This window comes from Miniopterus schreibersii, assembly GCF_964146895.1.
Source record: "Miniopterus schreibersii genome assembly, chromosome: 1".
NCBI lineage: Eukaryota > Metazoa > Chordata > Mammalia > Chiroptera > Miniopteridae > Miniopterus > Miniopterus schreibersii.
In genome coordinates this window covers 138,628,183-138,916,540 of record NC_138101.1, presented here as the reverse complement: position 1 = coordinate 138,916,540, position 288,358 = coordinate 138,628,183, and the positions used below count along the sequence as shown (strand labels likewise).

The 288,358-nt window shown below is 37.0% G+C and overlaps 1 protein-coding gene across 1 annotated transcript; it reads left to right on the top strand.

Annotated features, from left to right (window-relative positions):
- Positions 1–62,389: 62,389 nt before the first annotated feature.
- Positions 62,390–207,551, top strand: DPH6 (diphthamine biosynthesis 6). Its single transcript, XM_081152436.1, has 9 exons — positions 62,390–62,463; positions 66,304–66,398; positions 71,328–71,521; positions 147,458–147,531; positions 151,074–151,192; positions 180,332–180,393; positions 198,338–198,432; positions 204,681–204,768; positions 206,289–207,551. Exons 1-9 carry the CDS (start codon positions 62,393–62,395, stop codon positions 206,340–206,342), a joined length of 852 nt encoding a protein of 283 aa, XP_081008562.1. The 5' UTR covers positions 62,390–62,392; the 3' UTR covers positions 206,343–207,551.
- The last annotated feature ends 80,807 nt before the right edge of the window (positions 207,552–288,358 follow it).

The following is a 288,358-nucleotide window of genomic DNA, read 5'->3' as shown; positions in this document are numbered from 1 at the left end:
CCAAACAAACTCCCAGAATCTTCTCAATGTTCATTAAGATAAGTTATCACTCAGTAGGTAAAATGATCCTAACCACAGGAAGAAAATCTAGGGAACATAAATTTCTCTCCTAGGGGGATTAGACTCAACGGGACCACTCTGTGAAGGTGACTGTAGTGACACTAAAATCCATTTTCCAAATCTGTAATCTATTTACAAATTGTGTGTCAAGAAAATCCCTACGCGAACCCAATTTATATACTTTTGTCCCCTTGCTAAGGTGTACTATGTTAATGTAATATTGAAAAACCTCAGTACTATAGTTTCCTCTTTGTCCACTTATAAGCAGAGTAGTTAGTAAGAAGGGAAATGAGGCAATGAAAAGTAAAACCACAAAAATAAACCATTTCATACCCACTGAATTGGCAAAAATTTTAAAGTATAGCAACACTGAAAGTTCAACATTGAGTGGATCAACATGAACACTCATCCAAGCTGGTGGTGGTATAATTTGGTATAAACATTTTGGAAAATAGTTTGGTATTATTTGGTAATGTTGAATATGTGAATATCCTATGATTCAGCAACCCTACTTCTGGACACATGCCCCAAAGAAACAGGCAGTAAGTTTATTATCTTACTGCCTGCAACAGCAAAAACTGGAAACAACCCAAATGTCCATCAACGGTAGAATGATAAATTGTGGTATATTCATATGATGGAATGTCACAGAACAGTGGGAATGAATGAGCCACAGGTACACGCTTCCACATGGATGAACTTCAGAAACAATGTAAAAGAAAAAACAGAAGAAAGCACACAGTGCAATATATTTAAAATATTTAATGGTAGGAAAAACTATATTGTATGTAGATAAATACATATGCATTAAAACTAAAAAAAAATCATAATTGCCCTGGCTTGTGTGGCTCAGTTGGTTGGTGTGAAGAACTTTTCTTATGTTTATGAGCCATTTCTGCTTCTTTTATGAAATTCCTGCTCATTTACTCTGCCCATGTTTCTATTTGCTTATTTATTTTTTTATTTGTAGGAAGTCTTTATAAATTCCAGATAATAATCTTTGATCAGTTATATGTCTTGAAAATATCTCCTCCCAATTTGTAGCTTGATTTTTGTATCCTTTTTATAGTGGTTTTAAAAATACACTTAAGTTTTATATTGCTGTATCTAAATTTATCAATATTTTCCTTTATGGTTTGCATTCTTGTGTTTAAGAAATTCAGTCCCAATATTAACAGGCAATGAACAGTGTGGGGCAAAGGTAGATTTATAGTTGTTCATATGGAAAATAATACAATAATAAATAATAATAAAAAGAAGGGAGATAAGGAAACATGTATAAACTGTTTGAATTTATGTGCATCAGAAACAAGATCCCTCCAAGTCCCAAGAGTAGCTAGTGTTCCATGTGTGTCTATGTCTGAATAATGGGTTTTCAGACATAGGATAAAATTTAGATAATAATCAGCCTTAGACATAAGTATAATAGCAAGAGTGGAGTGGCTGAGGCTTTGTTTATATTGTATATTCTGATTTCCCCCAGCTGAATGTTGGAAATCAGGATGGATGTACCCAAAGAAATGTCACATCAGACATTTAAAAACAACTATTTTATTTTTCAAAAGTAATGCATGCTCATTTCAGAAAATAGAGTTAAACACTCACAAAAAAAAGAAAAGAAAAATGATCCATAGTTTCAACACCCAGGGGTAATTACAATTAATACTTGGGTCTCAACCATCTATTCACTGACACATCCATAACACCAAAATGCAAGCAAGCAGTACATGCTGCTGGGCATCTTGAGAAGTACATTCCCCTGCTGAAGATGAATGCTTCTGCTATTCCAGCTATTACGTAGGATGAGATTCAGCAAGCATTAAAGAAGCATGTGGTCCCAAAAAATATCCCCAGCCAAAAAGAGTTCACTTCCACCAAATCTTTATGTTGAGCCCTTGGTAATCTGATTTACCTAATTGCAACAACCCCAATTTAATTGTGCCTCCTCGATTGTCACTCTGTATTCATGGGGACACCACTTTTAATGGAAATGTATTACTTTTGCTTTATCCCTAATTCTATTCTTTGGAAACCACAATTTTCCACTTCGTTGCAAAATGGATATTAATTATTAGCAGAGATCAAAGAATCAAAATTAACAGGTTTTATAAAAATTATTCAGATTCTATTACTACTTTTTCATAAGTCTTTGTCCCTAAACTGTAGCAATAATAACATTATTGTATTAAAAAAAAAAATTATACCACCAGGAGCTATTATTGTTGCTCATTCTTGCTGTCCTTTTTCCATGACCACAGGGAGCCAAATTGCTAATTATTGGATTTGTCATTGGAAATGTTGCCAGAGTGGAATTGGAAGGAGAAAACAATTGAGCTTCCTAAGTAGAAGACCAGGCACAAATCCTCAAATTAGCTCTAATAATTAAGGCATCTTGTGAAGGGCTCAATGACAGGATAAACTCATCTGTCCCTAGCACAGGACCCATATCAATTACCGTGGGCATGTGGAGGCTGGTGCACAACAAAGGGAATCAAAATACAGAGGCTGACAGTCCACACAAAGCCTCACTCTGGTCAAAGGCAGCGTCTCCAAGTTTTATATGTAAGCCATTGGTTCTGAATAAGTTTAAATACCCATAGGGGGTTAATTTAAGACTGATTTAATTTTATTTCTGAATTAATGCTTTTAAAATCTGTTTTTATAATTTCTGCTTATCAAGGATTGCCCTTCTGGTATAAAAACTGAGCCAAGACTCAGTTATCAAATACTATGAAGGGTTCTGTTAATTAGATAGTTTATCTGTGATGAGTTGTTGACATTGAGTTGATGTGTGTTAAATAATTTTAAAATATTCTGTGGGGTACTAACTTGGTGGCTCAAAGCATTGTTCTTCCATTTTTCAGACCCTGTTTTGAGTCCAACTGGAAGCTCTTAGTGAAAATTAATCTGATGGGTATAACACATTTTTTAAATATAGAATTATTCATATCTCAACATTATACATATAAGAGGATAAATCTTCTGGCATTCTTTATTAGACTGCTCTAGACCCTTCTAACTAATTCAGCCTCCTTCACATGCTGGTTGGTCTTTAGCTGCTCAGTACAGACTGCCAGGAAATTCATCATCGCTGTTATTAAACACAATTCTCAGGATTTGCTCTTTTCAAAGTATTTCTTTTAAAAGGTTTTTTTTGGGGTTTTTTTGGTAATTTTTCCTCTGGCTTCTCTTTTACCTCCAAATCAGGCAACCTAGAAGAAATCTCAGAAATGGAAATATTTTTTTCCTATGTAGGTAAATTAAAGCTCCAGCTGCTAAGGGTTTTTCTTTCTGTCTGTCAATTTTTTTTTCTAGTTATAGTCTATGACAGCAGAGGCCAAAAACAGTCCACAGGGAATGACTTGGAGCCTTAGAACAAGCTGCTATCTTTGTATTTTCTAGACAAAAAAATATTGGACACCAATCTTTAACATCAGGAAAGCTGCTAATTAATTAACCCATAATTGTTAAAAGCACAGATCATTCTTAATTATCACTGGAATTTTCTTTTAAGCTCTCTTTTAAATATTGATTTTATTTACAATTTGTTTCTTTAAATTTTTGCTATTTTCTTTCCTCACCAATTCTCTAAGAACCATGGTATACTAGAGCAACTGCATCTCATGGGATCCAAAGTCCTAAGTCTTCCTATTTTTTTAATTAATAGCCATAATGTGTTCAATGAGTATGTACATGACTTAGAAAAAGAAATGGCTCTTCTAAGGCATTGAATGAGATTGCTACAAGTCACTAACTCACAGAACCCGGAGTTCATAACCCAGTGTGGTCTCAGACAAGTTGACTCCAGGCCTTGGGTTTTATATTTGTAAAGTAAGATTAGAATCCACCAGTACCCTTTCTAGTTCTAATAGCCTATTATTATTTTTAAATCAGGGAAACTCACTGTTGTGAAAGAATAAAAATGGATTTCAAGTAAGGAAATACTCAACAGTCATCAAAACTGGTTTTGTTCAGTTTCTTCGAAGGAGGTTTCAAAGAAAATTATCAGCAAAGAAAGGATAGCACTGGTATCAGGTAAAGGAAAGGACCCTGGATAGGAAAAAGTGGGGACCTGGTTCTAAGGACAGTTGTGCTACAAACGACTTAGTTACCTTTAATAAGTTATGGAATTGAAACTTCTGAGGCTAAAGCTTGGATGCAAAATTGAAAAGTTTGATTTTATAATCTCTCAGTTCTTTTCAGTACAAAAATTCTATGTCTACAAAATGGCCTAAAAGCCATGGAGGACGATACCTGGAAATGTTCTAACAATTATTGACAATGAACCCTGCTCTTCCTTCTGGTTGGAGAACGTTATTCAAAAGCATGCTGTCCCAGATCATCAACTCAAAAGTAAAACTTTCCCTTCAGGCCCTTAACCAAATGCTGCAAATAAGGGCCACTGTCTGAAACTGCAGCTTCTTAGCTAACATGATGGTGATCTCCCTGTGCCCACCCCTAGGGTTAAGGATTATAAAGGAAGCAGTTCCATGGTTTTCTTTTCTAAATCTTAGTGACACATCTCAGGACCATTAGGGTATGTGAAGTGTTAGCTCTCTTTCTACAAACTTTCTAGACATTCGAGGCACTGAGTGTGGCAAAGCAGCTCTATTACCTGCAAGTCTGAAAGACTCGCGCAGCCCAGCCTTTTAGAAGAACACAGTATCATTAATAGGTTTCAAGCTCTATTTCAGTTAAGAAATCTGAAAGAATGAAGTTCTCAAAGCAGAGAAAAAACAAAATAAAAGTAGTAGGAAGAATATTTTTCAGAATTTCATGATTTACAGTGAAAAGTATGAGGTGCTAGGATGTTTTTCCCCTGAAACATCAAATACAGGACATTGCTCAAGGTTAAGACTGCAAAGGAAGATGGTATAATCATCCATTTTAGACAGTGAGTTCTGCTTTCTTTCTGCTTGCTTCCTTCGAACACAGCCAGAATTTTTTCCTTCCTCTTTAGGTCAGTGCTTCCCCTAACCTGGGACCCCAATATTTTCGCAAACCCTGCTTCATATAAGCAGCATATTGCACAGCCCCTGCTTTGAGATAGAGATCCTGTTCCCCATGCTCCTGAGGATGCTACCTGGGTCAAATCCCTTTAACCAATCCCTCCTAATCTTATGCTTCCATTTTCCTTTGATTGTTAAGAGAATAATTAGCAACCTTTGAATGCACTTAAATATGCATTAATGATTATAATCCATTATACTCAGACTCGGAACTCATAGCTAAAGCTTTCTCTAATGAATAAATTTAAAAACCTGTACTTTAAATTTTTATCCATAGAGCTCTTGGATTATTGCAAACAACTAACTTACCTTAGTCTCCTACACAACCATTCCATTTTCCAAATGGGAAACTAAGTAGGAATTATGGATATTTTCTTAGGCGACAGTCCAGGTTGGGGGAATAATTTCTTTGCTCAACTAATTCACTTTAAATTTCCTCAAACAAAAAAATTTCAAATATGAATCTATAAAATACACATAGCACCCACCAAGTATGGGAAAAATCTCAAAATATTCATGACTTGAAAATCAACCATAACCTAGACTAGACTATAATACCTAAAACACCACCCTCTCAACATAGGCTTTCATTTTCTTTCCATGTTGCACTGCTAGCACTTGGTATAAACTCAGATCTATTTTCAACAGATGATGGATGGATGGCGGTAGTCTTAAATAAGGTAGCAGCAAAAAGATGAAAAATTGAGTAAGAGGATGGTCTGTAGAAATATTATAAATGTAAACATGAAAGCAGTTGGTAATTGGTTGTGGAAAATGTGTTGAAAATGGGGAGACTTAGAGGGAATTTCTGATTGCTGACTTGGGTGACTAGATGTCATTCAAAGAGCTAGGAGACACGGAGAAGGAGGAAGTAGGTGAGTGGGTGGCAATGAGGGCTAGATTACATGTGCATAATCAGAGGATCCTGTGAACATCAAGGAGAACTTATTCAGTAAGAGGTTTGAAATACAGATTTGAGCTAAATAGAGACATTTTTTACTTGGAGGCCATCATTATGTAAGTGATAACTAAAGTTATATCCATAAATGAAATTACCCTGGTAATAAATATAGAACAGTATATCAATGTCCAGTATATTTTTAAATGGTTGGGAAGAAGGAGAGCCAATACAAAGTTGCTAAATTTTACATTTTTAAGGATATTAAAAGTAATATAACTAGCCATGTATATCACTATTATTTCATAGAAGTAGAAGACATTTTAACTTTAAAGAGTGTGAATGACATAATCTTAAAATGAAGGACAATACTTCCAATTAGCCAATTAAAATGTAATAAAAACTCACTACAATGTCCATTATCACAAAATGACTTTATCATTAAATGATACCATTTGTGATACCAGTATTTGGGAAACATTGGTACAAGAAAAAGAGAAGAGCAACAACAGACATCCAGATAATGTTCATTTCTAAGTGTTCATCAGAGAATAGAAGCCCACTCAGGAGACTGATTCTAATGGAGAAGCAGGAAATAAAGCTAAAGAAGTGTGGTGTCCCAGAAGCCAAAGAAATAAAATATTTAAGGAAGAAGTATATGATCAACAGTTCAGGTACCACTAAAAGGACCAAAAGATTTATTAACAAAGAGTTTACTGATGCCTTGAGTAAGAACAGTTTCATACTAAAAATACATGATATGAAGACTTCACCTCAGGGCTGACTCAAGCAATACAATGTTTTGTTGTGGCTCAGGACATCAGGTCACTAAGTATTTGTTGAGCCCAAATCAATATAATAGATTCCCTGAGAGATTAAAAGATTAATAATATAGTCCCTGTCCTCAAAAACCTTGTACTTTGCCCTGGCCAGGGGGCTCAGTTGATTGAAATGCTGTCCTATACGCCAAAAAGTTGAGGGTCCTATCCCCGGTTTGGAGTGCATACAGAAGGCAACCAATCCATGTTTCTCTCTCACATCAATGTTTCTCTCTCTCTCTTTCTCTCCCCCTTCCTCACTCTAAAAACATACCTATTCTCAGGTGAGGATTTTAAAAAGTAAATTACTTAAAAACAATTTTTAAATAAAAATAAAATGGTACAGCAGCTGTGGAAAACAGTTTGATAGTTTCTGAAAATGTTAAACACAGAGTTACCATATGACCTAGCAAGTACACATCTAAGTAGATACCCAAAAGAACTGAAAACAGATATTCAAACAAAAACTTGTAGATTAATGTTCATAGCAGTATTACTCATAACAGCCAAAAAGTAGAAACAACCCAAATGACTGTCAACAGTAAAATGGGTAAACAAAAGGCATATCCATAAAATGGAATATTATTCATCCAGCCATAAAAAGTACTGATACATGTTACAACATCAATGTACCTTAAAAATACTATGCTGAGTGAAAGAATCCAAACAAAAGGCCACATATTGTATGATGATACTTTTTATAGGAAATACCAGACTAGGCAAATCCATAGTGACAGAAAGCATATTAGTGATTGCCAGAAGCTAAGGGTATGGGGGAATGGGGAGTGAGAGCTTAACAGGTACAGGGGTTTATCTGTAGGGGGAATTGATAAAAATGTTGTGGAATTTGACAGTGGTGGTGGTTGGACAACACTGTCAAAAAAAGCCACTAAATCACTTAAAGCCACTAAATCACTCACTTTAAAATGGTTTAAATGGTCAATTTTACATTATATGAATTTTAACTTTAAAAAAGCCTGTGGAATACAATGTGATAAGCCACTTGAGCCAAAAGACAGTGGCCAAGCACTGTGAGAACATGAAGGAAGGCAAAGTGACCAGAACACTAACAAAAGTGATGGTATTTGAGCTGAACCTTAAGGACTGGCTAAAATTTAAAATGCAAAGACAGATTCACGAGGAAGACCAGCAGTGGAAGCAGAGGGAACATCTTCTGTAGGGCAAGAAAGGGCAGGAAAGTATAGGTCACGTTCAGAGAGCAGTTGACAACCCTGTTTGCAGTCATAGGACAAGTGAAAGTAATGGGGGGAAAATTGGGTCCCATGCAGTTTGGAAAGACAGGCACTGCTCTCTTCCTACAGGGCACATTTTCTCTTGGCAGTAAACAGTAAGGAGCACATTCTTTGCAGCAGGTCTGAAACGCAAATCTTTGAAATGATTCCCACAGTCAATGTCTAAATTTAAAGTTCTTTCTATCCCCTTCCTCCCCATAGTCCTGTTTTTATCTTGAGTAGATTTAGGAGAGAGAAAAAACAGTAAATTATAAAAGGTTTTTGATGCAGTGAAGAAACAAGAGTTTGTCTGCCCCACAGGTCCTTTGCTGGGTATAAAATTCTAAAACATTGGCAAGCAGCATGAGCCTCCCTATTGTAGCTTTCTTAGTTACAAAATCCAAAACAGCCACAGTTGTGAGAGTGATTACTCTCCTTTTTATTATTTCAGAATATAAATAGGCCATGATAATTTTTTAAATATATTTTTATTGATTTCAGAGAGAGGAAGGGAGAGAGATAAAAACATCAATGATGAGAGAGGGTCATTGAGGGGCTGCCTCTTGCACGTCCCCTACTTGGGATCCAGCCCACAACCTGGGCATGTGCCCTGACCAGAATCAAACTGCAATCTCCTGGGTCATAGGTCAATGCTCAACCACTGAGCCATGCCTGCCAGCCAAGACCATGATAATTTAACCATCCACTTCATATATCTAAGTCACAGTGGAAGAGGTAGACACCTTAGGTGTCCCAAACATTGTGAAGGGAATATAAAATTTAAGAATTGCAAGTTTATGAGATGCATGGGATGAAAATTTAGCTCCTGGTTAGAACATATTTCATCACCACACATGGCACACATCAAGTTGAATGTTGCTGGAGAAGGTCTTTAACCTTAAGCTGCTCTTTCTCCCTTGCAGCCCTTTCACAAATCTTTGACACTTGACCCTGCATCTCATAATCTTCCTCATCATTAGAGTCATTGTCACTACATAGCTATGAAAAATCTACCTTAGACTGATTTGCACTTTGAATTTCTATAAACAGCATTACAACCTCTATGACACACAGACCCTATAGGTGGCCCTCAATGACCATTGCTTTCTAGTTTTCACATCTTTGTGTAATCTTCTCCTCTGGAGTGTGGACAGGCCCTGTGACTTTCTTCTAACCAATGGGATATGGCAGAGGTGATGAGATATACATGGTTAAATTATGTGATTGCATACTAGTATAAGCACCCAACTTGCTGGCATCTCTATTGCTGGCTTTAAAGAAATAAGTGCCATGAATCCTCTAGCTGATAGGAAATTAATCCACCAACCACCAAGGGAGCATAGAAATAGATCCTTCCCCATGTGATCCTCCGATGAGAAGCCAGCCCTATACAACACCTTGATTATAGTCTTGTGAGAAACTAAAAAAAGGACCCAGCTAAATCATGTTCAAACTCTCATCCTACAGAAACTGAGGGAGATGATCAATATGTGTTACCTTAAACTATTAAGTTTGTGGTAATTTGTTATATAGTAATAGAAAAATAATACAACCTCCAAGAAGTACACTGTTTAAAACAGGTAAGGAAAAACATAGTTATATAAACAACAAAAACATGAATTAAGTAAGTATAGCAGTGGGCTTTTTTATTCTCCCTGCAGGGAAAAGGAAATAGTGTGAAACTTGTTATTTTATTACCAATTAGAAAAGCTAGGCTTGGAAATGTCTATAAATTCTCAATGTTATGGAGCCAAATTAGAGGACTGTCACATCATCACATCCAACCAGGTAATTTAAGTAGTATTAGGGCAGAGAAACAAGATGGCGGCGCAGGTAACAGCGGCACCCGCCGCCTCCCGCAACCACATCAAAATTACAACTAAAATACAGAACCGCCATCACTCAGAGCCTCCTGAGACCTGGCTGAACAGACGCCCCACAACCAGGGAACTGAAGCAGCACCGAGACCCGAAGGAGGGGGGAGACGCGGGAGGATCAGAGCTGAATCTCGGAGACATAGCAACAGGCCCACACCCGGTGCAGTGGTTAAACCCAGGAAGGAATCTCGGCGGTGGAGGTTTCCTGGAGGAGGGAGGGGTCCCAGCCCCACAGCAGGCCCCCAGCCCAGGGCTCCAGAACCAGGAAGAGACGTCCCCACAACTCCAGGCTGTGAAACCAGCGGGGACTGTGACTGAGGGTCGCAGAGGCTGCGGGAGCCCCAGCAGCTCCTCTAAAGGGCCCGGCACGGACTCACTCGGACGCTCCCTCTGAGCCCAGCGCCGGGCAGCAGCTGGAAGGGACCCGGGACACTCGGGGAGGAACTAACCTGCCTGGAATCCGGGAGAGGTGGAGGGGCGGCTTCCTCCCTGGCGGAAGAGCTGGCAGAGGCCATGGCTCCTTTGGGGAGTCCTCCCGGCACACAGCCGGCAGGCAGGTGCCATGTTTGAATCGCCAGCACCTGACTCACACCTTTGGCCCCGCCCCGTGATTCCCGGAGGCCCCGCCCCTCCCCACCTGCAGCTCATCCAGGCCATTTCCAGGGGCTTTTCTGTGCAAGTGGCCTCTCAAGCCTCATGCTTAGGACTTTCCTAATATCTCTCAAAGAAGAAGCAGCGGGCCCGATACAGCTTTATAAGTGGCCCCAGGCCTGGCACTAGCGGCAACCTGCATTGCTTCACAGCTTGGCCTCTCCTGGACAATGCCGAGCCCAGCACAAGTAGCAGCCAACTACGGTTTGCTGAGTAGCTCATGCTGGGTGGCTCTGGGCAAGGCACTGGCAGAGGCTGACTTTGCACCTCCCCAGGTGCCCCAGAGACAGTGCACCTGGTGGTCAGACTCAGCCACGCTGGATTACAACCCTACCACATCCACGAGTGACACTCAAGGGGTGCACTTGGTGAACACCAAAGCCCCACTGAAGTAAATCCTGATCCATAGGGGTGTCTCCAGCACAGTAGCTCTTTGGCTGTAGTTGCAGCTGGTCCTCACAGCTGATTGGCTGGGGGGGTCAATTCCTCCCAGTGACGCCAACAGCAACCAAGGCTCAACTACAACAGGACAGTGCACACAGCCCACACAGGGGAGCACTGAGAAGGCCCAGCTCAGGTGACTGGGGAGGCTGAGCCACTGGACCCTACAGGACACCTACTACACAAAGACACTCTACAAATTCCAGGAGACATAGCAGCTCTACCTAATACATAGAAACAAACACCAGGAAGCAGCCAAAATGTGGAGGCAAAGAAACATGTCACAAAGGAAAGAACAGAAGAAATCTCTAGAAGAGGAACTAAATGAAATAGATCCAATCAAGCTAACAGATGCAGAGTTCAGAATTTTGTTTATAAGGATGTTTAAGCAGACTATTATGGAAATAACTGAGAAAATCGATAACATAATAAAGTACCAACTTGAAATGAAGGCTACACAAACTGAAATGAAGAATAATTTACAGGGAATCAACAGTAGAGTGGAGGACGCTGAGAATCAAATCAGCTATTTGGAACATGAGGAAACAAAAAACATCCAACCAGAAAAGCAAAAAGAAAAAAGAATCCAGAAATATGAAAATAGTATAAGGAGCCTCTGGAACAACTTCAAGAGGCCCCACATTCGTATTATTGGGGTGCCAGAAGGGGAAGAAAGAGATTAAGAAATTGAAAACCTATTTGAAAAAATAATTACAGAAAACTTCCCCTACCTGGGGAAAGAAATACACTTACAAGTCCAGGAAGCACAGAGGGTCCCAAACAAGAGGAACCCAAAGAGGCCCACAGCAAGACACATCATAATTAAAATGCCAAAGATTAAAGACAAAGAGAGAATCTTAAAAGCAGCAAGAGAAAAGCACTTAGTTACCTACAAGGGAGCACTCATACGACTCTCAGCTGATTTCTCAACAAACCTTGCAGGCCAGAAGGGAGTGGCAAGGAATATTCAAAGTGATGAAAAACATGGAGCTACAACCAAGATTGCTTTACCCAGCAAAGCTATCATTTAGAATTGAAGGTCAAATAAAGAGCTTCACAGATAAGAAAAAGCTAAAGGACTTCATGACCACCAGACCAGCACTCCAAGAAAGGTTGAAGGGTCTGCTTTAAAAAGACACTAATGAACAAAAGAATCTGATGAACTAAATAGATCCAGAGACATTGATGCATGCAACAGGCGATCATATTTCAGAGGAAAGAGGGATGGGGGGTGGAGGGTGGGAAGAGATTAACCAAAGAAGTTATATGCATATATGCATAACCCATGGACACAGTTAATAATGGGGTGAAGGCCTAGGGAGGAGGTGGGAGTGAAGTGGAGGGGGTCAATTTTGGGGGAAAAATGGGACACCTGTAATACTCTCAACAATAAAGATAAATTAAAAAAAAAAAAAGTAGTATTAGGAAAGTTCCTATGTCCCCAATTCTCCTCAACCCAATAACAGAAATATGCCCTTCATCATGTTAGCCTAAGACTTTGGATTCTAGGCATATGTATATATTCCTTGGAAGGAAGACATTTAAATTATAATCAATCATTTTCATATATTGAGAATAAAATTATACATGAGTGGTGAAGAGCATGAGAACCCTGTCGATCAGGCCCACTCTATCCTCATAAGTTTCTGCCCTTAACCCAGCAAAGCCTTCTAAGAACCACAGAAAGCAACACCCCCAAGAATGATCCAGGTTTTCAGACCTGGATATTGAACCATTCACTTCAATAGCCAGCGCATTTCCTGTCCTCTCTCTTCCTCATTGTGTTTCACTGGTTAATGTTTCTGCCTTATTCTTCTAGTTGACACATTGATTAACTACTTTCCAAGTTCCCCACTTCTAAGCGTGGCTCCATTGTCACTCTTATCTTTCCTACCGTTAATTCTGATACTCCACAGATAAATTTCTAAATAACATCCCACAGGACAGGTCCTGACAACAGTGAAGTGCTCTTTTAGCCAGCATCTCATCTGGGCAAAGTCCCTACGAACAAGATCCAGATATAGAGGCCTAAGGAGAGAGGAAAATGGCATTCAGGAATGAGAAGGAAAAACCATGAAAACTACCTTAAGGCAGAATTTTACATAATTCTCTGGGGTTGTCATTAAGTTATCTACACAGAAGATATTTAGACTCATTCGAACTTGGTCTGATTCCTCTCCACTGCTCAGTACTCAACAGTGATATCTGGGAGAAATAACAAGGATAGAAAATTTTCTCTTTCTCCTAATTTCTTTCAATATATATTAAATAATTGTTATATGGAAGGCACTTAGCAAAGTTCTTTTAGTGATCCCAAAATGAATCAATCATGTCTCTTCTGCAGGGTTGCAGAAAAACAGTGATATTGAAACAGGACAACAATGGGTCTGGGCTGCCTGTCACCACTTGAGCCAATTGAGCAAAGACAGGGTTGAATCGTATATGAGCATTTATTCCAATATTGCCGGCAATATGGGAGAGCAGCAAGAATCATCCACGAAAATCTGCTCTCCTGACCTCCCATAAGCCAGTTGCTCATAAAGGGTAGAAGGACAAAAATTAAATGGGGAAGTAGGCATTATAGGCAGGGGGAAGTAGGCAAGTGGGCTGGTGGTCGCAAAGGGCGGGTGCTTCCGGGATTCCATGGTTTCAGGAACAAGGCTTTTAATCTTTCTATGATACTAGACAGTTCTCAGAAACAATAAATAGACTGCATTCCAAGGGTAATTCCATGTCTGGGGTCATACAACTTCCAGCCAGGTTAGGATGTGCTTTTTCTAATTAGACCAGAACAATCACAGTGAACAGAACATGACTAATATTTCTTATAACTATAGCTAACAACCACAGTCAACAAAGCAGGATCAACATCTTTGCCCCTAACAATATGATAGAGGCACAAAGTGATAGAAAAGATTCTATAAGATTAATCAGGAAAGTGTTCAGAGAGGAAGGAGTTAAAGCAATTGGCCTGTGATCCATTTAATTGGCTTTCTCAGTTATCATGGGGATGCTTCTAGAAAAAGAAAGAATGCATTGACTCAGTGTAATATTCTTACAAAAAAGATAACTGGAATTCTGGACAAATAGACTGATTATACAGGATCTCTGGTTTAGTTTATATTTGCTTAGGGTAAACAAGCCTACAACCTATGGATTTGTGATGCATAGTTCTGTGGATATAATGTGGTATAAGCTATACAACTTTCTGGAGCACGCAATGGAGATTTTTCCTAACTTAAATGAGCCCCACTAAGTGAGGTAATCCTCTTTAGAGACCTCATCCATAATTCTGGTCTGGAGGGCATGTCTACAAAAATGAGAATGAGGAGTTTTGTGGGATGTTCTAGCCTACTCTCTGCCCTGCTTGCGTCTTCTGAGTGTTTGTATTCTTAGAAGAAGTTGGAAAGCTTGATACTGGCTAAGATCTCTTATCCCTGAAGTTAGTTCAGTCTTCATGGTGGAGATGGAATTTTAAATGAGCTTTGAGAGGTGTTTAGGATGTTAAAAGGCAGAAATGAGGCAGCTGACATTCCAAGCAAAGAAAAAACATATACAGAGATAAGAGAGTAGAAAAGAAAAACTAGAAAGTAAAAAAGTAAAAAAAAAAAAAAAAAAAAGTAGACAGTTTAGGCCATAATAGACATTCTAGTTTGGCTAGAGTATATGATATACCAAAGGGAAAAGTCATAGAAAATAAAGCTTAAAGGGTAAGTTGAGGGCTTTGAATTCCAGCATGAGTACTTTATACTTAATTCTGTAGGACATAAGGAGCAATGAAAGGATCTTTATGAAGAGAATTATAAAATCACAGCAGAGCTTCAAGTAGATTGTTCCAGCAGCTCTGTGCAGGTTGTTTTGAAGCTGAAAGAAATTATCCAGATTAAAGCATGAAATGGCTTAGCTCAATGATTTTCAAATGAGGTGCATGAACTCAGGTGGACTTACTGGCACAATCTGAAGTTCTCTTTGATGATTTTGTTGTTATTTGCCTGTTTTCTTTTTTTATTTAAAAAGAGTGTATATTAATTTTGATGATATTTTTAAATGCAATTCAGGATAGGCTACATGACCACATTTTAACTAAATATTGCCACAAAGTTCAGTGCTTATGTTTCCCTTCTGTGTATCATTGTGTTGGCACTAATTACAATTTAAATTGTCATGGACTAATAAGGAAAATGAAAGAGGACTTCAAACGTAAATTTATATTCACTCCAAGAGAAAGGCAATAGGTTTTTACTCATTTGAATTTTTTAAAAAAGTTATGGTGGAACTATGCTATCACAAAGTACCTGATAGTACACGTTGAACTCCAAAAATTTAAGTGGATATTTTCCTTTGCCTCTCCAGACTACTCTCTCTACCCTTCTGCACTCTATTCTATGCCCATAACCTTCAGCAAGGAGCTTCCTTGCCCTCTGGCTTTTCTGATTGGGTTCAGCACATGAGAGTTGATAGCAGGATGTTGAAGAGTGAGAAGAGTAAGGTCAGGGTATTTATTGTGATGGCTTCATCTCTGCTGGGTCCTACAAGTTGATTGTATCCTTCTAACAAAGAGCACAGCTTCTCTAAGTGATTCTTTGTTCTTCAGTAATGGCAGCCACACTCTCAAGGTTCTATTACTCCTTCATTTGCCTCTACAGTCTCATGGAAGATAATGCTATACCCAAACCTCTTCACTATTGCTATACCCAAACCTCTTTAGTTTTTACTAAGCCTGCCTACACCTTTGTGTAAATGGGGTGGGCAAAAGTAGGTTTACAGTTGTACAAATAAACACAATAATTAATAAATAATAATACAAGAATAAATTGTTTTTCACGAACTCACAACTCTAAACCTACTTTGCCCACCCCTGTATTTCCTGTATTTAACCCTCTTCAAATACTTCTGACATAAATGCCTTTCATTTTCTGCCAGAACCCATCTGCTACAATGAATTTCAATGGCCATCACTCTGTTCCTATTACATGCATCAACTTGGTTTCAGCAAAGCAACATTATCTGTCACATTAAAATAAATGTGCTACTCTGAATCTTATTGGTTTTATAGTTTTATTTGTATTTAATGTATTAATTTGTTTTTTTATAGTTGTATCTGAGTGCTAATCATAAGAAATATATATATATACCTTGTTTTATGTTTGCATATATTTAAGTAAAATTAACAAATAATAATCATGTCAATCAACATTAAGGGGGGTCTTGAATTCTTTTCTCCTTCAAAAGGCCATGTATCATTCAAATTTCAGAATCACTAACCTAGCTTATTGCTTCCAACACAGTTTCCAAAACATCCCTGAAAAGCATCATAAAAGTTGTCAGAGTGTGAAATGGACAATCGACAGTGAATGCATACTGAAAGTAAGAACTTCATAAAGTCCATTATGACTCCAGAAACCATGGCTGAAAACAATCGCACATTCTCCCACCTCCACAGGGCCTGAGAAGGCTACATGAACCTCTATGGCTTTTCATGAAAGCCAATCTTTAAACTCTAGATTGGAGAATTATGCTCCAAAAGCCTTCTTGGTTAAGCTAGTGAAGTAAGTTCATCACTTGACTTACCTCTCTACTCCAAACGTATAGCAAGTATGAAAGAGAAAAAATATACAAAGCCATACCTAATACACATACATATATATATATATATATATATATATATATATATATGTATATGTATATCTGTGGGCCAAAATTCATAGTCATAATTGGGGCAGAAGCTCTCACCTCTTGGGCATCAGGCCCAGAAGCAGACTGGCCGCAGGTCTCAACCTATAGCCACAGGTCAGGGAAACTTCTGCTGATTGCTGCCTAGGACTAAAGAAGGCCTCAGGCCTGGGGAGTCAGGAATAGAGAGACCAGCTTTATCATAAGAACTGAAGCCTGCCTGCTGGTTTGGTGAATCAACCCTCAATCTCTCAAATACCATAGTAGGGTAGGAACTTGGAGCCATCATTTTATAACCTGGTTCTGGATTAGAGGCTGGGTGGGAGGTAGGGTGGCATGTGGTGCATCAGTCAAGGCTAAGTTATGTTGCAGAAACAAGTGAACCCAACATATCAACAGATTTAGACAACAATGTTTTAGTCTATGTTCACATCACAGTCTGACATGGGTCAGGTTATTCTCCTTGGCAGCCGTCCTCCAACAGCAACTTGGGAATCTGAGATGATTCCATCTAACATCTCTGCCAATTCAGAGTTCTTTACACCCATGATAAGATAGAAAATGTGGTATCCCATATATGCCCTTAACTATGTTTTGATTAAGTTTGATACATGTTACTTGTACTCACAGCCCATTGGCCAGAACTAGGCATGTAACTGCAAAGTAAATATAAGGAAGGCTGGGAAATATAGGCAAGTACATGAATAGGACCCAGGTGGATGGGCCCTCAGATTTTCTAGAGAAGAAGGGAGTAAACCGAGTGTGAGAAAGGACAAACAACTTTTCATTAAAAATAAACTGCACATCAGTGTTTCCAAACATATGAAAAAATCTACCGATAAGAAAGAAACCATAAAACAACAATCAGAACATGAATTTGCTTCATAGGAAATTAATTTCATAGAAAAGATTGACAAACTTCAGAATAAGTATATTTTGTATGCTCATAGAGATAAGTGAGTTAATAATTTCCATTTAGAAAGTAATTATAAAAAAGTAAAAATAATTTATATCAAAAATCACCAATTAGTAATATTAGAAATATAGTCACTAAAATAAAAATGCAATGACTAGATTAAACCTTGTGTAATGTACTCAGATACAATGACTATTTTTACTCTTTTTTCTATAGCTTAAACCCAAATCATATGAAATGGTCAGTTTCTTATAGCTCTCATCTGTGTCACAAGAAAAATGCAAGAAGTAATAAATTATTGAGAACATCAAAGGAAAAGAGCATTCATGCAGTGACAATATAAAACATATGGGAAATGTGGTTTCAAAGACCATGACCTACAAAAGTTTGAAATTTCTAGACTGATTTCTTGAAGTAGAAAAAAAATTAATTTCAGCAAATTTCTATAGTAACATAGATTGGAAATGGGTTTTTTAGAACCTATATGATTAATTGTTTTTCTCAGAGACATAGACGCAGCTTCCATTAGTTCTTACTATTTAAATTCAATACCTTCTGAAATCCAAAATTCCTAATCAAGAAGGAAGTGGGGAAAAACAGATTTCCTAGACCATGAACCAACTCTAATCATTTTGACAAAGTCAAGCAACTTGTAGCCTTCGGCCACCTGACTCCCAGTAAAAGAAGCATGAGGGAGACTATCAGTGTTTATCCCTAATCAATAAGCTACTAATCTGCTACTTGTTGCCCCAAGGTATGGGGTGAGCAAAAGAGCGCAAGTGAGACTGAAGCTAAGAGAGAAGCCATGTCTGAGTTCCAGAAGTTCACCAAAGTTGTAACAAGATAGCACAAGTTTGCAGGAAGTTGAAAAGTCAGGCATTCAAGTGTTGTGCCAAGTGCAAGGTAAAACACAAGGAGAGACTGATCCTGCACTTTAGGGTGTTGTCTTCCATATTCTTTATCTTCCAGATATACAAATTGATCACAGGGTAGAAATAGAAAAGAAATATAAAATTTTACATACATATAGTTAAATAGAAAGCAAGACTGTAGCTAAATGATTGGTGATAACATATATAACCTGAGTCTGTATAATTTTCAAGAAAAGTCAAATGTTTGTACACTTGCCCCATTTGAAGCTTTAATTAAGTCGTTTGGCTATTGTTTCTGGGGAGGTAGGCGTCGTGTAGGATAGGCCAAAATTACAGTCAACAGACCATTTAGCTCTTATACTTCCAGTCAGTTTACCATAGCAGCTACTATAGATTTGTCTAGCAGGTAATTTTTTATATTTTACTGAGTCTATTATATCCAATTATATGTTATTTTAAAGTTAGCCTAGTAAAACTGAGCAAATAGTTCTAAATAAAAAAATCATCATTAGCAGCTTTCACTGCAGAATGTGAGACTAATGGAGAGGCATGGTTATAATACACAGCTTCACCTCTGATACATGATTTTCTGTCTGTGTGTGATCAAAAGCAAAACAAGCTTACTGATATTAACATAGGCCATTTTTTTAAACTCTGCCTTAAGCTATTTCAACCTCAAGCTTCCCATTTTCAAAGTCATTGGGGTCTTAAGGGACATGCATTTTCGACTACTATGCCAAATTGATCAATTAAAAAATATATCCATGATACTTATCTCAAGCAAAATCCGTAAAAAAAAAAAAAAGGATAGTGTTTGTTGGAATCTAGATAAATAACCCCACTAAAATAACATTTTAGGTTAAATTCAAAAGCATTCCAAAGATTGAGGTTTAGATGAAAATTTTTTAACTTTTTAAAGTTCATTAACAAATAATAAAAGAAAATCTCTCTCTTTCTCTCTGTCTCTCTCTCTCCCTCTCTCTCTCCCATGTCACCTCTAACTGGTATTCCCATTTTAAGCATGAAAAACTGATTGCTCTGAGGCTGTACTGTTATCTTCTAATTCAAAGAATGATATGAAACAGTAGCATCCACGTTATTTAGAGTTAGGCCATACTTGGGCATTTTACTGATGAGACAGAAGTCTTGTGACCTCAGGTCCTTTAACTACCTATGAGTTCATAAGTACTCATAAAATATATATGAAAAGGAAACACAAAATTCCTGCTGATTATGACCTGAGTGATGGTGCTAACCCTAGTCAAAGGTAAAGTGAGCCAATTGTCCTTTGGAACTCCCATCTCCCCATTGGCTCTATCACTTCAGTTCTCTTCACCTCAACCTCCTTTCCCCCATAACAGTGACAATTTTAATCCAAATGATGTGTACAACTCAAGTATTTTGGAAAAAGAAAGGATTTCCATCACAGAGGACTTCATAGTAGTAGCTCTGAAAGTAAAACATTTGTGTAACTTTGGGGATACATTCTAAAGTATTTTGAATTATTGCCCTAACTTTTTTTCAAAAAGCATTTAATCATTCAGACAACCAATATCGATGGCAGCAACTATATTTTCTATTAAGAGGGCATCTTATTTATTTCTCTGTTTCTATAAATTAATTATGCTCAAAAAAACAGTTAGTGATAATTCTCTGTTTTTAAAAGGTTCTAGCTGCTGAGTTCCAGAACTGGCATCTAAATAGTCCACATTCTACATTCAAAGAAATGCCAGTACAGTCATGCTTCTGCTTAACAAAGTTTCAGTCAATGGCTGACTACATACATGATGGTGGGCCAGTAAGATTATAATGGAGTTGAATTTCCTGTAAGAAATGGAGGGATATGTGGTTCAGAAGAAAAGTTGTTTTTCTCTGATGAGAACAATATCTGTGGGGTGTAGCGATAGATTCCCTCTCACTCGTAACGTCTCAGTTGTGAGTGCACAGATGAAATCCCAATCAGCCAGCCACAGGCCTGTTTCGCACAGAGGAGACTGTCCCTCCAGTATGACATTTTCAGAAGTCAGTACAGCCTCCCAGACCTAGCATGATGTTCTTCAGGGGACACTGCTGCAAATTCTTTGTTGAGGATCTGAGGTCCTGTATAAGACACAGGTCCACCGGAGCTTCCTGAACAAGTATGAAGTGCCACTGCCACTTTAGCAAAAGCTTTCTGTGGAAATGTGGAGCCAGCCTGTGCCTGTACTTTAGAAATACTTCGAGGCTGTAATGATGTAAAGCATAGATTAGTTTCATTTCTTCCATCAGTCCAATGCCAGAAAGAGCCCTTTCTGCCAGATAGGGTCAATGGAAACAAAAACAAATTTCTAAAGTCAAAATATTGGGTCCTCAGCTCTACAGCCTCTCCATGTTAAACACCCTCTTTTTTAATGGATGCCACAAAGTTCCTTAACCTGACCACTGCTCCAAGAGGCAACAGCCAAAACCACGTCACCATGACAATCCCTGTGTTCCTCATATCCCCATCTTGATTTCTTTTTCCTACTGATCCTCAGGCCACCTTTCACTCCCTCCTGGCAGTCACTATTATTATGGTGATCTAGGCTTTATCCAGACAGTTTCCTCAGTATTTCCAAACAATCTAGCCTACATCCCAGGTCATGGGGCAGCATGAGCATTGTGGACAGCTCTGATGTTCTATTTCAGACCCTGTCAGACGGAAGCAGGGTTGTGGGGCAGTGTTAATAAAGTCTACAGTGAACCGTAAGGCTCTAAGCCTTCACATCCACCCACCACTCACCCAGAGCAACTTCCAACCCTGCAGCTCCCTTCATGGTAAGTGCTCTATACACATGTACCAATCTTCATCTTTTATATTGTATTCTTACTGTACCTTTTCTATGTTTAGATAGAAACATACACAAATACTTAAAACTGTGTTACAGTTGCCTACAGTATTCAGTACAGTAACATGCTACACAAGTCTGTAGCCCAGGAGCAATAGGCTAGACCATCTAGGTTTGTGCAAGGGCACTCTGTGATGTGACACAATGACAAAATTGCCTGGAGACGCATTTCTCAAAACATCCCTGTTGTTAAGCGATGCATGACTATAACTGGAGCCAGCATCTTTCCTCTAAGGCTTATGAGAGACATAACCATGAAGACCACCGCCACCCTGATCAATACAGGAGAAAGACTGGGCATGGCAAATGGGACATGCCTTTTTTTTTCTTTTTTTTTTCTTCTTTTTTTGACAGTGCAAATTTTATAAAGCTGAAAATTAAGGTTATTGCTTTACAAAACGGATAAAAAGAACAACACAGATGGCACACTTCTGGCCAAAAGAGAGGAAAGCTCCAGAATGACTAACAATGGCTATCTGGACAGTCCTGTCCCCCACCAAGTTGGCAATTGTTGATAATTTATTCATAAGTTTCCAGGCCAGTAGGCCGGCAGAATGTCTGGGGCTGAGTATGGACAAAGAGCAAGCGGAAGGTGGTATGAGAGAGGCCGGTGAACCAGCCCGCATTCCACCGCTGACCATGACCCACAGTTTTCTGGGTGGACCCTCAGTACGATGGCTGGGCTTGAGCTGTCCTGCTGGGTCCATCCCTCCCCAAGAAGGCTGCCTGCTAAGAGCAGCCCAGTGGCAAGAAGCTGTAGGGCGAATGACTCGTAGAAGGCCGAAGGTAGAAGAAACAGATTAAAGCCAACCCGGATCTCCCATTCCAGGAGGTTATGGGGGCGCATTCCCTGGCCAGTCAGCATTAGAAGGAGTAGAGCCATGTTGGAGGGAAACACATAAGAAAAGAAGCCACGTCCGTCAGAGTATACATTGTTGTTTTAATCTGCATGTCTTGGGTTGCTCCTGAAGGTGAACTTTTTCCTTGTTTACTGGTTGTATTTTCTCCCAGATTAAGTTGCCTCTTCATACCCTTTGTCCATTATTCTATCTGGGATCTACATATCACTCTATGTTTTTAAATGAGCTTTCTACAGGTTGCAAATATCAACTCTGCTGCACTTTAAAGCTAGCTAAAGCTCTGTAGTTCTACTGCTCCCTTACAGCACAGACGCAAACACCCCCAACTCTAAGCAGGGTCCTCTTATATTTAATTGCCTTTCCCTTCTAAATTATTCAAGAGCTCGTGCTATTTGGGAGGAGAGGTTCATCATTAAGTATGTGATTTCCACTCAAGTAATTACATTCTGCTAATTGGGGCTCTTCTTACTGCATTCCTGAGGGACGGGATTCTCTGAGACAGAGAGGCTTGCTGTGGATGGTCAGGGACAATGAGCTCCGTGTGTGGGCAGAGGCATCTTTGTCCCTTTACAGTTATTTAAAAATATTCATATACGTTTATTCTATGCGTTCGCATCCCCACCACTACCCAAGGGCAGAAAGTTCGGGGATGCCATATAATCCAGAAGAACCCTACACAGCCTTTCAAGGAGGCCTGAATGGGAGACAGTAGGGTGGGGGTGAGCGGGTGTTCTAGAGCAAATAACAGGAGAGACAGTGCCCCCCAGATGTCTCTTGTCCAGATATGTTTAGAGCCCAGGTTCTGATCCTCTAAAGGCAAGGTCTTCCAGCATTATGAGTAAGGGGGGGTGTATTTCTGTGTAACCTTAGAATGCGAGTTTCTGCTCATATTATTGAGGTGTAAGGGTCCCTCAGAGCCCTTCTTGTAAAATCAAGGAAGTTGTTTGGGATCTGCAGCTACACTCCTTGAGCCTGGCTCCCATGCAGAAACAAAATTGCTTCAGTGAGAAGGCACTGAATATGCCCCATAAGCCTTCTTCTTTGCCAAGAATGTTAAGCCTGCAGGCAGAGAAGGAAAATTATAGGAGCAAGTGAGGTGGTAGGCAGTAAATACACGATAAAGCTGTGTAGTTTGTAGGTGAAGACAAATTGTTTGAAGACTATAAAAACTTTCTGGGTGCACATACACTTCATGAACACCTGCAACAACAGTCTCCATTGTTTTATTCATGAACAATTTATTCCATCCTCTGCTTTTGGTTTTCCTAAATTTACAAAGGACCAATTTACATTATATCTTTCTGCCAAACATCTCTCTACATTATGTTAGTAAAAGGCTTGTCCTAATGAAAAAATACTGAACACAAGGAAAGGGCCAGAACCTTATGAAAGATTTGGGCACCTCCAATTCTGAACTATTATTAAATTGTTTATATTTCTATGAACAAAGAACCATGGAATTACATGATTCACACAAGTCAGCTGCTAAAGGAATCATTGTTTCATTGGCACATTGTCAAGTATTAAAGAGAAGATTATTATTACTTTTATACAGTCCTTGGTAAATAAAAAACAAGGTCCTACACCTAGGTAAGAAAGACAACTGCCCACTTGGGTGGTTGCATAACTAAGGTTAAGATTCCCTTATTCAAAAATCTCTCTCTTGGGCACTCTTTCAATTAGAGATTGATTTTCGGCAATTATCCCATTAAACTTCAAATAGCCTTCAAGTGGAACTACACAAAAGACACCATCAACCATTCACATTTTGGTACAAACTTCTTCATGATACTCCTCAGAGAGCTATTTAGAGAAGGGAGTTTTGGGAGGAGAAATAAGGAAGCTGATCCAGCAAAAAGAAGACCCTGTCTGGCCGGGCGTGGCTCAGCGGTTGAGGGTCGACCCATGATCCAGGAGATCGGGGTTCGATTCCCGGTCAGGGCACATGCCTGGGTTGTGGGCTCGATCCCCAGTTGGGGGTGTGCAGTAAGCAGCCGATCAATGACTCTCATCATTGATGTTTCTCTCTCCCTCCCTCTCTCTTCCTCTCTCTGAAATCAATGAAGACACATTTAAGAAAAAAAAAAAGAAAAAAGAAAAAAGAAGACCTTAAGTCCAGGGCAGTACATAGGCAATAACTTTTTTCTGTGTGTGCGGTTTTTGTTCCCTAAACCACAAATGCAAGAGGAAAATACAAGAGGAAAATCCTGCATTTGTGGCTTAGGAAAAAGAAAAATCCATCAGTGGGTGAAATAAAATTTTATATTCTGAAAATTAAACTAATTTTATTGGCCAGTTGACTACCGAATATCTTCCCTTACTCCTCCCTTGTCAATAGGACCCTGACTTTTTGGAGATGCAGCAAACTGTCCAGCTGAAAACACTTGTCTTCCCAGACCCCATGACACCTTAATCGTGTGACACAGTCCTGCTCTGTGAAATGTACACAGAACTCTGATGAGACTGATGGAAAAGGTGTGACTTTCCTGATGCAGTCACCACCCATTCCGACTGCCTCCTCACTCCTTTACCTTTCTTTTGCCTAATGAAATATTAGTGTACGAGGTGACAGCAAGCATCTTTCTTGCAATCATAAGATGCCAGGCTTGAGGCCAAAAGCCTGCAAACTATGGCTGGCAGGAAGAAAGGCAGAAAAAACTTCGGTTCCTAGTGGCATTTCTGAACTGCCACACCTCCCCTATACTACCTATTCCCAAACTTCTTGTTGCAGGAGAAGAAACACTGCCAGTTAGGGCCACTGTCAGCTTTCTGTTATGTACAGCCAAAAACATCCCCAAAGGGCCCCCTTTGACCTCTTCTAACCATACACAAATATCAGGCTAGAACAGATATCAGTATGTCCTTTATTAAAACTTGCTTCAAGTTTTCTCCTCTGGATTTCTGAGCATGCACATAGAGAAATAAAGTCCACTGTGACAAACAGATCTCCTGTTCAGAGCCGTGTTCCCTCTCTGACGTGCCACAGAGCATTCATTTCTTTCTCCCATTCAACAAATATGTATTGAATGCCTATTACAGTCTAGTCACTAGTGATACAATGTTGAACAAAATATATAAAATCTGCCTGTTATTAGAGCTTATGTCTAGTTTTCATTTAAAAATACCCTGTTCTCTCAGAAACATATTCATTGATGAAAGTGGCACTGACTGAATATTTGAATTTTCAACTGATTAACCTGATGTGATACAGAACTGAAAACATCCATTCTACGTAAGTTCGAGAATACAGTTTCTAGACCTGACCGGTGTTGCTCAGTGGTTAGATCATCAGTCTGAACACCAAAGGGGCGCAGGTTCGATTCCCAGTCAAGGGTATGTACCTGGCTTGCAGGTTCAATCCCTGGCCCCATGCAGGAGGCAACCAATCGATGTGTCCCTCTCACATCAGTGTTTCTCTCTCTCTCCCTCCCCCTCTGTCCCACTCGCTCTAAAACTCAATGGAAAAAATATCCTTGGGTGAGGATTGACAAAAACAAACAAACAAAAAAAGAACATAGTTTCTAAAGTGGAAAATACCCCTAAATTCATACTGAAACTTAAAAGCAGGGAATCCATGAAGGTCTGCAATATTCAAATTTTTTTTAGTCTTGTCTCAGCAAAGAACTTTTAGGCACCTAGGGTTTTACTTTTTTTCCCTTTGGTTGGCCTTAATTCTTATATTTGCCTAAATAATGTAGTGGGGGTGGGTGGAAGACTGCCCTTTTTGACGATCAATAAAGTGTGTTTGTGCGTTAGACGGTGTAGGGAGAAGTCGGAGAAGCAGCAAGCTGGCAAAAGATTTAACCAGCCAGGCTGCCCAGCTTCATGAGCGCTTACGTCTGTCCCAAACTTCCAGTCACACGGTCTCTAAGAGCAGTCATTAGGCCTTTCATAGGTGGGATTTGAGGAGCCTCTGATGTTTAGGGACCAGCATTTTTTGTGCATTTAGGTAAGCACTGATTTATACTTTGTCTTTTCCCCCATGGACACAGAATTCTTGCACTGGTCCCGAGTGCTCCCCTGGCTCCATGATGCATGAGCCTCTTATGGAGATAGCTGATTTGGGAAGAGGTACAGTGTATGGCAACCCTGCATAAATTATAAGGAACTAGAGTGGAATCCAGACATATAGTAAGTCATTCATGAGTACAATTGACAATGCGCAAAGCTGGATGCATTGTATTTTCCACTCGCTTGGCTCCCTGTTATGATTCAGATCTAATAGGATACACATGCTGTTTGTTTGTCTTTGTATTGGCAATATGCTTATAATGAATTGTATGGCTTCCATCAGCATGCTAAGGATTGAGTGAATTAATTTTCCTGTTTGGTGACACCAGTTTGTCTTATTCCAATGCAAAGTGTCAATGATGTCAGAATAGTGCTTTAGCAGAAAATAAGAATATATGCACCTATATTTGAATACAGCCCTATGGGTTCTTTTATATTACACTATTAAACATGTGTGTGTACACACACACCCCTACACATAAATATGTAGCTTGTTCTTAGAGTGATCCATTCAAATCCTGCACATTAATGTAGTCTGTATATGTCTCTACTTTTCCAGAACACATATTCATTCCAAGGAAAATCAATGAACTTCTCTGAAGTCTAGAGATAAAAACCCTACCCTGCATGACTTGATCAGGGAGCCACACCTGAATAGCCATCCTTGTCCTGTGTCCTTGAGGTATGGCATGAGACAATCAGTATTCTTTAGAACATAATGTTCTAGTTTTGAACCAATTCTTAAAAATATTTGTTTTTGAATTTTGTTGATGATGTGAGTAAAATATAATATTACGTCCTTTAAAGGATGTTGCATGAAGTTTAAAAGCAGGAGAGATGCTAAGGTTATGTGTGCCATCTCTCCCCATCCTTTATACAACACATACCTGGAGACCCACTGTTACTGGCTAGAGTATCTTTAAAAATTACAGGCATATGAGGATGGGGGAAGAATTTAGAAATAATTTTCAAAGTCAGAATACAAAATAAAACAGGTAAAGAAAATATATTTCTCAAGTCAATTCAGCTGGTAATAGATTAAATATATGGTCTGATTGTTTTAAAAGACAAAAATACTAAGTTTTGCTTTATGACATGGAAGTGTTTTGTCAAAATAGACCTGGCTGTACTTATGACCTTTTCTTCCAATACTATGAAACACACATACCCTATCAAAATAAATCTGAAGAAGACAGGTGCATGCATTCATAGTGTTCACACGCAATTAATCACTTTAATATATGTTATCCAGTCACAAATGATGCATAAAAATGGGAAAGGGGTGAAGCTCCTTCCTGTCTTCTCTAACAGATAAAGAGAAATCAACTCAGAAGAGGTCAAAGGATGGGATGCTCTCCTGAGCCGTAAAATATCAAACCCTAACTGAAGAACAGTTAACACCACCGTGTTGGACTTCTATGATATGATCATTGTGTTGTGAGTCTGTCCATACTATTGCAACCATCTCTGTTATTGATTGAAATGAAGTTGTTTGGCAAGTTCCCTCATATGAATCTATGTTCAAACTAAGTAAATATCTAGGATTATCAATGGGGCCTGATATAGTTTGAACAAACCAAATTTCTAAATATATGTTCTTGGTTCTGATAACAGATTAATATGATTAGCTCTCAGAGTTAGCGCTTAGGTTCGCTTTGTTTCTCTTTACTTAATGTCAACATGTCTGAACAGCGGGCCTGATATAACTCACCGTAACACTCAAGGTTGGCATATACAAGTAAACAATATTTTTCAAGTCAAATTCCATAAAGAGAATGATAATAAAAAAAACCTGCAGTTTTAAAATAGCAACAATAGCCATTTTTTACACTTAACAAATGATTTATAGTTTAACAATCAGAAAATATCTCCATTTATTATAAAATATTGTTTATTAACTTACAGTAGAACTGTTGCCAAAAGCTAGTCAAAAGATCGTCAAAATCAAGCCTTTCCGAAGGGTTTTAAACCTACCACTATACATGGACTTTAAACTTTTATAGAGTTACTTCCCTCTATTTTTTAAATATTCCCATTAAAATTTCATCTTATGAAAATCCTCCAAAATGTGACAGTATTATTCTAGTGGGAGTGTAGCAAGTCAAACAGCAGCTCTGACATTAAACCTGCTGTTGGCGATTTATCTTCTTTATATCAGTTACCCCAAGCAGGCCTGATAGCTACTTGCCTGGAGCCAGGCCTGGGCCCCAAAGCCTCCGAGTCAGCTCACTGAGGATGCTGCGAGCCAGATTCCGACCTTCCTTCTCCAGCAATGAGCGCTGCCCCTGTGCCATTTCCACACTTGTAAATATTTCAGGCAGTAGGATCCCACAGGGCCAGACAAAAATCTGACTCTTGCCCCTTCCTTCTTCTCACATCTTTTCTTCCTCAAAGAGTGGGTAGGAGGGAAGGGTTTTTTTTTTTTTTTTAGGCTTTGATGCTGAGAAAGGCAAGTGAGGCTTTAAAAACTTGGTGCTTTTAAACAAAGAGATATTCCTTTCAGAAAGTTCAGTCTCAGCATTATTAGTGATAATGGCGATGCTAATGATAAAAATAAAAACTATTTATTGGTTGGTGCTATAGGTCAGTGATTTATAGCCTTTCAAATTTTATGAACCTGAAAATTAACCTTAAGAAAAAATTAACAAATTGATACAGAGTTGCTAACTTTTCATTTTCCCACTTTGCATTTTCTCACCAAAGATAATTTGAATAAACAATTACTATTTTTTAACAGTGTCATATCAATTTGATACTTTAGTAGTAGGAGCATCCCTGAATAAGAGGTAATATCTCACCCTGGCCAGCTTGGCTCAGTGGTTAGAGCATCGACCCGAGGACCGGAGGGTCTCAGGTTCAATTATGGTCAAGGGCACATACCTCAGGGGCAGCTCAATCCCAGCCCTGGGTTGGGGCGTGTGTGGGAGGCAACCAATCAATGTTTCTCTCTCTCTCCCTTTCTCCCTCTCTCCCTCCCTCCCTCTCCCTCCCCCTCCCCCTCCCCCTCTCCCTCTCCCTTTCTCTCCCCCCCTTCCACTCACTCTGAAAAGCAATGGAAAAAATATCCTTGGGTAAGGATTAAAATTTAAAGAAAGATGTAATTTCTCATTGAATTGGATAAATTTGGCTTAATAAAATGCTCGCTACTTTGTGGTTTTGCCAGCTCAATAATATCATCAATTAGCACCAATTGATATATATCCAAGATACATGAATATGCCCAAAGAGTGGAGAGGTGCTGCCTTTTCAGTTAGTGGTGAGTTTTTCATTATTCTTTTTGTATCCAGTGTTGTATCAGTGTCTTGGGGCCCAGAGAGAATTTGATTAGAATCATTCATCAACATCTTGCTTCTCAGAAACAGAAACCATTAGCATTTCAGTGACCTTCTATATCTACTTGTTCAAGGCCTTCATTTTCTAGATAAGAAAATCAAGGCCCAGTGGGGCCCAGTTTCTAAGTACACATACATAAATTCCCTCAACTATGGGAGTCAGTTTCCTCCTGTCTATAGCCATGTGGTCACCTTTCAAAGTTATGGTCAACATTGGAATGTCTAGTAGGGATCAGATATATTGACATATTATTTTAGTTATGCTTGTAGTTCAGTTAACATTTTGTTAACAAGCTCGCCGTCCCATTATACAGATAAGGAAAGTAAAATTAATATGTAACTAACCCATGATCACATTGCTAAGAAGTTGTGGAATAGCCATTTAGAGAGATCTTCTGTAAGTTAAGTGATTTTTATGCTTTCCAATAAAATTAGTAGGTATTTAGTTTGTAGATCCATGGGCCCAGTGCTCTGATTAATAATACAGCATCTGCTAGCTAGGTTGAGGACCTTAGGAATGTCATGGAAAGGAAAGGGGTCCCTTGAGCTCCAACTGCTCTTTTCTATTTATTAAAACAAAGTAAAAAAATTTATTTATTTCAGTAAGAGAAAGCCAGTAGGGTACATGTGAGGAATACAGACAGAAGGCAGATGGGCATATCCTCCATACCCCAGAGCCCTGGCTCAGAACGTCTTGATTCCAGGCCATAACGATGGCTCCCTCCTCCCAATTTTGCATCATTTCCTATCCCTGTTCATTCTTTTGGTACTACTTCATGATATCTACTGTACTGTTGAAGAAAAATATGATTTATTTTGTCATTCCTTATGCTTTCATAGGCTTAGATGAAGCGCATCATCCTCCCTACCCTAGTGCCAGCTTGTGGTTAAGTCTCATTTCCTCTGAGGGCAAAGATCAAGAACCATATTTTATACAGCACATTCCTTTAAAGCAGAGGCTCAGGAATTATGAATTAATTGCTCTTCTTTTGATTGAAAGGGCCAGGAGTAGGCAAATTGTGCAACAGACAATGTTTGTCTCTATTTTCTTCTTTCTTCTCTCAATTTTTTCTCTTTATGTCGCCCTCTTCTACGGCTACACCAACAGCCTGAAAGGAACCAGCCCCGACCTACCAGATACATTTTTATAGCCCTTTCTGGAAAATGAGACTTCCCTCAGATTAAAACTCACGTTTCTTCTTTGACCTGATCTCAGCTATAAGTCACCTGTCACAGGAGTTGAGCTGATGAGTTAATTAGTGCAAGAGCCTGATGACTAAAAGCTGTAATTCATTAGTCTGTTAAAAGAAGCATTAAGTTATAACCGGGTATATTTGGAGAAACAAGACTTGAATATATTCATTCAACTTTTAATAAACTCTTGAGCACACATTGCAGTTCTCAACTTTTTCACCAATAAGCAAAGCTTTTATGATTCATGCTACTCTGTGGCCACCATGCTTGAAATACTTTATCAAACAAAATTCATTTTAAGCAGTATTTGGTCTCCCATTTTATCACACATACACATCTGTTAATCAAAACTTCCAGTTATCATGAAGTGACCGGTATGTCATCATACTGAACTGGTAAAATTTCAACCAAAATTTTTATCTTTTTAAATAGTTGGTGCAGCCTTATCATTGCAGATGAAAGAAATTTTTTTTTTTTTGACATTTTGGAATATTGACTCTAAAACATATGGAGTCCTCAATATCAACACAGCACATCCCTAGAGCCAGCCCAGTTTAGAAGCACTGGCCGAACACTCACTATACACTGAGCATGGTGCTTAGTGCTCCGTGCTCAAAACAGGAAACTAAACAAACCAGGGGCTCTTCCCAGATATGTTCAGGGTCATCTTCTTTCTGATATGGATAACCTTGGCTTCTGAGTACACAACACCTGCCTGGATTTCAAACCTCCCCAGTGTTTATTTGTCTTTCTACTGCCCTTTCTACTGCTCTTCCACTCTTCCTTTGCTGGCAGTCACATGCCCCTGTTCCCCCACCCTTAGGAAGGGAGAGATTGGAGCAGTTTTCCTCTTGTTGATTAGCAGACTCAGCAAAAGCCTGCATATCCTGACCCTGTTTGGAGTGGGCTTGGGTATGGGAGCAAGGGAATCCCCTAGGGGCTCACAGCCATGAGAGAAGCCACAGCACAACAGATTCTTGTGACAGCCAGGAGCCCATTTACAAACCCCCCCCCACACACACACACGCACACATACATCCTCCTTAGTCAGCTGGACAACTGGCTCAGACCTCTGTTCTGAACCAATCACAATGATGAGTATTGGGGGGGGGGGGAGTGGGAGGGGATGGAACCAACTCTTCTGTATTTCATATTGTGTGTTTTCTTCCACATGTAACCAATCCATATCTTGTCAATATAGTCAGATCAATTAACCTCAAAAAACAAACAAAAAAAACACCTAGGGCTCTTCTCAAGACAGAGCCTTAAGTGCTGTTATCTTTTCCTATCCTAAGAACTGCGCATAATTCAGGTACTTTCTGCCTAGAAGGGAGTCTAGCAGCTGCTCTCAGGAGAAGCAAACAAGAAGGCAGCAGAGTGTGGGTTTAAGATCACTCACCGGAAGGTGGACTGTTCTCTGGACTTGAGCCCCAGCTCTTCCACTTTTGAGCTTAGGGACTTGAGGAAAGTTTTTAACTTTCTCTATGCCTCTTTTCTAAAAAATAGCAATAATAATAGTACTTACATCTCAGAGTTTTATGAGGATCGAATGATAAAATGTGTGGAAAGTATTTATCATAACACTGGCACATAGTAAGTGCTTAGTGAATTTCATCTATTATTGTTAAAGGGAAAAAGAAGAAAAAGAGAAATATTAGGATATTGAAACTTTTTTTAAAAAATGCATTTGTTCTGGATCTTTAATCAGAGAAGTATCAGGTCTGAGGTTATTGTTTTGAGAGGTAAGCAAAGAACAGGTGGAGGTAAATGGGAAGGAGAAGCAATGACAAAGTAAGGCAGCAGGGCAGAAAAATTTAAATTATCGACCATAGGACATGGTGACTCTCTTTTTAGGGTAATCCTTGGTGATGTGTTTATGATTTTAAATTTCTTAATTTGCTTAAAATGGAATAAAAGTAAACATTACTTGTGTCCAGGAATTATCAAATGATATGTAGAGATTTCCTTGTCCATAGTTTAAATGAAGATGAAAATAATAATGAAGCAAAGTCAGGCCAAGACTTCCAACTTTCAACTCTTGGAAGTTATGTCACTAAACAGTATTGGATTAGCAGGAAACTGAAGTTTATTCTATAATCTTAGAATGAAAGTTCATTTTTTTCTGATTTCTACTATGACAAGTTATGTAAACTTAATGACTTCAACAACAAGAATTTATCATCCTATGGTTTTGGAGGTCAAAAGTCCAACATGAACCCGGCCGGGCGTGGCTCAGCAGTTGTGCGTCAGCCTAGGATCCAGGGGATCGTGGTTCGATTCCTGGTCAGGGCACATGCCCAGGTTTTGGGCTCGATCCCCATTTGGGGTTCTGCAGGAGGCAGCCAATCAGTGACTCTGTCATCATGGATGTTTTTATCTCTCTCCCTCTCCCTTCCTCTCTCTGAAATCAATAAAGATTTAAAAAAACACACACAGTTTTTCCTTTCCATGTCCTTCTTACACCTGGGCATCTCCTTCACTATTTACACAGAACACTTCACTTCTGACACTTTTGGTCAACAAATGTGTGGAAGTTTTTCCCCACACCAAGCAATTCTCATCAATATCAACTAGGTGTCATACAAGTCAACTCGGTTCTAACACTATCTACCTGGAGATAAGGTCAGATCCCACAGGTCAAGGGCTCAGACTCACAAGGCTGCCTACCCTTTTAACCCCGTACACATATTTCAAAAGCCAGTCACAAGCCCAGGTATCACCTGCGCTTCTGACCAACCAGCTATAGGCCGGAGATTCCAAGGACCCCCTCCTTGGATTTGATTCATTTGCTAGAGCAGATTACAGAACTCAGGAAAACACTTACTTAAACTTGCCAGCTTATTAAAAGATATGATAAAGTACACAGATGAACACAAAGAGATACATAGGATGAAGTCTGGGAGGGCCCTGAGCGCAGGAGCTTCTGTCCCCATGGAGTCGGGGTCTGTCACCCTCCTGGTGTGAATGTGTTTATCAAACTAGGTCTCCAAATCCCATACTATTGGGATTTTATGCAGGCTTCATCAAGAAGGCGTGATTAATTATTAACTCCATTGCGGGCTCCTCTCTGCTCTCTGGAGGATGAGGGGTAAAGCTGAAAATTCCAAGCTTCTCATCATGGCTTGATTTTTCTGGTGACCAGCCCTCAACAGGAGCCATCCAGGAGCCCCCCCAGGGACACCTCATTAGAACTAAAGATGCTTTTAGTGCTCCTATTATTTAGGAAATTACAAGGGTTTTAAGAGCTTTGTGCCAGGGACCAGGGCAGAGACATTGTGTGTGTGTGTGTGTGTGTGTGTGTGTGTGTGTGTGTAGTACCTCACACTGTGTTAAAACCCAGGTATCAGCAGGAACTAGGGGAAAATCCATTCACTTACCTTTTTCAGCTTCTAGATACTTTATGCATTTCTTGGCTCACAGTCATCTTCCATCATCTTCAAAGCCAGTAACAGACAGTTAAGTCTTTCTCACATTGCATCTAACACTGACTCTCCTGCCTTCTTCCATATTTAAGGATCCCTGTGTCACCTGGATAACCCACGATAATCTCAACCCAAATCAAGGTCAACTGATTAGCAAACATAATTCCACTTGCAACCTTAATTCCCCTTTGCCATGGAACCTAACATATTCAGGGGTTTCAGGGACTAGGATATGATCATTTCTGGAAGGCCATGATTCTGCCTACCACAAGAGTGTACTGCTGATTCTGCTTTAATTCTTCATCTTACAGAACTCAAATAGAAGAAATCCAACTTTTACATCTTCATATATATGGTAATTAATTAGTACCTTTTAGGGATTACTTCTGAAGTCCAGTTAGAAAGCAATTCTCACTTTTCAACAATTGCTAACTAATTGGAAAATTGGTTAACCTTTCTGTGTAACAATCCACTCACTTTAATGAGAATCATAATATAGGCCTCATATTGTTGTTGTAAGAATTAAATGAGTTAATATATGTAAAAAAAATTAGGATGACACAAATGAACTGTCCATAAATTTAGTTATTATTATAAGCCAGCTTTATGATCTATATAATCTGTTAAATTATATATATGTGGTTTTATATAGTCATCAGTCATTATCAATTCATCCACTTATTCTGTCCATCTATTGATACACCAACATTCGTTGAACATGTATTTGAAAATGAGCAGCATATTACATATAATCGGAATAACTAAAATACCTTACAATTGTACACTTCATTTTCACATGTTTATCTTATCTGACCCTATTTATAAGAAATGGTTCCTGTCCCTTAAAATTTAGAGTCTCCTTAAGAAAACAACAGTTTACATCCAAATCCAGCCCAACACCGTAGACACGGTATTGAAGTTTTGCAACATTAAGAACGGACACTCACTCAGGCCTGAGACTCATTAAGAGTGGGTCTGTGGAGAGGGGAGCAACACACCAGGGAACGACCCACCTCTCAGCCTGGATGGAGTTCTTCCCTCATTCAGGGCTGTGAAGACTGGACTCGGCAAGTTAACAAGGTCCCAGCAGTTTAAGAGAAAAAGTAGCCAAAGGGGAAAACAATCTACAGGGTAGCTGTGATGCCTCCATGAGTTCCTCTATCAAACAGTTAAATGCACTATGCAATTTCCAGGGTTTATGCTCTTCCAAATAAGGAGCGTTGGAAAACACAAAACAAAATTATTTGCGCAGAATTTCTCAGGTTGTAAATGAGAAAGTTTTATAGGCCAAGCGCCGGGTCTCTTTCCCCAGAGTCAGGATTTTAATATACCCACTTGCTGCTTCAGATGTTAATCATTAATTTTATAGTCACATCCCATCTTAGAGGATATGGTAAAGGGAGTTTAGGTAGTATTCTCCAAGATAAAGAAAAAACAAAAATGAACTAGGTGGAATGGGGAACTCCCAAAACAAACAATAAATGACAGCACAAGACAAGAATTTCAGCCTGAGTGTCCCATTCCTTCCCCTAATCTCTTGAGCGTGGTTGCCCATTGGGAGCTTTGCACCCAAGTGGATTTCTGGGAAGAGAAAGCCACCATTTGCTCACTTTACCCTGGGGCCACCCAGCTGCCACGTGTCAGCTGAACAGAGGTGCATCAGAGGCCTGCAGTCAAAAGGCAGCAGGATGGCCAATTGCCACGAATTTCTGCAGCAAATCTGGCATCTTGGCATCTTGCTGCTCGCCCCTCCCCCAGGTTAATTGCTTGGGAACCTGCGCCTTGAAAGCTGCTTATTCTACCAACTTTAGCCGCTGCCCTCCTTTCCCCGTACCCTCTAATCCCTTACCTCCTTACACCTGGAAGGGAAATGAAGTTTCTCTTGTACCTGGCTCTACTTGTGAGACCACCCAGCCTCTAATGTAAATGTTTCTCTCCCTCTTTACACAGCCCCACGGGTAAAGGCAGAATTGCCACGTCCCCCTTGGACCTGATTGCTAGGCAACACTCAGCCATGTGAATTTGTCACTTCTGTTTGGCGCAAATTTCAATTTCACCTCCAACTGTAACAACACTGCTTGATATATTTTAGATGCCACTGTGGTTGGATGGCATCCCAGGAAAGATGTGAAGTGCTACTGCCAGGAATGAATGATTGGCACTGGGTAAAGCAATTCTCTGAACTCAGCCTTGGCATACCATTAATTGTTAAGTCTGTTCTGCTACCACCAACCTCTTGTCAGAATCGTGTCTATTGTAAGCCTCTGCGACAAGAGTCCAAATGGTAGAGCTCTCTCCCTCTGTGAGATAGGAATCATGTCGATAATGAAGTAGTGGATTTTTCAGCTCCCAACATTTCACTTCTTCCTACTTTCATTTGTTGGCTGCACTTTCATGTGCAAAGAAAAATAGTTTCTCATTTGAATATTACTGAGCTAAGTGCTACTGTGTGCCAATTCGGGTTCTGGCTTTAAATAAGAGATTTACCTTCCCTTTGGTTTCCTCATCACAATTTACTTTCATTAGCAGTAACAATCAAATGCTGCTATAAGGAAACAAGTTATTAATAAAACAAAATTAATGCTAAACACACTCTACTGACAATAAATACATAATCTTCAACATGCAAAATTTATATACTGACGATGTTAGAAAACACACAAACAATTATAATTTTTTAATAAACCCATGCCATCACTGGCAGAATATAATGCTATAAGCCCCAAAGCCTCCATCTAATGTAGTCTGTTCAATGTTTCTATATACATATTGAATATTATTTGTCCTTAAAGACACATTCAATTGTCTAGCCACCTACATCGAATGTCCTCAAATACCACACAATTGCTCAATCGACTGTAAAGATGCTACAGTGTGGGATACTCTCATGTCTCTGCTCTGGGCTAAATAATGGTGAAAATAGTAAATCTGTTTTGATTCCTCTTCAGCCCCTCCACCCAGCAACTTTTCAGCCAATTGATTATATTTTTTCTCAAATCCAAACATCTTCAGAAAACTTGGAAAGATTTTCCTGGAATGAGTCTGATTAAATAGTCAGCTATGAGGAAGAAGAGTGCTTCAGACCCTGCCTGCACGCCCTGGCTCACTGGGAACAAAAGGAGTTGCCGTAACAGTGCGAACGAACCATGAAGCGCGCGTGTTCTTTTAAGAAAGGCCAAGGGTGCAGTTCCATTTTCTTAGCTCTGCTTTCATATTTATGCGTCTCATTTCCAGCTCATTGCTGATGCCTCAGTTGCGCTATCCATCACCACTTTTATCATCCTTGTTCCTCAAAAAGAGCATAAAATCCTTTTTTATGTGGTGGTAATATTATTGCAAATAAAAGCAAATACCAAAATCTTTATTAGTCTGCCAAAATAATAAACTATTTAATAAAAGCGTGCTGTAAAAATAAGGTCATTTGCATCACTCAAGTTACTTGCAGGAAATATAGAGAATTATTGGTCAAAAAAGTACAAACTGACAGCAATTATTTCTGTTGTTCGTCTGACGCACTGTGCAATAGGGTTGGAATTTTTTTTGATATTTTGCATATTTTCTGGCTTTAAATGCCTTTAATATTGTTCAAAACTGGTTGCACGTTGAAAAATGAAACAAAGATCTAATTCTCACAAGATACTGATTTCCTCTTTGTACAAAAGATTTTTTGGTGAGGGAAAGGGTCTAACTACACTGGTCTCTGTTTGATACCTGTTTCAAAAATGTGGAAGTTGACCTACTGATAACCTTGATATTCTAAGATTTATTGCCTAAATGTTTACCATTTTAATATCCAATATTAATTTTATTTGCTTTGGATTTGTGTCCACGCTTCAGTTGTATAATGTTTCCCCTCTTTGTATTCACCTTTTGTCATTCCTGCATGCACACCAATATAAAATGTTTTATTTGAGGTTAGCTTAACAGTGGAAGATAACAATAAATGTATTATTTCTAAATAAATGTCTAATGTCTGATCTTTTAGCCTACTGTAACATAAACCCACCACATCTTTTTCCCTTGCAATTTCCATTCTCAGATGGAAGATTTGCAAATATATTATTGATATGTTTGTGACATAGCAAAATCAGTAGCATGGTGAGCATTAAAATATCATTTGTACAGTCTTTACATTGCCAAGAACAACCTGCACACCGGTTCTTCTACATAAAAAGCAAACGTGACAATTAAGCAAGTATCAGAGGTCTTTTGAAAACTGCATATTAAATATTTACATTGCTTCTTCCACAATGACATTTAAAATGGAGAAAAGCTCTTTAAACTCCAGTTATTACTATTTTTACTTTACAAAGCCTTTTGTCTATGGTTGTTTGCTTTGAGCCACAAATTAACCATTGCCAGTGTTATTGACATCAAGTTAGCCTGAGAAAATGAGTTGCAATTTCTATACCATGTAATTAACCTGAGGGATAATTCAACTATGAAAATTTGAACATATGAAATAATACCTTTAGAGGCAAATAAAGGCAACTAAATTCAGACACTGTGTGTTATTGGCTGAATTGTGTCCCTCCAAAATTCATATGTTGAATTAGCTTCCTAGTATTTCAGAATGTAATTGTATTTGGAAATAAGGCCTTTAAAGAAGTCATTGAGGTTAAATGAGGTCATATGGGTGGGTCTTAATCCACTCTAACTGGTGTCCTTCTATGAAGAGAAAATTTGGACACATAAGGAGAACCCAGAGGTACACACCAACAGAGGGATTGCCATATGAAGAAGCAACAAGAGGGTAACCAGCTGCAAACCAGACAAAGAGACCCCGAGGGAACTAACTGTACCAGCACCCTGATCTTGGACTTCTAGCCACCAGAACTGCAAGAAAATAAATGTCTGTTTCTTAAGTCATCCAGTCTGTAGTATTTTCTTATGGCAGCCCTAGCAAACTAATACACTATGCATTATAAATAGGAATTTAAAAAAAATCTTCTTGTGACACCAAATCAAAAACAATATTGATTTTGGACAACTCTTCTAACCAATGCATCAAAAACACACAATCCAACTGACTGTTAGCAATTCTGTCTCATGGTAGGACAAAAATCCAACCTGACCCCTAAATTTCATGTTATTACACAGATGCAGTCTGAAAGCTTCGTCTCATATTTGAAATTCTTCGTGTCTCATTAGCTCTTCACTTAGACCACAAAAGCCTCTTGATGTTTATTATATACCACATTTTGTGAGCTTTGCATATATTCATTATAATGCAGAGATGTGTGTCATACACAGAAGTTATGAACCACTTAAATCTTGGGATACTGTTTCTATTTGAACAATCACTAGACAGTTGAGATTGCTCCCTGATAGAAATAAAATTTAACGCTAGGTATTTTATTATTTATATTTATTTATTTTCTAAAATATGTTTTTACTGATATTAGAGATAGAGGAAGGGAGAGGGGGAGAGGGAGAGAAACATCGATCAGCTGCCTCCTACACACCCCCCACTGAGGATCAGTCCTGAAACCCAGGCATGTGCCTTGACCAGGAATCGAACTGGCAAGCTCTTGGTGCATGGGACGACACTCAGACAACTGAGCCACACCAGCCAGCGTGACTGCTATGTATTTTAATTAACAGGTTTAGGTAGACAATGAGATATTAGTAAATGAATGATCTGGCTAGCCCACAGTGAGATGTTTGACTCAGTGAAGAAAGTCATAAGACTTAAACATTTTGTCAGAGGACCAGATAAACTGTTTTTTTCTGGTAACCAAATGTTTTCTGAGAGTTTATTGACTTGTAGCTTCCAAGCTCATAAGGATCACATAAATCCTAAAGAATTTGCAATATAATAGGTTCTCAGGAAAACATCTACAAATTTAGTGAATTCTGTTCTTTGCAGAGAAGAGCCTGAGATTTAAGTTTCTAACCTGGGCCAAGTGCTGTGCCTGAGTCAGCGACACTGTGGGATTATTCCTAGAAGGTCACAGTTCTTTCTTGACATCATCTACAACAGGTTAAAAAGCTCTCCTAAACAAAGCTGGCATCTCCCAACTAACAGTTGTTGAATTTGTTGACTGTGGGTTTATTTAAATTCTTCATCAAATTCCGCACTGGGCATTGACCCTGGAGAAAACCATGTGTGAGGCAATCCAAAAAGCTGAAATATAAAATCTCCATGCTGCTGCTCTGTGACCTATCTGTGTGCTATGGAACATAACCTAAGTATAACATAAAAGAAAGGACAACTTTCATTTTCTGCCTAGCCTTTCACTTCAGGAATCCATTCTTGCTCTTTTTTTGGTATGGAGACTCAGTGTAGATCAGCTCAGAGGGCACCAAAGCAGGTTGCAGCCTCTCTCAGAGGTGGAGCAAGCAACAAAGTTAGCACCAAGGCCTCTGGGACCGGTAGATGGCAAGGTCTTTATAGGGGCCAGCAGTTTTGAACTCCAGCTAGAGGCATCATCTGATCTGCGGCTCCATTCTCAGAGAGAGAGTGGAGACATGTTCTCAGAGACATTTGATAAGAGGAGCTTCTGCAAAAAGGATTAGAATCCCTGCTACTAAAGGCAATATGAACTTGGAGCATTGTACTTTGGTTATAAATATGAATGAGACAATTTTTACCACATATGGCACTTGTTATAAATTCCTATTCTACACAGGAAGAAACTACAGCCCAAAGATGATAACAGTCACAAAACTCATAACAGAACAGGGTTCAAACCTGGGCTTACCTGGCACTGAAGCCAGTACTTTTCCACAACACCAAGTGTTCCCTTGCCTGACTCATCTACTTCTTGTTTTGTAAAATTTGGCAGGTCTCTATGCCTATATTTAAGACAACTACCTAATAAGTAATAGCATTCCTCAGGTAAGTAAATTTAAGAGTGCATGCTTGAGGTGATAACTTAAGCATAGAAAGATAGCTAAATGGCTTCCCACTAAATGTGCTTACCTCTATTTAAACAGTTGAAATAAATAGTTGTGGAGACAGGTAGGGTTGTGGGGGTGGAGAAAATCTATCAGTTTATAAAATTCAAGCAAATAGTTCCATATCTCGACTGTGTAAACAAGAGAATCATACTTTCCCATACCCATTTCACTTCATAGTACATGATGAATAACTACAATTAATTAATTGGAGAAAAGATGGTACAACTTTGTATTAGTTTCCTATTGCTGCTGTAAAAATTACCCCAAACTTAGCAGCTTAAAACAACATAAATGTATTCTTTTATCATTTTAGAGGGCAGATGCCCCAAATCAGTCTCACTTGGCCAAATTCAAGGTGTCAGCAGGGCCACAGTCCCTTCCAGAGGCTCTAGGGAGGGTCAGTTTCCTTGCCCCTTCCAGCTGCACTCCTTGCTTTCCTTGGCTCACGGCTCCTTCCTCTGTCTTCAGTGTCAGCAAAGTATTATCTTGCTTTAGTCATCACATGGTCTCCTTCTGCACCAAATCTCTCTCTGCCTCTCTCTTATAAGGACACTTGTGATTACAGGTAAAGCTCACCAAGATAATTCAGGAAAATCTCATCTCAAGGTCCTTAACTTAATCACATCTGCAGAGGTCCTTTTGGCATTTAAAGTAACATTCTCAGGTTTCAGAGATGAGGACCTACTCAGATATCTTTGGGGGATATTATTCAGCCAATTACAGGCATTCATATAAAACTTTTGTTTATTGAGGTATACTAGACAATTGAAGCACTTATTCAGATATTTTAAGCTAAAGTCTGTATGTCATTAAGGGAGTGATAATAATATTTATTGAGTGCTTCTTTTGTGCCAGGCACAGCTCTAAATATTGTGCAGGCTAATACCAGCAAAACAAATTATAAAGATAGGGGTTTTTTTATTCCTATTTTAAGGATGAAGAAGCTGAGGCACATAAAGTGAGATTACCAAACATGCCCAAGATCACAACTGTGTCTTTAAATTTTCCAGATTATTTGCATTGATAAACAGACTCCTTAAAATGTCATTTCCTATTGCCCATGTAGTTACTCCAGTACATTACCTAGCATTTTATAGACTTACAGTCACGATGCGTTCTTTGTATTGAGGTTATTTTCAGACAATCTTTAATTTCCTTCCTTTGATATTCTAACTTGGAATCATTTCTAAACAATAAACCACTAATCTCTTATTCTGCTCCTAGTAATCATAATCCTAATTTTCTTTCCTGAGTACCTTTCTTTCCTCCAAAGGTTCACAGAGTTTTGGATAGGGTTACATAGTAAAAGAAAGCAATTTCTCTCACCAAAGAGTCATAAGATAGATAGCAGGCCTTGGCATATGCTCAAATTCTGTTGTTACCCAACTCATTCATTGCTTTCTTCTTATGAAAGTCTTCTCTGAATGTGTTCCTCATAATTTTGAAACTTCTTTTCATACCCTTGTTTTCAATGGCCCCTCATAGGTTTACAGATGGAAATCTGTTTCCCTTATCCTTATAGGTCACCCATGTTCCTGTTTTTCTTTGTAGCAGGGGAGGGGAGAGCAAACAAAAAACAGCTCTGTCATTTAAGATCTCTCATGCCCTTCCTTAATCTTTGGAGCTTTCTCTAAACCTCAGCTGTATGATTGTATGTGAGACAAAGAAGATTATTTTTCTTTAACTTCTTTCTGGATTTTTGAAGAATGCACATTAAATCATAGAAAGTTATAGACTTTGAAGACTTAATGAAAAGTTGTTTGGTCCTAAACTCATTGAAAACAATTATGGGCTATTTTGTTTAGATAAGTTTGAGTTACCCCAAGCATGCAAGATTTGCTATGTTATTGGATTATTTCCCTTGTAACAGTTTCAGATTATATAACTGTCCTGGTCCCTTCAACTTAGCTAAGTGGAGTGACCCTGATGGTGAAAGTTTCATACACTACACTGTGTAGGAGGAAGAATAGTTTCCAGCAGACTCCGGCCTCTTAACACCTCTTAACCCATGACACTATTAGTGATTTATTACATTTCTCTCTATCCTGAACAAAGACATAAATACACCATGGTAATATTATACATAAAGAAGTGATATCTTAAGGAAATGGTGACTAATTGGCTGCAGTGATTGGTCAAGTTGTGTTCAAATGAAACATAGGAAAAGATTGATTTAATTTTTTTAACCATGAACAACACTGAGAGCAGATGATACTGAGAGAAGACACTGCACAGTCAACAGCGTCATGAAGTTGAGAAGTTAATTAATACAATATTAGAAACTCATGAGCTAATTAAAGAACCGAGACAGACACTGTACTCGTAGCTTTACATCAGTCTGAGGAACAACACTAATTGGAATAGATCTGGAGCATTACAGATATATATCCACACAAAAGAGAGAAAAGTCTGAAAGCATTGTCCTTATGACTCTAAGTTTAAGGAGATGTGTTAAAGCTTTTTAATTAAAAAGTTATTGAAGAAACATCTGAAATAGACTAGGGAGCAGGTTCCTCACGTGACTTCGCAGTTTTCAGTAGCATCAACTGTTGCAGTGAAAACAAAGATTTCTAATCTTAGAACTTGGCAGGTGAGTGAGTAACAGATTTCTCCATATAATGTTTTGATTTTTGAGAAATACATGATTTGTGACTTTTTTCTTTTGCCTGCTCCACAGTCAGTCACATATTTTATTACCCACTTGGGAAGTTGACTACAAATATTTTTAATTAAAAGAGTTCTTGGTTCTCTATTAACTGAACAGTGTCCTACACCTTTGCCTCTTTAGGGGATCTGTAAGGCAGTTCAAATCTGCAAAAGTGAGAATATCCTTGAGTGTGCTGATATTAAGATGTATGTAGGCCTGTGCATGTGTGAGTTTGAAATGGAAGAGAGGACCTAATTAAAAACTTGAGGATTTTAGTGTTAGAATTTCTTTTTGAACATCACTGGTTTCTGTCACTTTATTAATTTCTTTCTCAAGTTTTTACTTTACTGATTGCAAATGTTGGCAAGAAGGTGCAGAGTTGTTTGAGATATTTTTATACCCTGCAGCACACCATCTTAGGTTTCTTTAAGTGCAATGAATGTTGTATTAATGAGGGTTGTTGTCAACACTATGCCAATAAAACTGCCAATTAAGACAAGAAAAGGTACTCCTAGAGAATTTTTAAACATAAATTTGCTAGGTAATTGGACTATATAAAATACGTTTTAAAAAATGAATTCCCTGTTAATAAAACACTTTTGAGTCAACTGGATTCTACCTATAAACTTTGCTCTTCCTCACAGTCTCTACACCAGCCTTGCTAATATTCCTTTATTCACTTGCCCACTGCAAGTAGCCATGTGGGCCTCAGGAGCAATAAAGACTATGAGTTCACTGTTCATGTGTATATCTCCTGAAATGAGGGCAGGTAGGGAAAACATAGAGGAAATCGATTTTTGAAAATTATTTGCAAGGCTGATCTAACACACTTTACAGAATAAAAACAGAAGGTCTTTAGGATTTACATTATATGATAGGGAACACTAAGGGTATTTTTTGCTATGGTGACAAAAAGATAGAAGCCGGCACCTCAGAGAATATGGTACTTTGCCCTGACAAAGTAAATTGTGAAAATGCCAGATTTCCACACCATTACATCTTGCAGAATGAAGTCATCTAGCACCGTAAATCCTTTTAGTTGTCTTTCTTCAATAGGTCAAAGGTCCTCACTTAATGTACGTTAATGTTTAGAACACAGTATGGTTTGCTGTGAAGTATTTTATGTCTAAAACTCTTAAATACTTTCAAACAGCCTAATTGCTTTTGATTATTAACATAAATTTAAAAATCATTTCATGACCCAAATGGTTGGAATCATCTTACTTGTTTAGGAATGGTATAAAAATATCACACCCTTTGGTTAGATTATTTAACATTAAGCCAATTCAGTATGCATTTTGCCTCCATAAACTTGGTAATATCTGAAAAACTCCCTTTACACTACTGTAGACTTGGTGGCTTGATATAAGTTTCTTGTTTTCCTTCTCTATCAGAAGAAAAAAAATACTTTTTTTAAATTGCCATTTTTATTTAGGGGTCATTTAATTCTTTTCTTCCTTACAGTCTCACATAAAACATAAGAGGACTAATGTCTCTGTGTTAGTGAAGAATTTTTATATTTTAAAATCTTTTCCTTTCACATTACTCAAACTAGGTTTACCCATTCCCCCATCTACGTAATTGTCCAATACCGATTAAGTGCCTACTATGTTAGGCACTAGGACAAAAAAATAATATGTAATCTCTTCTCTTAAGCGTATCATTCAAAGTGCTAGCAGGAAACAAAATAATTTAATAAAAGGACAGTCTATAAAGGTGTGTGCAGAATTGAAGAATCAGAAAGGGATGTTGAGGTGTCCAGAGACCAGCAGCTGTGGGAAGACTAAACCATTCCTAGTCCTGAAGGGGGAAGGAGAGGAAATGGTGTTACTAGTACTTGTCAAGAGCTAGAGCTAGGGAAGCAGGGCCATGAGGCAGAAGAGTTCAGCCACTGCCAAAAACAGCACTAAGGCAGAAACTGTGAGATAATAAAGGATTGTTGTTTCAATTGCTAGATTTGGCCCTGGCCTATGTGGTTCAGTTGGTTGGGTGTTGTCTCATGCAACAAAGTGTTCTTGGTTCAATTCCCAGTTCGGGCACATGCCCAGGTTGTGGGCTCGATCTCCGGTTGGGGGTGTGCAAAAGGCAGTCAATCAATGTTTTGCTCTCACATCAATGTTTCTCTCTCTCTCCCTTTCCCTTCCTCTCTCTCTCTGAAAAATCAGTACAAAAATATTTTTTAAAAATGTGCTAGATTTGTGGAGCAATTTGTTATACAGCAATAAATAAATAATACATGGGAAGAGAGGAAACAGGGAATAAAGAGTCCAGTTCACCATTTTTACCTCCCACCATTCATTTTTGCCTTTCTGTCACATGAAGAAATGCTTGCCCAACACACAAAAGTGACACTAAGTTCCACCAGCTATCCTATAATCATGACTGATTTCAGTTCAATAATGCTCTTTCTTGAAACTTAAATGGTAATTAACCTACCATCAGAATTTTTCATATTCAGTAGCAGAGAAAGGGGGAAAGGATAACTAAGTTAACATAAGATATAGTCACTATAATATCTGCTTTTATAACTGATTATTAGACCTAAAATTATATTGGTTACTTTTTTTTCCTGTATTTTTGCTGATTGAGGTAATTTATCTGGTAGAGTGACCCAAAACTTTATTTCCACAATTTAAAATTCTTAGAGGTACTGTATTTATTGAGGTCCTACAGTTTCCCATTGACCGTTCCTATGGAAGAGTAAGAGGCTCCTTGGGGAAACCGCTGAGTTCCACACATGTTCGCCTTGCCCCTCTTGTGCCATAGTGACCCAATTTCCCCATGAAATTGGATCCAATTACCTTAGCCTACAGAGTAACCCCTTATCTTACTGTTGGAAGGAACAGGAGGAAAATGAGGGGCCCCAAATAGCCAAAGGGCTGTCTCAGCTTCTAATTTAATAGAACAATGACTTTGTTTCCTGACAAAAATTGTCCTACCTTGAGAATTAGAACTCAAAGACTTCTAAACCCTTAACTGAAATATGAGATATAACAGTGAGAGAGGTAACTCCCAACTCCACTCCTGAACCTCTATATTCTGGCTATGGGGAAAATGGCCTATGTATCTACTGTTAGTTTAAGGCATAGTACTTTCTATAGCAAAGCAACATGAATTCACCAGCTGTTGTATCAGCCTCAATGACAAAAAAGTGCCTGTTTTTTAAATATATTCAGAAGCTGTGGAATAGCCACAGGATGTGTCTATTGACTTAGTGGAGCTGATGTCAGAATGGAGTCAAGACTTCACTCATCACCTGAACTCCATAAGTCCGTACTCTGACCACTGGAACATGATAGTGCTTTGTATCCTAAGGACTAGCATTATCTCAGAGTAGCTATCTAAAAACTTCCAAAAGAACTAGGGATTTCTCTTCCCCAGTAAAAATCATCCCGATAAGTGGCCATAGGTTCTAGAAAAGCCATGAGGCCTTTTGTGGCCATATTGCAGGGCACACTCTTCCTCAAAGGGACCTGCCTGCTCCTTAATTAAAGGGCTTCAGATCTGTGAATTGGCTTAAGTCTGGGAACTGGATATGAAGCTAAGAATTCTCACTGACAACTTGTTAGTTTTTTATTTTATGAGAGTCAAGAAACACCCATCTATTTAATTCCCAGTGAAGTTATGATCAATTAGTCATTGGCACATATTCTTGCTGGTCAAAATACTTTACCACTCTGTACATTGTGTCATATTAAAATAATTGTGCCCATCTTTTCCTTAATACTCTCAAATCTCTATAAATATCAGGGAGCTCATTTTCATGGCAACATGCCCCACACACTCTGTGTGTGTGTGCGTGTGTGTATGTGTCATATACCAGTGGTTCTCAAATATGCACCAGAATCACCTGGAGGATTTGTTAAAACAAATTTCCAGGCCCCATGTCCTAGAATTTCTGATTCATTAGGTTAGGATGGGTCTTGGGAATTTGCATTTCTAAAAAGTTTTCAGGTGATGCTGATGCTGGCTGGTCCAATGCCCACACTTTGAAAACCACTGGCTTAATTCAATCTTACAGTTCATTTGCCCTGACCCAGTCTCTTTAGAATTCAGTCTAATTCATGCATGCCAGATTTTCACTTATGTAAATTGGCAAGATGATCTCCTCCCAGAGCAGATCTTCCGGTTTTCTCTCAGGTTATGCTGAGATTCAATTCTCATTATGGTCCTGGAGGCAATAAGAGGTGGTGATGAATGGGGTAGGCCTATCTTGAGGAGAACAGATACCACCTTGAGAGGCAACTGTCCCAAGTGAAGTTATTGAAAAGTTTCTCTGCAAGAAAAGACTGGTCCTCAGACAGTGGGAGAGAGCTGCTTCCTCTCAAGGCAGATTCAAGAGGATTTAGAGGTTCTACATGCTCAGTTTCACTTATGCTTTTCCAATGTTCCCCATCCCAAACCTTAGTGTTCACTTGTTCAAAGTTTAGGAAATCTTGCCTAAAACTTCCACAGAAACTTCCCTGATATTCCCTTCCATGCTTTGGTGTAAGAGTTCAAGCACTAAGCTTGTTATTTTCTTTGTATAAGCTTTACAATGTAGAGATACTCAACCCATCCCACACTTTTTTCATCATCACTGTCGCCATAGTGATCAAAAGCCACAGCCACGTGTGATCTAATGCCTTGCCCCAGCTGACACTCCAGCCAATATCAATACCAGTGATAATCTGAGTACTAGTGTTGTGCTACATGCCATGAATTACAATTTATTACTCACTTTCCTCACTTAATTACCTTCTTAGTAATCTTGTTCAAATCAAGTCACCTTATTTTTGCAAACCAATATGACCTCTCCCACAATTGCTTCCCCAATTACTTTACTTGGTGTTCACAGGAGTTCAAATGTGGTCCAGAGGTGTCTAATATAAATAGCTAAAAGGATTTTATTATAATACTCAATGAAAAATAACATTTTGAAATAAAATAATTTTCTAAGAGAATAAATGCAGCTGTAATTTAGCATCCAAATTAATTACTTTGCTTTTAATGTCTGTTATTTGTTCTTTCACCCATCAAATGCCTTTAAACACTTCTTATGCACCAGGCAAACAAACACACTGGGACTAGAAATACAGCAATAAGGAGGTGGGTAGGTTTTTCTGTTTGCCTTCCCCAAACCCACCCTTCATCTTTTTCTGTCTTTCTCTGTGCCCCAAGGGGCTAATCCTTGTGAACTATAGACAGGTTTACCTACTCTCTGACTTTCTGTGAGACTCAGCCGGTAGGAGGCACAGGTCGGGGATGGCAGGGCAGATGGAGAAGATCAGGGTATTTCTTCCTATGTGATTTCCCTTTCTTGGCGCACTATTGTGATAGTGGCTGTAACCCCCTAGTACTACAGCTCCTATTGAGTGACTTCTCTTCCATTGCTCCAGCCTCTAAAAAGGTCGAATGATGCCATTTTCTTCCCTCGGCTATTCAGGCTTACAGCTACTATTATCTTCCTAATGTTGCTAGTTTTTAGGTGTTTTTGGGTGATTGCTTAATCTTGCCCACAACTCATTTCATTCAATTCCTTTCAAATCCCAGCTTCCTGCCATTAGCTTGACTGGTACAATAGAATAGGACATTCTTTGCATTCATGAAACTGACAATATAGACATTTAATATATTATGATCGGAAAGCATGAAGTGCTATGGGACCATTTAGAGGAGTATCTTGCCTAGCCTGAGCTATCCAGGAAGGTTTGTCTTAAAAAAATCATTTAACCGCGAGTAGAGGGGCAAGTACATGCATATTTACTCTTTGGCAAATAGAGTAATCTTTTTGTATCAGAGGTCTGTGAACTAAAGCTGTTTCAGAATCTTAAAAGTGACTTTAAAGCAAACATTTGCAATATTTGTATCTGTTAGAATAAGGTAAATTTTGCCCAATTCAATTTCACAGTTAGTTTTCTTTGACCTAAAATCCTTAGAAGCCATTCCTACACATGCTTACCTGGCCACTGTCCATGCCAACTGGGAGGATTATCTCCTCCTTGAGATAGCTCAGAGGCCTCCAAATTTCAGTGACCTCTAAAGTCTCAGTGGTTTGCAACAACACAGGTTTATTTCTCAGCTGGAGGCTGTGTTTCAGGCTAGGAGAGCAATGGTTGAATAATTGCCAGTCTCTTGACAGAGGGAAAAGAGAACCAGCGAACCATGTGCTGGTTCTTAAAGGTTCTTCTTGAAAGTGACTTCTGTCACCTCTGCTCATTTCATTGGCCAAAACAAATAACATGATCACCAGGAAGAGATGGGTGGTCTCTCAGCATCCTTCCATAGGGAAGGAAAATAGAATATCTGGTGAATAGCAATAAAAGCTACTACATCTACCAGACAGGATCTTGCCAATAGGACAAAATCATTTAGTCTTGAAAAGTCTTAGGAAACAAAAGTATTTTCCATGAGATACAAAATTAATGTTGAGTTTTTAATTAGGTCTAACTGATAAGGGCAAATGTTCCTATCCATCCACACATTAGTATTCTGCACTAATAATATTAGAATATTTCAACTGATTGACAATAACTATTCTGCATTTCAAAAGAGAGCAGAATTAGGAAATACAAATTTCCTTTTGCCTGAAAGAGAAAAGGAGTCAATGATGAAGAAAAAGAAAGAAAATTCTATAAACAAATCTGGTAGGTTAATTAATTTGCTATTTATTAATTTATATCTCCACCTTTTAGTTTTTAAAATATTTGAGGGGATTTTAGAGAACAATTCTAATTATTTTCATTATCAGTATTTTGAAATATCAAATCAAATTAATATCCACTACAATTTTATAAAGAATTACTTACCTGTAAAAAGTGTTCATTTTTCCAAGTCAGAATATAGAGTTACATGCACTAAAAATAAAAATAATATTAAAATTATGTGTGTATAGAACTACTAACAAAAATTAAATGTGGAACAATTAAAATCAATATTTTTAAGGAGATACAGAAGAATATTCTTTTGTTTAACTTCTAAAACTATAATAACAGTTATGTAATGAATAATTTCAAGCATTTATTGTCTATTATTTATCAAACATTGTGATTATTTTGATTTCATGGATGCTTATATAGTATATTTTGCTTGCTTAAAAATCTTGCCTGTTTCGCCCTGGCTGGTTTTGCTCAGTGTTGTGTGCTGGTTTGAAAGGTCGAGGGTTTGATCCCCGGTCAAGGGCACATACCTGGGTTGCAGGTTTGATCCCCAGCACTGGCCCCATAGAGGGCTCATGCTGGAGGCAACCAATCAGTGTGTCTCTCCCCCCCTCCTTCTCTCCCTTACCCCCTCCCACTCTCTCTAAAAACCAATTGAAAAATATCCTCAGGCGAGAATTAAGAAAACAAAATAAAAAAAATCTTGCCTGTTTCATTTGTTATGTTTTTTATTGTGGATAAATTAAATCATACAAAATATATGTTCTCCTTCCTCATACCTTAACAGTTCTCAAATGTCACTAATTCTCTGTGTATTTGCACATGCTCAGATGCATAGATGAGAAATGAAAAGCAATATTAGAATTATGTATGTACATAATCCAAAATACACAATTGCGAAACACAATTAAATTTTAGTCTGTTGGGTTCTACAAATGGAGCAAATCCAATGTATAGGAATCTTATTGACAAAATGAAAGCTCACATTGAAAATGACCATAATTAAAATGTTATTAAATCAAATTCTAATGTATTGTTATAACTGCAATGAGAACATTTTCCAGATTTAAATTCTCTTTTCATAGACTAGTTTTTTTAGTTCATCTAGTAAATTTCTCTACTTCAGAAAAATAGAAGTTTTCCATTTAAATAAACTATTTTACTCAAATATTCCTGTTGCTGTTGAGTCACTGTTTAGAATTTAGTTTGTTGGAATTCTGAATTCATGTAATTACTCAGAAATACACAGCTGGACAGAAAGCGTTATTCATACTCTTTTGCCAGAGCCGTGGGATGCTGCTGTGAATGACTGCAGGCTGCGTGCTCCACCATGAAATAGAAATGCCAGGTGGACATGATGTTTATGATATACCCAATATTTTCAAAGCTGTAGCTGACCACTTTCAAATGACTGATTTAGAATCTAGGGTATTTATATATTTTAGAGGGGAAAAAATAGATGTATCATTGAGCCTGATTTCAGATTTTAAGCTCCTTTTACAGAGAAGTTCTCGATGAAGAGAATCAGTGGTTAAACATGTATTCTCTACATTTCTTGAGAAATATTCTTTTTCAATGAGATTCTTGAAGACTCTTTTCTTCTTTAGTGGGTTATTATTACAGCACCAGAAATTCAGAGTAATCAGTTGTCTGATTCTTAAACATATAATCTGGCTTGAAACTCAGAAAACCTGGATTCTCGTCCTAGTTCTGTCACTAACACACTGTGTAGCCAAGCACTAATCACCTGATATATCTGTGTTTCCGTTCTTTTATTTGTAAGTTAAAAAGAAAATATTTTCTTCAACCTACTTCACAGGGATCTTATTAGAATTTATGAAACAGAACTTGGAGTTTGTCAAAAGAAAGATGATCCATAAATCCACTTAATAATTACACAACACTACACATCCCACCAGACCAGAAATATCTCCTTAAATAAGGACAATGAATAAAATTATTAAGAAAAAATCTGGAAATAAACCTTTTGTAGAAAAATATTAAATATATCAATTTATCACCTTAAAAAAATCCCTAAAGTTCTTCAATAGTACATTTTGATTAAAAAAACATCTGGCAATGGAGATTAGAATTGGGTACAGATATTAGTCTTACTTCCAGTACATTAAATAAGTAACAATAAAACTCAAACAGAATTTCACCATCCATCTCCATCTTACTGAGACAGCTTGAAAGCAGAAACAAAAAGACTTGGTTACCGATTGGGGAAAGATAAGCGAGAGGGGGAAGTTAAAAATTACTTAGGAGACTAAACAGGGGACAGTATACTCAACAAACAATAAACAGGTACAGTGTGAGTTGGGGTAATGAGAATAGGAGGGCGGAATATCAAGATGATAACCTTAGTTTTTAATGTGCTGGAGATGCAGGTGCCCAGCGTTCTTGAAATTAATTACATTCCAATTCTATTTTGCAGAGGCTTCCCCTGGCCCCGTTTACCAGAATTCAGAGACCCTGATGTTCTTCATGGAAGCCTTAAAAAAATCTTTATTCTCTACTATACAGTAGTTAAAAGAATAAGTAAGATAAATCTATATGTGCTGATATAGAATGATGTCATAGATGGACTTGAAAAAACAACAGTGAATATACTCTGCTCCCCTTGGTGAAAAGTAAAAGTGATATATGCTCATGTCGTCATCAGCTCCTTCTGGAAGGACACAGAAAAGCTGGCAATGCGTCCTTGCCCCACGGGAAGCCATCCGGGGACTGGGAAGCCGAGGAGGGAGAGGGAATAATTGTATCTCTTGCTCTGAAATGTACCTTGTGTGACATGTAAATAGTCCTTTGGAATGGTGTCCGCATAGCATATTTTGTACCCATCCTTTCACTTCCAAGCCGTCTGGGTCTTCATATTTAAAGTGAGTTTCTTGTAGATAGGGTACAGTTGAATGTTTCTTTCTTCACCAGTCTTTCAACATGCATCTTAGGTGTTTAGACATTGACATTTAATATGTTATTGATATTTTTGGATTTAAATCTACCATCTTGATACTCGTATTGTCTCATCTTTTCTTCTCTCTCTCTCTTTTTTCCCCTGCCTTCTTTTGTACTAATTGAACATTTGTATATTATTCCATCTAAACTCCTTTTTGGCTTACTAGCTATGAGTGTTTGTTCATAATTTTCAGTGTTTGCTTCAGGGTTTACATGTGACAACTACTGTGACCAGTGCATGCATATATATAAATACATACATATTTAAACCCCCCTCATAATGTAAGTATAAATAGTCCTGTTTTGCAGATGAAGGAGAAACATTTTGCTGAAATTACAAATTAATGTCTCAGAGCCAGAATTCAAACCCAGGTTTGCCTCGCTCCAAAACATAATTTGTAATATTAGAAAAATATTGGAATAACTTTTCAACCTTTAAATATAATCAGAAGACTATAAGAAGGATACTTACACTAAAAATGGAATTATTATTACATTTAAAATTATTGAATATATATGTGGATATTGTAAAGGGATAAAGGGTCTAAACATAATAAATTGCCAGATTTGGAAATAAATTCAAGAATATGCTACTGTTCTCTCTCTGTCTGGAGTGGAATACAAGAAATACAGAATAACGAAGGAACTGGCCGTCTGCAGAAGTTAAACCTTACCCTTAAGGCAAAGTCTTAAAAAATGTTGCTGACAATATTGGTGTGTAATGCAAATTTCCTTTCAGATATTTATAACTCACTAGTGCCTGATTGAAATCAATACGGTATTTGAAAATGTAAGCGCCACAGAAGATGGTTTTGGAAGCTTTAGCCCCCTATAATCTCGAATACTCTCCTCAAATAAACTCACAACTTAAGTAAGAGTGTGCTTAATATACAAATGCAGTTTTAACACAAATTCCCTTGCCTCCACTTTTAACTGTATAGCCACTCCTAAAATACCCTTGAGAGGGAAATTCAAAGGTATTGTTTGGGGGGAGGTGGATGAAAAGAAGATTATACCCCAACAACAGGTGAGTATTCTAGCTTGTTTCAATTGTAAATATATATATATATATATATATATATATATATATATATATATACATTTGAGTATCTATATATACTCTATATAGATACTCATTGTGAGAAAGGAATTAATAGAATGATACCATTTATCAGGTAAAATCTATTCTATCCTTACCAATAACTTTTATTAATTAAGATATTAATTGCATATAATAAATTTAACCAATTTTAAATATACAGTTTGATGAATTTTGGTAATTGCATACAATTATGTAACCACTGCTATGATCAAGATGTAGAACAGTCCTTCACACTAAAACATCTCCTCAAGGACTTCTGTCTTTGATGACCACACCTCATCTCTGGCCCCAGGCAATATGATCCCCTTTTCATTCCTGGTAGCTTTGTGTTTTCTAGAATTTCATATAAATGGAATCCCACAAAAAGTCATATTTTGTGTTTGACTTCTTTCACTTAGCATGCTTTTGAAATTCACCCATGTTGCCAGGCAGTATCCCATGGTATGAATATACCATGATTTGTTTATCGGTTCACCAGTTAATGGAGATTTGTGTTGCTTTATATTTTTAGCTATTATAAATAATGCTGCTATGAACATATTTTTGTGTGGAGATATATATTTATTTATCTGGGGTAAATGCCTAGGAGTTAAATTGTTGGGTCATAAGGTAAAGTGAGTTTAACCTTATAAAGTACTATCAAACTGTGTTACAAAGAAGCTGTATCATTTTTGCATTCCTACTAAGAATATATGAGGGTTTTAGCTGCTCTGTATCCTTGTCAATACTTAGTATTGTTAGTATTTATAACATTAGGTATTCTAGTGGGTGTGTATTGGTATCTCATTGTGGTTTTATCAAGCAGTGTTTCAATTAAAGAGTTGTATTTCCAGGTTGTGCTTCCCTATTGGCAAAATAATTATTTGACCATGCTGGCATTGTGATCTTGGACCTCCCAGCCTCCAGAACTGTGAAAAATCAATGTCTGTTGCTTAAGCCACCCAGACTATTACATTTTATTAAAGCAGCTCAAACCAAGACAGTAAGGTTATCAACTTCCTTGTGCTCAGTGTCATCTACAAATGGGAATCACAGTGTATCCTATTTCACAGGTTTGCTGCAGTGTTTAAATGAGCCACTGCACAGAAAACACTTCAAAAAGTGTCTGGCCCATATAAGTGCCATTACTGTTAATACAGATGCATCAGACACCCATATCATGATGCCCTTATATTTATGCTCCAAATAATTACTTAATTCCTTTTTTCCTAAATCCTCACGAGGCGACCTTCTAAAGGCTTCATGTCTGCCATGCCTTCAGGGACATGTACTGACTTGAGATGTAAATCCTTTCAGTGTCTTTGAGGAGTAACTACCTGTGGTGGTTTTTCTTTGATTATCTGAGTCTTCAACAATTGGTACATCATTGAAATGTGCTGCCAAGGGAGCAGAATTCATGACAGCTTGCAACTTTTTTATTACCAGCAACAGCGTTCGGCTATGGACAGTTTCCACTAAGTAAACTGGCAAGGCATTGAGATTTTTTTGAGGCTGATTTTCTATTCACCTATTTTGTTGGCTCTACAAACTAATTCACAGAGTCATTCATATGTAACAGTTTGAGACTTCAGGAAGTGAGCTCACAAAGGCCTCTGAAAGGTGAATCTTGGGCAGTCATTTCAATGTTGTATAAAATGAATTACTTTAAACTCTACTTGTTGACATTGACCGGGCTGTAGTGACCTTTACACTATCTATGCAGAACACTATGCATGCAGGGGTCTTACTAAGCCAAGTTCTTTTGAAATTTAGGTAAATTACTCATAGGCAAATGGACATTACTAGTTAAAAATAAGTTTTCCCTATTAACTTATGAGTCTTCTTAAAAACAGTTTACCAGGATTCAATATTAGTATATTACTATGTTCAGGATTAGTATATTTGGAAGTAAATTAAACCATTTCCTTAAAAATACTATGTTTATAACTTACTTTCATGAATACAGATGGACTTTCCTTGAAATACTACTAGTTTGAATGAACTCTTCACTCGACATTTCTTACTCCAACAGTGCATAATGTCAAACAAACAATGTAACCATTTCTTCTCCTTATTATGTTATTTTGTGAGTCATTCTGTCTTGGTGGGGCAGCCATGGAGGTAACCCATTCAGATCTCTTTTCAAACATACCTGCAGTAGTGAGCACAGATGCCTGGCAGCTTTCAACTGTCACACTTTTGGACCCACTGTGGAGTTCATGGCAGGCCATGCCTCCCCTGGGCTGCTCCTAGTCTTTGAGCACAGTAGGGGCATTAACCTGGCCTTTCCTACAAGCACAGCTTCAGCTGGCACCAGTAACTCTACAGGCACAGAGTCCCATGCAGCAGAGAACTGAATAAGAAAATCCACTTTACAGAGAAGGAAGTGTGGGAGTGGGCCCATAACCATGGGATCTGTCTTATCATATACTCTACTACATGAAGCTGGCCTCATAGAGTGCTTGAAAGGCTGACTGAAGTAAGAGCTAACTCAGCAGCTCAGAGACAAAAATTTGCAAAGATGTTACACCATTTCTCAGGACATAGTACAGTCACTAAATCAGAGATCTCTATATGGCACTGTATCTCCAATACAAAGGATATCTGGATCTGAGAGCCAACAGGTGAGAGCAAGAATGGCCTCATTTTATAGTCCTTCCCAATGACCCACTGGGGAACTCTGGACTTCTCCTCCTAACTCTGGGCTGGGCAGAGTCAGAGATCCTAGTCTTCAAAGACTTTCTCTTTTGCCAGGGGTCACAGCAGTGATCCATTAAACTACAAGCTATCTAGTAGTAGGACACTTTTAACTCTTTGCATCCAGGGACCAGCAAGCAGAGAGAATTGACTCTGATTAGCAGGAAGAGATCGGGCTGCTTTTGCACAGTGGAGTCAAGGAGAAATACATGTAGAAGTGGAACCCAGGTGATCTACTTGGGTGCCTGCTGGTATTTCCTTGCCCACTGGTAACTGTGAATGAACACATGCAGAAACCCCAGAGTAAGGTGAGTATGATGACCACAGCCTAAGACCCCTTAGGAATGAATGTTTAGGTGGTACGACCAGGTAAGTCAGCAAGATCTGCGGAGGCCATAGCTGAGAGAGGGGGGATACGAGTGCATAGTGGAGAACAGAAGAATAGCCCCAAACGAACTGCGATGCCAGGGACTATAGTTTGTCCCGTTAATCTCCCCTTTCTAAGTTTACCCTTAGCAACAGGAAGGGGCTCATAGGAATCAGCCAGGGGCATTTTTATGAACTGATTGATCGTTTCCAGCTGAAGCACTTTCGGACCCAACCCGAGTTTGCACTAGACCCAACTTTACCTGCACTGCTCTCGGTCAGTGAGTGAGCACAGTGACTGAGGACAGTAGAAACACTACAACGGTGCTGTTCCTCACCAACTTTGGGTTCTCCATCTCTTCCTGCTAATCAGAGTCAATTCTCCCTGCTGGCTGGCTCCTGGATGCAAAGAATTAAAAGTGTCCTACTACTAGATAGCTTGCAGTGGACAACTCTAGCTCAGGACTCCCCGTTGGTGTGGATGAGACTTTCAGGATTATGCTGCAACCTGGGGTTCTCTGCACTCGCTCTTCCTTCCTGTCTGCTTTCCCGGATTCCAACGTGCATTCTGATCTCAGGTGCCCTGCCTCTCCTCCTTTCTCTCCTTTTTTTTAATGTTAATCTTAGAGAGAGGAAGGGAGGGGGAGAGAGAGAGAAACATTGATCGGCTGCCTCCTGCATGGGCCTGGACCCAGGATCAAAGCCGCCACAGTTTGGTGTGCTGAACAATGCTCCAACCAACCGAGCCACGCGGGCCGGGGCTCCTTTTATCCTTTGGTCATTTCCTCTAACCAATCTCTTGCACATCTAATCCTTTCTTGGTGTTTGCTTCTCAGAGGACTGAAACTGACACAGTGTTGTTTTCGAATTTCAGCAAAAGAAAATGACACCCGCATAAGGTGATTAGAATGACTCCAGGAAGGTCTTCAGTGGGAAGAGTTAGAATATAACCTAACCTTTAGTTTCTAATAGAACTCTTTTTGGGGTCAAGAATTGCTCTGATTTGTTCCATCAGCTATTTTTAAAACGCCTCTACAAATATGTATGGTTCTAAGAATACAGCTGGTGGCTGGGTTAAGGCCATTCTGATATATGTTGATTTCAGAACTGCAGATACGTCTACTAAGCTGGAACAGATTGAACCCACTACTTGTACATTGGCCCTGATGGTCCATTCAAGCGCAGAGCCTTTGGGTGGTAACTCTGAGAGGGAGGTGCTAATGTGAGGAAATATAAAAATTTTTAAGTAGACACAACATATGTAGTAGTGTTACAATAGGGCAACCAGATCATTTTATTAAGTGACAAAATTCAGATTGAAAGCTTCAAAAAGGAGAGGAGAGATGATTAGGAAAACAGTCCTTTAAGAGGGTGAGGGGGACCGGAGAAGTGATACTTAATAAAAAGACATTACTTAAGCCCGGCCAGCGTTGCTCAGTGGTTGAGCATCAACCTATGATCCAGGAAATCGCAGTTTGATTCCCAGTCAGGGCACATGCTCGGGTTTTGGGCTCAATCCCCAGTGGGGGGCGTGCAGGAGCCAGCAGATCAATAACTCTCTCATCATTGATGTTTCTCTCTCTCTCCCTCTCCCTTCCTCTCTGAAATCAATAAAGATATATATTTAAAAAAAAAAAAAAAAAAGGAATTACTTAATACCAAGGCACTAGGATGAGTCAAGAGAGCAACACCATCAAGCCAAAGACTGGGTGCCCTTGGAGAATAGTCTCAATACGTTTGCTAACATATAGTTTAATTCCAGGATATAAGAACTGTAATATATTTGTTGAGAATGTCTTAAAATAAAGCTTATAAAGCTTAGTTGCCAGAGAGAAACAAAAATCATCATAATCTTAAGGATGAAGTTTTAGGAAGAGAATCTTAGTATTTCTTCTCTCCATCTTCTCTTGGCAAGTGGCAAGAAAAAGATATTCCTTGGTGGAAAATGTAGAGGAGACATTGGGGTTGTTCTAAATCTGTTTCATCAAAATCACTCACCATGTTAATTATTTCTAATTCACACGATCTCCTTAGAAACGATGGCAAACATACCAGAGTAACCTTCCTGGTGTTGAAATACCTCATTTTGATTTTCTATAACCCTGAATAATCTGGCATCATCCTGCCCATCCAATCTATCTTCCCCTCTCTTCAATATGCCCTCACCACTCATGGGACTGGTCTCTCCACTGGGGCTCAGCACACCACACTCATTTCTGTGTAGGGGAAGAAAAATTCTCGTCTACCCTCTTTTGGTATATAGCTGGGTATAAGAATTAAACTGACGTAAAACAGATGAACAGGCAAAAGCATACAAGTTTTATTAAAATTTCTTACATATATACAGGAGGCTTCACAACAGAATTAAGGCCCTCCCCCCTCCAAAAAAAAAATGGCGAAACACAAATGCTTTTATAGTAGGCTGAACAAAAAGAAGCAATTGTGGAAATGTAACTAAACTATGTGGAGGGGCTAAAAGAGTTATTTGAACAAGTTTTATTTGTACAGATTTCTTTCCTTTCCGCCTCAGTTCCCTGATTCTGTCTCTGGTGATAAGAATGTCTTCTTTCCTCCAGGGACAGGGAGGGCACCTTTTACATGGGAATTTTATCTCCTGCTTTCAGAAATAAAAAGGAGGGTCACAGTTTTTTCTTGCATCTGCTGTTTCTCAATCAACTGTAAGTTAAAATAATCAATATGCCAAAGCTGCAGATTTTGAGGGGACATACTGTGGACTCCTTCACATGTCTGTTACCTTTATTTGTAAGGTCCACTCGCCTCATATTCATTTCTGCCAGCCTCTCAAGTTCTGTCCTTATTCTAGCATTTTTCCTGTGGAGTCACCTCTTGGGGCTCTTTCTATATACATTACATACTTGTCACTTTCAAAATAAGCCCTCATGTATTGTAAATTTTTATTAAATGCATTTGTCTTATCTCCCCAAGTAGACTGCACACTCCTTAAATACTTGACTCATTTGGTAAATATCCACAATTGCAGAATTTTAAAACTGCATCATTTTAGATGCTGAAACTGGTATGCAGACTGTCAGTCTCCACTCTAGTAACCCCATACCAAGAGTATTGGAGTTAATGAGACTATTACAGTATAATAAAATTGAATGTTTCCTATACACTAGGTTCAATTCCACATTCCTTACATATATTAATTTTTTTAATTCACGACATTGGCAGCATCCTTCATGGCTTTCTTTTTCTCAAGTCTCCTAACTCATCCAGTTTCATTGGCTCTACATTCAACATAGCGCTGGAATCCTCCCACTTCTCACCAAATTCACTAGCACATTCTGGTTCCAGGCCCCGTCATTTCTTTCCTGGATAGTTGTATTCTCTGAATAGTTGTATTCGCAAGACAGCACTCTATAAACCTCTTTTCAAAACCCTGCAATGGCCGCCCACTTCACTCAAAGTAAAAGATAAAGTCCTTATGGACGCTAAGACCCAATATAATCTTCTCCCTCCCTCCCTCCATCACTGGACCCTCACCTCCCACTACCCTTGGCCTTGCTCACTCTGTGCTCCAGCCACGCCGGCTGACCTTGTTCTTGCCGGCTGACCTTGTTCTTCCACCAAAACACAATGCACTGTAGAAGTTCAGGATATGCTTTGTGTATGCAGATTATTTTGAGCTAAAGGCAACCCAGATCCTGTGGGCTGGATACAAACTTCTGCTCAGCCTCCTTTAATTACCAGAAAGAATTTGAATTAGGGACCTTGCCCCATAAGATTATCAGAGGTAACCTTTTCTGACCTATCTATAGGTCAAGGTAAACTCCTAATCACTGAACATCTTCTCTTCTTAATGTCCTGCAATGACCCTCTGAAGAGCAAGGTGCCTCGCTTCATCCTTAGCTCAGAATGCCATATATACTTCGTTTTCTTTCTGTCTCTGAACCTCTCATGTATGTGGGGTCCCCATATGTAGGTAGGTAGTTAAATTTAGTTTCTCTTGTTAATGTTCTCACATAGATTTAATTATTAAACCCTGAAAAAAACAAAGGAGGGTAAAGTTTCTTCCTCCCCTGCTGCACCTAGGGTCTTGGCTCTAGCTTTTTTCTTCTGTGCAGAGCAGTCCCCGGTTTTACACAGCTAACTCCCCCCAAGTTGGTTCAACTTTCCCCTTATTAATAAGTCCCACCTTGATGCTCTATTTAATTCCGCAACTTGCCCTTCTACCTCGTCCCTGATACCTCTCAACCTCTACTTGTACAGCTCTCACCACTTTTTAGCATGCCGTAGAATTTTTTAGCTGTATCTTGTCTGCTCTCACGCCTCCATATAAACTCCACGAGGGGCGTGATCCTTGTTTTTTATTCGTGCATGTATCCCAAGGGCCTACAACGGTGGATGGCACGTGAAAGGCAATAAATACTTGGTGAGCGAACCTAGAGGCCAGATTTTCTCTCTGCAAGGCCGCTGCGCTTCGGCGACGGGCCCTACGCGGCTCCTCAGCTCCCCGTTACCCAGGGGCCCGAACCCCCTTGAGCCCAGGGGTCCCGGCCTAGCTCCAGACTGAGGTCTGGAGGGCAGAGGAGACATAAGCTAAAACAGTAAAGGGCGCAGTTCGTTTCTTGGGGGTGCTGCGGCAGTAAGGGCAAACTTCCTCTCCCTTTGCACAGCCACAGGCGCCTCACCCGCAGCGTAAGGGATTCTGAACTTTCTCGCATCCAAACCAACCCGTCTCGGCGGCGGTCGGGCTCGGCGACGCGGCTTTGCCCTTCTCTCGGCAGCCTCAGTGCCCTCACTTAGGTGGTTACGCACTGCCTAAACGCCATGTTTTCTGGGCCGGGAGGTCCCCGCCCCAGGGACAAGGCGCCAACGTCGCCCATCCTCTCCGGCCAGGTGTCCCGCAGCAGCCGCAGGGACCGCACGGCCGGTCCGCCGACAGGCAGCGGAGCGAACACCTGGGGCTGAGGCCCCGCCGTGCGTCAGCCTGGGCGCGGCTGCGATGACGTCAAAGCTCGCGCCCGCCGCACGCACGCGCACTGCGCCCAGCATGAGGGTCGCGGCTCTGATCAGGTAACGTGGCGCTGGTGCCACCTTCTTCTTCCCCTGCCAGCCTGAAGTTCCTTTCTCTTGATGGGCGTGAAGTGCCGCCGCAGCCGCCCTCGGTGACGAAAAGAGTCTGTCTGTGCAGGAGCCGCGTGTCGGGGTTCAGGCCGCAGGAAGAGGCGGAGCCTTTGGGCTACCCGGCCCGGCCGTCTGGGGCTCGCGCCCCTCCTCTCAGCCAGTCGCCGCCCCTTTGTTGTTCTGTCCCTCAAACTTGGATTTACATTGGATTCACGTGGGGAACTTTAAAATCTACTGATGCTTGGGTCTCATGGCCGGAGTTCTGGTTTAATTAGCCGGCCGCGGCCTGGGGTCGGCTTCCTAAAAGCCGTAATTGATGGGAAATCTGCGAGCCGCTGCTTGACTACTCGGCTACCTCAGCCCTTCTGCTTTCTCCGTTCTCTTCTGTAGTAATCTTCAGCCTTCCATTCCGTCCGGTCCCCGGGTCCTGCCTTCCACCTTAGGCTGTTTATGTCCCCGCCCCTTCTACGGAAGTCCAGCTCTCCCCCACCTGCCCCGAGGTGTGTTGCTTATGACAGGGATGTATTTTACCTTGGCGCTCAAGGACAGAGATGGAATTGTACCAGTGTTGTTTTTTAATTTATTTTTTTGTTGACAGTATTACAGATGTCCCCCATTTTCATCCCCTCTGTCCCCCTTCATCCAGCCCTTCCCCCACCCCCAGGCCTTCACCACACGATTGTCTGTGTCCCTGGGCTATGCATATATGCATATGAAGAAGTTCTTAAGTTAATGTTTTCCCGCCCCCCACCCACACACACCCCCACGTCCCTAAATCTTGTTGCTGTTGCTTCAGACACACATTGTTTGCTTTTAGGATGACCTTATGGTAACATTTCATGTTCCAAAAGGAGTTTTATTTATAGTAACCCGTCATATTTAGATATCTAAAGTAAGTCCTATGACAGAGGCAGGCCAGTTAAAAGAATCTGTAATTGAAGCAAAAGCGAACACAATAACAACATTAAAAAGAGGACTTCAGGCCCAGTAGCTTAGCAGTTGAGCATCAACCTATGATCCCCGAGATCACAGGTTCAGTTCAGGTCAGGGAACATCCAACAGGGCACATGCCAGGGTTGAGGGCTTGATCCCCAGTACGGGGTTGCAGGATGCAGCCAATCAATGACTCTCTCATCATTGATGTTTCTATCTTTCCCTCCCTCTCTCTGAAATCAATAAAGACATTTTTTTAAAAGGGGGCGGGGGGAACTTAGGCTACTTGTATTTTGTTTGATGAGATTTGGATCACTGTAGAGTGCCTGAGCTACATTGCAGCCATGCAGTTTCTTTGTAAACCCATTGAAGATTTCATGTTGTTCAATACCCTAGGTAGTTGCTACTGACCTGTTAAGGCCTTGACATAACACTAGACCCTTCTGGAGTGACTGGAATATTCCAGTTTCTTTTATTTCAATGCCATTTTTAGGAGACTATAATGTCAAAAAATATTGTCATTCAGTGAATTTCTTCTGTAAAATGAATGATTAAGTTTTGACCATTGTGGTCTTCATTTGATCTACATAGAGTAAAAAGTAGTCCAGGAAACGAGTAATTCACATTCATAAGCAGTTTGCTAAAAGTTTAACTATTAAGGAAACACCAACTGAAGACTCAGAAATCTGGGAGGGAAGGAGAGAAGATTGGTATAATCCATTACACTAAATATTCTGTAACGTGTATATATTACTTTTATAATAAAAAAGCAGATTACAAAAGACATTGTTGGAAAATACTTGCTAAACTGTAAGATCTGTATAAATGTTAGGAGATATATTGTAGGTATGTATATATAACTACATACATATGAATATGAAGACATACATAGTACCTATATGTGCATTTATGTGCATATATTCTTGAATATGTATGGAGTTAAATACAGTGAATCTGCTGTATTTGCAATAAATGTGTGTGTGTGTGTACTAAAGTGAGAGATATGTGTGTTTTAGGGAATAAGTGAAACCAAGATCCTTACATATCTTTAGACCATAAAGAACGTTATTTTCTTAATACACAAAAGATAGTCATTGAATTTTACAGTTGAATGACACCTTGAGGATTAGCTAGACCATTCTTTAATTTTATAATGAAGTATGTAAACACAAACACATTGAGTAATTTAGCTTAGTATTCCACTGATCTGTTGGACTTTTAACATAACATATCCTAATATACTTTGTGACTTTTCAGGGGGTAAGATACTCTGTATTTCCCAAACTTATTTGACCTTGAAAACCATTGGACAGTAGTGTTCCACAGAACACAATTTGGGAAATACTATTTTAAAACCATATTTGAAAGCTTAGCATTTTAAAATATAAATTCTGATTGTGGATGTATATTGTTTAATCTTTAATATTGTAAGGAATTAGAATTGTGGAGATATACCCTTTAATCTTAACTATTCTATATATTTTAAAGAATTAGATATTTTTGTGCTACAGAAATGAAACTGTGAAGTTCAGTAGGGAGGTTGTGCAACACAGATTTATGGTAATGTCAGAATCTGAGAAAAGGGAGAGTGATGTGTAATTTCACTTTGATTCTTACAGTCTCTCCCCTTGAGAAGTTCTGGAATGACAGTTGATACTGATCAGAATGTAGTAGAGGCAGACGAATGTTGGGAACTAAAAAGGCAAAAAGGCCACCTTCTAGAATAAAGTCTCTTTTAGTTCCTTGGGCTCTGAAAAGGTCTAATCATTGCCTGAGGTACATTTGCAGATCTTAAGCAAAAATTGGAAAGCAGGGAAGAGAGGCAATAATAAAGGAAGAAACATGCATAGTGAGAAACAGAGTATAAAACCCAATAGCACAGAGTTTGCCATTCAACCTTGTTACAGATGAAGTACCACTTGTTTTGACTAAGTGATTTGCCTACACCTTAGGTAAATTTGGTGGCAGAATTTAGAAGTTTTTTGTGTTTTTTTGTCCTTAGAATATTTTTTTCCATTGCTTTTCAGGGAGACTGGAAGGGAGAGAGAGAGAGAAAAAAACCATAAATGTGAGACACATTGATTGGTTGCCTCCAACACGTGCCCCAACCAGGGCCGAGATCAAGCCTGCAACTGAGGCACATGCCCTTGTCCGAAATCAAACCTGGGACCCTTCAGGGCTGACTCTCTAACCACTGACCAAAACCGGCTAGGGCTGGAACTTCTTTTTAATTTGTTAATTAGATTTGTGCTCAAGCCTTATTCTGCCATCATATAATGATAGCTGAAAGCTGAAGTATTGATGTTTAACTTTATTGGTATAATTCAGCATTTCTATCTCTACAGAATTTGAACCCACCAACTGTGTCATACTCTGTCATTAGAGTGGGTCTCAGATTTTTAATTGTATCCTTTAATTGGTGATGGAGGCCAGTTAGATTTCTTACAGTGGAACAGATGTTTTTCTACCTTTTTATAGAGAATTTCACCTAAAGAATATTATAATAAGTATTTACCTGGAATATAAGCTTAAATAATTTTATTTGCAAAGCAATTTGTATATTAAGTAAAGCTACTACGATCACAAACCAAAGAGTTATATTTTGTTTAGAATGGTCTTTGTGATAATGGCATATAATTTCATAAGCTCTTGTGAGTATATTCCTTAGACATTCAGATTTGTTTGCTCAGTTTGCTTATGCCATCAAAACTGCATGTGTTTTTTTTGCATTCTAAATGTAAGGTAGTCCCTCAGATTCTGAAGAGCAGAATAAATAATGTGTTCTATTTTGATATCTAATGATTCTATGTTGAATAATGGTCATTAATCTGATACTTATCTCTATTTATTTTTCAGTGGTGGGAAGGACAGCTGTTACAATATGATGCAGTGCATTGCTGCTGGACATCAGATCGTTGCTTTAGCAAATCTAAGACCAGCTGAAAACCAAGGTAAGTGTATACCTGTATTGGAAATTGTCTAAGTAACTGAATCTCCAACTTCATTATTACATTCTGTTGTATACAGTATGCAAAAACATAAAAGGAACTAATATATCTTTAGTACCTATTAGGTGCTAAGTTCAATGCTAAGTGTTTTCAATTACATGTTCTTTAATTCTCACAAGAACTCCTAGAGAGTTTTATTCGACGTAAATGTGAGAGAGACACATTGATTGGTTGCCTCCAGCACGTGCCCTGACCAGGGCGGGGGATCAAGCCTGCAGCTGAGTCACATGCCCTTGTCCTTGGTAAAATAGCTGGAACAAACTTGCAGAGCTGAGACTTGAACCCGCTTACTTCACACTGCCCCTCCATGACAACACATTTCCAAGTGTTGCAGGGAATACACAGGTAAATAAGATAGAGCTTCTAGGAGCTTGGGAAATAAGACATATATTGATAAATGATAATGATAATTTTGTATTATTTAAAAAATTCAATTTAGCTATCTTAGATGTAAGCTAAATGTGTGAGACTTGATAGAGGTATAAAGTAATACAATTCTACTTTTTATTTGTGGTAACAAGGATATCCATAATTCATCCACAGACCTCATTTTAGCTACTTTTTTCAGATTACTCACCAATGACATTTTCCCAGTTAGAATTTTTTTTTCCCTTTGTGTCCATGTGTGTTTAAATTTCCTTTTTTAATACACCAGTTATATTGGATAAAGGGAAAGTACTTTAATGACCTTAAACTAACTAATTACATCTGCAACGACCCTATATCTAAATAAGGTTATATTTTGAGGTACTGGATGTTAGGACTTCAGAATAAGAATTTGAGAGGGATATAGGCAACCCTCAACAATATCTTTTGTCAATTGAGATATAATTGACATATTACATTGTAGTAGTTTTAGGTATACAGTATAATGATTTAGCATATGTATATATTGTAAAATAATCACCACAAGTTTAGTTAAATCCATGACCACATGGTTACAATTATCTTTCCCAATTAGAACTTTTTTAAAAAAGAAAAATAGCCCTGGCCAGTGTGTCTAAGTGGTAGAAAGCTGGCCAGTGCACCGAACGGTCGAGGGTTCAACTCCCGGTCCAGGGCCCGTATCTGGGTTGTAGGTGGAACCCAGGCCTGATCAGGGTGCTTGCAGGAGGCAACCAATTGATGTGTCTCTCTCATATCAGTGTTTCTCTTTCTCTCCCCCCTCCCTTCCACTCTCTCTGAAAATGGAAGAAATATCCTCAGGTGAGGATTTTACCCGTAAAACTCGAGTTATTAACTGCTAAAGTGTAATAGGGAGAGATTAACACTTGTCTAAGTTTGTTTGTTACTACTCATACTTCTAGTAAAATCTTTTTATCATCCACTTTTCTCATTTTCTTGCAAGACTCTATGCTTTTGCTCTACTGTCATTTTTGGCTGAATTAAATGAGTAGTATATATGAAAACGCTAATCATTGTTCTTGGCATGAAATAGGCATCCAGTAAATGTAGTTAATCTGAAGCTAGCTCTAAAATCCCTCCCTCCCTCCCTCCTTTCTTCTTTCTTCAAGGCTGCCAGTCTGTTGAATTTTTGTTTTTATATCATTTTGCAGTTGTTTTCTATTTATTTCGTCTTTGCTTTTATTTCCAAATAGATTGCTTGTAAGGTTCTTGAGAGAAGAGGTCCTATCTTCTGTGTTCCTTTAATTGTTCCTCAGCACTTGGACCAGCTCTATGCCTCTGGTAGGCATTCACTCTCTTTATTGGGGATAGATGAATAATAAACTAACTAGAATTAGCCCTGGAATAGCCAGCAGTTATTTGTCAGATATTCTTTCCTTCTGTCATTAAGACCCAAGTAATTCTGAAAGTGAAGTGGGAAGGTGGAAATTAAAGATGTTTTATAGGAAGAAATAGGACAGGTTCTTTAGAGGGATGGGGTAAACATAAACTTTAGGATTTCGTACTGGGGTTCTGATGATGAATAAGAATAGCTTTTTAGAAGTGAGCTGTTTTGAAAATAACCTACTTCTGTACTTTACATAATAAAGAGAAAATTCTGACTAAGGGTGAGTGGAAGCTGTACTGTAACTTCTGTATTATAAAAGAAGAAGCAGGTGTTTTTTTTCAAAGCTGTGTTCACTTACCAAAAGGAAAGAGACTGTTTTATCCCTTGTAGTCAGGCAAGTGGGTTTTTTAAACTTTCTATCTTGCAAGGTCTTAGTATTTAAAAAGCAGATACTTATATAGCCTATAATACGTACTTGATATAATATAGTCATAATCTCCCTCCCTGGAGTTTCTATCTTGTCTTCAGCTTTTCTCTGTGAATTGTTATAGTTCCTTGTACTGAGTCATTATTGTATGATTTTCCAGGTGTTAATGCTTCACTGGAAGGGTGAATAAGATGACAAGGAAAGTATATCTTTATAGTTCACAGTGGAATGGTGACAGTTATTTAGAATATTGTGAGTGAGAGAAAAAATCCATTAGTAAGTCAAATATTACGAAGTAAAAATTCATTAGTAAATTGGAATATTATGAGGTAAAAGTTGGAAACAGTCAGCTGGAACTATAGTAATTGTAGTGGAAGAGAATAGACAGCTGTGGGTTGGTAGATGGAGAGGTTTTAGCTAATCTTTATTTAAAGTCAGCAGGAAGTTTGTGATTATCGAATGATTCATTGATTGACTTCTTTTCCGCCCAAATATGCTGCAAAAGGAACCTTAATGAGGATTGACTGGTAGAGATGACTCAGTGTAAAGTTGGTTAGAGTGAATTCATAGTACTGGGTTTTCTATAGGTTGTCTGGAAAGGAATTAATCCCCATCAATAGGAATAATTTGAAGTTGTCATAGAAGTCATAAAACCATCTCTTTAAATTTGTAGTAGCAACTCTTGTGGCATGGTAATTGAAGTGCTTCAGGCAACAGTGGAGCCTTTTGGTTTTATTCGATTTCAAAGCATTGTTACTACGTAGCTTCCATTAATAAAAGTTACAGTGTGGTTAGGACTAAATGGAGCCTTAAAGGAAAATAGTCTTCTAGGTTTTTGAAGTCAGTAAAATGTTTTAATTATTGTGCTAACATCAGGAAGTTTCTTGCTAAGAAGCTTAAAGTTCTTTAGATATATTAATTTGATTATATCATTTTTTTTAAAGCTAATAACATTTAAAGTCTAAGTTTGAGATGAAGGAAGGATGAAAGTTTTTTAGGTAACATTGGCTGTATCTCCACTTCCTACTGGGACTGGGAGTAGATGGATTTATAATAATAATGTGAGTGTGGATCCCAATCTGATGTGTGGGTCCAGAAAACTGGTGAGCCAAAATTTGATAGCAGATGGTTGATGGTTTTGATTATTGAAGGGGCCCTTCCTTAAAGTATCATTTTCATGCCTTTTGATAGGATACTTTCACATTAAGTGGAAAGCCTGGACCTGCTTGGCATATATATATGTCAAAGCCAATTATATACATACATACACACACACACACACACACACACATATATATATATAAAATTGTATAATTATATATACATATATGCCAAACAAATTGTTTTGTAATCTTTTTTTTTGTGTGAACATCTTCCATGTCATTAAGTATTATTTTACCATAGCATTCCCTAGATATCTTCTTTGGAATACAGGTACCACATGAAATGTAAGTGTTCTTTGAATAGGTAAATCTGAGAGTTCATACTTTATCCCTTTAAGTGGAGCAGCTTAAACACAGTAGCCTAGGAAGAACTGCAGCAAAGACACTTAACATGGTTTAGCTCCATTTTTAAAAAACGTATTTGACCATGGAATCCTTTTTTCATCAATTCCTATTAATATATATGGTATTTCTATTCTGCAGAATATACTTTAGAAAAAGCTCTTCAAATTATATTGATGGCTGCATAGTATTTCATGGATATAGGATGATTTTTAAGCTATTATAAATAATTCTGTGATGAATATCTTTGCAAAGAATCGTTATGTATATTCATGATTCTTTTTTTCTGAAAAATAAAATTATGAGATTACAAAGCCTACTGCAATATATTTCTAAGTTCATCACCAAAGATTCTGATGTGACTCATCTGTTTTGAGTATTTTACCCATATTGATGTTTGTGGAATCTTGTGACAACCTGTGATTATGTTACTAATTAGTTTAAGTTATGTTTCTATATACCTTTGTAACTGCTTTAAAAATATTGAATTGATATATTTTTATATGTTTTATTGAAGTGTTGAATATAAAACATATCAAGAGCATCTAAATTTTTCTCTTATGAATATTTGTCACTTATTAACTAAGTAGATTTTTTTAAAAATACATTTTTATTGATTTCAGAGAGAGGAAGGGAGAGGGAGAAAGAAACAAAAAAATCAATGATGAGAGAGTCATTGATCGGCTTCCTCCTGCGTGCCTCGGGCTGGGGATTGAGCCTGCAACCTGGGCACATGCCCTGACAGAACTGAACGGCAGTCTCCTGGATCATAGGTTGATGCTCAACCGCTGAGCCATGCCAGCTGGGCAACTAAGTAGATATTTAATTAAGAAAGGTTTTCTGCTACAACTGGATGACTTTGTGAATAACCTTGAATGAATTTTTTTTTAATTATGTAATAAAATCTTTAACTGAATAATTAAAATTTATTGGATAGATTTCTCTTTAAACATTTGTTGTATATAGTTTTAAAATTTTATATATAATTGTATTTGTAATTAGCAGTACAGATGACTAGAGCTGATGTTAACTGGATGCAACTAAGGATAAATGTGCAGGTCATTTCATGTCACTTCACGAATGCAGAGAGATATAGTGTAGTAAGCTTTTAAGTTATATTAACTGCTCCTCAAGCAGTCAAACCTAGATGGACTTTCAAATCCACTTTTTTTCACCCTCTTGTACTGATTATTTCTACTTTGTTACAGTGGGGTCAGATGAACTGGATAGCTACATGTATCAGACAGTGGGTCATCATGCCATTGATTTGTATGCAGAAGCAATGGCCCTTCCCCTCTATCGCCGTACCATAAGAGGAAGGAGTGTGGATACAGGACGAGTGTACACCAAATGTGAAGGTGATGAGGTTGAAGATCTCTATGAGCTTTTGAAACTTGTTAAGGTATGCAGACTGACCAATTACATTTACTGAATTTAATGTGTAATTTGAAAAATTACATGTATTGACTTATTTAGTAATAAATAATTTGTAACTGCTAGTAGCCCAACTACTCTATGAAAGAATATTTTGTATTTTTTAATAGAAAAGAAAGTTGTTACTCTAACCTTTATGTTAAATATTATTTGAAACTAAAACTTTTGATATAATTTGGCACCCAGGATTGTCAAGTGATACTTAACTAAGTTGTTGTTTTTCCTTAGGGTTTTGAAGCTGATGACCTTTTGATCATTTTTTTAGAAAATACTTTTCGACTACATACCATGTGCTTGATATAGGGACTAGGGAATGGGGCAGTGAACATATCAGACAAACTCCTGTTCTGCTGGAGCTTACTTTCCAGTGGAAGGAGACAGACAGTAAACAAACACACAAATATGTAAATATTTTTTTATTTTATTTTTACAAAGGAAGGACAGTTTCATCTCTTCTACCAAGGGACGTGGCATTTCATTTTCTTTCTTTTTTTCTAATTTATCTTTATTTTTGAAAGTATTACATATGTCCCCTTTTCTCCTCATTGATCCCCTCTACCCTGTACCCCTCCCCTCAGGCCTTCACCCCACTATTGTCTGTGTCCATGGGTTAGGCATATATGCATATGAATTCTTATGTTACTCTCTCCCCATCCACCCACCCATCCCCACCTTCCCTCTGAGATTCATCAGTCTGTTCCATGCTTCTATGTCTCTGGATCTATTTTGTTCATCAGATTCCACATATGAGTAAGATCATGTGACACTTGTCTTTCTCTAACTGGCTTATTTCTCTTGGCATAATACTCTCCAGGTCCCACCATGCTGTCTCAAAGGGTAAGGGATCCTTTGTTTTACAGCTGCATAGTATTACATTGTATAACTGTCCAAGAAGGTGCTTGATATGATTTCAGTCTTCTTGAACTTGTAGAGACTTGTTTTGTGTCCTAACTTGTGGCCTGTTTTTGAGAATGTCCCATGTGCACTTGAGGAGAATGCCTATTCTGCAGGTTTGGAGTGGAGTGTTCTGTAAATGTCAATTAAATCTATCTGATCTAGTGTGTCATTTATTTATTTATTTATTTATTTATTTATTTATTTATTTATTTATTTATTTATTTATATCTTTATTGATTTCAGAGAGAAGAAGGGAGAGGGAGAGAGAGAGATAGAAACATCAATGATGAGAGAGTTGTCATCCATCGGCTGTCTCCTGCACACCCCCAACTGGTGACCGAGCCCGCAACCCGGGCATGTGCCCCTACCTGGAATCAAACCTCAATCTCCTGGATCCCAGGTCGATGCTCAACCGCTGAGCCATGCCTGGCCCGGCGATCTAGTGTGTCATTTAGAGTCACTGTTTCCTTGTTGATTTTTGTCTGGAAGATCTATCCAGTAAAGTCAGTGGGGTGATAAAGTCCCCTACTGTGACTGTAGTGCTGTCGATCTCTCCTTTAAAGTCCTCCAGAAGTTTTTTTTGTTTTTTCCAGCCTGTGTGAGTCTTTTGTTCTGAGGTGGGTCTCTTGTAGATAGCATGTATTTGGGTCTTGTTTTCTTATCCATTCAGCTACCCTGTATCTTGTGATTGGGACATTTAATCCATTTATATTTAAGGTTATTATTGATAGGTACTTATCTATTGCCATTTTATTTCTTTATGCCTATGTTTCTCATTATTACAGCAGTCCCTTTAACATCTCTTGCAATGCTGGTTTGTGGTTATAAATTCCTTTAGCCTTTTTTGGTCTGGAAAGCTCTTTATTTCACCATCTATTTTGAATGATAGCCTTGCTCGATAGAGTGGTCTTGGTTTCAGATCCTTGTTTTGCATTTCCTTGAATACTTCATGCCATTCCCTTCTGACCTGTAGAGTTTCTGATGAGGAATCAGCTGACAGCCTTATGGGAGCTCCTTTGTAGGTAACAGATTGCTTTTCTCTTACTGTCTTCAAGATTCTCTCTTTGTCTTGGATTTTTGGCATTTTAATTATGATGTGTCTGGTCGTGGGCCTTTTTGGGTTCTTGCTTGGAAGACTCTGTGCCTCCTGAACTTGTGTGACTTTTTCCTTGACCAAGTTAGGGAGGTTTTCTGCCATTATTTCTTCAAACAGGTTCTCTAACCCTTGCTTACTGTCGACCTCTTCTGGCACTCCTATGATGCAAATATTGTTATGTTTTATGTTGTCCCACATCTCCCTTAGACTGTCCTCCTGTTTTTTAATTGTTTTTTCTTTTTGGTTCTTTGAGTAATTTTTTTTTCTACCCTGTCTTCTAATTTGCTGATCCAATCCTCTGCTTCCCCTACTGTGCTGTTCATTCCTTCCAATGTTTTTTTTATTTCAACTATGTCATTAATTTCCTTCATAGTTTCTATACCTTTTTTCATGCTGTTGAGCATCTTTATGATCAGTATTCTGAACTCTATCTCTGATATATTGCTTATCTCCATTTCATTTAGCCTTTCTTCTGGAGAATTCTTTTGTTCTTTCATTTAGGGCTTGTTTTTTTGTCTCCCCATTTTGACTGCCTGTTTGAATTTGTTTCTGTGTATTAGGTAGATCTGCTAGGATTCCCTGCCTTTTGGATGGTCTCTGGTGCAAGACAATGTCAGACGCTGTTTGTGACTGGCCTTGAGTGCCCTGTTTGAAGTTTTCCACACTCCACAGCTTGTGGTGTCCTCTGCTGGGGCTGGGTGTGTTTGGACAGAACCAAGATTTGCACCAAGGCCTGCTTTTCTAAGTCCTAGGTCCAGATTTATTCACTTTCTTAAGAGCCACAGGTGGCATGCCTGATTTTTATCAGTTTCTTAAGAAGTCTCAGGCTGTAGACACTCCACGGGGTGGGGTCAGGTTTTCCAGCAGGGTTGGGCAATTGCTTTCCCCTTAGGCAAAAGCTGCTTGGAAGGTAAATGTCTGCCTGAGAAAGATGTCCTTTGCGGTATGGGAAAATAACCCAGCACTGGGGTCCAGATGGATTCCCTCTGAGATATATTCCCCCCAGCCAGCCCTCTGGATTCTCCTCACACTGCTGTAGTGCACTCTGCCTCTGCCGGAGCCCAAGGTGAGTGGCTACACACGAAACTGTGTGTTAGCCCTTTAAGAGGGTGCCTCATTTCCAGCTATCTCTCCCTGACAGACAGAAACCCTGCTGCTTTTCACAGCCAGATATTATGTGGGCACCTTTCTCAGTTCTGGTTCTCTGGGCTGGGGAGCCCAGCCTGGGGTTTAGACCCCAGAGTTCTCAGTGGGAACCCCCCACAGCTGAGATATCCCTCTGGACCTTCAGCTACTGCCTGTGGGAGCCCAGCCAGCCCTCTTGCACCTCCACACTTCCTAGCAGTCTATGCAGTCTCTACTTTTGGGCCTTGGTTGTGAGGGTGCTCTCCAGCTAGTCTTCAGTTGCAGTTGATTATTCAGGATGGCTTTTCTTTATTTTAGTTGTAATTCCAGTTTGGTCCTGGGAGAGTGCCAGTGTAGCTTCCACTCAATCCGCCACCATCTTGGGTCTCTGGCATTTCATTTTCTTAATCTTCAGGGCCTGCTTTTCGGAAGTTAGTCATGAACCCATGTCATGCAAATTTGCTAGTCCCAAGTAACTACTTCAGTCTATACCTTTAATTTGATCCTGATGATCTTAATATCAGTTCAGAGTTTTGATTAAAAATATATGGAAAGTATTTAAATTCCTTTAAAGTTTGTTTGACTAAAGTATTTCTTATTTTATATGTCACAACATTTTCATTTTTATTTATTCTTTGAAAAAGATACTAATAGGGGAAACACTTAGAATAATTCCGTAATTTAGTGTTTAGTTCTGGATAGCATAAGAAGCACATACTTTTCAAAGAAAATCACAGGAACTTGGTTCTTCCTTTTGGGAAGACACCTGCTAATAAAAACTATTTTGATTATCAAACAAGGTGGAAAGCCTAAGTGTTCTACTTTTAATAGTCATCTTTCCATACAGGCAACTAAGATCTTGACAGTGTTCAGTTTGAGGTATGAAATACTGAGTGCAGATTTTGCATTTTAAAATTTCTTTCTCAGCATATAAAAAAACTGAGTATTAACGTTTTAGCATAAGCCAGTATTACAAAGTGGTAGGATTCACACAAGAAGTAATTGGATTGCTTAAAAATCACTGATAACTGATAACTTTGGAGAAGCTCTGTGATAATAACAGCCTTCTAAGAAAGGAAAAGATAATAAATTACTAATCAGTTTAATTAAAAATGGTCAGATTAGTAGTAATTAAGAAATTTCTTTTTCAATCTATGCTGCCTTTGGAGAATGGATGCTTTTCCATTATCTTTTATAACCATCAGTTAGGACATATATTAATGGTAATGTTAAATCTTGACAACTTCTGCTTTGGATGTTTGTACATGATAATTATAACTATAGTTGAAAGAGATGTTATCAAGTTGCTTGGGACTAAATAGTTTCTTCTTTTCCTGTGTGGAAATATTAATTTTACTTTGGGATATTTTAAGTACATAGGTATCAAAAATATATTGTTTTTATATAAGAGAGTGTATAACTAGACTTTAATAGTTAGATCCATTTATGAAACACTGGTGCAAAGATTCCAATAGAGGTCTTACATATTCTAATGAGTACTTGAATAATTATGAGGAAGAAAAGGAATCTAGGAGACCTGTAATTCTTCAAGTTAGTCTTCACTTATAAGAAAAATATGGAACTGCTTTTTTTTTTTTTAAATATATCTTTATTGATTCAGAGAGAGGGAGAGAGAGAGTTGAAACGTCAATGATGACAGAGTCATCAGTGATCAGCTGCCTCCTGCACACCCCTGACTGGAGATCAAGCCTGCAACCTGGGCATATGCTCTGACCCGGAATTGAACCGCCATCTCCTAGATCCTAGGTTGATGCTCAACTGCTGAGCCACGTCTGGCCGGGCTGGAACTGCTGTTTTTAATCCTTTGAATATTAATGGAGCATTGAAAGCATTTAGATTCATTTTAATTTTAAACATTTATTTATAACAGATTGCAATTTTGTGACTTTAACATATAAGTCAGTCTTTTGTTTTTGTAGTTCTTTTTCTCCCCAAATATTAGTTACCTTTTGAGTAAGAGATGTTTCTTTTGTAGAGTTTAATTGACTAATTACTGTAAAAAAGTAGGAAAGATTTGGAAGAATTTACAGAGTTAAAAATTTCCTAACTTTTGTAGAAGTCATGAAAACGATTAGAACTATAATAAGCCTTTATATCTCAGAGATCAGGTGATTGTGTTATATGTATTCCAAGCTTTTTGCAAAATACCTGATTTTCATATAGCTAGTCTTTTATTATTTAGAATTTCTTTAATATTCAAATGTTACTTTAGTTTTCATCTGGAGTAATTTGGCATATAGATAATCTACATTATCTCCTGAAAATATAGTAATTTTCATATTCTACGTGTTTTCTTTTTAAGTCACATAAGCGATATGATAGTTACTGAAAGATGCTTATAAACATCATTTCTCTATAGAGAATGTATTTAAGGATCATTATATCTTTCTTTGTCCATCGGTTTGGAGCCACTTCTTACTCTGTCTGCTGTCTTTCTCTTTCTTGGTTTATTCCCTTATATAAGTTCAGTCTATCTTTAAGAAACTTCCTTAGAAAAGGTGCTTTCAAATCCTTACATTTTGAAAATGTTCCTATTCTGTCCCCACATTTGATTGATACATTGGTTGAATTTAAAATTTTAGATTGAAACTCATTCTTCCTCAAATAATTTAAGGCATTGCTTCATGGTACTCTAGCATTTTGCTGATGAGAACTTTCATGCTGATGTGATTTTTAAAAAATATGTTTTTATTGATTTTTTTTAAGAAAGAGAGGGAGGGAGAGGGATAGAGAGACAGAAACATAATCGATAGGCTGTCTCCTGCACACCCCATACTGGGGATCAAGCCGGCAACCCAGGAATGTACCCTGACCTCTTGGGCAGTGCTCAACCACTTAGCTACACTGGCCGGGCATGCAGATATGATTCTTGCTCCTTTTAGCTGACTCATTTTTTTCTCTCTGTTAACTTTTATGATTGTGTCTTTATACCTGGTGTAATGAAATGTCACAACAAACATATTGGACATGGAAAGTTGCTTCCCCTTCATCCCTTCTGCATCTTCCTGTTGAGTAGCAGCATATCCCTGTCCTCTTTCCCTTAATGTTGGTTCAGAGCTGGAATTCATCCAAGTGAAAGCCAGTCACAACATGGCATTCTTCTGGCTATACTGATTGGAGCAGGGATGATTTTTGTTAACCTACATTGTACTAAATAGAGTGAAGCCTAGGATGATGTATGGTTGGCAGAAGATAAGCTCTTTTTATGGTACAGAGAGATACATGGATGTGAGGCCTAGTACTACTATGGTCTTTTCTTTTCCCTGATGTAAAATCTGATGCAAAAAAATAGCACAGCCAATGGAATTGCAGTGTGAGGGTGACTCTGGGAAATGCTTTCCCATTATTTGTTTGATAATTTGGTCCCCTCTACTTTCCCTATTCCCTTTTTCTGGCACTCTCCCTGAACAAATGTTAGAGTGCTTAAAATAAAACTTCATGTGTCTTGTCTTTTCTTACATTTTTTATTTTAACCATCATATTTTTAATAGCCAAGAACTTTACTTGTTTATAGATTATTCTCATTTTTTTTATAACAACCTGTTTCTCCTTCTATGGTATAACATCACTATATCCTTCTTAAAATACAGATTAGAGATTTTAAACATTATCATTCATTCCTTGAAATATTGTGGTCTTTTTTCATATGTTTTGTTTTCTTTTATATGGTAGGCTTTTCTCAAATGTCTTGGTTGCTGACTGTGAACACTTTTGACTTTAGAATTTTTCCAGCCTCATATCTCACATTTGTTATATCTGGAATTCAGTATAATGTGGCCTAGTTTGGTTCCTTTCTTAGCTTTCTTCTTTTCCATGCAAACAGTAGATTATAACTTTTTCTGTTGATTTATCAGTCATCATTCCTTCTTCATCTGCTTTCTGACTCAAGAAATTAATTGAAATTTTTTTCCATTGTTGTTTTCCCCCTGTTCTCTTTGTTTTTGGGAGGTTATACCTTTGTTTCCATTTTAATGGAATCTCTTGATCCAGAAAGGTGTTAATTTTATTCTAATGTAATTAATTTATTGTTCTTCCTTAAGTTGAATATTTAATTTCAGTCTTCCTGTTCTAATCTTTAGTACTTTTCTTCTCTCATATTCTTTTTCTCATTAGGTATTTTGGTATTGATAACCTTGAAGTATTTAATGGAGGCTTGTGATTTGAATACAACAATAAATGAATAACTGCCTTTTTAATGGAATATTTATTTTTGATAGGAGTGTTTGTAAATAATTGGCTTTTTAAAACAGATTTTAATTTAATATTTTTAATAATTACCAATTGCCATTTACTCTTTGTATTGGTTAGAATTCGGGAATGGAAAGTCATATTCAAGCTGGTTTAAATAAAATGGGGATTTCTTGCCCTCGCTGGTTTGGCTCAGTGGTTAGAGCATCGGCCAGTGGACTGAAGGGTCTTGGGTTCAATTCTGGTTAAGAGCATGTACTGGTTGCAGGTGCAATCCCTGGCCTGGTCGGGTAGTGTGCGGGAGGCAACCAATTGATGTGTCTCTCTCACATTGATGTTTCTCTCTCTGAAAAGCAATGGAAAAAATATCCATGGATGAGGATTAAAATAAATAGATAAAAAATAAAATGAGGATTTCTTGACAGTTACGTAAATAAGTTTGGTTTCAAGTAGACTAGATGCAGGACACAAATTCTATAATCAAAAGTCCCTCTCCCTCCCCATTTCTCTATTTTTATTTCTTGCCTCTGCTTTCTGTTGATGCTATTCTTGGTCAGGATCCTTGCAGTTTGAAGATGGCTTCTAGTTACATTCTAGTAGGAAAATCCAATTATGTTTCATTGTCACTTAGTGTCCTGACTTGTAGCATCCAGGAGCCCAGTCATTGTTGAGAGATGATTTCATTTGACTGGGCAGGTGTAGATCATATGCCATTCTCAGAGTAAGAGATGGAGTCTTTTGATTGTGCAGAAACAACACAACCTACTGTGGGAAGAGTGAATCTGCAAATATAAAGCAGGCTGTTGCTGGTATAAGGGTGAACTGTGGCAGGGCAGCGAAGAGCAGGAATTTTCCTGAAAATAAATAGGTTCCCGCAGCTTGCAAACTATGGAACCATCCTAGATGGGTTTTCTTTCAATATCTCCCTCTATCCCTTCTCCCTCTGTCCATACTTTCCTCCTTCTCTCTTCCGTCTTGCCTACTTTCAAAAATAGTTGACCATTGGGGTCACAATAGTAAGCTTATACTCTAGGACCTGTATATTCAGCTGCTCATGATTTTTTCACCTTAATATCATATAGGCATGGTAAACTTAACAAGTTCAAAATGTATTCATAATTTTTTTGCACAAACTTGCTTCATTTCCTGTCTTTCCCTCTTAGTTAAAAACACTGCCATGTATTCTATCACCTAAGTTTAACTCGATCCTCACTGCTAGACTTCCACTTTTTGTCAGTCCCCTCCCACCCCAGCCACCACCATCAGATCTCTAGGCCACGTTGATATTTCTGTGACTTCTGAAATCTGACCCTTTGACTTTATTCCCACTGTTACTGGTTTTTCATCTATACTGTTCAAGAGTCTCCTAACTAGTCAACTTGCTCTCAGTATGGCCTTGTGCTCCACCTAGCCCTTGTACCACATTGTTGTCAGCTGATCTGTACACATATTTAAATAACACTGATAAGATAAAATCCAAACACATTAGACTGACACAAGACTGTAAGAAGAAGTCCTTGTAATCCCATCTCTCTGATCCTTCCATTCCTATAAGCTTCCAGGTTCAAGTTATACTGAACTACTTGCGTTGCTAGGAGATTGCTTTTCATATCTGAGTTTCTGCCTATGCTTTTCTATATCCTTATCTTCTTGTTCTCCTAAACAACCCTGTCTTTTTTCATACCCTTCTACTATGAAACCAGCTTTAATTTAGCACCTCCTGTCTCTTCTGTGGCAGCTTGTCTATATTGCTACTGTGCTTCTCAGGACATTGCTAGGATTATTTATATGGCTCTCTCTTGCTAGATTGTGAGACCCTCATAGATATGGTCAGTGCTCCTTATTTTTATCTCTCTATAAACTTGCTTCATTTCCTGTCTTTCCCTCTTAGTTAAAAACACTTAGTTATATCTCTATTGTCAGGCAGTCTTCCTGGCATATGGCTGGCTTTTAAAGGATGGTTGAACGAATTAATCCAAAATTTAACAAATTGTTTTATGTAATAATTTTATGTAATAATTTATCTAATGCAGAGGAGCCATAATATTGTTACAAAATATGATGTAAGACTATTGGTAAATTCATTTTATTTTTGTTTTTCCATCTAGAAGCTTCAGTGGAATGGGCATTATAGTGAAACTTTTCAAAAGAAAACATCCAGTTAGATTTGGCAGTGTAACAACTAAGTGTACCAAGAAAAAATTTCCAGCTGCAGAATATTTTGTAAAAGTGCTGAGCAGATACTTTTTCAAATCATTTTTGGTATCTGCATGTTAGAAAACTGGCTTATTATGGTGGAAAATTACTTTGTTGATCTCTTTTCACTTTGGCTCTTAGAGGGGGCAAAACTCTAGATCATTGGGTGGCTTCAGGCATATCCAAAGGATCTGGAGTGGGAGGAACATATAAGGTGGCCTTAAGATTTGCAGAGAGAACCCAAATATAGTGCTAGTTAAATGGGCACAGAGCCCTGTACAGACTGCTCCTGGCTTTTCAGTGTTGCACAGCTTGCCTCAAGCCCTGTCAGTCCCCAAGATTTTGGACATTAAACCTGGTCCCTTGGCACAAAAAATGCTTTGCTGTTATTGATTCTGGGAGATCTAAACAGAAGAGTTGGAATTAGCACAGTCATTTTGACTCCCAGGTGCGCTTTATTGAGGCTGTGCCGTCTCTGGCCCCTGCAGATGATAAAGCCAAGCATGCATAAGAAAGCACATGAGGGAGGATCTTTCTGGAAACAAAATGTTGGGGCATGCTTCTCATTCATTATAGTTTTTAAATTTATCACAGGTCTAGAGTCTTCATCTATAGATTCCCCCCAAAGCCTAGAAAATGTGATTCCCTCATTTTAGCAAAACTATCATTCTTTCTCCTCAACCTTAAACTTTTCCTACTCAATGAGTGTGAGCGTATATTACACAGACACATATATACTCTTTCTTTTTACCTTTTGCCTGATTCAGTGCCTCTATAAATTCAACAATTGACTTACTTTTATATCCTTGTATTCCTTTCTTTTACAAATAATAGATTTCTTTCTATCTTTTCATCTACTCTATATATTTTAAAGTGTGTTCCGTATGTTTGGCTAGTCTTTCAAATTTCTTTCTTTATGCTTTTCACTCTTTGGTGTCTGTGTCCTATTGACTTTTTCTCTTTTCCCCTGACTATGCTACCATGTATATTTTAATAAATCTTTTGTAGATGTCTACTTCTGGAGTTGTGTTGTCTAAAACACTAGATCTCTGTTTCCGTTCTATAGTCTTTCCTCATTTCTAGATCTGTAGTTTACCCTGTCTTTGTTATGTTCGCTGTCAAATGACATTAATTGTCAAGAACACATTACCATGATTTTTAAGTATAAATTAATTTTTCCTTTATTGTTGTCCTTATATTTTTTTTATTGCATAAGACTTTATTGGTGGCCACATAACAATATGATAGATCTTGATCTTTTTACATAGACTTTCCCTTTTAAATTTGAGACATCTTCATTCTGTAAATTTGGAATGCCTAAATCATAAAATATCCATAAAAAAGTGATAGTATCAATAAATATTTAAAGGGTTTTTTTTATTGGTAAGAGATTATTCTGTAGCAGCTTGTTCTGTGATATGATGATTTGATAAAAAATTGAGTAAATCAAAAGGCTGTGTTAATTAACCTTGACTTCTACTGTTAACTTTAATGTATACTACTACTATAGAGACTTTTCTTATGTCTTTTATTCTGAAAATATTAATTGGATGCTTATAATGTACCAGTACTGCAGAGTAAAAAGATGTACGAAACAGTCTTGGCCTTCACAGATCCTGAGGAGGTTAAGAGACATACACAAAGAAACTAATACAAGGTAGAGTTGCCATGAGAGTGTGCACTTAAGGGGCTACAGGGATTCACAGGAGAAAAAAGTCTCCCACGTCGGTTGATTAGGAGAGGCCTTGTGGGGGAAGTTAGATTTGATATCCTTAAAGGTTGTTTGGATTTTGATGAAGGCAGGTATGGGAGAATGGTTACAAGAATGTTGCAAATTCAGGGTGCAGTTTAGTCAACATCATGGAAGCAGGTTATCGTGAGATGTATGAGGGAAATAGAGTGGTTCAATTTGGCTAGAGCCAGAGTTTAAGGAGTAGTGGGAAATAAGTCTGGAAAGGTTGATTAAAGCCAAAAAGAGAGTGTCTTACATTTTAGTCCAAGGATTATTAGGGTGGTGGAGAACTCCTAAGGTAGTATTTTCCAAACTCAGTTGAATGAATCGTAACTAATTTTTTTTAATGAAAGAGACTAGAAGAAAATAGAAAATATCAAAATGTGTTGTACATGTGTATGTGTATACATACGTTATATGTATGCTAGGCTGTTACATATATTTCTTACTGTTAAACAGATATTTATGGTAAAATAAATTTGAAAGCCACTACCTTGAAGGATTTTGCAAAAGGAATTATATAGAATTGTATGGTTGAAGGGAACTTCAAAATCATTAGGTTGAATCACTGTAATGAAAGAAATAGATTAGGAAGGTGGAACTCTGGAAATGAGTTCAATTTGAAAATTGAGATACATACTAGGCTAGCTGAAAGAGTCTGAGGACCTGAACTGGAGGAATAGCAGTGGGAAAGGTGAAGATGGCACTTTGAAGAAATGGATTGATAGGACTTGATGGCGTTGTTTAAATAGAAAGTGACAGGGAGTCTTCATAAGGTACTTGAAACTGACAGTTCCATGGCTAATTTATTCAGTGTTCACTGGGCAATGTTGATAATCAGAATGAATATGATAGCTATATATCACAAATACAGGGTGGGCAAAGGTAGATTTACAGTTTGTATGGGAAATAATACAACAATTAATAAATAATAATACAAGAATAAATTCTATGTTTCACCTCCTCACAACTATAAATCTATTTTCGCCCCTCCCTGTATTGTGATTCTAAATCTTATAGCACTCTATCTTTGTCCTCTCTTTAATCTGGTATAGGATGGTATAGAAGATATTTCAATCATTCTGTGTTCATTTAATCAAGACTCTTGATAAATGTTAGTCTCAGTCCTTTTAATTGAACATTTAATGTTTTCTTCATAGACTTATATGTAGCACACATCAAATAAAATATTTTATCCTAGTTCTTGATTAAATAAAACACCTAGGAAGCAAAATGTATCATATTAGTGCATTTAACATAATAATAATGCATGTAGGTGGAATTCTAATTATCAGAGTAGTTACATGGGAAAGTTATTTGCTGGTAATCAAGCGAAATATAAAGTCTTTTTTTGGCTTTATTGAGAAACAATTAACATATAGCATTGTGTAAGTTTGAGGTGTGCAACGTTTTGACTTAATACACTTACATATTGCAAAATCATTACCACCATAGCATTAGTTAACACCTCCATTCTGCCATTTAATTATCATTTCTGTTTTATGATGAGAACATTTAAAATCTGCTCTCTTAGCAACATTCAAGTATGTAGTAATACTGTATTATTAGCTATAATCACCATGCTGTAAATTAGATCCCCAGAATTTATTAATCTTAAAACTGGAGGTTTGTACCCTTTGACCAACATCTCCTCATTTTCTCCACCTCAGGCCATTCACCCACCACTCTACTCTCTGTTTCTCTGAGTTTGGTTTTTATAGATTCCATATATAAGTGATACAATATAGTATTTGTCTTTCTTTGTCTGACTTACTTTACTTAACATAATGCTCTCAAGTTTCATTCAAGTTGTCTCAAATGGCAGGATTCCTTCTTTCTTACGGCTTAATAATAATGTTCAATTATATATACCACATCTTCTTTATCTACTCATTCATCTATGGATTAGGTTGTTTCCATATCTTGGCTAATGTGAATAGTGCTGCAATGACAATGGGGTACAGTATCTCTTCAAGATCCTATTTTCGTTTTCTTCAGATACATACCCAGAACTGGGATTACTGGATCATATGGTAGTTCTATTTTTATTTTTAAACAACCTCCAATTGTTTTCCATATTAGCTGTACCAATTTACATTCCCATCAACAGTGCATAGTGTTCTCTTTTCTCCTCGCCTTCACCAACACTTATCTGTTGTCTTTTTGATGATAGCCATTCTAACAGGTGTGAGGTGATATCTTACTGTGATTTTGATATTCATTTCCCTGATGATTAGTGATTGTCGGGCTCCTTTTCTTGTACCTATTGGCCATTGCACATCTTCTTTAGAAAAATGTCTATGCAGTTCTTCTGCCCATTTTTTAATTGGGTTGTTTGTTGTTTTGCCATTGAGTTGTATGAGTTCTTTATATTACCCCCTTCTCAGATATATGATTTGCAAATATTTTCTCCCATTTGGTTGGTTACCTTTTCATTTTGTTGATAGTGCCCTTTGCTATGCAGAAGCTTTTTAGTTTGATGTAGTCCCATAAAATATAAAGTCTTAATAGGTTCTATAGGCTTCTGGGTGCCACATCAGATTAAATCTGGCTTCAGAACTATAAATGAATTGACTTCTTGTATTCTTCTTGGGTCTTTCTCCAGTCTCTCACCCTCTATAATTTATCCTGTAAACTCCTGGTAGGAAAGTCTCTATAAAGTGTAGATTCAATTACATTTGTCTCTTCATCATAAATTTTTGTTGCTTCCCATTGATCCATTAGGTGCTCTGCAATATAACTTAAACTTATCTTTTCTCTTTTCCCACCCATTATTCCTCTACATGGAACCTATGTTCCACCCTAAACTAGTTATTATTCCCCCACGTAGTCTCTGTCTTTCCTGCACAGTGCTATATTTTAGTGAGAAATAGCCTTCCTCGCCCATTCTTTCTTTTACATGGCATCTCCTTTTTGATATCTTCCTGATATTGTGTCTCTTTTTATAGTACCTAATCTATCTTTACATACATAACTACTGACTTTTTGGTTTCTGTTTTATATTGTGGGTTTTTCTTTAAAAATTATAAGTACTTCTGGGGCAGGTATTGTATTTCATTCTTTTTTATTTCTTACAGGACTCCATACAACTCTTGGATTCTAAAGACATTGTGTTCTGCTATTCTCTAGAATTCAGTTATTCCATCTATAAAATGTGGATGTATCTTCCATATTGTTTTATTTATCTGTTTGGGGAATAAACGAGAAAATATATGAGAGCCTCTTTAGGTTTCTAGAAAGATAGATGCTGTATTAGTTAGTTTTTACCTTTTTCTTTTGCCTCCAATTTCATGGCATTCTCAGGTCTTCTTTCTTTTTTAGTCCCTTGCTTCCAAAATAATCCAGTAAAGCTGAATAAAGTCAGTTTTTTCATTGCATACAAAGTTCTATTAGTATATTATTATTAAATTGTAGCTGCAAGTTGGCATTGAGATGAGTGTAATTCCTCTTGACTTTATTAGTATGTTAATGCAGAGAAGAAAAAGAATGGCAATCGTTCAAATTGTAAAAGAGGTTTTAATGGGGGCAAATTTATATTATATAGTGGATTGAATTTATCCTTCGACATTTGTTGCCTATAATTTCAGTCCCTCTTGAGTCTTTTTTAGACTCTTTCAGTCAGATAATTCAGCCTTCCAAAAGACATGTGGAATTAATGTTTCCTCTCTAGTTTCCTACATAAGTAAACTGAGGCATGGTGGGTTGTTTCAAAAGAAGATAAAGACGTGAACTCAAAGATGACAGAGGTTCTTATTAATAGATGCTTCTTTTAAAAATTATTTTGGCATGTTCTTTTAGGATTTACCTCTATGATTATTTTTAAAATTGAAGCAGCATATTTTCTATTAACTCATTTGTAAAAAGCCTCAACCAAGGACTTCCATTGCAAGTTACATGAACTGAGTTTAGAGACTTTAGAATTTTAAAAGCATATATGAAAAATTAAGAGATTTTAAAAATGGCTCTTTGTCCAGAGGTAGTAGAATTGGGCTGTTATGTGCACTCCTGTGTGTAAGAACAGTTACTTCTCAATGCCAGCAGAATTCTACCACACTTATTCATAGAATTTACAGTTCTGGGCTTTGTGGGTACTTTGTGTACTTACTTGCACACAGTGGGTGCTTAGTGAGCTGTTGTTAAATTAAACTAACTGAACAAAGCTAAGCCTGTCTAACCTTGACAAAATTCAGCTAATATTTGTCCTCAGAGATTTCTGTAAAAGGAAGTTGACAAATGAGAAGAGGCAGCAACTATCTATTAGACATTATTTTCCCTGTGCATAATTCTTTGTACCTGCCTTAGGATTGGTTCTAGAGCCTTTGAAATGATCCATGGTCTTTTAAGACCAGTTCTCTTGAGGATTCTTCTGTACATAGTAATTTTGAAGGAAGGTGAAGGGAAGAGGGAGAATCATCATTATTTGATAAATAAACCTTTTGAACCTTTCACAATTTAGCTCCTTTAATAATATTTATTGGTCTCATACTTATCTTTCGTGGCTTCCTTAGCCCTCACTACTGATTTGAATGGTCATATAACCTGGACATGATCACAGAAAGCTAATAAGAATCAGTCTAGTGGACTTCAGTGCAGTATAATGTGATTCTTCAAGACAGTATTTCCAAATCTAGAGAGGAAAGGTGTTTTGAACTCTAAAATTTTGTTCATATTTTCTAGAAGAGGTCCACATTTTTATCATCGTCTCACAGTGACCTGTTATCTTCAAAAGTTTAAGAACTACTATTTTAACAATCTTGGAGAAAGCTTTGTAGCCTGGGGATATTAATGACTACTCAAGTCAGGAATCAATTGTCTTCTGAGCCTGTAACACATACTATGCTATTTACTGTGAGGTTGAGGGGCCTTCCTGGGTTTCTAAGAGTTAAGAGGAGAATAGCTTGGAGGTAGCACCTGAGCACAGCCCAGGATGCCGTGCATCTCTCAGAAAGGACAAAGATAATAAGTGCAAAGTAGCCTCTTAAAATTTCAGGTAAGAAGTGATGGGGATGAAGAAGGGGCAATAGACTTGGACCATGTATGCATTCTCTAGCTGGTTCTTAATAGGCGTTTAGGTTTTATGTTGGAGAGAATTATAGGGATGCAGAAGGCGTTGTTCCTGATTTTCTCAAGTGCAGCTTTCTTTTTTTAATTTCTCTTACATTTAGTTATTCTTTGAGGTAGTTATTACATTATGCCTTTACACAATTATTTGTATATATAATATATCTTCCTTGTTAGTTTATAACCTCTTGAAAGCAGGAACTGTGTGTTTTTCAACTTTGGATACTCTGCTGTGTCTTTCATGGTGCCTTGTTCATATGAAGTGCTCAAAATTTTTTTGTTGTATATTGTTTTAGGGAAGCTGTTGAGAATTTTCACCATAACTTTATGACAATCCAAGGGTGAAATTTCTCTCAGGACTTAGTCTTTCTAATAGTTTGCCTTGCTATAAATATTGAACAATTTTTATTGTATGTACACTAAATCATGCAACTCATTTGGTTTCCTTTTTATACTGATTGTTAGCAAGCCCAGAGCCATGTGAATTTTTCAAATATTTTTTGTCTTATTGTGATAATAATTGCTGTTGTTTATGTAGTACTACCTGCCAGGCACTGTTATATGCTCTATACATTATATTCTTATTTATCCTTACATCAGCCCTGGTTTATTATCCCTATTTTGCAGATAAGTAAACTGAGATACAGAGGAGTAAGTAACTTGTCCAAGGTTACACAGCTAGAAAGTGGTAGAACATGTACTTTTAATCACTGCGTTCTACTGCCTCCCAGCATTACATTTATGTTAATTAATAAACTAATAAGTCATGTGTGACTTAACAGTGAGACAGAGGGGCAGACATGTGGTCTGATAAGGGGAGTGGGGTTATTAAGATCAAAGTGATATCTATGTTTGATCTCGTCTCATTTCAGAGCTCTCAGAATAATTTTAGATCATTGATACTCAAAGTGTGGTCTAAGGGCTGGTGTTAGTCCATGAAGTGTTTGTTATTGGTCCAAGGTCAGCTATTTATAGAAATTGAAACTAAGCACTGAGAAACTTTTATAGTCATTTGAGTGATTTTATATGTGTTGAATCTAATAATAAAAGTATGCCCTTATATTTTATATCCTTTTAAAATTTAATTTTTGGTAATTCATTTTAATTGTATTTTATAGAAGTTTCAATCTTCAAAGGTTTAGAAATTTTTTTTTAAAAGTGCTTTTTAGCATAGTTTGAGAAGGACTGTTCTAGATAACAGCATTTCAAGTTTTTAAGCTATTGTTTGCCTAAAAAAGGAAAGACGTTATCTGCAGCTTGAAATTACATTCTGATTTATACCAGTTTCTGAAGATGAATTATGAATTAGTATATTTGGTTACTTTGTCAGTTTCCTGGTTCTTTGAGAAGAAGTCTGAAATTGAATGGACTTTTTGGGATGGGGGGAATTTTTAAATTTTTTCTTATACTTGGTACTTTTCTCCAGAATGACACATTTTAATTAAGTCCTTGATCCAAGATAATAGTGTGAGGAACTTGTCAATCACCCATAGAGACAGTCTTTTTTCTTGACATAAAAATAGCTAATAAGGCAATTTGATTTTTTTGTATATTCAAATTGTTCCTTGGAATAATAGAAAAGTAAAAAAGGACAACAGCAACAACAAAACATTGCTGATGAAGCCAGCTTAGTATATAATAGATTTTCCTATTTAGGGAGCACATGGGTAGTTTCAGTGAGATAATATTTGCAACATCAGTTTTTAATTTTTATTTTTGTTTTTGGGTGGGTTGAGACATCCTCTTCAATAATGTAATATGTTGTAAAATAGTTTCATGCAAAGTTATCAACCTTAATAGAGTCTTTCAATATCCATACAATCCCTATCTCCTCTTCAAAATAATCTTTCTGGTGATCCTCTAAGGTATCATTTGATAAGGAATCCCTAGCTATTTTTTGGATGTTTAAAAGCTGACTTCCAAATAAAGAAATGGGATAAGGATATGAGTAGGCATTTCAAAGAGAAAGAAAGTCAAACGACCAGAAAATGTTCAACCTCATTAACCAAAATTGCAGTTACCACTTTGGCAGGATCTAGAGATACTCTTGGTGTTGGGAAAATGGGTCTATGTGCTGCGAGCAGCCCTGTAAATTGGTTCAGCTTTTCTGAGGGTAATTTCACAGAATTCATCAGACACAAAAAATACACTGCGTCTTTACCAAGCCGTTCCACTTTGGGGAATTTATTCTAAGGAAAAAACTAAAGATGTACTCATAGATTTAGAAAACAATTGCGTACTGTATAGCATCAAAAGTGAAGTTGCAGAAATACACCTGTATATATTATTAAGAGAAGGAAATAGATTACCAAAACTCTATATGGTATAATTACATTTTTGTAAATGTATTTGTACAAATGCATATGTAGAAAATGTCTGAAGGATATATATATGTGTGTGTGTGTGTATATGTGTGTGTGTGTGTGTATACACACACACACACATATATTAGTGAGGTTGAACATTTATATATATACACACATATATTAGGTTGGACATTTATATATATATATACACACACACACACATATATATATATATTAGTGAGGTTGAACATTTTCTGGCTGTTTGAATTTCTCTTTAATACTCTTAAGAAGAGTATTTATATAATTTTCACACATTTGATTTTTTAAATTTCTTTCATGCATTGCTTTTGAAACCTCTTTGCTGAATATTTGGACTCCATTTTAAAATGCACAGAATGGTATAGGAGGAAAGGAAACCTAATAATCAACAGGATGTCGCCGTTCCATTCCCCAGGTCCTTTGCTGAAGGTTCACCGGGAGCCTGTTTTTCTTTCAGAGCTGGTCTTGAAAGCTGTGTTTGAGTTTTCTTCTCCTTGTTTTTTTTTTTTTCTGTAACAAATGCCTATCATTTTCTAAACAAGACAGGCAATGTCCCAGTTAGGTGTGTGGAGTTCTTTTCATTCACTTGCAGCCCTGTTGTGTTAATACTGAGTAAGCAGAGACAGCCTGGCTGGTGGTGAAAGATGGTAAGCCAGCCTCAGGGCTTTTTCTGGTCAGCCCTAAACCTCTGATTGCCACGTTTTCCTAATTTCCCATTTCCAGGGCATCACTAGATTGACCTTGCTTGCTGAATATGATGCTCTGACTCTCCAAGATTTTCACATGCATTTGGAAATGGGCGGTTAGGCGATTGTTTACAGGACTCCAAATGAACTGTGCACTCACAGCAAGTTTGATAAACACACATTTCCTCCTTTTATCAGTGAGATTGCAGAATGTGAAGTATGAGTTTCCAGTTTTACTCATTCCCCTCAACCCTTTTCCTGTTTAAAAACTTCGACATACTAATTGGATTCTGATTTGTCCCTGTTTTTCATTCTGCTTACTGGTAGTTGACGGCTTATTCCAATACTTACCTAGGCAAGGTTTGGCAGTCCTTCAAAAATAAACTTTCCATGCATTCAGCTTAAAGGAGATTCATCCCAAGGAATGTAATGTGAGCACTAATTAACAGTAATGACTGCTAATCACTTTGCTTTTTATACTCCTTTAGGAGCACTGCTATTATCCAATGTAGTTAAGTAAAATGCTTGTATATGAATCAACAGTGCTGAATCCTTTTAGCAGCTATTGCTCACAATCAAGCTTTGCATAAATTAGAGTTAACTAAAATTGATTTTAATATGCTACGGTTCTTTTTATAATAGTAAACTGAAATATCTAGTTAAATATCCTAAATATTACAAAGACATTACCTGATTTTTGGGGTGTGTGTGTGTGTGTGTGTGTGTGTGTGTGTGTGTGTTGGGGGGGTGCCCTTATTGTAGAGGAAAAACAGTATTGCAAATAAATTTTCTCACAGTTCAAGACATTTTCTCTTAGATTTCTTTGAAATTACTTGTGACATACTCTTCATAGTCACAGGAGCACTTTAATTCTGTTACAAGCACTTATCAGATCAGTGAAAAGAAATAGGCTTATGTTTAATTTTTCTGAATTTGTGCCTTTACGTCCTAGGGGATCTTACAGCTTCCTTACATTACATAGCCCATTTATATAAACTTGGTTCATAAGATTGTGTATTCAGTGCTTATTAAAAAGGGTTGTTTTGTTAAGTTTAGTGTATTATTAGACTATTATAAAAGCTTTCTGTTTATTTACATGCGTTCAGCATACCTACAAACTGCCTTGCCTCAGGACGAGACTAAGCAAAACTCATAAATTAATAATTTAAGGGACTGATACTCAAGTAGCATTTTGGTTAAGTTAATAAGTAAAAGCCTTAGAGTCAGTGCTGGCCACTTTAACAATGCTTTACTTTTGACTTTTATTGGCTGAAAATAACTTGTTAAACTGCAGCTTTTGTAATAAAATGAAATCTACATACCATCTGAATCCCCTTCCCCTCTTTTTGATTTATGAGTAGGTTGCCTATTATTGGAGAATTTTTTTAACACTTTCACAGTCCTGCACTTTGATTTCCGAGAAGGTGTTAATCTCTCTAGAAGTTTGAGAGTGACAAAATGAATTGTATACAGTTTTCCTAGGGAATTTGGGATTCCTTATTAGAGGCCTTAGTTTTCTGATGGTACCTTTATTAATGGCGATTTATCTAACGTGATGTGGTGTTATGATTTGATGTGCATTAATAGAGTATCCTGTTTTCTCATTTTCATATTATCTCCAGTTGTCTGGTCATGATGTTTTAGTTATTATAGTGAAGATTCGTGTTTCTACAGAAGTTTAACAATTCCAGACATTATTTTTAAATCATTAAAATAAAATAATTTAATTTTCCTTTTACTTTTGTATTATTTGTAGTCTCAAAAATTTTAAATTTTGGTTAATAAATAAGTGGAAAAAGTTAAGTGGTAGTTGTTTAATAGGAAGCCTTATATTTTTACATACTAGTATAATATGCATTGTAAACATATGTATTAAAAAATCTTTGGCATTGTACTTAATTTAGTTTCAAAGAATTGTAACAGGAATTCTGTGAGAGAACAGAAAATGTATGGAAGCTTAATTGAATACTATCCATATGTAATTATAAGATTCGTGAGTATTATTGCATGTAACTTACTTATTTTATATCCCAGTACTATTGCACAATAGCACAAAATGAATGCTTATGAGGGTAAACTTGCTTTTTCTATTTTGCTTTGAGTTTTAATTTTTATGTATAATAAAATTTCATTTAGAAAAGCTGAGGATTTCAGTTTTGATCCTTTTTTTGTTTTTTGGGGGTTTTTTTGTAGTGTGTTTACTTTCATGTGAGAGTGATTGATCTGTAGCTGTCACTTTACCCAAACAGGGGACAAATGGAATTGGCCTTTTAGACAAAAGTATGCAAACAGACTGCATTCTTTCTGTTGATAGAATTATGGAAGGACTGCATGAGGTGCCACATTCATTTTGCTATTGATTGTGAAGAGGATTCTGCACTGGGGTGCTGTTTCCATTGGATAAGGAGGTGCTATGATTAGTTACCTTTCTCCTGAAAGCACTACAAAGGGAAATGCAAAATGTGTGCAGTGCAGTGTTCTCAATTTGACAGTTGTTTTTGTTAAGTTTTTTTTTTGCCCCATTGAAGTCCAACCTATTTTAGAAAAACATACATTTTGTTTTTTTTCTCTTATATTAGACTTAGTATATTTCCATGCATTTGACCCTTTAAAGAAATTACACATTACCGACAGTTTTTCTAGGCTTCTATTGTAAAGCTTCAAAGCTGATGCAACAGTGCCCTCTATAGTCGTTTAGTGAACAGTAGATAAATGTAGAGGATTTGGAATATTCAGGTAAGAAGCAGGATATTAAATTTAATTTTTGCTCAGACAAGAGACTCCTTTTTTCTCAGTAGACATTCTTATTTTTCACTAGCAGCTTTACTTTAAACAAAGGGAACAAAAGACCATTCTGAGTTTTCATTTAGAATTATTGGCTACCTCTTGTTGTTACCCAGTGGTAAATTTCAAGTTTTATCAGACATTCATCAGAGTAATTTGAGATAGAAGGAGTCTTACTTGCTGTACTGTCTCTTCATGAAATATCTTTTTGAAGTTGAGTTCCAATAGGAGTATTTTTTTAAAAATAACTTAGTTCCTTTGTACTCATTTCTTTTTCTATTTAATTAGAGCCTGAGTGGGCTGCCTAGAACTTAACTTTTACTTGTTCCTGAATTGTGTAACCCAGGCTTTATACATGACATTATTTAAATTCAAACCAAGGGAGTCACACAATGACTAGAGTATTTGTCATTCATTAACATTGATTTAAATTTTAGATTTCCCTTCCTCCCTTTTTGGTTACCTATTTGAGTGTATATGTTGGTAGCTAAGATTTTCGTTATAAAACAGAACTTTATTTGAAGATATTAGATGATAATAAAAGCAGGCATCATAGTTATCTCTGATTAGAAGAGAAAAACTATATGAGCTAAGTTTATTTTGCGTCTGAAAGTATTTTAGTAAAAGGAGAATGGGCCCAAATCTTAGTTTCTCCAAGTATTCACTATGAAATATTGAACACATTTCTTAATCTCTGAGCCTGCTTACTCATCTGCAAAGTGTGAGCTAAAAATAGCTCATCTTTTGAGGTTTTTGTGAGTGATTACAGATAATGTATATTAATTGGCCAAGTCATTATAGATGCTCAAATGGCAACTTTATCCCAAAAATCACAATGTGAAGGTAAAGGGCGTTTTTTAATGGGAAAGTTTTAATATAAATCCAGAACACATTTAATGCATTTTAGATTTCTAAAAAGTTCCTATGTGATAACTTCTGCTGAGGTATGTGAATCTGAAATTTGGCATGGCGTTCCTTGGTGATGTGGACTGACAGAGTGAGATGTGCATGAACTTTCAATTCCCTACAGACCGCATTCCCAAACTTCTGAAATAGGCCATGTTTATAAACTTAACTTTAGCAGACATTTACCCACAAACCAATATTTAGCAACATGTGAAAACTGATAATAAATGAAATTCACAAAAAAGGAATGTTTCATTTTATTTTTTCTTAGCGTATCTGGGAACACTTAGGATACTTTTCATTTACCAGTGTTCCTAATAGTAATTTAGAGCTCTATTCGTATTTGCTAGGTAAGTGGTTTTTGCTTTTTCAGCCCAGCAACAGAAAGACTGATGATTAAAAATAGCGCTAAGTGGAGTATTTCTGGCAGAAGTGGGGGTGAGGGCCTAATATTCCTCCCTTTCAAAGGAACAAGTTTAAAAACCTCTCGATACTGTACCATATATGTATACATGTGCGTATGTGTGTGTATGTGCGTACACACACACACACACACATACACTCCTTTTGTGCAAAAGGCTTTGTTCTACTTTGGTTTGGATTCAGAGCACCTCATTCTGTGCCTGGCACATAAATGCTCAATTAATGTGTGCTGAAATAAAAGTGTTTGGACATCAGGCTTTCTCCTGTGATATTTGAGATACCACATTTATTAACATGTACAGTTAATGTGACAGTATAATATTACAGTGATTGTTTCTCCATGAACCATTTAAAACAAGCACACTTCCAGTGTAATTCATCAATTTATTTTTTAAAAGTCACCAGATTGTTGTAACTACAAATAATAATAATGAGAAATGAATAAAAAAAATTCAGAACTTTACTTCAAGATGATTAAAAGCTTCTGTATTATATAATAATGGATTTAGCTAAAGATTCAGACATTTCAAATGACCTGATGATAAAAATAATCTCACAGAGAACTTCTGGGTTGAATTTTCTCAACATTCAGTAAAGCGCTGCTTTTCTTGTAGAGTTCTTATTTGTGCTTCATATTGATTTTAATAATCTTGAATTTAATATTATAATAAACCACATATTGTTTTTAGTATATCATTTGGATTAAAATTGAGAACTGCAAAAGTATCTTTTTTTATCGTTATAAAGAAGGAACCAATGTTTTAAGCTGATAGAATGAAAATGAACAAGCTCTTAGTAAACCTAATGGAGTAGTTCTTTTTAAAATAAGGACCAGTTGCAGTAAGAGACATATTTAAAGTTAAATTTTGGTATGCAAAACTTACAAGATGCTGTCTACCAAAAAAATGAATTAGATATTTTTTCTTTGCAATGAAAGTACAAATTAAGAATCTGTTTAATTAAAATAATGATAAATGTAGATTACATTACTGAAGACAGTGAAATACAGCTGCTCTGTCTAGTGAGAGCCTGCATAATTTACCAAGACTGTACAAAGAAGCAATGGAGCAGCCACTGCAGACTGTTAGAGGGAATGTCCTGTTTATTCTACATACATTTCTTTTTTTAATTAAAATGTCAGTGATAATTTTATAGCAGTCCTCAAAAAAATCCTTCTTTAAATTTCTTCAAGGTAGCAGAATATAAGATGAGATCATTACTGCTGCTGAATGAAACATTAAATCTGAGAAAAAATAGCATATTTTAATTTTTTATTAATTCAGTTTTTTTTATTATGAGTTGATATTGAAATATGTGATGATATATATAATTTTTACATGAGTTTTGCATGAGAGAAATGTGGCAAAATCTTTGAATACGTATTTTATTTAAAAATCTTTTGGAATCACAAGCAAGATTTGGGTGGAGCCATAAGTAATATTGCCTACAAATAAAGATGTAGGTATGCATACTGCAGAGTTCTCAAGGTGGAGCAGACACCTCTGGTTATATCAGGATTAGCTGGGTGGTATTTCCTCCTCAACTCCATCAGTGGACTGTGATGAGGTCTAGTATGTTGCCCATGTCAGTGTCTAGAGAACAAAAAGAGGTTGAGAAACCTGTTACACTGTGTATTTTCATCTTTTACTTTAATGATGACTAATATATCTTCATAATTATGTATGTTTAAGAAAACCAGTATTGTGTGTAGCAAGAAATATTGGTGGGTTTTTTGGTTTTGCCTCCAAAGGTAAGTGGGGACTCAAGTTGGACTTGTCTGTATTCTAGGCTCTGCCACATGCTAGCTGTATGACGTTGGTTTAGTTAACTTCTCTGCACTTTAACTTTCACATTTGTAAACTGGGGCTAGTGATAGTACCTACATCATAGGGTTGTCCTAAGCATTTAAGGGCACAATCCATGTAAAATAGATAATAAAGGAAGCCTCAATAAAATGTTAATTATTATATTTTGTCATTATTATTGTTAGTTACTAGGTATAACATTTCTCTTGCATTGGAGCGATAGAGCATTGTTCATACTTAAGTAACTAAATAAGATCATTGTTTTCTGTCATGATTTATCTGTTGATCTAGTTCTAGAGAAGTTAACCATGCCCTCTGTGTCTTAACGTGCAGTGTTGTAGAAAGTCTACTGCTCCTTATTTTGTCTTTAATTGTCTTCTCTCATAGTTCTTCATGTATTAGTTTCTTTGGCATTGGTGAATATGACGTCTAAGTTCATGCATTTCAGTATGTGTGTTTTGGACTTTACACTAGCTTGATACCAGAATTAATTGAATATTTTCCAGGGTTCAGTTTTTCTAAAGGGTCTTTCAAGTGCCCACTTACTAAAAACTCAACTATGAAAGTTTTATAGGCAGAAAATACACATATCATTAAGAATTTGCAAAGTTTATATGCAAAAGCAATATGAAGAGAAAGTTATTCAGATGATTTTATTCTATATTCTTTTTTTAGAGCTTCAATAAAATGATAAATGCGAGAGGCACAAGGATAAGAAGTCACACACTATATAACCATAATTCATAAAGTTTACACATGCGTTGTGAGCTGTAGAATGTTAACATAACGTTTTCATTTCCTCGTAATTTGTTTCAGGCTTTTTTCTAGTTGCTAGAGATGTAAATAATTAACGCACCGTGCCTGTCTCAAGGACTTAGCATTTTGAGTTTTAAGGGAGAAAGTTACTGCTATATATTCATCAAAATGATTATTTGTGATGAGTTCTTCACTCTTTTAAAAGTATTTCGTATTTCTTTTAGTGTACCTCTTTGTTCTGTGACTTGGCATTTACCTTCTCTGACCATTATCACTGAATTTCTCCTAAGAATCCTGTGGTCTTGAAAGGCCCAGTATTATTCTGTGTCTGGGAATTATACTTATGATTCTTGATTTAGCTTATAATTTTGATTAATACCTTTAAATAATTTATCAATTATTCTTAACCAGTTTAGTCTTAGAGTTTCTAGGTTTCTTCCCTGTCCTGGTCCTCCCTAATAACGAGCAGATAATTTCATATTAATTTTGTTTTCAGTGTTTCCACCACTACTGCTATAAGGTGTTTGTCGAAGTGAAGCTTGGTTTCTCCTTCACTCTGTTGTGCATATAGTTTCTTCTCAGACTGTTACTTGTGTAAATTTTAGATACAACTATGCTATCTATTAGGTAAAACTAATCTAGTTTGTGAAGATTTTATATAGTTTTAAGGTCCCAAACTTAAAGTTCATGCCTTCTCCTTTGTGATTAATTGGTAATAACTGATTGCCTACTATGTGTAAAATCACTGCATTCACTGAATTCCTGGTTTTGTATGACAGATTTAGTGTGACTACTCTTTGCCTATGTTTTTATTGACTTGGAATCAATTAATCAGTCAGACAATCTGAAATGGAAATGATGATGCAGCATTTACAACCAAGCAATATTAAGGGAAAATATAGTAAATTACAACTTACTGATTAACATAGTAGCTAAAATATTGTTTTACGAAAGACATAGCTTGTGAATTATACAAGTATTTGAGTATATAGTGTTCATTATCTGTACAGTTTAAAAATGTTTTAACTGGGTTTGGCAAAAGCAAAGGAAAAAGCAGTCATTGTAGCTGTCAGTTTTGTAGAAAACAAAATGAGGATCTATAAATTTTGCTCTGTTACAATTTGATAGTAACTAGTTTCTTTCTTTATATTTAACCCAAGACTTGGAGTAGCCCTTCTCAGACTAAGTGTTCTTATAATTTATTTTCATAACTTATTTACTGTAATTATGTGATATTTTTGCACAGTAAAAATAGCATTGACATTGTTTTCTTTGTATAGTTATTAGATTCTAATAGACCTGACTTTTCTGCACTATTTTATTTTGTTCTTTTTATGCTAACTGCGTTTTTTTATCTGTCTTTTACCTCTCATGTAGTCCTAAGAGTTTCTTTCTTCTGAGACTGAGTTCTTCATACTCCTCTTGCAGACACATATAATTTCTTTATTTTGTGAAATAGCTTCATCATAAGCATGCAGGGCTTTCACATTGTTCCTTTTGTCTTGTTTTTATCTAAATTATTACTTAATTTTCTTTGATACTTATAAAATTGTGTTTTTAAATTAAAGAAAATACAAGTATGAAATATATGATCTTAAAATTCAATCATTCAGAGTTAACATTTTGATATTTTTCACATGCATATATTTAACACACATACATAGACATACATGCATGTATGTGTATATGTGTTTAATTATTTGTGTATATAACTTTGTAGTTTTGTAAACTGCTTTTTTAACTTTAAAAATCAAGAGCATTTTCCCATGCCATGAAAACCTCTTTATGAACATAATTTAATGGCTACTTAATATTTCATCATGTGACTCTATGATAATTTCCTTAATGATTTCTTAGTTTTGTAAACTAGGTTGAACCTAATTTTTACTGTAAATAATAGCACTTTGATGTGGGTACATCAATTATTGTCTACATTTTAAAAAATTAATTCCTTAGGATAGATTTCTAGATGTAGAATTAGTGGATCAAAGTATATAATTATTTTTAAGGCTATTGATACATATTACCTAGTTGATTTCTATAAATAATATACCTGTTTATGTGTGCATTATTTGTATTTTGAATAAGTCTTTGTTTAATGTATATGAAACCTCAACTTGGAAATCTATTTCTATAGTTCCTGGTGTTTGGTGAATACAAGCTGGGAGTAGCATTCTGCCATCTTTGACTGCATTTCATTCTGGGGGGGGAAAACAAAGAGATATATGTTAGGGCAGCTCAGTCATGTAACTCAAGGCATAGGGTGATTCCCCCCCCCATTACTGTGAGAAGTCAGTTTCCCATGATTTAATGGTGCTACCTGCAATAGATGACCAGCTGAATTGTAATATACTGTATGCTAATAATGTGCCATGCATGAACACAGATACAATTATAGATACATGTGTTATTTTTAAAAAACAGTTATAGATGTAATGTTATTTGCAAAGCATTTTTTCTAATATGTTCTGTTTTCTGACAAGCCATACTGTGTGTTCTCCTCCTGGATATCAGCTAGTTTATTTTCTATTGGCATCATTAAGGTTGGCAGTATTAGGAAATTATTTCTAATTTTCTCTCATCGAATAAAAGATGGTGGAGATCATAGTAGATTCATCATTTGGGGTATATATTTTTAATATCAAATGTAATATTTTAGGTATATTTTAGACTCTACAAATAATTACTGAAGGTTTAAGCCACTACTTTTTGTCCACTTACTACCTCTTAGAAAATATCTTAGGCTTTTCTCTTTTTTTTTATGAACTTGTGTTATTAATGTTGGCTATTTTTATTATGCTATTTAAAAAAAACTATAGTACTGCTGTTTTGAATTTAGTGAACTTAGAAAAATAATAATAATAATAGTTCATTTGTAAGAATAAAACAAATGTTTATTTTATGGTAATTTTTACTAAATAACTATTTAAACTTTGGACAAAGAATAATAGATCACCTTTTTAGTATTATAACTACCTTAGCTGTTGATTTCCTTACTTTCTCAAAACTAATTAGGGAATAGTGACTTCTGTAACATATTTGGTTTTTTAATCCCTAGTCTTTGGTATTTTTTATTAGTGATGTGGAAACATTCCCACCATACTGGCTTGGGCATGTGTGTGTAAGAGGAAGTGTATGGGGGTGCTTTGGGGGGGGGGGCATGTATTGCTCTTCTTCCTCTAGCTGCTGGGATCTCACTTTATTTCTTCTACTTTTCAATTCTAAACACATCTATATATACACACTATGTACATTTTAATGCTTCCATTCTCTCCTTATTTTCCCTCATTCTCATTTTATCTTTACTTTTCCTCTTTCATCTCTCAGATGCATCTGTGCTTGCATGTACACACATATACATGAATTGTCAGGTGTTAAAGCACAGATTGCAGGATCTAGATCTAATTTAATTGCTGAAGTTTTACTTACATTTATTCCCTTTCTCTTTTATGATTTAAATTGTGTTCACCTGTAATATTTATGTTTTTTATCAGTACAGGCTGTCCTGTCCTTCACTGTTTTATGTTTCTCAATGAAGAATAAATGGCGGGACTAGAAAAACTCTTAGACCAGAGCTTCTCAAACTTCAGTGTGCATGAATCATAAGGGCATCTTATTAGAAAGTCAAGTTCTGATTAAGTTGGTCTGGGTGGAGCCTGAGATTTTTTTTTAATGTGTGCCCAGGGTGATGCCCCTGCTGCTGGTCTGAAGCCACAGTTGAATTTGTGAGATTTTAGATTCCAGTTGCCTGCTAACTGAGAGTACCATTTATTTTAGAACATGAATGTGTTGATTTAAAAGTCAGTTTCTTTGCACATTAGCCGTAAGAGTCTAATATCTATAAGGATTAGGGGCCTGCATTTTCTTTTAAAACATAATTTCCCATGTTTCTACAGTTATTCTCTATTTTAGGCAGCAGTAAAGCATCTTGATTTAAAAGATCCACGAATCTTAGATCTTCTGTGATGATTCCATATACAGCTTCCCTAATCTAGTTTGCTACTCGTGTAGACTAATGATGACATGCATCAAGGTTTATGTTGGTGATTCGATTTTATTGTATATCATCTCCCATTGACAACTGAAAAACTTTCCTGCTGGGAGTTTTGGGAGTGAAGGGTGAGAGGTGGAGGCTATAGTGTAAATGAGAATTAGGTTACTGCAAGAAATGCTTTTACTCTTTCTCATCCCTGTGAGTCTCACTAGGAGAATCATGGACAACTGGGTTGAAATGCATTCCCTGTTGAAAATGAGAAAATCACCGGTGCGTATGCAGGAGTTGTTCCCATTATGCTTTTAATAAGATGTCTTTTATGTGCTTTAAATAAAGAGGTCCACACAGTTTCCTGTACAAAAACACGCAGTTTCTAGCACTGAGGATGTATCAGAACCTGCAGCAGAGTTATTAGAAGATGAGCTGGTTTTAGGAGGAAGACAGTATGCCCAAGTTCTGCAGGTTGGCCCATTATTTGCAGTGCAACAGTCAAATGTGACCACCATCAACACACCTGAGTCTTTAAACCTGTCAATTGTAAAGTATCTTGGTTTACAATATTGCTGAGGAAAAATGATCTAATTACCTAATATGGTTGGTTCCTGAGATAGCAGAAGCCACTTACTTTATTATAAACTCAAAGAAAGGTGGGAATGGGAAGCCTTTTCCTTGTTGGTGCTCATTGTGTTTGACAATTAATTCTATTTTAATTTATGAGAAAGAAAATTCTCTCCAGCATGGATTTTACTTTTTCAAACCTTTTAAAATATTATTTGTCTATGTACTACTTTCAATGAATATAGATTGCCCTTTTCCTTAGTAAGCCTACATTTAAAAAGCTTATGTTTTGCCATAATACAGTAGAATTATTTGTGGTAATGTTACATGTCTCTAAACTGCATGAACATTATCCTGCTGTTTTATTGTTTTATAATGTAAAAGTAAATGCAAGCATTAAGAAATGTGCAGTGCTGTCAGGCTCCTTCAGGATTTAAGAAAATTGCCCCAACTATCTAAGAACTGAAAATAATCTTTCAGGTCGCAAAGAGCAGTTGTTATAATATTGCCTAGCACTTTGCTTTCTTTTTACTCTAACCATGATGGTGATTTGAGTCAATGCTGAAGAAACTCAGCTTTTATTTGATTTCAACAAAGTGCTATTGCCTTCTAAGAATTACATCTAAAACAGCATGGTTAAAAAATTGGAAGAAAATAGAAGACTCATTTGAACTCTGCATAAGCCTGAATCATAAATCTGTTTTTGTAATAGTACGAATTTTGCAGCCCAACTTCTTGATCCAGTTTGTGAATTTGATATAATAGGCACAAATAGTGTGTGTTAATCATAAACTTGTGAAATTATGTTGTGCCGCAAGCTCTTCATAAAAATGAAGCAAATATACAAACAAAATCTTAAAGCCATACCTTCCAGAGAAGTTCTCATGAAGCATTTTGGATTTTTAAAGTGTAAGGAAGAGGTATTCCTTATGGCTTTAGCCTTTTGTCCTATCTGTTTTAAAATATTTCCATTTAAATGCAGATTTTGATTTTCCATCTGGGACTAGGTAGAAGCCATTCTATTATACTACTAAAAGAATAATCCACTTTAACACAACATTTCTCCCTAAAGGGATGGTCTTTTCTAGTTGTAAAGTATTATTTTTCTCAGAATGATATTAACATTCATGATGTAGCGATTTTATCTTGATTTGAAAGATGTTTTGTTCTGGCAGTAAAAAGGATTAGGAAAATGTCCTTTGTATCCTGTTGCTAAAAAAATAGCCATACCTTGCTCAAGATTAGGTATTAGTAATTTTCAAAGTGTTTTGTGGTGGGCATATGATTTATATTTTTATAACATAAAATATTTAAGCCCAGTGAAATTGCCACATTCATTTCATTGAGTTCTTAAATATTGGGTTATACAAATATGTATTTTAATAGATCAAGTAGCATGTTTGAAAAATTCTGAACATCTTATCACATTTTTTACATTCATTTTCTTTATGCCTTGTAAAGAAGTGTTTTGAGTGCATAAGAAAAGTGTTAGAGCGACTAGTTACTGCATTCAGTGGCATAAATATGTTGATTTTTCCTCACCTTCTAAATTTATTAAAACTTTAAAATAAAGAGGGATTACATTAATTAAATGGAATGTCTGAGACGTTAGAAGAAAAACTCTGAAGGCCTCTCTGCTATTTGTTGGGCAAAGTCTTGGCGTGCAGAATGTAGCTATCCAAGGCTTTGAGCACGTTGGGGCCCTGTGTGGGATGCCAGCGCCATGCCCCTAAGGCACACTGTCATTCAGCCGACAGATTAATTAACCAGAGGCTGCAGAGCCTCCTGCTTTCAGTCAGCCCATTCTTGAGGCAGAAAATACAAGGTTTTTAAAACCTTGAACATTCAAAAAAGTTTTGTTTTTTTTAAAACAAAATGAGAGTGTGTAGTGACACTTTTTCTGGGAATAGTTTTGTGTATGCACATTATATATACATATATATATATGATTTGTTTTAAAACTTTAAAATCCAACCAGAGCATGACATCTGTAGCTCCCAAAGAGAGGGTTTTTCTAATGTTCGTGTATGTCCTTAAAACGTCCTAATTAATGATTTATTAAATCATATGAGTAGCAAGGTCTTAATTATGATCAAGACTTACTTACAAGGTTTCAACAGAATCACCTTTAAAAAACACATTTATGTATCTGACTGATCACAAACTATGTTCATCCAAAATTTCATTAAGATCACTTTTTATCTTCGGCAAGGGCATTTCTATTCATACATCCATTGACTTGAATAAAGATTTTTACACTACAGTGTCTAACAACAGTTTTAATAAATAACTTTTAACATATCTTTATAAATGAGAACATTAAGTTTGTTTTTGTTTACAGTTTAGCTTATTTTGTAATTACATTAAGCATTATTAACTTATGTGTAAAATATTAATAATCCTGGTAATTCCTATATATAGAACAAAGTCTCTGTTGATAAGATAATGTTTTATTTGTGCTTTAAAATTAGGAAAGAACAAAGAGATAGTTAAATACAAAAAAGAAACATGTTTTCATGTTAATTTTTTTAGCAGTGTAGAATACAACTTCCTCCTCCACCCTCTCAACCTTTCTTCCCTGACACTGTCAATTTTTTTGCATTCTCACTGGAATTTATTTTGTTGTAGTAAATAAAAGACAAGTCATTATTAAACAGATTTTGCTGTTAATTCAATGTATGATTACCCTTTGCCATAGGAACTTTTAAGGGCTTTTATCCAAAATAAAATTCATTAAAAATGCAATTAAAAAAATCTATTGTTAATGACTGCTTGAGTGACTGGCTCATAATTGGCTCATTACAATAAAAAAGCAACTGTTTAAGAATCTTGACAATGCGATACAGTACAGAGTGAACACTTTGTTGTAAGGCCCTCTGTGATTACAGGATCCTGAAGGTGAAGCAGAGAAACGTGCACATCTGAGACTCCCGCACAACTTTCTCTTTTTTACCAGTACAGTGAGTTCAGGTCATGACCTAGCATGGGCTGTGGAAGTAAGAGCTCCTCTTATTTATAGTGTCCCTCACTGAAGAGTAAACTTAGGTAATATATTACACTTAAATGCTAGCACTCAGACTCCTCTTTGTTTCCCTTCTCCAGAAATCTTTTCAGTTGACTTAGATTACAAAGTTGTAATCAGGAAATCTTTAGTTCTGTTGGGGCTAAACTAACAAAGACAATATTGTCATACAAGCCATCATTATTACCTGCCCTTTGTTAATGCAGGAAAGCATGTAAGCAGCTCTTTTTCAAACTCAGAATTTTTGTTTAAGCATTCCTGGAGATTTATTTTTATTCTAATACTTTGGTGATTTTGTATTTGTATTGAATTATTTTTAATTCATTTTCTTTTTAAGCCATAGATCCTAAGTAAGATAAAAATATAAATTTGGTGATGCAGGAAGAAAAGTAAACCATACATGATAAGGTTTTCCTTAACAAATGAAAGCTTTACTTCTCTTTTTATGTCTTGAACTTGATATACTATAGTTTTAATGATAAACTTTGTGATGTCAAACGTCAGCTGTTCTCTGTAGAGGATACAGTTTTAAAATACTGACAAATATAAATAAGAATGGTCATTAAATCTTTGCATAGAGTTCCACCTATGAGGCAAAAATCCTAAGTTCCAACAGTAGTTTAAAGGGCTTCTTTAATGAGCCCTATATTTCCAAAATGCTTTTCCTGTTTGAGGCTAGAAAAACAGTAAAAGTTTTAAAGACTGACGACGACTCCTGCTTTTGTTTAGTCTACAACAGCAATATTAATGTTGCTTTTGTGTTTTGGTGAGTGACTTAAGTGTAATTTTTCATTATATATATTAAAAGTTGAATTATTTTGAACTCTGAACTTTAGACCAGCCCATGTGTGAACCTTAGCATATAAGCAAGACAGTAACTTCATGATCAGAATTACTCAAGACCACTCACATTATTAAATACAATCAAACAATGTTGATATTCATATTTGTATTAGTTAGGAAAAAAACTCTCATTGAGATACTCAACAGTTTTTAAAGAAATAAGACACATTTAATTGACTTCATTGTAGTTTAAGTAACCAAGCTGCTTGGGTATTTTATCATTACTCGGCTCTGTTTGTGCTACTTGCATTTCTCTCATCACCTTATTTTATAACCTTTCCATTTTTATTTTCTCAGTAGAATTAAGAGGAAATGACTGCAGAGGAAACAACCATTTAAAACATTGCTTTTTGGTTGAAATTTTTTTTTAAGATCTACTTAATGCAGTTTACCTTTTCTACTTCAGCAAAACTGAGCAATGCAGTTTCCCACACTTGTGGCTTAGTGAGACAGCTTCAATCCACTTCAACTTATATTTAGTTGTGCATGTAAACTGATGCCTTTGTGGTTTATAAATGTAATTTAATAAGGCATTCAGTAAATGCCATGGCTGCATCATACTAGTGCCAAAATATTTTATATATCTAGGAACTAGTGTAGTGGGCAAAACTATTAAGGTTTACCTTCAGTGTTTGTTTCATGGGGATGTTTTGTAATATTTATAATTCGATGGCTATTTATGACCAAGTCTTGTGGCTTGGATACAGGCCTAACATTTATGACTTCTTTTTGTCCTAATGTATTTTGTTATTTACTCACAGATTGCTTGTGTAGATGGTAGAGCTTTTTGTTCACTGGCACTTCAAGAAAGAGAGTCTATACTTGTATTAATATTTAACAAAAATATCTTCTGTATATTGCTAAGTTTTTAGGCATTTCATAGGCAAGTAATGATTAATTAAGATTATGCTATCTTCTATGATTATTAATTTATCTTCCCATGTCCAGGGCACATTGATTTTGAATATTAATGAAGTGTTACATCTATTCATTCATCAAATGTGTTCTGAGTGTCTGCTCTGCTCTGGTTACTGGATACAAATATCAGTAAGAATGTCCCAGCTCTCTCAGAGCTCATAGTCTAGATTACTAATGATAGTACAATATGATATTGTGATAATAGAGTTATTTTATTTTTTTTAAACAAATGTGGGAATATAGAAGTAGGAGAGAAAGATGAGCTTTTACCTGGGGAAGGGACAGGATGCGCCATTGGGAAAATGCAGATTAGTAATGTTTTATCAAGAGGAGAAGATAAAGAATGACTTCCCAAACTGAGGGAATATTCTGTTTGGAGCAAAGCATGTGACAAAGTGTGGCATACTTTTCAAAATTTGATGATTAGAGGATATGTATGAGTAAGTAATGGCAGGAATAAGAGTGAGAAGGTAATTTGGGGACAGGCTGTGACGAGCCTTGTGCACCTTGCTGAAGAGTTTGGAGATCCCATTCTATAGGTAATAGAGCGCCATTGAAAATTTGTAAGTTAAGAAGCAAAATGGATAGGTTTGTATTTTTTAGTAGAGTAGAGGAAGCATAGGGAGAGGAGAAATGGAGGCTAGGTCTTTTGAATATATTGAGATTAACGTATCTCAAAATAGGAAGTAGTGAAACTAAATACGGAGAAAGCAAGCCTAGATAAATTGATGATAGTGATTATCAGCATATAATTAATAATCAAAGTCATGTGTTTAAATATGCCACACCCAGGGGATGAAGTGTTGCATAGTGGGAAAGAACTTAAGCTCTGGTACCTGGTTTCCACTTACTAGCTATATGATTGTGGTCAAGTTACTTTACCTCTCTGTGCCTCAGTTTCCTCTTCCATAACACAGTTAAAAACTGCCTACCTTAACAGAGTTCCTGGGAGGACTGAATGGGTTAATGGAGGGTTGTTATTGTTGTTGTTGTTATTTAGAGTTAAAAATAGAATGGTTTTTCCCCATGAAGTGTTCGAGAAGGGCTAAGAAATAGCTAATCAATAGAAGGAAAGAGTTTTATGAAACAAGAGAGATTGGAATGTGTTTAGAAATTAAGAAAAAGTAGCCAATAGAAAATAAATTCTTGAAGGTACAAGTGATTGAATAAGACCCAGGAAGATATGGACATGATTGTGTGGAGAGCACAGGTTGCTGGGTTAGCTCTGGGCAGAAGAACATAGATATGTTTAGAAACGAGACAGCTGCTGTTTTTCTCTGCAGTCTTAGAGACAAGACCGTCTTCCTCAAATGGGTAGAGAAGATGGAAGTAATCAAAGGATTTGAGAACAATTTTAAATATTTGGAATGATTTATTAGAAGAAAGGAAAGGAGGATTGAGGATTGCCAAACTGCCCAGAGCCCACGTGTGGTTGGAAATCCGAAATTTGAAAAGATCATCTTTAAGTTTAACTGCAGTTAAATTGAAAAGAAAATTGGGGATGTTTGGTAGTAAGATCACTTTTTTGAAAATAACTTACATCAAAGGTAAGTAATAAATATGTTTTATTATGAAATATATAAATAAAGCATCCCAGGAATGTTTGCGGACAATAATTGCTAAATAAAATTTCTATGAGAATAACCTTCTATACTTCAGAGGGGAGAATACAACATTAGTATGAATTTAAATGAATACAGCTGCTCAAAATGTACCTTTCTGGGCATCAGACAAAAGATAATGAAGTCACTCTATGATGGTCACTTAATTATATCGGTAATGAAAGAATCACATGCCAAAAAACATAGAATCAAACAAATAGCACCCCCACTCTGCTATCAGTAATGACACACGTAGAAATAGGTGCCTACATTGTCCACTTAAATGAATTAAAAACAAAATGAGATATCCACAAGTAAGTTTAACAGATGTCTGCATAACAATATATTGTTGCTTTTTTTTGCTTTTTTTTGTAAGTTACTTTAGGGGTTATTCCAATTAGCTTTCTTTAATTTTCAAATATTCCTTTTAAAATATTTATCCTATATTTAATTTGTAAAACAGTTTCTTCATTTTTAGAATTGAGAATAACTTTGAAATATATCACTTAGTTTACATTAATTTATATTACAAAGGGTTAATAAATACCCTGATGTCACCTACTTACTGTTCTTTAACTGTTGAGAAATGGAATGTTTGTAATTTTGGATTTATCAGTAGAGAACAAAACTCTGAACAGAAGATTATTTGTCAGTAGGGGAACAGTGGTTGGCAATAGTAATGTAAAAATTCTGGTGGTATTTTGTTTTTTTTCTCACTCTGATAACTACCCAGTGTCTCATTTAATGCTCAGTTTTTCTTTTTTCTTTTGTTAATCCTCACTTGAGGATATTTTTTCCACTGATTCTCTGAGAGAGCAGGGAAGGAGGTGGAAGGGGGGAGACAGAGAGGGACAGAGAAGGGTTGGGAGGAGAAAGAAACATAAATGCGAGAAAGGCACATTGATTGGTTGCCTCCTGCACACGCCTGACTGGGGCCCGGGATCAAATCTGTCACCCAGGCACATGCCCTTAACCAGGAATTGAACCTGAGACCCTTCAGTGTGTGGGCTGATGCTCTGATCGCTGAGCTACATTGGCCAGGGCTTTCTTTTTTAACTTTTGATTTAGGACAATTTCCACCATGTATGAAAGTAGAGAGGATAGCATTATGAACCCCTATTATATAGTTATTTACCAACTTGAATAATTTTCAGCTCATGGAATTCTTCACTTAAAGTGTATTGATTCTTGCGATATCTTGATGCCAATATAATAATTAGCTATATATTAATTATAAATATAGGGAAGTCCAGAGTAGCGTTTAAAATTAAGCATATATTTACATAAACAGAACACACTCTAAATGAGTATTTTAAAGCCATTTTTTGTTTTCCAGTTAGGAATATTAAAGGATCATAATTCTAGGTTATCAAATGAGAGATTAAAGTCAAGTAAAAAATATCTATCACCTGGGTAATAGGACCTGGGCTTATAGAGACATAACTTATCTTGGGAATACTAAACTTAAATTGGGTGAGTTAAGGTCTGGCTTGAGAGTGTCTTTGATCCATTGAAAAGTCCTTCTTATCCTCATTAGGAAAACTGAGAACTACAGTATTTTAAAATATAGCCACCCTTAAAAGTATATGAACAAAATTAAAATCACAAATGGCTTTCTACTTTTTCTCCAGAAGATAAATGTAGTACCGTGGTTACCTTGGTTTTCGAATGGAATCCGTTCTGGAAGACGGTTCGAGCTCTGAAACGTTGGAAAACCGAGGGATCCACAGCCGACAGACAGCTGGGCCTCAGAATCCTGCCCTCAGCAGAAGCCATGGGGCACGTTTGCCTTCCGAGGCTTGTTCGAAAACTGAAGCATTCACTTCCCGGTTTACGGAGTTTTGTAAACCGAAATGTTCGTCAGCGGAGCCGTTCAAAAACCAAGGTACCACTGTAACTGAGTTTCTGAATTTTAATGAAGAAACAAAAATATGATCAGAGTTTTATTTCATGGTTAACTTTTCAGGAACATATTTCTTAAAAAATAAATAAACAAATAACTGGGTTGACTTTCTAGTTCTCAAATCAATTCAATAGTTCCGAGGTTTTTTTTCTCTGTGAAAACAGAAACTGTGCTTTTGTTTTGTACCAGGAAGTTGAAGAAAAGTTGTAATATGCAACTAATTTTTCTATGGTTTTCATCTTTTATATGAAACATCATAAAGAATCCAGGAAAAATTATACTTACTGAAGACTGACCCATGTCAGCAGTTTAGAGTATTAAGTAAGGTTTTTACTAAGTGAACAGGAAGGCTACTCCAGAATTCATGAGCATCATTTTATTCACAAATAAAAAAGATATTAATAAGAGGCATGATTTTCCAAACAAAGTGACATAAATGTGAAAAGAAGCTTCTAATGTTTTGCCATGTCTTAGGTTATTATTATTACTGATTATCGTATAGAATTAGAGGAAATAGCTTTTGAAAAGAAAATGGTCAATGAGACAGGAATAAAAAAGGAAGAAATAACTGGACAGTGTTCTGAGTGGAGAATTATATAATGCATACTCAAACTAAGTTCCATTTTATTTAATGCTGAAACTTATCACGAAAAAAAGAGTACATATTAAAACTTCTGGCTTGCAGTTTGTTCCTAATAGAAACAAAACGCTAAAGGATATCAGGTTTGAGTGGGCGTGGTGCCTTGTTCATTTGGGGTACTCCAGTTATTTGTTAAATCAGTCAGTCAAGACAATGCCAGTGAACAAAGAGGTGGTAGTTTAGCCTTCGTGTGAACAAGTATGTAGTAAAAATAACCAACACTGCTTGTAGAATGGTAGGTGGAGTTATTTAAATCATGACAGAGATCCCCAAGTTTATATATACTTATTCATAAAAATAGCCCTCACACTCTCATTCTCCTTGATCACTACATTGCATTGCTAAAAGGTAGTGAGTTATCAAAGTAAATTAACTTGGGTCTATTGAGCTTCTTGTTAGTATGCTGAAAACATTTGCAAGGTGGAGAACATAGCCATCGAGGACTCATGCGTTGACTGTAATGGTATTATTCGACTTATGGAAGGCATAAGGTTTGGCTGAAAATAGGAAACTTCTGCTCAAGGGAGAGCCCTTCATTGTCTTCCCAGGGTAAGATTCATCAGCATCATCCTGCCTGATTATGATACTGATTATGTTGTGGCATACACTGGCATATTTATTACCCTGGAAAAACTGAGCATTTATTTAAAGAATAAGACCAAAATTTTCCCCACTCATGATAGGAGTGAGCCTACAAAAATATGACAGCTTTCCTAAAATTATTGACTTCTTCTCTCACCTCATCAATTTCTTGATCTCTCTGCATTGTGGAAAGCAAGCTACGTCATTACAGTCTGTGCCCTTGTTGATACCTAGAAGACTAAATGGTCCCTTTAGCAAGCTGGTTGTTATGGGCATGTTATTGCCAGGAACCCCATTCCTGCTTCTTTTGACACTCCTCAGCTATTGGAAAGGTGCTTTCTGAGTTCAATGGGAAGCTTGCCAGCATGACACTGCACCTATGCCCACCAGGCAAACCTGCCAAACAGTGACCAGAAAGTAATAAGGCAAGCACCTGCTACACCCATGAACCTATGATTTCAGCTGCTATGACTAGTATTCCCCTTAATACTTAAATAAGTTCTCTTGTTGGTATGCCAGTGACTTTGGTCATGACAACCATGCTGTTGACATCAGGCGCTTGGAGCCTCTATCCCTATAGCAATAGCCAGGGGACCATCTCTCTTAACTCCTCTCTCTTTCCCCAAACACACAGTGGAAAAATTTCTATCTCACACCTAAACCTTTTACCAGATTTTCATAGTGGTGGGGTAGAGTATAAAGATATTTCTGTATTCTGTGCCATTAGTAAAATTTGCACTTGGCCCGAATTTGATTGGTTGGGAGAGAGGAGGTACAAACATCAACCTAATATACATTTATAACCAAAAAGGTAAATTAAGTTTCATAACCATCAGAAAAAGAACTTGGGGATGAAAAAGAAAAGAAAGGATGGGAGGGAGGGAGGGAGGGAGGGAGGGAGGGAGGGAGGGAGGGAGGGAGGGAGGGAGGGAGGGAGGATTCTACCTTTGTATAAGCTTTGAATGTCCTGCCCTTAAACTATTTTATTTGGTTATATCTATAGTATCTCAAGTGAAGCTTTGTTAAGAGCAAAGGGAATTAGAATATGAGAAGGATGAACAAATTCATTTTATATTTGGTATTTTAGAGTGGGCAAGAGACAAATTTAGTAAAATAGAAAATACAAAGTGACTTTTGCAAGGAACAGCAAACTACCAGAAGTCCCTACTCTAAGAGGTACAACGTGTGGGATATTTTGTATAGTCTTAAAGTAAGTGCTAAAGCCTATATTTTAACAATAAAAGCATATAACAAGATATAAAATTACACACATACTTTGACAACAACTATGTAAAACCAACTATATGAATAGAGACTAAAAGGGAGTATGTATAACAAATTATTTGGGCTGTGTTACTTCGAGTGGTAAATTGTAATGCTAGATTTTGCATTGTGAAAAAAATTGCAACATATTAGGAAGTGTCTGTTGTTTGGATTGTATTGTGACTAAGTCCCTCAGTAGAATGTCCCATTCCCATCAACAATGAAGTATTTCCGAGGGTGGCTATTTCTTAACTGGACTTCCTGGGAATTGTGGGACAGGGTCAGGGGAATGATAGAAGATTCCTGGATAACTTTAAATGTGTGCTTTGATAACCATGTTATAACCTGTGCAAAAATCTGTTTCTTATGTTAGTCAAGGAATAAGAGGATATTCTGATTCTCTCCCAAGAAGTGATGTTATGTTTAAAACTGAGAGTAAAAAGGAAAGGTTGAATAAGGGAAAGGGAAGACAGAAACTAGTACCCATATAAGCTCCTGACTTTGCTGTTAAAAATGAGGTACCTGAAACTGTGATGGTTTTTTGTTTGTTTTTTAAACATTTTATCATTCTAGATTTATTGGGAACAAGCTTCTCTGAGCACTTACAAACATCCAGGAGCATGGTTAGAAAGACATTTGAGATAGTATTGAGGGTGTGGGTTTTTTAACTTATGAACTGAGGGATGTCTCTAAACTCAACAAAGAGAAGGTACTAATTTTAAAATGTGATCTTCCATGATACTGGGCTTAATAGTCTTGTGTATGCTCTACCTATAGAAAGTGAAGAGGATGGTTTGCAGAGCAATGATATAATGTTGTATAGGCTTTCTCCCAGTATTGAAAAAAGACCAGCATAGCTCCATAACAGTCAACAATAACACACCGTTTGAACGGATGACATCATTTGGTCTCTTATCTTTAATTCATGCGGTATTTGGTGTTTCTAAGCTTTTGTACTCACTATTTTTACACTATTGGGCAATGTTAGTAGAATAACAATTTTTAAAAAAATACCTGGTACTTTGAGTAAATGGTTTTGGAATGACATTGGATAATGTTAACTAAGTTTGAATTAGATCACTTTTGTGCTTTGGTTTTATTACTTTTAACTATGATTTTGAGTTATCCTTTTCTCTTCATTTTATTGATGCTTGATTGAAATTTTGATATATGCACAGGGTTAGTAGTGTTCTTCTTTAACTTTCCTCTCCTAGAATATGGAGACTAATCAAAAGAGATTTTTATGTTTGTTTTTAACTAGTTAATGCTATGGAGCTCTGCCTTGTTAATTTCTGAATATGGATTTGGTTATAAAAATCTTAGGACTGTCCTCTCTGGGGCAAGGAAACTTGCTGTGTGAGAAAGGAACACTTTTTAAGGAACAGAGTCAATTCCAGCTGCTAGATAACTTTGTATCTTGATGTCAATGATGGTTTCAAAAATGTGTAAATAGTTGGAAATTTACTCGAACAATAGCAAAAATCAAAATTTCAGTATTAAGGAAAACTCACAAATGTCTATTTCTTGTTTTCATGATATTATTTATAGTTCGATTTCATTATGTTTCTTTAATTTCATTCATTTAACAAATATTCATTGAGAACTTACTGTGTGACACGCCCTGTGCTTTCTGCTGGGAGTATAATGGTGAGCATCTGCTTAGAGTCCAGTAATTAATGTCTATGTTAATTACTAATTAATTACATAATTAGTTATTAGTGTCTACAGACATTAATCAAGTAAACCATCTAAAACATAAAACTGCAGCTATGACAGATACTACAGAGAAAAGTACAGGAGCCATGAGAAGGAATTTAAACCTGTCAAAGATGAGGAAAGCCTTCTTGAAGGGAGGCTTGCGTGTAAGAGGTTTCTCCAGTCGGACAGTATCTGAGTAAGTACGAGAAAGAAAGAGTGGTGCCATCCCAGGACAGGCATGGGCAAGGCCTCTAGCAGGCAGGAGAGCAGCCTGGTGAGGAGTATTAGGCAGAGTTAGAAAGCCAGTGTGGCTGCAGTGTCCAGAATGAGGTAAGAGTAATATGTGAAGGGGCTGGAGAAGTAGGTAGAATTGGGTAGCAGTTACATAGGTTGTTTTATTTGTAAGCATTCATCAAGCTATCCCCTTTGATACACTTTGTTATATGTATATTACACTTCAATAAAAAAGTTTACTTAAAAAATCTTTGTGTGAATGTCAATGAATAGTTTAAGGGTGCGAAGTTTTACACAAAAGAGCACCTTAGTAATTCCCTTTTATCCACTCCCAGTGACAACTCTCCCTTTGTCAAAGGCAACTGCTATCCTGGCTTCAATCACCATAGATTATTTTTTTCTGTTCTTAAATATCATATAAATGGAATTATAATATATATGAGTTTATGTCTTGATTCTTTTGATTCATTTTATGTCTATAAAATTCTTTTTGCATGTAGCAGTAATTTGTGTTCTTTTAATGAAGCACAGTATTCCCATACATGAATATACCATATTCTATTTATTCATTCTACTAGTTGGGTTATTTTCAGTTTGGGGCTTCACAGAAAGTTCTGCTATGAATACTTTTGTATATATCTTTTGGAGTACATCTGTACCCATTTCTGTTAGGAATGTGTATAGGAGTCAAATTGCTAGGTTATAGGGTATGCATAAATTCAGCTTTAGTAGGTACCACCATATAGTTTTCCAAAATGGTTTTGCCAGTTTATACTCCAACCAGCAATGCATGAGAGTTCCAATTGCTCTGCATTCTTGTCAGCACTTGGCATTGACTGTTTTTTAAAAAAATAAGTGTTAGTCATTCTGGTGGTATACAATGTTCTGCATTATAGTCTTACTTTGCATTTTTCTACTGAAATTGAAATTTTTTCATGTGGTTTTTTTTTTTGCCATTTTGATATTTTTGGGGGGTAGTGCCTACTCAAGTTTGTTGTCCATTTTAATACTTGATTCTCTATCTCCCATATTGATTTAGGAGTTCTTTATATTTTTGATACAAGTCCTTTGTCAAATTGGTGTATTGCAGATACCTTTTATTCTGTGGAAGATAAATATCTTCTCTTTGATTAAAAATAATTAGAATGATAAGGATTTTTTCTTTATAATTAGACAAGACATTTTTATGCCTTAAGGAATCTTTCCCCATCCCAAAGTCATGAAGATATATTCTTATAGTATCCTTTACAAGCTATTGTTTACTTACACATTTAGATATACACTTGAAATTGATTTGTATATGGTATGAACTCGGGGTAAAGATTCATTTTTTTCCCAAGTGGATTTTCATTTGTTCCAATATTATATATTGAAAAGGCCTCACTACACTTTATTGTCATCTTTATCATAAAGTAAGTAACTGTATATGTGTCTGAATTCTCCAGTTTGTTCCTTGGCTCATTAGAACACTTTTTAAATTTTTGTAACTTTATGATGAGTTTTGCTATCTGGTAGTGTAATTTCTCCAACTTTGTTCTTTAAGAGTGCCATGGCTGTTTTCAGCTATTTTAGAATGAAGTTGCCAGTTCCAACAAAAATAATCTGCTGGGATTTTGATTGGGATTACACTGAAGCTATAGATTAATTTGAGAATTTATATCATTTCATATTGAGTCTTTAATCCATGAGTGTAGTACATCCCTCCATTTGTCTGGGTCTTCTTTAATTCCTTTCACTAATGTTTTGAAGTTTTCTGTGTAGATGTCATGCACATATTTACTTAGACTTATGTCTGGGTGTTTTGTGATGCTAGTGCCAATATGTATTAGTTTTCTAGAGCTGCCATAACAAAGCTCCACAAAGTGGGTGGCTTAAACAACAGAAATACATTTCCTCATAATTCTGGAGGCCAGAAGTCCAAGGTCAAGGTATGAGTAGAGTTGGTGTCATTCTGAGGCTTCTCTCCTTGGCGGATAGGTGACCCTCTTCAACCCATGCCTTTACAAGGTCTTCCTTCTGTGTCTTCATGTATGCCTATGTCCTAGTCTCCTCTTCTTATAAGGACACCGGTTACGTTGGATTGGGAATCACCCGTTTTGGATTAGACCTCATTTTACTTTATCTCTTTAAAGACCCTATTTTCAAATACAGTCCCATGCAGAGGTACTGGGAATTAAGACTTCACATAAGAATTTTGGAGAGACACAATTCAGCCTATAACAATGGTATCAAATTATTTGTTGCTGACGTATAGAAATACAATTTTAATTTTAAATATTGACCTTATATATAGTGACCTTGCTAAATTCACTTATTTATTCTAATAGTTTCTGTTAATTGTCTTAGATTTTCTACGTTCAAACTCACATCACCTGTGAATAATGATTGATCTCAGAATAAAAGCATTTAGTATTTGACTGTTAAGTAAAATACTTGCTGTGGGCTCTTTGTTGATGTTTTATCAGATTATCCCTTTCTGTTGCCCATTTGTTAAATGATTTTTTAAAATCATGAACTAACTTTGAAGCTCATAGACTATTTGAATGTAATTTGTTGCTAGAATGGAGAAAGTTGATAGGATTTACTGATGGATAATTTTGGTATGGAGAATAGTGGAAGAATGGAATTTTTTTGTTCATTGGAAATTGGAGTTTTGTGGTGTCTCCTCCTCGTGTCTGTGAAATTCAAAAGGAATGTTTTGGAGGAAAATGGGAAAATTAGTTTGAAGTGTGAGTTTCATTGAAAAGGTTAAAAACTCAGCTACCTAGTATTTCTAAAACTCCAGATATTTATACTCGTCAGCACTTGAGTATTTTAACACAATTTTTATTTCTTTAGTTTTTGCCAAATAGGTATTCAGTGTTGTTATTCAATTTATTTTCAGTTAATAATAGAAATAACTACTGTGGTTTCTTTGCTCTGGTATTTTGGAATTTGGTTCTCCAAAATAATGAGTATGTGCAAACAAACTGTGCATTGCACAAATTATTATTTGGAGCTATCCAGAAATTATTAAATAATATATCACAGACTTTACTTTGGGTCATTCAGATGACAAAGAATAGTCATAATGGTAGTACAGTGGTACCTCGGTTTTCAAACGTCTCCGTTGACGAACATTTCGGTTTACAAAACACCATAAACCCCGAAGTAAATGCTTTGGTTTAACTAAAATAGTGGCACTTATTGTTTATTTATTTCTGTACCTTTGCTCTGCTGTTTTGGTGTACTGGTTATAAGCCCAGACTCTACCCAACCCGCCCTGGTTCAGATCCTGGTGCCATATGGCACTAGTACTTGTATGTTCTTGAACAAGTTACTTAATTCCTCTGTACTTTGGTTTTCATATTTATAAAATCAAAAGTAAAAGAACATACCTTATGAAGTTATAGTGAAGATTAAATAAGATAACACATGGAAAATTCTTAGCAGAGAGTATACACTTAAATTTAGCAACTCAATGATTGTTAGCAATTCTCTCAAACTTAAATCAGTTAATGGAAATAATCTTTGTGAGAGTAAACTGTTTTTCAATCCTAGAAAATCTTATTTATATAGATTACTGTTACTGATAAAAAGGGAGGGAAATAATTTTCATTTGTCAGCTGGCAAGTAGCCTTATGTCTGAGTAAAAAACTTGAATAAAATGACAGGTGGATTACCTTCCTTCATTTGCCTCATGTTTGATGTTGACCATAGCAAATCAGGTGACTAAATTGACAGTGCCACTGAAGAAGTGGTTATAGAAAGAACCTGAAAGAACTTGGTTTAGGACACTAATTTTAGTAACTGTCTACTTTGCAGAAAATTTTTTTTTCTTTTTTTTTTTAAAGATTTTTAAATTGATTTTTAGAGAGAGAGGAAAAGAGAAGGGGGAGAGAGAGAGATATCAATATGAGAGTGAAACATTAATAGGCTGCCTCCTGCATGCCCCCTACTAGAGATTGAGCCCTCAAGCTGGGCATCAAATTTCCGGACCGGGAATCAAATTGGCAACCTTTCAGTGCACTGGAAGATGCTCAACTAACTGAGCCACATCGGCCAGGGCTAGACAATTTTTCTTTATCTACAAATGCAGTCACTTCACTTTTGGCCGTGCCAGGTAGTTAGCTAACCTTATGGTGTTCTTATTTACTCTATATATAGATATCTATTAATTTTCTCTTCCCTGATGTTGTAGTCTTTTATCTGTCTCCATTCTTCCATTCTTTAAATATATATGTATCATCAAATTCCCAAAGCAAACTGAAATGGTACAGTGCGTTTAAGCAGAGTGGATTTTGTCAGACATCACATTCTTCCAGATATATTTTTCCAAATGGAAAGATGGCTCAACATTTTCTATTATTATTTTAGATGAAATGTTCTGCAATATGTTGTTGACATTGTACTGAAGTAAATACTGTATGCTCAGATCTCTCAGGGGCCCTCATGAAAATGAGATGCATGTCCCAGGAGGCTATCTCAGAAAAGACAAATTCTAAATAAATAGCATGAATGAAGAGGCACACAAAAATGTATTATGAGAAAATATTATTTTATATAATACTGGACCTAAAGAAAATGAAATGTTGGCACAACTGATTGCCCTCATATGGCTCTATGTGGTCTCACACACACATAATAATTCATATTTTTTCCCCCTTTTTGGTCATATAAGGTATTTTGTTTTAAAGTGATAGAACGTATTTCATTTTTTAGCTATAGTCCACATTCATTTCATCTACAAATCTCTCTTTATTATTGATAATTCAGGCTATCTTCATTTTTTGTTTTCTTTAAGAGAACAAAGGTGGAGCCACATAAATCTCAGACTTTACTGTTAAGTAAAATGCAAATTAACCCAAGAATTGAGGTGTAGTTGAAAAAGGAGTGGTGGACCTATAATAGATTTGGTCCAACTTAAGCCTTCTTAATAATTCAGTCTTCTTTTAGCCTTGAGTGTTTTCCTTACATTTGGGTGCCCCTTCTGCTTAAGGGCATTTCTTCTGGGTTTATGCATTTTCGGTAGTTTTGTCTAGTTTTTTTGTGCCAAAAAATAGTTTGTTTCTTTTTGCTACTTTTTAAAAGAAGTTATTATTAGGTTTTTTAATTTAGAAACATATTTTTTAAAACATTTTATAGCCCCATAACCTATAACCCATAACTCATTACATCTGTAATCCCATAATCCCATAACCCAAATCCTGTACGCCCTTGTTGACATACTAAAAAACGTGCTTATTAGGCAAATATAACTGCACATGGAGGTAAAGAATTTGTTTTCCATCCCCGCAAAGCAAATTATTTAATAGTTTTTGTATATTGCACCAGAAAAAAAATGTATATTTAATATTTTATTATGTAGACAAAGGAATTTTATTCTGTGTATTCCGTTGTATACTTCAGGAATTTCTTTACCACACTTAATACGTTAAGGAGATATTTGCTCTTGAGTAGATATTTTTGATAACTATTCAGAGAAATTTAAACATCAGATTGATATAGGTTCTTTCCTGTAAGAGTTTAGAGAATAAGTTTTGGTTGTAATATTTGTTAATATGCATAACATTCTTTTTATGTAATGCATTAGTTGGGTCCCTGGTCTTAAGTGACAGTAACCAAGTCAAGCTTGTTTAAGATAGGAAAAACTGTTTTAAGGACAGAAGTGAATCTCATGAAACTAGGACTAGGGATTGCAGCAGTTTCAAATCCCTTATTTCTCATTCCTGCTTCTCTTTGCTTGTCCATTCTATTTTCTCTGAGTAGACTGTTTTCGCAGCTCTCCAGATCATGTGGTAGAAAACATGGCTGCTCATAGTTTCCAAGGTTATAACTCTCTTTTTAAGAGTCCATTTTTGCCTAAGACTGAAACCTTTTAGTTCTAGTTTCATATTTCTGAGAAACAAAGCTGTTGCTCAGCTTGGAGTTCCCACTGTTGAACCAGTTAGTTATTGCTGTGGGGACGAAATAATCTTGTTATAAATAGCTGTGGTTGCTACATATACGGTGGGTGGGCATTTTGCAGAAAAGAGATGCTGGAAAGACAACTCAGTATGTGTGTCCTGCATTCACTGACTGAAATTGCAACCTTCTAGGCAATTTTATAGCTTGCTATGCACAAAGTTGCAGTATCAATCTTGTACTTTTAGGGAATTTAGTAAAATTCAAGTCTCATTATTTCTGAATTGCAGTGTCTTTGGCCCTCAACCAGGTTTCTTAACTCCGTTTTCCTGATTATAATTTGCTTTCCCATTAATTTTTCTTTTTCTTTATTTTTAAAATTTCTTTTCTTTTTTGTTTTCCCCCTTTTTTGTGTGTTTTTCTTTTCCATCATTTATTTATTCTCTTTTATAGCCCTATAGAACTTTTATTTTACTAATGTACAATTTATTCTTTCTTTTTTCTTTGCAAATTGATTTTAATTACTTAAGCAAGCATTTTGTGGTCTTCTAAACTCCAGAACTATTTGGAGAAGAACAGTGCTTAATGTGAAGGTTCCTGGATTAAGAAGCAGGAGTCTGGGAGTAAATTTTGAATTCACTGCCTACTCATCATTTCACTATAATCTACATATAGCAATACTACAGTAAACTGTCAAGTTTATCACAGGCTCATTGTGAGAAGGGTCAAGTAAGGTAATGTATGTGAAATTACTTCATAAATTCAGAAGTGTTTTATTCAAACATGTTATTATTAGTTTGACATTTGGCATTATTATTATTAGACATTTGACTTTGACACAGAATGAAGCATGGGAAAAGGAAGTCTCATCTTATCAACTGATCAGAGATTGATGAAGGCATGTGATTCGGTGGAAGAAAAAAAGATAGTTAAAGAAGAAACACTGGCCATGTTTATAAGTATAAATGAAAAATTAGATTAGCTGTGAAAAATTGCTTGTATCTGAAGATAATCCCTGATGTTTTGCGCAGAGAGTGAACCACAGAAAAAACTTGTCTTTGTAATGACCCGATCTTGTAATTGGGTTGACAAAGGAGATGAAGATCAGTTAGTTATTTTGACATAATAACATATCCTGACACAGTAATTATATAATAATGATTTAAATACTATTAATAAAACAACATATCACAACACACACAAAATCTCAATCTCCTTTGCCAAGAATTCCTAATTCTAAACTTTTTCTATTCCCCCTCTGCTACCCAGTCCTATTCCCCCTCTCCTACTACCCATGGAACTTTTTGGCTCTACTACTTTCTAGCTGTGTGACCTTGGACAAGTTATTTAACTCCTTTGTGCCTCAGTTTTTTTAATCTTTAAAATTGGAATAATATGAACACCTACCTCAGAGAATTATTGTGAAAATTAAATTACATTAATGTTAAGTATTTACAAGTCTAGTATATATGTGGTTAGTAAATGCTAAAGTTATCATTTCATTATTTTTTCATTTAATGACATTTTTATTATTTTGTTACTTTTTAGAAAAATTTTGTTAAACATAAATGCTTACTTGCATTTATATCTGCAAATAGTATTTTTTCTCTGTTTTTGAACTTTTATTACTAAAAGTAATAACTTTTAAACGTTTTAAACATACATAGAAGTAGAAGGAATAGTGTGAATAACTCGGGTACCCATCACCTGCATTTGGCAACCTCTAAGATGGCCCTCAAATATGCCTGCTTCCTAGAGTCCAGGGCCTTTCGTAATCTTCTCGCCTTGCATATGGGCTGGACCTACTGACTTTTTTTTTTTTTTTTAAATATATCTTTATTGATTTCAGAGAGAGGAAGGGAGAGGGAGAGAGAGATAGAAACATCAATGATGAGAGAGTCGTCATTGATCGACTGCCTCCTGCATGCCCCCGACTGGGGATCGAGCCTGCAACTTGGGCATGCGCCCTGACCGGGAATTGAACTCCGATCTCCTGGATCCTAGGTTGATGCTCAACAACTGAGCCACGCCCAGCCAGGCCTGACTTACTTCTAACTAATAAAATATGGCAAAAATGATGGGCTGTCATTCCAAGATTAGGTTACACAAAGACTGTGTTTTTTATGTTGTATGCTTTCTTTTCAGTTCTCTTGCTTAACTACTGTGACATTAGTCAGCTGCCATGTTGTGAGCTGGCCCTTGAGGCCCATGTGGCAAGGAACTGAGGAAGGCCTCTGGCTAACTGTCGGTGAGAAACTGACACTGTCAGTCCATCAGTCCACAAGGAACTCAATTCCTCCAACTATGTAAATGGATCTTACCCCATTTGGGTCTTCAGATGAAATCACAACCCCAGCTGACACCATGAGAGACCTTACACCAGGATTGTCCAGCTCAGCTACACTTGGATTCCTAAAGCACAAAATCTTTGAAATATTTTTTTTTGTTTTAAGCCAGTATGTTTTGGGGTAATAAGTTTTAAGCTAGTAAGTTTTTCTTATACAGCAATATATAATACAATCAGCTTTAAAAACTCTAATGATATAACCAAACTTATTTCCTCTATATCTCCCTATCTCTTGTCAATTATTTTTGTCTGTTTGTTTTTTGTATCTCTATTGAGGCATAATTTGCAGCATGCTTTAAATTCTCCCATTGCAGGTGTTAATTCAGTGGTGTTAGTAAATTTACAGAGTTGTGCAGTCATTATTACCTCAGTCCAGCTTTAGAACATGGCTCAGTCCAGCTAGTTTCCTTGAGCTATTTGCAGTCATTCCTTGCTCTCAAACCTCAACCCCAGGCAACCATTTTCTGTCTATTCATTTGCCTCTTCTGAACTTTTCATATAAATGAAATCATCTAATGTGTAGCCTTCTATATCTGGTTTCTTTCCCTTTGCATAGTGTTTTTTAGGTTTATCCATTTTGTGCATATGTCAGTAATTCATTCCTTTTTATTACTAATAGTATTGCTTTATATAGATATGTCACATTGTGCCATCCATTCACCAATCAATAGAAAATTAATGTTTCCTAGTATATATATAATGTTGCTATTATATACAATGTTGGCTAGTAGATATAATTTGCTATGAACATTCACATATAAATGTGTGTACATGTGGTTTTATTTCTCATGTATAGATACCAGGAATGGATTTATTGGGTCACGTAGTAAATTTATGCTTAACTTGATAAGAAACTGACAACTGTTTTCATACATGACCACACCATTTTAAATTCCCACCTGTTATGAGTGAAGGTTTCATTTTCTCCACATTCTTGCCACCACTTGTGATTGTCTATACTTTTCTATTGTAGACATGCTAGTGAGTGTGGTTTTAATTTGCATTTCCCTAATGACTAAAGATGCTGAAAATGTTTTCATTTGCTTATTTCCCATTTATATGTCTTATTTGGTAGAATATTCATTGAGATTGTTTGCTCACTTTTTCATTGTTTGTATTCTTATCATTCAGTTTTAAGAATTCTTTATATTTTCTGTATACAGGTCTTTTATGAGATACATGATTTGCAAATGTTTTCTCTTAGTCCATGGCTTGTCTTTTCATCTTAATGGGGTTTTCTGAAGTGTGAAATTTTTAAATATAAAGAAGTCTAATTTTTAAGTTTTTTTTTTTTCTTTTATGAATTATTCTTCTGGTGGTGTTTTTAAGCTAAGGCCATTCATACTTTCTCCTCTTTTTTTTTATGTGTTTTATAGTTTTGCTCATACCTTCAAGTTTGCGATGAAATGTATTTTTATTTTTTGTGTGTATGGTGTGAGGTAAGGGTCCACATTAATAATTTTGCGTATGGATATCCAGTTGTTTCAGTACTGTTTGTTGAAAAATTATCCTTTCTCCCATTGAATTGCCTTGGAAAGTTTGTAAAAAATCAATTGACTATACATATAAAGGTTTATTTTTAGACTCTCAATTCTGTTTCATTGACCTGTACCTGTTATTACTCTAGTACCATTATCTTGATTATTTGGTTTTATGGTAAATTTAGTGTTTCATAATCAGATAGTGTTCCCTCTTGTGTTCTATCTGCACAGCCTTATCATCGCACAGCCTTATCATCACACAGCCAGGAATGTGTAGCTAGCTTGGGCCTTCTGTGGTATCTACTGCATGTATGTGTGCAAAGCTTATAAATTAGTTCTGTGCTGTCTCATTTTTGGTCTCCTTGTTAAGTATCTGGTTAGTCTGAAAGTTCATTGTTTAACCCAGCCAGGACTATAACCTCAGGCTCTCTGAGTCACTGGTCTTCTTCATTTGCCAGGGAGATCACAGTTGTTACCGACAGTGCTGTTGGGCGTGGGGATTTTCTATGTCCCACTGCAAATCTAGTCAGCTTCCTCTGTCACTGAAACTGCTGTTTTTCACTGCTTGCCCTGCCTTGGTATGGCAGCAGCCTCCAGCAAGAATGGCACAGTAGTTCAGTAGTTTTTCATATATAACCATTTCTTTGGTATATACCTTTGTTCAATTTTCAAACCCATAAAATAGTTGTTTTTGACAGTTTGTCCAGATTTATCATTGCTTTGGTGGGGACAAGATATGTTAATAATCCACATTCTGGAAGACCTGCCTTACTTTCTCCTTTTAAACCTTTTATTATTTATTTTTTCCATTTAAAAACATTTTAAACAAAAGAAGGTAAAGTAGTATAATGACCCCCATCTACTTATTAAACAGCTTCAAGGAGAATTAAACCATAACCTATCTTGTTTCATTTAATACCAGGCATTGTATATCATTTGTATTTCAGCATCTATCTCTAAGAGATAAGGTTCTTTTTAAATAATGGCAATACCATAAACACACATTAAAACAATTCACAGTTTTTTCTTAGTTTGTTACATATCCATTCAGTATCCAATCCAGTTGTGTGTTTTTTAAATATCTTACATTTTTTTTTGTTTTATAGTTTTGTTTAAATCAGGATAAAAATAAGTTTTATGCATTGTAACTGGTTGTATCTTTTAAGTCTCTTGTAATCTGTATATTTTCTCTTTATTTTTTTTAACTTTGTTGAATAAACTAGGTACAATTTCCCACAGACTGACAAAATCCCCACAGTGTAGTGTAATGTTTCTTTGTTATCTGTGATTTCCTATAAATTGATAGTTGGATATAAAGCTGTGCTGTCCAATGTGATAGCTACTAGCCACATGTCATTACATAAATTTAAGTTTTAATTAATTAAAACCAAGTGACATTTAAAGATTGTTCTCTCAGTCTCTCTAGCCACATTTCTTTTTAAATTAAATTTATTGGGGTGACATTGGTTAATAAGATTATATAGGTTTCAAGTGTACATTTCTATGATACATGATCTGTATATTATATTGTGTGCTCACCACCCAAAGTCACATCATCTTCTTTCACCATATATTTGACCCCCTTTACCCTTTATTACCACCCCATCCCCTTTCCCTCTGGTAACTACCATAGTGTTGTCTGTGTTTATGAGTTTTTGTGTGTTTTGTTCATTTGTTGCTTTCAATTTTATATCCCACATATGAGTGAAATCATATAGCTCTTAACTTTTTCTGTCTTATTTTGCTTAGCATGATACTCTCAAAGTTCATCCGTGTTGTCACAATTGGCAGTATTTCATCTTTTCTAACAGGTAAGTAGTGTTCCATTGTATATATGTACCGCATCTTCTTTATCCAGTCATCTGCTGAAGGACACTTTGGTTTCCATGTCTTGGCTACCGAGAATAATGCTGCAATGAACATAGGGGTGCATATATCTTTGGGAATAAATGTTTTTAAATTTTTCAGGTAGATACCCAGAAAAAGGGTTGCTGGGTCATATGGTAACTCTATTCTTAATTTTTTGAGGAACCTCCATACTGTTTTTTATAGTGGCTCTACCAGTCTACATTCCCTCCAGCAGTGAATGAGGGTTCCCTTTTCTCTACAACCTCTCCAACACTTGTTACTACTTGTCCTGTTGATAGTAGCCACTCTGACAGGTGTGAGGTAGCATCTCATTGTACTTCTGATTTGCATTTCCCTAATAGCTAGTGAAGTTGAGCATCTTTTCATATATCTGTTGGCCATTTGTATGTCTTCCACGGAGAATTGTCTGTTCAGATCCTCTGCCCATTTTTAATTGGATTGTTTGTTCGGTGTGGACTTGTATGAGTTCTTTATATATTTTGAATATTAACTCCTTGTCGAAGCTGGTTTCAAATATCATCTCCCATTCAGTTGGTTACTTTGTCTTGTTGTCAGTTTCTTTTGCTGTGCAGAAGCTTTTTAGTTTGATATAGCCCTATTCACTTATTTTTGCTGTTCCTTTCCTTGCCTTTGGGATCAAATTCATAAAACCTTCTCTGAGACCAAGGTCTTTAAGTTTAGTACCTATTTTTTCTTCCCTGTAATTTATTGTTTAGGATCTTATATTTAGGTCTTTGATTCATTTTGAGTTAATTTTTCAGTAGCCACATGGAGCTAGTAATTACCATTGTACAGTTCAGATTTCCATCGTTGCTGAAAGCTTTTTGGAAAGTATTCTCTAGAAGTTTAATCAAACTCAGGTTTGGATTTTTTATTTTTATTTTTAAGAATAACTCACAAATGGTTTTATGTTATTCCATGAGGAGACACATAATATCTAATTATCTCTCTCTTTTTGTGATGTTAGCAGCTATTAATGATTGTTGCTTAAATTTATTATTTAGAAGGAGGTTGCAAAATGATGACATTAATGGTTCTGTTATTCCTGCTTCATTTATTAGTTGGAATATTCTATAAAGGGAGACTTTTATCTATTATTTTGTTACCCCATAATACATTTAGTCTAGGAAAAACAGGACAAATTCTTAATTCTTAATCTATTTGAAAATATTTTCTTAAAGATAATGTACAATCTTAAATATAAGGTAGTTTAAATTCTCTTGTTAGATTATTTTAATGAAATTCTTAAGTTAGATATTAGCATGCTGTCTGTAAAATATGATAGTGCTTTTTTAAAATATTACACATTTTATTTAAGGATAAAAATATTAAACTACTATAGGTTTTACAGGCATCCTATGTAAAACTCCCACAAATATATTTGCTATTTATGTAGTTTATATGGGATAGAAACCTGTCTAGCCTCTTTATTAATTGTTGTGATGGTTCATTGGCAGAATAATGTTAGTTTATTAAACCTTGGGAAGCTTCTTTATGCCAAATTCAGTTTTAAATATAAGTCATCATCAGGTCTCTGTTGGAGATCATCTTTCCATAGGATTTACTGAAGAAATTGATTTTGGGCAAATGCTGTATAAATATTTGACCTTTTAAAGTGAGAAAGCACAAATACATATATTTGGGTGCAAATGATCATCTACCTGATATTAGATTTTTTAGCTAATGTTATAAAGTTTTCTTGTTGACTGGAACCCACCCCAGGAGCAAAATTTGATGATTACTGTAAAATCAGAAAATTATTCAAGATTCACTTTATTTTGTTTTCTTCAAAGTTTAATATAATTTACATCAATCATCACATACCAAAATAAGTTGTACCCTTAAAGTAATTTTTAAAATAGTAATATTTTCACTATTCAGGAAAATACATTTGAAAATAAAGTAAATTGCATTTATAATCCAATAATAAATACATTATTTCAATGAATAATATTATTCTCACTTGTCTTTTAGTTACTTTTAGAGGAAGGGCCTAGTACTGTAATTATAGAGTCCAACTAAAGCGATAATTTTTTTTCAGTTAGAATTTTATTCCTTATAATTGTTACGCTTTTTATTTAAACAAGCTGTTAACACTCTTGAATAGATTTGAAGTTGTGGAGCATTCCGAGGGACAGTGTGTGACCATTAATATGAGACATGCAGAGGTCAAAGGGAGCATGCATTAAGGAACCCTGTAGTATGAAACAGACCAGAAAGCCCTGGGGATTGCTAGAAACAGCTAAATTGAGTCACCTCTTGGTGACCAGTTTGAATTTCATCTTGTAACCCTAAGATAATTTTTCAACTGCTCTTTGGTGAACTCTGAAATTTGTAGAAGCCTTAGAGAAGCATTAACCTAAGAGTTAACACTGCATTTTAAGCACTGTTAGGCCTTGATCGACTCCCATCATCAAAATGTTTCCTGAAAGGTATACATTGCCGCCTATGGCAGTTAGGAAAGCAAAACTTCTTCCTCTGCACTTCAGATAATTCTTAACTAAAGCAGTGACTTCTGGGGGTCTCTATTAAGCTTTTTGATGCATTGAGGATGAAAACTTTAAGATATAATGATTCTTTATCCTTATGTGGGTAGTAAGTTTGAAATTCTGTTGGAAACTTTATTTTGTGTGCGTCTCTAATATTTAGCAGCTTATATTTGTGTAGAATTGGCCCAAGTCTCCTCCTGTCACAAGTGTACTTACTGAAAAGTTGCAGTCGATAAAGAGGAATGAGAATCTTGTAGCAGTTGGATACATTGTCTGATCATAGCACTAGAAGGGAAGAATAAAGCTGACAGGGTATTAATTTGAAGTTTTCTTTGTCGGAGGGTTTGGGACTCCAGTTCTGCTTTATAAGTGGGTTTTTCATAGCTTACTACCCATTATATATTTCAAAGATAATTTTCTATTCTTTCAGATGTGGTTTCTTTCTTATAGTTGTTACCAATACATCAGTTTATAATGTAGCCTTCTTCTATAATTAAAGCAGTCTTAATTAGTAATCTAAGAATATTTTTAAAATCATAATATGCTTTAAAAGTTGTAGAGTTTGCCAGCCTCTGACTAATAATGGCAGGAGGTAGTTTTTAAAATCCTCTTACTAAAATAATCAGGCCTCTGATAATATGTATTGTTTTAATTGTTAATGTTACAAATGACTCTTGGTGCTCTGTTACCGGTTTAAAATTATCTGCTTTCTTAATTTAGGATCTTGCTATAGTTTTAGACTATTATCCATATCTTTTTAAATTGGTGAAATGGAATCATTTTAGGCACTAGATAGAACTGTGCAGAGAAATGATCTTGAATTGATACTCACTATTCCTTAACAAACCATTAAATATTTGGTTTATTTGGTGTAATTTTTGAACAATCGTGGAAGGAGTATTTTGATAATAAGCTCTTTTTTAATATAATCTCTCTGAGTATCTGGTTTTATGAATGCCACTTCCCTAATCCACTGCATATTTTTATTGTCTTTATGTAGGTTTATTTATATATGCATGTGTCTGTTTGTATGAGTGTATGGGTAAAGTATCCCTAGACCTTCTGTAAATAACATTTTTTTCTTTTGAATTTTAGAGAAATTTGAATGTTGAATATACTATTTCTTTCCAGACAGACATTGTTACAGTGGTAAGCAGTTCTGTTTAGTTCCAGGCTTATCAGTAACCTTTACACATAATGTGATATTGTCTGAATGTCTTATTTTGTTCAGCTTTCCCTGCCACTGATGAAGCCTAAGGCTGCTGTTTCTTTGAGTTACTGATAATTTTTTATCTGATTAACTGACACATTTAGTTGAAATCAGACACAGCCCTTAGGCTGGGCATGGATTTAATTTAAAAAGTATCAAAGGTTTGCTCTGTGTGCTATTTAATCATCATGTTTATCAGGCAAAGAAAAATTACCGGAAGGACCATAGGGAGAGGGTTATCTTAAGGAGCAGTAGCTTGGGAAATTGATAATAGCTACAAGGTAATTTACTGCTAACTTTTACATTCATTAATATAACATTTCCCGCTAATAATTACAGTGCATGTAATATACTAATTAAATTGAAAGCATTATCACTAATTTTCTTTTTGCTGAACCCTAAGATGGCTAGATAAGAAGTGAGAATGTGAAATTGAAGAAATCCTATGTAGTCACACCAATTTAAACAATTGGTTAGTTGGCCAGTTAAAACATTTTAGAGATAGAAAATGAAACTACTATGCATGTTCAGAAAAATTCATTTTAGGCTGTGACAAGGAAATGAAATTTCTAAATGAATGAAGTCACTATGTACTGTAATTTTATAAAATATTTCACTGATCTGACCCTTAAAAGTAATGCATCTACCAGGCACTAATGCATCACTTCCATCCATGTGTACAATGGCACCACTCTAATGAATGAATATGCTGGGCTGATGGAGTACACTGATGCTATAGGGCCTTTGCAGTACCTTTGTTTGTTATATATCTCTTAACACTTCATAATATGAATCATTTTTTTTTCTTGGAAAAATATTTCATGCTGTGTAACAAAGCACAGTAACTCTAAGTTAATATTTAAGACAAAATCTACCCCTGCCCCCAACCCGCCATGATCTCTTAACAACAACAAAAAATCTTAAAAAGGATTTATTTAAATTTTTATGTAATTCAGACAATAAATGTTGCTCTTTGATATATAGTTATTGTATAATTGTATATTTTAATCTAGCAATAAGCCTCTAGGGTTTTTGCTTACTTTCATTAATGATATGCATAGGGTATAATAAAAACTAAAATAATATAATCATTTCAGCTTATATGAAAAATAAAACCTATAATTAAGAAGTCTTATGTTTGTAGGTATAATAAAGTATTATGCTACTTCTAAATGTCTTTTGTCACAATTCACAATGTGTTTTTATTTGGTTAGGTTTGGTTTGGTTTTTGAGTCTTACGTTGTGTTCATTCTTAGAACAGAGTTTAGTAGTTTCCATGGAAGGAAAATATTATAAAAATGAAAAGCTTTAATAACTGGAAATGCAGATAGTCTTTTGCAACCTATATTTCATAGATTGTTTTTCTTAACACTTAGTGTTCTATGACTGTTCTGTAATGAATTTTTTGAACACTAAATAAATGCATTGGGCTTTCTCTGCAATACACATTGTTATTGGCAAGTGTAAATCAATCTGAAGGCAGTCTCTCTTGTACCTGACTAATCATATGGCCTTGTTTTAAAGAAGTTTCACCTCTTAAGTAATGCCATAGGATGGATCTTGAAGACTTTGCAATTGCCAAGTTTAGTGTAATTTATTTTTTCTTCTGTACATTGAATATAGTGTAGTAGCAATAAAGTCAAATTATCACATTGAAAATGCAGGATCTTTGTGCTTCTGTGTGGACTTTTAGAAAAATTAAGATTTTTAGATTGTGTTTAAATGATAGTATTATAATTTTCTGTTATTTCAGAATTAAAGATCATTCCTAATTTCTTTAATATACTAATATCTTTGGTAACCTCCTTTAGAAAAACTGAGGCTGTGTCTCATTTATTTGATTTAACCCAGCAGGACTACATCACAATGTACCCTCTCAGATAATCTGTTATTACATCATACTCAGTTTAGACATGACCATATTTATTAATCTCAGCAGCTCAGTATCAGAATAGCAGACACAGGTTGAAGTCTAAACCTTATTTACCAGTGAGGGAGCTGAGATCCAGAGAAGTTAGAAATCTTGGCTAAAGGCCCATACTTAGTGATTATTAGAAATATAGACCATATAATATACTATTCCTATCATGGGAACTCAGTCAGTTAAGAATATTGGTTACCTTTATAAAGCATTTAATGGTTTTTGTCATTTAAAACAGCTATATATTGTTAAGCATTTTTTAAAAGTTAGTAAGCCTTCTTTTGTCCCAAATCTTTGCTTTTCATTTCCTCTGTACAACCTTTGTAGCCACTTACAGCAGTGTTTTAATGTTTTCTTTTATATCAATTTATTTTGGTTATTTATTTATTGTTTTGTATTATTAATTCTCTATTCATATACTTTTTTTTCCAGCTACATGAAAGCTTGAGTGCAGAGACTGTGGCTTATATTGCTTTTTAATATTCTTCACATTTTTTGTTTTTGTTTATGTTATTACTGTGTTGTTATTATTTTTTGTTCTGCCACCATTATCCTCTTCTTGACTGTTTTTTTTATCCAGTATTTTTTACATTAACTTCAGGTCCTCTGGTGCTTTATGTCTAGAAATTAATGATATTAAAATATTAACAGTCTTCAATAAAATTTTTTTAGAAAAAGGAAAATAAAATGTTAACAATACAACTGGCAAAATACAAAATTCTTCAAAGCAACTTTGAAATTCCATGTTTCTTTAGCAACTGCATCAAAAAAGTTTGCTTTTCTGTATTTGACCACAGAATATTAAAGAATTGACCTAAGAAATACTTAATTCAACTTAATCAGTGTGTCCCCAATAACATTGCTGTCTCTTTAATTGCAGCCAGGTGTTATCTTAGTGCTTCGGCTGGAAAGACCTTGGCAAGTTTCCAACCTTGACTCCGACTAGTTTCTCCAGTTTTATGATTTCTGAAGGTCCTCGATTGCAGAGAGAGTTCAGAGAAACTAAATAAACATTGATATTTATAGCTTCTGAAACCATTACTGATCTTTGAGTTTATTTCCAGTTCTGCCCTGGAGCTGATATGTGACCCTGAAAGTACAAAATCACACCAGTGATCTCTTGGATGTATGTGCAGTTTAATATATGGAAATAAGGACTATAAATGACCACCCCCATGTTTTGTTCTATCCTATCCTATCTCTATTCTATACAGTATTTAATGTTGGCAGCTGGAATTGGCATAAATAATTGTGCACTTAGATTAAATATACTTTACTACTTCTGCTGGTGCTGTGCTTCGTTAGTCAGATGTGGGGGTGAAGTCTGAAGAAGGGATGAAATCAAGGATGGTGGTAGCTGTTTAAGTTTTTTTTTCAATTCTTCCACTTGTGATAGTTTGCAGGCAGCATGAAGGGCAGTAGTTTAATTAGTTGCTTCATAGTCTTGGGCGTTTATGTCACAACTTCTGATATCAAAGATCTTCTGAATGAAGACAGTTCATGCATTTACTGCTTTTTAGTACAAGTATGGGACTGATATTCATTAATTAGATAATGCTGGCTTATTGATGACTAATAAATATTTTAAATTTCTTTATTTTAATGCTGTACATGTACACAGTATTCCAATATGGTTTGAAGGAAACACTATTTGGCTGGTGGTAAGCATTCTTTTTTCTCAGGAATGCTAAAATGAATAACTAGAAAATGATCTACCAAGAAAAATTGGCAAATAGATCTGTGTTTTCACTTAATTAGATTAACCATGTGCAGGCCATCAGCAGATTAACCTTAAAAGAAATCAGTGCCTTAAAACTTTGATTTTATGACTCTGGGTATTTTTTTTTAATTTTGAGTTTATCAAGAGCAAGGAAGAGTTAAGATTGTGACTGGTCCTCAGTATTTGCTTCTCCTTTGTGCAATTCCATATGTTTATGTGGCAACATTTTGCTTGAGTTTTAAACCTAGTGAATATAGTTGTAACAGCACTTCAGGCAATAAGATGTAGATCAGGGCTAATTGGAATTCTACCCTTGAATTTTTCTCTTTTAGAGAGAGGGGGGGAAATAACTTAGTTTAAAAATCAGTTTCCTGCCAAATTTGCTACAGGCAAAGATTTAGAGGATTTTGCTATTGATGTTGCTGTTAATTTTATGTACTCATTGAATAGGCGATGCATGGGGACCTCTTATTTGTAGCCAAAGTTGGAGTCACCTGCGGACCTACTACTTGGAATCGGCAGTCTTGTGAGGCTGAGCCATTAACCTGTGGGATCTGATGCTATCTCCAGGTAGATAGTGTCAGAATGAAATTGTAAGACACCCAGCTGATGTTGCAGTATTGCTTGGTTGTGGGTAACCCCCCCTCACACACACATCTGGTGTTGGAAGTGTTCTGAGTGTGACAGTGGTGTGAGAGCGGAGGTGAAACACAGGAGCAACTGGGTTTTTCCTAACACAATGATTATATTATTTCTGATTTAGGCTTTTATATTCATGTCCTTACAGAAAGGAATACATACCTGAATGTTGAGAGACCTGAGTCCTTTTCCCGATAATGGTACCTCTTATTGGTGTATTTGGTGAACTTATGAAAATCACAGCCTTTGCTTCATCTTTAAAGCTGGCACCATGATTTTTTCTTACTTAGGATTGTTACCAGACTTCATGTGACAATGAGACAACTCCTACTTGTTTAGTAATCTTTGTGGCATTTATTAATTAATATATATAAACATGGATTCTTTTACTACCCATGACTCCTAGCAAAGTAGCTTATAGTTTGAAACCAAACAACTTAAAGATTGCTTCTTTTTAAAAAATTTTATTTATTGATTTTTAGAGAGAGAGAGAAAAAGAGAAACGTCGGTTGGTTGTTCCACTTATTTATGCATTCATTGGTTGCTTCTTGTATGTGCCCTGATCAGAGGTTGAACCTTTTCCTGTTCTTTTAATAATTCACTTTATTAGCATAAATGTCCTTCTGGGAGTACAGTTATTGTTTACAATTGAGGTAAAGAGAAAGGGTTTATTTTTGTTTTGTTTTTGGGGGGACACCCATGCTTTAAGAGATTATGAAGTTAGATACATTTTTCTCATGGCTGTCATTCTTGAACTGGATGATGTTTCTGTATGTTAGTAGAAGTAAGACTGAATGGCACAGCAGATTCTTTCCATGATGGTGCCACCAACATGTTTTAAGAATTTGTAGTACTAAACATGATACATCCCCCCTTGATCCTACATTTCCTCTAGCAATTGCACTCTTTCTCTTTACAACAAACCTTTGTGGAATGTTTATTTATATTTATTTTCTTTCTCATTGCCTGTTCTCTTATCCTGCTTCATTTTGGTTTGCATCAACATCAGTTTATTGAAACTTCTCTCGTTAAGGTCAGTAACAAGCAAGTCCATTGACACATTTTATTCATACCCCCTACCCCCCGATCTTTTCTTTCCTTGACCACTTTGTGATAGTTGGCACTGTAGACTTTCCTTCTTTTTAAAACCTCTGAAAAATAAAATAAAATAAAACATCTTTGACCTTGATTTCTGTGATGTCCCTCCCTCCTAGTTTTCTATTTGTTTCACTGTCTTAAGTTTCTTTCAAGACGCTTCTTTCTCTGCTTACCTTATCAATGTTATGGTTCCTCACAGCTTTATTCTTCATCTTCTTTCAGTCTGTACTTCCTTGCTGTTCGATTTCATCTTTTCTGATGGCCTCAGCTACCACTGTTGCACACATTTGTATCACCCAATTAGACCTTTTTTTTTTTTTTGAGATCCATACCAAACTATGTACTAGTCAGCTTTCATTTGATGCCCAAAGACATGTAAGGTTCACTGTCCAAAATAGTACTCATCATATTCCTTCCCAAATTTGTGTATTTCTTATAAAATCAATGTCATTGCTTTCCATAAATGACCAAGCCAAAAACTTGAGAGTATTCTGGATTCCTTTCTCAGTCACATGCCACCAGAATCTGTTGACTGTTCCTTATATCACAGATCTTTTTCTTGTCCTCATAATAACTATTACCTTATCATAGATCTGAAACCGTAAAACTCCTAGAAGAAAACATAGGGGGTAAACTCCTTCATATTGATCACAACAGTGATTTTTTTGGATTTGGCACACAAAGCAAAGACAGCAAAAGCAAAAATGACCGAGTGGAACTATATAAAACTAAAAAGCTTCTGTACAGCCTTGTAAACCATCAACAAATGAAATGGCATCCTATGGAATAGGAAAAAATATTTGCAAGCCACATACATAATAAGGGACTAATATCCAAAATATACAAGGAATTCATACAACTCAATAGCAAAACCCCCAAATAACTCAATTAAAAAATGGCCAAACAACCTACATAGACATTTTTCTAAAGAAGACATACAAATGGCCTACAGGTAAATGAAAAGTACTCAAAATCACTAATTATCAGGGAAATGCAAATCAAAACCATGATGAGATATAACTTCACCCTTCTTAGAATGTCTGTTATCAAAAAGACAAGAGATAACAAATGTTGGTGAGGATGTGGAGAAAAGGGAAACCTTGTACACTGTTGGTGGAAATATGATCTGCTGGAAAACAGCATGGAGGCTCCTTAAGAAATTAAAAGTAGAACTATTATATGACCTAGCAGTCCACCTGCGGGTATACATCCGAGGGAAGTGAAAAATTTTCTCTAGGAGATGCCTGTACTCTCATGTAATTGCAGCATTATTCATGGTAGCCAAGGTATGGAAACAACTGAAGTGCCCATTGAGAGATGAATGGATAAAACAGATATTTCAGACAGAAAGACAAATACTAAATAGTATTACTTGGAATACTATTACATATGGAATCTTTTTTTTTTTTTTTTTTTATAGTTAAACTCATAGAGTGGAAAGGTGGTGACCAAGGACTGCAGGATGTGGAAAATAGGGAGAGGTCAGTAAAAGGGCACAGACTTTGTTATATGATGAATAAGGTCTGAGGATCTAATATATAAGGTAGTGACTGTAGTTGATAATACTGTATTGTATAACTGAAATTTGCTTTGAGAGTGGAATTTAAATTTTCTGATTTTTTAAAAGATAAATATATGAGGTGTTGGATATGTTAATTAACTTGATAGGGAGAATCCTTTTACAATGTATATATATATCAAGTCATCACATTTTAAATATTTTACAATTTTTACCAATTCTACCTCGATAAAGCTGGAACAATTTCAAAAATGTATTAAAAATAACAATCTCCCTTATAAAAGCTGCATTTAATTTTCTTTTTAAATTTATCTTCATTGTTGAAAGGATTACAAATGTCTCCCTTTTTCCCCCTATTGACCCCCTCCACCCCACCCCCTACACTTCCCCAGGCCTTCCCAGCACTTTTGTCTGTCCATGGGCTATGCATGTATGCATATAAGTTCATTGGTTAATCTCTGACCCCCTCCATTCCCTCTGAAATATGTCGGTCTGTTGCATGTTTCAATGTCTCTGGATCTTTTTTGTTTGTCAGTTTATTTTATTCATTAGATTCCACATATAAGTGAGATCATGTGATACTTATCTTTCTCTGACTAGCTTATTTTGCTCAGCATAATACTCTCCGGGTCCCACCATGCTGTCTCAAAGGGTCAGAGATCCTTCTTTTTTACAGCTGCATAGTATTCCATTATGTAAATGTACCACAGTTTTTTTATTTTTCATCTACTGATGGGCACTTGGGCTGTTTCCAGATCTTAGCTATTGTAAACAACACTGCTATGAACAGGTGTGTAAGTTCTTTCTGATTGGTGTTTCTGGCTTCTTAGGATATATTCCTGTAAGTGGATCACTGGGTTAAGTGGCAGTTCCATTTTTAATTTTTTGAGGAAACTCCACACTGTTTTCCATAGTGGTTGTAGCAGTATTCATTCCCACCAACAGTGTTCTAGGGTTCCTTTTTCTCCACATCCTCACTAGCACTTGTTCTTTGTTGATTTATTGATAATAGCCATTCTGGAAGGTGTGAGGTGTCATTTTAGTTTGCATCTCTCTTATGATTAGTGACGCTGAACATTTTTGCATGTCTCTTGGCCATCTGTATGTCCACTTTGGAGAAGCATCTGTCCAAGTCTTCTGCCCATTTTTAAATTGGATTGCTTGTCTTCCTTTTGCTGAGTTGTATGAGTACTTTATATATTTTGGAAATTAACCCCTTATCAGATCAAATTATATCAAATTAATCAAAGGATGTTTCCATAGGAACTTAGGAAATGAATTTAGAAAGCAGCTTCTACACAGATTTAAACACTTTCTATTGAACTGGTTTGCTTAGAAATAAATACTTTTTGAATGTTGTTTTATTCTCCCAACAAGGATTAACAATTTAATTAATTAATTATTTATGTGTTGTTGTTACTAAAAGTTTTATAGAAATCCTCTGATGTAGCCTCATTTTTTTTAGCACAAACATTCTTGGTAAACTCAAGGATAAAAGCAACTGTCAATTAGACTTCTGTTCTTTTTTTTAATTTGTTGGGGTGACATTGGTTAATAAACATATAGGTTTCAGATGTACAATTTTAATACAAAATCTGTATATCATATTGTGTGTTCATCACCCCAAGTCAGATCCCCTTCCATCACCATTTATTCCCCCTTTACTCTCTTTTACGTCCCCCTAACCTCCTTTCCCTCTGGTATTCCCCATACTTTGTTAGTTTATTTTGTTCATTAGATTCCATATATAAGTGAAATCATATGGTACTTGTCTTTCTCTGACTGGCTTATTTCACTTAGCATAATACTCTCTGGGTGGAATTTGGTATAGGATGACTAGCAGTTTCTAAATTTCTCCACTGAGGTTGGGCTACACTGTGTAGCAAACAGATGATTTATTCAAAACTGGAGTGTCATACTGTGACAACAAAGATGGAGACTCAAATTATACATCGTTAGTTTTAAACGGAAATAAATAACAAATTATTACAATTCTCTGCGTTTTCTTTGTCATTTAATTTTTAGCCTTAACAACTTTTTCCGTATTTAATTGAGAGAGCTCACAGAGGGTAAGAATGATGCTACAAATTAGCAACCTACTCCTCTGTCATGAGTTCACAGTTTAATAGAAGAACTCCAGATGGTGATCATTTTCTATTCTAAAATGTTTTATATTGGTGATGCTAGGAGAATCAAAAGCCTTTTTAACACGTCAAAAAAATGTTTTAGATGCCTGAATATATGGAAATTCTGTCCCTTTCCGAATTATTTCATATAAAATAGTATTCATTTCTGTTATTTTTATTAACCTGCACTTGTATAACTGTTACAGTGAGGAATACTTTCCAACTTCAGCAATGTTGTTGCGAGTGAAAGGATTTTCTCCTCATTTTAAAGGAAAAAGCATTTAGTGTTTTACTGGCCATATAAATTTCTTGTTGTTATCCAGGCCCTAGAACATCGTTGGCATTCACAAATGTTTCTTATTTAATAATGTCATGTTGCCAGAAGTCCAAATATCACCACTCAGAGCTATGTAATGCAAGTGTGCTTCTTTAATGAATGGTTCATATTATAAATGTTAGAATGCCTTTCAGATGAAAAACACTTTACATTCAGCAGGTCATTTTTTTTCTCAACAGGCAAGAACTCATTAACAGAATAGTACTGGTAACTGAAGCATTTTTCAAAGAAAATAATATCCCCGATAAATGCAAGCTGCATATCTTCTCATCTTTAGAATAAGTAGGTCTAGATTTCATTTTTTAAAAGGGACAGCTTCTTTTCAATTTATCTTATTGGCTTTGTGAACCAACTTCTCAGTATGGAGACAAATATTGAGTGAACAAATCTAATTTGGGCCTAGATTTCTACCTTTAAACCCTCCTTCTAAACTTGGAAATATCACTATTACCATATGGCTGAATGCTTTCATCATCCCAATCTCTTTTGGGAGCCTTTTAGCTGCAGTATGGTAGAGCTTTGCATATGAATGAGAATAACACATCAGGTACATTTCATAGTAGAAATCCATTTCTGTCCTCTCGTGTCTGTATTCCTGGTACTTTAGGGTACTGATTGTAAGAGTAGTCATTATTAAGGCTTTAGGACTAGGTTATAAACTCATATGGGCAGGTGTATTTTATAATTCTTTTGGTGATTAGAATAGGACTAATTGCCCTATTTGTTGGTTGTTTAATAAGGAAGATTCAATAACACAGATACCAAATGGAGATAGATAATTAGGATTGTGTAGGCTTGTTAACTGATAAATTGTGTATATTTCTTTACTAGTGCCTGAGATGAAAACAAGTTTAAATGCTTGAAGAACAATAAGAAGTCCAGTGTGATCACTGGAGTGAACTGGGAGAAGAGTAGTAGGTGGTGGTGTCAGAGAAGTTGGCAGGGTTCAGGTCATATAGAACGTTGTATGTTATCCACAGGGAGCTTGGATACTACTCTGAAGTATTATGGGAAACCATTGGAGGATTTTCAGTCAGGGAGCTACATGTTTTGAAAGATCACTGTTTAATCTGTGGAGATTAACTGTAGTAAAGAAGAACTAATTCAGGAAGCCAGTTAGGAAACTTGCAATAGTCCAACTGAAAGGTGATGGTGGTTAGGACTAGAGTGGTAATTGTGGGGCAGATGAGAAGTGATTGGATTCTGGATATTTTTGGAAGATAAGGCTAATAGAACTATTGCTTGATTAGATGTAGGTTATAAGGGAAAGAGAAATCATGGATGCCTCTAAGACTTTTGGCCTAAACAGTAATATATTTGCAGTGCCATTTTCTAAGATGAGGAGCCATATGGAAGGATCACTGGGTGAGATGGGTGTATGTGCCTGAATCAAGAGTTTTGTTTTTAATCTGTTCAGGTTTGAGATACTTAGTAGATACCCAGATGGACATTAGAGCAGACATTTGGGTTCTGGATCTCAGAGAGAAGCAGGAGTTATTAACTGATAGGTAATACTTAGAGCCATGCAACTAGGTGAAACACTGGGTAATGAATGTAGCTAGAAAGGGGAAGAGCACCAAAGACTGAGCTCTGGGCACTTTAACTTTTATAGGTTATGAAGTGGGTGAAGAGCCAGAAAGGGAGACTGAGGAATAGTCCTTGAGGTAGGAGGAAGAAATCAAGTAAGATCAGGACAGAGAATTGACCACTGAATTTGGCAAACTTAGTGGTCACTGGTTGACATGAGAGATTTTAATAGACTGATGGGAACCCAAGATTGCCTGGAGTGGGTTTAGAAGAGAACACGTCATGAAGAAATGGAGACAAATATGTAAACTCTTTTGAAGTGTTTTACTTTAATAGGGAGAAGTAGTGGTACCCAGAAGAGGGCACACGTCTTCAGCAGCTATTACAGCGTATTCTGTAATGATGAACAGAAAGCAGGAGTAAAAATCGATGGTGCAGGAAAAAAAGGCTAGTCCTTAAACTGTCCAGATGGATTGGGATCCTGATAAAGAGACACTCAGGCAGGGCCAGTTTACCCATTTTCATAGAAAGCAGCAAAGTCTCTGGGTACAGACATTGATTGGTTGATAGAGTCAATAGTCCTTAGTGAATTCTTTCAGGCTTTTGTTTCCTTTCTTTTCTAAATGTTTAGAATGGTTTTCCCAAGAGCAAGCAAAATTCACCTATGTATTCTAGATGATTATGCTTTTATTTATTTATTTTTATATTTAAATCCTAAAACTAAAGACCTAAATTTCTATCATTCTAAATAGTTAAAAAGTTGTTCAATGTCATTTTTATAGAGAGAATCCTTTCCTACCAGTTTTCACTGTCATCTTTCTCATGCACCACATTCCTATACACACGTAGGTCTTCTGTGTACAGTCTGATCTGTTTCATTGATGTAACTATTCCTGGGTCAACACCATACTCTTAATTATAGCATTTTCGAACTATATTTAAATACCTGTTGGTTGATGTCTAATCCTTGTCTTTTCAAGTTGGGAGATAATAGTGAGCTTAGAATTTTCTGCATTATATGTTACAAATCTACACTGGACTCTTCAAGCAGAGAGGATTGTAGTTTGACTCTCAGCATTTCTTTCCTTTTGATGTGAATTGTATGCTGTTTTGGCAACTGTTCCTTATAATTTGTAGTATAGACTCCTCCCTAACCTCATTGTAAATGAAAATTTATTATTTTTTAATTTTTTTAATTTTTTACTTTATTTTTATTGTTTATACTATTACAGATGTCCCCACCCTTCCTCATCCCCCTTCCCTCTGACCATCACACACTGCTGTCTGTCTATGGGTTATGAATATATGTTCTTTGTCTAATCCCTTCACCTTCTTTCTTTTTAGTTTTTTTTTTATTTCTCCCCCTCATGCCCTTGGTTTCAGAAAGGAAGGATTTGTGAACATAGTTATCTGTATTTCCTAGAGTTAGTTTTTATTTGTCTTTGAAACGCAGCCTTTGGCAGCTTATGCCTCAGGGTTGGTCATTCTCTGTTAATTTCACTAGTTCTCCATCAGGATTCAGGCCTGTCTTCTTCTAGCAACACTTTCTCCTAAGATAGCTTGATTATTTACTGCATTTCCTTTGTTCTTCTTTAGCAACATTAATTACAGTTTTTGGATTTCTGTTCTCTCTCCCTTATCCTTTATTTTATCTCTTTGTGCAAAATTTCATCGTTTTTATTGTTTCTTCTGTTATCTGAGCAAGTGTCTTCATTGTATCTTCCACCTTGCAGTTTTGTCCTGTGTTACATATTCTGGATTTTTACTACTTTTAATGCCAAAATTATTTTTGTGATTATTTTTTTTAAAAGTTTAGTTCTAGTTATTTTTTACCTGCCTATCTTTTCGGACTATTTCCTTTTCATCTCCTTTCATTTCATCCATTTTTAAAACTCTGTTTTGTACATATGATAGTTTCTAAAACTTTACTTTTTTTCTTATGATGATTTTTCTCCAAAGTTACTTTCCTTGTATGTTGAACCCTTGCCCTCTTCCCTCTCTCACCAGCGCAGCCACATTTAGTAGGCACAACGGGGGGGGGGGGGGGGGGGGGGAAGGTGCTCACCAGGATTGGCATAGTGGAGCTACAGATTTGGGGTCTGAGGCACTAGCATCTGTCCAGGGAAATATACTGGTACTTTCCATGGCTATTTTCAAGCTTCTAGGCCTTAAATTTTCTTATAGTTCCTGTCCTCATCTCCAGAAATATATTAACTAAAGTTTTTTGTATCTTTGTTTTTCTGCTGTAACCTAACTCACAATTCAAAACTGTTTTACCCAGGATATTGAAATGCCAGAATCTTGTGGAAGAAATAAAGTTATGCAGAACTGAGTAATTTGTTTAAGAATACTATTTTTCCCTTTTTCAATGTAAATTTTTAGAAATTTTCTGTTATATGTTCTTGGTTAAAAAAAAACAAAAAACAAGGCCATGTAAAGTAAAAAGTGTGCGTCCCTTTCGCATTCTTCATTCAGTTTGCTTTGTAAGGTGAGTCGTCACTGTGAGCAGCATGCTGTGCACTCTTTCAGAAAGGACACTTGGTCTCTCTTTCCTTAAGAAAGAAAAAGCTCATCAGAACTAAATTCCTTGTGTTTTCTTTAAAAGGCCAGAGGCTTAGCTTTATTTATACAGGTTTAGCATGTTGTGCATGTGCATGCATATCAACCTTACCAGTTTTGAATAAATTGGCTGTTTTCTACATAGTACATCCAAGTTTCAATGGAGAAACTTATAGATTGCTGAGATTCTTCCACATTAACAATTAAAATGTATTCTAAGAAGCATGTCTGGCCATCTGTATTCAGCCCCTGGACTCTTAAACAGAGTGTTGATATATCGGCGCTCTCTGAATAAATCCTTGGTATAGCTATCATTTGGCATGTAAGTAGGTGTTGAAGTAGCAGTAATAATGAAGCTGTGTTTGTACTGGTTTGTGAGTGTGTGTTTTACTCTTCCAAGTACCTCTCTATTGTTAGGATTGGCCATGTAAGTCTGATCGCTGAGGGTGGGGCTTCTCGTCAGACTTGGAGGTGTGCTTTACATTGACAGAGATTGGGGATGCAGTTTATTGTATGTAAATTGTACCTCAGTAGAGTTGATTTTTTAACAAATCCTACAGGGAGAAGTTCTCGATTGCCTTCAGGATGCAAGGCATGTCTCTGAAAAGTCTGATCTCAATTTTTCTAGCCTTTCCGTCGTCCACTCCTTGATATGTGCTTTTCAACTACCCCAAACTGCTGACCGTCCCTATGTGCCAAGCCCCTTAGTTTGTTGCTTTGGCTCAGATTCTTCACTCTGTCTGAATTGTATTAGTCAGGGTTCTTCAGAGAAACAGAACTGGTAGGATGTATGAAGATACATTGAAGGAGAGCTATTTTGAAGGATTGGCACACCTGATTATAGAGGCTATGTCCCATGATCCGCTTGTGGTGTAGCTCCAAACCCCAAAGCCTGAGAAACGGGAGTCAATGAAGTAAATCCCAGTCCAAGTCCAAACATCCAAGAACCAGGAGTGTCATTGTCCGAGGGCAGGAGAAGTTGGACTTTCCAGCTCAAGCAGAGAGCAAATCCACCCTTCTTTGGCCTTTTTGTTCTATTCCGGCCCTCAACTCTGGGTGATGTTCCCATACATTGATTAGGGCTACCTTTACTCAGTTTACCAATCCATATCCTAATCTGTGCCACAAAAATTCTCACAGAAATATTATTTTACCAGATATCTGGACATCCTTTAGCTCAGACAAGTTGAAACATAAAAACAACCATCACAGGTTAGTAGGCTAGCGTTGAGAAGTGGTCATGAGCAACTCTTAACACCCAGGAATGAAGGGCTTTGTCTATCAAATTAGGCCTGTAATCCATAGCACTAAAAGTGGCGGTGGTGGTACTCAGTAGTAGTTAGCAGTAGAAGTAGTTACGGAAGTAGCTGTAATAATGAAGATTATGGTAATGGTAGAAGAAAATATTTACTGATTGCTTACTAGGTACTGGACACTTATTTATCTGAATTATTTTACTCAAGCTTCACAATAACTATAGAAAAAAACTATTGTTATCCTCATTTTATAGATAAGGAAAATGAAACAGAAATTACCTAACTTATTCCATAACTTACTGAGAATCACAGAGCTTGTCAGTGGTAGGGATGGATTTCTAATGGGTTGTAGTAATCATGACTGATGAACAAATCACCAGTTAGATCTATATTTGAATTATGGACTCTCGGGTGAACTCTTGGCTGTCCTAACATCAGCTCTGTCTTGCACCATGGTTATCAAGCATCCTGGGACCAAGTTTAGGCAAGTAGAGTACAAGGCTCACAAGGCTTGACATTAACTGGTTTTTCTAAGTTATTTTGTACATTTTTCAGTAGCAAAACTAAATGAGATCTTTAGCTTTATCCCTGTTTCTTACAAGGGAAGAGCCTTTCTGCAATTGGACACAATTTGGTTTTTCCTCATTGAGAATTTTAACCCTGTTTTGTATTATTGCTACAATATTTTGTAAACATTTATTTTAGTTGCTTTTTTTAACATTTCAGGTCAGATTTTTTTTTTTTTATACTGACCTAATTTTTCAAAGATTCTCACATAAAAAAAAATTAATGACCTATATTTAGACCTACTTTTGAAGAACAGTCAGAATTCAGCTGGGTGTGTAATTCCAGAGCTGATTTGTTAGGTATTATCAAATAGAAAATAAAAGAGATGGAAGTGGAAGAGAATTTCAGAGAATGCAAGTAGAGTAAGAAGAATTAAATAATTATTATTTTAGAGTTGTAGTGAACATTAAATGAGAACCATAGAACGTTAGCACATTTTGAATGGATAATAAATTCCAATTATTATTTTCACAGTGACTTGACTTAGTTGAAAACACAGTGGCTTTTGTCTGTTTCCTTGCTTTATAGAGAAGTACACACACACACACACAATACTTAATACTTTATATTTTTTTATGACAGAACTGAAATTTTGATTTCTCAGTAACCCTGTTCACTACTCTGTGATCTATGCCATATTTGCATTTAATGAGGAACAATATGCCTTGACTTTTTCTAATGAATACAGTGACTTTTATGAAAAGAAAATGGCTAAGAAGGTTAGGGAAAGGTTATAAGCAAATGTTCTCACAAAGTTGCTGAAATAGGAAAGTAAAGGAAATAGCTCTTTTCCTGGACACTTTATCTAATAGAAAGTCATTTTATTTTGGGGAGGTTTGGCAGATATTTCTCTATCATTCTGGAGGGGAAATTTTAAATTGGCTTTAGTTCCAAAGACATGAGAGATTCCTGTTGTGCATTTTTGTTTATTTACTATGGCATCCTTTTAGGACACACTGGGTTATTTCAGTATGTCTTGAAATATTACATTTATTTTTATGTGAAACACTATTGTTTTTCTTTGTAGGTTTCCAAGTTTGGAGAGACTAGAGTATTAATAATGAAGTCATCTCTCTGAAGTAGTTTCTTCAGCACTCCATATGCTAGGATGGATTTTATTTTATGCCTATTCAGAGAGTTTCTATTTAGTTTGTTATTGGTAATTACCCCCTAGTCACTTTCTTCATATCTATTTTCTAGGTAATAGTTCCCTAGTTTATACCTGTATTGTGTATTATTCTTCCCTAAGTGTATTATGTTATACTTCTTTATATTAAATCTCATCTTAGACCTGTCCTTCCAAATCCCCAGGTTGTCCATATCCATCCATGTACTTGATTGATCTTCCCTTTTTTTCTGTTTCATCCGTCCTAGATTTGTATCATCTGCAAACTTGATCATGTTGGAATTTACATTCTCCTCCAGGTCATTAATGAGCGTCTGGATAGACTTCCCTATGGGACATGCTGGATATACTACTGGATGTTCTCAGTTGTAACTCTGTTGATAATAATTCATTGCTTTCTTCCCATCAGAGATTTTTTTTTTACCACTGTACTATACTGTTATCCAGGCAATGGCCGTACCACCTCTGCTTCCCTGCTACTCCCCTTTTTTGTCAATCATCTTTTTCTAAGATACAGATAAAAATCATTGTGTTCCCTCATCTACTTATGCCATTGCTTTTTTTTTTTTTTTTTTAAAGATAATCTGGGAAAATACTGTCCTTAAATAGAAATTTCTTTTAAAAATTTCAGTCAAACATCGGTGAGTCTTTACAAGTATGTTAAGTGAGAAAATATTTTGGAAATGCTGCCTAAGCCTTTGCCTTTTCCATGAAAAATGGTCTCTAGTTATTTGGATTTTTAAGTAAAAGAGAATAATTAATTTCTCCCCAGCTAGCAGTATGACTTAAATATGTGTAAGTGTTTTTCCTGAATATGGCTTGCATTTTCAGTAAATTATTCTACATCAAGGTGGTTTTCTAGATGAGACGCAGTTCGTTTATAGTTTTCAGAGCACGATGCAGAGTCACATGTTTGTTTATTTTTGATGTTACAATTTTTCCTTTGTTTTCAGGAAAAAGAAGAAGTGGAAGGGATATCCGTAGGTGCTATACTTTCTGACTATCAGCGTGTTCGAGTAGAAAATGTGTAAGAACATCATATATCCTGTATTTAAATATACATGTATTTTAAGAATGTGAATAAAAAATTTAATTGTATCCAAATAATAAATAGATATGATATTCTACAGGCCCGTGGAACTATCTATTTACCTAAGTAACAAAAGTTGCGCTTTTATTTTTGTTCCATTCTTGTATCACACATAGAGAAAACTCTAACTTACCATGAGGAAAAATACATTATTTATAATAAAAAATTAGGGCAAAGATTTTTAAAGTCAAAAGTATTTTTTAAATTTTTTTTCTTATTTGAATCAATACACCCTTTTAATCTCTTTTAACTCTTCATCATTTGTAATAAAAATCAGGAGCTTGTAAAAGGAGTGCAGTAATGTAATAATATCTTTACAAGCTTATTAAGGAATCTTCCCTTCTTTGGTCCTTAGGATTCAATTCTTGGCCAAAAATACTCACAACTGAAATACTTCTATATAAAGTCACTCAGCTTTCAAAGAATTTTTAGGTTGTTGCTTCCCACTCTCCCCAACCCCCCACCAAGGGATGTAGCACTAGTAAATCATTTTCTGTATCTACAAATACCAAAACAGTTCATTTAATTTATCTATTAAAAAAACATAAGGTCAAATGATAATACAGATTACTTAATGTTTGTTTGGCAAAACAACATGAATGAATTTATTTTTCATTTTTAATTTATATGGATAAGTAAAATATTGTATAGAGGCTTTATACATAATTACATGAGCAAAATAAAAAAATGTGGACTCCAGTATTAATCTTAAACAAAACTTAGCCTCTAAATAAATAACTTTGCCATTCAAAAGTGTAAATAGAAATAAGGGCTATACTTATGTAATGGTTTCATATTCTTGACAAAGAAACCTTCACATTGAATATCTCTTTAAAAACTTGCATATTAATGGACTTGAACATTTAAACTTAAAATTTTATCTTATTTGTTTTCTCTAATTCCATAATGAATTTCAGGTAGTTAAAAATACAGAATTTTAAAAGTAAATGACAGAAATGCAAGGCAAAGCATATTGTGAAGGGGATTATGACTCATATTTGGGGGTATATTGGAATCTCTGGAGAATGGAGATGGAAATGGGGGAGATTAAACGTGTGTTTTGAAAAAGTTTTCCTTACATTCTGCTGGCTTTCGTTTAAGAACACTGAACTATCGATGGAGCTGGATTGTATATCCCTTAAGCCATATGTTAGAAATAATATTATTCTCCTCAGTTTTTAGGTCATCTTCTCTGAGAATTTTTTAGTTTACAAATCTTTGTTTTTGAATAAGTTCAAACCCATGTGGTTTAATGGATAACCAAACTGTAGATAGGGCTGACGTCTATTGATGAAAGTTGAAAAGCTGAATGAAAATGTGCCATTGATTAGGAGGCTGTATGGAAGAAGGACCCAAAGCATACTAATGGGTAGAGGCAAGATTTTTCTCAAAATGCAGTCTCAGGAACACTTCAACACATGGCTAAAATACCCAGATTTTATACCATGAAGCATATCTGCACTTTTATTCTTGAAAATTTTAAGACAGCGATATTGGGCGTCCATTGCTCTACAAACTGTTTTGAATTAGCCTATCTTCAGTTTGTAGTTTGTGTTGCATCATTATATTCTCAAGATATAATGCATTTAATAAATGTCACTAGCTCAAATACAACTGATTTACAGAGGAAATGTATTTGAAGCATGATATTTTGAACTGTTAAAAAATTTAAGTAGGTAAAGAAGTTTGACTTAAGTCTACAAGTAGTCAACAGATTGTGGATATCAAAGCAAAAGTCAAGAATTTTGCCATAAGGACAGAAAGGAATAGTTTTTTTCAATTAAAAAAAAATCTCAGCTAAAAAGGGTAGAGAGACTAGTTTGATTAGCCGGCATTAAACATTGATGAGGACAGCAAGAACTGTAATGCTTGTGTTACATCATTAGTTTCAGTTTCATTATTTTTGTATTAACTGCCTCAACAGTGCCCTATATGCTCTGCGACATTTTACAAAGAAAAATTATATATAACAGTTTCTGTAGTAAGGAAGATTTTCATTTCTTTGAAAGTCAGGGTATATGTACATGAAAAAATAGTAGTATTTTTAAGGCCATGGATGAGTAAATGACCAAATATGTCGTACATTTACTAAGTTTGGGATTTTCTGAGAGAAAGATCAATATGGGCTAGAGTAGTCATCCAGGTAACCTTACAGACATTAGGATTGGTGGGTTTTAGAGCTATATTTCTTTTTTGAAATCTGATCTCAGCCACTTACTGTGTGACATGGGCAGGTTCACTTGGCTTTGACTACCATTTTTTGAATGCCTATTTTATCCAAGCACTGTGCTACATTCATTACATTACTTTTAATCAGTTGTAGTCCTCCTTGAGAAAGTGACATTTACACAAAGGCCCAAAGGAAGTGAGGAAGGTAGGGAGCACGGTTAGTATTAGGCCAGAGTGAGCAGGGTAGGGGAGGCAGGAGTGAGGGGAGAGTAGTAGATGAGGTGTGAGAGCTAACCAGGCTGAGATCCAGGTAGGTCTATTGCAAGTACTCTTACTGGGAGTGATGAAAAGAGTTTTGAGCAGAGGAATCCCATGATCAGTTTAATGTTTTAAAAGGATCACACTGACTGCTATATGGAAAACTGATTTTAAAAGGGCAAGGACAGAAACAGAACAAGATTAGGAAGATATTGACAGGATCTCTCGGTGCCACAGATCCAGTGTTAGTGGTACTGGTAAGAAGTGGTCTTAATCTGCATTGGGGTGATTGAATGAGGAGCAGAACGGAGGAGTAAAGGATGACTACACTTTCTACGCCTTAATCTTAACAAGAACTTTGAAAAAACAGATCTTTGTCCCCATTTATGAACTAGGAAACTAAAGACCTAGACCTTAGTTTTGACTTGCCGTAGTCACATAGCTAGCGAGTGCAGGAGTAGGTTTCAAACACAAATTTGTCCTAAGTCCAAAACCCATATTCTTTCTTCTGCACCATAATGTAAAATTTGTAGCACAGTGCCCCAATATATTGTATTTTGTTGTTATTTTGTTTTCACTGAGTTGAATTCTTTTTAAAAATTTCAGTTAGTACGTAAGAATAGTTCGTGTAACCATACTATTGTAAATTTAATCCACCTATGATTATTTTATTAGGTTAAATTTATTTGCCTATTTTGCATATGCTTTACAATTTTGATGCCCAAGGAGGTTCTAAAAACAAGAATAATTATCCATTGGCATTTGGATGCTTTTTTGCGTAGATTTCTAAACTTAGAGTCTTACTAAAATTAATACTTCTAATCTGCCTAGAGATTTTATTTTTATCTGTTTATACATAGCCTGTGGAAATTAAATATGTTTATGTTGTACACATAAACTTCATAGTACAAAGCATGTTTTTAAAAGCATTTTAAATGCTAAAATCCTTAAAAACACGCTATGTTTAAAATCAAAGTAATTGCTATGGATCCAAATATAGAACATTCAGATATCATCAGATATCACTGATTTTTTTTCTTTTTATTTTATAGGTGTAAAAGGCTTAATCTTCAGCCTTTAGCTTACCTTTGGCAAAGAAACCAAGAAGATTTGCTCCGAGAGATGATATCATCTAACATTCAGGCAATCATCATCAAAGTAGCAGCTTTGGGTATGTAGCCAGATTTTTAAGGGAGTTGTTACCACACAGATGATGAGTTCACTAATAAGCAGTTACAACAAAAAAGAAGAATGATTTAGAATATAAAAATGTGGAGTCACAAGAAATTGAATAAGGGGAAATTTTGAAATGGGCTTTTGACTATTTACCAAAGTAATTAATAGTGAGCCTCATCATTTTATTTTTAAATATATAACTGCCTCTAAAACTGGTATTGTATTATGGTCCTTTAAGTTCTTTCTATAGGATTTGGAATTCAGGTTCATAGGAAACAGGAAATACAGGTTGAATTTTTTTCTTGTTTTATTTTTTTATTATTTTTTTAATTTTATTTTTACCATCACCATTTATCCCCTCTAGGCCCTTTTCCACCTCCACCCACTGCTCCCTGTCTAAAACCACCACATTGCTGTGTATGTTCATGAGTTCTCTCTCTTTTCTTTTTTCTCTCAATCCCTCCACCCACCCCCCAACACCCACATCCACCACAGCTGTCTGCCTGTTCTCTATCTATGAGTCTGTCTCTATTTTGCTTGGTAGTTCAATTTGTTCATTAAATTCCACATATAAGTAAAATCATATGATACTTGTCTTATTTGATACTGGCTTATTTCATTTAGCATAATGTTCTCCAGGTCCATCCATGCTGTCGCAAAGGGGAAAATTTTCTTTCTTGCCCTGGTCATTGTAGCTCAGTGGTTAGAGAGTCGGCCCACACACCAAATGGTCACAGGTTTGATTCCCAGTCAAGGGCACATACCGGGGTTGTAGGTTCGCTCCCCGCCCCCATTCAGGGTGTGTTTGGGAAGGAAACCAGTCGATAAAGCTCTTGTCAGTGTTTCCCCCTCTCTATTTCTCTCTCTCCTGCTCCCCCCTTCCCTCCCTTCCACTCTCTCTGAAAAAGCAATGGGAAAAAATACCTTCAGGTGAGGATTAACCAAAAAATATTTTTTTTCTTTCTTTTTATGGCAGAGTAGTATTTCTTTGTGTAAAAGTACCACAGCTTTTTTATCCACTCATCTACTGATGGGCACTTGGGCTGCTTCCACATCTTGACTATTGAAAATAACACTGCAATAAACATAGGGGTACATATATCCTTTCATATTAGTATTTCAAGTTTCTTCAGATGAATTCCCAGAAGTGGAATTGCCGGGTCATAAGGAAGTTCTATTAAGACACATAGATCAATGGAACAGAATAGAGAGCCCAGAAATAAACCCACACCTTTATAGTAAATTAATATTTGACATAGGAAGCAAAAGCATACAATGGACTAAAAATAGTCTCTTCAGTAAATGGTGTTGAAAACTAGACAGATAAGTGCAAAAAATGAAACTAGACCACCCTTTTACACCATACCTAAGAATAAACTCAAAATGGACTAAAGACTTAAATGTTAGACTCGAAACCATAAAAATCCTAGAAGAAAACATAGATAGTAAAATCTCGGACATTTCTCATAGCAATATTTTTTCTGATATATCTCCTCAGGCAAGGGAAACAAAAGAAAAAATAAACAAATGGGACTACATCAAACGAAAGAGTTTTTGCACAGTAAAGGAAGCCATCAACAAAATGAAAAGACAACCCACTAAGATATTCACCAGTGACACATCTAGTAAGGAGTTAATATCCAAAATTTATAAAGAATTTACAAAACTGAACACCAAAGAAACAATCCAATTAAAAAAATGGGCAAAAGACCTGAATAGACACTTCTTCAAAGAAGACATACAGATGGCCAAGAGACATATGAAAAGATGTTCAGTGTAACTAATCACCAGAGAAATGCAAATTAAAACCATAGTGAATTATTACCTCACACCTATCAGAATGGTTATCATCAATAAATCAAAAAACAAGTGTTGGTGACCATGTGGAGAAACGGAAACCCTCGTACACTGTTGGTGGGAATGCATATTGCTGCAACCACTGTCGAAAGCAGTGTGGAGTTACCTCAGAAAAATTATGGGTTGAATTTTTCATCTTTTTCAAAACTATATTTGACACAACACATGATATTTTCCTTATATTTACTTAACATATTTTGAATAATGCTAAAATAGAATGATTGGCCTTGTGGGGTTTTGTTGGGGATGGTGAGAAGATCACATTTGAGGGGATGTCATTTGATCACTTAGGATAGACACAATGTTGTAGGCAGGTGGTAATCTCATTCAGATATGGATATTATATACGAACACATTAATTTGTTTTGCATTTTTAAATTATATTCATTTTCAAGAAACCATAGGGTTTGAGCCCAATACATTTATTTCATGAACCTATTACAGGAAATGCCCTGGAGCCTCAGGGTTCTCAAAGCCTAAATCATGTGCTTCATTTGAGAGTGTTTACTTTTGTGATCTCTGAAATAATGAGGCCTCTCAAGCTGTGGAATAGTTTACAAACAAGTTCACACTTTAAACAGCATTAATAGAAAGATCCCATGATATTTCTCCTTGGTAAACACCAGCCTGCTCTCTTCTTGTTGAAGTCAAGGCATTGTCTTTAGTAGAAAGCCTTATTTAGAGAACTGCAGTTGATGAAAAGAGAAGGGTTGAAGTGGTGGTGTGTTCTTATTTTTGAGAAAAGGTTGCTGAGCAACTCTTACGATTGATGTTCTCGCTATAGATATATCTGTCATATAATTTTCTCTATCAATCTAGGTAGAGTATGCTCTCTTTCTTGTGGATTTTCTAAGATTGTCTAGTTCTGTAATGAAGTTTATGTGACCTCTCACTAGACAGTACACACTCAATCCCTTTTACTACTAGAGAATAGGATGGATTAGAACCCAGAGGAAACCTGCCTCATTAGAAAGACAGAACCAAAGAATATGACCTTGCTTCCACTTTTATTATAGTATGAAACTGATATTGTGTGTCTTTATTTGTGTGTGTGGATGTGTGTGTGCCTCTATGTAGGGGTCAGAGAGGTGATTAATTGTATTAAACCTTAGAGTGAAGTATAAAACTGAGCTAATTTTTCCTCGGCCTCTCAATGACAGAAGTATAGCTTTGATTTTAACATTTATAGCACATAGTTTCTACTGATTACCTATAGGTATGCAAAGATGAAAGTTATTCTTGAGAACAGTATTAAAGAAAGGTTTGTTGAGTGGCACATTTCTTCTAAAGATGCAGAAAAATATAAATGATGCAATAGAGGCTTCCAACCTTTTTTCACTCCTTTTAAAGTTTTCAGAAAAAGTTGTAAGCAAAAAATGGGATGATAGGTTCCTCCCATGGGGAGAGGGATTCAGCAAAGTTTTACGGCCTTTTAGATCTCATGGAATGGTCTTAGAAAAGGATAGGACCTACGTGGATTATACAAAAATATTTCTGATAATTGTGTTAGATACCTTGGTGTCTGCAGGCTAGTGAACTCGTGAAATTTTCACATAACAGCTTCGTATTTAAAATGTTTATGGTTTTTAGACTTATTTAAAGAACCATTTGCACATTGGATTTAAGAACAATCCTTCCTTTTAGAAATATTAATTTTTAATTATGAGTATTCCATGAAAACATTCTTGCTCTATGTAGTGTTAAATTTTCATCAATTAAGAAAAGATCCCCTCTGTTTTCTAGCCTCTCCTTTCCCACCAAGTGCTTCATTTCCCAGGGATACACCCAGAGTGATAGCTGATCATCTTTATAGATCACCTTTTTTGGCATATGTATATGTATGTGTAGAAATATTATGATTGTTTTATAGGTTTTTAAATATTGCACAAATGGTATCTTGGTCTGTGTATTGATTGGGAACTTGCCTTTTTTTACTCAACAATATATCTTGGAGATTTTTTTCCATGTCAATAAATATAGATCTACCTCATGTTTTGTTTTTTTAAGTAATCTTTTATTGAAGTGTGGCATAAATGCAAAAAAGTGAACAAATTCTTAGTGTATAACTAAGAATTACTGAATTTGATGAAATTTGACTTATTTTTACAAAGTGAAAATACGTATGTAATCAATACCCAAATCTCAATATGGAACATTGCTAATATCCTCCTAGTCAGTATTTGCCAAAGGTAACAGTTCTCCTGACACTTAAAACTGTAGATGAAAATTTTTAATTTTATGTAATAGAACCACACAGTATATTCTCAGTTGTGTCTGTTTTCTTTGGCTCAACATTATGTTTATGAGATTCATCCACATTACTGAATAAAGCAATAATTTATTGAATTCTCATTATGGTATGGAGGTCCATTGTAGGAATGTACCACAATTTAATTGTCCATTTTATCACTGATGACTTGTAGGTAGTTTCTAGTTTGGTGCTATTTCAGTGTTGCCCTGTGTAATACATTTTGTTCAACGACCCCACCACATATGCAACAATGGGCCTATAATATTGTAAAAGAGCTGAAAAATTCCTATTGCCTAGTGACATCATAGCCATCATAATGTAGTGCAATGCATTACTCACATTTCTGTGAGATGCTGATGTAAACAAACACACTGCTTTGCCAGTCGTATGAAAATATAGCACATACAATTATGTATAGTCCATAATACTCCATAATGATAATAAATGACTATGTAACTGATTTGTGTGTTTACTATAGTATACTTTTTATTGTTATTCTATATATATATATATTTATTTAAAGATTTTTTTTATTGATTTTTAAAGAGAGAGGAAAGGAGAGGGAGAGAAAGAGAAATCAATGTGAATATGAAACATCAATGGCTGCCTCCTGCACACCCCCTACCCGGGATTGAGCCTGAAACCTGGGCATGTGTCCTGACTGGGAATTGAACCAAACTGGCAACCTTTCAGTGCATGGGACAACACCCAGCCAACTGAGCCACACCAGCCTGGGCTTTCTTATTATTTTAGAGTAGTGACTCTTTCTACTTATAAATAAGAAGCTTTCTTTTCACAGCAGCCCTATATATCTCATGCTTATCATGTCTTTTGATTGCATCATTTTCTCTTTTGCTTGATTTAATCTCATGTTGTTTTATATAGTAACATGCTGTACAGGCTTATAGCCTAGGAACAATATACTTACCATATAGCCTAGGTGTGTATAGGCTATACCATTTAGGTTTGTGTAAGTGCACTACATAATGTTTCCACAATGACAAAACCACCTAATGATGCATTTCTGAGAACATATCCGTGTCATTAAATGGCACATGACTGTATAAGTAGTGCTATGAACATATGAAGTCATCTTGTACGTTTTCTGCCCGAGACCTAGATTTCTAGTTTCCATTTCTCCAAGATCCCTGGATTTCTTTTAATGGGATTTTAAATAGATATAATACCTCATGAGCTCATGATATTTTGAAATCAAATTCAGGACTCTGTAAGGATGATAATAGTTCCGTGTTCTATCTGTGCTTCCTTTCTCTCACAGTGAAAAATCTCTGTCTCAAGGACACAGAATATATTATTTATTAGGAAGTCCCATAATTATTGGGAAAAACAACCAACCCCCCCCCCCCCACACACACACACACACAAATGGCAGGTCTGCAATATATTCTTTCTAGTAACTGGGATCAACTCCCTGAAAAGAAAGAAAGAACTCATATAATCTTATAAACATCAACTACAGACCTCATGGCAAAAACCAACAAAACAAAGTCACTAATGGTATTTACAACCTGGGAAGAGTCCTTGTCTTTGGACTGCTTTTAGCAGGATATATCTGGATGCTATGATTGATTTTGATAAACAACCCTAATATCTTTGAGTTTGGGGCATGGCTTCCCAGAACATGTCATGTGAGGTATGTAACTATCTGAATATGGAATAGAGATGTTTTATGACTGAGGTAGTTGTCCTCTGTGTAAGTAATGTAAATTGCATCCATTGCTTAGAGATCTTACATGTTAACTTTGGTCAAGCAGTTTCATTGTGTCCGAAAAACACCTGGAGGGAGACAGTGATGGTTCTGCCTCCGCCCTGTTTCACCTGGCCTTTTGATTACCTGTATCCTTGAAATTATTAGTAAAGCTTTATAAGGTCACTGGTTTGTATGTCTGATTTGACAGTCCCGTCTTTTGTTACTGTAAACTGGCCTACTCAATGAGATATTTTTTCAGACCCACTGATATGTAAGACACCCTTCAGCAAGAAAAAGGAGAACAGAAAATCGTGACGAGGACTTAACTATTGCTAGCAGCCCTAGAGAAACAGGACCCTTTAAAGTAACAGAAAAAGGGATGGGATTGGAGAAGAAACAGGAGGCCATATTTACCCATCTCTGGAAAACCTGCTTCTTGAACATTATATGTGCTTACAAAATAACTAAATTGATCACTAGAAAAACCATACAGGTAGTTGGAGACCAAGGTCAGGTGGCTACTGAATGCTGAGAGTATTGTGTTTAAGAGTTAGGGCTTTTTATAGAAAATACCAACAAAATCTTGGGGATAATTTTTGTCATGGATTACTAGAATTAACAATAAGGAGACCACATCACTATTCTAGACATTGTTGAGTGTAAAGGATTGTTCAAGCTGAGCAGATGAATGGTTTGAGAGTTTTCCCTGTACTTCTAAATGGTATCACAACTAACCTGCTATAAGTGGGTTGAGGCTGAGATTTGGCAATTTTACCGAGAGGAGGAAGTGCCTTACTCCCTCAAACTACAAATGCAATATTTTTAAAGTAAAAATAGGAGTGATCAGAGCACAAGTAACCCTCTACAGACTTTATGATGACCAGAGGGAGACATAATTTAATGGCACAAATGACAGTGTGATGGGAATAGGTCATGAAAACCTTGCTCTTGGGAAGCTACAAGAATATTCAGGAGCAGGAAAAGACTTGTCGTAGTTACCATGCATAAGGCTGCATGGTGGAAAAGTTCTAAGCCATCCAAAAGAAAGGAAGCACAAGGGAGAGAAATGAGAAGGTGGAAGGAAAGCAGAAGGCCGGCTCCTGGGTGAAATGGCTTAGATGGTTTCTTGGAAAAAAATGGAAGAAAAAATAGGAAACTGATGGAATTTCCTCAGGACTTAATCAAGCACTATTATGTTTTAGGAGATGGGAGAGGCATTCTGGTACCACCTTTTCAAATTCACTGTATCATAATCTGGAGGAGTTCAGCCCAATTATGAAGATCATGATTTAGAATGGAAAATAAATAAACGGGTCTGAGTTTATGCACCCAGTTAAGCCATAGAATCTGAAAAAGAAACAAAAGCCAAAAACACACAGCTTCTTAGTATTGTTAGATACTGGGCTCAATGAACAGTAGTTCCTATGGAAGATGGAGATTGTACACCAAAAGGCTCAAAGTTGAAATATGTAGTTTATGGAGATGCTGGATGGATTGAAAAACAAGACCCAACTATATGCTTCCTTTGGTAGACTTATCTTAGCTCCAGTGACAAACATAGGCTCAAAGTGAAGGGATGGAAGATTATACTTTAAGCAAATGGGGTCCAGGGATAAGTGGTATAACCATATATCAGACAATATAGACCTCAACAAGACAAAAAAGGTAAGAGACAAAGATAAGCATAAATGATAAAGGGGATAATCCATCAAGAATGCATTACATTTATTAATATATATGCATTAAACTTAGGAGCACCAAAATATATAAAACAATTACTAATAAAGCTAAAGGGACAAATAGACAGCAATATAGTAATAGAAAATTTCAATACCCCACTTACAACAATGGATAGATCATCTAGACAGAAAGTCAACAAGAAAACATTGGCCTTAAATAACACATTAGACTATATGGACTTAATAGGTATTTTCAGAACTTTCCATTTCAAAGTGACAGGTTACACATTCTTCTTAAGTGTACATGGAACGTTCTCAAGGATAGATCATCTGTTGGGACAGAAAAGAAGTCTCAATAAATTTAAGAAGATTGAAATCATGTCAAGCATATTTTTCAACTGCAGTTGTATGAAACTAGAAATCAACTACCAAAAGAAAGGTGGAAAAATCACAGATATGTGTAGATTAAACAGCATGAACAACTATTGCTTCAATGTAGAAATAAAAGAAGAAATAAAAAGATACAGAAACAAATGAAAATATGACATACTAAAATCTTTGGGATGCAGCAGAAGTGGTACCAAGAGGGAAGTTCATAGATGTACAGCCCTATGTCAAGACAGAAGAAAAATCTCGAACAGTATGACATTACACCTTAAGGAACTAGAAAAAGAGGAACAAACAAAGCCCAATGTCAGTAGAAGGAAGGAAATAATTAAAAACAGTAAAAATAAATAAAGACTAAAATGACCATTGAAAACATTAATGAAACAGAGCTGATTCTTTGAACACATAAATAAAATTGACAAGCCCCTAACTAGACTCATAAAGAAGACTCAAATAAAATCAGAAATAAAAGACAAGTTACCAATGACACCATAGAAATGCAAAGGATCTTAAAAAAATACTGTGTAAGGCTATGTATGTGCCACCAAATAGACAACCTAGAAGAAATGCACAAATTCTTATAATCATACACCCTTCCTAGACTGAATCATGTAGAAATAGAAAACCTGAAAAGACCAATCACTAGTAAGGATAGAAACAGTAATCAAAAACCTCCCTGCAAAAAACAAAAGTCCGGGACCAGATGGCTTCACTGGTGAATTCTACCAAGCATTCAAAGAAGATTTGATACCTATCCTTCTCAAACTCATCCAGAAAGTTGAAGGGTGGCAATGCTTCCTAACTCAATTAATGAGGCCAACATTACCCTGATGCCAAAACTAGGCCAGGAAAACACACAAAAAGAAAACAACAGGCCATTATCCCTGATGAACATTGTTGCAAAAATCCTCAACAAGATATTGGCAAATCAAATACAGCAATACATTAAAAGGATCACACACCACTATCAAGTGGAATTCATTCCAGGGTTGCAAGGATGGTTCACCATTGGCAAATCAGTCAGTGTGCTAGAGAACATTAACAAAATGAAGGTTAAAAATTATATGATCATCTCAGTGGGTGCAGGAAAAGCATTAGAGAAGATAAAACATTAATTTATGATAAAAACTCTCAACATGGGTATGGAAGGAAAGTGCCTTCACATAATAAAAGCCATGTGTGACAAACCCACAACTAACACCATATTTAATATTTAAAAACTGAAAGCTTTTCCTCTAAGATCAGGAACAAGACAAGGTTGCCCACTCTCACCACTTTTATTGAACATAGTACTAAAAATACTTGCTAGAACAGTTAGACAAGAAAAAGAAATAAAAGGCACCCAAATTGGAAAGGAAGAAGTAAAACTGTCACTATTTGCAGATGACATGATTTTATATATTTAGAAAACCTTAAAGACTCCACCAAAAAAATTATAATGAATAAACAATTACAGTCAAGTTGCATGATACAAAATCAGTATACTAAAATCTGTTACATTTTTTGAGAAATGGTGTAAGCTTATTTTTAATCTTTTCTTGTTTCTTCACCGATGTCTTATTTTCCATTTTATAGTGATACATTTATCCCCCTGGGGGAACTTGCAGAGCTCAAGAAGTGCCCCCATTTGGAATGACAGGGAATAGGTGTCCCTCCAATGACAGCTACCTCTTCAGGGTTTTGTCAAAGGTCCTTCTATCACTTGGTAGGCAATGTAGAAATGGACTCCCAAACAAATGTTTTGCAGAAGATCAGGGTCCCTGTTGACCTGCTCCACAGCAGACTTCAGAGCCAGGGACTGCTAGTAGTGTTGTGGAGCCACCATCATTTACACAGATGCAGAAATATAAGATACTGCCATCAGCAAACTTGCCTTTCCTCCCCAAGGAACTGAGAACGCAGGGCCTATCGGACCACACAGGGTGGCACCCTGTTGTGTTTTTATATACTAACAATGAGCTATCAGAAAGAGAAACAAGGGAAACAATCCCATTTGTAATTGCAATAAAAAAAGTTAAATACTTAGGAATAAACTTAACAGAGGTAAAAGACCTGTACACTGAAAACTACAAGGCACTGTTGAAATAAATTGAAGACACAAAGAAATGGACAGATATTCTGTGTTTATGGAATAGAAGAATTAATATTATTAAAGTGTTCATACTACCTAAAATAATCTACAGATTCAGTGCAATCCCTATCAAAATCTCAATGATATTTTTCACATAAATAGAACAAAAAATTCTCCAATTTGTATAGAACCACAAAAGACCCTGAGTAGCTAAATCAATCCTCAGAAAAAAGAACAAGGCTGGCGCTATCACACTTCCCGATTTCAAACTCTAGTGCAAAGCCATAGTAATCAAAACAGTATGGTATTGGCAGAAAAACAGACACACATCCCAATGGAACAGAATTAAGAGCCCAGAAATAACTCCACACATATAATGACAGCTAAATGCCATATAAGCCAAGAATATACAATGTTCTGAGAAAGGGCAGCCTCTTCAATAAACAGTGGTTGGAAAACTGTGCAGCCATATGCAAAAGAATTAAACTAGACCACTATGTTACACCATGCATAAAAATTAACTCAAAATGGATCAAAGACTTGAATGAAAGACCTGAAACAATAAAATATATAGAAGGAAACACGGGCACTAAGCTTCTGAAAATCAGTCATTGGTTTTTTGTGAATTTGACTCCAAAGGCAAGGGAAACAAAGACAAAAATAGACAAATGGGACTACATCAAACTAAAAGCCTTTTGCACCACAAAGGAAACCATCAACAAAATAAAAAGGCAGCCAGCCAAATGAGAAAAGTATTTACAAATGATATTTTTGATAAGGAGTTAATGTCCAAAATGTATAAAGAACTCATTCAACTCAAAAATAACCCAATTAAATAATTGGCAGAGGATCTGAATAGACAACTTTCTAAAAAAGAGATACAGATGGCCAATAGACATATTAAAAGATGTTCAACATTACTAATTATTAGGAAAATGTAATGAAAACCCCAATAAGATATCACCTCATACCTGTTAAAATGACTGTCACCAAACAGGCAAGAAATAACATGTGTTGGAGAGGATGTGGAGAAAAGGGAATCCTTATACAGTATTGGTGGAAATGTAAATATGTGTAGTCACTATGGAAAACAGTATGGAGGGTCCTCGAAAAATGAAGAATAAAGCTACCATATGGTCTAGCAATTCTGGATATTTATCTGAAAAATAATTGGGGGGAAAAATTCCACTAATTCAAAAAGATACATGCACCTGCAGCATTATTTACACTAGCCCAGAAATGGAACAACCTAAATGTCCAATAGTGGATGAATGGATACACACACACACACAGTGGAACGCTACTCTGCCGTAAAAAGACGACATACTGTCATTTGTGACAACATGGATAGACCTTGAGGGTATTATGCTAAGTGAAGTAAGCCAGATGGAAAAGGACAGAAACCATATGATTTTGCTCATGTGGAATATAAAACAAAAAGTAACAAACGAACAAGCAAAACAAAAACAGATACATAGATACAGACAACAGATTGGTTGTCACCAGAGGGTAATGGGGGCAGGAGAAAGGCAAAATGGTAAAGACGGTCAACTGTATGGTCACCGATGGAAAACTGGACTTTTGGTGGTTGGTACGCAGTAGAGTATCCAGATATTCAGTGATAATGTTGTATACCTGAAATTTATATAATGTTATTAACCAGTGTTACCCCAATAAATATAAATAAATGTTAAAAACAAACAAAAAAGCAAACAATATGTTGCTAAGATATCTACCTAGGTATAATGGAAAACAGATTTCTACTCCCTACCATAGCTTGATTTAGTTATTCAAATACTGAATATATTAATGTAAATGGAATTCAGTTAAGGAAATTGAAGCACCACCCTTGAAGGAGATGGATTTGGGAGAGGTATAATGAATCGACATTATTGATAATATCTCTAGAGTTATGCAAAGTGCGTTTATGGAAAACCTATGACACCAGGCAGAGCTGTATTTGGTATACTAATTGGCACTCTCATGGGACTTAAATTATTTTAGTGAGTAAATCACTTTCCTAAATTGCACAGATATCACTAATGTACCATGGTAATCACCCATGTTCTGGCTTGATTAGTTGCCTTTGTTGTGCTAGTTGTTCTGTAGGGATTTTTGGTACCGGTCTTGGAGTATTACATCAGACCAAAATAATGTTCCTGAAAGCTCATGATGAAAAGGACTTGCAAGTCCAAGTAGAGACGCTAGAGGGAGCTCCCTTTTAGTAGACTGGCTGCATCTAGAAATGGCCCTGGAGGAACAACTGAACTTTAAATGACTGGACTAATAGAGTATTTACTTTAATAGAACATTATATCAGTCAACAGTGCAGGAAGAGGCACTGTATTCTTACCAAGAAAGACTATTGAATTTTATAATCATTATGGAAGTTGTTGTTTTTAAAGATGAATCACCAGGAGAGTCATAAGCTAAGCTGAGGATGCCAATTTATGGGGATACTATGGTTAACCTAGATTATGATAGACCATTATTGGACAGTGAGGCCTTTATGTTGGCCTTTATATTGGCCTCACTGTCCAGTAATGTTCCAGGTACCACAGATATAAAGGGGTCTTGTCTTTCACATGGCACATTGTTTCAGATTAGACTGATAAAGAAACAACACTGTGTTGTCCTGAAGAGAGCATGTTGCATAATGACATCTGGAAACAATGACTGTTAAAACCTGTACTGTGACATCTGGGATATAGTTATGTCTTCAAACCAATCCAGAATTTATTGAACAACCTCTGGTCACTAACTATCCCAGTTACTATGACTGAATGTGCAGTGAGAAAAGTTGTTTTTGTTGGGCAATAAATGGAGACTGGTACTATGATAATAATTCCATTTGACCTCATATGCTAACCTGAACCAGAAAATAGCCAATGTAACAAGGAAGGACCTGAAAGGCTGTACTGATGGCCAGTACCTCTCCCTGATTTGCTGTGGTGTTTGATTGCTTCTGTCCCTTAAGTGATCAGTTAAGGTTGATACTGGATAAGATCTCAGATCTGTGAGTTTGATTTGACAATCCAATCTTTTGGTTTAACTCAGTATCTCATTTGTTTAGTACCACATTACATATGTGGGGTAGTTGTAAAGAAAAATATGTTTATGTTTCTGCACAGTTAAAGCTTTCTGAGCAAATTTTACAGAAACTTGGAACCTATGCTAAAAGACAAGCATTAGGACTCAATGTATGACTTGATAGACAGTGAGAACTCCAGAGAGATTAACTTCTCTGGAGGTGTTTACATTGCTAGGGTGGGGAAACGAGACCAGGACCTTGGAGATATATGGGTTATAAAGCTGGAAAGACTCGTTCCATCCCCCTTCCCAAGATATGGTGTGTGTTTTTTTATATTCCAAAGTGTGAAGATATATATCCTTTACTTTTCCAAGGATATTCTCAAAAGGGGAGGGGGAACAACTGTCTTTTTACCTAAGTAACCATTCAGATTTATTTTTTTAGGACTCCTTACCTACAGTAGACACAATTACTTGAAAGATCCTATCTCCTCATTACATTGCTTTTGAGATTGAGCTGGATCAGAGAAGAGCCAGAATGTAATGATCTACTTACTGTATATAAGTAGTAATTGAAATATGTTCTGCTCCAGGAAACTCGTTTTAGCATTCAGCATATCAATAGATATTAAAATTTTAACAATATATGGAACAGTCTGAGAATAGCAATGCTAATACCACCAGCACCAATATGATTGTTGAGAACAGTTAAAAATAATTTTTTACACTTGCTTTCCCAAATTTCCCCTCACATTTTTAAGAGTTCCGTATCTGTTTTGTCTGAGCATTTAACTATTGTATTCTGTACACTATTTTTAAAAAATATTATGGAGTTATAATTAACATATCATGCAATTCACCCAGGTAAAGTATACAGTTCATTGCTTTTTAGTAAATTTACCAGGTAGACCAATCATCACTGCAGTCAAATTTTAGAACATTTTTGTAGCTCCAGAAAGAAACCTGTACTCATTAGCAACCATTCTACATTTTTCCACAATCTTCTCCCATTCCCAGTTCTGTGCCCCATGAAATTACTTTGCCTTTTTTTTTTTTTTTTTAAATATATCTTTATTGATTTCAGAGAGAGGAAAGGAGAGGGAGAGAGAGAGAGAAACATCAATGATGAGAGAGTCATTGATCGAGCCCGCAACCCGGGCATGTGCCCTGACCGGGAATTAAACCCGAACCCCGATCGCCTGGATCCCAGGTCAACGCTCAACCGCTGAGCCACGCCTGGCCGGGCTGCCTTTCTTTATCTTCATAGATTTTCCTATTCTGGACATTTCATATGAATGGAATTCTACAATATGTAGTCTTTTGTGACTGGCTGCTTTCACTTGGAATAATATTTTTAAGGTTTATCTATATTAAAGAATCAGTATTTGATTCATTTATTGTCATATAATATTCCATGATGAATTATTCTTTATATGTATTGCTTTAGTTTACTAGAACGCTTTAGGAATTTGCATATATGTTCATAACAGGGATTAACCTATAATTTTCTTTCCAAGAAATGACAGGTATGGGTAATAAGGCTACACGGGACTCATACAGATTTGGAGTATTTTCTTTTTTTCTATTGTCTGAAAGATTTTCTCTAACATGGTATAAATTTTTTTCTTTCATGTTCTGAAGTACTTATTGCTTATGCCATCTGAACATGGAGATGTCTTTTGGGGAAAGTTTTTAATTAGCAATTCAGTTTCTTTGTTTATCATTTCTTATTTTAAATAAATAAGTTTTGTTTTCTCTGAATTTATTCATTCTAAATTTTGAATATTATGGATATAAAGGAGTTGCTAATGTTTTCTTACTGTCTTTTTATCATCTGTAGAGTTGGTAGTGATGTCATCATCTTCATTCCAGTTGATGATTGTTTGTTTCCTTGCCTTTATGAGCCTTGTGCAGGCTTATTGATTTTAATCTTTGGATTTTGTTGATTTCCTCTATTATATGTTGGTTTTCTATTTCATTAATTTCTTCTGTTATCTTTATTTTTCTTTCCTTTATACTTTTTCTTTTAGAAAAATTCAGTTCAGTCTTCCTGAGTAGGGAATAACCCAATTCTTCTCTACTCTTTGTTTCTTTCCTGCGCCCTCTTTACTCCTCATACAAAACATTTCATGTCTGGTCACCAGATGTGTGGAGGTTTTTCCCAACACCTAACAATCCTCCCTGACACCAGCTGGGTGACCTATAATTCAACTCAATTCAGACACTGTCTGTGTGAAGGTAGCATTAGATTCAGGAAAGGCTCATTCCCATAAAACCACCCTCTACTTCAGAAGCCAGTCGAAAGCTCAGGTTAACACCTGTGCTTCTGACCAGCAGGTTTCAAGGACACTCCTTTCCCCTAGGACTCCAGATGCCAGTTGCAAGTGCAGATTGTTACCTGTACTTCTGACTGGCTATGATGATCTCCCCCTTTGGATTTAATTAATTTGAGTGTCACAGAATCCAGGGAAACATTTACTTACGTTGACCAGTTTATTATAAAAGGATATGATAAAAGATACTGATGAGCATTACAAAGTTGGTTCTCCTGGCCACCAGCCCCCATCCTTAAGCTGGGTCCAGAAGTCTCCTCATTAACATAACAAAAGACACATTTATAGCTCTCATCACTAAGAAATCCCAAGGTTTTAGGAGCTCTTTGCCAGAAATGGACAGAGACCAACTATTTCGTACTATAAATCACAATATCACAATGCCTAACATCAACACGCTCATCATTATATTCCATTGTTTTGGGTTCTTGTTTCTCTAATTCTCATAAAAAATTGTTGTTCAAAGATGTGCTGTGTTAATCGGCCTTTTGGAGCCTGTGGCACATTACTGTTTTTGCACTTTAGTTTCAGGAGCACCATTTTATTTTATTATGGCTTAATTTGATCTTTAAGAAAGAGTACTGGGTCAAAATCAAAACATGACATTTCAGTGCCTGATTTTATCACTTCTTACCCTTACAACCTAGAGAATTCACTTAGACCTAGAACGGCCATTCTCACAGCCTCCACTGAACAATGTTTTGGCATTTGTGCTACTAAACATTTACTACTAAAATGGGACAGTATATGTGAAAGTTTTTCAACAGTTTAACATCTTATACACATTATAATTACTGCTAGATAGGTATAGAGGTAATTATGAGCCACTTTTGATATACTAATATATGTGAACAAGTAAAATTGGTGGGTAAGCTTTTCTCATAGATTTTATTTGCTGTTTCATTTTCCTGTTTGGCAAAAAAGAAACTTGGGTGTTGTATAACTGCATTGCAACATAAACCCAGTACACCTCTCTTTCTTGTCTTCACCTCTGAAAATCATTGGAAATTTCCCATGCAACAGATGGAATATAGGCAAGAAAATTAAGCCTGTGGTTTTCAATGGAACTGGAGCTAGGAGGTGTATCTTTCCTTTTTTGGCAAGTTCAGAAAAGTTGGTGTTTAAACTGTAGTTAAATGTTGAGGCTTTTGGCTTCCTATGCTGTACTTATTAGTCTCACATTTTTATTTCCTTTGTTAAAGATATTTCACATCAAATATAGTTATATTCTGGGAGACTGGAGCAGTATCACAATTTCTAAATAACAGTGTTTTTAAATGACCATAATATCTTGAATATGAAAGACAGGAAATGAATTCATAGTTGACACTGATGATGACTTACACTAATTTTTTAAGAGGAAATGTTTGTATTAAGCAGCAAAGTTATGACACAAAGTCCAGGTTTATAAGGGCTCAAAGAACAAATACTACAAATAGTGTTAGATAGTAATTAGATTCAAAATCACTGATTTTACTTCATTTTATTTTTTGGCTACTGGATAAAGAATGATCTTATAAGAATAAATTTCTCACTTGCCTCAAGAAGGAGCAATTAGATGTATGCAAATTTAACGGAGCCTGTGTGGTCTGGGACCACTCAGCCGTGCTTTAGTAATTGCGTATTTTTTAAAGCATGAAGTTTGCTTAACATACCAAGTGACAAAAAGTTGAAGACCAGGTTACCTGTTTATCTTTTAGTTAAATAGCTATATGTACTATATAAACAAGCAGTATTGAATGCATTCCAGTAAGACATGAGTGCAGCTGGTAGTATGCAATTATTATATGTGTTTCTAATTCATTAGCCTTACCATTGTTCAAACCTCTTCTGTCCTTCATTCCTCTTTATTCTGTTTTCTTTCACACAAAAAAGTTCAAATTTAACTTAACATATATTTGAACAAGTAAGTATTATGATAATTTCTTTTTTTTTAATTTAATCTTTATAAATTTACAAGGTCGACTTTGTCCCAAGATCCAGATCCATATTAACAAATTAATCTTTTCCTCTAAATATATATATTTTTTCCTTACAGACTAGGTTTAGCTGTTCTGTTCACAATCTCCTAGGATCTAGTTTCCATTTGATCACTGTTTTGATTTTGCCACTCCTAACTCATAAAAACTATACACCAATATACAGTTAAGATAAAATTATATTACCAAAGTATTGTCCATATTAGGGATAGATATTTTTTCATTACAGATAATCCTTTCAATGTTAAATTTTATTAAAATTTAAATGTGATTTAATTTACTTACAGTTTTTCAAAGACACATCTCCTATGTAAAAGCAACAGATCTTGTGTATACATAAGAATATGTGTATATAATGTAAGATGAAGCCTACAGAAAAGGAATTCATAGGGGGGGAATACAAAAATTGAAATGGCAATGGATTAGCAGCAGATATCTCCAGAAAGTGTTAATATGAAATATTTAATTTTCCCTTTTATGTTTTCTGTATTTCCTACAATGAATAGAAATTGGTGTTTTAAACGGAGAAAGATTTAATGAAAATGGGACACAGAAACAACTATAATGCAGTGAGCAGAGAGTGACCAGGACAAAGACAAGCAGTGGTACTAAGGACTGTTTAAAGGAACTGTACATTTAGCCTGCAGTGAAGACAGCAGGTTGCTGGGCCGAGGAGAACCAAGATTTTAATAGCAGTCTCTGCAGTGTTTGAAAGGCTGCGGGTACTTTCTGTGGCTTCAGAGCACAGTTCTAAGAGCCAGGGGAAGTTACATAGTGTAACAGGCCTTGGTTTGGTACTGGAACTTTCTAACACTTGGACCTCTCAAATAGTGGCATAGGAGGTTACCCCAGGCCCTGGCATGAATTTCTTCGAGCCTCTACTGCATGGCCCTTGCTCTTTTTATGTAGTCTCCTTCGTGCTGAGACAAGAGGAAGGCAGGGTTAGAGAACCGGGCTTAGCCAGGCTGCTTTTGCAGGGCAGTTCGGTCCTCCGTGAGGGCTCCCGGCTCTGTTTGCAGGAGGGAGGCCTGCAGCGTTGGGCACTGTCCGAGCGGTATGCCGCCGGCTCTGAAGGCAGTTCTGCAGAGGGCAGTTCAGAAATGCTGGATTAAAGGCAAATACATACTTTTGGAATGAGCATAGTGTCCAGAGGTGACCACATTGAAGGCAATGGCCCTCATTTAAACACATAAAAATCAGTCTCATTACTTTCTTACCTGTTAGTTTTCATTAAAATCTGATGCTTATGCAGAGCACAATAACGAGAAACTTAAATTCAGCTATGGCTCGCGGATTCCATTTGATAGTGAAGTTTGGCTATGTGCTCGTCTTGCCATTGCCTGCTGTTCTCTTGTTTCCGTCTTGTTTGGGAGCACATCTTTCCTCCCTGCTGTTCCTCTGCACGTTGTCTATGGTGAAATTTGTTTGTTTGTTTTTAATTTGAAGGTGATCTCTACTTCTGAAAAAGGTAATCCAGTGTTAGGAAAGAAAAGAGAAATTGTCCCTGAAACTTTGTTTTCATTCCTTAGCAAGTTTTACAATTAATGACAGGAGTTTCTCTTGTGGCCTCTCCTCCCAAAGACTGTGCTTATTTATTTTCCCCAGTAGCCTCATGTGACCTTGTTAAAAGCCTCATTTGCTGGTTTACTTCTATCTGGTATTTTATTGACATTTCCAGATAAGTTTAATAGGATGGAGAGAAACAGTGTTCTCTTTATAGACTTAGTGGTGATTTGACCTTAGCAGGTTAACCTTATCCTGATGTTCAAGGAAGGTCTTCTTAATTAGACTCTATCACTTTCTCCATTATCACCAGGAGAGCCACTGGTCTGTAATTCTATAAATCTTAATTTGCTTTTCTTTCCTTCAGAAAAGATACCATATTAGTAAAATCGCAGTATTTGGAAACAGTTGCTGGTGTTCCGGGTGTGTTGCATGTCCTCAGCTGCTGTAGCTCAGCCATTTCACACTTTATTTCCTTCAGAAACTCTCAGTTGAATACCATCTGGTCACGGTGATTTATTGCTGTGGAGTTCTCTCAAGTTGCTCTCTTATATCCTCCTAGGAGATTACTCTCCGCCACTGCCCCACTGACTTTCTCGGAAAGTGCCCTTGGAATAGTCGTTTCCCCGGTCTCTTGTACAGCAAAGGTCAACGCCAAGCAAAACCGAGTAAACTTCGGTGCTGCTTCTCATTCTCTAACTTGCCGTCCCCGCTGCAAGTCCTCGCTGGGGAGGGACTCGGCAGTTAGTCCACTCATGTTGCCTATTTAGTCCCCATGTTACCTTTTGTCTTTTTATTTTTCAAATTTATCCTTTCCTTGACAATATATTTTTGGTATTTAAATCAGAAAAAGAAATGTGTTAAAAAAAAATGTTCTAAATACTTTTAGCATGTTCATAAATGTCTGTATGGAATTGTTTATAGTTTTGGGGGTTTTTTTTAAACTACCCACAGATTTCTCTTTTGACCTTCAAATAATGGCACGTATATCTCTCATAGCCAATGTCCTTACCTGTCTTGCAAGCAGCATGAATGGTTTTTCGACTCTCTGCTTGTCTCTTAGAGAGCTGCTAATTTTTTTTCTTCAGGTTTTTAACATATATTTTTTAAAGCCTCACTCTTTGGGTTAACATTAAGAGATGCCCATACTAAGTAGAACACAAGCTTTAATCGTGCAGCCTTCCCGATAGCTAAGTTCACTCCTACACATGCTCACCTGTAGTAACTCCTATGTTACATTAATAAAAGGTTACTTAATGTGCATTCAAGTATAGTTAATTGCTATGAGAAATATATTTCTACCTTTATACAAAGAACTTGAACACAGAATTTTTAAACTTATAACTCAAGTATTGCAACATCAAAAGTTGGGATTCTTAACATTTCCCAAATGTGTTGTAAATTACCTACTATCTTAAGTTGAGGGAGAGAAATCAGAGTTCAAATATCAAACTCTGAGTATATGTGATATAATCTTTCCTTCCAATTTAAATACAAATACTACCATCCCCACAGTGACCCATCACTGAGTAGAGAGCCTTCTGCTCAGTCTATAAAAGAGAGTAACATATTATAACAGCAGAGGAAATAAGTACTGATTCTGTTCATTTTATTGCTAACATATCTTTTCCTTTACTTGATAAGGCAGACTGTTAAAAAATAAGTTATGCCTATAACTATTTGGTGCTGGTAGGGATATGTTCTTTGAATTTTTGAATAGATTAAGATTCCATATATTCCAAAGCTACTTATGTGTGTATCTATGTGTGCATAAAATATTATATATTGCCTTCTAAGAAATAAGTACTATATTATAATTCTAGAGCCTGTCTTTCTACCTTCATATCAACTAACTAGCTCCAATTCCCTCTATTTTAAAACTATCAAAAAATATACAAAATGCAATATCCACAAATGAAGATCTTATTTTAACACATGCTATTATAAAAGCCCTCCGTAGTAACGTTCATGGCTGAGTTAGACAGCTTAAACTAAAACAGGTTTCCAATAACATATGACAGTTAAGCTGAAAACCCCTCTGGAAACGCAGAAAAAAGCAGTGGTGGGCAATTTCCCCTTCCTCTTCAGGCCGTTAATGGATTGGATGATGCCCACCCACATTGGGGAGGCCAACCTACCTCACAGACCACTGATTCAGATGCCAGTCTCATCCAGAAGCACCCTCATGGACACACACAGACACAGTGTTTAATCGGGGCACTCCGTGGCCCACTCTAGTTGACACATAAAATTAACCATTGTAGGAAGAAAAGAAAAGAATTAGATGCCAGTGCTTATATAACTATCTCACCCAGGAGTATGATTGAAAATTAAATGACCAGATCAGATTTGCATTTTGGACAACTCTCTGATTACAGTGTCCATTAAAGTTTGATATTCATCAATGTTCTTTCTTGTATTTTCTCTTCTCACTTCACATATTCTTCTTGAGGAATTTCATCTCATGTCTTCTATTTCTATATTAGTATCTCTAGTCCAGACCTCTCTGCTGGGCTCTACCTCCATACACCTAATTAGCAATTATCTGTCTCTTCTCTGGTGATTGGCTGGAACCTCAAGCACATGTCTAAAATTGAATCTACCCTTTATTTTCCTCCCCAGGCTTTATTCTGTTCTGTCTTTTCTTTATCTGAAATAAACAGTGTTTGGTGCCAGCATCTTTTAATTTGATCAGAGTCTGAAACCTGAGAATTATCCTTACCTTTTCTCTTTCCTGTACTCCCCATACCCAGTCCATCAGCAGCACTCTCTATCCCACCTACTGTGTTGCTCTCAAATCTGTTCTCTCCCTTCATACCTATTGCCTTGTCTGTTATGTCCTCTCTCACTAACGATTGCAGCAGCCCCTTTAATTTGCCTTCTTACCTTCAGTCTTGTTTCCTGCCAAGGAATGATTTTTCCAAAATTCAAATTGGATTGTATGATTCCTCTGCTTAGAATTTCTCTGTCTTCTCTGTGACCTTGCATTCAACTATAAACTCTTTAAAATGAAACTTGAGGTTCTGTAGGATCTGGGTTTTGTCACTTTTTTAACCTCAAATTTCAACCCTTCAGACACACCAGGCTCATACTGAGGTTCTTTCAGTTTTCAGTACTCATAATGTTGAAAACTAATATGAAAGATTAGGAAGATATTTCTGAAATAAATATATCAAATTCCTTTTAAAAAAATTTTTGTTTCAAACATATCTTTTACTTTTTATTCACTTTTTACATGTTAAAACTGTGTAGAATTTTTAAAAGTTAAAAAAAAGGACCCTTTAGGCTATCACCAGCAAGTATTGATTATCATTGACTGCATAATTATACTTAATATGATTTATTGGTCATTCATTTCCTACATGCCATGGATCTTAAAAGTGAATCCATAAGTACCCAGGTCTTCTTTATTGCTTACACTGAGGTGAAATACCAGTTCATAGGTTTCAGAAACCAGTTCCATGTTGAGATGAGTCCTAACACAACATCTAAGATAGGTAAGCATTTAGTGGTCTCAGGGTAGAAATGAAAAATCTGGAAACTGAAATAAAAGTTTTCCCCAAATAGTCAACTTTCAGAATATGTGAGCTCATTTTTACTTTAGAGATTACATAATCAGTCTTTCTTATCTGCTCTTTTTAACACGAATTTAGTCATTTTATTCCTTAAATGCTCATAGAATAGTAGTGTACTCAACTAGAGACTGGGGACAAAAAACAAGTTAGATTTACCAACAGAGCCGTTAAAGCTTTTAAACGGAATCTACTTATTTTGGTGTCCAGTAAGCCTGGTAGAAATAAGAAGGGACCCGTGAGTGAGTGAGTGTGTGTGTGTGTGTGTGTGTGTGTGTGTGTGTGTGAACTTTCGAAATACATGGGATGTCCCATTTCTGTCTGCATTGAATTTATCAGGAATTATAGGCAGACTGGAAATTACTTCCCAGAGTGATTATACCTTTTCTAATATCACCTACTGATTTTACAGTAAAACTCTGGGCTACAGAAGTTGAGATGAGAACACAATTCATTTTATTTGACTGTTAAAAATAGCATTATCAAACATTTTGTGATGTTTCTCTCATATCATATATTGGGCTGTCCCGAAGAAATAAACCTCCACTTGGTTTCATGACAGTAGATAATAAATTAACTGATATAATTCAGTTAAGAAGTTAAAAAATGCATTGAAAATAATGGGGCATAACACTGTAGGGCTAACATTTATTCATAGATGATGCAATTAAATAAAACAGGCATTAACTTCAAGGTCAGTCAGTAAAGTAATAAAATTGAATATTTTAATTGAATTGTAATTGCTTCCCATTGATACATGCAAGTAAAGTAAAATAGATGTCAGCTCTACAAATTATGGTTCTTCCTTCTAATTAATTTCTTAATTCTTCGTTGAGTTATCCAGTGCCTATGTCTTGTTGTAGGTTTATTCATCCACCCCACTTCCATCAAGGAATGTCTATAAGATGTGATTAAATGGTTAGGTGTCAGGATTTACAGTAAATTTTTCCTGCACTTTGGAGAAAATTTTGTTCGTAACTTAAAGTAACATATATATACACATATATATGTTATTTTATATATATGTATATATATATATTTTTTTTAGTTAAAAAGTACTCTAAATATAACATCATCCTGGATCCTATGGGTTGTAATCATCCTTATTAATATTGATATTTCTTGATATTTATATTTATATCAACATTAATAAATGTAATCATCTCAATGATTATAAAGATTTTCATAAGAAAGATAGATACATTGAGACTCACATTCCACAGCTGACTGATTTAGGAGGGAAATTGAACAAACTATTAAGTTATGGTGAAGCCTGGTGAAGCCAATTTTTATCCATTCATGATCCAGGCTTCACTAGGAAGGAGGCACCTAAACCGAATGAATCTAAAAAATGAGCCATCTTTTTCAAGCACAAGGATAAATTGAAGCTCTTAGATAATGTTGAGTTGCATTGAAAAAGCCCATGGACTGCTGTGGCTTTTTCATAAACTTGTCACAGTCTCTCAAAGGGTTTTTATGTAAATAACAGTTTTATATCAAATAAAATAGGAATGATGACATTACAAAGATTAGGAGAGAGATTTTCAAGTTACATGAAATTGTATTAGGTCTAGATACTAGGTTCTATTTAAAGCAAGAGAAGATTATGCAGTTTGGACTAGCTGCATTTCCCAGTTAAAAGGCTACTGCTTAAAAATTGAGTAAGTGTATAAGATGGATTTAAAAATTGTTGAGGGATTGTTATATATTTTTATACTTTAAATTGATTATATGTAATAATTGTTTGAGAGCAAATATATTGGTATGTTAGCATCATTCTTTAGTTGTGCTTACAAATGTAAGTGGATTCTCTTTAAAATATATATATATTTTATTTATTTCAGAGAGAGGAAGGGAGAGGGAGAGAGAGAGATAGAAACATCAATGATGAGAGAGTCATTGATCGGCTGCCTCCTGCACACCTCCTGTTGGGGATCGAGCCCATAACCCGGGCATGTGCCCTGACATGCGGGCCAGGCTGTAAGTGGATTATTGTTGGTAAAGCAAGTAAATTAAGCTGAGAATTTATTTATGTTGTCTAAGCTTTGTGTTAAATTTTAACTCAAACATCGATTCCATTATTTAAGATGTTTTTGTCTAAACCATTTAAAGCATACAAATTTAAAAAAAATAATCCCAACGATAAATATATTTTATTGATGCTAATCTGACCCTGACCTTTCATTCTCAATTATGAAGAACGTTGAATGTCAGAATTCTCCATGCATGTCAAATAGGAAATATCAAAACGAAAATGCAGGACATTAAAGATTAACATATTTGAGTTTCATAATTATAGAAAAGCTAACATTTTTTTCATGTTAAAGTGATCTTTTTCTCCAGATCTTTGTTTTAATAGTATGTATTTTAATAATTGTTTTGTTCCATTTAGAAAGTAAATATTATAAAGACTATGCATACAACACTAAGATGTTTCCAAATGAGAAAACTTGTGGAAAAAAAAATGTGGGGGTGTAAGAAAATTAAACATTCAGTCATTCATTGTATTTAGAAAAATAAGCTACAAAGATTTTTATTTGCATGTAGTTTAATATTTATGGAATCATCAGTGTTCTAAGCAGCAAAGAATTTTTGAGTAAAGTTCCATATCTGAATACATTCTGGGGTAAGTTGAATAATCTTCCTATCATATCCATAACTAATATTATCTGATGTATAATAGTTTCAACTGATTTAGAAGAGATCTCAGATCAGGGTGGCTTCAGGCCATTGATTTTTCAAGGACAGTAGCTTGAATTGCTAAGAATCTCTGGATCTTATCCAAGAAAATACAGGGTGGGGCACAAATAAGTTTTCAGTTGTTCATATGGAAAATAATACAATAATTAATAATACAAGAATAAACTCTGTGTTTCACATACTCACATATGTAAACCTACTTTTGCCCCAGCCTGTATTTTATAAAAACAATATGAAATGCATGTCATGTGGACAGCGATCATGAGGTCTCCAGTGACTGTCATTTTTACCAAGGTGAACTTGTATGATGATCACAGACTCATGTGGAAAAACTGCCCAGTGTGGCTTATGTTTACATGTTTTACTGACTCTCTTATCTAAAGGCAAGCCAAATTACTTTACCCATCGTGGGATGCAGCCATCTCTGAAATGAGATGTAACAGCCATCTCTGTACTTTAACAGTTCAGAACCAGGGTTTGATGACTCTACAATGAATTAAAAGACTGCAAGAAAAATGAGAAGATCATCAGTTTGACCTTTCAGTGCCCACCTGTATGAAGTATATGCTCTTAAATTCTCTTTCATGCTTTTTAGACAGGCATTTATTTACTCCTTGATCCTTATAGAGAATGCAAAACATGAATTCTTAGATTCAATCATGAAAGACTTTTAAAATGATTTTAATGATGTGTAACATAGTGCCTGAAAGCTGAGTGAGAATCACAGAATTGGAAAGGTTGAAAAGCGCCATCTAGCTCTCCTGGCCTTGTACATTCATGCTTTGAGTTTTCTAGATTTATACTCCAAATCCATGACGGTAGTAGATGAATACATGAAGGAAAAGTATGAAAGACAGCTGCTCTGGAAGATATCATAACCATCTCTGTGAACTAGAAATGAAAAGACACGCTCAGTAGTAAGCACGACTGAAGCTGTGGGCTGTAATACAAAGCAGACTAAAGCAGCTGGGAGATCACAGTCTGTGAGGAAACAGACACTGAAAGTGCCCCATGTGTGGGAGAACCTTAAAGAGATAAAGAAAAACATAACACCCATTAAAGAAAAAGCAATCATTTGGAAAAATAAATCACCCAGAAAGAAACAGCAACAGTGTGATATGAAAAGTAACTAATTAGAAATTTAGGAAATGAAACACAGTCATTTAAAAACCTCAGTGGGCAGAATAAACTCTAGAGGAGCCAAGTCAGAGGGAATGAGCCGAAAAAAGGTTCACCCAGAAGGCAACAGAGAGAGATGGCACTGGGCCGGGGGGAAGCAGTTTAAAAATATGGAGGATATTGGGAAATTGCAATATTTGTATATTAGACTTTCCAGGGGGGGGAAATAGGAGAAAAGGCAGAAAAATAGTATTTACAGATATAATAGTTGAAAATATTCTAGCCTTAAAGAAAGATAGAAGTTTTGTCATTGAAAGTGCACATTAGGTACTATGCAGTATAAATAAGAATAAACATACGCATAGACAAATTGTATTAAGATTAAAGAATTTTAGGTAAGTTGAAAGTTGTACAGTCTAACACAGATAAAATAAAGATTCCTTGATATAAAGATTCTATTTTACAGCTAAACTATTATCTAATGGTGAGAGCAAACTAGGACATTATCAGACATGACGACACTAAAAGAGTTTACTGCTCACAGGTTTTCAGTGAAAAATAAAGAATGGATTTCAGACTAGAAATAGTTTGAACTCCAGGAGGCATGGAAGAGGGTGGAGAGCACAGACGTTGTGAAATATGTGGGTAAACTTAATTTCTCTTGCACAAAATGATGGAACTAAAATTTAACACAATAATAACAACTGAAATTGTGGACCTTATTTAGTGTCTAGTTAAAACATAATTTCTCTTGGTCAAAGGGATGCTAAACATAAATTCTTAGATTTATACTCTTAATATTCATAAATTTTTAGATAATACATTCAGACTAAAATACTGTGGTTCTGAATGTATGTTAAAAATTACAAGTGATTACTGAAAGAGTAGAAACACAGTCTGTAGCTTCCTAATCATTAGAGAAAACAGACAAAAATCCTTTTCAGTCCAATATGAGGCAAAAAAATAACAAAGGAAAAAATAAGAACTGGATTTGTCAGAATACAAATCTTGGCCTTTAAAATGCTGTCATTCAATTTTACTGTCATTTAACTGGAAGTTGTTTCCACCGTGGAGATTGTTAGCATGTAATAAAGCCATAAAAAGTTACATATGTGCTCTCTAATGAAATGCTCAGTTCATGTTCCTTTCCTTCCCTGATCATTGTATGTTTAAGACTAAAACAGTTCAAAGCCAACTCCAAAGCATCCATCCAAGACCTTCCGTCTGACTGTCAGGTAGCTTGGATGGTTAAGTAACTGCTAGGGAAGGGCTGAGTAATGGATCCAGCTGCTTTGTCTTTTTGACCCTTTACTGCCCAAATAGACTCCTTCAAAGAATAAAAAAGGTTTTTTGATAGATGCTCAATGATTTCACAGGCATTCAGGGCTGTTCCTATCTATTGACCATTTTGGGAGGTTATAGATCAGTAGCACTCCAGGTTTCAACACACACCAGACTTGGTCCAGCTCTTTAGAGTACCATGAATCTTCAACCAGTCAGCCAGTACAGTAACAGAAAGATCTGTGATTGTACTAACTCCTTTGCGGCTCTTTTTTTCTAGGGTTTTTGTTGTGGGTTTTTTGGGGTTTTTTTTGCACCTTGAGAGTTTCTTTTTTTGTGTAAACTTGCTTGAAGCTGAACTGTCCTTCTCCAAGCCATTTTGAAGTTCAGACTTCATTTTGACATATTAAGAGAAGAATCATCTTTATTTTGAGAAGGGTCTTCCTTTCCTCTTTCAAAACCCTGGCTATGAGTTCTCGCTGGACTAAAAGACGGCTGATACAAATCTGTGGTTGGGTTGGATAAACTTCTTTCCCTTGACCCTGACTCATCTTTCCTGGTGTCAGAGTTGAGGTTCTTCTATTTGCTACCACAGTTGATGGCTCAAAGACATCTTTGTTGTCACCAAGAAGCATCTCTTGAACTTCAGCAACTTCTGAATATGGCAAGATTGAAGTTCAGTCAGCTTCTCCCATCTGCCAAACCTACCTCCATAGTGAGAGAAGATAGGCTTATGCTTCTCTTTCCATTAATGTTTAGCCAGCCTGTGAATCTGGAAATGCGGTGTGGAGCCCCGGATTGGCAGGGCTCTGGGGGCCCGTCTTTCTGGTGCCGGCACATTTCCTGTCCAGCCTCAACTTCTCTGGGCCACTGTCCTGGCCAGCAGCAGCTGGGAAGAGAGCCCAGCCCAGGGCCCGTCTCAGTGCTGCGGAGGCGCTGCGGGCTCCACCCCGCAGCAAGGCAGGCTCGCCGGCCCCACCCTCCCTCCTCCGCTGCCTACCAGTGGCAGCTGCTGCCAGGCACAAGCTAACGTTGCAGCGGCTGGTTCAACATCTTTACGAGATTATGCACGTGCTAGTGGTACATAATGATTTTTCAGAGTTGTCTCTGTCTTTCCTTGGAGAATACATTGTCACAAAAGCAATCATCAAAGTGAAATATTTAATTTGATGATACAACTATGTGTGTCTGTACGCTGCTGTTAAGTGAATTAACTATAGAGGCCTACCCGTCTACCACTCTTCTATTTTCTCCTTTTATTCTCTAACTAAGATGTTTGAAGGTCAGATAAAACAGGTATAAATCAGAAAAATTCTCACTGTTGTCTATAAGTTAATTTTATATCTTTGAAATGGTACTTGTTTTTTTCTATCCTAATTACATAATTCAAAAAAGGGAAAACGAATTGAAACAGTGCACCTAGTAGATGACACAATGCAATTGAAATGAATTGGAAAAAGACACTTTTCAGGGGCAAGAAAAACAGTTACCCAAGGGGAATGGGAAAGTAAATATTAGCAAAGTGCATTTTATTTTAGGATCAAAGCAATTTAAAATATACACCTACTCATTTCCTAGGTGAGGAGGGCTCAAGGGAAGGGGAATGTGTCTTTAAACTTTTAATCAGACATTTATTTTTAAAATTTAAACTTTCTTGGCAGGTTTAAATCCAGATAAGCATCTTGGAAAAACCCTGGAACAAATGGAGCCTTATCTCTTAGAGGTAAGAATTTGTACTACGTGTTTCTCAAAATATAGGCATTTAAAGCGCAGAAAAATAATGTCAGGTTATGATAATTATGAAATCAATTTTAATGTAGAAAAACTCAGATACATTCATGATATATTTTTATGAAAAACTTAAACTTCTAATGGGTATGAAAATGTCTAAAATTAATTATAGAAATTATTACCAGCTTGTTGGCCTGAATAAAAATGTAAGCTGTATCTAAAAGGAAATTGTCCTGTCAGAAAGTCTACTTTTATAAAAGTGCACATTTTATGCTATACAAAAAGTCCTACACACCTGAAGTATCTGATAGTCTCTGTGATTAGATGTTGTTTCATCCGAAATGTGAGTGGAAACTTCCTTTAGAGAATATCTAATTTAACCTCTTCTCTTTTATGAGTTAGAAAATTAATTTGCAGAGTAGTAAAGAAGTTATCCCAAGATTCCAAGTTATAATTGCTTAGCCCTTACTGCTGTCAAGTCCTAAATGTGTTCTAAACATTTAAGAAAGACTCAGTTACTTTCACTCTTTTCTATTAACTGTACTATACAGAGGTGGGCAAAAGTAGGCTTATAGTTGTGAGTTTGAGAAACACAGAGTTTATTCTTGTATTATTAATTATTGTATTATTTACTTGTACTGCAACTGTAAACCTACTTTTGCCCACCCTGTATTTTATTAGCGTTTTGAGGCAAATGTTAAGAATAGTATGGCAGTTTTCATAAACTAGAATAGTTTAATTATTAGAGTTTTTTATTCCACAATCATGATGGGAGAAAGAAAATCACCCTACTTTTATGAAAGAACTGATCTCCTTTAATAAGTTATCATTTTCCCCTCCCATGCTCTTAATTCATCAGTGTTCTTAATACCATTGCTATGATGTGAACTGTCAACACTGCCACTCTTCATGAACTTTATGGCTTTCACGTTTTCTTTGAGCTATTTGTATTTGATTATTTTTTGGTTTATCAACATGCACCAGATGATTAGAAACCCCTAAAATGTTAATTCATTCTCTTTCATTAAGTGTTTTTAAGCACCTAATATGTGCCAGGCAAATAGTAAAGATTAAAAATAAAAATGAAATGATTTTATAATTATGACAAATTATATTTGAGTTCTAGACAATTTAGTGTCATTTATTTAAGTCTATCTAATGGACATGGTTGCTTTCCATGCCCCTCTGATTGTACTTTTCTTACAGCAGTTTGTTCTATGGCCAGCATTGTGTCTAGGTTCACATCTTTAAACAAGCACTAGGGAACTCTAAAACAGTGATCAAATATATCATCTTCTGGTTCCTCAATACCAACAACACACTTCGGGCCCTGTCTTTCTCGATTTCTCTGAAAGACTGATGCTTCTTGATACTGTCATCCATTGGCTTCTATGATACTACTCGCTCCTGAAACCTTTCTGAGTACTTTCTTAGCTTCCTTTTGGGACTTACCATATACATTCCACCCTTATGTGTTGTGGTTCCATCCACAGCCTTCCTCCTGTGGTAATGTGCAATATCCCCATGACTTCAACTCCCAGTTTTATTCTTACGACGATTAAGTCTGTTCTTCCGCCATCTTCATATGTTCCAGGCGTGTATATTCAGCTGCCACCGACGCCTTCCTTTCTTAGGTGTCCTCAAGCACCACACCCTTAGCTGCAGAGCTGAACATTGCTTTCCTGACAGTGAAGGGTCCATTGTCTACTCATTTGTCTGAGCCAAAAAAAGTGAACTGTAACAAATGATTTCACATATTCCATTATTTATGAATAAGGCCTCAAGTTCTTCTAATTCTGTCTCCTTACATTTTATTATCTGTCCCTTTTCTTATTTTCACTGCATTAGGGTCTGCCCTAGGTTATTGCAGCAATCTTTGTTTATTTGTTTGTTTGTTTGTGTGGGGTTTTTTTTAATTGAATTTGTTAGAGTGACAATGGTTAATAATATTATGTAGGTTTCAGGTGTACAATTTTATACTGCATCATCTATATACTGTGTGTTCACCAGCGCAATTCAAGTTTCTATCACCACTTATCCCCCCTTTGCCCTCTCCTACCTCCCTGTACCCCCCTTTCCCTTGAGTAATCAATATACTGTTGTCTGTGTCTATGAAATTTTTTTTCTTTGCTTAATCCCTTCACCTTTTCACCTAGCACCACAACTCCCCTCCCCTCCGACGTCAGTCTGCTCTCTATTTATGAGTCTGTTTCTCTTTTGTTAATTTTGTTCATTCGATTCCACATATGAGTGAAATCATATGGTACTTGCAGCGTTATTTACAGTAGCCAAAATTTGGAAGCATCGCAAGTGTCCATCAGTAGGTGAGTGGATAAAAAAGCTGTTGTATATTTATACAATGGAATATTACTCAGCCTTAAAAAAGAAGGAAATCTTACCCTTTGCGATGGCATGCATGAACCTGGAGAGCATTATGCTAAGTGAAATAAGCCAGTCAGAGAAAGACAAGGACCATATTGCAGCAATCTTATAGCTCGAGTCCATCTCCTCCTGCCTTACCCCTTGTCAACCCATTGTCCACAGTGCTGCTATCATAATATATATGAAATACAAAACTGATCATGTTACACTTTCTTTGTAAACTTTTTAGTCATTCCCCATCACCTCAAAACAAAATTTAAACTTCTTAACATGGCACAGTCTGTCCTTGGGGAAAATGAGGCTCATAAGACAGCCAGTCTCCGACATCCACCCTACCCGCCATCAATTTAGAACTGTTGATGGTTTCCGTAGAGTGAGTATCCCCTTATACCTCCATGTCCCACTTCCCTTCTCTATATGCTTTATCTCTCCTTCACCTAATAAATTTAGTCTGTCCTTAAAGTCTAAACTCAGAGATGGATACTTTGAGGTTCTCTTGCCCCCTTTGAGCTGCCATTTTCTTCTTTGCTAGTATGTAGCACCTCTCATGTTATATTTTATTTTTCTTTTAAATAATGTTTATTATAAATTTAGGCATGTACTATGTAAAAACTGAATTCAAACACTATAAAATAATGAAAATCTTCCACTGAATCTAAACCCTCCCTTTTTTCTGTTCTTTCCCTGAGCAAACACTCTTTTGTATTTTTATATATCTGTTCAAAAACAATTTTTGCATATGTGAATATGTATACATGCGTTTATCCATTTTTACCTAAATTGGAACATAATATACACATTATTTTCCAGCTTCCACCTTAACACATAAAAATCCAGGTCATTTGTTTCCACATCACTGTGTTCTATTGCATGGATAATATATTGAACCTGTTTTTATTGATAGACTTTATTCTTTACTGATATCTTTTATATCTTTTGCTATATTACAAATAATACTAGATGAACATTATTGTACACATGCTTTGGGGAATGTATGAGCTTTCCTGTAGGATCAGATCCTAGAATGGACATGCTGAGTCAGGGGGTATGTATGTGTTTAATTTTAATAGATATTGAAGATACCCATTTTCAGCTTTGTTGCATCAGACAAACTCTCAATACAAACAACTAGAAAAGTTATATGAAATTAAAATAATATTGGAAGGCATTAAGGAATTATAATAATTGAAATAATTTGAATTATCAGAATTCCAGAGAGAATGAAAGCCCTGAGCATTGTCTCCTTTCCCCTCAAGGCACTTTCTGATTAAAAAATAATACAGGGAAGCCAAGATGTTGCAGAGAAAACTTCATCTGAGAAGCTGAGTAGGGCTTTCAGCAGCTTAAAAGGGCTGTGAAGACAAAAATCAGAGTTCAGGGCAAACCGAAGCGAAGTGGACCTGGTTAGCTCTGCAAGTTTTCAGTTGGACTCTTGAATGGCTATACCTTAAGAATAAAGGCAAACTGGAGACAGTCCAGTCCTTGCAAATACTTATATCCAGCTTTAAATCATATCAGTCCTAGAATGAATTAAAGAAATCTGATCCTACTCTTACTGCCCATTTCTCTCCTGCGAAAGATAAGGTGGCCAGAGCCTCAAATTATCTCTAAGTTATTTCACATACAATTTTCAGCAGGCAATCAAAAATTACCAAACCAATAAACTTAACATTTTAAAAAATTAGCAAGCATATTAGGAGACCTGATAAGATAACAGGAACTGAGAGAAAGACACACAATAGAAAGTCTCAAAGGATATTCACAGAATACAATTATCATATTTAGACTTTAGAATGACTATGAACTATTTTAGGGGAGATTTTGAATTTATATAAAAGAATCAAATAGAATTCTAGAACTTAAAAATAATACCTGAAATTAAGAATACAACACATGGGTTTACCAGTAGAATCAATACAGTTGTATAGACAGTTAAAAAACTAGAAGATAGGGTGATAGAAAATATCCAGGCTGAAGCAGAGAATACAGGGTGGAAAACAGAGAAAAGACTAACAGATGTAAAGGAGAGAAGTTTATCATGCATATAATTGGAGTTGCAGGAGTGGAAAAGAGAGAGGAAAGAATGGAAACCGTGTTTGAAGAAATTTTACTGTAGAACCTAGCTGTACCTATTTTTGCTGATTTTGACAAGTATCTTCTCAGTATGATAAAAATTTCTCTAAAGGAGACACATGAATATTGATGGATAATTTACATTTTGAACAGGAACTTTTTTCCCGAAATTATGCAAAGCAACCTAGTGTCTTTTTCTCTGGCTTCTCCATGGTCTAATATGCGTGTCCATGAGCTCACCATGAAGTGGGTGCTTAATAAGTGTTTACAGTTAGCAATTTGTTTCTCACCTCTTTCATGACCGATGCTATCTGACACCACCCAGATTTTCATTCAGACTACCCAAGGTTTTTGCCCTCTTCATTTTTCCTTTTATTTTTTCATATACTCACAAAGGAGAATCAATCAATTGCCTGATGTACCAAGAGAAAAATGATTCTAATATAAAAGTAAATGAATCATTGGTCAAACACTATCTCTTTGTGAAATTAGAGGATTTTTTTTTAAACATGTCTTTATTCATTTCAGAGAGAGGAAGGGGGGAGAGAGAGAGAGAGAAACATCAATGATGAGAGAGAGTCATTGATCAGCTGCTTCCTGCACTCCCCCCACCGGAAATCGAGCCCACAACCTGGGCATGTGCCCTGACTGGGAATCGAACCATGATCTCCTGGATCTTAGGTTGATGCTCAACCGCTGAGCCACACTGGCCAGGCTAGAAGATATTTTTTTTTAATTTATCTTTATTGTTGAAAGTATCACAGATTTCCCTCCTTTTTCCCCCCCATTGGTCCCCTCCAACCCGCATCTGCCTCTCCCACCCAGGCCTTCCCCACACTATTGTCTGCGTCCATGGGTTATGCATATATACATATAAGTTCTTTGATTAATCTCTCCCCAGCCACTCCCCCACCCCTGCCAGAGGGTATTTTTTTTAACTTACTATCTTGGATTCTATCTTTTGCATTATTGCCTAAGACAAATCATATTTTAAGGAATGCCTATATCTCCTTATCTTTATGAGTAATGGCATTAACCTCATTAAGTGAGATAAAAAAGTCAACCACATATTCATCTTTTTTAAATTTTTTTAAATTTATCTTTATTGTTGAAAGTATTACAAATGTTCCCCATTGATCCCCTCCACCCCAAGCCTTACCCCCCACGCCTTCATCACACTATTGTCTGTGTCCATGGGTTATGCACATCTGCATATAAATTCTTTAGTTAATTTATTCCATTCCACCTACCCTACCCCCACCTTCCCTCTGAGATTCCTCAGCCTGTTCCATGCTTCTATGTCTCTGGATATATTTTGTTCATCAGTTTATTTTGTTCATTAGATTCCACATATGAGTGAGATCATGTAGTACTCGTCTTTCTCTGACTGGCTTGTTTTGCTTAGCATAATTCTCTCCAGGTCCTTCCATGCTGTCTCAAAGAGTAAGAAATCCTTCTTTTTTACAGCTGCATAGCATTCCATGGTATAAATGTCCCACAGCTTTTTTATCCACTCATCTACTAATGGGCACTTAGACTGTTTCCAGATCTTAGCTATTGTAAATTGCGCTGCTGTGAACATAGAGGTGCATAGAGGTGATTGGTGTTTTGGGTTTTTAGGATATATTCCTAGGAGTGGAATCACTGGGTCAAATCTCAGCTCCATTTTTAATTTATTGAGGAACCTCCATACTGTTTTCCATAGTGGCTGCACCAGTCAGCATTCCCACCAGCAGTGCACTAGGGTTCCCCTTTTTCCACACCCTCGCCAGCACTTGTCATTTGTTAATTTGTTGATGGCAGCCATTCTGACAGGTGTGAAGTGATACCTCATTGTCATTTTAATTTGCATCTCTCTGATGATTAGTGACTGAGCATTTTCTCATGTGTCTCTTGGTCATCTGTATGTCCTCTTTGGAGAAGCATCTATTTAGGTCCTTTGCCCATTTTTTTTATTGGGTTGCTTGTCTTCCTTTCGTTAAGTTGTATGAGTTCTTTATATATTTTGGAAATTAGCCTCTTATCAGATGTGTCATTGGCAAATATGTTCTCCCATACAGTGGGCTCCCTTTTCATTTTGTTGATGGCTGTATTTGCTGTAGAGAAGCTTTTTATTGTACTTTAATCCCATTTGTTTATTTTCTCCTTTGTTTTCCTTGTCTAGAAGATGTATCAGCAAACATATTGCTATGAGACATATCTGAGATTTTGCTGCCTATGGTTTCCTCTAGGATTTTTATGGTTTCACGACTTATATTTAAGTCTTTTATCCATTTTGGGTTTATATTGACATAACTCTCCTCAATAGTCAAGGATTCCAAAAGAGGAACGGGAAAAAAACACAACCTGTGGACTTGTAGGGGTGGCAGAGAAAGAGGTTTAGTAGAGGGACCCATTTTGTTCACCTACCTCAAATCTCGTGAGCCACCTCTCATGTATCCTTTGTCTAATGTGGCAGTTGATGTGACTTTTTAATATGTCAATTTAGTTAATATATTAACCCTTTAATGTGTCGAAGAGTTAATATTTTTACTTAAGAGAATTTTTGCATATTATAATGATTTTCCTTGCAGAAGTGAATATTTAATTGTGAGAATTACAGAGGTTGATGGCAGGAGTGGTGGAGAGAAGATGATACCTTTAGGCAAGAATCCTTTTCATGGTACATTCAGATCCCATGGGGTCAGATGCAAGTTAGTTCTGTACCCAGGAGCCCAGGTACAAATACTGACTCTACTGTTTACCTGAAATGTTGATCTAGTTAGTTTCCCATGTGTAAAATAGAAGGAACAATGGAATGATATATATGGTGCTGTACTCAGTCTCTGGCACATTCTAAGTGTTCAATATATGTTAGAAGCGTTTACTATTATGAGTAAAATTTACCATTACTGAGGAATAATTCTGAAACTTTTCAGCTTTGCAAAATACATAGAAAACTGGTAGACACTATAATTAGAGTACTATTTAAAACTCCCAAGGAATTGTTAACTGGTATGTATCAAGGTGTAAGATAGCAATCCTACAGAAAAACGACAAAGGCTATGGAAAACCACTGTACAGAAAAGAATGTCTCAGAACCTAGGACAGATACGAAGAGATGCTCCAGTTGGTTCAGTAATCAGAGAGATACAGTTTAAAGCAACAGTGAGATGTTACTTTGTACTAGTTTGGCATAAATGAGAAAACTGGATAATGCCAACTATTGACAGGTGGGGATTTATAGAACCCCTCCAAGAATGAAGATCGGTGCTACCATTGTGGAGGGTAGTATTGCAATACCTAGATTAAATATCTGTATCCTCCTTGAAGTAGTAATCCTATCAGTCCAAAAGAGGACAGGAGTGAGAATAGTCTTCGCAGGGTTGTTTTGATGGTGTTGGGCTTGTTGGAGGCAATATAGATGTCTATTCATGGGAGAGCCAATAGTTAAAATGTGATGGGTGCCCATTAGGAAGGACAAGTCTGCAGTTAGGAAAATATATTCGTTGTGCATATAACAGCAAGTGCTGGATGAATAAAATCAACATTGAAATAAATTAAAAGGATAGGCACACAAAATAATACATTTGCAAGGGCATAGATAGAAGATACACATTAAATACTTTTGTGATATAGAAAAAATGGGAATATGGAATAGAGATAAATGGTAGTTTTTTAAAAATAACATAAAAATACCTGCCTATTGCTGAAAATTCGAGATATGATGAAGTGTAGGGAAGTAAATTAAAAAAACATAGTTCTTCTGCCCCATGATGCACACCGCTGACACGTTGGTGTGCCCCGTAATGGTAGTTCCTGAGAGGTTCTTGTTCTTCCAGTTCACAGAGTTAAGTGCTTCTACATATTTTATTTACATAATTAGGTTCAACTATACATACAATTTGTAGTTTTTTCCTAACATTATGTAGTGTTCATTTTTACACATCATTAAACCTACTTTGAAAATATATTAATTAATGGCTGTGTAGATTTCATCATATTCATATTTTACATATGAATGTATCTTGACAAACGTAACAAATTATTTCTTGTTGGAAATATTTGTTATTTCTAAATTATTTTAGATGTTATTTAAAATTATTATAAATTATGATTCAATGATTCTCACCTTTCCTAATAAATCTTTTTTTTAGAGAGAGAGAGAAACACCAGTATGAGAGGGAAACAACTATTTGCTGCCTCCTTCACTCGCCCCAACCAGGGATGGAACTCTCACCTGGGTATGTGCCCTGACTAGGAATCGAACCTGCCACTTTTGGTATAGTGTAAGGGATGATGCCCCAACCAGCAGAGCCACACCAGCCAGGGCCCTAATAAATCTGTATGTATATTTCTGATTATTATTTTCTTTTATATAAATTCCCAGGATTGTAATTTCTGGGCCAAAAATACAACAACTTTAAAGCTTGTACATTTATTAATCCAGCTATGGAATAATTTTAGCCATTGCTTCTTAAACTTCTGCAGGTTCCTAAAATAATCATCTGATAAGTGAACAATGGATTCTGTTTATCTTTGGTGTTTTCCTCCCCTTGTATCATTTTCTCCTTGTTCAAAAAGGGAGATGAATTTTAATAAAAAGGTTACATTGCCCTGGCTGGTGCGGGTCAGTTGGTTGGAGCATCATCCCTTACACTACACCAAAAGGCAGCAGGTTCGATTTTCAGTCAGGGTACATACCCAGGTTTCAGGTTCCATCCCTGGTCAGGGCCGTGCAGAAGGCAACCGATCAATGTTTCCCTCCCGCATTGATATTTCTCTCTCTCTCTCTCCCCGTTCCTCTCTCTAAAAAATAAAATAAAATAAAATTTTAAAACTTGCATCAAATTTCAAAGGTTTAAAACTTTCTTTAAATGTTTAAGATTATTCCTATTTTTGTGATATTTTACAATGTTTGCCAAAGTTCATACTTTCAAATAGTTCTTCAAATTTTGCTGCAGAAGCAACCTGAGTCTTTCCCTCCTCCCATTAAACCATCAGATTTTCATCTCTTAAAGTTGATTATTTTGATATTTACCTCCATGTCTCTAAGTTACATATGTTCATGTTAGTACTTCATGATCCCTCCACCCCCAATTTTAGACATATTTATTGAACTCCCTTTGCCTCCATCACATATGTGTACTCTTTCTCTCCTTCCATCGTCCCATGTGGTTATGTTGCACTTCTAGCTGGGTCAATAGTCAGTGTTTACATTACTGTAACTATGAAAACCCAATTCACAGCTGAATTAGGTAATAAACTCTGGTAATAAACCTTTCCTGTACAACTTTTTATTTTTCCCCTTGAACTAATAATTGTCTTGTTTTCTTCATTTATTTAGTACTAGGTGTACTTGTCACTAATTCAACACTATATTCATTGCCAGTTTTTTAAATTTCTTATCCAGATGTTTAAACATGTTAAGTATTTTGTCAATTTTTTTTGCCCCGTCGAAGCCTTTCTAGAGCCTTCTGACTTGGTGTAATCTGGACCAGTTTCCTTCTGTGCCTGTAACAGACTGTCATCCTAGCATCTCTCCATAGTCCTGGAGGGCCCTTTACCTTCCTTCTGTGTTGGGCTATTTATTTCCTGAATCCAGTGTCTTTCTTTTCTTTATTTTTATTTTTATAAAGCACATTCTCGAGAATTTTTAAGAAAGGGTCCATGGGAGGTAAATTTGTGAGACACTGCATATCTGTAAATGTCTGTATTCTTTTCTCACATTTGATTGGTTCTTTAGCAGAATTCCATTTTTAAATATTTTCCTCCTGGATCTGTATAGTATTGTTTTATTGGTATGCTATTGAAGAGCCCAAAGTCATTCCCATTCCTGACTATTCATATGTGGCTTTAATTATTTCTCTCTCTGTCTCCTCTCTAAGAGTATGTCATGTCAGTATTTTTTTTGCCTCAAGATTGTAAAATCTTATGTGCCATGACTTTGGATGTTGTAATGTAGGAGCTCCAGCCCCGAGAGCACCATGCTGTTCTTTGATAGTCCAAAAAATACACGCAGGGATCAAAGGGGAAGGACATAGCTTTTATTACTTACGTATGGGGAAGACCCGATGGTGGCCTGTTGCACTCTTGCTGTCAGCCAGGGCCAGGTCAGATAGTCAGATAGGGGCTTACCTAGCAGAGGAGAGGGAGAGGGAGCCATGCTGGGCACAGCCTGCATGTAGGCCAAGGACAGAGCCTACTGAGGACGTGGAAAGACACCCGGGTCGTGCTGCTCTGCTCCTGTGGCCCCTGGCCAGGCAGACACCGTTGCCCTGGCTGGACTGGGCATCAGGCTGTGCCCTCCCTTCACCCCACAGTGCGCAGGTTTTTATCCATTGTGCTGGGACAGGTCAAATTTTCAGTTTGAAATTTTCAGTTCTGGGACATTTTCTTGAATTAATTCACTGGTATTTATCTCTCCTCCACTTTTGTTTTGTGGAATTCCTGCTAATTAAATGTTCCTTTAATTTCTCAACTTTCTCTCCTAATTTTTATCTAATTTATTTTTGCCCTTTCTGGGAAATTTTCTTAATTTTACCTTCAGACCTTTCGATTGAGTTTTTCATATCATTTTTAATTTCTAAAAGCTCAGTTTTTGTTTTTTGAATGTTTCCATCTATAATACTCTATCCATATTATGTAATCTCCTTTTTTGTTCCTTGTTTATGTGGGGGTTTTTATTTGTTTGTTTTTTAGTTTTCTTCTCCCCTGCATAGTCTGTTTTTTACATTGTTTTGATCTCTAGATTTCACTTTAGAGATGTTTTTGCTAATCATTAGTGTTTTGCTCTTGTTTGAGTAGGGCCTAACATTTTTATATTAAGCACAAAGTGTGTTGGTGGGGCTTTGTGACCTTGAGTTTCACTATAGGGAAGTAAAGCTAAGTCATTTAACTTGGGCTGGTTAGATTCCAAAAAATGGATTTTCCAATCTCTTGTCTTGAAGTGAAGGCATGTTGCATTTTTTTTCTTGGAGTTGAAAACGGAAAATGGATGGAGTTTTCAGAATCTTGTGTGCATACGTTAACTGAATCCCTCTTTTTTTATTATAGTGTAGTGCCTCTGTCCTCAGCTGTCTCATTTTTCTCAGGCTAATTCCTCTACAGAGAAGAAACCTCCTATGTTCTGCTAGATGGAAGGGAGGCAGTTGCCAGTCAAGAGGGATAGGATCTAGGGATCTCTCTGCTTGTTAAAGAGACTGCCAATCAATCCTTGTTTTTTTGGTGCCCTTTTTATTTCCCTTCACCTCTAGCAGTATCCAGTGTCGCCAGTTCCTCACCCTGTTATTAGAGGAAGGAGTTATTCTGCTGTATCAATTGGGTTGGTCCTCTGCATTCTCCACTGTTGACCTAGGACTCAGTGTACCTTGTTCTGCTAAACTAGTTGATTCTACCACTTTCTCTCTTCTGTTCTCCATCTTTGTGAGTTTATGCCTTTTTATGACATACTTTCTAGTAAGGTTTTAGCAGGGAATGAGAGTAGATACATGGATTCAGTCCACCATCTTTACCAGCAGCAGCTACTCTTTAATCAAGAAATTTCTTAAGATTATTTAACAAAAAGTTGTTTGCTATATGGAAGAGTGAAACCATATTATATAAAAAATATTATGAATATATAGACTTGGTTGTTTTTCCAGGACTGTCCCCATAGACTTGAGAAATCTGACTTCTAGCCTCAGTCAGTGGTAATCACATGTTGTTGAGAGAATGCTGAGTAATTTTAGAGATAAATTGACAGCCATTCTGGGCTTAAAAGATGGGTAGGATTTTTAACTGGCTGGATTGTTTGTAAAGTATTTTGAGAACTGGGAGAGGAAGTTAAGAAAGGAGGTTGAAGCCAAATGGTGAAAGATTTTGACTACCGAAGAGATGATTTAATTATCTAAACAATGAGAAAGCTGGAAGGTTTTAGAGGAAGGGAGTAAAATTCTTAAAGGTCTGCTTTAAGGAATTTGGCCTGCTGTAGTGTCCATTGATTGTTGCTCTGGAAGATATGGACGTTTTCCATAGTTAGTGACTGTTCCAATATATGGCTTTGAACATGCCCCTCACATCTCCCTGAGTGTGTGTTGTAGATGAACTCTTAATTGTCCATGTCATGTTGTACTAACTGAATTGAATGATAAGTATTTGTAAGCACTTATGTGTCCAGTTCTATGGTAATTCCTATAAGGAGTACAAAATAAGCCAAATATTTGGAGTTTTCATTAAATGTAGAGTCCAGCAAGTGGGGAAGGTGCATGATGTCATGGAAAGTTTAGCACTTAAACTGGTTTGAAGGATTGGGTGAAATTTACATGGGTGGTGGCAATGAAGTGAATCAATATGAATGAAGATGCCTTGGCAAGAAGACATGCAGGGGTAATGAGGAACTTGGTTTAAATAAAACTAAGAGCTGGTGTTGGTAGATTAGTAAGAAACAAGTAAGATGGGGATTTAGGACCCAATCATAATGGGCCTTTAGAGATGGGCCAGGTGATTTGGGGTAGGAAATAACAAGATATAGAAGGCTTCTCAGCAGGGATTTATATTATTAAAATATATCTCAGGAAATTTCATCTGGCAGCAGTATTTATGGATTTGTGAGTAGAAGAAATTGGAAATAAAGAGTGTAAGATGCTGTTATGGGAAACAGGTGTGAGGGCTTAGAGAGGAAGAGAGAGGGAGAGAGAGAGATTAAAACATAAATGGTAAGAGAGATACCATTGATCAGCTGCCTCCTGCACACCTCCAACTGGGGTTCGAGCCCATAACCCAGGCATGTGCCCTGACCAGGAATCGAACCGCGATCTCCTGGATCCTAGGTCGATGCTCAATCGCTGAGCCAGGCATGACTGGGGAGATGTGAAGCACATATTTTTGTAGAGGAAAACAGGATGAAAGTTCTGAGCTTTAAATGATAACATAAACCGAAGGGATATGTTTGTAAACTATGAGATTGGAGCACAATTGAGATGTTCAGGCTGTGGACTTTTGGTTTGTTATTTATCATCATTGTGTAGAGAGTCAGGACATCACTTTAAGTTCTGTTTTTGTTTAGTTCTAAGCTATAACCCTTTGCAAATCAATCTATTTTTCCCTCTGGAAAAGGGAAAAATAAAATTAATAGCTATTTTATTATTTATTATGTGCTGGACAGTACATTAGGCTTTCCTATGAGGTAGGTCCTGAGTCATTTCTGTTTTACAGATTAGCAATCTGAGGCTCAGATAGCTTATATGACCTAAGATCGCACAGCTAGGAAGTGACAGAGCTAGGATTTGAACCAACGACTGCCTGTCTCCAAAGCTACTGCTTTTAACCAGTGATGCAATACTGTTTTCACTGTGCCTCACTATAATATGTACCTTACCTCTTTTACAGTTAAACTGTATATTTATGAAGTGCTTACTAACTGCCATATTCTGTGCTAAGTGCTTTTTATGCGTTGTTTTACTTAATCATCTAACAAACCTATGAGATTGCCATAATGTTTTTTATTGAATTTAGTGGGGTGACATTGGTTTACAAAATCATACAGGTGTCAAGTGTACAACTCAGCAAAACATTATCTGCATTCTGCACTGTGTACCCATCTCCCCAAGCAGAGTCTCTTTCCGTCCCCATTTTCCTTCCCTTTGTCCACCCCCACCTAGCCCCCACCCCTTCCCTCTGGCTCTCACCACATTGTGGTCTATGCCTATGGGTTATATATATATATTTTTTTCTTAATCCATTCTTTCATCCAGCTCCTCAACCCCCTTCCCCTCTGACAGCTGTCTGTTTTATATATCCATGCCTCTGTTTCTATTTTGTCTGTCAGTTTATTTGGTTCATTAAATTCCACATATAAGTGAGATCATATGGTATTTGTCTTTCTCTTACTGGCTTACTTCACTTAGCATAATAATCCATCCATGCTGTTGCAAAAGGTGAGATTTCTTTTTTTATGGCTGAGTAGTACTCCATTCTATAAATATACCACAGCTCTTTTATCCACTCATCTACTGATTGGCACTTGGGCTGTTTCCAGATCTTGGCTATTGTAAATAACACTGCTATGAACAGAGGATGCATATATTCTTTTGAGTTAGTGTTTTGGGTTTCTTCTGGTATATTCCCAGAAGTGGGATCACTGGGTCAAAAGGCAGCTACATGTTTAATTTTTTGAGGAAACTCCGTACTGTTTTCCACAGTGGCTGCACCAACCTGCATTCCCACCAACAGTGCTTGAGGGTTTCCTTTTCTCCACACCCTCGCCAGCACTTGTTTGTTAATTTATTGATGTGTATGTTTAATAGATGAGGAATCACTTAGAGGGTAAGTTACTTTTCCAAATTCACATAGCTGGGAACTAGCAGAACTGTAATTTATTCTTTAAATCTATGATTTCGGAGCCTCTATGCTTTTTCTTATTAAAAGTCATTTTGAGGATAATTTTCTTAACTTTAAGGTATAAAGCAAATAGTCTTTAATTAGTAGTGGCAGTGTTAACTATTAGCAGCAGCAGAATAGTGTAAAGGTGATGCTTGAAGCCATGGAGTGCATGAACTATCCAAGGGAATAAATTGACAGAGGGGAACGTCTTGGAGAGAATTATGAGGGATATTTATAATTTAGGAGCAGTAGGAAGGAAAGGAGTCATAGAAGCATAACAATAGCTTAGAAAATTTAGTGTCATGGAAGCCCAAGGAGAGTAGTCACAAAGATTTGAGATGTCAGTGATATCACATGCCACATAAAATTTGAAAAGGGTAAAGTCATTGGACTCTCCCGGCACACTGCTACTCATGCTGAGACACCAGTAAACGGAACCACCATTCATCCAGCTTCCAATGCAGAAGGCTGGGAATTTTCCTTATTGGTTTTTTTTTTCTTTAAGCTTTTCTCACTCTGTTCAATTAATCATTATTTCAGCCTCCTTAACAGCGCTCTCAAAAGATCTGCCCTCTCCTCTCCATCCTCACTGCTACTCCCTGTTCAGGAAATCTTCACACCCTGCCTAGATTCCTCCAGCACCTCCTCAGGTCTTTCTGCGTCTTGACTTGTTGCCCCACCAGCCTGTCCTCCACTGTGCAGGCAGAATGTTTCTAAAACGCAAATACAGTCAGGTCCGTTTTGTGCTTAGAACCTCCCCACAGGTCCTCATTGAACTCAGGATAATGACGTAGCGTGGCCCGTGGAGGCCTATAAGATTGGCCTCTTTCTAGTTTTTCAGCCTCATATCATTATTACTCTTCTAGTTATACTGCAGTTATGCCAAGCTTATTTCAATTTCTAGTACACAGCCTGTGCTCTGGGACTTAACACACTGCTCCTTCTGGAGCAGCTTTTCCTTCTCTCCTGTCCTCTCTCTTTCCCTCTCTCTCCCTCACTCCCTCTAGCCTTTCCTGGTTCATCCTTCAGATCTCAGTTTAAGTTTTACTTACTTTGAGAACCTTTTGAGCTCCTTCTATTTCGGTCTCCTGCTGTATACTCCACAGCATCTCATGCATCCATCAAAGCTATCACCATCTTCTAGTATAATTGCTTGTTTAATGCTCTTTCTATACCTCCAGACAGTAAGCTGTTTTATGCACAATTTACATCTGCTCCCCTTGTTATCCCCAGCACCTAAAACAGTGCCAAACCTAAAGTAGATAGTCAGTAAATTCCTCTTGAGTAAGTGCTATGAATGAATACATGCAGCATGCAATTATTTTGTATGTGAAGTATATCATTTACAAAATGAAATTGTGTGGATTTTATAAACCTCATAGTTTTCTCTAGGTGGTGGGGTCAGGGTGAGGGTGAAGTATAATTTCATTTGCCTTTTTTTTTTTCATCAAATTTTAAGATGACTAACAAATAAATGAGGCTGTTTTAAAAAGGAAAAAAAAAATCATGATTTAGTTAGACATTCTCACAGTCATGGTTATTACAATCTTTTAAAAGGATAAAAAATTAAGCAAGGAAATCATGATCCCCTTAACCTTTCCAGTTCAATAATCAGCATTCAAACGGAGTTATTATGAATAGGAATATTTATCTATATAAATGTTGTGTCGAAAAAAAAGGAAACCACCTAAGTAATTTTCTTTTCATTTACTAGGAATTTACTTTTATACGCTCAGACTCCCAGGCATTCTTATAAGCCATGAAATGACCCAAGTTATTCACATTTGTTCAAAATGTTTTTTAAAAAGCTTATCTTAACAGTAGTTAAATGGAAAACTAATGTTCCTGTTATCGGCTCCCATAAGAACCAACTGCCGTAATTCTGCCTTGCTGATTCTCTACTTCAGGACCCCACCTGGGGAAAATTTACCCACTTTGCTCTTGTGAGCTCTTTACTAGTTTCCTTTCCCTCACTTGTCCTGAGATTGGGTTTATAGTGTCATTCACCGTACTACTGGTTCTTGAAGGGAACAGAATTCTTGTAGAGCCATGGGGTAAGTCCCTAAAGGCACACCGCCAATGGTTGAAATGTAATGAATTCAGAATGGTAGCACAACTGCAAAAATAACTGAATAAATAAATGCTTAAGTATGTGGGTAAAATGAAGACTTAGGCCACACTCCTAGGGCTGGTGGTAACAGAGGACATTGGTGGAGTTCACTCTTCCTTTGGGCTAGAGGACTGTGGGCTGGGAGAGGCGATAAGCAGGGAAAGCTCTGAAATTCAGAATGAAGGAGATGGAATCGTAGTGATAAAGCCTGGACGCAGGATCAGAAAGATTTTGACACAGCTAGTGAGTATGCTCCCAGCGCTGATTCCAGCCATGTACCAGCCAATAGATTATGTTACTGTCAGTATCAGGAACATTTAAATAATATAATTTATACTTAATTCAGATCACAGGGTTTGTGTTTCTTTGCTTGCTTGTGTTTGAATTTCAAGTTTAATTAGATGACATTATAAGCTATCCCAGCTTTTCTTGGAGTTAGACCTTCCTAAGGGCTTGTGTGCAGCTGTGGACCTTCATAGTTCTCAATACCCTTGGAACTTACTACTGATAGTAACCTTTAGCATAGTAACCATGTTCATAGGCCTAAGGAAAGGCCTTAGATTGCTTTTTTTGTGCCTCTGAAAAATGCTCTAAACACAACATATTTTTTCCCCTTCTATATGTAGTTCAGAGGGCAAGGGGGAAACACAGGTTGGCTGCATATATTCTCATTTACTACACACTGACTTAGTACCTGTCCTTCTAAGCCTCCTTTTCAATCTAAAGCTAGTATATTCCTAACATTTATAAGATTCTTTATGTTTTCTTATTATACATAAAAATGTTTGTTGCTTACACCTTTTATAAGAGTTTTAGGATTATTAAAAATCCATGCTTTATGGTAACATTTTTCAAATGGCTTTAAATACATGTACTAAGCAGAAATATAAAGTTGTTTTCCTGGAGCTTGCAATCTATTTTGGAATTAAAGTTTCTTACATGGATATTTTTTAGGACAAAATAATATGTTAATGGAGCCTTGTTGCTATCTAATTTTAAGTTTACTGCTTTTTCTTATTTTTATTTTCAGCTTTCTAAGAAGTATGGAGTCCATGTTTGTGGAGAAGGTGGAGAGTATGAAACATTCACTTTGGATTGCCCTCTATTTAAGAAGAAAATAATTGTGTAAGATATCATTTCAGCATTTTCTTCCCTTTCCTTAAATTTAAGTGATGGGAGCAACTTAACATTAAGCTCGAGGCAACTTTTGTTGGGAGAAATAGAACATGTCCTCTAAGTTCACAAACACTCAATTTGTTTAATACCAGGGAAGTCGTCTGAATACCTAAATCAATACCTGACAAGACGAGGCCTTCATAGAAGGCTATAAACTTTTTAGACACCACACTTTCGTTTACTTGCTGATTATGGCCTGCAGTAAAACTGGTACCTACACACTGACACTTTTATCCTTTCATGAAGTGTGAATGGCCTGTATTATTTATCTTTCATTACAGCCACGTTTGATAAACTGCCACATCAGTAGCCTGTGGGTTCCATTAACCCCATCCTCTTTCCCCTTTCTCTTGGCTTTAACAACGTAGAATGGTAACACTCAACATCTCTCTTCAATTATTTCGGGTTGTTTTTACAAATAAACTTTGTTTTTAAGTGAATTTGGTTTATGGTGAGTAGTGTGATTTCTTTGCCATAAATTGTTAAAACTAAGCGTAACAAAAAGCAGGAACTTTCTCCACTTTGTTACATTATTATCCATACTCTAATTTATGTCACTCTTCTCATGTGCTAAGAGAGCACTTTATCTGCTTCCCCTAAGCTCCTCTGCTTCTTGGAGAAGACTGTCAGAATTATGCTTGATTTCAGAAACCCCATCTGATGAAAGATTGGGATTCGGTATTGAATGGACAGCTTCAATATTTTCAGCAGTAAGAGGTGACTTCTTTGTACATAATAATGAGGGAAGGAGTGATCTAAGAAAATTATGACGACTGTAGGTGAATTTTCTAAAAAATACACTCATCTTGTGAAACGTGGCCAAGACATTTTTATTAGCATAGGCAGTATTCACTCACTCTTCTTTCATGTTCTCCTAACTTTTTTCCATCAATAATCATCAACATAATAATTTATTTGACAAATATTTTCAAGTACCTATTATTTCCAAAGCTTTCTTCTGAGCACCACTGATGTTCAAACAGTTCCTGCCTGAAAGGGTGGGAGGCAGACAATCTGTATATATTGTGATACAAGATGGCATAGGCTGAGAGTCATAAGGGTAAGTTGGTAAATGGAAGATACTTATCTGGCTGTTGCGATCACAAAACAATTCATGAATGAACTGTGCATTAGGTGTTATTTCTATGAAATAATACTCTGGTTATTCAAGAAAAGCATTTGCATGCTAGGGTGAAATTATAGTATAATTGGAAACTTGCAATATATTTATTTATTAATATGGGACTAACCAAATTAGAAAAAAAAAAAACAAGATAGGAGAAAAAGTGCCAGAGAATAATGCTTTTCCCATTTACTTGATAAGTTGAGGTCCTAAAGCACCCAGAAGATGCTATGGTCAGCCTAGAATTGTAAGCCATGTGCTCCTTTACCCTACTTTGCAGAAGGCCCATTTGTCACCGTACTTCAGACCTGAAAAGTGAGTCTTTTTCACCTCCTTTTGTAGACAAGGAAGCCTAAGCCTGACTGTCATGGCGCGGGGAATTAGTCACGCTGTTAAAGAGAGAGATGGCAGGGGAGGTGTCTTTGAACCCTCTAGTGCCAAAGTGAGAAGCTCAGTTCACCTGGATGATCAGTTACGGAGGCGACTTCTGTGGGCGGGACCCTGCCCTGTAGGAGCTCTTCCTGTGAAATGGGTGCGCAAATCACACGGGAGAAGTGCCCACAGACCTTAAGGGCACAAGCACTGTCTTCATTCTTACTCAGGTGTTAGTCACTCAGAAATCTGATTCTAATGCTTAAGCACCGTCTTTGCTTTTCTCTTCATAGGCTCGGCCTCACCTCAGCTTCATTACTTTCTTACTTGGTTGCTTGTCCCTCGGTTGCCTTCCCCTTTCTCCCCCTGGGCCTAATCCTTCCATTTTTTGAGGCTTCAGCTACCATTGCCCCAGTGCTGTTCTTGTACCTGAACTCTCACAGCACACAGCTGGCACTAACAAAGTATTACTGAGATGACTTGTCATTTATTGTTGTTTATTTTGATGTATCCTATTTCACTTATTTCATGTATTCCAGATTTAGGTTATAACTAGAGGTTTAAATTGGGACATATCCTAGTTTAAAAAGAAAAAATACTGGTACCTGCTATATACAAAACCTTTGCTCCTCTTTAAAATAGAAAGTGTCCTATGGTTCCTACCGATAAGCATGGTGATGTAAGCGAATATGACTGCTCACTCAGAAACGGTATGGAGAGGGTTGTTTCACTCAGAGATAATTTTCTCTATGATACAATTAGAAATGTTCAGTTTAGTCCTGTAACTGTTTGTTAACAATTGACCATGGATAATATTGGAACCTGTGACTCAGAAGTCACTTTTGGGACAAATTTCACTGATTTTCATATTATATTTGATGGAATATAATTAGCATACAACTAATTGATTACTAGGAATCCCATTTCAAATGTCTGATTCAAATTTTTTTTAACATAAAAAGGCGAAGATCACCTATAAGAGAAGAAAAAAATAAACTTTTATATGCAAAAATGATTTTATTATAATTAGGGATTTTTTTTAAAATATAGATTGACTCTTTTTTGTATAATGAAGAAATTTAGAGAAATCAACATGGTTCTAGCAGTTTATTATGAGATACATTTTGCCCCAAATTATAATAATGTTTTTAAAATCTTATAGGAAATACTGGTATAGCAGTCTGGAAGTAATTTTTTTAAATTCTAACTAGAACATTTTACAACTCACTTTTCATGTCAAAGGTTAGTATGTGATCACTAACCTATATATACAAATTTTTACATCAGAAAATAAGGGTTTTTTTCCCTGAGGAGCCTTGATGCAAAGATATAGCCTAGTCTTTAAGAAAAATGGATAACTGTAGGCCCTTAAATAAATAACCTATTTTCTCATTCTTACTTCAAATATATGTATGTAGCATATCAGAAATAAGAACTAAAATCCTATTGTGTTAATAAAAATAATAATTTTCTTTGTTAATGAACACATGGTTTTAATGTCAGTATTTGATACAGCCACGTTTCCACTTGAGTTACCAATATTACTATACTACTGCTACAGAGTTGCTACATATGGGATGGATGGATGGATGGATGGATGGATGGATGGATGGACGGATGGAATAAAGGAAGGAAGGAAGGAAGGGAGGGAGGGAGGGAGGGGGGGAGGGAGGGGAGGGAAGGGGAGGGGAGGGCTAAATTCTATATTAAAACAGTATGTACCCATTTTCCCCACCTATTCCTATTTTCTACCCATTCAAGACATAACTCAGCACAGAGCATAGTAATGTGGCATTTAGCACATCTATGCTTTATCATCTGGGAATTTATTTAAATTTATCAACTATTTTTCTTGTATTTAAGTTTTTAGACCCATGAAGCTTTATTTTTATTAGGCCAGAGATACTATAAGGTGTTAATGGTATCTATGTGTGGATATATATATGTACATATTATACATGGCAGTATGCATGTAGGAAAAAGTATGTATTTTGTGAAGTAATTGAAAAACCAGTGTGTCTTTGTGATAGTTTCAATAGATATTATGTAAATGTGAAGATACTTAACAGAATTTAACTATACATTTATTTGTTTATTTAACAAATGTCTAATGAATACCAGGCAATGTATTCTGTACTGAGCAGGTGGAAGAGATGGGGTGGGGGGCAAGTAGACAGAGAGGAGCAAAGCTTGGTCCCTCTCTAAGGAAGAGGAACACACAAAGCCACAATTATGAGTGGATGTGTTGCGAAAGGGCTATAAATGCATTACCAAAACAGGGAAAGGAGAAAACTCGCACTGTCTGAGGATGCCAGGGAAGGCTTCACAGAAATGACACTGGAGATGTCTGCGAGGGTGTGCATCCACAGGGAATATATGTGTGCAGTTGTCTTTTTAGGGAAGAGGGAGGAATCAAGACCATGGCTGAGTCTCAAGAGATAATATCAGTTTTTGTTTGTGAGTGTGTTTGTTTGTTTGGTTTGAAGTGAGGGGATAGAGCCTGCCTGACCTCACACCTTGAGAGCCTGGTGTCAGAGAACAGAGGCTGAGGCCTGACTCAGCTGCCCCTGTGAAGTCTTAGCTAAGGGTGGGCCTCACACATCGGTGAAACCGAGCATAGGCCAGCTCTTGCTAACAGACGAGCCTCGGTTGTAGGAGAGGTATTGAGGGAACTTGTTACTTGTATTAATAGGGAGAGAGGAGGGGAGCCAACTGGGAAACATTTTTGCTGTGGCATAAATGGCATTAATTTTCTGGTTTACTCTGAGGATATTCCCGCAGATTCTGCTCTAAGTTTCAGAGAAATCCATGAAGGCAGACAGAAACAGAGATCCTTAAAAGTTGAGCTTCAGATGAGAGTTTATGAAAGAGAAAAGAGCAAGAGTGGCATTATTCTGTTTGAAACTAAACACTGTTCATTTGAGACCTAGTCTCTCCCAGTGACTCTGGCTTTGTGTGAGTGAAGTGATGCTGGTCATTAGAGATTATGGATTTTATAGAATACATAAGGACCATATTCCTCTTTGTTTAGTGATTGGAGTGTTATGTATTTTCTGCGAATAACAATCTTGATTCAGAATGAAGTAGTTCCATCAATTAAGTGAGCTATTTGCTATCAACCTTCTGTTTCTGGTGGAGGTAACCGGCAAGAGAAGGAAAGGCCGGAAACCCTTTCCCCTGCCACAGCATTGGTGGGGTTAATTATAGTTTTGGGGCGCTCCATTATCAAGGATAAAAGCCAAGCTGCCTAGATTAGGCATAATTAAGGCTCAAGGTCATTTCCAAAGCTGGGATCAGGAACAGAGAGATTGAAATTTAATGTAAGAGTGAAATTGTACACAGGAGTTGGAATTTGAATCTGATTGATGAGCCAAGTGACAGGACCAGGACAGGCAACCCTGGAGTAAATGGAAAAACAGCAAGACTAGAGCTAACAAACCAAGAGAGGTCAGGCAGAAGAGCACTGTAGAAAGCAGGGGGGACTTCTCTTTATTCTCTTTCTCCTCCTGCACATGATACCTGGAGGCAGCTTTCGGTGATGTAGCCTGTGAAGGCAGGTTATATCTTTCTATTAGTATTTGGACTCTTTACTGATTCTATTTATATTATGTTTCTTTTTAATGTCATAAAAGCCCTTTTTATTTTTATTTTCCTAAACACTAACAGGGTGCATATTTGATACTAAAGGTTCATGAATGGCAGTGACTTTTTTATTACCATAAAACATTTTTTTTCTCTCTTATCTTTCAAGGGGAAAGTAAACACATTTTGCCCATGACGATTTAGTATTTTGAAGTCAAATATTTTGATAGGTTTCTTCTGTTGCCACTAAATAACTTCGCATTTCACAAGTTAATTCAAAAAATATCTTACTTTAGTGGCAGAGTCAAATAAAGAAATTTATTTCTCTGTACTACAATGGGTAAAATGCTAACAACGTGTTAACATAAACAGTGGCACTAGTTCCCAAGGCATTTAAGAAATATGAGGAATTTCTATTTTTAAATTTTAGCTGGAATGCATAACACTATTGCTTTCTTAATAAATAACAATAAAAAATAATTACTTATTAGAACTTCACACATAATCATAGTTATTCATATGTGCTTTCCAGGGTATCTTTGATAAAAGTTGAGTTAATTTACATGTATCCATATGGTGCCAGCAAGCAGTACATACCATTTTACCTGAATGTGGTAATTACTATGTCAGGCAATCAATTTTAGTAGCAATGATATTACAGTGTGAAGAGTTCATCTAGAGCTTAAAAGCATCACCAGTCCTGCTTTTGTGAAGGGTAATTGAGATTTTGTGTGAAACACTGAATGAATTACCTCTTGAAAATGAAAAGAATAATGAAGATAAAGCCTCTATTGTTTAATGGTTAGCCCATACCAAGCAAATTTTTTAAAATGAAATCGAATAAGAGTTTTAAGTCTCAAAATTATTCAGAGAGCATTGGGTGAACCTGGAAGTCCAACTATGTATCCTCATAAAGATGAAAAACTTTTTTATTTTTCTTGGCAGTTTAGTAATCTTGATTACTTTCCCAATTAAATGTTGGATTATTAAAAATAGATGTTATTTACTAGTGGAAATAAATACAAAATGGGGATTTGTTTGGTCTCTTCTAGTTGCTGGCAGGAGTTATTTGATGCAGTTTATGTAGTCCATGAATACATTATAGAATCTTGTGTTTCAGAGATTCGTCAGAAGTGGTCACCCATTCAGCCGATGCATTTGCACCTGTGGCTTACTTACGCTTTCTGGAATTGCACTTGGAGGACAAGGCAAGTAAACCTGAGATTCACAGTGATTTCAAGAGACAATTGAGACATGTGCATTGGCTCTGTATATATGATACTATAACAATAGATGAAAGGGTAGAAAAATGATTTTATCGTTAGTGATTTTTTTTTTAGATCCTCTGTCAATGACTGAGAATTTTGCAAATGTTTATAGTTTGTTTTAAGAGCTTTATATGGTACAAAAGATACTCCATTTCTGAAGAGTTTGTAGTTCAGTTGAAAAGGGAATCATATATATATACACGTTTATCAAGGAGAAGACAAGGCAGTAATAACCAAATATTAAATTATCTAGTAAAATAAGAATTAGGTAGTTGTGCATAAGCCTTAGGCAGGGGTGGGGAACCTTTTTTCTGCCAAGGACCATTTGGATATTTATAACATCATTTGCAGGCCATATAAAATTATCAACTTAAAAATTAGCCTGTTATATTTATTTGCTCAGACATTTAATTAACTCACCCCTAATGTGATGGCTGGAACTTCTGTTGCCTTGGAGGGCCAGACCAAGTGATTTCGAGGGTCTTACTGCCCTTGGGTCCGACATTTCCCATCCCTGCCTTAGGGGAAAGGTTTGAGGATTAATTTGATTTTTATCATGCAAAGTTTAAAAGAGAAAAAAAGGAGAAATAAAAGCTTTCCAAAAGCATCCAAGGGATCAGAAGTACCAGTAAAAGATGAAAAGTAAGGCAGAAACATCAATCAGTTACCTCCCACGTGTGCCCTGACCAGAGATGAAACCTGCAGCCTTTTGGTGTGCAGGAAGACGCTCCAACCAACTGAGCCATACCGGCTGGAGCAAAAGTTTTACTTAAATACATTGATTGTCAAGATACAGCAGAATGTCAGTTTAAAGACCTGGATTAGACCCTTAGATTATAAGCTCTGCTCCTTGAGATGTAAAGGATTGGAAAAAGCCTTCTACATCTTTAGCATTTTATCACCAAGTCTTGAGACATGCCCACATTTCTTTATATGATAGGGACTCTGAAGGATCCAGAAGGTTAGTGGGCATTGGTAAAGGAAGGGAAAAAAATGGCAACCCCTGAAATCTCAGCATGAGCAAGTTTCCAAAAGTAGAGAATAGTTATTGGTGTCATTTCTCCAGAAAAATTAGGATAAACAGGATTGGAAATAGATCATTGAATTTGTCCAGAAGATGACTGTGGATGACCTTTTACCAAAAAGTTGGTAACCCTGAGAATGAAGCTATATTATCCAAACATCCTTCAGACCCACTGAAAGGAGGCCCTTACTTTAGGTCTCTGCTACATTTGCTACCACGTGCTAACACAGAAAATCAAAACCACTGAATTCTTGCTTAGACGTGTTGGCTGTTATATGTTCTGCTCTACCTAAGTAGCTAATTATTCACCTCGTTTTGGTATTTCATTGGTTTTCATAGCCCCATTTTCCTTCTTGAGGAAAAAAATGTTATTTCTTTAATGTGGGATCCTGACTGACACTGAATAAATATGATGCATTTCTCTTTCTTCTTTTAGGTGTCCCCAGTGACTGACAACTACAGAACATCTCATTATATACACAATTCTTAAAAGGGGGGTTTGAACATTGTTTACTTAGCTGCCATTTTTATATGAAAAAATATTACATTACATTTTCTCAATTATTATGTCGAGCTTTTTCTCATTACATTTTTACCATCAGAAAAAGTTAATGCAACCATTGATTAATTGGGGAAATATGGATGCCATGTTCACTCTATTGTCCGGTTGCTCGGGGTTTACTCTCACTTGTATAATCACCTCCTGTTCATGTCCTCTGTTCTACAGGATATGTGTCCTTTTTTTTCTCTTTTTACTTTGCTTCATACACAACCTTCACTTCTATGACATTTTTCACTTTTATCGCACTGCTTTATTTTCCTCTTTGTCTCTCTCCTGCTCTGTGTCTGCCAGTAGCATCATGTGCAGAGCACTTGAAAGTGCGGATGAAAAGCCACTTAGCCAACCAACTTCATTCTGTTCAGTGTCACCGAAGTGCTCTGTCGTTTTGCTTTTCAGTATAGTCATCGTTTCAACATTATTGGACGTTCAGGAAGACTATCATTAACTCTTACCAGTTATTTTATAACTGATTTTTAAAAAGCAATTTTTCAGTATTACCTGTGCTGATTTTAGGCAACTTTTTATAAAATAGACTTTATGTTTTAGAGCAGTTTCGAGTTCACAGCAAAACTGAGTAGAATGTACAATTCCCATGTACACCCTGGCCCCACACAAACAGTCTCCCCATAATCTACATCCCCCACCAGAGTGGTATATTTGATACAATTGATGAGCCTACATTGACATACTGTAATCACCCACAGTTCACAGTTTACATTGTGATTCACTCTTGGTATTTGCTGTCCATTGGGCAGATGCATACTGACATGATCCATCATTATGTGTTGTACAGAATATTTTCACTGCCCTAAAAATCTTCCATGCTCCCCCTATTTATTGGTTACCCCCACCCCAACTTCTGCCCACCATTGATCTTTTTACTGTCTCCGTAGTTTTGCCTTTTCCAGAATGTCATATAGTTGGAATAATATAGTATGTTGGCATTTTAGATTGGCTTCTTTCACTTAGTAATGTGCATTTAAGGTTTCTCCATGTCTTTTCATGCATTTTTAAGTGCTGAATAATATCCCATTGTCTGGATGTACCACAGTTTATCCATTCACCTACTGAAGGACATCTTGGTTGCGTCCAGGTTTTTACAATAATGAATAAAGCTACTATAAAACATTCAGGTGCAAGTTTTTGTGTGGACATAAGTTTCTTTTAACTCTTGGGGTAAATACTAAGGAGCACAATTGCTGGATTATATGGTAAGAATGTTTAGTTTTACAAGAAACCACTGACTGTCTTCCAAAGTGGCTGCACCATTTTGCATTTCCACCAGAAAAGAATGAGAACTCCTGTTGTTCTGCATCCTACATCCTTGCCAGATTTGGTTGCTGTCAGTGTTTTGTTTTGCCATTTTAATAGGTATTTACTGGTACCTCATTGTTGTTTTAATTTGCATTTCCCTGATGATATATGATGCGGAGCATCTTTTCATATGCATATTTGTCATCTCCAAATCTTCTTTGGTAAGGTATCTGTTAGATCATTTGCCCATTTTTTTAATTGAACTCCTTGTTTTCTTACTGAATTGTAAGAGTTCTTTGTATATTTTGTAAAATAGTTTTATCAGCATTATATTTTGCAGATATGTTCTCCAGTCCATGGCTTGTCTTCTTATTCTCTTGGCACTGTCTTTCACAGAGAAGGTTTTAATTTTAATAAAGTTCAGTTTACCAGTTATTTCTTTCATAGATTATGGCTTTGGTGTTGTATATACAATGTCATTGCCAAGCCCAAAGTCATCTAAATTTTCTCCCATGTTATCTTCTAGGAATTCTGTAGTTTTGTACTTTACATTTGTGTCTGTGATTCATTTTGCGTTGATTTTTGTAAAGGGATATAAGGGTTGTGTCTAGATCTATTTTTAAATATGTGGATACCTAGCAGTTCTAGCACCATTTATTGAGAAGACTATCCTACATCCATTATATTACCCTTCTCCTTTGTCAAAGATCAGTTGACTGTATTTGTGTGGACCTATTTCAGGGTTCTCTGTCTTTTCCCATTGATCTTTTTGTCTTTTTTTTTTTTTTTTTTTTTTTTCGCCAATACCACAACTTCTTGATTACTGTTGCTTTGTGGTATTTCTTGAAGTCAGGTAATGTCAGTATTCTGACTTTGTTCTTCTCCTTCAATATTGTGCTGACTATTCTAGAGCTTTTACCTCTCCGTATAAATGGTAGAGCCATTTGGTTAATGTCCACAAAGTAACATTGCTGAGATTTTGATTGGGATTACACCGAATCTATAGGTCAAGTTGGAAAGAACTAACAGTTTTAGTCTTCCTACCTATGATCATGGAATATCTCTCTATTCATTTGGTTCTTGTTTGATTTCTTTCATCAGAGTTTGGCTTAGACATATTTTTATCTTCATTGTTATAACTTTATATGTTAAATTTTGCCTCCTTCAGGACTTAAATGTTTTTGCAGATATAAGCTTTGCGGTTGCATTCTTACTGTGGATCCGATCCAGAGAGAATCAGTGAGAATTCCTTTCCCAGACATCCCATTTCATCTCAGTGGCCTGAGTAAAGCTTTGCCCAAGTCACTAGCTTTACTCCTGAGCCAACCCAGATAGGAGAGAAGGGAATTCTCTAGGGGATTCTCCTTGATACTATTGGCCATCATCTCTTTGAAAATGCCCCCCTGTAATGGTTATATATCATTTTATTATTCTGACTTGACTTTTCTCTCAAGATTTCTTTTACCTCCTTCAGCAGCTTCCCTGCTTCCTACCTTCAGCATGCACGCATGCCTCAACTTCTTATGTTTCCATTCTTTTTCAATATTTTCTCTTTTAGGGATTTTGTCTTTTCCCACAAGTTTACGTTTCACTTCTGTGCAGATGATTCTCGGGTCAATCTCTTTCTGGTCATTCTGCTAGTATCTACTTTTATTTCTTCACTCTTAATCCTTCTCACCAGCTGTTGGACATGACTGCCATTGTATCAAGCTCGTAGGTACAAACCTGGAACTCATCTCCCCCTCCAAGTATTCTTTTTCCCTGTTTTTGTTATTTAACACAACTGTTCTTCCCCTATCAACTCGGGCACAGGCTGTTGGCATCATGTCTTACAAATGTCTCTCCTCTACCATGAACATTCAGTTGGTTATCTAGTCCTGTGTATGTTAGCTCTGATATTCCTCTTACGCCATTCTATCTCCATGCCCATATCTCTAAAGTTGTATCTTGACCAAACTCTTAGTCAAGATAGAACTCTTTCAGTGGACTCCTTGCTCTCATCTGCCCCATACTCTATTCCAGTGCCATATTGATTTTCCTTTCTAGTTTTTGTTTCTGCATAAAAATCCATAACCATGCTAACAGCGCTGTATTTTTTTCTAAATAAAGATGCTTAGCCATGAATTGAGGAGCATCAGACATGTTGCCATAACGTCTTTTTTCAGTCTTGCTCCCAGGACTCCCTACATGCACCCTTTTCTCCAGATACAGAACCATGGGATACGCTCTCACAGTGTCTTCTGCTTCCCCCCTCCCTGACCTTAGCTTATTCTTTCTTCTCTGTCTTTCTTCTTCCATCTTTAACTGTTTACATTCTACCCATGATGAAGGATTGAATACAAATACTCTTATACATTACCCACACAGATGGCCTGCCCTAACACCTTGTTTCTTCTGTTCTCGTGACTGATAGCTTCATCGGCCTTAAGTTATTTTATAGCTGTTTAAAAACTTATTGTGTCTACTAGCTTATAAATTTATTGAGGACTGTCCTTTTTTTATCTTCATACCCTTTGTGATAGCTATTCCACAATAAGAATTTTTGAATTTAAATGATTAGTATTTTCATACTTCATTTTTTCTTCCTACAGAATTTGAAAGACATGTGCTTCCGTTTTATTTTGCACACCATTTAATGAAAGTCACTTTCTTCTTTATTTTTCTTTTATCTGTTTTTAGAGAAAAGTGCCCCGAACACACTGAAATGTAAAATACAACATTTTGAGGGGGTTTTAGTGTTCACTTACGTTATCACTAAGATTTTCACTCTATATATGATAACCCTTAAACTTTTCTACTGAGTAATTTATTTAAATTTTTTCTTAAGTCAAAATCTTAAAGTATTTATGTGAGTGTATCAAGTATATCAACTAAACAGGGGATCCCAAAGAAAATAACTGAAAAATGGTAAGCTCCAGGTTGAAAATGGGGAAGTATATTAAAATTTCTTTTGGGGCCCTGACTTTATTGCTCATGGCAAACTTGATGCTAAAATATACCATACATCACAGCAGTGACAGGGTTGAGAAAATGAAAGGTACAAAGCTTTACATAAATCAGCCAAAAGATCATATAAAATGCATAACCTTTACAGAAGAATCAGGACTTTTGCTTTTAACTACTCAGAAGCTCTTCTTTCCTTATAAAGTAGTTGTTTTAGATTTTTCGAACAGCTTTATGGGAAATAATATTTCATATTAACTGTTGGCAAAGCCATTGCATTTATAAAGAGACAAGGTTCACAAAAATTTACTCCCAGTTTTACTAATGTATCCTATTATCACTTAGCACTTCATTTTGTTTTTTATTGAAATCATCTCATGGGACAATTATATATGTTATATAATTATAAAAGTTCACATTCCTAGAAGTTTGTAACTTTTAAAAACACCATATTCTCATAGCCCATTCTTGGCCCTTTTATTTTATTTTGCTTTATTTCAGAAATATAAAATATATTGAAAGAAATTATAACATTAAACTGTCTCTGTGCTTTTATTTTTCTCTTCAGTTCAGCAAATACCTGTGAGTACCTGCTCTGTTTAAACACTGTTAGGCCTACATGGAATTCACTATAAATATGGGCAAATTACAGTGTAATTATAATTATAACTTTAAATGGAAGTTATTCAGTCATTATTCTCAGCATTGTGATGACAGTGATACATGCCACTGGCTTGGCTAATCTGAGCTGTAGTATGGCCATAATGTTGACTCAAAATGAAAAGTGATGTGCATGATATGATCCTGTTTCTCTAAAAAATACTGGTGGAGGCAGGGAGCTTATATATTTATTTATACTTGAGGGAGGATAATAAGAGGTGGGCATAAAATAATCAGACTGATAATACTGCTTTCTTTGGGGAAAGTGGGCATGAAGGGGAAAATACAGAAAAGCTTAATTCTTTATAATTTCTGACTTCATACAATGGGCATGTAGATTTAAATTTTAAAATACTTGATTAAGAAAATTAACTGATAGGGTGACGTGGCTCAGTGGTTGAGCATCGACCAATGAACTAGGAGATCACAGTTTGATTCCCGGTCAGGGCACATGCCCAGGTTTCGGGCTCGATCCCCAGCAGGGGGCGTGCAGGAGGCAGCCCATCAACGACTCTCTCATCACTGATGTTTCTGTCTCTCCCTCTCTCTTCCTCTCCCTGAAATCAATAAAGACATAGTTTTAAGAATAAGTGAAAAAAAGGTTTTCTTTTAAAAGAAGAATCCACTGAGAATCCTGGGCTTCAGTGGTGGCAGATTTAAACCCAGATTGAGGGTGATAAGAGTAGTCCTTTGGTCAGAGGGCAGGTAGTGCTGGTTGCTGTGGTGGTTGGAATAAGGTACGGAAGGGGTAAGGCTCTTGCCAGAAGCCGGTAGATAGTTATTCAGTAAGTTGGAAGAGAGGTCAAAAGAAAATATTCAGAATGAAACGGGAAAAACAAAGGTAGAAACACATTTAGAAGCGAAGAGAAAAAGAAACAGTGAGCAAGGCTTAAAATACATGTAAATAGAGTATGAAAAAGAGAGGGATAATGGATACATAGTGCAATATTTGTAAAGATGCTGAGAACTTTCCAAAACTGATGAAACACACCAAGGTACAGATTCACGAAGTCTTATGAACCACAAACGAAGTGAAAAGATAATAATATTTAGGCATATGAATGATAGAACTGCTGGAAACAAAAGGCAAAAATAACCGAAAACAGCCCACGTATGTTAAAAGCAGGCTACTTTCAAAGAAGCAACTATTAGAATGAAACCTAATTACTTAAGAGGGGGGAAAAAAGCCAGAACAACAGAATTACATATTTGGTAGTGCTTTATGAAAATAATTGTCACCCTAGAATTCTGTACCTAACAAAAATATCTTTCAGAAGTAAAAATGAAGAAACTTTTAGGATGATAAAATGTATTTGTCAAATCTCATTGGTGTATTTGTGGTTTGTATATTTCACTATAATATTTGTCCTTAAGAAACAGAGAAATGTTTCACTCTAGTCAATAACAGTCATGTTAAGACCCTAATGTTCTTAAGTATCCTTTGGTGTGGATCTGCTAGTACTATATACATACATATTTTTAGTATTTGTTTGAAATTTTCTTAAAATCATTTTTGTTTTACCCTGACATTTTATTTATGTAAATTTTAAGCATGCAAAAAGGTGAAGGAAGGAGAAATAAAAACCTCAGATAAACAGAAACTGAGGGAATTTAGCACCACTAGACTTGCCTTCCTTAAAACCATTGCTAAGTGACATCTGTAATACTTTCAACAATAACGATAAATTTTTTTTTAAAGCCTTGCTAAATTACTTTTTTCAAGTTAGGGAAAAAAGGACACTAGGTAGCAAGCATACACAATCTTGTGATACTGTCATGATGATGTATAAATTATGTTTAATTGTGGTATAGAACTTTACAAATAAAATTATTAGAAACTATAAAACTATGTTAAAGGATACAAAACATACAAGGATAATTTGCGATATCCATAACAAAGTACGGGAGGAGGAGAGTGTAAAGGAATAGAGTTTTATATGTGATCGATGTTAAGTTGTTACCAGTTTAAAATGTATTGTTATAATATCTTTCATGTAATCCCGATGGTAACCACAAAGATAATACCTATATAAAAAATGCACAGAAAAAGATGAGAAAGGAATCAAAGCATGTCACTGCAAAAAAAAAATTCAATAAAACACGAAGGACAGCTGCAAGATTGGAAAAAGTGACAATAATTAGAAGACATAAAGGAACAATTGACAAAATAACAATAGCCAGTGCTGCTTTACTAGCAATTACTTTAAATATAAGTAGATTAAACCCCACAGCCGTGAAACACAGAGTGGCTGGATGGGTTACAAAACAGATATAACTTTATGCTGTCCACAGACTCCCTTAGAATGTCACACATAGGCCGGACGTGGAAGGACGGAAAAACATATTCCATGAAAATAGTGACCAAAGGACAGCAGGGGTGGCCACGCTTATATCAGATACATAGACTCTAAGTCAAAAACTATCACAGAAGACATAGAAGGTTATTTTATAATGGTAAAAGTGTCAGCTCACAAGGGAGATGCAGCAACTGTAAGTATACAAGCACCTAACAGCAGAGCAACCGAATATGGGAAGCCAACACTGACAGAACTGAAGTGAGAAGTAGACGGAAACGCAATAGCGACAGAGATTTCAATATACTGCCTCCGATGACCTATAGCTCAGCCAGATCAAAGACCAGGAGGGAAACAGAACTTGAACAATACCGTAGCTAACTGGACCCCACAGCCATAAAGGAACACTCTACTACGAGCAGCAGAACCCACCTCTCGAGCACACAAGGAACGTTCTCCGGGATAAATCACTCGTGAGACCACAAAGCAAGTCTCAGAAAATTGAAACCGATATAATTTTATTAACCAATGTTACCCCAATAAATTTAATTTTTAAAAATTTAGGGTTAGGTCAATAAGAAAGCAAATGCTGAATTTCATAATTATATTGTATGTTTTATGTAAGATACATACATATATGGAGACAGCAGTTCAAGGGAAACAATGTTTTTTGTCAGCTTATAAAAGCATTGTTTTCACTCCTACACTTATAGACATCATTAAAAATACATAATTTGGTGGTTAAAAAACTCAGACAACTAAATAAAGAAGTTTAGCTTTAAAAAAAACACAAGAGCTCAAATCGACCCTAACTTTACATTTCAAGCAACTAGGAAAAGAACACACTAAATGAAAAGTTAACAGAAGAAAGGTGGTAAAGATTAAAGCAGAAATAAGCAAGATAAAGAATAAGCCATAGAAAACATGAAACTAAGAACTGGTTGTTGAAAAGCTCAACAAAATTGACAATCACTTACCTAGACTAAGAAACATAGAAGACTGAAATTACAAAATTCAAAACTCATTGACAAGACTTTGCAACTGGCTTCCCAGAAATGCGAAGGGTCGTGAGACTGCGACGGACAGTTAGTTACATGCCCAAAAAGTGGATAAACGAAAAGGAATGGATAAATTTCTAGAACTATACAACCTACTAAGACTGAATCATGAAGAAGCTTAAAATCTGAGCGGAACTATAATTAGTAAGGAGATTGATGCAGTAATAAAAAAATAAAATGAAATCAACTTCCCAACTAAGAAAAGCCCAGGACCAAACGGCTTCACTGAAGATTTCTACCAAACATTTCAAGAACTAATAGCAATTCTTCTCAAACTAGTCCATAAAAGTGAGACGGGGGGAACACTCTGAAACTTACTTTATAGAGGCCAGCATCACCCTCATACCAAATCAGACAAAAATCTCTCAGGACGCCCTGGCCGGTTTGGCTCAGTGGTTAGAGCATCGGCCCTCAGATTGAAGGGTCCCAGGCACGTACCTTGGTTGCAGGCTCCATCCTGGATGTGCCTCTCTGTCTGTCTGTCTGTCTGTCTCTCTCTCTCTCTCTTTGCCTTCCTCTGTCTCTGAAAAGCAGTGGGAAAAAAATATCCTCGAGTGAGAATTAAAAAAAATACTGCAAGAAAAAAATACAAACTACAGTCCAGTATCTCTGATAAATGTATATGTAAAAACCCTCTACAAAATAACTGATGTAGTGAAAAGCTTTCCCCTAAAATTAGGGACAACCGAAGGGTGCCCTATGTCACTGCTTCTGTTCAACACAGTCCTGGGAGCCCTAGTCAGAGCAATTCGACCAGAGGAGGCAGTAAAAGGCGTTCAGATCAGGATGCAAGAGGTAACATTTTTATTGGTGCATGACATAATCTTATATGCAGGAAACTTTAATGATTCCACACCAAAAAAACTGTTAGAACTAATGAACAAGTGTAGCAGAGTTTCACGATACAAAATCAGTGCACAAAAATGTGTTGCATGTCTGTACACTTAAAACAATTTGAAAAGGAAATTAAGAAAGTCCGTCTACAATAGCCTCAAACTCAGCACCCTCTGGTGCGCCGGATGGCGCTCCAACCAACTGAGCCACGCTGGCCAGGGCAGAAGCGTTTTTAGCATAGTGCTTTTATTGCTGTAGTTGGCCTTTTCAGTATACTAAAAGCGGGATGAGTAATTGAAGTCCTTGGAAGTCGTAAAGTAGTTGTGCACAGAATAGAAAATAAATGTGTCTCTAGAAAAATTAATGGTTAATGCAAAACCCCAGAAAAGTCAGTCTCAAATATCAGAAATTAGCTAATGATTAATAATATTGTTAAGTAATAATATTAATATTTAATAACACTTATTAATTAGAAAATGGTTCCTATAATCATAGAAAATGATTAAACTTTGATGTTATTTGAAAGATACTATTTTCAGAATGATTGTTAGCAGTATGTTTGGTGCCACCAAGAATTCTCTCCTAATATAGTCAGTATTATTGTAATAACGATGCATGGTGCCCGGTGGGTACTAGAAATATCAGGGGAAATACTTTGTAAAGTATATGACGATCTAACCACTATGCTCTTACATATTAAATGTAAATTGTGAGGGAAAAAATTTTAAGAAAAAAATAATAAACATGAGTCTTAGAGGCCAACAGGTATTAACATACTTGTGACTTTTCTAAAATCTGTAACTCTGTGCCTTCAGTTAAGCTCTAAAACTTATAATTACCTCAGTTTCTTGTATCTAAAATAAAAATGATATGCATGATTGTAACAGGCATCAAATAAAACTATAAAAAAGATAATTGTTGTATTGTAATAACCCTATGTCATAAACAACCTCAAATTTAAAAAAAAAAGAATTCTATTCTTATTGAGGAAATACTACCTAATGTGATTCTTCGTAGCTACCTATTTGACAGTTTCTGTGGACTCTCTTCTGTGTGTGTGGGTGTGTGCATGTGAGTATGGATTATTGAACCAATTCAAACATGTAGAAACATTGTCCTCTCAAAAACGGCTCTTTTTTCCTAATAGTTTCCCTAATAGTTTACTAATAGTTTGCTAATAGTTTTCCTAATAGTTTACAAAGAATTAAAGTCACTGTAAAAATGATATTCTTCACAGTTTTAATGTTAGCTCCCCTGATTTAGGTCAGCAGGTAGTTCAAATTGAGTTTGAGGTAAGACCGGAACTGGCATCCGCTTGCATTTCTGTGTGTTCTCTAACTGTGACATAATACACGAATAAAGTTCAGGACAGAAGTATGGGCTCCAGTAACCTACTTTTTACTTTGTTTGTAATATGGACCATGGTCCCCAGGTAGGAAAATATGCAACGGGTTACCTCATACACTATTTAATTGCTTCTTTTTGTTGATTTGATTTCATATCTATCATTTCCTTGCCTGAATAAGTGACTATCTAATAAGAGAATATACTGTCCTTTGGGAATCTAGCATTTTTTAGCTTCCTTTTAAGTCTCTGCTGAATTGTTTCCTAAAGGAACGAGGGATAGTAATTGAGTCTCCTGAGAACTTTCACACGTACAGCTTTCACTTGACTGGAGACTTTCTTTCCTGATTCAGGTCAAGTATTTATGTGCATGTGGAATTTCTGGGTTAGATTTTTGCCCCAACCTTATTATAAGCTAAAGTTCGTTTCCATTGCATATATAATGGGACTTTCCGCTTGGAACAAATACTTTTCTAAACCACAGAGAGCATTTCAAAATGGGTTTAGGATTGGCAATTTACATTTCCTCTTTGAACTTAAACGTGTGTCCTTTGCAGTCCTTTTGCCTTCCCATCTGGCTTCTCTGTATCATCGGTGGCAATCATAAACTTCTAAAAAAGAAAGCTATAAAACATAAGCTTGATGTTTCAAACTTATCTTAATGACTTCAGGTTTAATCACAAGTTCTTTAACCTGCCTTAAACACAGCTAACTGTTATTAAGCATGAAAAGTAAGGAATCTCTTGTGCAGAAAAACACCTAAGTTGCTCGGTTTTGTCCCATTCATGTTAGTTGCGTTGCCTTCTGCAGGCACAGCTTTCTGCCTCTCGTTTTTTCATAGTAAAATCATATTTCAACATGTGAAACAAATGTTGTTAGAGATTGTTTTGAATATCACACTTCAAAATCTTATAAATAGGTTACATGGGCAGCACTTTGGTATATTTTTATAGGTTTTCTACTAGACTAGTTATAAGCTTGGTGCGAGGGGGGTCCCTTCTCTCTTACTGATTGGTAACAGCACAGTGCATAGCATCACAGAGCCCAGCACTTAGCGGGCACTCAGCAAGCACGTGTTGAATTAAGTTGAAGTGAATTAGCTAACTCTTTAAATTTGTCAAAGGATGAATGACTGCTATAGAAGCCAGCCTTTAAAGTAGTCTAGGGTCCTAGCTACTCATTGCTCCCATACACAAAATGTTCCAGTTACTGGAACATGAGTCAGTGTATAATAGAAAATGAGACAGGAGGACAACTTGGAAGACATCACAGACTTCTGCGTGACGGGCTTGGAGTAGCAGCCCCCGTCTTTAGCTTGTGTGCATGTGTAAGTGTAAGATACGGGGATTATTCACAGGAGAAAGTGAACATGTTGCGGATTACTCGTTGGTGAGAACTGAATCGTAAAGTCAATTCCTTCTGTATCGCTTAATAGAGATGTTAAATAATTCCTATAAAAACAACATTGAATTAATTATACCAAATGTGTTTGAAAAATTAAGGCACATGTGCAAATTAGGTGTGGATTTTGCTCTGGCCCTTTATTGTGCTATTTGCTAAGATATCTTACATATTATTGTGAACATTGGCAAGAGAGTTGATGATCATTGTATTGTGGTTACAGTTAAAAAGAAAAAGGAATGCTCTGTCTTCACACAGATGAAATGCTCTGATATCTGGAATCTCCTTCAGCATATTCATGGTTTGGATAAAGAGTCGGTGAAAGTACAGGTGAAAAAGACTAGCCTTGGGCTGATAATTAGCTTTAACAATTAAATCTGGGTGGCACTGATACTAGCCTGAGATGCGTTCTCGTTTAACTATACCCAAAGGAAGGAAATCAGCCCACGAACTACTGGCCCTCCATTTAAAATTACTGAGAAAAACAGACCTGAGGAGCAGGAATTACTCATTTTTTATTTTCTAAAATATATTGGTTAGTTTACAGAAACATTTTTTTCTCAGGTTCATATTGTGAAAATCCATATAATAAGAACACTATGTTTAGACGTGAAAACGGTTTAAAAAACCACCACTTGTAAACCACTTTGAAAAAACGGGGGGGGGGGGGGGGGAGGGCTGTGTACTTTATTTTCCATTGTGATATACAGATTTACTTTCAAAATATATTTTTGGTATATCTACCTATTTTTAATCAAACTATTAGAAACTTAGTAGTGAATTTCTTGTTAATTGGTGAAAGTTGTTCTTTTAGATAACCTTAGACAGTTTTGATCTTTAAAAAATGTTTCTTTTAGAACTGAAATGACAGAATTTTAAATAAATATCCTCCTCTATTCCACTTTTAAATTCAAAATTAGAGAACTCTAAAGAATTAAAAAAGGACATCTATGGCCCATTTGGTGCCATTAGATCCCTACAGTAATTTAGGTCCATTGTACCAATATGTAGTGACAAATATAACCCAGATTGAACGTAAATTTGGTTTCTTACAGGTACACCCAGTGCTTTTAGTTTATTCATTCATATTACTTTGTCCTACTTTGGACAATTTTATTAGCTTATGATTATTTTTATGTATTGTATTTTTTAATGGTGCTAACATATGACTTCTATGCTGGTCTGCTACTGCATGACCGACATATTTTCCTATTGGAATTTTTTAATTTAAAATTGTTTTTAATTGATGCTTTTTTACTTTGTCTCTTCTGCCTTTGATAACTGTATATTTCCCCCTTTTCTTTGAGCAATTCCCAACTTAACTCTATCCCATGACAGTGTAACACTTTTGGTCACTGGCCACACTGTGTCACCAGCATCGCCTCGTTTGCATTCTCAGATATTGAGTTTTCCTATTAATGGATAAACGTCTTGCATTTCCTTTTAGTATTATCTTGAGCAAATGTAAATTGCCCCTATTATTCCATTTCAGCTGGGGTTTTTTGTGTGTTTTTTCAGCTTCCTGATTCATCATTTCTTATTCTGCTCACTAATCTTTTTCCTTAGCATTTGGCACCCTCAGACAAGCTGTTGTGGGTAACTGCTCATGTGAGGTGAACTGTAATGAGGACAGCCTCCTCGCCGGAGCAGGGGGGAGACCAACAGAAACTGCACCTCCCACCTGGCCCTCGGCCACCCCCTGCTACAAAACTGGGTTCATATTTTACTCAGTTATATACTCTTTTTCCCCTTTATTGCTTTGTGGTATAATTGCATATAAATACACACGTAGTTAAAACTTGCTGTTACTTTTTACCTCCTAACTTTTGCAGAATATTAACAATAATAATAATCGCTAAGGTTACTGAGCAGTTACGAGGTGGATACTTTTCTGAGGGCTTCCTATGTATTGTATAATTTATACTAAAGTATCAATTACTGGATATATTAGTAAGTACTGTCATTTTCACCATTTTGCACCCCTGATAAGTTGTAAAGTGGGAATTCAAACATCGGCATCTGGCCCCAAGGCCAGAGCAATTTTAACCACAATGATGTATGGCCTTTGAAAAAATACAATTAAGACAGTGTGTTTGTTCATGATGACAAAATAACCAGTTGAAAAATGTGAAATTAATCCAAACCAGATTGTTCTTTATTGAGATAAAAAAGAATAAAGCTGACCAAATTATATTATTTTTCATTTAAATCATTTTGTAGTGCAAACACGACGTGAGAATCAGTTGTCATGCATACCTATTTAGGTGAGTTTTTCTGTTACCATTAAGGCCTTCTCTTTTTCTTTAAATTGATCTCTTTTCCTAATTTAAACATTAATTTCTTCTGAAAGTACACACATACTCACACACCAAAAGAATTTTAATTGGAAGGGAAATTGGACTGGTTATGTGAACACATTATTTTTATAAATTAGGTTGTTTTCAGATTTTTTGGAAATTTAGGAATAATAATGTATTTTAAAATGCAAAAACTTTAGATTTATGAAGAGTCTTACTAGTTTCCATCCTGTGAACCGACCCTAAGTAATGCAGTGATCATGTCTGTGGGTGGCCCGGTGTCCGCGGCCTGCGATTTCGGTGTCCTCACCAGGCGCTGCTGTCCCCCGGCTGGCCCGGCCCTGGGCACCCTGACCAGGCTGGGCCTGAGGGCTGCGCATCTCTCCAGCCCCGCCTCGGGCTTTCTCGGGAGCACACGGAGCTCTCGGCCTTGTGCCAGGGAAGCCCGCAGGGCGAGGGCGCGGCCGCCACCTGCAGCAGCCGCGGCCAGGGGGAAGGGGGCGCCCGCCTCACATCCCGCCATGGGCAATGCTGAGGCACCTTCTGCAGCGCCCCTCGGGGAGCCCCCGCGAGGACTGACCCCTGGTTGCCCAGATCACCAGCCGACTCAACAGCCAACTGGCCTTTGTGTCCCCATGTCACTCCCCTGGCCACCTCGCTGCCTCCTGGGGTTCTCCTTCCACAGAGATGACCTTTGTCCAAGTTCTAATTCTAGACCCTCTTTTGGGACACCCTAAAAACTAAGACAGGGATTTAGAATTGAATGTTCAGATGACTTAGAGAGCCCAGTTTTCTTTTAAACCCTGCATTTGAATTGCAAAAATTTAATGACACTTTTTAAAAAAATTTTTTTTAGCCCTAGGTCCTTGTTACATAGTTGCCTGATTTACCGTCTCGGGGATGCTGTATTTATGAATGCCTGCAGTGTACATGTGAGTGCTGCAAATCTGTATTGACCAGCAAAATCTTTTGAAACCATTTGAAAAACATTTGTTGCTATACGTTGACCTCCTCTAACTGCAGAGTTCACTTGTTAAACCCAGTAAGAAAGGGAAGGATGTGTTTCTTTAACTTGACATTTCATTCTGCAGGATGTTATTCTTTCCAGGAATTCTGTTTTATGGGACTATTTAAGGAAAGTGTTGATTTGGCACCTGTCATTATAGGTTTCATGTACTGTTTTCTTTCTCTTTTTTTCTTTCTTTTATTTTTTTAAGGTCAAAACTCAGGGTGCTCAGGAAACTCTCCAAGTGGTTACCAGTGGATTAGTGGATCCCAGCCCCTTTCTCTCATTCAGAGAAGAAAGTGTTGTCAGTGCAGCCGCTCAACCCTTTTTTCTAATTGAGTTAGTACTTAGTAAGGAAACTGCTTCAAAATGCATAAAATGAATTGGCATGTTTATTTATTTTTCTTTTCTCTAAGCCTCCCCTAAACCCCAATCTCTGAATATCTGGTATTATATGACAATTAGTGCTTGAAAATCAACTGTCTGAGGATAGGTATTTATTTACAAATTCATAAACCTCAAGGGGGTAGGGAGAAAAAGTAAAACCTGTGGACCTGAATGATCCCTGAAATGTATGCTAAGCTTCATGCAAATAGCCACGGCTCCTTCCACAGCCCCTCTCGGATGCATGGGTGTATGTGCGCCGGGTGCGTTGTCTGCTTCCTAAAGTGCTTTTGTTAACACCATAATTTTAAATTAAGTTTTTCAGAAAGCTGTTCCTGCTGTACATTTTGGCATCTAAGATTAGGTCAGTGGCCATAAATCTCCTTTATGTACTTAATGCAAAGGAGATACTGCTGTCTTGGGAACCGTGGGAGCCAGATTCCTTGCTTTGCCCCTCTTACAAGATATTGACATATAAAACAGAATGCTCCCATTTTGTTCTGCAGCTTTCTGCATTTAAAACTTTAAATAAAGAATGTTTATGCAAGGTTCCTGTTCATTCATAAAAATGGAAATCTGCCTTTGTGTCTGCATGAGGAGACCTGTATTCTTGTTCACGAATTCGGGTGATAGATTACCCCATAAAATCTTTACGTTTGGCTTGTGCAGCTGAGTTCCTGACTGAATACAGAATGATAGAGAAGCTTTAGCATTTGGTGGAAAGAAAGGAAACCATGCCTCCTAGATGGCCCTTAAGCCAGCTTTTAACTGCCTGGAAATCAGCTAGAAATTGTGTAATCAAACTCGCCATTAAAGGCACAGTGTCTAATGTAAATCTTTGGGGGCATAATCTGTAAATTCATGCAAAGGGATTCTTTAACATTATTTGGTTTTCATTACACTTGCATGGAAGTCTGCCAATCCAAATATATATATATATATATATATATATATATATATATACACTTTTTTTTTTTTTACCTTTCTATCCATTAGAAGTTAAAATAGAAATGATGGATTGTGTCACTGGCCAGTCCAGCAGCCTATTTCTTTCAACACATCATGGTGTATTTACTGTTTTAGCTATATTGTTTTCAATTTCTGGCAAAATAGTCCGTTTTTGATCCTGGGTAGAAAATGTCAGTGCTCACATTTCCTGAGGGGTTTTGGCCTTTTTGCGAAAAGTAGGGGAGAGCTACATGAATTATGATGCTGTCATCTGAAGAAACCACAATGTATTTCTTTGCCAAATTTTAGCAAGAACAGAGCCGATCATCTGCTAGCGTGCGCCTTTCCCTGACCCTACCAGCAGTCCACTCGGGCTTCTGCCTGTTCTCTCTCATGCTGCGAGAATGTCGCCTACAGGAGCCCTTTGCCCCTTCCCTTTGCAAGGTTAATTGATTTAATAACCCCCCAAGAAGGTACATTTTGCCAGAGGAATTTAGAAATACAACTTTAGGAATTTAAAATTTCACAACGCAGCTTAAATAATATTAAAATCAAGACCGAGTCACTTCTTAATTTAAGTAGTTTATGGAGACTGCATATGCTTTGCATTCATTTTTTGAAATCTGACCCTCCTCACATCCTTCACAACTCTATTTCCTTATTTTTATAGAATAACAAATATTACCAGGTAGCATTTGTGCATTAAAACCTTTGAAATAGACACATTCTGAATGTGAATGTAGCTATTGTACATTGTAATCATCTGATAACATATTTGCATGCAAAAGTGCTTCCCAATCACCATTAATTTCTATTTTCTAATACTTTATACTGACCCCAAAGGAAGTATCCTTGCTTAAAGTAATGACATTTTGTTCCTACCTGTTTGGAACAACTCATAGGAAAAAAACAATACTGAGCATTATGATCTATGTGGATTCTTCAGTTTAATTTTTCAGCAAGCATTTTGTAACTAGTTTCAAATGATTTTTAAGACTTAACTTTGAATTATCTTTATTGATAAATAATTTTAAGCCTTTGTTTCCTCTTGCTACCTCTTTGTTTTATCAGCTTTCCTTCTTTGGGCCAGCTGCATTCTAGGATTTCTTCTTTCTAACATGTATTTAGCAAACACATTTCTAATAGCTATTCTAGATGCTGGGTTTACTGCAAGGAATGAAACAGACTTATTTTCTGCACTCACAAGATTGAGAATGGAGTGGAAATAATGCCCATAATTATGCAAAATAGATTTAAGAGAGAGAGGAATGCGCCCAACCTAGGTTTTTTTTGTTTTGTTTTGTTTTTTTTATTCCAGGTGTCTAGAGAATTACCAGGTGAAGATATGAGAAAGGAGAAAATTACTGCCTGTCAGAGGCAATAAATAGCATTTTGAGGCCTAAAAGCATGAGAGAGTATGATGCCACAGAGGACTTGAAAATAGTGGCAAAAAAGGTCAGCCTACCAGCAAGTATTGAGTGTGTATTATGCTGGAGTAGTTATGTCATTGAGATACAAAGACAACTAAGGAATAGGTCCTACCCTCAAGGAGCTTACAAGTAGCCTACTGGCCACTGTGTACCAGTTTGCATTAAAGAGTTAAGATGGAGGATTGTTGTTTTTGTTTTGTTTTTGCAGGAAAAATAAGTTCTGTGGACCGCTCAAGGACTTGTACTTTTATCCCACGAAGACTCTTCCAGGCACTTGGCCTGCCTTCGCTCCACAAGAGGCAGCTGCCTGCAAACTGGCCGGGCGTGTTTGTGGCCAGGCGTGACAGTCCCACCTTCCACCGTGAGGGCCCCAGGAGCTCATTGCCACCCTCGCCCGGGTGCGCGGCCCTGGTCTCATCCCAGAGGGCGGAAGTTTTCATGGGCATGCTGCAGCGGCGATGAATGGACGAGAGCAGTCTCCGAAGTTGTCCGAGAGGGAAATAAATAAAGCAGAGTCTCGGCACGGTGCCCTTATTGCTGGGACGGGCCAAAAACGTCACCTGCTCAGAGGTCATGCGGGTAACTGAGGAGTGAAGCGGTCCAGCTACAAGGTAGTAAGTCTTGGTGTTTACTGTGGCAAAATAGAGTTCAACTAGAGAGTGCGTCCACCTCGGTCTAAAGTCATTCAAAATACCTTATTCATCTAACAAAGCATGGGCTTAAAAGCCCTGAGTCAACTCACCTGTCTCATTTCCTAGCGAGGAAACTAAGGTCTGAAAGGACAGAGACCAGAGTCTCCAGCAAGTTAGCCGCAGGGATGGGACTGGAGCCCACGTCTCCTGGCTTGCAGCTCAGTGGCTCTCAACACTGTTTCCAGAGCCTTCCCTGTGGCTTTCAGTCAGGACATTTTGGGCAGTGAGATTATATTTAATTTCAGAAAGCTAATTTAAGAAAGCTTGTACAAAGTAACTAGATCATAACTGCTAAGCAAGAACTAAACTGCATTATGCTTCAAAAACTTGCAACATCTGGAATCGCAGTAACACAAAAAAATAAATAAATGCGTAAGCAGAAGTCAAGATGTGAGTGATTAAGGCAGCTTCCTTAGACGGAAATTCAGGACGTTTTATGGGGCCCTTGCCCTGGGAATTGAGCCTGCCGAGAACCTTCTTCTCCCGGGCATTGGGGAGGTTCGCCTGGGGGCCTGTCACCTCTCAGGGAGGCCTTCCCTGGCCCCGCTAGTCCTTCCCCTCCCGCTTCCTCGTCCCGACCGGCTCCCTAGCACCCATTCCTAGATGACACGGGGTGTGTTTTGCTTCTCTTGCTTTGCTTACTCCCTCTGTTCCTCAGCTGGAATGCAGGTCGGCTGGGCAGGGAGTGCAACGATTCTGACACCCCGAAGGTGCTTAATAAATATTTATTCAGTACTAAAATTTTTAAAAATTCTTCACTTTGGCTCGTTTAAAAGCAATTAAAAGTAAAACACGATTTACAAATTATGTATGAGTTTAGTATTCCCGCGCACATAATTTCTAGAAGCTTTATCGTTAGCTTTAACAGGCGGTTATGTTTTGCGTTTGACAAACAGGAATCAGTTTTTTGCCTGTTTTCAAGAATAAGAATAAAATATTGAAGCTGTCAAATATCTGAATTAAATGCCTAATTATGTTTTGTCACATTTTTATGCATAGATATAAAAAAAATCCAGTGTTACAGAGGGTACACAGTAAAAAAGTGAAATGAGAGGTAGTGTAAATTTATACATGTCTAATCTTAGAAGATATCGTCTGCTGCCTGAATAGTGTCGGTTTCCACTTCCCCTGGCAGGGTGCTGCTTTTGCTCCACATCTTTGCCAACACTTAGGATTGTAGGTCTTTTCAATTTTGTCTGTTCTAGTAGGTATGTCGTGGTATCTTATTGTGGTTTTAATTTGCATTTTTCTAATTGCTAATGAGATTGAATATGTTTTTGTGTTTTTATTGGCCGTTTTCATCATCTTTGTTATAAGATGCCTGTTTAAGTGTCTTGTCTAGTTTTATATTGAGCTACCTATTCTTTTTGTTGACTTATAAGTTCTTTATATGACCCAGATAGGAGACCTTTGTCAAATATGTGTGCTGCAGATGTCTTCTCCCATTCTCTACCTTGCATTTTCACACTCTTAATGGTATTTTTCTTGAACAGAATTTGTTAAGTTAGTGTAGTGGAATTTATCATTTTTTCCTTTGTGGTTAATACTTTCAGTGTCCTATTTAAGAGAACATTTTCAAGCCCAAGGCCATGAGGAAATGTTGTGTTATCTTCTGGAAACTTTACAGTTTACTTTTCACATTTAGAGCTACAGTCTCCCCAGCACTGATTTTTGTGTATGGAGTAAGGTAGGTTCAGATTGTATGTTTTTCATAAGGATATAGAACTGAACATCACCGTTGATTGAAATGACTGGTGTGTGTGTGTGTGTGTGTGTGTGTGTGTGTGTGTGTGTGTGTTCAGTGCTCTGCAGTGTTACCTTCTCAAAATTTAAGAATTTATATAACTGCATCCTTGTTTCCAAATCCTTTTTCTGTTCTGCTGGTTGATTTGTCCTGCTTGGTTGTGGTACCACACGATCTGAATTATAGTAGCTTCTAACCATGTTTTGCTATCCAGTGGAATAAATCTTCCAGCTTTGTTCTTCAAAACTGCCTCAGCTCTCCTTAGCCCTTTGCATTTCCATGGACATTTTAGAATCAGTTTCAACCAAAAATAATACTGGAATTTAGATCAGGAAAACATTAAATACATAAATTAATCAGGACAGAATTGAGATTTCTATAATACTAAGACATCTAATTCGTGAACAATGTATATACCTCCTAGTAAGGGTTTTTAAAAATTGCCTATTTAACTTACCTGGGAATTGCAGCAATATGTAAAGCATATAGCATGACATTTTTAAACTGAATATTCGAGGCAGTGGTAAACTGGGAAGGATAGACTCTGGTTAGCTGGGCAGTTATTTAATTCCAGGTGGCAGAAAAATTCCATCAGCGCCTTGCTCTCAAAGCAGCCTAATCTGCCATCTAAACCCAGGCCAAAGCCACAAGTCTGTGGATCTAACTCTGAGGGAAAGATTCTGAGACAGATTTGGTGGCAGAGAAGTGGGCTGGGGTGGCCTCGTAAGAGGAGTGACTGCATCCAAAAGATAAGTGATGAACTGGCCGACCTGGGGACATGGCTACAGCTCATACAACCAGACCCTCTTCTCAGAACCAAGAAAGAAAAGATTGTCGCCTGGACCCACGGCATATATTACAGCTGGCGCTAATTAGGAATCTCGATGCTTATCCATAAACATAAACTGATCACCAAGAATTTCAGGAAAACAGCATGGGCTCAGGAGACAGGCATCACATTCACACTCAAAAATAATGTAGCCTCCGGGGAATGTGAGTTCATATGAGAAGCAAAAGAAAACTATTATCATTAGTAATCGATAAATTAAGAAAGACGTAGCGGAAGGGCTGCTATGAAAATGAATCAGTTGTCAGGTTAAATAAAACAAAATCTTAGTATTGGGATAAATAATAGAAAGGACAGGTCTAAATATTAGCTTAGTGAGCTGGAAGGTTAAGCTGAGGAATTTCTGCAGAAGCCAGTACAAAATTCCAGATATGAAAAGGGATAGGACGTTGTGCCCTTTGTTTGTTTGTTTGTTTTTGTGGGGTTTACAGATTCCTCAGCTTCCTGTGATGGTGTGTGTATGTTCTATCTTTAAGGAGATGGGACATAGGAAATGTTTGAAGTCATGAAGAGAACTGCTGGAAGGCATCGAGAATACAGAAATAGCCAAGAAGGCACCAGTGAGGGGAAGCAGTGCTTCTGTGTTTCACTGACGCACTCCCCTTATTACAGCCGTCACCCTATTTTCACTGGGGTTAGGCCCCTGTTTCTCCCCTCGTTCTCCTTGCTTCTATTTAGAGTTCTTTTGGAAGATGACATAACTTTATATGATACGCTCGTATCTCTACTAATTTAGCGTCTTCCACCCTCTCTATTATCTCTCACTATTAAGAGTATGGAATTAGCTCGATTTTATTTAATACTTTCTCTATGGCAGACTCCGTGTTAACTCGCTTATCTCCACAACAGCCCCGTGAGTTCGATCCTGCTGTCAGACTCATTTTGCACATAATGAAGCTGAGGTACCTAGAAATTCACGAGGCCAAATTTACGTAAGTGGGCGGTTGGTGGGATGCAAATGAGCACACTGGGTCTTCAGCTTCTGGTTTTACCTCCCATGCTATCTGGCCTCTCCACAGGTCCGTGATACGCCTATATTATAAGTCTGTTATTGAAGGATTATATAAAATAAATATACTTTTCTCAAGCTACTTACTATAAAATTTTAAGTGAGAACTTTGTGTGAAAATTTGCCATGTAATGAAATAAATTATTTCTGCCCTGGCCAGAGGGCTCAGTTGGTTGGAGCACCATCCTGTGCACCGAAAGGTTGCCAGTTCGATTCCTAGTCAGGGCATATACCTAGGTTGTAGACTCAGTCCCCCGTGGGGGCTCACATGGGAGGCAACCACTCGCTGTTTCTCTCATATATTGATGTTTCTCCCCCATCCCTTTCTCTCTCCTCCTTCACCTCTCTCTAAAAAATTAGTAAAAACATATCCTCAGGTAAGGATTAAAATAAATAATTTCCGCCCAGCCGGGCGTGGCTCAGCGGTTGAGTGTCGACCTAGGATCCAGGTGATCGGGGTTCGATTCCCTGTCAGGGCTCATGCCCGGGTTGTGGGCTCGATCCTCAGTCAGGGGGTGTGGGAGGCAGCTGATCAGTGACTCTCATCATTGATGTTTCTATCTCTCTCCCCTCTCCTTTCCTCTCTGAAATCAATAAAGATATAAAAAAAAAAAAGATTTAAAAAAAAATAATTTCCAACGAAATTCTAATAGCAGTGGTTCCACAGTGCTAAAGCAAAGCAATACTGTTTGGATTCTGGTGTTGCATTTGGTTTTTGATTAGTGACTGTGAAAATAATTTCTCAGTGTTGTTAAAGGTGCTTGATAGTGGAAAAACTTTATACCATTAATCCTTACTTATAAATAAATTCACCTTGGGCGAACAATACATTAAAATGAAATGACACAGCTTCAGATGAACAATAGGCCTTTGTTCAAGGGTCGAAATGTAACTAAAGAGGTCATCCGGCAACCGCACTGTCTGGAAAGCTCCTCACTTCAGGAACAAAGTAATGCCGGCAAAGTCACCTCTACTGTTCAGATTTGGAAATCTGATGGCAACCCACGTTCCCTCTGTAAACAGAAGTAGCCCAAGAAAAAAGGAAACAAAATGTTTTCCCCTCCTTCCCCAAATGGCACATTTTCTTGGCTGTTTTCCCACAAATATGTTCATTGAAACAAAACCCAAAAAATGTTTGAAGCCAAACATAAAACTAAAATGCTCTGTAAAAAAGCCGATTTAAGGCAGTCATAGGAAAATGACATGTCTAAAGCATGTTATGCCCCAATAACATCATCCTTAAAAACAAAAAAAAAGGTTTTAAATTCCACATTTAGAACTTGCCCTTAACTTTTTAAAAAATCCAATTTAATGACTTTATCTCTGTACTATGTAAGATTTAAAGAAGGGGAGTTTAAAGTTCTTCTCAAACTCATTTAGGAGCATTGTCTTCATTATGTTTCCTTTATTCTTTCACTATGTTTAAATAACATGATATTTGAGTGAAAATTGTAAAACTTTAGATGTTTCTAAAGACTTCGATAAATTCACTCGGAAGAGTATTTTGAATTCTTCAACCACATACATGTAACCTGAGATTAACACAATGTTTAGAGGCACATAACACAGTTCAAAACAAAGGAACAAAGTTAATAGTTTGATCCTTTCCTACCAGTTGAGGGTGTGTCCCAGAATATATGACAGTTTGGAGAATATGGGAGAAAAAAATTAAGAGATATGGAAGGAAATTCTGGAGGTCCCTTTTTCAAATAAACAGAACAGAAATAGGTGATGGAGGAGAGAGAATTTTTGAAAATAGAAGAAAATTATCGTTAGTTGAAAATGACAAATTACGCAGATTAAAACTCCCCTGCAAAGCAATTCTTTGATGCTGTCAGTTAGATTCTACCACTCAAAGGGAAAAGAGAAGTACAGTAATACAGAAACGGTAGAGAGAACATGTAAAATAGCACAGACGGGCCCGGCCAGCGTGGCCCAGCAGCTGAGCACCGACCGGGAGATTGCGGTTCGATTCCCGGTCAAGGCCCAGGCCCGGGTTGCGGGCTCGATCCCCAGCAGGGGGCGTGCAGGAGGCAGCCGATCAATGACTCTCATCATCGATGTTTCTATGTCTCTTTCCCTCTCCCTTCCTCTCTCTCTGAAATCAATAAAAATATATGTATTTTAAAATAACACAGGTGTGGCATGACCAAACTTACTAGGAGATGGTGTCGGTGCAAATGTATCCGTTCAGATGAGTCACCTCTGGATGAACAAAATGATGAGAGGATCTCTTTTAGGGAATTCATGCAACCGGCTTGGATACCTTCTTCTTTTCTTACCATCATGTTGAAGAGATAACACACAGAAAAAAGCACAAATAGAATACACAGATTAATTAATTTTTACAAAGTGATCTCACCTGTGTAACTGCTATCTGGGTGAAGAAATAAAACATTATGAAGACTGCAGAAGTCCTCCCTCAGCCTTGTGCCCTCCCCAGGCACTCTTCCTTCCCGCTCTCCTAAAGGCAGCCACCCCTCTCCTCGTTAACTCTCTCCATATGGAAATAGTTGGTATTTATTCTTATATATTCTGTTGTGCCTGCCTTCTTTCACTTTATTTCATGTGACAGTAAGGATCTTGGGTTCAAATATGTATGAATTTTTATTGAATGGAATTGCTGTGTGTTTTTTAAAACAGTTAAAACAATTTGCACTCCCACCGTTTGCTTCATAGCCTCACCAACACTTTGTACTATCAGCCTTTTTAATATTTGCCTTACTGGTGAGTACACAGTGGTCTCTCATTGTATTTCTAACTTGTAGTTCTCTGATCATATTTTCTAGCCATTTGGACACCCTCTTTTGTAAAGTACCTGTTTGTCTTGTATGTTCTCCTACAGGATTATCTGTCATAGTTTTTAATTAATTGGTCAGGGTTCTTATACTCTTCTAGATGTGAGCACTTTATCAGATACGTGTGTTGCAATACAATCTCCTACACTTCAGCTTCCCTCTCCACTCTCTTAATGGTGTCTTTTGATGGACAGTTTGTCTCTTTTCTCTTCTTTTAAGATTAATGTTCTCTGTGTCTCATTTTTTAAAAAATCTTCCCCTATTTCAAGGTCATGAAAACCATGGTATCTTCCAAAAGCTGTATTATTTTATCTTTGCCATTTCAAATATAGGCTATGAACATCTTGTTAAATTACTATTTAAAAAGTTTAAGTCATAAGCCTACTAAAATGTGCATGAGCAGTCCAGCTTCCTCACACATGTGCCAGAGCTGGCTCAAACGGACTACTATTAATGTCTTATTTTTACCAATATAGTGAGGTATAGCTTCTTATTGTTATTGAAATTTATGAGCTATTCAAGACATACAAAAATGATCAAAAATATTAGATATTAAAAAAGCACACCAAATATCTAAAACCCACATTTTTCTTTTTAACTACAGGCTAGTTGAAATAGTCTTCTAAACTCTTTGAAAGTCGTGGTCAGTTATCTCTTGTTTATCAAGTTAGTGTGATTCTAACAAAGTTACTGGCACGGTAAATGTTCACAAGTGGCTGTCTGGAATCATTTGGGAGATGAGAGCTTTACATATGCATGAGTAAATAAAATTTATCTTATGAATTAATTTCTAGGATGAAGATTGTGTTTCTAGGTGGAAGCGCCTCAGTTTAAAACTTTTGGCATTAAAGTGTCATGGACCTAAACAATCCAATGGTGACGTAATGGGAAAGATAATCTCCAAAGAATTAAAAAGCAACAGAGTGTATCTTGATGCTCCCCAAATAGCATTCCTTGGCACACTTACCCGGTATAGGCCTGCTTAGAAAAAAAGATGGGCCACGGTTCTATTTCTTTTGGGGGTCACTGAATTCACTCTCAACATTCGTTGTTGAATGACCTTCAACTTCCGGGAAACTATGGATAACAGTGGACCTTTCAGCCCATCTCTTACCCACTGCTGTTTGGGGGTAGCTGCAGGTGAGCAAGGCACCTAGCACTCCCAGCACAGCAGTGCGAAGGCATTGGTGCCCCCAGGACAGCCGGAGTGGAAGGCAGCTCCATGCCAAGTGTTCGCTGGTAGGCAAGCAAGCCAGCCAGGCATCGCTGCAAATGGGAAGGAAACCCTTAGAACCTGCATGTTCTCCTCAGGGAGTAAGTAGCTTTGGGTGGAGAACCCCAAGTCCCAAAAGTAGGCACATTTTGTATAACATATGAACTCCAATTCAAAATCTCTCTTTAGTTATTACATGCTATTTAAGCCACAGATGTGAGAGAGAAAGTTTCTGATTCTCTTTGCGACATTTAGACTAAGAGAAGTTGTTAGAAGGATTTTGACATGGGAGCTTTAAAGCCCTTGCCTCTTAGAGGTATCCTCTTTCTCTTGGTGTAAATGGTGTTGGGTGTCATATTTATCAAGGGATCACCAAACAGAAAGGAATAGCAGGAGCTCATCTGGGCAAATGTCCACTGTTCAGCAGAATTTTACTTGAATTCAGAAAAATAACAGTCTATTTTTCTTTGAAATGTACAAAGAATGAAACTCAAAATCTTTCAAATCTTTCATAATTCTTGAAGCAAGAAGTTCTTCATAAATGGATTTTTTTTTTTTTTTTTTAGATTTTAAGACTAAATCTTTAATACTTGCTTAGGGATTTCACCTTAATATTTTATCTTTGGTTATCTTTCTTTTAACTATTAACTTGCATGTTAAGCTGTATCATTTCAGAATAATTTTAATTCATTTTTTAGTACTTTAAGAATGTTGAATAAGTGAATTTGGTGGCCTCTAAAAGAAATAAATCTGGCCTCCCAAGAATGGCTGTTGCTGGCACTAAGCAGATTGGTTTTATTATATTTGATTCAATTTTTCAGTGTATAAAAAGAAAATATTAATTTTAAAGGCAGCTTAAGATCCTTAAATGGATTCTCTTTGTAAGTTATTTTGTATTCTAGCTCCTTTCTTCACTCAGAATATGTAATAGCTATATATTTAATTCTATTCATTTGATCTACATTAATGATGATTAGCTGCTCAGTCATCTTCTAAGCATTCTTTGTCCGAAATTATCAGTTCTATACTGAACACCCTTAAGCAGAGGTACTTTCTCTCAAGTTTCTTAATAATTAAGTCCTATCAAGTCAATGACTTTCCCAGGATTAGGTTCACCTCAAGAATTTTACTGTCCTTCTTAGTTTGTTTGTTTTATTAGTAATATTTAATCTCCTCAGATCACTGTTCTGACTTCTTGTTTTTTTATAATGTTAAGTCTTCTTGGTTTCTTAGAAGGTTCCATGAAGATTTATTTCTTTATTTTCTAGAGCTTTGGAGAAAGCAAGGTATAATGATATAGGAAAACAATCATCATTCATTAAGGAAATGGTATTTATCTTAATTTTATAGTATTTACAATTTATCATTTAGAGTGAATCTAACTGGGAAGTGTCCAAATCTTAGATCTAGAGTACAGCACATTATAAGCAATAACAGAAGTCAAAAGTTAGATCAATTTGTTTTACTTTGTTGTTGTTATTGTTGCTTTAATTTATCTTTATTGTTGAAAGTATTACAGATGCCCTCTTTATTTCCCCCTTGAACTCCCTCCGCTCCACTCCTGCCCCCACCCTCAGGCCTACCGCACTATTGTCTGTGTCCATGGGTTATGCATATGTGCATATAAGTTCTTTAGTTAATCTCTTCCTGCCCACCCCCACCCCACCCTCTATCCCCCTTCGCTCTGAGATTCTTGTTTTAATTGAAATTTAGGCAATGGCTTTTTTCCTTACTCTAGTTGTTATTTTCCAAGAGGCAAGGTATTAAAACCATTGTGATGACTCATTAGAAGTATTAATTCTAAAATAAAACCAATGGATTGTTTCTTTTATAGGTAACATTTTAAAATGTATTTATTGATTTAATCTTATTAACATGAAATTTATAAAGAAAAAAAATCTTAGATAAGTTCCAGTTGCTTTATTTCATAAAACTTAAAGTTTCAAGTCCCACTTCATTTTTTTTTTTTTTACAAAAGGCCAGATCATGATAGCTTTAAAGCCCAATAGAAGTTAATAATTTAAGACCAAAGACCAAACCCAACTTGCTGCCATTTTGGTACCACCCACAAACTAAGACGGATTTTTCTAAATGAACATTTGTAATCCTTTTGATGTCAGGGAATACTAAATTTGAACTCAATTATTAAGTAAAAAGTTATTCTAAAAGAAAAGAAAAAGAACATTCTTATCATTAGACATGTATTTTCTTTTCTTTTTTTTCCCATTTTTTTAAAAAAATGTATCCTTATTTTTACTGCTTGACCTGCAAAGCCTAAAATGTTTACTATTTGGTTCTTTACAGAAAAAGTTTGCCAACAGTAGCATTATTCCATCACCAAATGCTACAATCACACTAATTCATTATCAAGAATGTAAACAATATAAATGGAATATATTTTGTATAAAGTCTACTCAAGATATCACTAATAATTTTCTTAGCAGAATTATAATTCTCCTAAACTAAAGAATATATCTTTTCTTTTACAGCAACTATTAAATCTAAGAGATGGAAATGGAAAGACATTATTTTGGTCCATCTCTATCTGAAAAACACGAAATGTCTCTCAGCTATGAACTCAACCTATGTGAGGATGTTCAAGCTCTGCCTGCCTGCAGGGTATGTAACTGTTACCATCATGTGAAGGGAAAATTGCCTGAGTGCCTGAACTGGGCACTTTTCTGGTTACCATCTGCACTCCTCACTCAAAGTTCATGCTCTGATATCTCTCGCCTGAAACCTGCTCTTTCTCAAGTTCTCCCCCATTGGTCTAGTGGTCGTATTGTTTTTCCAATCATGTGGGTTGCATAATCCCTAAGATGTATTATTTTTAACGTGTTTTCATTGATTTGAGAGAGAGAGAGAGAGAGGAAGGGAGAGAGAAAGAGAAACATTGATGAGAGAGAAGCATCGATCGGCTGCCTCCTGCACGCCCCCCACTGGGGATCAAGCCGGCAACCCGGACATGGGCCCTGACCAGGAATGGAACCAGCCACCTCTCGGTGCGTGGGACGATACCCAACCAACTGAGCCACACTGGCCAGGGCCCTAAGATGTATTATTATCACAGGTTTTTATTATTTCTCTCTCCTGTTTACCCGTTCTTACTATTTCTTTTCTTTCTTTTTTTAAATATCTTTTTAATTGATTTCAGAGACAGGAAAGGAGGGAGGGAGAGAGAGAGAAACATCAAGGATGAGAGTCCTTGACCGGCTGCCTCCTGCACGCCCCCTGCTGGGGATGGAGCCGCACCCCGGGCATGTGCCCTGACCGACAGTCGAACCTTGATCTCCCCTGTACCTCCCCTCTGTGATGGTTTTCAAATGGCCTAATTTGGCCGTTTTCCTTATCTTTAAAGTTTTGTACATAATCTTAAATAACCAAACACCAGATGTTTTGTTGTTTTGTTTACACAAGACTAAGAAAACTTGCTAGTATTTCATTATCCTTTCCAGTTATTGTGAAATATATAACCTTCAAATTAAAAAGTGAAAGAAGAAAAGAAGAACGGTTTTGTTTGCTTAAAGGACATCCCAGTACTAGTTGAACAGAAACATTTTATAGGAAGTGTTCTAGAAATAGATATTCATTTAATGTTTATGCAGAACACTACATACTAGGGAGATAATTCTAAAAAACAAATAAAGCAAAAAGACATTTTTCTTGACTAGCTTAGAGATAAAAATAATTCTTCTATAAAACAACCCAAGGCCCATCACAAGTAAGTGGCAGAAAATGATTTCCTAATAAGAGAGTGCTTTGATAGTTAATAGGCATGAGGCAAAGGGGTGGCCAGAGGACTGTGGCGCTAACCTGGGAAACTGGCACTTTCTCCAGGATCGCTGCCTTGCCCGAGGCCTGTTCCAGGTGGCTGCAGGGAGCAGCATCCGGCTGTAAGCTGGCTGCCCCGTCTGCCCCAGAACCAGTGGAGGACGGTGACCCGGGATATGAGAAGCCCCTCTCCCGTTAGGCAGATGAGATCAGAAATGCTCGCCTGGTGCTTTACGCTGAAGGGATCGAGCATCTGGCATCCGCCAGCCTTGCTCTGCGCAGACAGCGCTGAGATCGTAGCTCCCCACGCAGACCTCGGTGCCTCTCAGACCCGGTGTTGTTTCTCCCTTGTCCCCCGCTGACTGGCTAACTCCACCTTTCCCTTCCTGTTGCTTCCAGCCTGTTTCCACAGACTTTCTCCTGTTTTCCAACTTTTCTTCCAAGTTCTGGTGAATCTCAAGACATTTAAAAAAATCTTTGATATGGGAGAAAGGGGCGTGAGCTTGGACTTCTTCCCTGTGCCCACCCTCTGTGGGCAATTGTCTTTCCCACTGTTCTTCTTATTTTTCTACCAACTGCTATTTTTTTCGAACAATCCTTGTAGAGAGCATGTGCCTAGCTGCGGCTGGCTCGGGTTGGAGATGGTACAGGGTTATGGTACAGGTGCTAAAACAACAAAAACAAAGAAGAAAATGGGGGGGGGCGGGGAGAGACCTAAAAAAACCAGGAGACAGTCTGTCCTCTGAAGACCCCTGACCCATTCAGGACCGTTAGTGGTTATTTTCTTTGTACTGTGTTTGTTCTTTGCTCGCAGGGGCAAGTTCTCAGCCCCCTTCTGTAGGATTGCCCCCCACCCCCACCATGCTGCCCAGTTGGTTTTGAGCAGTTGTCCTCCCTTTTAAAACAAAACCAAAGCAAAAACGAAATATGTGTATGTATAAACCTTTGATACCCCTACAGGTCATACTCCTTAGTTTAGAAACCTCCCCCACTCTACGACCCCCTTCAGATCAGGAAGGGGTCGGCCGAGGCAGGTGAAGATGGCCAAGTTCAAATCCGGCCATGGCACCCTAGGGCGGGGACCCTAGAGAGTGCGTCTGGGTTCAGCAGTGCTCCCTGCTGCAGGTGAAGACCAAGGCCAAGGCCAAGAGAGGCACACGGGTTTCGACTTACGGAGGCCTCAGCGTCGCTTCCCATTCTTCCTTTCCCAGTTCTGATCCATTCCCGTGACTCTTCTCCATCTGTGGCACTAGCACTTTTCACTCCACACGGAGAGAATCCCACCATCCGGCCGCCTCCAGGCTGCAGAGTTGTGTAAGGGGTGGGACAAGGACCCCGGTGCGGCAGGACCAGGGGGCCCTAGGGAAGGCTCCCCTAGCAGAGAGTGTTTGGCTGTGCTAATAGCCCTCTGGGTGGAGCAGCTCATGAGAGGGCTGTGCAGGGTAGGAGGGAGGGGAAATGCAGGAGGTATTTTGGAGAGAGGGGTGATTTATCATCCGTCGTGGGAGAATAGAGGGCCCCCAGGAGAAATAGTGGAGATGCGGAAGAAGGAAGGAGTGGGGAGGGGCACGCAAGGCTGGAAAGGCAAAATCTGAGTGCATTCGATAGGACATTCCTGGAGAGTCGGAATTAAGAGGGATGGCTCCCATTTCAGTAAACTGGGAAGTGATTAGTGATTTTCTTTAAAAATCACTCAGGCCGAATAGAAGAAAGAACAGGCTAGCAACCAGTTTAGTGAAATGGAAGGCTGAATGGATTAATTTTCTTGTGAAAAATACAAGAATTTGTTGCATGTAATGTCCTTTCTTGTCCTTTTTGGGTTTTCAGGTTCTCAACTTTGTTGCAACTCTTTCTCATTTTATTCTGTCTCAGACTTGCTTTATCCGTTTTAGAAATTCTTTCTTGCTCTTATATGCTGGTAGCGTGACTTCGCAGCATGACGACAGATACGTTTTTAGATGTATATTTCTACTGTCACTTAGTACAATTTGGAGAAGAATAAGAAATTGTGGTTTAGGTTCCCTTAGCTTCCATGAACCACAACAACGAGAGGATCTTTTCCACGTTGACTGCCCTGGTTTTTTTTCTTTTGGTTTCTTGTTTTACCTTTTTCCTTTAAATGTGGCTTATTTTTTCAGAGTATGTGAAGAAACTATGTTGCCAGAAAAAGTGCTTTTCTCCATAGATTGCCTTGTTCACCTGAGCAACATAAAGGTTGGTGATGGTCTCCCCCATCCCAAAGAGATTTTGCATGTTCTGAGTATTTCTCATTAGGCACCTGCTAGCATTGGACTTTCTAAGTCTATCAAGATTAGTAGAAATGCTTAAGCTTTCCTTATTTTTGTGGTAATACACTAAATATTTGAATTAAGTCGACAAGTTGGCTCTTTTTTAATAACAAAGGTTTCAATTCACCTAAAATCTTTATCATATTAGTGATCCCAGGTATATGTAGTGACATCTTTAAAAGGAAGAACTTGAATGATATGCAAAAACAATTAAGAAAAGCACTTCTGTATATTATTTCATGTGTAAAAACTTAATACATGCTATGCAGATTTTTGGAAAGTAACCGAAAATAAACATAGATTTATTTTATAGTACATTTTAAAATGTTTAAAAATGATTTCTGGATCAGTCTGCAGTTAAAAACTTCTGGTGGTTCTAATTTGTTGTAGTCTTAGTTTAGGATATGAAATAACAATATTTGTTAATTTTTGGTTATTGGTTTCCACCTCAATTAAATGGTGGTCAAAGAATGTACTCTAGATAATTTTAGTTTCTTGCAATTTGTTGCGGCTTGCTTTATGGCCCAACACATAACCAGATTGGGTAAATGGTCCATATGCACTTAAAAAGAATATGTATTCTATCGTTGTTGAGTGCAGAGTTGTATATACAGCAATTAAGGAAAGTTTATTAAAAGTATTATTTAGATCTTTTGTATCTTTGCTGATTTTTTTCCCTTTCTTTCTTTACCAGTAATTTAGAGACGTGGTTATATGTTTTTGCCGTGTCCTTTAAGTTTTTTCAAATTTTGCTCTAGATATTTGAAGGTATGTGAAAGCAAAGTTAGAATTGTTTTATCTTTTTGATCCATTTTTTAAAATCATATAACCACTTCAAAAGTGGCTCAGTTGGTTGGAGCATCGGCCTGTGCACCAAAAGGGTTGCAGGTTGCAGTCCCCGTCAGGGCACATACCGAGATTGCGTGTTTGATCCCCAGTCGAGGACCTATGAGAGCCAACCAATCGATGTTTCTCTCTCTCCCTAAAATCAATATATATATCCTTGGGTGAGGGTTTTTTAAAAGGTAAAAATAAAATAAAATAAAATAAAAGTAGAATAACTGCACCAGATTTTTTGTTTTGCTTTTGCCATGTAATACATTTTTCTATCCTTTTACTTCCAACCTTTCTCTACCCATATATTTAGAGAATATCAATTATTGATAGCATTTAGTTGTATTATAATCCAGTTTGAAAATATTGCCTTTTAATTGGAGCAATTACTTTTAATGTAATTACTCATGTATTTGTGATTCTACTTATCTGTCTTCTGCTTATCTTATATGCTTCCTGTTCCTTTTTTTCTTCGTTACATTATCTAAGGTTAATCAGATTTCCTTCATTAATTTATTCCCCTCTTTATTTGTTCATTAGTTTTACATTCTTTTATTATGTTTTACTACCTATCCCTAAGAATATCCCTAAATACATGGTACAGCCTGAACTGATTATAACCTAACATAATTTTATGCATTTAAAACTTTTTGGACAATTAACGCTAGGACTTTACACCATATTACGTCCATATATCACAATAATCTTTATTGTTATCATTTTAGTCCTACGTATGTTTTATTTTCCCAGAAGACATTATGATTAGTGCTTTGTACGGTCAGTATTTATTTACATTTACCCAGATTTTTCTCTTCCTGTTGAATATGTGTTTTCTTTTTGAATCGTTTTCTCTGTGGCAATAGAACTCACTTTCATATTTATTTTAGTGGGGATATGCTGGCAACAATTTCACTTGCTTTTTATCTGCTAATATCTTTATTTCACCTTCACTTTTAAAGGATAATTTGGGTGGGTATAAAATCCTAGGATGACAATTTTCTTTCAGCAGCATGAAAATGTCACTCATTTCAGTGATTATCAACCTGTATTGCTGCAAGAATTTTTAAAACATGCAACACCTGACTATTTTGTCAGGGGTACTGACCTCTTTTCCCTTAGATTGTCAAATAAAAATATGACAACAGCCAACACAATAGCCATCTGGTGTGAATGAATCAAAATTAAACCTATTTTTTTTGTCAGATTGGCAAAAAACATAACATATTTTTTGGTGCGCCACAGAATTTTAGTAATTGGCTTATGTGCCATGAGATGAAAAGGTTGACAATCACTCCATCATCTTTCTTTCATTATTTCCATTGAAAAGTCGACTACCATTCTTATTTCTCTATCTGTGAAAGTAAGGTAAAGCTTTTCCCTTTGGCTATTTTCAAGGGTTGTTTTCTTCCCCCTTTATCTGTAGTTTTCAGCAGTCTTACTATGATGTGACTTGGTGTAGGGTTTATTTGGGTTTTTTACCTTGATGTCTTTCACTTTGGATATTCTTTCCCTTTATTTTCTCAGTTGTTTCCGGTTCTATTTTTTCTCTTCTCCATCTTCCAGAACACCAACTAGGTATACTTTTTTTATTAGTCTCATATTACAGCTACAAACATTTTAGTATTTTTATCCTTTTAATTTCTCAAATTTCAGCCCAACTACTTTCTGGTATTTCTTCCAGATCACTTACCTTCTCTTCAGCTTCCAATATTCTGTTTAACCTACCTATTGCATTCTTAATTTCAGTGGGGTTTTTGTTGTTGTTGTTCTTGAATTTCTATTTTATTTTTTTAATATATTCCAGTTGTCTAGAACCTATAAATTTCTTCATGTCATTTATTTTTGAACCTATTAATTATAGCTCTTTTATCAACCTGATAATTCCAATAAATGGGTCATATGTTGATCTGGTTTTGTTTCCTGTCCTGTTTTGTGTCATGTCTGTCTATGATTTTTTTATTAATGCCAAATACAGTATTATGTTTGCTAAACCATAGGGACTATGGATAGTGTTACCTTTCTCTGTGGATCTTGTTGGCCATTAGAGTGTTAGCAGGTTACTTTATTCTAGTTCTGGGACTCACTTAAAGATTAGATAATACTCAATCTACCTAGTTTGTCTCCTCTTTTCTAGTATGTGGACACCTGGGTTCCTAATTAAGATCCTGGGGCTTTTAATCTCTCCATCTCTCTCTCTCTTTCTCTCTCTCTCTCAGAAGTTTCTGAACTCTAGTTTTTGTCTCCATAGGGCTGTGAAACTGATGAAAACCATGCTCAATTCTCTATTAACTTTCTGCTTAGCTTCTTATCCTCTTGTTTTGTGTAATTCAGTAATTCAGCAAATGATTTCTTATTCTTTAGTTCATTTATCATTTAGAAATGCATGCTTTATTGTTTGTACTAAATTTTATAAAATAATTGCATGCATAATAAAGCATATGCTTTTAGCATGTTATAACTCTCCTTATCTCAGCATTTTTAAAAATGTCTTTATAAAGTCTGCTTTCCCTAGAAACCAAGTAAAGTGAGTTTGTTGGGGGTTTTTTCCTTCTTCGTTTTCTTAACAAGGCCTCAGAGTTTGTATCATTAAAGTAGTTATTCATGTCTGGAACAGTCATAAGATTATAAAATCTAGCACTGGAAGGAACCTAAGACATCATCTTCTGTTGGCTAACCTCCCACGCAGTGCAGAAATGTTTCCTGCAGCATCCTTGGCATATGCTCATCCGGTCCCAATTTGGATATATTTAGCAAAGGAGCTCATCATTTCCTAAAACAATCCATTCTGTTGGACAACTCTATTTTAAAAATCCTTATGTTGAGCTAAAATATGCCTCTTTGTAACTTATACTCATTTACTCATTGTTTCAAGTTTTCCTTCTGGAATAAGTCAGAACAAGCAAACGTTGCAGACAGCTGTCCCCGCAGCAGATCTAGATGCCATTCCCTTCTTTTTGAATTTTAAGCTTTTGCTTTCTTGTCCCAAAGCATATAACATAAGGTGCTAACCTTGGGTAATAATCATGAAGAAGGCTGTCTATCTGGTAGTAATTTAAAAAACTATCTTTACATTATACAAATCCCTCTGATGTTTTGAAGACAAAAATTCTTTTGTAATTATTTTGGATCATATTTTTGTATTTAAAAAAAAAAAAAATAGAAAGACTGCTATCTGTTTTCCAAGGTGACACTACATAGCCAGTTGTGGGAATGTAGGGAAAACCTCTAAGGAGGTACCTTTCCCACAACTAGTTTTCATTAGGTGTCGTGATAGATGAGAACCATGCTGAAGCACCTCCTCTCTCTGTGCTTTCACCTGTTGAGGTTCACCTGTTGTTGACATCGTGCCTCATCTTCTTTCTCAGATGTAAGCATGCTCACCTGCTCTCTCTCCCTCTCTTTGCATATGTGCACGTGTGTATATGTATATGAAACATGTATGCATTGCCACAGCAGTCAGGCTACCTGTGCTAGCTGCAGGACATGTTGAGCAGACTACTTTTTCCCTTTAGTAACATCTACTCTTTTCCTTACTGACTTTACATCATCATGTTCTTTGCTCTATTTTTTTTTTTATCTGTCTATGATTTTCCTTCCTGAGTATTATGTCCAAAACAGGTAGTTGCCAAATCATGATTTAGGTATTTCTGATTCTACCTGCTGGAATGCAGTGCATCTCACATGAGCCGGCAGCCCAGCTCTCGTACCAAACACCCGTCCCTTCCACCACCAGAAGGCCGACGGCAGTCAAATGTCAGTCCTGAGAGTTAATAGTTTCCTCACGCTCCTCCCTCTGTCAAGTATATTTAGTTGAGTTTGTGCATTGACTTCAGTTCATAAAAGTTTACAAGTGCAGCTGGAATGCTTAGCGTTTGATTGTTACATAAATAAGTATTTGAGAACATATGTAAACTTGACAGTGTTAGTACCAGATGTTCCAGGAACACAATGATGTACTTTGAATGTCCGTTCTCACTTTCAGCTTGTTTATTTTGGCAGGATCTCTTTATCTGCTAAGTTTCAGATAAGCACATATTAACTCTATCCATAGTGCTGATCCTCTGATTCTTACATTCAAGTTACATTTATTACATTTAGTGTAAGAAATACTAATAGCATAGACGTTGATACACAAAGTCATTTTTTTACACATCTCCATAAAATGCAAATATTTCAACCCCTAAATGTTTACGGTCTTCTCTGGACATATGTTATGTACTCTCATCTCTGGCGGAACTGCCTTTCCAATTATGGATTATCCAAGTATATTCTTTCCCTGTCTGATGACCAGACGCTTAGACTAGGAGATTTCTGTCTACTGCACAAATTCCCCCCGCTTGCCTCGGCCCTTCCCCGCCCCCACCCCCACTATAGCTGACTGTGTCCTGGCATGGTAGGAGCTATTGGCGTTCTAAAGCACAATTTTTGTTTCTTTATTTTGTGGTGTTATTTTATAGCTATTTCAAACTTACAGAAAGATTGCAAGAATAAGAATAGCACATAGAACAGTCATATATCTTTGACTGAGATTCACCTGTTGTTGACATCTTTCTTCATTATCTTTATCAGATGTGAGTATGCTTACTTGCTCTCTCTCCCTCTCTTTGCATATTGTATGTGTGTGTGTGTATATATATATATGTATATATATATATGAAACATGTATATATTATGTGTATGTTTATGTGTTTGTATATACATGTACACACACATTTTTTCTGAACCTTTTTAGAGTTAGTTACGTGGCCTTTTACTCATAAACTTCAGTGTAAAATTAAGAATATTATCTTATGTACAAGTAAATTTGAAGTTGATACGTATCTCTACTCTTTCCTGTGTTCCAATTTTGTTGGTTGACCCAATGATATCCTTTATAGGCTACCCAGGTCTTACTTTCAGAGTTGGATCTTGCTTTTAGAGTCAGGTTGGACATGTTGGATGTGCTCTCTTCAGGGGGCTGTGCTGAGGTAGGCACAGGGTTCTGGGAACCACGGTGGCCTGGCCATTTACTGAGAGAGGCAATAAAGAAAAGTCCAAATACGGTCAAGAAGGAAAGCAAAAGGTTGAAGCTAGAACTTCAGTTTTAAGCCTTATAATGAGAGGTCATGTAAGCCCACAGAGGGCAATCAATCATGGGATTGGTTGGGAAACATGGTATAATATGTGTTAAGGCAAGAAGTTTAGAACTGATGCCCTGAGGATGATGGAGGTCTATCTTTATGTGAAAACATCTCCGTAGCAAGGAATAAGCTTGACAGCCTGGAAGAGCCAGACGCCGCCTTGCCTGGGCTTTCACTGAGAGAAGACTGTGACTCAAGGCACAGCTTCTGGGAGATGAGGGTTCCCATCAGTGGTCGCCTGGAGCAGAGCCCGAAATGGCCTTCAGATACAGGGAAGGCCAGGACTGCTTCCCTCTGATTGTGAGGGAAGGGCTAGAGCAGCATCCAAACAAGAGTAAGCATGGTGAGAAACCTTAGGAGAAAGGAGTGGAAGGCAGGCAGCTAAGTGATGTCCCCTTCGCAGTGGGCCTTGGAGCATGCTTCAGGTCTGCAGAGTGGATGGGCGCATGGCACAGCTCTGCAGGGCGGAGGGGCAACTGAGCTCACTGCTTGACTTGTTTCCTGTGGTGCTAAATGTAATTATTTAGATGTAATAGTGTAAAAAAATTATTTTAGAAGCACGTTGTGTTATAAACTTCTAGCTCACCTCCAAAGAGACAGGAAAACAAGAAAACTGCGCATGAAGCTAAGTAACAGTAGATCAAATTAGCATTCTTATAGAATGAGCTGGAGATTTACTGGAGGCTTACCAAAGGGAAAAATACCAGAGCACCAGACTAGCACATCAATCATCTGAAACCGTCTGACAGTCTTGAGGAGAATATCCCGGCTGCAGAAAGCACATGGCTGTCTTAAGGCTCGGGGCCCGGGTCAGAGCGCAGTAAGAACAAAAGATGAGCAGTTTTGAGAGGAACCAGCTGGCTTAAGGTGATCCAAAGTGCACAGATGTTAATGGCTTACTGTTCCAACAATACCATTATAATAATAACAGAGTAACCATTAAGAAAGCTACAGAGCTTGATTTACCACATTGACCCTCAAGATCAGACTTTCCTTCCCATCACGCTAACTTTCTATTTCTATTTTAATGTTATTTTGTGCCTTCGGGTTGATGGCTGTTAAGAAAGAATCAAATTTTTTATAAAACTTGAAAAATAAAGTGGAACTTATCTTCCTGAGAAATATGTATAGAATTCTGTTGATGTGTGACCTTTAGTGGGTTGTTAAAAGGTGATCTAAGCACAATAACCAAGAATCTATCTATCCTTTCCTCCATGCCTGCAGCAGAATTCCTCCAACTGTAATGCAGGTAGTTTTGTGCCAAGTAGGGAGATGGCAGATCTCACGTCCATTGTGAACCTTCTGCTTGGTGCTTGAATGTAAAAAGGAGTAATCTACACTGTAAAACCTCAGTGGCTTGAATCATGGGAGTAATCAGGATGGAAAACAGAGGGGATTTGGAAATGTTATTGTTGCAGAGTACGTTGCAGTTAAATTCATGAGAAATGGTTCTACACTCTTTAAGGCCGCTGTTTCCTATCCGATGATACTGAATACTTTGTGAGTTTAAGAAATGTCACTGATAATCATTTGGAGACACTACAAACCCTAGAAAAGAGTCACTGTGAATTTTTCAAAGATATTGAAGATGCAGTCCCCACTATGTATGTTAGAATCACCCACATACTACCTGACTCAGAGGTACCCAAGTTTATTTATTCAACAAGTATTATTAAGTACTTCATAAAAACCTGTATGTACATCTCTGCAGCATTACTGGGTGCACGGTTGGCCATGTGAAAATTCCTTATCGCAAGCACCATGCATACAAGGAGACTTCCCCTTTTTTTCTTGTATGAAGATATGGAAACAATATTAAAAGTGCTCGCCTGTGGCTAGTAGCTTCTGTTTTCAATTCTAGAACATAGGAACTGTATAAATAAGCAGAATTTCACATTCGATTATCATGCTCTGTAAGTACATTGCGTACGTTTGATAGTTGCATCCAGAGAATGTGAGCGTGGGGCTATCTAATTCAGCTGCAGCTTGCTTCCTCTTTTAAAAACCATCGAAATAGCTTCATGGAGATGAGCCTTGAAGAACGGCTTTAACATACTTTTTTTTTCTTTCTTCTCAGGTTAGTGTCACTTCAAAAATAAAAATAAAAATAGACACTCTTATTGGAACGTTAGGAGTAATGCTGGGTATAAAGGGGCTTAGAATATACTTAACTGTGGTAATCCTTCCCGACACGCACAGAGATGAATTGATAACCGGATTTGGCATTTCAAATATTTTTTACCCAAGGCAAGGGCTTTAAGGTGTTTTCTTGGTATTAGAGAGTTTAGAGTTGAAAAAGGTGCCATTTATTATTTTCTCTTTCTGTCAGCTTGGGACTTCTCTCTGCAAGCGTGTTTATAAAACTGGGCCTTCCTGTTCTTAAACGTTTTTACCTGTTGAAGAATGTTCCTTCAGAGGATGTGCTAAAGTCTTAAATTGTGTGTACCCGAGGTTTTGGCTGGATAATAGTCTGATAAAGTCAGATAGAGTAATTTATTAGAAGAGGATCTTGGACGTGGAATCAGAAGTAATGAGTCCTAGTCAGGAATCTGCAACATAATTGGTGTACGATCTTGAGCAAATCACTTCATGTCTCTAGATTCTCGGTTTCTGCATTTGAAATGTAAGAGATCTTGGTGAGCCTGTTAAGATTCCTCCAAGGTGAAATACATTCCATCAGTTAGGCATCGACAAATAAGTCATTTAATCATGTTGCCTCATCAACTGATCAGTTCTGCCAAAGTATTTAAACAATTTAAACCATTTGGACAATCAGAAAACAATATTGTTATAGCTTGAGAATGTCAATATCTACTCTCTTAATATTGATACTACTTTGCCAAATAATGGCAATTGAAAAGATCTTTCTCTCAAATATGGTAGTAGTTTACCATTTTGCTCTAATATTATCTTTTATTCTAGAATAAAATCACAAACTTATCTATTGCCAGGGCTATGGACTATAAATGAAAAAAATAAAAAAAGATTAGCTTTCCCAATCCTACTCTCTTATGGGACTCAAGGAAGAAAAAACAAACTTTCTCATGGGACTTCTTAAAAAAAAAAAAAAAAAAAAAATGACTATATTTTCATTCCTGCAAAAAGCAGAATATCCAAATGGAAAGTCAAGCCACTAACTGCCCCCTCTTTTATTAACTAGAGAGCCGACTGATTTGAATAATTTTTTTCTTCACTAAAGCTGATAGACTACTTTACTATATCCATAGGTTATCTATGATTAAAAAGACATAATGAAAAAAGTGTAGGGATTTTCTAATTCCTACCTAATGTGCTTTCTAACTCCTATGTAAGAGACAGGGCCTTGTCATGTTAGCATCTCAGTAAGAAGGGAATTTGGTACCTTTCCTGGTGCTATAAATTGTAGCACAAAGAATGGCTGCTCAAATACGGAAACTAGGTTTTCATACTCCACCTCACTCCTGTACCACTTCTCTAAATTTTATTTTCTTAATGTAAACCATTCATAAGTGTATAGTTCACAAGTCTGGGGGATGTGGGTCCACACCAGGCTGTGCACTGATCTGAGTCTCAGAAGACTGCTGTGCAACCTTGAATCCAGGTAGATTTTTAACTGAAATGCCATGAGAGAAAGAAAATAAAAAAAGAAAAGCTTTCTTCATTATGAATAGGAGATAATTACTTTTCAAAAATCATCGCAGCCCCAATCCAAGACGGGGCCACAAGGTTTAATTGTGGGTGTGCTATTTTCAGATTAATTAGGACATTTAACTTCATTTTTTTATACCACAGAATTAATCCCATAAAAATTAGTGATCTCAAAGGAGTCAGTTGTCAACTCTGACAGGATCTCTTTGCCATAATCTATTAAAATGCTGCTTTTATCTTGTCTTGCCTGTGTCATATTTTATGGATTTTTTCATAAACACTGCCTATACTTCATAAATGTCTCAATTTTCTAGTCTATTAACATTACTTCAAAAGCAATTGATAAAAGAGTAGGGCATGCATGAAATAATACACCAATAATGTGAAGTGCTGGAGGCAAGAACAGTGGGTCGGATCTGCACAGCTTGCGAGCTGAAACAATGAAAGGATGTTTTATCTACTACAATAAAGAAACAAATGATCATTTTTGATAGTAGGAAAAAGATTGCTAGTAATTGGGCAGATGAAAAATGGGTTACACAGAAAACACAGCATATTTTGAAAATGAAACTGAAATGAGAAAATAAACATCCCCAAGTATATATTTACATTACGGGGAACCTTTCCCTTTGGTACTAAAGATTTGGTATCCAGCTTAGACACGATAGTCTTATTCCACATGCAAACAGTATTTCCTTTGTATATATATATATTTAACAAACCTATTCACATATGTATTCTATGTGTTCACTACAATGGATGTTGGAATTTATTTTTTAATCTTCATAATTTCTTAAAAACCAGTTTAATTTTTCTTTTAACATGTAGATATGTCAGTAGCATCCTTTTTATACTTATGAAGCACTGACACATGATATAATGAAATGAGAATCTTATCTGGATTTGTACCACAAATTTAATTCACAGGGCTATGTAAACAAACTGACTTTAAAAACTTAGTCACTTATTATGTATTTAAATCTAACGAAAAACAAAGAGAGAGAACATTACATAGATGCAGAATTCTTGCTTTTCCTTTCATTTTATTCTTCATATTTTACCACCTGATTTAGCTAAGTGAAACCAGATACTGTCCCGGACTTTCATTCTTAAGATACCGTGCTTTATAAAATGAGGGCCCATGGGTCCCCAAATGCTTGGACAGTCCCAATGTTTACCTGTCAGAATCAATAGCTCCTTTCACTCTCAAAAATGTACTGGGTTGGATGACAAAGTGTATGATCTGGAAAAACTTTATGGCCAGATGAATATTAGAAGGATGTTACAGTAATAGACTTAATTTTAAATTTCTTTAAACCTATGTAGTACTCTGTGAATGAATTCGTATGATTTAGTTTTAAATTCAGGAAAGTCCTTCGTTCCTGAATTATATTCTTCTTCTTTTTTTTTTCCTCTTTTTTTTTTTTAACTTAGAAACAAGACCATGTTGTTGTGACTCAGGTCAAGAAATGGTCTTGAATAACCCATTGTGATGATTCAGTTCTGACACTTGGAAAGTGGCTGATTTTTCTCATACCCTGATGGATGCTGACAGAACGGGTTGATTATACCAGTGGTACTCTCCGAAGCAGGTAATGTCATGGCCTAAAGTACAGGACCCAGCCTTTGACCTTACAGGGGCCCGGGAGATCAGGCTCAAGGACATTCTTTAGTCAGATGGTGGAAAGAATATTTGAGAGCCCCAGTCGTCAGTACTAACCCAAGGACACAGTCCCCGGAATCATGTGAATAATATCAAGACTTACCATGTGGGGTGAAAGACAATAAGCAACTGTTCATTAACTTGACCTAATTCCCACCCATCTCCCAAACTCATTTCTATGTGGCCAAATGAATATTGGAAGGGTACAGTCTTCTGCATCACAGGGAAAATCATAACTATTCCCCCAGCTGCTTAAAGCCCAGACACCTAGAGATTTTTCATGTTCCCTCTTTCATCCACTCTATGCGACTACATATTCTGCCACATCTATTCCTAGAACCCAGGCAGAACTTATCTGCTGTTTTCAGCCCCACCCTTGCAATCCATGTCCAAGCTACCCCCATCCTTCCCCAGGGCTTTACAATGGCCAAGTTCTCTCTCACCCCCATTTTCCTCTTGCCTCCTCTTTTCACGCTGTACCTCCTTCCTAGGTAATCTCATCCATACATAGGACCCTGGTCACCACCGAGGCTTGTACAAATGACTCACAAATGTATAGCCTTAGACTACATCATTCCTCAGAGCTCCAGACTTCTATCTAACATGATTTTGTCATCTCTTCATAAACGTGTCAAGAGAAATCTAACTTCACATGCTCAAGCCACAGTTCAGGGTGTGCCCCTTAAACCTTGGCCTCTTCCAATGTCCCTAAGTCAGTGACCCAAGAATACAAAACCTTGGTGGCATCCTTCAGATCTCCCTTTCCCTTACCCTCACTCTTCATATCCGAGCGTGATAGGACATCAAGTGATCTTCCCTAATATGCCAGGAATCCATTCACTTCTCGCCATCTCTGCTCCCACAATACAAGCTCCGATTATCGCTCACTCAGACTGTCCTGGTAACTTCCTCACTGGTTTACTATCAACTCTGGCTCTCCAGCCCTATCAATATTTTCTTAAAAGTACATATTTGATTGTATTGACTCTTTTATTCTTTCTCCATCACTACTCTTTCCACTTTGACCTAGGTTTCAGCTTCCATTCTTTCATTTAACCTCATCCTAGGAGCTGAACAAGACAGCCCTGGCCTTGTGGAGTTATGTTTCAGTGACAAGGTGGAGAAATAAGTAGCAAACAAACAGAGTAATTTAAGACTCTGCTAAGTACTATGAGGAAAATAAATTAGGACTCAGAGGTACAGACTAATTAGAAGAGGTATCGACTTTCAGATTGGAGAGTCTTTTTCCCCCCCAAGGATTAGCTATGGGAAGATCTTGGGAAAGAGGCAGAAAGGAGCTGGGGTGGGAGGAGCATAGTAAGAAAGAAAATAGGGATAAAGTTGGAGAGGTAGGAGACGGTGATAGGAGACAAAGAAAGGGGGGGATGAATTAGCACATATTCTAGAGGTGGAGCTCACAGAGTTTGCTAATGGTGGGCAAAAGAAAAGAAGGAATTGAGGATGATGCCTAGATATTTGGCTTTACCATCAAATGAATGGTAGTCACATAATTTGAGGTGGGGAAGGGTTTGGGAAAGAGAAGATTTGGTGGGGGTTAGGGTGTGGATGGGGGGAAATCAAGTTTTTATTTTGACTGGAGCAGGTTAAATTTACCATGCATGGTAGACATCCAAGTGGCTGTATCAAGCAAGTGGGTGATTATATGAGACTGGAACTCAAGGGAGAGGTCAGGACTGCAGCTATAAAATTGAAAGTCATAGCACATAGATGGGGATTAAAATCTAGGCACTAAATAAAGTTATTTATTTAGGGAAAATATATAAGCAAGCGAAGAGGAGAGGGGTCAGGTCCTGTAACACTCCTAACAGGTTCAGTTAGTCTCCTTTTGCGAATCTCTGTAGAGATACAAACAAAACAAGGAAGTGTGTCTCGGAAGTAAGTAAAGAATGAGGGTGTGGGGGAAAATAAAAGGAGGGAAAACATAGAAGAATTTGCTGGTGGGACAAATACTGCTCCGAATAGAATAAGATGAGGACAGGGAATTGGCCTCTGGATTTGGCCAAATAGAGGCTGTTGAGAACTTCGACAAGACCAGGCTCAGCAGACTGATGAAGATAAAATCCGGTACATGTGGGAGAAGAGACAGTGGGTACAGACTACACTTTCAAGGACTTTTGCTATGTAGGGAACAGAGATAGGGCAGTTGCAAATTGGAGTCAAGAGATTCTTGCTTTTAAGGTAGACATTACTAGAGCATATTTTTATGTTAGTGCATATTATCCAAATAGAGGGTAAAGCTGAGCACATAGGACAGTAAAATAGTACCTTCAGAGTCCAAGTCTCTGTGTTGGCAACAAGGAAGGGGACTTTTAATGGAGCCGTTAACCTTAAATAGGACCAGGGATGTTCTACTGTGAGCCAAGGGAAGGTGCAGTGCGTGGGATCATCGTTTGTAGATTTGGTTCTGGGGACATGAAATAAGAAGCCAGGCCTTCCGCTCAGGGAAGATGAGGTATAAAATGGTGACAGGAAAATGAGAAAATTAAAATACTAGGATAGTGCAGTAGGTTTGGGCAGCACCGAAAGCCTGCTTGAATTTTGTAATCATAAATTTAATATGGTATCTGCCTGCACAGCTATGTGTTTTTCTCTAGCGACATTCCTAGTTTGGGTGGTTGCACAAAGTCTTTGGAGCGTCAGGTGTAGCTTTTGGGATTTTGACAAAAAAATAAAATAGAGTGACAAAAGGCAAAAAAGTTAAAGGTCTGGTATAAGTAATAGAACCTGGAAAGTGAGCCAGGTCAGGTTCCACAATAGCAATTAGGGGCAGGGGGAGGGAGGAGAGTAGAAAGTGGTGAAGTTAATGCTTTGAAGTCTGAATGAGATAAAAAATTTTAGAGGGAAAAGACTAGAGCAAGTAGGCTCTAAAATTAGAAGGTGGTACTTAGCAAACAGAATGTTTAAAATCCAGATTTTGGAAGTAATGAGGTTATTGATGATGACGACGTCGATCCATGTTTCTCACTTTTTGGACTGCACAGTAAATGATATGATTTTCAAAACAAATTGGTATGCCCATACAAAGCTGATATGTAACTGAAAGAATTGTTCATGAAACAATGTTTACCTTAATGTAATAAATTAATATTTTAAAATCTATTCTATGTTACCAAAAAGAGGAAAAAACCTGGTAATAACTCATTAAATCAAATAAAAACTCATTGGTTTTTGTGATTTCTAAAGGACTAAAACTTTCCGTTTGAAAACACAGCTGTAATGACTATGGGAATGAGTAATTGAGGTAGGATGGGGGGGGGAGGAGTTGTTAGAAATTAGAATTCCAACACCTGGGAATCCACAGGTCAGATGGATTATCCATGTAGAGGTGGAAGCCACCAAGGATGACAGGAGGAATGGCATAGGGGAGGACAATGAACCGCACGCTAGTTTAGTCCATGAATGAGTGCAGTGCTGATGTGACAGGTACTCCACAAGCAGGTAGGGGAAGTGCTGGTACATTCTGGTGGTGGATTAGGCTTCCAAAAGACCATTTATTTTAAAGAACTAGAGAGGACATATCAGCCCCAGGTCCTAGAACATGGGGTAGGAAAGATAAAAAAAAAAAAAAAGCTTCCATTTTGAAGGCCTCGGGGGGAAATGAGGCCTAGGAATATATAACCTGGTTTCACTCAGCAAAGAGGTGGGCAAGAAGTTGAGAAGAGGGACTGTGGATTTGGGGAATTTTGTGGCTATGGGATTGTTTTAAGGTTGGGCATTCTGTAGGCCCAGGGAAAGGCAGTGGGAGGTCAGAGATGGGTGGGAGATAGGGTCAAATGAAAATGAGCTGGGAGGCTTGGACTAAGATGAACACGGGTCTGGTTCATCTGGATGGTAGCTCAGGGAAAGGTGGGTGGTCGTCCATATGTGTCTCTGCGCTGGCTTGGTTTCTTAGCTGTTTGTAAAGGTGAGATGGCAGTGTTTCAGCTGAGGAAGAGTGACCTACTGGGAACAAAGGAATTCCAGGGGCTTCCCTTCAATCCTGAGGTAGCTAATGTGTCAATAGGAAGGGGGTGGGGGCTGTGAGGAACTGGAGTTTCACTGAGCTCTTTGCACTCAGCTGTGCTCCCTCCTGCAACAGGACCTTTGAACATACCTCACCCTGTGCCTGGAAACTAGTCAACTGTCTGTCTCCTCCCAGATCTCTATACAAGCCTCATATCCTCAGGGAAACCTTCCCTGTCCCCCTGGCCTCCCCAACTCATAGCACCTTACACTCCACCTTTAAATCTATTTAAACAGTTGCAGTTACATCTATCTGTGGGTTTTTTGTTTGTTGTTTTTTATCAAATATGACTCCTTTCTTAGATAAAACTCCATACAAAAGGGGTGGCTATACCTGCTTTTGTTCACTCTTGTATCTCAAGCACAGTGTATGGCATATAGTAGGTGGCCAGCAATGATAACTTGAATGAATTAATGAAATCAGAGTTAGCAGATGCTAATGACTCCCTTGGCATGGTGCAAAGGGAGCTAAAGAGAATCAACAGGGCATACTGTTGAATTTGTAAGGAGAACATCTTGCTACAATTAGTGAAGCTCCTTTTGAAGGTCTACAGCTCAATCCTCATGGACATGACCAAGCTGTTCTTGAGAGTGCAATGCTGTGATCCTGGTGTCTGAAAACAAAGACCTATTAAAGGTTGTGTTAAATGCTACAGTAATTACTAGAGGAATGTAAGGTGGAACTTTTAAGGGACAATGGAAATCTGGAAGCAACTTCAAGGGTAGCCCTGCAAGGACCCAGTCCTGACTAAGGAAATAACAACTGTTACAGTTCTATGTCTGAGGGAGTGGGGTGGATCCAAGAGAGGAGATGCTTTTGGGCTGTGGTGCGGTGGGATACAGAGCATGTGAGAAGAAGGGGATAGAAAGCAGCATTCCAAAATTTTGCAGCAGGGAAGCAATTGGCCATATTTGAAGTAAATTCAGGAAATGGGACACTTTGGGGAGTGTCGCCACACCAAAACCAGTTATTTGGGAAAGGCGGTTAGTCACATTTGAAGCAAATGACTTAACTAGCTGGGGTGTGGAGTTCTCGCCCAATTGCATAAGACCTGGAGTCTAGAATTTGGAATGCCAATGGTTTTATGGGAACTGTGCTGTTCCCCTACACTACCCAAGACAAATATCATAAGATAGTAGAGTTAGGTCATCTTGGACAAAAGTCACAGCAAGGTTGAAGCTTCACCTCTGGGGGAGATTTCTTTCTGTTCCCATTTTAATTGCATACCAGTCAGGAAGCCCATCGAGTCCCTTTCACACCCACCCCTCTTGCATTTACAGTGCATATCTTCAGTTGTCTTGTGAAGACCTGCATGTGAGAAGTGATTTTTTTTCTTCCTGGATCATCATTCAGTGGCAGAGTAGGACCCCTTGGAACAGTCACCAAGATTCATCTTTCAGGCACAAAGAAAACCAGTGACTCACCTCTTGCAACTGCACTAACCCCTTCAGGCCAAGCGGCCACTGACCAGGGTTTTGGAGGAAGTAATTCACTAACCCGTGCCCTTGTGGCCAGAAAGGCTTAACACCCATAGAAGAGAGAAAACATGGATTCTGTTTCTCTTCTTCAGGGTGTTGGAAACAATGAGGATTAATTATGTGTTTTTGTGTGGAAGTGATGATATGAATTTCAATAGTGTGTAGGAAAAGGAGATAAGCCTGTTTTTTAAGGGAAATAGTTCCGGTTTAAGTCCATTATAGCTACACAATGTCATTATGAGATATGAGAAGGAGATAACTAAATTATTCATATTATAATTTTATTTGTATTCTATTCTTTATTCTTCCTGTAAAATGTCCCTATTTGTTATTAAAACTAGCACGTTTTGTAAGAGATTTATGTTAATTACACAGAAAGATGCCCTAGTCAGAACAGCAAATTCTATAGTGAATTTCCGTTTTTTTCAGTGTGTGATCTCTATGGCGTGGAATATTTCTTGCTAATGGTTCATGCCATCTATATATCCAGTGATCTTTGAACCCGTGCTCATTATTACGGTTATAGCTGTACCCAAACGGCAACATATTATTAAAATATGAGGCGCTGATTGAAGAATCTAGATATAATTATGCTTGTAAAGGAAAACAAACCTTCTAGGAGTTTTTAGAAGACAAAATAATATCTTTAAAATGTTATACTCAAAGTAAACACATTATGACAGATGACAAATGCCAGGTTTTCAAACAAAGAAGGAAGGAGACCGATCACAGTATCAAAGGCCATCTCCAAAGAGTCGCTTACTTCAAGCACAACTTTTTGTTTAATAGGAAACTTCCCAGCATTTCCTTTGGATAGATTTGAGATTTTTTTATTGTTCAAATGAATAAATATAAAATCATTTTATATCCCCAAACTCTAAAGTCCTACCAATCATAGTACCATCGCTAACATTGCGCTATTAACTTGTAGCCCAGTAGATCTATTTCTGTGTCATGAAGGCCAGGAGCCTAAAATAATGATATAAATAAGTCCCATCACCAGCTGAACCAGTTCTATTATCATATTAGTCCTGACAGTTCGGGGGGGTGGAAAATAGGGATCAAATCCTCTCATATCAAGATGCAGAAATATTATGCCTCACAACAGAGACCCAGACTTGGAGGGCTGATCTTAAGCTAGATAGTTGAAGGCCGACCAAGCGTTGATCATTGGTCTATTGAACTTCTCTCTAGAAGGGGCTATGTTCACTCTCAGTAAGGACCAGGCAGGCAATTTGCATTTGTATATATATTTTAACCCTCACCTGAGGATATTTTTCCCAGTGCTTTTCAGAGAGAGTGGAAGGGAGAGGGACACATCAAGTGGTTGCCTGCCGCACGGTCCGGACCAGCGCCCGAGGTGATAGAGCCTGTCCTTGGCCGGAATCGAACCAGGACCCTTCAGCCCTCGGGCTGATGCTCTAACCACTGAGCCAAACCGGCTAGGGCCGTTTTTGTAGTATATTTTTAATGTAATAATGGCTGAATAACATGGTCTGGTGTTTGGAAAGTGTGCTTACTTTGGATACAACTATAAGGAATATATCTTTTTTTAGCATGGTAACCTTTTTTCCAAAATACATTTTTTAATCAAAAAACATTATTTATGAAAATGAGTGTTTGGATTGCATGAAAATTTAGCTGTTTGTACTGATAATTCTTTTAACACTAGTACCCATTTTAGGGCTCAGGTCTGAAAGCTTTCCTGAGAAAGGAAAAAACATGCTTATACGAAGAAGTGAGAGAGCCAGTAGTGAGTCACGGGGTCGGGGAAACAGGGTGGTTGTGGCTAAGGTCAGAAACAAAAGAACAGACAAAGAGAATTGTACACAATTTTTTAAAGAGAGAAAACAGTGTTATATGAGACAGGAAAAAAAGAAGTGAAAACGAGCTCAGAAAAAGAGAGAAAAATAAGACCCAGAAAAGAATTGTATGTATCTTAAGAAGTTACCACCCTGACAACATTAATCTCTAGCCAAACGCCCTTCTTCACACCTGCCTGGTCCCTCCTAAGCAGACAGGCCGAGCTCTCTGCTTTAAGCCTGGAGGTATCAGAATATCGTCTTTTGTGGCTGAGACGCTGGAAGTAAATCCTGGACATTCAGGAGGGGGTGCAAACGTTGAGATTATAAGAAAACTCATACCTTTTACCCTCCCCTTCAGTCTCCCCTTCATAAGAATCTTACCCAAATAAGCAAAAAAATATGGAAGAGCCAGAAATTAACAAATGACAGGGTTTGTACGTTAAAAACAATTTAAGAGTGTGATACTACAGAATTTTATTGTAACAGAAGAATCTATAAGCTGAACTGTGTTAAAATACTCTGTTTATTGTTTATCTGGATTGCTGACCAGTGTTTAATATATTTTTCCTACTTATTATTGATTGTCAGGTTGTGGCAGGGAGGGTTTTATTCTCAATTACTATCAAAATGTAAAAACAAACAAACGAAAAATGGCAATGAGATGATTTTCTGTAATGACCCCGCTTTCACTTCTTTGAGAATTCGGTTCATTTTCTTCTCCTGGTTTTGGAACCTGGGTAAGCAACTTCCCTTGTTGCCTCTGTGCCTTCCAGGGTGGACATTGTTTCTTTTAGAGAAATTTGAATTTGGTTGGGGGCTTTCAATGTTAATTAAAAAGTGAGAATGGAATAAGTTTATTTTGCCTCCTAAAATTCGTTGTAATTAATTAGTTGGTATAATGATTAGTTGGTATAATATGTGCTGCTAAAAAAAAAAGTTATCACATAAAGCAAAAGTGAAAAACGCCCTAAGCCCCTGGTGACAAACACTATGGCGCACAAAGGGCGGATGCATTAAGCAGAGGAGGGAGGGACGGAAGTGGTAATTATTTGTAGCGATGCTTTTACTGTTATTCGAATGAGACAGACTCGCGGTGGCAGCAGTCATTTTGCTGAATCAAAGTCCATGTTAGCCGCATTATACACTGCCACAAAAGGTTGTTAAGGCTGGTATTAGCATGTACCACTGAGGACACTGGAAGGACTCGATCTGTCACACTAAATCGCCTTCTTGCCCTTAACCATTGAAGTCTCCAGCTCCTCTGACATGTTCTTTCATTAATGGCCTGGCCTTGACAACTGATCCTAATTGCCTCTGAACCGCACTTCATGTATTATTGGTGTCTGCCTGCCCCGGTTCATGTCAACAAGCCACAGCACGCTCGGGGTGTGCCCAGTGCCTTTGCTGAAGCCACGCTCACGTCGTCGAGTTCCTCGGAGGGGCCCGGGTCTCGCGGGGAGGAAGGTAGAAGCTAAAGATCTTCCTGTCTCTTCTTGGTGATACTTTAATGTCGATTTGTGCCGTGTGCTTGTGAAGCTCGTATAAGGACTCACTAAAGCATGAAGCCAACGATGCAACATTCCGTTACAGCACAGATGGTGTAAACGCTGACTTAAATTTGCCCTTATTTTAGTAACTAGTAAAATGTGTGTTTATTGTAAAATCCTTTTTCAACTTTAGATAGTATGGTTTACATTTTTTTTCCTTGATTATGCCTAATCACAGTTTCAATTTGATGTGCAATAGTGGACAGAAAAGGTCTATAATATTACAGAGTTTCCAGGCAGAAGTACAGATTACACCAGAATCCCCCCAAAAGTAAATTATCGAAGGTTTAAATAGTGTTTTTTACTCTTAACACATATCAACAGATTCACGTGTACTGAATTTTGTAGAATTAGTTAAAATAATCAATCTTGGTATATGACATGTATTTAAAAGTATTTCTGATAATTTTAGAAGACACTCATACAGGACAAAAGAGTTTAGGTAGATTTTAATTTCTACAGTGTGAGGTGAGTTGTTGGCTTACAGCGAAATACTTTACCATCTAAAACATAACATTAGAAATGCCCAAGATATTTACCTTTTTTTTTTTTTTTTTTGCTAGCGTCTCTGAGATTTAAAATTTACCTCATTCCTGTGACAATTTTTTACAATCACATCTCCAAACAATATTATGACATTCTCTCAATCTTTTCATCCCTATTTATTTATTGAAGGCAGTTTTCTGGTGAGCCTTTTAAGCATGCAAGTTCTACCCGTGATCATAAAAAATAAATCATAGAGGCTCTTCGGTGCTCGGTATCATTTAACCTAATCTAGACAGTGACATTTGGGCCACTAACAGCATAATCATGGTTATTGCTACAAATTGCTCCATGTTTGAGTTTTAATGTTATAAGTAAATTATGCCACCAGATAAAATATATGTTTCTTTGGGAATTAAACATGTTTATTTCAGCAATGTGGCCATGGCCTAGCATGGAGACGTTAGCCTTCTTTCATGTAGTAATACTGCCACCTTCTGAGCCACAGAGGGATTGTCCTCAAGGTTAGCTGTCACTCTTAAAACTTCTCAGGTGTCCATTTGCAGTGATCCAGCGGCAAAATTCTTCCAATCGAGAGCATTCAAGCCTAGAAACTATCTGGTTTTATCATATAAATGATGTTTCACCTTAACTCTTCCTTTTAAATAACTAACAATGAATATGGGTATCTAACAGTCAGTAAAAAGACTGTTCCCTTGTTTCATTTTACCACCAAATTGTCTTTTATTTTCTGAACTTGAAAACCACCTTGGCTGTTGACATGGAGCTTCCAGGCAGACAGCTCAGGAAGCTGAATTATTAAAGATAATTCTGGTCTGGAAACTACACGTCAAGGGCAGTTGCCCGGCAGAAGTGGGGCAGTGGTGGCCACAGCTGGGATGGGGAGAGGGATGGCAAGTGTTGCTTTCCTATCCTTCAGCCAGACAGTATGCCCTTCAGCGGAGCAGCAAGCCCTCCTGACTCTTCAGAATTAGTGAGATTAGCATGAAGCACATAACGCAGGATGATGGAATTTGTCATAATTTGCATTGTCCTGGAAAAATGTGGGTTGATAGAGCAACGTGTCTTGGAGCATGTCATGTCCCACGGGCAGGTCACAGAGGAAGCTTGGCAGAAATAATTTTGTGATATGTGCATCAGTTGCAAATGCTTCATGAGCAATTTGTCAAAATAAAATAAGTAGGAGTCGGTCAGTAAGGTATAGAAAGTAGGGCCCCTGAGGAAGCATCTCAAAGATTCCGCTATGCCATCCTCCGGTATCGCACTTGAGAAAATGAAAATCCGTAGAATGGATGGCTTCATCTTCCTCTCGGTTTTAAACTCCCAAAGCCTTCCCGGTAAGTCTTTCCTTTCCCCAGGGTCTAAGAGTCAGACCTTGGAAAATACATGTGTGTCTCTGCGAAGTTTATTTATGGGAGCCCCTTACAGAAATGATCAAATACAGCTACATTAGAAAAGGTTTTCTGACCTTGACAATGTTCCCAAACAGGAGGTAGGAAAGGGTAACCGGCATGTGGCTGACAAACCGAACATGACAGTGTTACTCACCTGCAGCCGCATTTCTGGAAATGGGCATGTGGGCCTCGGACAGGCGGGGACAGCACGCTCACTTAGCACAGCGCCGCAGGAGGCGGAGGGCCAGGGTCGGGATGGTCCTCGGTGTATTTATGGAGCAGCTGACAGCGAGGCCATTGTCTTTGATACTTAGGCATTTCTTTACCCAAGAACGTTATGACTAGTGTTTGCAGGTTACGTTATTTATCATTTGAATATCTGCTTCTGCTTCACAAAGAACATTTTGCAATGTCTCCTTCATTTGTCTTTCTTTATACATTTCAAACAAAAGATTAATGCTGGCAGCTCAGTAACACTGATCTTTTATGACAGTTGAACATTTGTGGGTTGAGGGTCTAATAAGAGAAAAAAAATTTTTAAGTAAGTAGTTTAAAGAAAATGAAAAAACAATCACTCGTGAGGCTCAAGCTTATAATGAAAACGTTTCTTCTCACGACAGTGTTAGATAGGAAGAATACTCATTTTCTCAGATGGTTATAATTGTGGAATTAGGTTTTATGAAAACTAAAATTACCTTAGGGCACAGCTCGACGTGAATAAATCTTTCAACACCCAGTATCTGGAAACATGATACATGTGAAACTAATAATGGCCCTACAATTACAAGTAGATCAAGAAAAACTGTGTGAAGTTTTTAAAAAGTATTATTTATTGAGTTCCATAACATGAAAGTGACTCCAAATAATTGTTAGTTCAGGCCATTTTAAATCATTTGTTGTTTGTAAAATAATGGCCCCTGTATAAACCTCATGTGTTTTTAAACTTGCCCTCCTGTCTGTGTTCTTCAAAACTGATTGCTTTCAAACAAACTGTTTCGCTAATCAGAGATAATAACTGCTTTATGGTGCCAATTGTCAAAAACTAAGTTTTTTATAAACATTATTTTCCTAATATATCATCTCTTGACTCATAAAAAGAGCCGAGTTGCAACACTTGAGCCCAACTTCAGCACTGTGGCTGTGAGTGGACATCCTGTGCGACATTTGCTGCACTGAGAGTTGGGCTTGTAGGCTCCATTTTTATTGGCGATGCCACATTTTAACTATTTTTCCATTGTCTTCTTTTTGATAAATACTACTGGGGGTAACGGGGGAATAACTGGCACCTGTTGCTTCTGTGAAATTTCTTTCCTCACAGGAACCGCGCCTGCAGTGCCAGGTAATCTGCCCGGGTTAGAACTTCATTAGCGTTTCTCCTGCCCAGTGTCTCAGGTAACCTTCATGGTAGAAACCAACCAGCAAACAGAAATTGTGCTAGCCCTCTTTGCAGAAAATTATGATGAATAAGAAAACTTTTTTCAAATAAGTATGCGTCTCACCACCCACATCCCAAAGTGTTTAATAAAATGAGAATTGAAATTGTATTTTTTGTACAAGTTTTCTACATTTAATAAACAGGGTAATGTAGTAGATAGATCAATTTTCACGGTCGTTAAGCTGCTCTACCTAGTGACCGCTAACCCAACAACCCGGTTTAACTCCTGATGTCTCATGAACTGTTTATTTAGTCATTTGTCCACTCAGTCATTATATGCCCCTCCTGTTTATGGTGCCGTTGCTACCCTATGAAGGACACCGAGTGAGGGTTTATTTCCCGCAGGAACAGAGGGTGAGGTGAGCGGGGAAGGCCTGATCAGTGAATTTAACCAAGAAGTATTTATTGGGCAGAGCGCCTCACCCAGAGTTAATGGCATTGCCACTCCGCGAATGAGCCTTAGAAAATGAAGGGTAGCTGAAGGAATTAGCTTATTAACATGCTATCATCACATCTGGCCTGGTGCTTGCCTGGAAAATTCATTGCAGCGTCCACGTACTTGGTGTCTTTGTGTTAACAGAAGGATATCTAATCTGAGGTTCTTTGTCTACCTGCCCTCTGATGCAACCCCAATTTTTTTTTTTTTTTTTTTCTCTGTACAGGTGACCTGGAAGTAAACTATACTTGGTTTCCATACTTTTTTATTCACCTGTCTTCTTTAACAAACTTACTGCCTCAAGGATTATTAATGCAGTTTGGATGCGTTTTCCATTTCGCCCTAGCTTCAGTAGCTGTCCCTATTAATTCTATCATTGTACAGTTCTTTAGGATTCTCTATGGTGCACAAGTAGTCTCAGGAAAGAAAAAAAAATTAAATGATGATTGAGTCAACCAATAGTGCCATAGAGCCAAGATAGCTTTAAAAAAAAAGTGACATAAAGAAATCTATTGTAGACATTTCAGGGTAGACATTTCTCCTTGAATAAATGAGAATGTCAACTGAACCACTATCCATAGACTTCAATGCTAAGCAATTATTTCTAAATATAAAGGAAGCAGATTAAGTAATTACTAAATATTTACTGAAATTTTTAATTTGAAAGTTATTATTTTAAAGAAAGATACTTGGTTACTATAAATTCTTTGAAAAGTTGCTGGTAATGGGAAATAACTAAAAATAAATCAAGGCAAGGAATAGAATATACCTATTTTAAATATAGCTTTCTCCCCCCCTCCCCCCAGGTGTAGATGTCTGTAATATCCCTCACTGTACATAAATTTTGGAGGTTCACTCATTAAATTTTCGTTTATATCTCTCATTGGTTTGCTTCTTTTTAAACAAGTCATGTACTTGTTTCTGGCTCAAACTGGCCACCTAAGCCCTGAAGTTCTTTGAGTGGGACTATGAGGGAAAGGAGGTGTTTCTTCTCTCATCCATTCTTACTTTCCCCGAATCACCGTCCCCACCCCCTCAACAAATTAGGGATCCATTGGCTGTTATAAAATACTGTATGTATTGTAATTATAATTTATATTATAAAATATTTCCAAAGTTAAAAAATAAATAAACAAAATGAGTTCTCTCACTTTTTCCCCTCTTCATTAATTTTTGAACCAAGGCTCCTTGGAGAATTCCAGCATAAGAATTCAGCCAAGTAATAGTCATTTTACGTTGGGAGGAAACAGCATCACTTCATTTCCTTCACACACATGGCAGTTTCATTCCTCACAGATGATTCAGGAGATTTCTTCTTGCATTTATTACATGGGAACTGTATGACTTGTAAATATGTGGTAAGATTATACTGTACACTTATTAGGGTGAGATGTCATCAAGCTCTGAAAGTTTCTGAAAGTGCAGGGCATTTCATGAGTGAGAATAGAAGACAAAAGATAAAAAGCCACTAGTCTGACTGTGGAAGATGATGAAATCACACTTAAAATGGGAAGCTTCTCTGCTGAGAGAACAGAACTGTGTCCCGGAGGGAAATACTGTTCCTATGTCCTGTTGGACCCTTAGAAACAGATTAAAACAAACGGATTCCAAAACTCATGCTTGATGAAGAATAAAACATCTGAAATTACCAAAAGAATCTTTAGAGAGCCAGAAGAATCACGAATGGATTCTTGCCACCATGAGCGTACATTGCTATGGCGCATGTCTTAAATTGGGACATTACAGCCAGCTTTCCATGGCCTTAGACACTTGCCTAAGACTGTGTGTGTGCGTGCTATCTGCCCAATGAATAAAGGTAAACCATCTTTCTTGCTAGAAATGGTGCCGTTGTTTTTACTTTAGGTTGACAGTGCTCGGGTGTTGATAATGGGATTTTATAGGATCTTTCCCTGGAGTTGGAGAGGACGGGAGAATCATATGAGAAATGAGTCACTTAGTAGCACCAAGAGAAGTGGGGAGACCCGATAAGAGGAAGACACAGAAAGCTTGCTTCTGGCCAGGCAAGGGAACTAATGTGATAGAGTCGAGGGCAAGAAAAAGATGGCATTCCCCTCCAGGCCATGAGATACTATGAGGGAACACCCGGCATGCAAGTGAGAACAGTAAGTGAAGATAGTTGCTCTACTGAACAGCCAGACTGTTCTTAACTGCAAGTGAGTTCAGACCTAACAAAGAAACTGGTGGGGGCCAGCGGCAAAGCCATAGACTCAGAATATTCCTCCTGCTAAACTAAGCATGTATCATTTAATCCTCACAGCCATTCTTATAGATAAATATTATTATGCCCATTTTTTAGGTATGGAAACTGCCCTCCAAAGAGGTGTCACTTGTCTAGAGCACACAGCTCATAGCCGGTAGAAGAAGGATGCGAACCTCAGTTCTACCTGACTTCAAGCCTATGTTCTAATCGTACATTATTTATCAAGTCTGGGAAAGAAGAAACCCAATAAAAAAGTAAAGGCTAAGGTCCTTTAAATCCTACGTGCAGAAGCTGAATCCTGCCTCAGTAGTAACAAAAGCAAGGAATGATCTGGAATATTAGTTTTGTATGAGGAGAGAATGGGAGAATTTGCGATTGTCTCAGAGAAGCAAGAACTAATAAGCTGAATAGAATATTATTATACTCTTGAAGATCCTTGTGTTGTCTAAATGGTCAAGCATCTTCACGAGAACAATGCCAGTGTTGTTGTTTTATTAATTGAAGGCATTGTACAAGGAAATGAATTTAAGTAAAAACAAGCAAACAATAAAAACCAGTTTGTTGCACGTGAGAACGTCTTGACCAGAGGGTACCGAAAGGCTGACACGGGCTACCTGAGATGCCTGCAGCAGAGGTCTCCACAGCACGCTCTCCCTGTGCTGGCTCCAAGATTCTTGGCTTAGAATCTTTTCCTGGCACATACAAGATCTGCAATATATGCTTTAGGAATGAACAAATGAATGAGTAAATGAAACTTCCCCTACCCAGCCTAAGAATTCATAAATACCTTGCTCAAAAGGATGACACCTGAACACTGGGCCAGTTTTTTAGAAAGAGGAATGAATCTGAAGAGGTCATGACTTTGTTAAAAGTAGAAAAGAAAATGAGTTCCCTGCTTGCCAGCCACTGCCTGCTCAGGTCAAAAGGCATGTCTCCTCTTGGGCATTTTAAGTGACACTAAAAAATGTATTATTAGCATATGTTTTCTGAATAAAAATAAATTATTTGGGGTCAAAATATGTCACTGCATATTTAAAGGATGATATTTAAATCACAGTTGTCAGGTAACATCTTTCTTGGGTCTTTAATTTCACAAGCTATTGGAGGGAATATACCTGATAATTTTGTTTTAGAATGCGTTGGTTATCTTTGCAATTTTAAAAGGAAGTTGGGATGAAATTCACCCTTGAGATCTCATGAACAAGAGATTGCTTAAAGGAGCAAGACTTTAGATGCCCTTTTGATTTTTACAGAATGGCTCACTCAGAATTGTAAATGAAGTCGTACTCAAGGTAGGTAGACAATTATTTGTCTACTTTAATATTACATTTGATGAAGCATTTATCAGTAGAAGGCATGGAATTTTCTGTCCAACAAAGACCTAGAAGAGCTAACAAATTTCTATAATATCTGAGATAACTTGAACTTTTAAAAACTGATTATTTTACTGTGAGCATTATGGATAAAATAGGAAGAATTCATAGGATTTGCATCCTCACTGAACATAACAAAAGAAAGAAGAATAATTTTTACCTTTTACCTATTTAACAGTGCTTTGGGTTTTATTAAAGCATCTAGATATTTAAATTTGAATGTTATAACTTTAATATGTTTAAGCTACATTGATAAATAGTTCTCTGTAGCTATGCAATGTTAATATAGGATAACTCGAACTTCTCATTTGTGTTATTGCCGTTGAGCCCGATGTGTACTGTTGTGACATGTACTACCAGATGCACAGCTCTATGCCATGGTCTCTGTTATCAGGGCATTCTCTCTCTCTCCACAGTTTAAAAACCTAGCCATTGTTAAGTTCTAGCTTAAATCCCTTCTCTTCCATGATACTATCATCCTAGCCATGAGCTACAAGTGACTTTTGTCAACTCCAACTTCCAATATCAAGTATTGGTAAGACTCCTTGGTTACCTATTACAGAAGCCTACTTTAGCTATTTAAGCAAACAGTGGGAAATTTATGAGGCTGCTGCACCACGTCCTCTACAGAACTTCGAAGTAGGAACTGACTAGCCCTCAGAAAGTTTCTAGAAAATAGAACTAGAACCAGGAACTAAAATCAGAATAATCGTAACAGCAAGTGTATTCATCGGCTCAGGCTGCTGTAACAAAATGCCATAGGCTGGTGGCTTAAAGAGCAGAAATTCTTTCTCACCATTCTCGCGCCTGGGAAGTCCAAGATCCTGGTGCCAGCCAGCTTGGTTTCTGGCGAGGCTCCTCTCCCCAGCTTGCAGACTGCAGCCTTCTCACTGTGCCCTCTCGAGGCCTTTCCTCGGGGCTGTACATGAACAGAGACCTCCCTCTTCATGTAAAGCCACCAATCCGATCAGGCTCGCCCTCCACCGATAGGACCTCATTTAATCTTAATCATCTGCTACATATCTTAACTCCAAATACAGTCACATTGGGGGTTAGGGCCTCAACACATGAATTTTGGGAGAAAGCAAGTCAGCCCATAGCATCATACTTCCTACACAGCAGGCCTCATTAGAAGCGCCTTACATAGCTGAAGTCATTTGATGCTCACAAGGATCCTATAAAGTAGGTACTATTTTCCAACCATTTCATAGATGGGGAACAGAAAGCAAAACAAGTTGTGTAACTTGCCCAAGATCACGTAGCTTATCAATGATGAAACCAAGTTTAAACCCAGCCGCCGGGCTGCAGACAGAGTCCATACTCTTGAACACGGAGCTAACCTGCCCCTCTGGAAGCCAGCGGGGCTCCCTCGGTCGTCTCTGCTTCTCCCTCGGGGTTTGCTCTGTCCTTCAGCGTCGCTTCGTCTGCTTCTTGGGTCCCCGTGAGTTTCCAGAATCCAGTTCTTTCAGGCCCTGTCCCCTGCGTCTCAGCAAGAGGATTCCAATAGGAATGTGGGCCCGCTTCGCCTCGCGCAGTGCCTGACAACACTGACAGAAGCAGTGGGGAAATCGTCACCATGTGTTTCTCTAACTGCTTGTCCTCTACCTGTGTGTGACTCCAACAGCCACAAGGGACAGAGCGTGCGCCCCGAGTTCACACATCCTGTCGCACTGTTGTACGCCCCTGAAACAGCACCTTGATTCACACGCTCTCCTTTGAAGCAAGTTTCATTACTGAGGATTTTTCATTAAGTGTTTGTTTTATCTCCTTGCCTAAGGAAGTATTTGCAAAGGATAGATATTCTTCCTATTTTCCTTCGAATTGTGGAAAGAAAGGTATTAAATTGGGGAATTATAGAGGGAAGGGTAACGCTCCTCTGCCTGATTGTTTAACTCGGTTGACCTCCATCTGAATCCCTCCATTCCTGAAGGAACTGCCTGTGGTTTGGCCGCATGGTCTCCTTGCGGGAATAAGGGTTAGTTTCCTCGAGGGGAAAAAGTTTGGCTGAACTAACCATTTTGTGTGGGAACTGTGGGAGTTAAAAATAATAATACTTTTCATCCCACCTCTAAGTTTTTCTAGCTGGACTAATAATGAAATTAACAGAGACAGATTAACAGGAGAAAATCAAATTTTAACATGTGCACTCAGGGAATTCACATGAGCATGAAAGTTCCCCAAAACAGTGAGGCAGCGTTGGGTTTATATGTCATTTTGGACAAAGGAGAAGGTGGGATGAGCGATGGGATTTCAAAGGAAGTGGGCAATTCACAGGTAGTTGAGATAGAGGGGAACATACATGGCAGGGAAACTCCTGCTTCATTGGGGTGATCTGGCTACCAGGCCCTGCTTGGCACCTTCTTGTCTACTTTAATTAAAATGGGGCTACGTGACCATCCTAAGATTTCCTTCCTAGAGCGGGCCTTCCCATCTGGATCTCTCTGGCAGGAAAGGGGGAGGGGCCAAAGTTCTGAGTCTTTTGTTTCTTAATAACCAGCTTAAAATCAATATCTCAAAAGACAAAACTTTGGCCCCCTTCAAAGCCTTGTGTGGTACCATGGGCATGTTCCTACCTTAGCACCACTTTAGCTCCTTCTCTCTATCTGATCACACCGATAAGTAAGGGATTTGTGAGAAGAGAGTCTTGGCTTCACCTCCACTTTTGCCGTTTTACAAGTGATGTGACCTTTGGCAAGTTACTGAACTTCTCTGAGTCTGTTTACGGAGCTATAAAATGGAAATGATCCTTAATGTCATAAAATCACTATGAGAATTTAATGAAAATGTAGCTAAGTATTTTTTCCATGTCAGAAGCTCAACAATATTGGCTTTGTATCCCAATTTCTTAATTCAGAAAATATGAGCATAATAAAAACATGTGCTGGGCTGGATCCTTCTAGGCAGTTGCCACTCCCTACATACACAAGAGCATTTCGAAGGTACATTTGGTACCTCAGGATATCAGAGGATATTGGAGAAATAACTCAGACTTTTCCTAGATGGTCTTAATGAAGTAAAGTAGACAAAGTTGCCACTATTGTGGACTAAATGCATTAAGTCCAAAAACTGTATAGAAATAACTATTGAAAAATAGTCATAATTGTATTATCAGCATAGTACTACCTGAGGTATAATTTGTGAAGCCTGGAAAAAAATTTGTAATCTGCCTTGTGCACTTCTGTCCAAGATTTGGGAACCAAAAGCCCAGATGTTTCTGCTCACCATTGAAATGATCTCACCCATAACTTACAACACAAATAACAAAATAGGTAACAAGATGAGCAGGACTGGATGCACTCTGTTCACCATATTGCTTCTCTGCAATGACTTTCTACTTCCACGTAGCACAGACTGAAGGGTGTAGCTGGGGTTTTCATCTCCATTGCTTCTTTTCATTTCCTGTGTATTTTACTAGTTGGTGCCAGTGAATACCATTCTTTTGGTTGTTAACAGACAGCAGTTCCAGGTATGTGGATTGCTTCTTGTATTTCAGATAACATTTTTATTTTGTGTGTGGGGGGGGGGGAGGGGATGCAGAACATGAGGTCCTGAAATTAATTGAAATGAGTTCATTCTTACTGACTAAAACCCCTAAAAGTCTAAACATCTCATTGTGTTCAAAGATTTCAGGGGTTGCATATGGACTCCCTACTCCTATAGATTTAGACAGACCTTATAATCAGATATTTTACCCTAGGCACAATCAGTAGCTAATAAATTTAAGAGAGCTCATAAGATAGCAGTGAAAAGAAAAGAGTATAGGTCTTAAAGAATGACTTTGAGAACAATCAATAATCTTCAAACATATGAAAGGATTTTATTTAGATGGTCCTCACAATGTGCTTTCTATTTCTTTAGGGCACAGGGAATGAGTCTGAATAGCAGCAGAGGATTTGGGGATTGATACTAAGGAGTTATTTTAAATGATCCATCTGTATAAGTATTTGCTCAGAGGTTTATATAATCAAAAAGGTAGGTTTTATGTTGATAACATCCATCTTGACATTGTTTTACCTGCAACTTATTTAGTGTTCCTTGTTTCAGCCTTACAGTGTTCACCTGTACCTCACTGCCTCCCCTGGCTCTTCTCCCTAACCCGCCACACTTGCTCTATCGTTTTCTCCTTGTGTGCCCTAACTGTGGTTACTCCCAGTTCCTGGCCCTTTGTGCTTTTTTAGACCATTGATTTATTTTTTATACCTTCTATCAATTCGCCCATCTGTCCTTACAGTTCTATAGCCTATCTTCATGTACAACTTCCTCTCCTCTAATCTTATGTTTCAAAAAAAAACCCACGAAACTGAATATATCCTGTAATCACAACACCTTCACTAAGTTTTTCTTCATCCCCCTTGAAAAATAAAATAAAAACAACTCTCTTTCTCCAGTGTTCTCTTTAGTGCTATAAAATCAGCAATCTTCCAGGCTCTTGAAATAGGGGCTCTCAAGTCACCTTCGACCATCATCGTCTCAGTGTCAAATTGGTCACCAAGGCCTGCAATTTTTTCCTTTAATAAGCCTCTCAGACCTGCCTTTCATCATGTTTCCTACCATTGCCATTCTTAACACCCTTTATCTAGATTAATGCAATTGTCTTCTATCTGGTCTACTGATTCCCATCTCCTTCCTAATATGGCTACAACTCTACTATTGTTACTCTAGTGTTCAAATCCTTCAGTTTCCTAATATAGTACATCAAATTCAAGTTATTTTGTCCGGCTTCCATTAGATTATATTGGTAGCATTCAGATTCTATTAGAGCATCAAGCTAAAAGACCCAGGAATTCCTACATCCTGTCCTACCATTCACCCCTGTTTTCATGAGGCCTTCAAGAGAGATGAAAATACACAAAGAGCAATGACAGGTGAAAATATGAGTCATATTTAATACTATCAGGTGTCTGAAACCTTCAGATTATTCTAGAAAACTGATGAGCACTTGGAGATTTAGTCCTAAACTCAGCTTTTCCACCCTGCAAAGGCCAGATATTGCCATAAACAAATCACCAAGCCGGAGATAATAAGAACTCCTGGGAAGCCAAATGCTCTTTGGATTGGGCAAGACAGATGGAGACAGACAGACGGAGAGTCAGGCAATAAACAGGTAAGAATAAGTACCTGCCTTGAGAGGGGCTTCTCCCTCAGCCTGATGGGTGAGAAAGCAACAGTGGAGAGACGGAGCCAGCTGGCCCAAGAAGGCCTTAATTCTTTCACAGATCGAGTTTCAAGGATAGAAAAGCAGGAAAGAGCATCCACCCCTGTGTGTGACCTTTTGCCCAGTCCAGGTCAAGGCATCTCACCCAGTCGGATTTGCAGCCCTTCCCTGCCCATTCACTGAAGTTTACAAGGCTCTGGGAGCAAAAATCCTGGCTGCCCTATTTTTCACTGCTCTCCATTTTTTGTTTTTCACTGCACTTCATATTCTCCATGCACATTTCCACATTCTGGGTTGTAACATTTCCTTCATCTCAGACCTGTTTATGACTGGTCTCTTCACCGACTATTATTTACAAATTCATCCAAATAGCTATGATTTTTGTAATTATTTCTACCAAGTTTGACACTTAACTGTGTTCTAATTATTTTATGTATCTTAGTAAACTATTTGAGTGTATAAATTGTGTCTTTCCCTTCAAGCAAGGCTCCTAATATAGTACCTATTACATTGTAGAAACACAGAGCTAGAAAGGACAATAGAGAACCCTTGTCAAGGATTATTGGTTGGTGAAATAGTATCTTTTTTATTCTTAAATTATGTGTATGATACTGTTAAATAAAATTATAATGAAAGTATGTAGCCTGGTCTGCCACCTTTAGATATTTTACACCAACAAGGAGTAATAGTCAAAATATTTAGCAATCATTATTGAACAGGCACTGACCAATCAGACTGTACCAGACTCTGACAGATACAGTACCCAATTAATAAAGTGAAAATTCCAACTAGTTCAGAACTAAAATAAACTAAAAGTTTAATCCCTGCTTTGCCAGAGATTAACAATTGATCTGTAGCCATATCTTATATAGCTTTACTGTATTTTTATTAGGTCTACCTATAATACCAATAGAAGCCAGTCAAGCTGATTTAATACTTAATCCAGCCGTGCTTTCCTTTCCCCCTCCTGCTGCCATAACTCTCTTATCTGTATACTGTACACTATAGCATGATTGCCTATTCCACACACTGTCTATTTCAAACTTTTGTTGACCTATAAGCATTATATTTGGAATGTCACCATCCACAGTATATAATAAGCATTTCCATTGGCTACTCCTGTAACTATGAGATTGGTGCAGTCGCAAGTACCACTAAATAGCAGCCCATGCCTTTCATGATATAATGAAGTCCTTTCAGATTACGTCTTATGCAGAACTTACCTTGGGCCTAGATGTTTTTTATATCCCTTACATGTGTTCTGAAGTACTTGTATTCAGAGTCAACCAGTTGAAACTATAAATAAAATTGCTTGACAATAGAAGTAGCCATCAACATACACTCTTGTCAATTAACCTTTTTGTTGGCTATTTTTGGATTGGTTCCATATTTTACCAGCCAAGTAGTGAAAATTAGTATTTCCAGACTGAACTCTAACGTATTATGGGGATAAGTGTGTGTGCTTTTAAAGTCAACAGATTAGTCTCAATCCAAAAGTAAAGCTATGTCATTTTTTTTGAAGACAGCGAGACAGTCTTGTTGGGTCCCAACACTTTCAGAAGCTATTGTCACCGTGTGACAGAGGGACTGTCTTGCAGATGGAGAGAGTAGTGCTAAGGCTCCCACCAGGCTTTGTTCTTCTCTGCCTTTTCCCCCTGTGCAAAGGAATCTGTCAGATCTTAGTCTTTTCTTTGAAGAAATGCCTAAATAATGTCACTTCAGTCTGGCTACACTTAGGCGTCATGTGGAAGATCATGGATGCTTCAAGAAAAAGAGACATATTCTGAAAAATGTAACTTAATTTAAGAATTATCAAAAGGAAGTTTTTTTGGCTTTCTATGACGAGGTTGAAACTTTGCTCCTTTTTCATAACAATGGTTTCTTACATTTGTGCTGTACTTTCTCTTCTCCCTTTAAGATCTTACTTGATTCTCATTACATTCTACATTTAATTTAAAGTTATCTCATTATGTTTATAGTAAAAAACAATATGTTATTTTGCGTTCTCTGACCACTAGAGCCTGTAGTTTATGTTTGGTTGTTTTTTTAGCAGCCGTGATGAAGTATTTTTCGCTGCGTGGACTACAAACAACATGGCCCAATCCAGAAAGGCATAATTATATATTTCAATAATCATTACGAACATTGGAGTATAATATACTTTCACTTAATCATTTCTGAATGTCCAGGAAGATTCTCCAGATCCTGTTTTTCATTTTATGCTCATAATCAGCCTATGGAGGCCAAATGTCTCATCAGTGAAGTCTTCCCTGACCCCCAGCAGAGTTAGGTACTCTGCCTTTCTGCTCCCAGAACTGCATGCTGCATTGACATTGGGGGGTGCATTAGTCTTGTCTATGTGATATTTATCTCTGTGTTCTCGGTGCCTAGCTCAATAAATGTTTGCTTAACAGATGCGCAAGTGAATATGTGTATTGTTCTTAGGCTTCATTTAAAGGCTATTCCACATGGCTACTACTCAGTTCCCACCCACTGAGTCTGAGGGTGAGTTTAGCATCATGATTGGGAAATGCAGGAGCTACCTAAATAATATCCTTATTAGCTACATTTAAAATTTTAATTTTCAAACAACACTTGTAGAAGAGAGTGTTAACCAAGGGGAGAGGCCCTCCTCTCCCCCCATTGTTAGTGGGGGTGGATTTCTTGTGATATCCCAAGAAAAAGAATTTTCTGAGAATCTCATGGGAGGATACAATATTGTAGAAACCTTTATTTCTATGGAATTACATTCCTGAGTTTCCAAATTCCTATTTACCTTTGTCCAGTCATAGAAGAAGTGTACCTGGGGCTTCAGTAGTGCTAAAATCATACCCAGTGTCCAGAGTTTTTTTTCCATGTTGGAGCTGGGTCCAGTCCAAGCATCAAGGTAGCATAGCCTGTGTTTCCCACTGCAGTCCATCAGTCCATTGCATGTGGTGTCCACAAGGCCACATGACTATGGAGAAACATTGGTGAATGCATGGAAGCCAAAAACAAGCCAATAGCCAAGCACAACAAGAGCAACAAGAGTCAAGCCCAGCAAGAGAGAGAATTCCTTTGTTTAGGGAACTGTATATTCCCAAATTTTCATGGGCTTGCAGCAACCCCACCCATTCTGGCCAATGATCTTTGTTCCCATGTGTGACTGACAGACAAGTACCTTCTCTATGTCACATCAGCTTTACTGGTCATGCCTCTATCTTCCCTTTATTGGATCCCTTCCGCAGTGTTTTGCAGGGAATAGGCTGGTGGTGGCTGGGAGAGTGCAAAGTTGCAGCTTCCTGGTGAAGCTGCCCAAACAACATGCTTATAATGTCTGGCTTCCCCCTTTTTTCCTTTCCTATTATTAATAAATAGCTAATCACAATGGTATCAAGAGGTCTAATAATCAAAGAAGCCATGGTTTATATATGGCCACAGGATAACATAGAAGAGATACTAAAGTGTTGGGTCAGGTCAAACAAGAAACTTTAAATGCTATTTTGAGCAAAGTTTTGGAACTATTTAAGGGAAAGAGTGCCATCATCTGTAGTAGAAAAAAGAACATTGTAGGTGGAATGAATATCAGATGGAATAATTTTTAATGAGCAGATGAAGAAAACGAACAAAACTTTGTTCTTTGTTTTGATAAAGCATTTGAAAAACACACTGTATAATTTCTTGAAATAGAGTGTGCTCCTTGCTCTAGAGGGGAAAAAACCACTATGATATTTAAGAAACATTTATTTTAGTATTTATATTCTTTCTTTTATCCTGAATTTAAAAATGAGGCTTGAGCCATATGAGTGAGAAGTCAGCATGGACTAGAAAATAGGTTATTTAAAAAATTATAAATGATGTGTCACATTTAAAACATTTTCTTGGTATTAGTCTCTAAATTATGAATTTAGAGACAATATGGAAGGATCTTTCTAGAGTTCATTTATACCTATAATATTCCCAGGTACCATAGTCCCCCAGGGGGTTTGTGAAGATTAACAAGATGTTTATAAAATGTCTGAGATCTCTAGATTAAATGTGATACATAGAGTATTATTATCATTTGGTATAACAAACTAGTGAATAAAATATATCTCTTAGTTATCAAAAGTAATAAGTTCAAATCCATTGAGATGTCTCTCTTCATTAGAAAGTTTTCATGTGTTCTTTTTAAAAAATATATCTTTATTGATTTCATAGAGAGGAAAGGAGAGGGAGAGAGACAAACATCAATGATGAGAGAGTCATTGATCTGCTGCCCCTTGCACGCCCCCAACTGGGGATCGAGCCCGCAACCCGGGCATGTGCCCTGACCAGGAATTAAACCCCGAACGCCTGTATCCTAGGTGGACGCTTAACCGCTGAGCCACTCCCAGCTGGGCTCATGTGTTCTTTTTTAATCATGTCAAATAGAAATCTTACTTTTGGCACTTAATTTTTCACATCAAGGTAAAATTCCCCAATACTCAAATATTTTAAAGGTATATTTTATGTATGAGGGTAGCATTTAAATTTCTTAATTACTTGTAAACAATGGCAAATTTTTGCATGGTTCTCCCATTTTAATTTTCCTTTTTTTAAAAAAATTGATTTTTTTTTAGAGAGAGAGGCAGGGAAAGTAAGAGAGAGAGAGAGAAACATCGATGTGAAAGAGAAAGATCAATCAGTTGCTTCCCCAAAACCTGGGTATGTGCTCTGACCAGGAATCGAACCCACAACCTTTCAGTGTACAGGATAACATTCCAACAAACTGAGCCACACCAGCCAGGGCTTAATTTTCCACTTGAAGACATGTAAGCATGAGAGTAATCTAGTGCCAGATTCCTGGAAGATATCTTGGTAAAGATCTCTCTACATAGTCTGGCAAGAAAACAAAGAGATACTTATACAATTAGGAAGTAAAGACAACCTTGCATAAAAAGCTATGCATTAATATTTCTTAAAAATCACTTAGAAAATATTTTTAATTTTCTAAATTAAATGTGGAAGAAATGTATTCTGAGTCATTATTAGAATTAGAAATTTTTATGAAATGCATTATCTTATTTTTGAAGCACTCTGGAGATTACATGAAGAATTTTGATGTCACTTTTCAAACGGGAAATTTTAAGGAGCTCTAATAAATCTAAATCTTTAATGAAATAGGAAAAATGGTACAAATGTATGTAAACTTATTGACTGCTATGGAATCTTCAGTTATAACTAGTCTTTGTAGCGCATTCATTAGTTGTATTAAAACTCCCAGGACAGTGAACACAGAGAAAAGTGGAATGGCCCTTACATAGTAGTTCTCATGACCCAACCCCATGTCACCTTTTGAATACACATGGAATTCACTTCTCTTTCACTACTATAAGTTCAGTTCAAACTATTTTAATCCACATTTTGGATCACTTTAACTTAAAATGTCCTTTTTCTCTCTGTAATTCAAAGGTGGGTTGTTTTTTTTCCACTAACTTCTTAGGTTTACATTCCTACCCCACCATGAGACATCAGTTTCCCTAAAGCATTGCCATTATATATGTAAAGTTTATGTCTAATAATTTGGAGAAATCAAATCTATATTTGAGACTATATTAGCAATCAAGGTGGAACTGTTAAATACAGAGAAATTATGCAGTGGCATCTTCAAAAGACAGTCAACACGAAGAACAGTTGTCATGAAGAGAATTAAGTTCAACTTGAACTAAAAGATCTTCAAGGGGAGGAGGGGAAAAAAAACCCTTGAAGCCAACAAAGGCCTCTAGATAATACTGGATTTCAGATGGGCTGAGTGTTTCCAGTTCTGCATGAGAGCAAATAGAGTGGTGTGATGACGGGGGCGCCGTGCCTGGAGGCATGCTGTGTCGCTGTGCTGCGTCGGGAAGGGTAAAATTTCTACAAAACCCAGCGAAGCTGCATGAGGAATGTATTCAGGGCATCCCATTAAAGAAAAAGACTAAGTCATCTGGGGAGGAGATGGGGCAAGAAGGACTGAGGTATGCAGAAATGACTTCCAAGAGGAAATGATTTAATATATTCTGGGCTTTGACTTCTGGGAATTTCTTTTCATAAATCAATAGTCAAGACATGAATAACTATAAGGATGGGTAGGTGTTAAAATGTTATATAGAAAATATATAAAGTGAAAGGAATGACTTAAGGTTCTTCCAGAAAAATTAATATCGCTAAGTAACAATTTTGCTGGAATCCTCTACAGATCATATTGATGTCCTTAGGCCTAGTGCATGCGGAAACGAAGAAATGGGTGCTCTGAAGGGATTGGAAGCCTTTCTGAATGGATTGCCTGAGGTCAGAGGCTAAAAAATAAGAACCTTAAGATAATACCGTTGTTGTAAAGGACCTCTCCTCTTGAGATGGGGAAGGAGAAAAAAAGGAACGAGATAAAATAAATGAAAATTAATATCTGAATTTTCATTGCAACTAGTGGATTGAGGAACCATTGCACAAAATACTTCATTTATCCTAAATTCACAGAGGAAAAATACTCTATACAAAGAAGTGACATATTGTAATTATTTATGTTATTTAAATATTTTGAATAAAAGTCTAAAATATATTTTAGTTTACCTTGCAAGTTAAAAAAAATGCACTGAGCCCCACCAGGTGTGGCTCAGCAGTTGCGCATCAACCTAGGATCCAGGAGATCGCAGTTCGATTCCCAGTCAGGGCACATATCTGAGTCGTGGGCTCGATCCCCAGTTGGGGGCCTGCAGGAGGCAGCCGATCAATGACTCTCTCATCACTGATGTTTCTCTCTCTCTCTCTCTCTTCCTTCCTCTCTCTGAAATCAATAAAGATTTTTTTTTAAGATATTATTTAAAGATTTTACTTGTTCTTAAAGAGCATTAATTATTTTATTGTAAAGTGGTAATTCTCCCAAAGGCTATTGAGGTCAATAGGACTATTTACCTCTGCTTGGGTTTCTGAATATTGGTACTGGCTTCATGTAGCCCTTATGTCTCTTCCCTGTGGACTAGGTGGCTCCCTGTCACTTCTTGGTATCACCCATGAGCTTGAGTGTAGTGACTCCCTCCCTGCCTTTTTCCAGTTTGTTGCATCTAGTTGTTGTGGGCAGAAAAAAAGCCAGACAAGAAGGTTGGTGTAACCGTAACTAAAGCAAAGTGAGTTTTGAGGAGACATTTGAGAAATTTTACTAAGATTGTGTGTGATCTTAAGCATGTGGCTCTTTTAGGAATGAGACTGGCTGCTCAGGAGCTTTATTTTGGAAAGGAAGGTGGGAAGGGGCCTGCCTCCAAGCCCTTGACTGCATTCTGGATGGTAAACATTGTGAAGTGGCTTACTTCTTTCTGTACGTCAGCTAACTTGTTTGAAGCTGTCCATGTTTTCACGACAGCAAATGTAAAAGGGACTGCAGAGCCCATTCCAGGAGCCAGTCCTGTGAAGCTGAGCTCCATAATTGAGATCTTATTATCTGTTCTATGTTACTTATGAATAAAACTAGCACTAATTACGGAATATATCTTTTCTCTGTGTGACAGGTTGTGTGTCAGAGACGCCTTCTCCTCATGGGAAGTGTGGTATACATGCATGGCCATAGTTGTATTTGTAGCAAAATCTTCGCTTTGAATAATTCACAGTTAAGACAAAATTCTCTTCTTTTAGTTGTCTTATAAGGTTTTTAGAGAAGTGGAGCAAAAAGTGTTGGCTTAATTTTCCTTTACAAAAACATGATGGGAATTAGAACACACCTAATAGAATTCAAGAGTGGAAAGGGAGTGGGGATAATCATATAGGGGGAACCTTAAGGAGAATAATAATATAGAGCACTAGGACCAGAGAGAGGAATTAGAAGCTAAAGAAAGTATAGGTGTGTGTGTCACCAACTAGTGAAACAAAGGATCTTTATGAAACCATGTAAAAGATAAATGTCCAAGTATTGGGGGGAAAAAAAGGAGAGAGAGTGAGCATGTTTCAAAGAAAATTGTGTTCCTATCCTGCTAAAGGTTTAGTGCTACATTAACACACCTGTAAGCTTCCCGAGACAGTGAGGGGTTGGAGAAAGGACACTGAGCTCTGCCCGGCCGGGCATGGCTCAGCAGTTGAGCGTCGACCTGGGATCCAGGCGATCGGGTTCGATTCCCGGTCAGGGCACATGCCCGGGTTGTGGGCTCGATCAGTGACTCTCTCATCATTGATGTTTCTATCTCTCTCCCTCTCCTTTCCTCTCTCTGAAATCAATAAAGATGTATTAAAAAAAAAAAAAAAGAGACACAGCTCTAAGTTTAGCTCTTCTAAAAGCCTTCTGATCTTCGAGTAACCCAGACTTTAGTTTTCTCTCTAAAAATTATGAAGTGAAAGTTTATATAATGAAAAATTACATATTATATTATTATCTACTTTGTTATATATTTATATAATGAAAAACTGTGAAATGAAAGGTTTAGGCCAGATGATTTCTAATATCATTTTCAATTCCAAAATTCTGTGATTCTCTGAGGAGCAAATTGTAGAGTATTGGTTTAGAATTTTTACAGCCAATGAATATCACAATCCAAGTGTCTTTTTTTCATGTCTTACACTGTCCTCACCGCTTGGGAAGCTGCCGTGTCCATCATGCCCTTCTGAGAGAAAATGTCCTGCCCATCTCCTTGGAGAGGAAAACAGTTCCAGGCTTCTCCTTTCTGCAGGGCATGCCCACCACCCCCACCTCTCACACCATCAGTTGACCCAAGAAAGGGTCAAGTACAGTCCTTCCAGCTGTATCCAATGGCCTTATCAAATTGCTTGGCACAAACTAAAATGCAACAAGAATAGCATCCTTCCCCAAAAGACATGGGCTGGGCTAGTATTAGGCTGCTAAGGTGAAGAGAATGCATAGAAAGGTGTCACAAAGTAGGAGAGGCCATGATGTCCCATAGGACAGGTGACGTTGTAGCCCATGAGAAACCAGAAACTAACAGGTAGACAAGTTCTATGGAATGGTGGATTAAGTAGTTATTTGACCAAGTTCTCTTTATTGCTTGCATTTATGTTCTAAGGATAACACAGTTAAATTGTGTAGGACCACCAGTCAATCAGTAGATGCACTGTAATTATAAAAGTGAGAAAGCGCGTGCACGCACAAAAAAGCTGAGACCAAATAAATAACTGTTATATTGTTTGAATGCTGGAAGAGAGATTCCTGAACAACTGTTCCAGACATTCTTATAACCAACTTCAATCCAGAAGAATTTAGTTTCAGTACTCACAAGGCGTTTTTCCGAAGTTCTGTCTCCTACAATGCCCTGTGTCTACACAAACCCCCGTATCTGGAACCTGAGTTGCATATAACTCAAAGATCCTACTTAATAAGTTGTTATGCTTTTTTAATCACTCCCACATCTATAAATTCTCACAACAACCCTCAAAGTAGGTTGGCTCCCATTTCCTGGTTATGGAAACTCAGAGAATGTTAGTGACCTTCCAGGGCCTTTTGGCTCTAACTTGTGTTTTTCAGGCATATAGGTAAGCAACTGCCTGACCTGGTATATCTCTGGCTAGATCCTTTACCCTCTCAGAAAAATCCCGCCCTATCATTTTTTCTCAAAGTGTTGCATGTTCCTAAGGAATAACTTACATAAACATGAAAAACTAGTACTCTTGGCTATTTATGGAGCTTCTATTTATCTTCTTCCCTGGTTTGCTATCCTGATGTCATCTTTAAAGGGTGATATCTACCCATGTCATTACTGACACTAAATAAGGGCACTAAATTTTATGCTAATGGCACGCAATCTTTTCCCAAGTCACCAACACTCTCTCATAGCACTACCAAACCACTGACATTCTAATCAGTGTCGAAGTAGCTGGTATCATGGCTTCTAACGTCTATGAATAGGGTCTTTTTAATTTTTATTTAACCTCTCTTAGCATATTTCTTGCCCTAAAATTTAGAAATGATAAGGTCAAAATCACCACTATCCCCATTTTCCATCCCCCCACACATTCACACACAAAATAAGCTTGCCCATTGGCCCTAAACCAAACTTGTAAACATCTCCCTTTTCCCTTAGGTCAGGGCCTGTGTTCTTCCACTCCCATCTCTAGCTTCCTGACCTCTCCTCTCTTGTAAATGGGTCTGTGGGGCCCCAGACTTCCAGCCCTGCAGACACACCCAGACACAGCTAAACCCTACAGTGAACACAGATATGGACATCTACTACACTACTGATTAGTAATGAAACATCTTTCTATATATTCACATGGCCTCTTTTCTAGATTAGTACTGATGATTTAAATAATGTACCTTTTATTTCTAAATAAACAAAATATTATAGTTTAAGTACACTGAGTATCCTAAGCTTTATAGATAAAAATATATGACTGATGAGAATAGAAGTTTACTTCTGTGGTCTTCCAAAATTCCATTACCCCAGTCAATCCATGAGAAAAACATCAGACAAACCAAAATCGAAGAACCATTTATAAAATACCTGATGAGTACTGCTCAAAACTGTCAAGATTGTCAAAAACAAGGAAAGTCTGAGACACTGTCACAGTCAAAGGAGCCTAAGGAGACACGATGACCAAATGTAAGGTGGGACCTGGATGGGATCCTGCAACAGAAAAAGGACAGTAGGTAAAACCTAAGGAAATACAAATAAAATGTGGGCTTTACTTCATAACAATGTATTAATATTGGTCCACTGGTTGTGACAAATGTACCTTGATAATGTAAGATGTTAAAGATATGGAAAACCAAACGCAGGTTACACAGAACTCTAGGCACTATCTATACAATTTTTCTATAAATCTAAAATTATTGTAAAATAAAAAGTTTATTAAATATAGGGTGTCTCAAAAAATATACACACACACTTTGAATAATTATAAAGGCAGAATTACTAAAATACATTTCATTTTCAAAATTGAGCTATCAGCTGCTAAAATATGTATACATTTCTTGGGGACACCCTGTATATATATTATGTGTGTATATATATACACATACATATTTATTTACATTATATGCATTTATATGTATAAACATAAGTAAATGTCTATATACATTATATATTATATGTAATATATAAACATATTTATATGTTTATAATGTATATACACATAAATCTTATGTGTGTGTGTTTATTATATGCTTTATGGGGTATATATTATTATTTAGTTGGACAAAGATTTTTTTTAAATCCTAACTGACAGATAAGTAATTATCTAAGGATAACAAGTTATTTAGGAGTACCCCCACTCAACTAATAAACTCATTTAACTATTTAACAATAGACATTGATTTGAAAAGTCAACAAAAATTTTAATACAATTTTTTATGAAGACAATGAGAGTAAATTGCCACATTCAAAATCTTGAAGACACATCCAAATTCTCCAGGATTGCTCCACGAAGTTGAGCAGCTTCTAGTGGCCGGAATGTGATACCCAGACAACGATCATAGAAAAACATCTGAGACAAAAGTAACATTTACTTCTGGGAGTAAACAGCTTTTTTAAAAATCAGTGATAATTCTTTAAGAGGTCACGAGTAGCATTTGAAAGGAATCTTTCCATGTTGAAAACTATTGAATTTCAGATCATTTCTCATGAAGCCTTCTGTTAGGCATAATCTCTAGCCCTCATTTATCTTCACTTTTACTCTATTGATTCCCAAAGTGATGAATGATTGAAGATTCTGAAGTGTGGTTTCAGAACAGCAGGTCTGTTGAAGTAGATTCGAGCAAGCTCCAGCACAGCACTAAGACGTAACCTTCTTTTCATCATGTTAATGTTTATTTGCTAAATATCTTGTCATAATGGAAAATCTGACTGTCACCTAAGAAAGTATGATACCATCTTGTTTCACATTTCTGTTTTCAAAAACCCCAAGTAAGGCAAGAACATTTTTGTGTCACCTTCTAAACCTCATATTTTCTAGACCACAGATGCCTCCAGAGTGCAACTGTAAAGCATCGTTGCAAATTGAGCTGCAGACACATTTTGCTTAAGGCACCAACCATAAATTAAAGTAATGATCACTTCAAGATGAAACTTTTTTCTGTGTCTTTTAAAATCAGAAAGAAAGTAGGTCAATGAAATTTAGGATATTTTAGAATGTGTACAGTATTGTATTGTTTGCCAGTACCTAATTTACAATTACAGAGCTCCATGAATATTGAAATGATTCAGCTTCCCATTATAAATGTATGTGGCAGTTTGGTTGTTGATCAGTTTATGAAGTCAATGCAAATGGAACTGTCTTCCTGTCAGCATTTGAAATCTATAACGCAGTCATGTTGTATATTCAGGGACAGGCCATTGACAGTCAATTAACAAGTTTGATTGGTATGTCAACTCATTCTTTTGAATTGTTAATAGTATGTTAATAGCATTCGTTTCTTTGTGCGGTCCCATTTGCAGCTTCACAGTCACAGCTATTTTTTATAATTCTGAGGAACCTAAAATAGTGCCTTAATAATAGATTATTAAACACCTGTCTACTGTAGCTTAGGGAGGTTTTTCTAGACTGGGAGTTTGCCGTGGATCCCTTTGATATTCAAATCAACAAATGATAGCCTTTTTATTCAAAACGTAAATCCTTTTGATGGTTAGCTTGTTAAGAAATACTCAGCTCTAGTCTCACCCGATCTGGTTTCCCATGGAAAAGATCTGATGCCGTTTGAAGGTTCATAAATGGAATGCCAATGACAATTTGTTGTTGACGTTCTGCCGCCTCAGCCCTCAGATGCTGCCGGTTGATGTGCCGCTTTCGCTTCGCCAAATAATCCTCGCAGGTAAATGATCTATGGATTGATCAGAGGGTTTCAAAGCAGAGAGGGCTCTTCTGTGGTCTGGATTTTTAGGCTTCGAGGGGTACTTAAAAAGAGGCATCAAAGCCGACAGACGAATCTTAAGGCCTAGGATGATGCGAGAGAGCAGAAATGGGGGAATATTTTTCAGCGACTCGCATATTACTTAGAGTTTTGAAAACCTTCAAACGTCGATCAAATCTGTTCCCCATAGCAGATTTATTTCCACCTTGGTTTTCGTTACGGTGTTTTGTCTGTGCGCACAGGTTTACTCGCACTTTCCTGGGGAAGTTGACGAGACATTAAACATATTATTCCCGAATGGCGCTTTGGAACAAGGTTGCAAGTTCATTTGCACAGCTATGTTTTATTCATATAGTTCCCGCACACCCGAATATGAGAATCTGCCATTCCTCCAGCCTGAAAAAATTGTCTTTACCAAGGAAGCGGTAAACATTTTATTCCTTTATTCCTTTCACCTCCTGTTCATCACTTCTCTCGACGATGCTTTTTCCACAACCTACTGGTCGTGTTTCATTTCATCTGCAGAAGTTCCTTTGTAATATGGTGGAAAAGCTCCCACCAGTGGTTTAGATATTTAGTTAATGTTTCTCTGTTCTATGCTTTGGTGAATTTGGGAGAGCAATTTGCATGCATTTGAATTTTAGAATTAGATGGTACTTAGATGGCTGCTTAATTCCTTATACACAGATAAGGAAACGGAGGTACACAGGAGACCTCACAGCTGGTCGGCTCGGACCCAGGCCTGCTTAGTCCCAGCTCCACACACGTCCCGCTTGCTGCCTCTAGAAACACAGAGAAGCTCAACGGAAGGGCGACACAATTGTAATGTACATGTCGCATCTGGGCGGTGAAAGCTGGCGAATTCTTCTAGCTATAACACAAAAACCTTTATACTATAGTTTACAATCAAGAACTATATTCAACACCAGTAAAAATTGTAAAGAGTGTGTATTTTTAATATGTAATAAAAGTATGTGTACATCTAAAGAGGAGATGGAAGACAGAAAATTAACTCCTGTTTTTGACAGTTTATCTGTTCCCCTCTGCCCTGAGGCAGGACCACAGGACTTGTGACCTGTCTGGGGGTTGGGGGAGGAGAGGAAAAGAAAGAGGCATGCAAGGATTAATTGATAACACGTTTTATTGTGTCACCTTAAATAACCTGCCAGCAGTGTCTTTCAAAGTGTGTTTCATGGATCACTAGTTCCACAAGATGCTTAGCCACCAAAAAGGTTTAGTGTCCAGCGAATCAGGGTGGTATGTGCCCTTAATGGAGTGTCACGTGTCACAATACCGTTGGCAGAGTAAAGACACTGTAAAGTCCTGCAATGAAGAAACTTTTCATCTCTGTTTAACCCAGGATTTCCAAAAATAACTTGGACACAAAACCTTTGTTTATTTCTTTATATGTATGTTTCTTTTAAAACAATTGACCATCTTTCATGGAAATTTGGGGAATGCTTGAACAGCCTTGGGCAAATTATTTGATTTCTCTATAGTTCAATTTCCTCTTTTATAAATGTTATAATAGTACCTAGTGGCTTGAAAATTAAATGAGCTACTATATGTAAAGTACTTAGAGCAGTGTCCGTCACATTGTGTTATAGAAGAAGTATTTGTTATTGGTATTATTTATTAATAGTAATGTTATTTGTGTTATGATTGAGTGAAATGAGTGCCATAGTTTTACTTGCTTTGGTTTACTGGATGTACATAGGTAGTAAAGTGTACAAGGCATTGGGTTGAAGCTACAGATTTTATGGGTCAATAGAATAAGGTAGAAATAAGGGGAAGCAGACATGTGAGCTGATAAACTGCAAAGCGAAACGGGCGGGCGGAGATAAGAGCTGAAGCGCTCTGGGAGTGCTGACAGCGGAGAGCCTGCTGCCGACTGAAGGAGACCCGAAGGTCTGACTTGGGGGCTGACGAACAACTGGCTGTCTGGGAAGCTGCCCCAGGAAGAAGCAGGGAAATTCCAGAGAGATTAGCCTTGCTCTCTGCCAGAGAGGCTTCCTTTCTGGGGGATGCAGATACACTCTCATCAAATGGCGAGAGCGTGCGGCCCCCTGGCAGGGTAGATTGAGCTATAGAGCACTTTTTATCCAAGCTCAAAAGTTTGAGTTTTATCCTGCAGACAACAAAGCCAGTAAAGAATTTTTATGTGTGAAAATGAGATGATCAGCCTTGTTTTTTAGAAAGAGAAACTTGATGGCTGGGGCTTGGGGCTGGAAGGACGAGAGAGAAGGGAGGCAGGGAGCTGGGGAAGGGGCGGGCTGAGGCAGTGGCAATGCGGTTGGAGAGGCCTGTGTGGCCGAAAGAGACACTGCTGGGCAGCATTGATAACCCACTGACCGATTAGATGGAGGAGTAAGAGGAAAATGGAGACATCGAGGATAAGATTGTTATGACTAGTTTGGGAGGTTATGTAAATGATGATTCAATTTAATTTTATAAATAGAGACACTGAGTTTTTCAGAAAGAACTTCCATGTGCCCACAGCCTGCCATCCGTTTTATAGCAATGGCCTTCTCAAGGGACACTGACATAGGTGTAGGTTGCTTGGTACAACTCATGCAAACTATGGGTAACACAAATCAAAAGTGACTAACTCATTAAATAACATAATGGAAGTAAATGGGAATGTAAGTTTAAAAATTAAATGTAAAATTACATATGCAAAGTTCAAAATCATAGTGAACAATCACAAATTTTACACGCTGCTCTGCTAAAGCACGTCTAACATTTTCATTATATTTACTACTTCAGCGCTTTCCTCCACTCTCCCCTTCTCCTTTCTCATTCTGGGTTTCTCAGACCCTGGATCCTGTTTGTATGTCCAGATCCATCCACCAAACGTGGGTACTTAGCTATATAATACTTAAAAGTTCATCATTCTAAAAATACAAATCCAAAACATATTCAGCACTATTAGGTATAAAATGTCACATAAGAGCTTTTGCATCATGTGTTTCTTGTACCTTTAAAACCTTGAGGTTCTATTGGCCTACGACAGAAATTTGAACTGCCATGTTATGTGCATTTAGCGGGGAGAAAAGCCCAAATTTTTAGTTTGATGTTTATTAAATGGCAGTTTCTCTGGTTTATACAGTGCCTCACATTGTGGTGAGGACATTTGAAGTTATCTGTTTTAACAATAAGCCTCTCTTCTCTGTTTGGAACTCCTTGTTGGCATGGACTTTTGTTTGAAGACACACAAAGCTCTAGCCTTCTGGAGAGGTTAAGCCATTAGGTTATATCTTATATAATTTTATCAGAAGTTGGTTGACTGCTCTTCCTATTACCTCATGCTGTGCTTGTAAGTATTTTAATCTACTTTTATGTTGTGCCAGTTTTCCCTATTTCCTAACACATCACCCAAACTTAAGTGATAGCAGAAAAGACATAATCAGCTCCAAATTCAGAACTAATATGCTATTTTTAAAGTTGTTTTTAACGCCCAGATTGGAGCAGCATATTACTTTCTATTCTCTACTCTATTTAAGCAATACCAAGATTATAAATCTGTCCCGCAAAGAGACAAGAAGTAAAAAATAACCAATATAAAGACTGTGGAGGCCCTGGCCAGGTAACTCAATTGGCTAGAGCGTTGTCCTGATACACCAAGGTTGTGGGTTTGATCCCCGGTCAGGGCACATGCAAGAAGCAACCAATAAATGCCTAAATAGACGGAGCAAAAACAAATCAATATTTCTCTCTCTCTCAAAAATCAATCAATAAAATTTTTTTAGAAGAGACTATAGGCGGTTTTAAAATTTTAATAATTATTCATTCCACCATAAATAATTTTACATAACATAATTTATCCATGCCTTTGTTACCCCCAGAAATGTAGATTTATACCATGTATCTCTTTAAATATTTCTAAGCTTCCTTTTTCAGGTAAAGGAAGTTATGCTTTGAAAAGGGGATGCAACCATGAAATATTCTCTCATTTCCAAACCTGTTTTAATCTAAACATTCAATATTTTCACTGTAGTTATTTTTTCTCTAATCACAAGTGTTTCCTAATTCCCTATAATATGTGCCATCCTGTTGTTCAGTAAAAGGTGCACATTCCTAACTTGTTCAGCCATATATAATGCATAAGACTTTAAGTATTACTTGCCCTTTAATTATATAATCATTATTGGGAGTTATATCCACAGCTCCTCTAGACTGGGTAAAATTCTAATTTCAATGGTATACAGTATTTGTTACAAAACTCCTGACAATTAAATGAGTTCAAGATAGTTTGTCACTTGTACTTCGTATAACTTCAGTTACACATGGATTCCCAATGTATCTTTTTGTGCATAAGAACTGTGCCATGGACAAAGTGATATGGCCATGCCC

Excerpts from the sequence above, each read along its gene's own strand:
- DPH6 (XM_081152436.1), top strand. The coding sequence starts at position 62,393 with ATGACGTCAAAGCTCGCGCCCGCCGCACGCACGCGCACTGCGCCCAGC. Across the intron at positions 71,522-147,457 it reads AGCTTTTGAAACTTGTTAAG|GAAAAAGAAGAAGTGGAAGG; the intron begins GTATGCAGACTG and ends CTTTGTTTTCAG. Across the intron at positions 147,532-151,073 it reads CGTGTTCGAGTAGAAAATGT|GTGTAAAAGGCTTAATCTTC; the intron begins GTAAGAACATCA and ends TTTATTTTATAG.